The sequence below is a fragment of the Ostrinia nubilalis genome, chromosome 27 (genome assembly GCF_963855985.1).
Source record: "Ostrinia nubilalis chromosome 27, ilOstNubi1.1, whole genome shotgun sequence".
Taxonomy (NCBI): domain Eukaryota; kingdom Metazoa; phylum Arthropoda; class Insecta; order Lepidoptera; family Crambidae; genus Ostrinia; species Ostrinia nubilalis.
In genome coordinates, this window is record NC_087114.1 from 6,383,983 (window position 1) to 6,672,340 (window position 288,358).

General features: G+C 39.6%; 15 protein-coding genes and 2 long non-coding RNA genes across 19 annotated transcripts; 5 read left to right on the plus strand and 12 right to left on the minus strand.

The window, feature by feature from the left end:
- Positions 1-3,613: 3,613 nt before the first annotated feature.
- Positions 3,614-95,450, minus strand: LOC135084803 (diacylglycerol kinase 1). Its single transcript, XM_063979542.1, has 24 exons — positions 95,211-95,450; positions 69,470-69,558; positions 67,088-67,155; positions 22,799-22,872; positions 22,062-22,073; positions 21,364-21,475; positions 19,235-19,346; positions 18,079-18,201; positions 17,136-17,260; positions 16,762-16,838; positions 16,159-16,319; positions 15,518-15,631; positions 14,944-15,035; positions 14,359-14,493; positions 13,247-13,400; positions 11,878-11,964; positions 10,842-10,932; positions 10,107-10,209; positions 9,555-9,641; positions 8,683-8,838; positions 7,975-8,173; positions 7,392-7,487; positions 6,673-6,785; positions 3,614-6,240 (listed from the first exon to the last, which is right to left on the minus strand). The coding sequence occupies exons 2-24, from the start codon at positions 69,552-69,554 to the stop codon at positions 6,148-6,150; spliced, it is 2,469 nt and encodes an 822-aa protein (XP_063835612.1). The 5' UTR covers positions 69,555-69,558; positions 95,211-95,450; the 3' UTR covers positions 3,614-6,147.
- Positions 95,451-97,707: 2,257 nt separating this feature from the next.
- Positions 97,708-106,477, plus strand: LOC135084888 (uncharacterized). 2 transcript variants are annotated; one of them, XM_063979622.1, is made up of 2 exons: positions 97,708-97,870; positions 99,331-106,477. In XM_063979622.1, exon 2 carries the CDS (start codon positions 99,345-99,347, stop codon positions 102,738-102,740), a length of 3,396 nt encoding a protein of 1,131 aa, XP_063835692.1. In that variant the 5' UTR covers positions 97,708-97,870; positions 99,331-99,344; the 3' UTR covers positions 102,741-106,477. The 2 variants fall into 2 exon arrangements, with proteins under 2 accessions (XP_063835692.1, XP_063835691.1); XM_063979621.1 differs by lacking the exon at positions 97,708-97,870 and adding an exon at positions 98,084-98,185.
- Positions 106,478-106,568: 91 nt separating this feature from the next.
- LOC135084889 (dihydrofolate reductase) lies at positions 106,569-108,942 on the minus strand. The gene is made up of 4 exons (XM_063979623.1): positions 108,670-108,942; positions 108,128-108,299; positions 107,735-107,845; positions 106,569-106,777 (listed from the first exon to the last, which is right to left on the minus strand). Exons 1-4 carry the CDS (start codon positions 108,753-108,755, stop codon positions 106,589-106,591), a joined length of 558 nt encoding a protein of 185 aa, XP_063835693.1. The 5' UTR covers positions 108,756-108,942; the 3' UTR covers positions 106,569-106,588.
- A 6,234-nt stretch (positions 108,943-115,176) lies between these two features.
- LOC135084868 (ornithine decarboxylase antizyme) lies at positions 115,177-148,786 on the minus strand. The gene is given in 9 exon segments (XM_063979605.1): positions 115,177-116,900; positions 118,592-118,747; positions 122,853-122,965; positions 124,217-124,312; positions 127,225-127,343; positions 128,626-128,730; positions 129,095-129,105; positions 131,521-131,622; positions 148,538-148,786. Coding segments are annotated over 8 exon segments (804 nt in total). The 5' UTR covers positions 148,642-148,786; the 3' UTR covers positions 115,177-116,900; positions 118,592-118,593.
- LOC135085058 (uncharacterized) lies at positions 133,399-134,015 on the plus strand. Its single transcript, XR_010260007.1, has 3 exons — positions 133,399-133,506; positions 133,593-133,761; positions 133,914-134,015. It is a non-coding gene; the product is annotated as an uncharacterized LOC135085058 (long non-coding RNA).
- Positions 134,031-135,440, minus strand: LOC135085059 (uncharacterized). 2 transcript variants are annotated; one of them, XR_010260009.1, is made up of 3 exons: positions 135,024-135,440; positions 134,703-134,848; positions 134,031-134,617 (listed from the first exon to the last, which is right to left on the minus strand). It is a non-coding gene; the product is annotated as an uncharacterized LOC135085059 (long non-coding RNA). The 2 variants fall into 2 exon arrangements; XR_010260008.1 differs by having other exon boundaries at positions 134,031-134,263; positions 134,496-134,848.
- Positions 148,787-165,419: 16,633 nt separating the features above from the next.
- Positions 165,420-166,652, minus strand: LOC135085048 (uncharacterized). The gene is made up of 2 exons (XM_063979832.1): positions 166,583-166,652; positions 165,420-165,798 (listed from the first exon to the last, which is right to left on the minus strand). Exons 1-2 carry the CDS (start codon positions 166,631-166,633, stop codon positions 165,451-165,453), a joined length of 399 nt encoding a protein of 132 aa, XP_063835902.1. The 5' UTR covers positions 166,634-166,652; the 3' UTR covers positions 165,420-165,450.
- Positions 166,653-199,490: 32,838 nt separating this feature from the next.
- On the minus strand, positions 199,491-200,596 carry LOC135084748 (keratin, type I cytoskeletal 9-like). Its single transcript, XM_063979487.1, has 2 exons — positions 200,549-200,596; positions 199,491-200,247 (listed from the first exon to the last, which is right to left on the minus strand). The coding sequence occupies exons 1-2, from the start codon at positions 200,594-200,596 to the stop codon at positions 199,507-199,509; spliced, it is 789 nt and encodes a 262-aa protein (XP_063835557.1). The 3' UTR covers positions 199,491-199,506.
- Positions 200,597-202,152: 1,556 nt separating this feature from the next.
- LOC135084749 (chorion class CB protein M5H4-like) lies at positions 202,153-203,459 on the plus strand. The gene is made up of 2 exons (XM_063979488.1): positions 202,153-202,222; positions 203,016-203,459. The coding sequence occupies exons 1-2, from the start codon at positions 202,172-202,174 to the stop codon at positions 203,457-203,459; spliced, it is 495 nt and encodes a 164-aa protein (XP_063835558.1). The 5' UTR covers positions 202,153-202,171.
- A 1,805-nt stretch (positions 203,460-205,264) lies between these two features.
- LOC135085088 (chorion class CA protein ERA.1-like) lies at positions 205,265-206,096 on the minus strand. The gene is made up of 2 exons (XM_063979864.1): positions 205,995-206,096; positions 205,265-205,610 (listed from the first exon to the last, which is right to left on the minus strand). Exons 1-2 carry the CDS (start codon positions 206,043-206,045, stop codon positions 205,302-205,304), a joined length of 360 nt encoding a protein of 119 aa, XP_063835934.1. The 5' UTR covers positions 206,046-206,096; the 3' UTR covers positions 205,265-205,301.
- An 11,569-nt stretch (positions 206,097-217,665) lies between these two features.
- On the minus strand, positions 217,666-218,978 carry LOC135084750 (ice nucleation protein InaU-like). The gene is made up of 2 exons (XM_063979489.1): positions 218,919-218,978; positions 217,666-218,553 (listed from the first exon to the last, which is right to left on the minus strand). The coding sequence occupies exons 1-2, from the start codon at positions 218,967-218,969 to the stop codon at positions 217,666-217,668; spliced, it is 939 nt and encodes a 312-aa protein (XP_063835559.1). The 5' UTR covers positions 218,970-218,978.
- A 7,384-nt stretch (positions 218,979-226,362) lies between these two features.
- Positions 226,363-228,053, plus strand: LOC135084752 (chorion class CB protein M5H4-like). The gene is made up of 3 exons (XM_063979490.1): positions 226,363-226,413; positions 227,178-227,424; positions 227,770-228,053. The coding sequence occupies exons 1-3, from the start codon at positions 226,363-226,365 to the stop codon at positions 228,051-228,053; spliced, it is 582 nt and encodes a 193-aa protein (XP_063835560.1).
- A 7,418-nt stretch (positions 228,054-235,471) lies between these two features.
- Positions 235,472-236,230, minus strand: LOC135084753 (chorion class CB protein M5H4-like). Its single transcript, XM_063979491.1, has 2 exons — positions 236,175-236,230; positions 235,472-236,080 (listed from the first exon to the last, which is right to left on the minus strand). The coding sequence occupies exons 1-2, from the start codon at positions 236,220-236,222 to the stop codon at positions 235,472-235,474; spliced, it is 657 nt and encodes a 218-aa protein (XP_063835561.1). The 5' UTR covers positions 236,223-236,230.
- A 3,189-nt stretch (positions 236,231-239,419) lies between these two features.
- Positions 239,420-240,182, minus strand: LOC135084830 (chorion class CB protein M5H4-like). The gene is made up of 2 exons (XM_063979571.1): positions 240,127-240,182; positions 239,420-240,021 (listed from the first exon to the last, which is right to left on the minus strand). The coding sequence occupies exons 1-2, from the start codon at positions 240,172-240,174 to the stop codon at positions 239,431-239,433; spliced, it is 639 nt and encodes a 212-aa protein (XP_063835641.1). The 5' UTR covers positions 240,175-240,182; the 3' UTR covers positions 239,420-239,430.
- A 21,520-nt stretch (positions 240,183-261,702) lies between these two features.
- Positions 261,703-270,497, minus strand: LOC135084754 (uncharacterized PPE family protein PPE54-like). Its single transcript, XM_063979492.1, has 5 exons — positions 270,440-270,497; positions 269,300-269,921; positions 263,963-264,211; positions 262,923-262,987; positions 261,703-262,341 (listed from the first exon to the last, which is right to left on the minus strand). The coding sequence occupies exons 1-5, from the start codon at positions 270,488-270,490 to the stop codon at positions 261,703-261,705; spliced, it is 1,626 nt and encodes a 541-aa protein (XP_063835562.1). The 5' UTR covers positions 270,491-270,497.
- A 3,264-nt stretch (positions 270,498-273,761) lies between these two features.
- On the minus strand, positions 273,762-274,977 carry LOC135084989 (chorion class A protein Ld2/Ld41-like). Its single transcript, XM_063979749.1, has 2 exons — positions 274,912-274,977; positions 273,762-274,351 (listed from the first exon to the last, which is right to left on the minus strand). The coding sequence occupies exons 1-2, from the start codon at positions 274,960-274,962 to the stop codon at positions 273,770-273,772; spliced, it is 633 nt and encodes a 210-aa protein (XP_063835819.1). The 5' UTR covers positions 274,963-274,977; the 3' UTR covers positions 273,762-273,769.
- Positions 274,978-276,258: 1,281 nt separating this feature from the next.
- Positions 276,259-277,297, plus strand: LOC135084958 (PE-PGRS family protein PE_PGRS45-like). The gene is made up of 2 exons (XM_063979714.1): positions 276,259-276,315; positions 276,523-277,297. Exons 1-2 carry the CDS (start codon positions 276,262-276,264, stop codon positions 277,258-277,260), a joined length of 792 nt encoding a protein of 263 aa, XP_063835784.1. The 5' UTR covers positions 276,259-276,261; the 3' UTR covers positions 277,261-277,297.
- The last annotated feature ends 11,061 nt before the right edge of the window (positions 277,298-288,358 follow it).

Sequence of the window (288,358 nt, forward strand, 5' to 3'; positions counted from 1 at the left end):
TTATTTTCCATTCCTTACCTCCTCTTTGTTACCTTTGTTTTGTTGCGGCGCTGGCAGACAGTGGTGACTGAGTTTGTTGCGGCGCTTCTTCTCAGCACTTGCCAAATGTTGGTCTCGAAGCGCTGGTAGGGTAAAAAGATTATGAAACATGTAAAGGCTCCTTAAGAGCAAAATGTTTGACGATTTGTAAGTACCTACTATTGAATATGTCTATACAAATAAAGAAATTTTGAATTTGACTTTCGACTTTGTCATTCGTTTTTCACTGGAAACGAACTTTAATTTCGAACTTCTATGTTCTTCTGATTAATTTCGTTGCGGGTCCAATGACAGTAACTTTCCCCCGGGACAAACTTGACCTTCACTGGTTGGGTTGTTATTGGCGGTCAAACTGTAGATCCTAAGCTACACAGGAGTTGCAGCGGTGGGAACGAGAGGTGGGAATAGTCCCGTATGCATGTTATGTATATAAAGACTCTTGTACTTATGTACATAATATTATGTTGTGTGTTTAAAGGTTTAAAATAAAAGACACCATAAGATTCAAATGCACATATAATCATTACAATAATATTCAATAGTGTAATATAATAATAATTTCTTATTTTCTATTAAAGCTGGCACAGATTTTTAATTGGTTTCACCGCATCAACGTTATTCTTACTTTAAAACAATTATAATAACGTAACACAAACGGTAACAGTTTATAACGTTAAATAAATGCATAACACTATAATCTTTGAATATTAAGTCTATAATATAATAAATAAAATAATGGGTGCGTAGAAATGCGACTGAAAAATTATTTTGTTTATTGCCTACATAAAAGATAGGACAGAAGACAGGTAAGCAAAACTGAAAAAGTAAACGTGCAGTTACACAAGCTCCGTGCTTCTAGCACGGTATAGAGCAGTTGCTTAGTAGCATGTGTGTCGAAACATTGTTAATAACAAGCATGCTCATATCGAGTTATTCGAGCATGCTTGTTTTACCTTAAATGTGTGACAGACTGTACCTATTGAAAAACTAGTGAAAAACCCTTTAATTTTAGTTCGTTTACTGGTCCTGAGTGGTTCCCCATTCGGCCCCTCACTAGTGCTGGAACCCTGTGCCGTGTGGGTCCAGCAGAGTGGAATAGGACCCCCCTTACTCTTTAAGGATGTTGAAAGAGGCGACTAAGGTACTATTAAGGAAAAACAGGCCTCCCCAACCCGTCTGGCCAGCGTAGGAAGTGTAGGTCAAATCTTTTATTTACCTCTGGAAAAATAGAGAGGGTCGTGCTCGTGCAGTGGAAACTAAATGACCTTTGAATGATTGGTATGGGAGTACAAAAAACCCTCACGTCGCAAATCTATCACCACCCAAAAATCACTACAGTAAAAACAATGTTTTCTACTTAATAACTAAATCTAAGGCTTCACTATGAAACAAAATGGCTAATATTTTGAACTATGCATTAAGCTTCATAAAGTGTAATCAGATTATAATCTTTGATTATAAATAAGGCAAGACAAAAATATTGAATGACAAGTACTTAGTTCGAATCGCGACAGAAATAAACGACCGAAACAAGAGATTGAGACCGAGTCGGGAGACCAAGAGCGTAGGTATTCTTAATTTAGGTCTGTCTCCTGCTTCCATTTCTGTCTTTTAAAATATTGTTATAGGTTTGTCTCTGTCTACTAAAATATTTACAAGAATCACGATTCCAAGAGCGTTAACTTAATTTGGTTAAGAACTCATTTGCGCGATTTTCACCCGCGCCCGTGGCGGTTGCGGGCCTGCAGCTTCTGTAGAATGCAGATACCTACTTATGTAAAAACTAATGCACAACTCACGATGCGGTTTTCGCCCGCAGCGGGCGCGGTTGTAATCGGGTCCCGCTCGGCGGGCGACCATTTTGTATCAGTGACTTAGCACGCGGCGCGATTTAAAATTGCGCCGTGAGTTCATAAGAATAACCGCGCAAATAACCGCTCCCGTAAGTTTTGAAATAAAACCGCAATTCCACAACCGCCGCGGGCGCGGGTGAAAAACGCGCAGTGAGTTCTTAGCCTAAGTCTTCTGTCTTTGACTCTGTCGCCTGTCTCTATCACTGTCTCCTGTCTCTATCACCGTATCCTGACTCCGTCTTTGAACTGATGCTTATATGTATATTGTCTACAGTCAAGTCCCATCCCGGTCTCTTGTCTCAGTCGCTTTTGTCTCTGTCGCTACGCTAACCAGCGCCTTTGCGGGTCTTTATTTACACACCACGAATGATTCGGACCGCGGTGTGAGTGGCCAAGAACTGATTCAATAAGACTTTTCATAGTTTTTCGTATTATAGTTACACAAATATAAACATAAATAGCTATCATTATAATGTATCATTATAAAAAAATCTTCAACAATAGGCGTGACCGGCATATTATTATTTTTATAATAATCTAATACAACTATTATTTTCTATAAATGGATTAAAAATCCAATAGAAAAATATTTACAAAATTGGCTGGAGAGGATTGGGACGTCTTCCAGATAAGTTGGCACGATTTTGATATTTATTTCTTTCAATTTAAGTTCTGTTATTCAATAACATAAAATCTTAATTTAAAATCAAAATGGAATATAGATACGGAATCAATTTGTGCCACATATTTTTTTATTTGACGCTTAAATAACATTAAATCTAAATTAACAGTTTTATCTAGACATAAATAATAACATTGCACATAAATAAATACATGAATATGTGTGGCACGTAACACAGTAAACATTATTATTATAATAATAAACATTATGTAACTAATAATAACAATCCAAGTATTATTGGATCAAATTAACTATGCGAGCTTTCGTAATTTGAAAATAAGAGAAGATGAAAATATTATTGAGAAAAGAGTCGGATTCGAAGGGAACCCTCATTGTATATTACATTAAAAATATACAGAAAATAAACGAGTCCAGTAAGACTAGAGATATAATTTTCTGAATTTTATTTTTTATTGATTGAAAATTAAATCATTCGACATTTTTAATAGAATAATTTTTAGGTGTACAGGTGTTTGTATAAATCTTTTTAAGAGGAACTCGCATCTGGCGATCGTGATTTTAATTACTTAAATTGTTATTATTAATAATAAATTTATCATACATTTAAACACTCACGTTTCCTTACAACACTAATTGTTTACTTTTAATAATACTTATTTTATATAGTATAATAGATGATAGATATAACTAAATAACATTTTATACATTAATTTAAATAAACATACACTTAGAAACCGCCAAATGAAATCTAAGCTTTTAAAACGTCTATAATAATGTACATTCAATAATTTACTTTCATTGATAAAAGGTGATACTTACTTAAACATTTTTATTTAAAAGAGTTAAATTAAAGAAAATTGAACTCAACTATAATAATAATATAATATTATTAGCTTCTTTCTGATTCATTTAAATTCAAATTTCAATTAAAATTTAAGTTAATAATAATAACAACAATCTTTTATTATGATAATTATTGTACTTGTACTGTTATGTATTTGATAAATAATAACTAAGTAAATGATTACTTAAAAAAACAATTGACAAAAAATAACAATTCTAGTATTTTAAAATGACTATGAATTTAAAACTTAGATTTTTAAAAAAATTTTGGTGTAAATGTTTAAGATCGTTCGTTAATCGATAACTTTATGTTAACGAAATGTTCTACCATATAGATACCAGGACTAAAAATTCCAATAAAAGTAGTTTAATTTAAATTTTGAAACTACACAAATAATTTCAGAGACTCACTTTCAGCTCAATTCACCAGATCTTTTACATCTTATTAGAAAACATTTTAAATAACAATGTAATCATACTCACCTATTTAATAGTAATTATAAATTAATAATAATAAATATTACGAAACCTTATTAATAAAGCGATGGAGTATAAAATTAGACCTGTAAAATTCCATTAAAATACTTCGTTAAAATCATCGTTAAAATTTAAAATACGTATTTCGGTAAACTAATAAAATCATTGATATAAAACGTACCCCTTGTTTACTCACTTAAAATATTGTTCACTCGTGACAACTGATTGAACAACTGTTCACTCTTGGCGAACAACTATTCACTCGTAGCAGCTGACAATTGAACAACTGTTCACTCATGACAATTGAACAACTATTCACTCGTGGCAGCTGACAATTAAACAACTGTTCACTCGTGACAATTGAACAACTGTTCACTCATGACAATCAAGGTTGCATTTACATTAAATATTATAATAATTAAAATTAACGCGTATTTTGACTGCTTCTGACGCTACATTTACGGCGGTTAAAATTACTATTTTTACTTCGTATATTATGAAAAATTTAGTAAATTCAAACCATCCGAACTGATAAATTACTAAAAAGTCCTATACAGATTTCGATACATCAAACATCTAGGTACATTATCATCTAAATTTTCCAAAATATTTTTAAATATTCTATGATTCTATGCGAGAATTGCAAAATGGACGTCAGGTATTTGGTACAAGCATTTAAAATCTATTTTAACTAAACTTGCATTGACTGCTACGTATAAATGAAAGCTAATAATTTTCGTCAATTTATTAACCAGGCCGTAAAAACATTCTGTGCCTCTAATGCAAATTGTTTCTTTTTACAATCAATTGGTAAAGTTGACACCACAAACCAAGTATCGTCATATTTATGACCTGTCAAAACTCCCTCATAGATAATATTGATATTGAAATACCGAGATATTGCATGCCGTGGTATTATTCTGCCCCAAAATTGTTGGTTACTAGTGTCAACTACAATAATGCAAATAATTTAAATACAAAAAAATGCTGTTCTGTAATCAAATGATCCGAACTTCAGTATTTTTATTACTGAGTACCTACTGATCAGTTAATTGCTGACCAGTGATCAGTTAATTGCTGACCAGTGATCAGTAGGTACAATAACAAAACCTTAATATTTTTTTATTGTGTTTATTACGTTATAAAGATTAAAATAAACGATGTGGCATCGATGTATCTTCAGACCTTTGTTGTATAAAATATTTAATATAGAATCACTAATGTCGCAAAAGCACGATCTAAAATGGCAAATATTTGTACATTTCTAAAATGTTATTAGTGAAATAAATAAATAAAATACTTACAAGTTAAGGAACATTTATGTTATGATACACATTTTAGATATATTATATTTTATATCTAAACGTTTAAAAATATTATGATTTTCAGATATTGGGTAGACGCAACGTTTGACAGTTTTATTATAAAAAGTTATATTCGTTTGAGAGATTCTCAATCTCAAAATCAGGTTCGGTTGCAGATTTTTTCATAGAATATTCATCAATTCCTAGATAATATTATTGTTACATTACAACGACAGGCAGTGTCGAATAGCGTAACAGGGTTTTTATACAAAACTAGTTTTTACTTTTCATTTTTTTTTACTTACTTTTTATATGGATCAATAGTAAGTTAAATAATTTAATGGACTGGTGATCTCCATTTTTAATATGTAGATATTTATTCTCAGCTGATCAGGAGTCCCTTTATACGGCAGTGGGAATATAGTTCCCACCACATTTTGAACTTTATTCCATTGCCTGAAGGTCCAAAACAATGAAAAATTTGGACTTTTTATGCCCGTTAAAGGCTTAAGAAAGTTAACATTTATTTCTTGATTGAATATCTTATGAGAAAGTACAGTTAGAGTACAGTACAGTAAAGTACAGTCAGTTACTGAGCTTAACCCCAAATATGTTTCAAGATCTTTAATAATCCTCTTTTTTTAGACCATCAAAATATATTATTTACAGGGTTTCGCCGTGAGACGAGGCGTTTACGTTACGGTGCGGATAAGTGTGCGTTACAGTACGAAGTTTTTATACAGAGAATACTGACCGCCTCGAGTTGATACAGTTACGACCCGTTTCCGGGTTGATGTGTGCTTCGTCCTTTTAGTTTTGCTACTGTAAAGCAACTCATCTGCATTACTTACTTTTACGATACTTAAGTACCTAAAACAACGACTCACAACAGACGCCCGTTATACATATTAGTATAATTTGTATCCGAGGGTAGATCGATAAAAAATCTCAGAGTATTTTGTAAATTTTCGAGGTGTAAAAGAGACGGTTAGCAGTGTGTGAAGAGCTTGAAAAATCCCCTGCCTTTCTCTGGGGCTGGTCCCATCAGCATTGGTACTTGGTTTTTGTGGGTTATCGTTATCTGTAGAAGAATGGAAAAAATCACTAAACTCCTAGATTATAAGGTCGCCTGTTCACATCCACCACTCTATTCAAGCGTATTTAAAACTTAACGACGAATGACTTTTCTGAAAACTGTTTTTAAAAACGAGAGGACGCGAACAGGCGGTGTGACCCTATTTAACAAAGATACAGCTTTAAATAAAGGATTCTAGAAATCTAATTTCCAAACTCCCGTGTTTGATAGTTAAACAATTTTTGCCCGTTCGAATTTTTGTACAAAATAGTAACGATAAACGACATTTCTATTTAAAAAAAAAAGAAAGAAAAAATACGTGTTCAATATTTTTTTAAATATCTGTCTGACAGACTAAATTTAATATTAAAATTTTATCGCTACCGATCTTAGTTTGAAACCACTTTGGTTCTTAAAAAGCTCAGTATAAATACTAACCTTGCTCGGCGGCTGCATCCACGGCTCCCCGTCGATTTGCATGGGGAATGTCCTCTTGGTAGTGATGGTGATAGAACTACACTGGGCCAGTCGCCGACCCGATGCACGTAGACCTAAATTATAAGTGAAAGAAAAACCTATGTATTAACTGATACTGATTACAAAATCACCCTGTATTTTAGGCAAAAATTTGGGGCTTTTATTAAATTTCTCGAACAACTAACAATAGGCACCTACCTAATACCTACTGATCACGCGTCAGCTGATCAATTGTACCTACTGAACAGTTATTGTAATGTCACGTATGATCATTACTGATCTGATTATACAGATCACGCGTCAACTGATCAATTTATTAATTTTATTGTTAGGTAAACAAACAACATTTTATAACACACATAGAGTTACCATATAACACACATAATTTTACGGAACAGTTGTTGTAATGTCACGTATGATCATTACTGATTATACTGATCACGCGTCAGCTGATCAAATTACCTACTGATCTGATTATACTGTTCACGCGTCAGATAAAATTGTACGGAACAGTTGTTGTAATATCACGTCTGATCATTACTGATCTGATTATACAGATCACGCGTTAGCTGATCAATTGTACCGAACAGTTGTTGTAATATCACTTACGATCATTACTAATCTGATTATACTGATCACGCGTCAGTTGATCAATAATTGTACGGAACAGTCGCACTTACCTGTCCGCACTTGTCCCATGTGTAGACAGTTCTCTAGACCTATGACTTCGATCAGCTTGTCCCCAATATCTGAAAAACATAAATTCGTTAATGACGCTCCTATAAAGAGGCTTACTAGTTATTATTTACTGATAGACTGGATTTATTATTTGTTGAATTGCCTCTATGGTCTAGACTAGGAATCACCATCTTACAAATATCTGTCGCCATAACAATATTATTATTATGTTTCGACAGTTAGAGTTAAGTTAACTAAAGTGAAGGTCGCTTCCATCTTCGACCTGATCATTACAAAAACATTAGAATATCACATTTTCCATCAGGTGAGATGCAGGCTAAGAACTTCTCCATTTGGGACACTGCTGAAAGCCTGACATGAAGGTTGATGATGGTTGTAACCTTTGTCTTGTCACCTGTCATCCACTTTGCACTGGAGGGAAGTCGAACCTTAACTTCGAACTCCTTGTTCTTCTGATTAATTTCGTTGCGGGTCCAATGACAGTTTATTGTGGTTTAATTTTCCCCCGGGACAAATACCTTCACTGGTTGGGTTATTAGCGGTCAAGCTGTAGATCCTGGCTACACAGGAGTTGCAGCGGTGGGAACGAGAGGTGGGAATAGTCCCGTATGTTGTTACCTTGCTGTGCGTTAGGGAAGCGCCCCCGCCGATGGGCCCCGCTGGCCCCCCATAGATTGGACCCCCCGTGCGCGTATGGTATATTCAGAAGTGCCACCCCTTGTAGCGCCGGCCCTTTGTTCAGCTCTAACGACGAGCCGTCACACTGAAAAGGTTAATTTTGTTTGTTTAAACTGACTGTAATAAAATAGGACAAGTCTGAGTTACACCTGAGGCCTGAGTGTGTGTTTATATCAAACATCCTCACTAGCGAGTGCGTTAGAAAAATGTATGAAAATTTTAGTTCTTGAACGTTTCCGCTAGCGCTGTACAATCCGTCATACATTTAATGTCATTATTTTACACACACACATTTAATTTTGATGTAAACTCACACTAGGCCCTCTGTTCCCTCATCTCCTTGAGTAGGCATCGAAAACAAAACACGCGTGGCGTATTCTTCACCCATTATAAAAAAAACTTCTTCTTCTTCTTTCAGCTAAATGACGTCCACTGCTGGACAAAGGCGTCGTCCAAAGCTTTCCATAACGACCGGTCCTGCGCTGCCCGCATCCAGGTTCTTCACGCGACCTTCACCAGATCGTCAGTCCACCTAGTGGGAGGCCTGCCCACGCTACGTCTTCCAGCCTGTGGTCGACCATATTGTTGACTCACCTCAATATCAATGTGCTCGTGCAAGTTCTTGCAGCTAGCAGCAAACTGCTCTGACGTAGCATACTCGAAGTACCACAGCTTGTTCTTCATGCGGGAACTGAACTTGTCCGGGTTCCGTTCCCGCTCGGTGTGGAACTTGACGCATATTGCCGCATCCTGAACAGAATAAAAAATAATCATTATCATTCATTTCAGCCATAAGACTGCTGGACAAAGGCCTCCCCCAAGGATTTCCACAATGACCGGTCCTGCGCCGCCCGCATCCATGCACCTCTCGCGACCAGGGTTCTTATATCATACAAAATGTATTTCAAATAGTCATATACAATGTAGTAAATTTGATTTGAATAGTGGGTCGTCAAATGCCCGGACAAACTGTATAGATTTATTTAAAGTTTTTAGTTTCAATTCGTTTTTATTTGACTGTACTTTTGAAAGGTGCGAGTTGACGACAAAAATAATATGTAAAATCAGAATTTCCCAACTCGCACCCGCATGCGAGTTTGACAGGTGTGAGTTGACAAACAAGTCCCCTTCACCAGATCGTCGGTTCACGCAGTGGGGGGCCTGCCCCCCATATAAGTATACGAGTACTAGCAACTCAGAAATCACTTTACAACGGCGATTGAAGGATGAAGCACACTTATCGACCCGGAAACGAATCGTAACCGTATCAACTTGAGGCGGTAAGTACCTATTATTTGCATGAAACTCCGTACTATAACGCACATCCGCACCGTAACGTAAACGCCACGCTTCGCGGCGAAAGGTGTTGATCCCTTTCCGAGTTGATAAGTGTGCTATGACCAGCGCTTATAACATTGAATTCCTATAAGTTTTATAGATATTAAATAAAAATTAAAAATACTTACCACTCCTATAGAAAAGTAGTTATTAATGATGTTGTACGGAACCGTGGTTGGGTGAGAGACTGACTGTGGTAGCTGTGGTAGATCGCACTGAAAAGAAAATATTTGGATTGAACAAACGAATACTAATAAACGAAAGTCCACGTTTTAAAACGATGAAAAGAAACTAAACACAAGAAACAGAAAGAAAGAAAGAAAAATTGTTTATTTGGTTCAAACATAGTAATTTTACACAATTTGGAGTACCTAACTGATCACTGCAGATTTCAGTTACTGATCAGTGATCAGTTGTCATTTTTGCTGTTCAGTTGTAGGTACGTTATGTAACTGATCACTGATCAGGTGGAAACTTAATATAGTAAAATAGTCCAAAAAAGAAAAGTAAAGTATTCCATATAAATTAGTAAAGTATTAGACTAGTTAAGTATCATAATTTTATTGTCAATTAAAAAGAAATACATGAAAAAAAAAACAAAAATAACAGAATTCAGACTTTACACTATGAATGAATTTTAATATCATTATCATTTTATATTTAGGTGAAAGATCTTTTACCTCCATCGCAGTGTTTTCCACGTCAATCTGCCATCGGTCCATCATGACGGTGCTAGCGCGAGCGATCTTGTCTAATATCTTGTGGATCGACTCTCCTTCATACCTAAATGTAACAACAAAATATGTAAGAGCTTTATCATTATACTTTTATGATGACGTAATACATTTCTAAAATTTTGAATGAAAACCTAAGGGCTCTTTCCAACGGAGTCATCCCGTTTTTTGCAGGTTTTTTTTTATGCAGGATCCCGTTGACGGCTTTTGATAGGCTTGTTCCCACGGGTGTCATGTATAAACGTTTAATATAACACGTATAGGTACCTACTGCTAAACGGAATCCTGCAAAAAACAGTCCGTGCAAAAAACGAGATGGCACACGAACATCCCGTTTGCAGTATCCCGCAAAAACCGATTCGTTCTTTACTTCTAATTTCAAACATATACCATGTGTAAATTATAAATAACTTGAAAAAATCGAACTGCCTAAGGCGGGAATTGAACCCACGACCTTCCGCTTGCCGGGCGACTGCTCTTCCATCTCTCAATTTTTTCAAGTTATTTATAATTTTAAAATTAGTTTGAGATGCGACTCTTAACGCTAAAAATTAAATAACTATATACCATGTGTGTTCACACGACAGTCCAGGTTTGCGGGGTCCCACATTATTGGATCCTGAATTGTCTTGGGAAAGGGTCCTAATACTTTAAACTTTTTTGGTAATTAAGTTAACTTACCCCCCACCCCACCGCAGACATCGCGCTAAATCGTTCCCCGTACCTAAGGGGATCACCCCCACTGCAGGCTGCGTTTCCATTTGAACCTTATCTGTAAGAGAAAAGGGTAGAACTTTCAAAATTCGCGCTAATGTCTTTTCGCGCAGGTAAGTACTACTTATTCTGTGGTAAGTATCCGTATCCGTGCGCGCAAATGACTTTCGCGCTTTTGGATTAAATGTCTTTCGCGCATGTTTACCAGAACCGCACCGTATTAGGTGGAAAAAATAGTATCTATGTATAAGTATGTGTAGCTTAAGAGCGTTTACGCCGTTTGGCGCAAAAACAGTACTTTTTCAACCCGTTACAATCATTAACCAGTTACATTACAAATATGTTATAGGCATAAATAATTAGGCAATTTCGTCGTCTAAATAGTTAGTTGAGAAAATATTTCGATTATTATAGTATTTAAGAATTCTATCAAGATAAGTCCACACAGGTTTTCAAATTTCCACTTTAGCGTCAGTTTACAAGCTGAAATTTTTATAAAAATACTGTGAAAACGATATAACAAACATTTATATCCTATATCATAGGTCCTTAGGCAAATAGTTAGTTGAGAAAATTCTTAGATTTAAGCATTTTACAATAAGAAATCACAAATTCAAAGAACGTGTAATACCCAAAAATCTAAGTGATTTTTACACCATTATTCTTCTTTAATTCAAAATAAAAATAGCTTAATATAATAAAATAACATCTTCTTTAAAATATTTACTTTGAAACGATATATAATTCATTGTTATTGTTTTGCTATAAACATTTGAAAACTATTAAAAAACGCCGCGCGCGAATCATTTCCAATGATGCCCCTTGAAACGCCGCGCTTCGCGTAAACGCTCTTAACTCAGTCAGTGCCTGAGGTATATGAGCGGCAGAGGAGGGTGTTTTTGTGACGTCAAACGTCAGCGAGACTCCAAATCTCCTTCAGATTTATATGCTTCGCTCCACTACCTCAGGCATTGACTGGGTTAAGCTACCCATAGTTACTTACCCATAGTCTCTAGCACCCAACCGACGGTGCCATCACCACCGCAGCAAATGACGCGGTAGCTCTTTACATCTTTGAACATCTGGAGACCTGGAACCAAGGTTTTCGACTTAAAACATCTAATCTAAATCAACGCACGGCTCAAACCACTGGACGGATCGGGCTGAAATTTGGCATGCAAGTAGATGTTATGACGTCATCCGTTAAGAAAGGATTTTACGAAACTCCACTCCTAAAGGGGTAAAACGGGATCCACGTACCTACGCAGTCGCGGGCGGCCGCTAGTTAGATAATAAGCTTGGAATTTTGTTACGTAGTTTGTGTGGTCTGGTGCCCATGCAAGAAGATTCGTTTAGGCTTAGTTTGGGGCAATATGACGCTGTGCAATTGTCTAAGGATATCCAATACGTCCTAAGCCCACTGGATGTTAAACATATCGCCTTCAAAAGATACTACACATAGATGCAGGGACTCGGGAGTCGAATGGCGCAGTTGCAGTGATACCTACTAGGATACCTTTGTTTTGTCACCTGTCAACCGCTTTGCTCTGGAAGGAAGTCGAACCCTAACTTCGAACTCCTACGTTCTTCTGATTAATTTCATTGCGGGTCCAATCACAGTTTAACTTCCCCTCGGGACAAATTGACCTCCACTGATTGGGTTTTTAATGGTGGTCAAGCTGTAGATCCTGGCTACACAGGAGTTGCAGCGGTGGGAACGAGGGGTAGGAATAGTCTAGAATTCTATTGAACTGGAATAGCCTTGTCCCATATATATACATAAAATTGTATCCCTTAGCATTTCGTTCTTTCAGGCATAATATAATACATAGGTACAAAAAAACTACAATCTTCGCGTATCTACACTCGGCATCAAATAAATCGCACCTCCCGCGACAAGCACTTATCAAACGTATGCATCCCCACTTCCCACCAACATTGGTACCATTTGAAAGCCTAGTTCTAAACTTTATTTCATTAAAGGAAAGGTTTTAACCCCAAAAATGTGTCTTTAAAAGGATCCAGAGTCACTTCTTCAAAAAATAGGTAGTTACGCTATAGCCATTTTTATGACTATAAAACTGTTAAAGTGAGGTCTATTTTCAAGTCACATTTATGGTATATGTTAATCATTTATTTAGAAATGAAATGTATTTTTCTTTAAGGATATTAATTGGGCTTTCAAATAACACCAATATTGTTGGGGTACCATGATTGTGTCAGAAGAAAATCTTTAAAGTTCGCGTCGCGGAAGGTGCGGTTTATTTGATGTTGAGTGTATGTGTTGCAAGAGGGAGGGGGAGGCCTATGTTCAGCAGTGGACGTCCTGTGGCTGAAATGATGATGAATGATGATCTATGTTGGTAACTTACCCTGCATAGGACCTCCTTTAGCGATGTCATGGACCTGCCTAGGGTTCAGAATATACTGCAGCTTCCTTAACACTCTGGACCCTTGCCGTCCCCCTGACTTGGGGTTGATAAAAACCAGCAGGGGACAGCTGCCATCTGGCGGCGTGATTTGGAACGAAATGGGCGGGGCGCGGTGTTCTTTTTTCTCTTCTTTCTTCTCTTCTGGAGGCGCTGAGATGGAGATAGGCAGCGATATTGAGGTGGGGATTGATTTCTGGAAAGAGATAGTTGATTCATTTATGGTATTACAGCTTTTTGATTCATAAATGAGCGTGTCGAGAGGTGGGGTGTATTCCGCCTTAGGCAGTTCGATTTTTTCAGTTATTTATAATTTAGTTTGAGCGATTGTAAACGCTAAGAAATTTTAATGACTATTGAATGAGCTGTTTTATCATAACCGACAGTCAAATATTTGTAACAATATTTCTGTTGGATGTTTATGATGGTACTACCAACCACCGCGTTGTTGTTGGGCCGTAACAGCGTAGGTATTACACTTGTAAATGGACTGGTTCATCCAGTGTCTAAGTAGCTCAGATGGAAGAGCTAGCCTAAGTAGCTCGTCCGTTAAGCGAAAGGTCCGTTAAGGTCGTGGGTTGGTTTCCCGCCTTAGGCAGTTACATTTATTCGAGTTATTTATTTATAATGTACCCGAGTTTGCAGAGTGTACCTGTGTATATGGGTGATGTGCTACTGTACCCGCACGTGCTATTTGTACCCGCACGTGCTATTTGTACCTGCGTGTGCGGCGCGTGATGCGGCAGCGAGCGCTGACGGTACAACACTAGTGGGTGGATAGTGGTGGGCGGCAGGATGTGGCGCGCGTGTTATACTCGGCGCAAAGACTCGCGGCAGGCGGCGTAATTATAAAACAGCACATATCACGTTTTTTCTCGAACTCACACTGATTATACGTGACGTCACACAAAGGCAAGCATAGCGTTATTTATATTACGTAATAATTATATTAAAATGATGGCTACTGTGCACCTCTGTTTCAAAAATTACTCATGGCCTTGCCTGCCACGAGTCTTTGTGTCGAGTATAGTGTACCCGCGTTTGTGTACCTGTGTGTGCGGTGCATGGTGCGGCAGTGATCGCTGTCGATCCAACACTAGTGGGCGGATGGCGGTGGGCGGCAGGATGTGGCGCGCGTGCCGCCCTAGCTGGCACGTGCCGCCCGCCGAACCCACGCAGCGGTTGTGCAGCTGTTAGAATAGAATGTTTAATTTACTCTCAAATCAAAACATATTTAATAATTACACAGTTAACAGTACATAGATGTTATTATAATATGGCGCTGTGTGAGATTGTCCAAAGATATTTATTTATAAATAAAAATAAAATATAATGATAAAAAATCAAAATTAGTGATAGACAGAATATGAAAAAACTACTTTAACTGATACCCAAAAAGCAGTGCCCAATTAAAGTTGAAAATTAATGTTCTTTTCAGGTACATACAAAACAAAGTGTTTCAAAATACATTGTGTACTCATTGCATATTGAAACACTTTCTTTATTATACCTAACCATGATTTATAATCTTTTACAGTACTTTAAATCTTTTTAATCCTGTTTTTTAAGCAGTTTCTTTTTCTTTTGACTTACATCTGAATTTTTTTAGACTTAGCACAAGTTATTATAGTGAAACTTACAGTGATGTGACACCACCGACAGTGTAGGCCTGTGATGCCGTTGTACCCTTTTATCTTTTTTCGACACCGCGCGCATTTACCGTGGCAGTTACCTGAAAAAATATAATTTCGTATTATTAAATACTGGAATCAATATAAGTTGAGATGATAATGAGACGAGGTGTGACTACATGAAAACCTCTATAAAAACAACTGGAGGGGATTGGGGATTGCCTCGAAGCCTGAGGCGGAGCTGCGGACGAATGTCCGAGCTAGGACAATAACTCGCAGCTCCGTTCTATGGGGCTCCGGTGGAAACCATCGGGTTTTAGTGGGTAGGCTAAACTAAAGGTGGTTTAGTGAGCAGGCGGGGAGAATCCTACATAGCCCACTAACCGTCCCCATCGACCAGTTGGTACGCGCAAAGCGTTTCCCGATGTTAAAAAAAAAGACGAGACCAGATGAGTGGAGATGAGACGTGATGGGCGAGACGAGACAAGATAAGATAAAATAAGAAGTCTGTCTTAGTTATTTGATACTTGACAAGTAGGTAGTTTAAGGTCAGTCTATAATTTGAAAGATGTTCTACACATACCTTCGACCCAATGGTGCGCCAGCGCAGCAGACGCGCGCTTGGACTTGGAATACGTCGCGATGCACGACGCTGGCGCGCGTTGCACACAGCGCTCGTGCACTGTGAACTTGCAGACTGGAAAACAAACATGTTATAGAAAAATCTGGACTGGAAATGGAGTTTGGGATATTTAATTTTTCCACTTTATTACAGTTTAACCGGAGTGAAACTATCAGGTTTTATCTACGGGACTATTCCCACATTTCGTTCCCACAGCACCGCTGCAACTCATGTGTAGCCACAGCAGTACTAATATACAGCTTGACCGCCAATAAAAACTTAACCAGTGAAGGTCAAGTTTGTCCCGGTGGAAAATTAACTTTCATAGGACATCGTATAATAATCAGAAGAACATCGAAGAGTTCGAAGTTTTTTTTATGCATAACAAGACAGGTATTTGACCGCAATCACACTGTTAAGTGAGATGCAGTCTAGTTAGGGAACATGAACATACACTAGCTTAGCCACATATTAAATACAGTGCATTTTGTCAAGCAAGTTTGTGATCGACAGTTCAATCTTATTGCATCTACTAAACCTTAGCAAAATTAAGAGAGAACCCATAGATTCTAAAGGTACAAATCAAAATGAGCTCTACTCACATATACAACAGAGTCCTTTCTTGCCGAGCCCGACCAGCATGTTAAGACACAGATTGCAGTACGCCGGCCGGCTGAAGTGTTTCAGTCGCCACGCGTGTTCCCCGTCCTCTTTCACGTTCGTGTCCAAGCCCAGTAGTACCAGCAGTGGGATTGTGGTCATTCTGGAAGAATTCAAACAATATACAGGGTGTAACTTTTATACGTGATCAAACAAAAATAGTTGATTCTGGTTTCGTCAAAGCAGACCTACCTACCTATGGTCAAGCAATATTTGGAATGTGTATAACTGAAAAGGACTTGCTAATAAAAAAGCTAAACATCTAGAACAATGGTTCTTAACGTTTAAGTCACGAGAGACCGTTTTACCAAATTTCTGTCTTGTCGGGGACCACTGATTTTTTTTTTCAAAGTCCTATGAAAGGGGAGGTCGATTTCTCGCCTACTGTGCGCCGTTTGCATTGTGTTGACTCGACTCATCACGTCATGTCACTTGTTTATTACGATTATTTACGATGTCTTCGTGGACCACTTGGAATGCCTCCAGGGACCACCAGTGGTCCGCGGACCACCGGTTAAGAACCACTGATCTAGAATTTTACCTACCCTCCTCTTTTCCATTCATCCAGCGAGACGGTGCCATCAGCATCGTAATCTATCTCCACCATCATGTCTTGCAGAATCTGAAAAATTGCATCAACAAAACATTATCATCTACAGGCTCATTTAGTAAGAAGCTACTTTACAGTGTCGTAAGTTATCACCTACCACGGGCGTACCCAGCTTCTGGCCTAGGGGGGGCAAGTCGTAACCAGCTTCTGACCGATTTCAGATTTTTTTTAGGTCAGATTGTTTGACTTACCTCCTTTAAACGACTCTGTGAGATGTCCTGCAATCCATCCCCCCCCCCTTGGGTACGTCTATACTGGCTACACATTCGTTTTGGCAATTAAAAATACCTAATATTAGAGGAAACTTACAGGCCTCAATTCCGACGTCTCCCATCCCAGGTACTCGGCGACGGTCATCATCTGGTTGACGATGCAATCCATTTCATTGGTGTCCAAGACTCCGTTCCCGTCGGTGTCATACAGACGGAACATGACTGGAAGTGAAATACATTTATAGAGTTAGCTTGTACATTGAAAGGAGTTGGATACGGAAGTGCGGAATTTCAGGGTACAACGGGTGCAACTCGTCTTACGAAATAGTTCATTTAACAATCAGTTTTCTGTTTTTGTCTTAGTGTAAAAATGAAATTGTAGTTATTTTGAATGAATTAAATCACTAGATCTCGAACTCAAATTAATGACTAACATTAATTGATTTAAAAAAAATTACAACAAACTGATGATTATACTTAACTCGGTTTTCAGTGATGGAACGGAATCTTTACGGAGGAGGTATCTTGGCAATATTGGATACCTACTAGCTTTCCGCCAGCGGCTTCGCCCGCGTGGACTCCGAAAAACCCAAATATTTTACGGATCCCTATTTTTTCCAAAATAAAATATAGCCTTTGTTACTCGTGGATAATGTTTTAGCTTTCGAATGGTGAAAGAATTTTTAAAAACGATCCAATAGTTTTTGAGCCTATTCATTACAACCAAACAAACAAACAAAGTTTTCCTCTTTATAATATTAGTGTAGAAGAGCCTCAACTGACTACAAACTTTAGATCGGCCGATATACCTAGATAGGTAGGTACTTGTAGTTTGATCAGTCTGTTAATCAGGAACGCATGAAAGTGCGCACAGTATTGATTGGCCGATTCCTCATACAAAATAAAATAAATAGTCGATAAAAAATCTATAGTATGCAGGGTTTTTTAAGATGTTAACTACTTACCCAATTATGCATATTCTTCTTCTTCATTCATTATCTTCAGAAGATGTCTCCAAAGCTGATAGATAAAGTACTTACATTCTAGTTTGTCTTCAGGCCTGCCCGCTTCCAGCAGGGACAGGTAGCAGACGATATCCTTAAGGGACACCCGCGCGGTGTGGACTTCTATAGTGGACGGACGACGCATGAGGTGCTTGAAGTCTGGAAGAAAATGGGAGATTGTTTTATGGGAACTGTTCTATGGCATAATCGAAATTCACATGGAAATAAATTAAATGGAACAGTGACCATGGGGTAACTAAATGACCCGATGATGATAATGATGGCCAGCTTTCTTCTTAGATCGTCGGTCGATCAAGTGGTATCTCTACTGGTTTGATCTTCATTATCATCACCATTATTTCAGCCATAGGACGTCCACAGGCGAACATAATGCCTCCCCCAATGATTTCCACAGAGGCCGGTTGGTGGCGGCCTGCATCCAGCTTAGATCTTAACAGTAAGATATTCAATCGTATATTATATTACCAATGAAAATGTGATGAAATAGAAAACGTTCTCAATGGTACTCCATGTAGTGAGTTAATGTCCAGAAGTGGACTGCAATTCGATTAAATAAAAAATACGACAGGCGTGTGCCTGGGCACAGCTCGTGAGAGAATTATATATTGGTGATGATGATGATTGCCAGTAGTCTTCTTAAGGTCATCAGTCCATCAAATAGGATGGTGTTCTCCACTCTGTAGACCTCAAGAGCAAGAACAATATCTTACCAGTGACGATTTCATGAAAAAAAAGATCGGTCTCCATAGCACTCCTTAAGAGTTAATGTCCAGAAGTAGACTGATATTCGATGAAATAAAAATGCAAACGTGTCTGGTCACAGTGTGGGAAGTGAGTGTAGTCCATACTCTTCATTAATCATCATCATTTCAGCTACAGGACGTCTTCCAGCCAGGTCGATTGGAAAATGAGCGAATTCACGATTTGCTGGTAAATTAGTCGTGCTCCTGCAGTGGAGACTAAATGACCTGAGAGGATTCTTACCAGTGTGTATTTGATGATAAAGGAAGACGTACCATTTGGCGCTCCTTAATCGAATATTGAGCACTGCCATTGGCTGAACTGACAATACATCTCTCTCCTACTGTCTCCTTGGTTCACTGGACTTCCATTTGCTGAAATGACATTGACAATACATTGTACCCTTTGCCATGTCTTCTTGACAACTGACCTTCGATCTTGGTGGACTGGTTGACGCGCAGCGAGTTGCTGCTCTTCCGACTGGAGTTCCTGGACATCTGGCTGTGGCTGGGGCTGGTCTCGTGGCGCCGCTCCAGGCACAGCTCGTGCGAGGATGAGGCGACCCTCATTAGAAGAGCAAGGTCTTTGATCCATACTTACCAGTGTACTTTAATGAAAGATGTTCGTACTATTTGGATTCTGAACTAAGGGGTCTCCCAAGGATTTTCACAACGACCGGTCTTACGTGACCAACTTATAGATGCATCTCGAGACTCACCAGATTGTCGATTCGTGCTATTGGCGGTCTTTGAGAATATCTTCAGTTTTAAAACACGATCACTGCTAGTCTTCTAGACAAAGGCATCCCCCAAGGCCTCCCTCTGTGGACTCAATCTAGGTCCTTACGGATTGTCCCCTTGGTCGGCACTCGAGAACTCTTCTGCCCCAACGGCCATCTGCATCAGTACTACGAGCTATGTGCCCTGTCCATTTGCAACTTATGTTTGGCAATTCTGCGGGCTATGTTACTTTGATCTTCCTACAGATCTCCTTATTTCTAATTCGAAACCTTCAGAATCGGATTGAAATTGGCCGAAATGACTATAGTTGTCCTCTTTGCTCACTGACCTTCGATCTTGGTGGACTGGTTGACGCGCAGCGAGTTGCTGCTCTTCCGACTGGAGTTCCTGGACATCTGGCTGTGGCTGGGGCTGGTCTCGTGGCGCCGCTCCAGGCACAGCTCGTGGGACGAGTACGAAGGGTGGGTGGTCACGGTGAACATCGGGTGGACGCTGCCTGTTGAAGAAATTGACGGCCAAATCTAATATGTTTAAAAGGCAGCAAGTTACTTTCTGATCTATCAAAACAGCTGAAGCCACTGAACGGATTGCATTGAAAGGCGTATAGAAAAGATTTTCCCAAATTCATCCCCTTAGGCCCCTTACTTAGGGGATGAAACTCAAGAACTGGAAAACTGAACCCACCCCAAAATGGTCTAGTGCCCACCCCAGGATGTTGGTTTATAGTAACTCACGAGCATTAATCGCAACCTGTATCCATCTGCTACATTGCATTTGATTTAATTTCTATAATTAAATCAATTTTATTACAAAACAGAATCTATGACTGCAATTGATCTACATAGTTTTGGGCGTTGTTTCATAATACGGACCTAAGAGATGTTAATAAAGGACTATGGAATGAAATTAGGGTGTTATTGTTTACCAGTTCTACTCCTAGATCCCTTGTCACTCCCATCGACGGAGTCCCCAGAGCTTTTGCCCAGCTGCTGTAGCCTCTCTGCCAGGCCGTGGATCTTGGAGGCCAGGCTCAGCTTGCCCTGGAAAGGATGACAAAAAACATTAGCAAGAATCTGCATTCACTTTAGTTGGACTCACCAACCCGGAAATGGATCAACACGAGGCGAGGAGTTTACAGTTCAGAGTTTTATGCAAATAATACTGAGCGTCTCGAGTTGATACGATTACGATCCATTTTAGGGGTAGATAATGTGCTTTGTCCTAATTTCAATCAGCAGTCGGCGGGGCACATAGCCTGTAGAGTAGAGCTGATGGCCGTTGGAGGAGAAAAGTTCTCGAGTGGCAACCACGGGCCGGAAGATGTAGATGTGGGCAGACTAGGTAGACCGACGATCTGGTTAAGGTCGCGGGAAGAACCTGGATGCGGGCAGCATAGGACCGGTCGTGGTTATACAGGAGTTGTAGAAGTGGAAACGAGAGATGAAAATAGTCCCGCGGGGTCATTACGAATCTTAGCAACAACTTGCTAAGTGTACAAATTGCAATTCGACTACGAAAAGTGTGAAAACTAGCGCCACCTGTAATTGAACGCGGCGCTGTGATTGGCGTAGCAGTCGCGTTGCTATTGTACCACTAGCAACTATAGTCTGGTCTGCAAGCACGTAGAATTTTATCCATAGACCCTAAGCTACCCATCCTTATCGCTCGCGCGTAATTAAATTGCTGTCGCGACTGTGCGACGGGCGGCCGCAGTGAGTGTGCGAGCGCGACAGCAATATAATTAAAAATTCTACGTGCCCACAGACCGGGCTTTAGTTGCTAAGATCTGTAATTCACATGCCATGTTATATAGTCTTACCTGATGGTCAGCATGAGCCGTGACAGCGGCGCAGGCGGCGGCCGAGCTCGCCGCCGCCATCTCACGCAGGGCCGGGCGCCGGTCGCGGCGCACGAACGAAAGGAAAAGGTGTCTGGAAGCATTGGGGAGCAGTTACAATGTATTTCACAATGTTGCCAATAGATGGCGTTGTATTATATATGTCAACGTGAAATTGTGAACTCTGTCAGTTTATAATAAAACGCGTTAGATTGTAAACTAACAGTGGGTTAGGTTAGGTTAGATTGTAATTTAACTACGCCAGATTATAATCTGGCGGAATTCACAATTTTACGGTGACATATATATTTGAACCGCGCGGATCGCGGCGCACGAATTACAGGAATAGGTGTTTGGAAGCATTGGAAAGCAGTTGCAATGTGTGACATAATGTCGCCAATAGATGGCTTTGTATTATATTTGAACCGCGCGGATCGCGGCGCACGAATTACAGGAATAGGTGTTTGGAAGCATTGGGGAGCAGTTACAATGTGTGACATAATGTCGCCAATAGATGGCATTGTATATGTTTTGACCGCGCGGATTGCGGCGCACGAATGACAGGAATAGGTGTCTGGAAGCATTGTGGAGCAGATGACAAAGAAGTTAATCAAACAAGTTGTCGATAGATGGCGTTGTATAATATGTTTGAACCGCGCGGATCGCGGCGCACGAATTACAGGAATAGGTGTCTGGAAGCATTGGGAAGCAGTTAGAATATATTCTATTACCAATATTGCCAATAGATGGCGTTGTATTATATTTGAACCGCGCGGATCGCGGCGCACGAATTACAGGAGTAGGTGTCTGGAAGCATTGGGGAGCAGTTAGCAAAGAAGTTCATTACACAACTGCCAATAGATGGCGTTGTATATATTTGAACCCCGCGGATCGCGGCGCACGAACGACATAGATGTCTGGAAGCATTGGAGAGCAGATGACAAAGAAGTTAATTACACAAGTTGTCGATAGATGGCGTTGTATATGTTTGAACCGTGCGGATTGCGACGCACGAACGACAGGAATAGGTGCCTGGAAGCAGTAGGTAGCAGCTATGACAAAGAAGTTAATTAAACCAGTTGTCGATAGATGGCGTTGTACAATATGTTTGAACCGTGCAGATTGATAAGCACTTACACTGTATTACATAATGTTGCCTATAGATAGCGCTGTACACATTTAAAACGCGCAAGCGTTTGATCAATCAAAAATACAGAATATTCTGAATATGATTTAATTTTGAAAGTTGTAAGTAGATATTGTGTTGTTTTCTAAAGTTGGGTTTTCGAAAGAGTTTAGTAAGTTTTTGAAGATGTAAGTAGGAAAGGAAAGTAAAAAGGAAATAAATTACCCCAGAAACCCAACATAGTTTATACCCTGTTTGTAAAACTACATAGTGATCTTGATTGATACTGACCTGGTGAGCTCATCAGGAGTGGACACCTCGAGGAAGGTGTCCAGAAACCACCGGAAGCCTTCATAGTCGATGTCCTGGAACAAGGAGATAGGCTTTAGTTAGTTAGTTAGTTTTGCAGGGCAATCGAATACCGCACTTAGCCTCATGATAGGGCCATTGTGCGCGATTTGTGGTTTATCTTCCTACTCCAACCACCCCAGATCCCCCCAGAAGGCGAGCAGCCCGTCCAGGCTGCTGCAGGCTTCCTGTAGCGACGACGGTGATCGAAGAAATTGAGCCCGTTGTTCTTCCACGCTACTGCACTCCATGAGCACATGCTGCGGTGTTTCCTCTGCCTCCATGCACCCCCTGCATAGTGGGCTGTCTGTGACACCTATATTGTATAGGTGCTTGTTTAGCATACAGTGTCCGGTTATGACACTTAAGACCTTGCGGATGTTGTCCCTGTTTAGTCTGATGAGGCTGCGGGAGAACTTTTTCGATACGTCTGGAACCGCATCTTTTGTTTGCCTGCATCCTTCGCTATTTTTCCATTCTGTGTGGTGTTTTTCTTCTGTTATGGAACGCAGCCAGTTCCTGATCTGTGCTTGTGGTATCGGCAGTATTGGTTCCGGGCCAAATACTGTTGTGTCCGAACCTCTTTTTGCCAGTTCATCCGCTGCGTCGTTGCCTAAAGAGTTACTGTGCCCTTTGATCCATTGCAGGGTAACTCCATTTACAGCTGCAATGTCTTGGAGCGCTTCATGGCATTCCAATATAAGGGCCGTTGTTATTGTGTTGCTTTTTAGCGCTTGCAGTACGGATGCACTATCCGAGATAATTCTTATGTTTAGACCTCGGATGTCTCTGGCTGTTACCGCCTGTGCTGCTTTGGTAATTCCAATGCATTCTGCTTGGAAAATTGTATTGTGTTTATCTAATGTTGTTGATATTCTTATATTAAGATCATTCGAGAAGACACCAGCTCCTGTACCCGTTTGAGTTTTGGAGCCGTCCGTGTATATCCTAACTTCATTGATTCCAGAGTAATCTCGCGTCTCCGCTGTAAGTTGGATATTAATCTTCGGTCGAAAATGTGTTCACAGGGTATCCTGTCGATGGGTGCCTCAGTGAGAGGTATTTCTTTTATGGTTTTCTGCAGGATCGCAGAGTGTCCTGTCTCCTTGTTTTGCTTCCATAGGCCGTTTCCTTTGAGTCTTAGAGCGGCTGCTTGCGCTTCCTCCTGAATGATGAGATCTAAGGGTCTAAGATTCAGAAGGTACTCAAGTGATGCCGATGGTGTGGTTCTCATGCAACCAGTGGCCGCTATGCTTGCTAGACGTTGCAGGCTTTGGAGTTTTGATCTTACTGTGGATAGTTTTGTTCTGGGCCACCAGACAACTGATCCATAAGTGATAGAGGGCCTGATAACTGATGTGTAGAGCCAAAGTGTTATCTTAGGGTTTAGACCCCATCTGCTACCAATGAGTCTTTTACACTGATAAAATGCTATACAGGCCTTCTTTGTCTTGTTTTCAATGTGACTCGCCCAGTTCAATTTGTGGTCAAAGGTGATGCCCAGATACTTCACTTGTGTTGAGAGGGAGAGTTTTGTTTTAAAGAGTTCTGGTAGCTGGAGCTCTAGTAGTTTCCTTTTGTTAGTGAAAAGGATTAGTTCAGTTTTGTTTGGGTTTACTGACAGCTGGTGGTCGTTGCACCAGTTTTCAACAATGTTTAGGGCTGAACGCATTATTTCACATAGCACGTTTTCTGCCCCTCCGTTTAACAGTATGGTGATGTCATCTGCATATCCAATGGCCGTGTACCCTCTGTCATTTAAGATAGGCTTTATTAACAATAGTACTTCAAAATCCTCATTAAACCCTTAACCAGTCTCTGGTATCAACAGAGCCCACATCAATTTGAACTTTATGCTATGAAGATACGGTTGAAAACCAATGACTTTTTTTGACCCTGGTTAAGGGTTAAAGTATGTCTTTATAAAAGCTTTTGATCCCAGTTTAACTTTAAACCTGCTTCTTCGGCACAATAAATGCTGAGAAGAAGCAGCGTACGAAACTCGGTAAAATAAGTCTCTCCAAAACGTTCTTGGGTATAACATTTTATTGTAATAGTTTTTTTTTTATACGGGCCATGGGCCGGACGACGTATCGTGGGCAGGCCCTCCACTAGTTGGACCGACGATCTGATGAAAGTCGCTGGAAGAACCTGGATGCGGGCAGCGCAGGGCAATAAATTAATTGTGGAAAACCTTGGGGGAGGCCTTTGTCCAATAGTGAACGTCATTTGGCTGAAACGAACGAACATTTTATAGTAGTTAGTTAGTTAATAGACTCTGTGGTTCTATTATGGCCTACTTTATGCCACTGAAATCCGATCAGTTATGAGATCATGTACTCGTATTGGCCACATAAAGAAATATAGTCTACACCACAGTGGTGACTGAGTTTGTTGCGGTTGCGGCGCTTCTTCTCAGCACTTGCCAAATGTTGGTCTCGAAGCGCTGGTAGGGCAAAAAGAGTATGAGACATTTTAAAGGCTCCATAAAATCAAAACGAAGTTTTCTTTTTCCTGAAATATTTGACGATTTGTAAGCACTGTTAGTCCATAAAAATAAGACATTTTTTAAAACTTTGACCCTTACAGCCTAGCTATGTATGCATGCTTTCAGTGTGATTCACGAGCGTATTCATAAAAATTACAATGAGGTCTCACAGTGCGCATGGACGCACAGGGTGACACATGAACCAATCACAGAGCTCTATTCAACGCTGTGTGTTCGATTTGCTGCTTCACTTAAACAAGTATCGTTTTTGAATACGGGCGCCAAACCCTCGATAGAAGACCTTTTTACTCGAACCACTCAATTAAATTCACAAGTACCTACTTATTTTGTTTGTCAAATTCAAACAAAATCAACGCCGTAGAAAATTTCAAAGAGTATAAACATCGATGTATCGGAGGACACACCTTCAAAATCAATAAACTTCAGTCTTGATTCTACCTACACTAAAAATAGCACGGGATTAGGCCCGGACTCCACCGAAGCGGAGAGCGGAGATTTTTATTAATTTAATTACTAATAGCAGGACGACGACATCGTAAAGGTAGCAGGGAAGCGCTGGACGCAGGCCGCTACCAATCGATCAAGGTGGAAAGCATTGGGGGAGGCCTATGTTCAGCAGTGGACGTCCTATATGGCTGAAATGATGATGACGATGATGACCAGGATGACGAAGCAGAATGATGTTGTCGTGCTTACCGTGCTAAACAACTGCATGCAGGAAGATTTAGTGAATACTACTGACTAAAATCTGGAGGTGCCTGAATGCGGGCGGTCTAGGACCGATCTTTGTAGAAAACCCTGGGGAAGGGCTTTGTCCAGCAGTGGACGTCTTTCGGCTGAACAAACTGACTCGCATCTCCGACTCCATAAAAGTATGACACATTTCCGCTTTTCATCAAGGCGGAGCGGAGCGGAGAAGTTTATGAATAACCAATCATATTTCATTATTCAGAAAACCAGGAAATATGATTGGCTATTCTAAAAATTTCTCCACTTTGTCCGTTCTCGTATAGCATTGGAAGAGTCAATTTTTTTCTATAGGAGGTGGAAATAATGAAATCTGATTGGTTATTCAAAACACTTCTCCGAAGCGGAGAGGCTTGGTGAAGAGGAAAGGAGATGTTCAAATATATTTCTTTTTCCAAATCTCCGCTCCCCTCAACTTGGAGGTAGATTTGGACATTGGAGGTAGATTAATCTATTATTTATTGTGAAAATGAAAATGAAAATATTTATTGCCAGAAATCAAACAATACACTAACTAGACACTCCACATTAGGCGTTGCCTGTCCTCCGGAAGAAAGAATAACGATTAACAGGTAGAATTAGTACGGCTAAGCTGAAGTGTTCGCTTCGTAAATCTGTTAGTTCAAAATTTCAAACACATATCCTCTCCGCTATAGTGGAGTGCAAGCCTTACTCAATTTGCGAGCAAGTTGTTAACTTGAAACCCTTCAAAGGGATAGGAAATCAAACCCGGTAAACCTTTCAAAGTTCGCCAATATTTGATCTAAAATTGTAAAGAAAAAACATCAGAGAGTTTAATCTCTAGAAATAAGATGTCCCTCGATTGTTGTCATAGATGATAATAGAAATCTAAATATATATATAACTCAAAGGTGACTGACTGACTGACTGACATAGTGACCTATCAACGTACAGCCCAAACCACTGGACGGATCGGGCTGAAATTTGGCAGGCAGGTAGATGTTATGACGTAGGGATGCCTAAGAAAGGATTTTACGAAACTCCACCCCTAAGGGGATAAAACGGGATCCACGCGTACGAAGTCGCGGGCGGCCGCTAGTAATCGATAAAATGTTTTCTATTACTTATAGGCCTTTAGAGATCAAAATAAATTTTAACAGTGAAACTTAAAACCGACCGACTCCAAAAAATAGCACGAAAAAGTACTATGACAAAATATCATGATTGATTGAAGTTCTTTCTTCTTTAAAAAAATACACAGTGGAAAATTTATAAATCTCCTTTTTGACTCGGTTAAAATTTATTACGTAACACTTTGCGGTTGATTGATGTGATTGTAAAGGCCTATTCAAACCTGAGCGATATTCGCTGCCGCTGTGGGTAGAGGTACATACCGCGCGGGTTTCGCTCAGGTATTTAGTATCAAGTATCGCGGCTAGAGCGTTCTGAGCGATATTCGCTGCCGCTGTGGGTAGAGATACATACCACGCGGGTTTCGCTCAGGTATTTAGTATCAAGTATCGCGGCTAGAGCGTTCTGAGCGATATTCGCTGCCGCTGTGGGTAGAGATACATACCACGCGGGTTTCGCTCAGGTATTTAGTATCAAGTATCGCGGCTAGAGCGTTCTGAGCGATATTCGCTGCCGCTGTGGGTAGAGATACATACCACGCGGGTTTCGCTCAGGTATTTAGTATCAAGTATCGCGGCTAGAGCGTTCTGAGCGATATCCGCTGCCGCTGTGGGTAGAGGTACATACCACGCGGGTTTCGCTCAGGTATTTAGTATCAAGTATCGCGGCTAGAGCGTTCTGAGCGATATTCGCAGCCGCTGTGGGTAGAGGTACATACCACGCGGGTTTCGCTCAGGTATTTAGTATCAAGTACCGCGGCTAGAGCGTTTTCTCTGCCGCAGACGGTAGCGAATACCGCGTAGGTGTGGCTTAGGTCTGAACAGTATTATTACCGCATACCCACTGGGTTTTCTCTGCCGCAGACGGTAGCGAATACCGCTTAGGTCTGAATAAGCCTTAAACGTCGTCGTAAAAGCACACTAACTTAGGCTGCGTTGCACCATGTTACTTTAACTTTGACAAACGTCAAAAATCTGTCAAACTCCATACAAAATACACCGGTTATCGTTATAATTACGGTCAAAGTTAGGTGGTGCAACTAGGGCATGCAATTCGGATATCCGGATATCCGTATTATTCGGATATTCGCCAAATTTATTATTCGAATAGCATCTATATAATTATTCGGTTTTTTCGAACAATACGAATACGCCTTTCCTATTAAAAACTTGTAAAAATATCTGACCTCTAACTACTTAAGCAATATTATTAATGTAAAATATAAGAAGAAAACGAGTTTATGTGTGCGTGTACCTGGCCTGCACAATCCCCTGACTTAAATCCTATTGAGCATGCCTGGGATAATATGCTTCAGAGAAGAGCTCTTAGGAATTTCCCTGAAGATATGGTGCATGAAAACCAGCTTTTCTTACATCTTAGCAGGACTTGGGACAGTATCCCACAACAGGATATTGACACCCTTGTTTTGAGTATGCAGAACCGCTGCAGATGTGTCAGGCTCAGGAGAGTCTTACTATAGGTGGATCCAAGGATTATTAATTTTAAGTTTTCAACAATTTTTATTAAAAAAAATAGTTGTTTTGTTTGGGTTTTGTTGTTTCAAAAATAAAGATATGATTTGTCTGAGTTTTTCCTCAAGTTTTTTTTTATTTACTTTGGGAGAAATACAAAGACAGCGCTTTGAAGATGTAAGAGCACAGGCGACGAAGACGTTTAAGGAACAGTAAATAACAAAAATTAATGAATCTTTGCAAGGTGCTGCTGAGGTATCAAGTCAACCAAAAATTTGCCCGATAACGATGACTTGGAAACGTCTGTTAGGGTGGAGATGGCGTTATTAGATCAAGGCGGTCCAAAAAGCATTCACCTACAGCGTTTATGATTTTCTACTTATAATTCCACCTACGAGTGTCGAAGCTGAACATGTTTTTCCAGCTAATAGTTTCTTTTGTGGTGAACAGTCTCGGAGATATAACATCTCCCTGCCTAACGCCTCGCTGCAGAGGAATCGCCTTCGTGCTCTGCTCCTGTACTCGGACCGACATGGTGGCATTTTTGTACAAGCACTTCAGCACCTCGATATACCGATAGTCAATACGGCACCGCTGGAGAGACTGTAGCACTGCCCAAGTCTCGATCGAATCGAAGGCCTTCTCATAGTCCACGAACGCCAAGCATAGTGGCAAGTTATACTCTTTAGTCTTCTGATTTATATTAACTGACTGATTAGCCCGACGGATTAGCAAGCTGAAGTGGCAATGGGCAGGGCACTGACGGCCGATGCGGCACCAAGGTTCTGGAATGGAGACCGCGTACCGGAAAACGCAGCGTGGGACGTCCACCTACAAGGTGGACCGACAACATCATAAAGGTAGCAGGAAGGCGCTGGACGCAGGCCGCTACAAACCGGGTAACATGGAAAGCATTGGGGGAGGCCTATGTTCAGCAGTGAACGTCCTATGGCTGAGATGATGTAATCATTTGAGATGTTCAATGAATGATACGTTAGGATGCTCTCAATTTCTTACGTTCCTATTTTCTAAACACAAGAAAGTATTTTTTTTTCTGTTTTTTTTCAACTAGTTATAAAAGTAAGATGATGGTAATAAGCAAAAATTTATCCTTATTAAAATGATTATATTATAGACAAAACGTGTTTATTTTAATTTACATTATATTGAAAAAGCAGTATTCGAAAAAATCGTTTTATCCGAAGTATTCGAATACCATAAATTTTAGTATTCGAAATATTCGAATACCAATATCGAACGAATAATGCATGCCCTAGGTGCAACTCAGGCTTACTGTGGCATTTGACAAAGTAATATAATATGTAGGTACTCGTACCTAATGATGTGTGTAAGAAAGGTGTGTCAACTCGTCACAGGAAAAAGTACCTGTGTATAAATTCGTCACACATTGGGTCCATGGCAAACTTAAGTTCATGACGAATTTTCATTTGTTGTAAATCTAGCAAAAGAGTGACGAAACGTCTTTTTGACACAATCATTATTAAATAGGTATTAGGTATATTATTTTTTGTCGCAATCGCAAATTCAGTTGTCCACTATTTAATATAATTTAATAGCTCAAGTGGCAATGGGCAGGGCACATAGTACGCAGAACTGACGGCCGATGGGGCAGCAAGGTTCTGGAGTGGAGGCCGCGTTCCGGAAAACGCAGCGTGGGACGTCCACCAACAAGGTGGACCGACGACATCATAAAGGTAGCAGGAGAGGGCTGGACGCAGGCCGCTACCAACCGGGTAACATGGAAAGCATTGGGGGAGGCCTATGTTCAGCAGTGGACGTTCTATGGCTGAGATGATGATGATCATTGATGACGATTTAACTTTCCGTTTAGCTGTATGTCTACCAGTCGTTTCAGTTTAGTACCTACTTGGAATAAACAAACAATGAAAGACACTTGTTGCGTGATTCTCAGTATAAAGAAGGGAAAATTCGATTGCTCAGAATTCTAGAAAATAATTAAATTTCCGTTCAGAAATACGAATACCTACCTAAGTTAGCCTACTTGAATTTAAATTAATATACAATTCGGTATTAAGTTAATTTACTATGATTTGTATTGGATTTGGATTGTTTATAATAGGTTATTAGTATTGAGTATTCACGCAAGTCGTGCGTGCTACTCTAGTGTTTCTAGAATGTCTTTTTTTAATGCATAACAAGGCAGGTATTTGACCACAATCGCTCACTCTCGTCTTGAAAAGGCCCGGCTTATAGTCTTCGGGAAAGACAGCAGCAGGCAGCGAATTCCAGTCCCTAGCTGTTCGCATTGAGTCATCGAAACGCTCAGTGCGAGCTGGTGGAATGGTCTTTCATCCCTTTTTTTACGCTACGAAAGGACCAATGTTTTCGGTGGATGTCTTGCAGTGCTTAATCTGCCAACCGCGGAGACGGCAGGAATAGTGGAGCCTATCCAAGACGAAATGAAATTAATAATTTTGAAAATAAATCAAACGAAGTGCGTGAGCTAGTAAATAATAATTTCGCGCGCTAATAGCTGTTTCAAGGCCGCCCGCCGGGGTGGCGTTGCCTAGCAACGGGCGACGCCATCTTCGCGCTCCTGTCAATAAACGTGGGAAAATCAACAAAGATCGTTATCAATATTCGGGTATTTCACATCTTTGATGGTATTTTAAAGCAAAGAATAATTTCAGGTCTCCTCCATCAACGTTCGAGTCTTATTTTATAAGCTACAATACATCATCATCATCATCTCAGCTATAGGACCACTGCTGAACATAGGCCTCCTGATTTTCCCTGACTCATATAATAATATATTATGTACATATGGCAAAGAGGACCCACGATGATGACACCTAGATTTTAAATTAATTTATTGATTTCAAAACTTTCAAAAATTTCATTTTACAGATTTTGACAGCTGACTCTTTTTTTCTAGGACAATAAGAAATTCGTTTTAAAAATTTGGGTTTTTGATGACAACTTTCTAAAATAAGTAGATAGAAGCAAAATCCCACACTTTATTTGTATTTTCCAGATACTAATTTCGTACTCGTTTTAGATCAAAAACAGTGCCCATAAAGAGAAATCGCGACTATTATTAAACCCTGAATTTAATTCTGTTTCCATTTGCCTGGGAAAGATAAACACTCGTCTATTTATTTGAGGAGGCCCCAACAGTACAACGGGAGTGAATTGGGTAGGTTCCGCTTCTTCTTTCCTATCTATCGAATAGCGACGATAGCCGAATGGTGAAGGTGTCTGATTGACCAACGCATGATCCAAGGAACGAGGGTTTGATCCCCGCCGCCACTCGACTACTGTGGTGAATCCACTCATAACACAAGTATATTCACTTACCACGAGGGGTTCGTGGGATTAGTAATTGGTATTTATTCTACAAAAATGGTTGTGTGTAACGGATTTTACAACGAGCCTTTCGCTACTACTTCAACTATTAGTCATAGTCATAAACAGCTATCATACTAGCTATTCGGATCAAAAACGTAGTCCACCTTAACTGTATTTTTGTCTTTTATTGAATAATCCCATTCCCATTAGGTGAACCGACGATCTGGTGAAGGTTGCGGGAAATCCTTGGGGGAAGCCTTTGTCTAGCAGTAGAGGACTATCGACGTGCGAGCGCAGCGTATTAACCACTCCGACATCGTTAATGCCATCATGATGGTACATCCTTACGAATACTTTCCTGACAGTCTAACTTTCCCCCGGGACAAACTTGACCTTCACAGGTTGGGTTTTTATTGGCGGTCAAGCTGTAGATCCTGGCTACACAGGAGTTGCAGCGATGGGAACGAGAGGTGGGAATAGTCCCGTTTTTTTTATCGAATGAGGATTTTAGAATTTAACCCAATATCCATAGTCTTGTAGTCGGAAGACCAACTTGACTCTCATGTTCCAAGTTGCCAGGATTCAGCCGCATAAGTATTTTTTGCTTGCTGTTGATAACAACCTCATCATCCTGAGAAGAGGAAGATCTTGGGTGGAGCAAGGTTGCCTAAAAGATCCTTGAAGGCCTTAAGCTTGGAAGAGTGCGATCGTCACTGGTAAGAAGCACTGGTTGAGCTATTGTCTTCTAGCGACTTCTCCTTAACAACTTCGAGCGTCACATTATCGATAGAAAGTGCAAACTACTTGCCCCCATTTTTCGTATCCCTTTCACCCGAAAGACTTGCTGGATAAACGTTTTTGCCAAGGATTTCTAAAACGACCGGTCATGGAATGCCCATAACCACTCGCTTTCCGCAACCTTTACCAGCTCGGTGGTACAGTGATACGGACGAACGCAGGTCATAGTCATAAATGTTTATTGCATCATGGTCGGCCGTAGTAAGCACATTCTGTTCAGGTGGGGATTCTTGGATGGCTCAAACTTGGAGTGCAAGAGTGGTCTTGTTCCCCAGTCGACGAAGCTCACCATGTCGTGCCCTGCGTGCCAAACAACTGCACGCAAAATATTTAATGAAGGCTACTGACAACGACACTCTTGTGGCGGAGTTTTGGGCTGACACTGTGTAGGTTTGGTGTCGACTAGGGCATGCATTATTCGTTCGATATTGGTATTCGAATATTTCGAATACTAAAATTTATGGTATTCGAATACTTCGGATAAAACGATTTTTTCGAATACTGCTTTTTCAATATAATGTAAATTAAAATAAACACGTTTTTGTCTATAATATAATCATTTTAATAAGGATAAATTTTTGCTTATTACCATCATCTTACTTTTATAACTAGTTGAAAAAAAAAAGAAAAAAAAATACTTTCTTGTGTTTAGAAAATAGGAACGTAAGAAATTGAGAGCATCCTAACGTATCATTCATTGAACATCTCAAATGATTACATCATCTCAGCCATAGGACGTTCACTGCTGAACATAGGCCTCCCCCAATGCTTTCCATGTTACCCGGTTTGTAGCGGCCTGCGTCCAGCGCCTTCCTGCTACCTTTATGATGTTGTCGGTCCACCTTGTAGGTGGACGTCCCACGCTGCGTTTTCCGGTACGCGGTCTCCATTCCAGAACCTTGGTGCCGCATCGGCCGTCAGTGCCCTGCCCATTGCCACTTCAGCTTGCTAATCCGTCGGGCTAATCAGTCAGTTAATATAAATCAGAAGACTAAAGAGTATAACTTGCCACTATGCTTGGCGTTCGTGGACTATGAGAAGGCCTTCGATTCGATCGAGACTTGGGCAGTGCTACAGTCTCTCCAGCGGTGCCGTATTGACTATCGGTATATCGAGGTGCTGAAGTGCTTGTACAAAAATGCCACCATGTCGGTCCGAGTACAGGAGCAGAGCACGAAGGCGATTCCTCTGCAGCGAGGCGTTAGGCAGGGAGATGTTATATCTCCGAGACTGTTCACCACAAAAGAAACTATTAGCTGGAAAAACATGTTCAGCTTCGACACTCGTAGGTGGAATTATAAGTAGAAAATCATAAACGCTGTAGGTGAATGCTTTTTGGACCGCCTTGATCTAATAACGCCATCTCCACCCTAACAGACGTTTCCAAGTCATCGTTATCGGGCAAATTTTTGGTTGACTTGATACCTCAGCAGCACCTTGCAAAGATTCATTAATTTTTGTTATTTACTGTTCCTTAAACGTCTTCGTCGCCTGTGCTCTTACATCTTCAAAGCGCTGTCTTTGTATTTCTCCCAAAGTAAATAAAAAAAAACTTGAGGAAAAACTCAGACAAATCATATCTTTATTTTTGAAACAACAAAACCCAAACAAAACAACTATTTTTTTTAATAAAAATTGTTGAAAACTTAAAATTAATAATCCTTGGATCCACCTATAGTAAGACTCTCCTGAGCCTGACACATCTGCAGCGGTTCTGCATACTCAAAACAAGGGTGTCAATATCCTGTTGTGGGATACTGTCCCAAGTCCTGCTAAGATGTAAGAAAAGCTGGTTTTCATGCACCATATCTTCAGGGAAATTCCTAAGAGCTCTTCTCTGAAGCATATTATCCCAGGCATGCTCAATAGGATTTAAGTCAGGGGATTGTGCAGGCCAGGTACACGCACACATAAACTCGTTTTCTTCTTATATTTTACATTAATAATATTGCTTAAGTAGTTAGAGGTCAGATATTTTTACAAGTTTTTAATAGGAAAGGCGTATTCGTATTGTTCGAAAAAACCGAATAATTATATAGATGCTATTCGAATAATAAATTTGGCGAATATCCGAATAATACGGATATCCGGATATCCGAATTGCATGCCCTAGTGTCGACACGACTAGAAGAAAAAGAAGAGTGTTACAAAATAGCAAAATAGGACTCCTTCTAAGCATTTTTCCATTGTGTTCCGTTGATATTGCATACAGCCGTATTGCCTACGGCTCTACTAAATTAAACTCTGAATATTGAACAAGCATTTCAAAGCTATAGATTTTTTATGAAGCTCTACGTACAGTCAGCGTCAAATAGTGACGTCCAAAGTGACCAAAACAAAAAGTTGACAACACAACGAAAATTGTGACAAAGACGTGTTGCGAACTTTTTGGCTACTTTGGGTGTCACGAACTATTTGAAGCTGACTGTACCTATTTGACGCTGACTACTTATTTTAAATTGGTCACAATTTCGTCACATTTTTTTTCCAATGAAAGTAAATTCGTCACAAAATGAATACACATAAAATTCATTTATTTTTGCAAATAGGCTTTTAAAAAGCACTTTTACACGTCCTAGTATTAACCCTACCACTGCTTCGGGACAATAAATGGGCCAGTGCTGAGAAGAAGCAGCGCTAGAAACTCAGTCACTATTGTCAGCCTGCTTTTCAAGTACGCATCAAATGCGCGTGAATTTTTCTTGACAAATAATAATAAATATTATGTATTTTATGCTGTACGTACACACTGTACGTATAACAAAAGCCTTTGTATTCTCAGCCAAACCATAGATAAAAGAGGGCTAATCTATGGTCGAACTAAACCTTTGGAAATGATTTATTCGACATAAATTTATCACAAAACGAAGAAATTCGCCAGTGTAATTTAGATTTTACACTTTATCACTCTGGAATAAGATTCAAAATCAATTGCAGACGTTTTGCGAACTTGATGTGCTAGCAATAGTACTAACTCGCCCTTTGAGAAAGTTTCCTTCGTGATAACTCCGGGGGTTCCCCTTATCTACTTATCATACAGTTCAGATGAGGGTAGATGACGTCATAGCTTTGAACGGACGACAGCGCATCAAGCACATTATGCACTTTATATACTTAGTTCCAATTTTAACAAAAAAAACTAATGAGCTGGCGAATCTATCAATCTATCCATTACTAGCTGACCCGGCGAACTTTGATCCGCCTTAATGGCAATAAATAAGCAGACTTTTTTTTTTATATTTCGAACGGGATAAAAAGTATCCTATGTCCTTCTCCTGGCTCTAAACTACCTCCCTGACAATTTTCAGCTAAATCGGTTCAGCCGTTCTTGAGTTATAAGTGGAGTAACTAACACGACTTTCTTTTATATATGTCACAGGAAATGTATGAAATCCGTCATTGTATACAATTCCTAGGAACTGTGTATAAGTCCTAAAATCACCCGGAAATGTGTGATGTAAATTATATTATACACATTTCCTAGGAAAATTACACATTTCCTAAACAGCAATCGGAAATGTAATTAAGATATTTTTTTTTACACAAAATTATTTTTATTACGCCCATTTTTGTTCTCCGAAACTTAAATGGCGCTACCGCGCCGCGGCTGCTGTGTATGTGTAAGGTCGCAAGTCTAACCTAACCTAACCGAGACTTTGTTATCCAGCTACAGGAGTACTAAAACCTTCATGCCAATAATCTATACTTATAATAAATCTGTAGAGAGGTCAATTCTGTACATGAAATATATTTTCAAAATAACTATCAGGGGGTGATTAGTGATCGATACTGATGACAAAAATGCAATCAGTAAAATTTTTGTCTGTCTGTCTGTCTGTCTGTCTGTATGTTCCTTATAGAAACAAAAACCACTTGACGGATTTTAACGAAACTTGGTACAATTATTCTTCATACTTCTGGGCAGGTTATAGGATACTTAGGAATTCCCACGGGAACGGGAATTAGCGGGAAAATCCTTTTGTACGAAAAATCTAAACCGCTTAAGTTAGACGCTTGAAATTTGGCATGTAGGTACCTTAGTAAACTTAAAGCTTAGTTACAACAGGATATTGCAAAATTCCCATGTAAACGGGAGTTAGTGGGAAAAAACATTTGTATGAAAAAATCTAAACCGCGTAAGATAGACTCTTGAAATTTGGCATGCAGGTACCTTAATAAACTTAAAGCTTATTTGCAACAGGATATTGCAAAATTCCCACGGGAACGGGAGTAAGCGGGAAAAAACATTTGTATGAAAAAATCTAAACCGCGTAAGATAGACTCTTGAAATTTGGCATGCAGGTACCTTAGTAAACTTAAAGCTTAGTTACAACAGGATATTGCAAAATTCTCACGGGAACGGGAGTTAGCGGGAAAAAACATTTGTATGAAAAAATCTGAACCGCGTAAGATAGATGAAGGGGGGGTTAAACGACATCCACGCGCACGAAGTCGCGGGCGGCCGCTAGTAGTTTAATAAAAGAGATGTTCCAATTAGGGATTTCCAATACTTCAGCGTAATATGCGTGATGCCGAAAGAAAGGTATGCCAATAAATTCGAGCAAATATTTTATATTTAATCGGCCAAAGTATAATAGTGCGAAAACAACTGTCAGGCTAAACAATAATTTGTGAGTTAAAAGTACCTATCAGCCAATGTGGTTTGGCTAAATGAAATTTTAGGCGTACTGAGGGGCACCCGATCACGAGACCGCGCTTGTGCCGATTAGTTTTATACATTTCCTAATACAATATTGGAATTCTATAAAATTCCTAGGAAAAGTATACATTTCCTAGGATATGTGCGTATTAAAAAATCTCTTTAGCAATATTTTATACATTTCCTAAATAGCTTCGGAATTGTATACATTTCCTAGGAATAGTATACAATTCCTAGAATTCATACATTTCCTGTAACATATACATTGCAATCAATACAATGATAAACTTAAAACAATGCGAATGTAACTCAGCGTTTAAAGGACTTCACACTAGAGATAGTTTGGGACTCAAGGAAACCAAAGGATAGTTTTTATCCCGGATTTTGAAAAGGGATACGTACGTACATGATAAAATATTTCTGTGACAGACCAAAATTCACGCGTGCGAAGCCACGGGCAAAAAAAAGAAAGAAAGAAGAAAATATAAATAAATATATCCTTGGACATTTTACACTACCTACGCTTCTAGTCCCAAACTAAGCAAAGCTTGTACTATGGGTACTAGACAACGGATATAAACATACTTGAATACTCTTTTGTAAATACATACTTATTATAGGTACATAGTAACACCCAGAGACCCAGACCCGTCACAGAAATTAAAATTAATCATTTCAATTTCTGCCCGGCCGAGAATCGAACCCGGGACCCTACAAAACCGGTAAAAACCTAGAATATAAAGCTGGTATCCTGTGAAAGCTAATTAAAAAAGAAACCATGTTAAAAATTTTTGCGTGCAGCCCATATTTTCTTTCGGATTACTTTAAACTTGTCTAATGAATAACGGATGAGCTATTCGCTGGGTGCGAAGTACTAGGTGGGGGTAACATAATCTATCGCAGCGCTCATGGTGGTCAAAAGTAGAAATAATGTAAGCTCTGTCATCAGATGTATCGGTCAATGGCAAAGCGATTCTACATAATACATTTTAATATCATTAATTAATCGCATGAAAAGGGTCCTACTGGGAACTTAAATAAAAGAGTGGACTGTATTTCGATGGGGCTGGTTTAATAGCCGTTTACAATTTGGAAATAACTAGACTGTACAACGTGGTAGTACAAAAATGAGTCACAGTAGTTGTTGTCCACAGATGTTTGCCTTATGATGAGAGCGTGAATTATTGAACTCTGCTCTTGTTTTGTTCTTAATTCTTCTACATCTCGGACTTTTCCAGCCAATACCAATAACTTTCCTTTAAATACGGTTTGTGGTTGGAATTTGATATTGTAACACTCACAAACCCGGTCTTCAAAACAATACTCATTTCGATCTGAAAACGATATTTAATTTATTACTAGCGATACAGGAACATTTAAATATATTTACTGTTATACAATGAAACCGTTAAAGTAGCTTTTTCTTTTTGTTTTACTGTAAAACTACAACTATAAATGATGTAAACAAACCCTGACACAATCAAAATTAAACACACTTTTTGGACTTAACTCATTTGATCTGAATGACCAAAATGATTTCAAAACCTTTTTTCCACCCAAATCGTGGTATCACAATAATTTATTAGTCGAAAATATTTGTAATTTTTTCATTTCGATATTTTTTCACAAATATACGACCTAAATGTCAATGTGACAGAGCCCACAAAGTTGTGGACGCTAGTTGGCGCTGTAATCGTGCACAGAGCCAATTGTTTGAGAAACGAAGTTCTGGAATATTCCATTTAGTTTATTATTCTTCAATTTAATATTTAAAACACACCAACTCAGGTAAGATCGGCTTAGCCGGTGGTATTAATAAACTCGATTAGAAGTTGGGAAGTGGGGATTTGGCAATCATTTAGTAAATAAAAATAGAAAAGCTTAACTAATAGAAAAGGTGATAGATTTAATTTCATAATAATTAATCACTGGATATTTTATTTGCACTTACATGATGACAGTGTAGTGTTGTTGTCGTTGTAAATAAATAAATAAATATTTAACATTTAATTCAAAACAAAATATTAAGCCATAATAAAAATAAGCGCGCGCAAATTTGACGTTTCCGCCCGAATATAATCTGTCATTCGTAAACCTGACACTGGACAGCGGCCCATTGGCCACAGATTACAAAAAAAATAAGCTGTTTCTAGTAACAAACATCCATTCTGCCTTTACAAACATTCTAATAGTTTTATGGGCTTAGTTCCTAAAAACAAAAAGGTTTTTCCCTATTTTACTCCAGTCACTAGTAAATCGATCGTTCTATATTTAACCTTCACTTAGAAGATTTAAAGCCACAACCCAACACTGATATACCAGATTTCTGTCTTAAAATCAACCCTATTTCAACCCCATTAAGATACCAGTGTATATCTTGTTGTGCCAGTCCCTACAAATGAGTATTAGTGTCTTCCAATGTTACCAGGTCATCTGTTTCAATTACCCGCCGTACTTTCCTTAAGTAAACAGCGGGGTCAAGCGAGGAGTTTATTGAGGGTTGCCAGGGGAATTAAATGGGGACAACTGTTTCCAGGGTATTTTTGGAATCGGTAGAGATTGGGCCATCTTAATCTTCGTATTATATAACTGTAAAACATAGTTAGTTTTCTAATATTTGGACTTGGAATAAAATATAATTTGTGTTGATGGTTGCAGTGTCTATAGACTATAAATTCTTTGAGCAATGTGTGCCAGAGATGACATACGAAACTGAGACTTGGTTCCATATACTACTATAGAATCTTTTAATAAGAACATTTAAAACCACCCAAATGGCGATGAAACATGCTATGGTCTAAGTTTCAGAAATGAGATCCCTAAAATAACCGACATAGCTAACTAAAGGCTGAACGAGTTCAGAACTTCCCAACGAGTCACACCTAAACGAGTAACCCTGTTACTTATTGGGAAAAACATCCCATCATGTCACACACGTTTACTCGACAGGATTTTGATTGATTTTATTGTCCCGAAGAGTCACAATGCAGCCAGTAGCAGTTCAAGAAAAGTTTTGTGGGCGGGCTCACTTCCACTCAATGGGCCGACGATCTGGTGAAGGTCAGGGAAGCACCTGGACTGGATACAGGCAGTCTATGTAGCAAATTTCCCAGGGATTCTTTCCCCTTTGATCTTTTGGTTGAAAGGAAGGAATCTGTTGTTAATTATTTATTTTTTCAAGACAAAAACAATTTAGATTGCAAGATGTTTTCATTGGTATTATTGTTCAGTTTCTACTGCTAGAGCACGACCCTCTCAATTCAACAGAGGGAAATGGAGGATTTAGGCTATACTTCTCACACTGGCCATAGGTTTTCGGAGTCATAAATACATAATAATCTAACCGATTACAGACTCGAATATCCTGACCTTGCTCGAATCTTTTTCGTTACATAAATCTCTAAAATTATATTACCAAGGGTTTTCCCATTAAGCATTAATTAAATGATCTGATGTTGTTAACATCCAGTGAATTATTAAGCAGTCCCAAAGAGAAATGCTGTGTACTGACTATCATAGTGTTGTTAAAGACTTGAGTCTTTAAGTCTTAAGATATTTATTCTTCAAGGGGAGAGTGAGTAGGCATTCACTGGGCAGGCGTGTACCACCACAGACAGATTAAGTACTAAAAAGTTATAGTGTACTACCCAAGACTGCGTCTCATTTAACATTAGGTGTCGTCGTCATTGTCGTTTCAGCCGAAAGACGTCCACTGCTGGACAAAGGCCTCCCCCAAGGATTTCCACAAAGACTGGTCCTGCACCGCTCGCATCCAGGCACCTCCCGCGACATTCACCAGATCGGTTAAACATTAGGTGTAATTGCAGTAAAATACCTGCCTGTTGTATTGTAGCTGCATAAAAACTGAGGTCTGTTAAGTTCTTTTTAAAGACACGATTCCGAGTCCAGCTCAAGTCTTTGAGTCTTAAAAAATACTTGAATCATGTCTAGGGAAATTCGTGACTGAGTCTTTTCAAAAGAAAGCATTAGCTGAAATCAAGATAAATAATTTTATGCTGCAGACTCGGACTTTCGATTCGTCACACTTTTGTACATTCCATACATTTTTTTTTATGTGACATGAGGCAAACGAGCAGACGGATCACCTGATGGTAAGTGATTACCGTCACCCATAGACATTGAAAGTAAATTCACAGTCATAATCAAGTGAGTTTATTGTACAATACTCCAAAATAATTTGATACAAAATAATAAAAGTGTGACGAATTTATACATGCTTTTTTCGTGACGAATTGACAATCAACATTAGAAGACTCAAAAGACTCATGACTCTCGAGATAATCTCTAAAGAGTAAAGAGCTCAAGTCTTTTACAACACTTTGTGTACAAAATTAGCTTCACCCTTAATTTCTCTTGCTAAATTATTTAATCCTTCCGTTTGTGTAATCAAGCCTAATTAAAGCAATGAAGGAAAAACAGACGTACAGACATTAAAGTTAGCAACATCATCATCATTTCAGCCATAGGACGTCCACTGCTGAACATAGGCCTCCCCCAATGATTTCCATGTTGATCGGTTGGTAGCTAGCAGCCGCCCGCGACTTCGTACGCGTGGATCCCGTTTTACCCCTTTAGGAGTTGAATTTTGCAAAATCCCGTCTTAGTGAGCACCTACGTTTTAAAAGGAACCCCCATGCAAAATGTGAGACTTCTAGCACTTGTAGTTTCTGAGATTTCGTGATGAGTGAGTGAGTCAGTCAGTCAGTGAACTTTCGCTTTTATAAATATAGACAGATATTTATTATAAGATAAATAGGACGATTTTTCAGTAAACAATTAGGGTTTGTTCGGAAATCCAGCTTTGCGGGAACCAGTAATGCAGCACTGTCCTGTTTGAAATTCGAATTACAAATTCGAACGGTTTTTTGCGGGACACTGCAAACGGGATGTTCGTGTGAACCATACACTACTAAAAGGGATCTTACAAAAAACAGTTCCTGCAAAAAACGGGATGTCTCCGACCTCCGTGGAACAAGCAACAAGAACGTTCTCAACAAGAAGTATAATACATATACCTACATAGCACCCGCGCGCGAAACCGAGATGGGTGCTTAGTCGAAAAAAATTTTAAGAGCATTACATAATGAAGAAAAGTCATAAATTGTACTAGCGGCCGCCCGCGACTTCGTACGCGTGGATCCCGTTTTACCCCCTTAGGGGTGGAGTTTCGTAAAATCCTTTCTTATAGGATGCCTACGTCATAACATCTACCGGCATGCCAAATTTCAGCCCGATCCGTCCAGTGGTTTGGGCTGTGCGTTGATAGATCACTATGTCAGTCAGTCAGTCAGTCAGTCAGTCAGTCAGTATAGATAAGTATACTTATTATAGTATGTCTATAGTCTTAATCAGCTCATTCCATCGTTCTAAATTGAGTCTCCCACGCACCGAATCCGAGACCTCTCACTCAAGACACTGCCATAATACTAATAAGCCTTCAAAAGACCCTCCGGTTGTTTGTTGTTCAAAAAGCAAAGGATCAAGTTCCTTGAGATATTAAGTCCTTTGGACATCAACATTTCCTACTCCGTTCATTTTCTTGAACCAACAATTTTCCTTCAATAAAGTAGAGATGTGTAAGCATAAACAATCGATTAAAATAATCGAAACAAGTAAATCGATTAACCAAGAGATGTCTTGAGACTACTCAAAAGGCGATACCGTGTGCTATGCTTGACAATCATTAAAAAAGACTCATATTCGATAAATCGCTCTATTTCAAATCAAAATCAAAAAAATAAATCGATTCAAAGAAGGCTTCAGAGTAAAAGTGTGGTAAAAGGCGATGCTACGTTCTATGCTTCAAATCAGAAATGATAAGATTCCTACAGTAACCGACATATCCATAAATTTGACAACCAAGTGTCAGTAGGTGGGGTAAATGTCGTAGAACTAATAGCCGAGGCAGAAAAAAAGTTCTCGAGTGGTGACCATGGATTAGAAGACGAATTTATAGGCTGTCAGTCATGCTTCCCACTCGGTAGACTTGATGAAAGTTGTGAGAAGCGTCTGGCGTAGGACTGTTCGTTGTGGAAATTCTTGGGGGAGGCCTTTGTCCAACAGTTTCAGGACATCTTTCGATTGAAAAGGAAAGCCAAATAAATGTGTTCAATGGGTATCGATAAATAAAACATCGATTCATCAATCGATTACTCATGAATACCACATCCCTACTTAAAGGTCCTTATCTAGGTCACTCAAATATCAGTAGGTCGCCCACCCCCGTCGCAAAATGAACCTTAACATGGCCCGCCAAAGTTCAAGTTGCATTAACTACGGTTTTTACACAGTCAGTTCAAATTTTATGTGGCAGATAACTGCTCGGATGGAAGGACATGGCGATTGAGTATGTTTATGTCCTGGATATTAGAAGTTCGGTGGAGTTTTAGGGTTCCTATAAAAATATAACCGCAAAAATGATGCTTAGTTCGTTCGTTTCAGACGAAAGACGTCCACTGCTGGACAAAAGGCCTCCCTCAAGGATTTCCACAAAGACCGGTCCTGCGCCGCTCGCATCCAGGCACCTCCCGCGACCCTCACCAGATCGTCGGTATGTACGAGCTATGTACCCCGCCCACTGCCACTTGATTTTAGCGATTCTGCGGGCTATTTCAGTCACTCTGGTTCTCTTACGGATATCCTCATTTCTGATTCGATCACGCTTAGTACTGTCAAAACATGTCAGATCCCAAGTGTAGTCAAGCTTCTAGCTTGACACTATATCTACATTTTTAAGGGAAAAAATGCGTTGAATCCCATAACTACCCTGCGGGGCCAGTAGCAAGATAGGCGCTGGATGCAGGCCGCTACCAACCGGGCGATGTGGAAGTCATTGGGGGAGGCCTATGTTCAGCAGTGGACGTCCTGTGACTGAAATGATGATGATGATGATGATTAATGAAGTAATGTCATTACCACTGACAGTGTGGTGGTTGAAATAAAGAAATGACGGTTAAAGTATATAAATCTACAATGTCATTACCAGGAAGGAATGACAGTACTATTGATAGTGTCTAGTCCGCTTCATCATCATCATCACCATTTCAGCTACAGGACGTCCACTGCTGAACATAGGCCTCCCCCAATGACTTATGCACTAAAAACTCATTTTTAGTTTCTTAGAAGAGTTCCTTAAATTCCTTAGAAGAAAATATTAAAAGTGACTTAGATGAAGTAATGAGGGCTATCGTTTTTATACTTAACAGTTGGCACCCCTGGCGATTGACAGGACCTTACTCTACAGAGGCGCCATCTTGATGAGTGCAAATGCGATAGTCCTCCTACCACTTTAGCGCTCACCAGTTGGTGCCACTGTCTTCGCTACTAGCAAGTGACAGGACCTTACTCTACAGTGCTGCCGCACAATTTATAAACGCAGTAAGTAACACGTGAACAGTTTCGAGAAAAACGGGATCAAAGTTGAAATTTTATTTTGGGGTGTCTACAATTAGTTACGCAAATATTTGTAAAAAAAAATATATGGGCTTATAGAGCTAAACTCAAAGTTTATTTTGATATGAGGTTTTTGTATTTTAATTAATATTTTGTATTTAAAATTATTAAAAAACTGTTTATGTTATGGATTAACTAAGTTTTCGTTCGATACTTACTACCCATGAATGCAGTATGATTGTTCCTTACTGCGTTTATCAGTAGTTTTCGTTACTTACGGTACATGTGTTAAATGATTGATTTAAATTTTAGTTCTTACAACGTAATATATGCGCCGTATCTTTACAACTTACTGCATTTATGAGTGGGAGTGTGAATCAAAATAATTTATCAAAACTTTAAATGCGCAGTAATAATACAATTATACTGCGCTTATCATAAGCCAATAACGCTTTCATGTTGAACTTTCCCAAATGACCAAGGGGTAAATGAAACAAGTATTATACAAAATAATTGCTGAGATCGCTTGTTAATCAATCAAAAATTAAGATATGGCACCCACTTTTAGATCTTAATATACCAATCTAATAAAATAAAGACTCGGTCGTTCGTTTCGTCCACTGCTGGACAACGGCCTCCCCCAAGGATTTCCACAAAGACCGGTCCTGTGCCGCTCGCATACAGGCACCTGCCGCGACCTTCACCAGATCATGGGTCCACCTAGTGGGAGGCTTGCCCACGCTGCGTCTTCCAGCTTGTGGTCGCCACTCAAGAACTTTCCTGCCCCAGCGGCCATCAGACAACTTATAGTGTCTCCAATCTTCAGAGGAGTGGGTACAGCACGGCATTTGACATGATTTTTGTCTTGTCCATTAAAGACCAATTTGTTGAGAGGCTCTATTGAGGCAATCGAGCATTGAGCTTAGATCCTCCACGGTCTCAGCCATGACTACGATATCGTCCGCGAATCAAAGATGGGTGATGTACTCGCCGATGATATTTATTCCCAATCCGCTCCAGTCCAGAAGCTTGAAAACATCTTCCAGGGTGGTAGTGAACAGTTTTAGAAATATGACATCTCCCTGTCTGACCTCGCTGCAACTGGAGTCCTGATCCCGGAGACGGACTGACATTGTGGCGTTTTCGTACAAGCCCTTCAACTATTATATCTATAGTAAATTTGGCACCGTTGGAGAGACTGTAGCTTGAAGAGAGAAGTCTTTCTCAGAGACCACAAATGCCAGACAAAGTTGCTGATTATTCTCCTCAGTATTCTGCCATAGATAAGTATGTGGTCTATCGTACTAAAGCCTTATCGGAAACCGGTTTGTTCGGGAGGCTAGATGTCGCGTGAAACCATTCGTGATGACTCTCAAAAACAGAATCAGAAGTGAGATGGGTAAAAAATAAATTCTTCAACAAGGTTTTGTTGCCTTTTTTGAAGAAGAGTATCACCACACTTCTGTGCCATGCCGTAGGAGTTTTTCCCTCAAGGATGACAGAATCGAATAGCTTCTAAAGAGCCTTTAGTACCGGCGTTCCGCCTGCTTTCAGAAGCTCAGCCGTGATTCCATCATCGCCCGGTGCCTTGTTGTTTTTCAGCTGTTTGAGAGCCATTTTAATCTCGTACAGACACGTCCAGGATATCTTCGGTAGGATAGTGTCGGGTCAATCTAACTCTTGGGTCTTCGGCTAGATTTGTGACAGGTTTTCAACTTCTTCCAATAACGTAAGAGTCAGTCACTGCGTTCATAACATGTTAACACCTAGGCAGCACTCTGACAATCCTTAGTATGTACGCAGTATAATTGTAATTACTGCATTAATATTAAGTACGAGTCATCTGTTTTTCCTATGGAAACATAATATCAGTGTGTGTTTAAGTGGAATTACTGCACATATACTATGTGCAAGGTGAACTTAACAATTGTAGAAACATAATAAGAATGATGTAATTGGCACATACCTACTGCACTATTACTGTGTAGCAAATTAAGTAAGCGCGAGTATTCACGTAATATTAAGTTATTATGTGCTCTTACTGCTAACATAGTATGTGAAGAAACCTAAAATATGCTCTTTACTGCGTTTATGATAATATGTATCTTCCGTTCTAAGATAGATAGAAAAAAACGGGTCTTTGATTCTTATAGATCGCGATGTCAGGATTCAGAATATTCAAAACAATCATAAATGCAGTAAGTGGTACTTACTGCGTTTATAAATTGTGCGGCAGAGTGGCGCTAACTGGTGAGCGCTAAAACGATAGCCCTCATAGCTTGCTTCTGAAATACATATTATTGTGTTGACACGGACAACTAACGGAACCCTACACTGCGCGTGGCACGACACGCACTTGGCCAATTTTTCTAAAATGTACAGAACAGCTCTCACAAAAATATCTTACGCGTGTCCCTTTTTGTGAATTGGACATCAATAGGCTATTTACAGAATTTCATCTTGCCGCGACAATGGCAGTATTTCTCAGACGAGTGGCTATGACAGCTTTTGATGCCTCTTATTGAGAGATCGGCTCCAGGGATGTTATGGATATCCGTAACCGTAACCTAAACTTTCCGATATCCGAATTAGAAAATATCCGTAACCGTAACCGATTGAAAAGTCCCGTTGTTTCGGATGTAGGCAGTTTAAATTATTTTTTGTATAGCATTATTGTATGTAAAGGCATAACAGCCTGATTTACCTTTATAATGCCATCTAGTAACCAATTTTATTTTTTTTATTACCTACTTTTTATTCGATGTAAAGTGTGCGGCCATGAATGAACCGTGTTTGACAACTATTGCAAATTGCATTCTAAAGCCGAAATATCCGTAACCGTAACCGAAACTTTCGGATATCCGAAATATAAATATATCCTTAACCGTAACCGAAACCTGTATAATAGTATTCCTATATCCGTAACGGTATCCATAACCGAAACTACATATCAATAACATCCCTATTTTGATGCCTCTTATTGAGATATCGGCTCTAAGGATGTTCCTTTTCTGCCGTTAGATATCGTTTATTCCCGCTCGTTATTGTTTAGATTTGTCCCTTCTTTATTTAGGGGACTACCAGGAAAAATCCACTTACAGAACAAAAATTTATTCCTCTTTACAAAAATGCTTCTGATTAATTTCGTTGCGGGTCCAATGACAGTTTAGCTTTCCCCCGGGACAAGCTTGACCTTCACTGGTTCCCCCTTATTAATAAACACCCTATTTGAACTCTGGCTTAAATTGTCATTTAGTATGGACATGTCATTTTTATCCAGTGTTCATTCCAGGTGTAATAAGGAGGGTTGGGTTTTATTGGCGGTCAAGCTGTAGATCCTGGCTACACAGGAGTTGCAGCGGTGGGAACGAGAGTGAGAATAGTGCCGTTTACAATAATACTAATATTACACAGCTTAAACAGGGTACCATGGTTACCATTCTAACAGGGTCTTACTTAAGTATTTTGTAGAGTCTGCACTAACAAATAAAATTCAATTTCAAAGATAACATTGAAGCTTTAGATTGGTTGATATTTGGTTTCATAAAAAGGCCTTCGTTCGTTTCTTTCAGCCAAACGACGTCCACTGCTGGACAAAGACCTCCCCCAAGGATTTCCATAACAATCGGTCCTGCATTGCCCGCATCCACTGCGGTGACTGGTCCGGACCTCGCGCTCCCCAGCGTCGTGGTTGCGATGCTCCTGGGCGAGAGCGCGTGGGACGCCATGGTCTCCTTCTGCGAAGAGGTGATGCTGCAGAAGGAGACCGCGGAACGGGCTAGGGAAGTAGATCCCGAAGCCCACGCGCTCCGGCGCAGACGGCCGGGGGGAAGAAGGAGGAGATTCGCTCGCCTCCTTCCGCCTCCCTAGGTGAGACCAGTGGGTGTTAGGCCGGGGGGCCCATCACCCACATTGCACGGTCCCACCCTGTCTGGGGGGGTCTGGGTGCACCGCAGGTTTTTAGTGGGTATACTTGTCGGGTGACAGCCGCTATTGCTGCCACCCGACAAGGGAGTCCCACATAACCCGTCGCTTCCCCCGAGGCGGCGGGTATACGCAAAGTATTTTACTGCGCAAAAAAAAAAAAAAAAAAAAAAAGGTACTTCCCGCGACCTTCACCAGATCGTCGGTCCACCTAAGTAAGTAAACCTTGTGAAAAAAGACTTATGTTGGAATAAAAAGTATGGCAGATAAAAATACTATAATGAGTGTTTGTTAACTCCACATATTTTTTCGGTCAAGTAAACAGACTATACAAATATGTATTGATAAGCACTTCAAACATTACAGAATATAATCTTTCCTGTTGATCACATATTTACACTATTAATACTTGAATGACGTCTTTTATCTTTAGTTATTTTTAGTAACAGTCACTTCAGCAAGTTATCTAAAAAGCGAAAGGTCTGACTCACTCATTACGAAATCTCAGGAACTACAAGTGCTAGGAGTCTCAAATTTTGGATGGGGGTTCCTTTTAGAACGTAGGTGCTCACTAAGACAGAACAAAATTCAAACCTTAAGGGGATAAAACGGGATCCACGCCTATGAAGTCGCTAGTTTATTGATAAAATAGGGATGTTGCCTGGGTAATAAAGCAAGAGTTTGAATATTATCCGTCAGTACCTATCAAAAAATACTCGACACGTATTTTTCACTTTTTCAAACTAATGAAAATTGAAAGAGATAAAGCACGCCAAAGTTCAAACGAAGAGGCCCGACGTCAACAAGTGCTTAGAAGTGTAGCACTTAGTGACGTCACGCGGAACTTCAATGCATCATTAACTGCGTAATTACTAGAGATGAAACGGATAGTTGTTTGGCCGGATACCGGATACCGGATATCCGGCGAGCTGCTAGGCCGGATAGTCGGATATCCGGCGGCCGGATAGTTGTCCCATTGTCATGTTGCATGTCGTAACGAGTTTAGCGCTGCACAGGTGCTTCGAACGACGCGATCAGTAGGTCTAGTAGACTAGACAAGTCACACTTTTCGAAAATCGAATTTGTTCGAATAGAATGTCAGATTTTGCCACTCGTCTCAATTCAGGCGATTTCGGTTGCCAATGCATCGTGAGTATGTGACTGAATAGCGAAAATTCAATTAGTATACTTGCTGCGTAATCTGAATGAACTGCATTATACAGGGTGACTTTGAAATCGTTGGCATTCTTTTTAAAATAAGACTACTCATTTTTTTTATTTATTTATTTACAACGACAACAACACTACACTGTCATCACAGGACATCCCACTCCCATCATGATTTCCCAAATATGAGTCATATCAAATGAATTAAAATTTCAATATTTGAAATATTGTACAGACGACAGCACATAAATCTTCATATTGTGGCATCTTATTTCAATGTATTAAGTGTTATTTTGCAACAAAATGTATAGGATGATGTGCTGTTGACTGTACAATAGTTTTAAACTCTTTTTAAGAGCACCATGTATCATGAGTAGTCTTATATTAAAAGGATGCCAACGATTTCAAAGTCACCCTGTATGTCATCAGACCATCAGTGAAAAAAAAGATCGCCTATTTTATTTGGCAATATTTCGACATTAAAATATATTTACTATTTATGTATTCGTCATTAGAGTGAATAGCCCAGAAAAGAAATCAGTTTTTTGAAAGGCCTTAATATGGCTTTTTTGTAACTTTTTGGCCTTTAGATAAAAACCGTCATTATTATAAGCCATTTTATTGATATTTGACTCAAAGATTAATGTGTTTCATTTTATTATAGGAAATTTTCGTAGTTTTTTTAATATCCGGTATCCGGCCGGATAGTGAGCTACTATCCGGTATCCGGCCGGATAGTAAATTTAGGCCGGATATCCGGCCTACCGGATAGTTGCCGGATATCCGTTTCATCTCTAGTAATTACTTGTTTGATTGACAAATAAAAAAATACATGTCCAATATTTTTTGATAATAATAACTTGACGGACTAAAATTATTGTTTTAGGAAACTAGCCTATTGTTTTATTACTAGACTAGCTTTTGCCCGCGGCTTCATCTGCGTGAAATTTAGTTTGTCACAGATCGTCATAAATTATAGCCTATATGTTATTCTGGATTATAAACAATAATACTGTAAAGTTTCATGAAAATCCGTTCAGTAGTTTTTGCGTGAAAGAGTAACAAACATACAGACATCCACACAAACTTTTGCATTTATAATATTAGTAGGATAGTAGGAAGTAGGATAATAGGCTCCTGTGCCGCTCTCATATACAGGCACTGACTGATTTAAGCTATAGACTCTATCAACATTATCCAGTTTTATTCCCGGCGGCTGTGGTGTCCCATAGCTCGTTAGCCATAAAATATGGCGTCAATCTGACAGGAACGAGTTATTTTCCCACGGGCGTCGGATATTGGCTAATGCCTCTTGGGGATGATTTTATACAGTTTAAAAATCTTTTGAAATAAGAATTGGGGGTTTCAGTTTGGTTTTTAGGTTTTTGCTGTCATGAGCTGACTGGAAGTTTTCCTTTCCTTTTGTATTCTTCTGATATATTATTGTGCGTATTTTTTCAAGAATTTCGCTTAACCAATCATCATTTCAGCCATAGGACGTCCACTGCTGAACATAGGCCTCCCCCAATGCTTTCCATGTTGATCGATTGGTAGCGGCCTGCGTCCAGCGCTTCCCTGCTACCTTTACGATGTCGTCGGTCCACCTTGTAGGTGGACGTCCCACGCTGCGTTTTCCGGTACGCGGCCTCCATTCCAGAACCTTTCTGCCCCATCGGCCGTCAGTTCTGCGTACTATGTGCCCTGCCCATTGCCACTTCAGTTTGCTAATCCGTTGGGCTATGTCAGCGACTTTGGTTCGTTTACGGATCTCCTCATTTCTGATTCGATCTCGCAAAGAAACACCAAGCATAGCCCTCTCCATAGCACGCTGTGCAACTTTGAGCTTCTGTATAAGGCCTATAGTGAGAGGCCACGTTTCCGAGCCATAAGTTATCACTGGTAACACACATTGGTTATACACTCTAGTCTTCAGGCATTGAGGTAATTTGGACGAAAAGATGTTGCGTAGTTTCCCGAACGCTGCCCAGCCGAGTTGGATTCGACGATTGACCTCCTTCTCGAAATTGGACCTACCTAGCTGAATCGTTTGTCCGAGGTAGACATACTTGTCGACAATCTCGAGAATTGAGCTCCCAACTGAAACTGGGTAGGGCGTAACATGGACATTCGACATAAGCTTCGTTTTGTCCATGTTCATCCTCAGGCCTACCTGTTGGGAAACTCGATTAAGGTCTTCGAGCATTGTGCCAAGATCTTCCAACGATTCTGCCATGACCACAATATCGTCGGCAAACCGAAGGTGAGTGATGTACTCGCCATTAATGTTTATGCCGAATCCTTTCCATTCCAGGAGTTTGAAAGCGTCTTCCAATGCAGCGGTGAACAGTTTCGGAGATATAACATCTCCCTGCCTAACGCCTCGCTGCAGTGGAATCGCCCTCGTGCTCTGCTCCTGTACTCGGACCGACATGGTGGCGTTTTTGTACAAGCACTTCAGCACCTCGATATACCGATAGTCAATACGGCACCGCTGGAGAGATTGTAACACTGCCCAAGTCTCAATCGAATCGAAGGCCTTCTCATAGTCCACAAACGCCAAGCATAGTGGCAAGTTATACTCCTCAGTCTTCTGTATAACCTGCCGCAGCGTATGGATGTGGTCTATGGTACTATAACCTTTTCGGAATCCGGCTTGTTCGGGAGGCTGGAAGTCATCGAACCTACGCGCGAGACGGTTCGTGATGACTCTCGAAAACAGTTTGTAGACATGACTCAGAAGCGAGATGGGTCTGTAATTCTTCAGCAAGGTCTTATCACCTTTCTTGAAGAAGAGCACCACCACGCTTCTGTTCCATGCCTCTGGCGTAGTTCCCTGGAGTAGGACGGAGTTAAAGAGTCTCTGAAGGACTTTCAGTATCGGTGTTCCACCCGCATTCAGAAGCTCCGATGTTATTCCGTCATCACCCGGTGCCTTGTTGTTCTTTAGCTGTTTGAGAGCCATCCTAATCTCGTATAGGCTGATGTCCGGGATATCTTCGGTATAGTGTCGAGTTAGCTTAGCTCTTGCCGTGTGGGGACGGCCGTAAAGAATACAATTCCCCACCGCCAACAGGTGGCGTGTCGTAAGAGGCGACAAAATCCTGTAGCACGAGATGGGCAGCAGCGTCTGCGTGCGAAATTTATAAAAAACTGCGCTCGCCAACCCGCCTGCCAAGCGTGGCGAGTATCGGCAATGATCCCCCCAATGAGGAACATAACAGCGACCAGGCCCCCAGTCTCCGGTAGCCCCGCAGTTCCTGGCTACGGTAGCGGTCAGGGTAGCAGCGGGGCGGGGGGTGCTAAGAATCTCCGGAGGCGGACTGGCTACCCACACCAACGACGACTGGCCCTGGTAACGCATAATATACGCACATTGAGGACTGACGATAGGATCACGGAGTTGGAAGACGAACTGAGTAGGTTGCGATGGAGTATAATGGGACTATCGGAAGTCCGACGAGAGGGCGAGGACACGATCACTCTAAAATCCGGCAACCTACTCTACTACCGGGAGGGCGAACAACTGTCCCAAGGTGGTGTCGGGTTTCTCGTCCACAAGTCCCTCATTAACAACATCATCACCATCGGAAGTGTGTCGAGCAGGGTTGCTTACCTGATACTCAGAGTATCCAAAAGATACTTGCTGAAGGTAATTCAGGTATACGCACCGACCTCTACACACCCAGATGAGGAAGTAGAGGCTATGTATGAGGACATAAGTAGGGCCATACATACTACTAAAACCTACTTCAATGTTGTTATGGGGGACTTCAACGCGAAGCTAGGCATGCGAAGTGATGATGAGCTGAGAGTGGGGCAATTTGGATGTGGGCAACGGAACCCCAGGGGGCAGAGGCTGGCCGAATTTCTGGAGAAGGAAGACCTCTTTGCGATGAACTCCTTCTTCCAGAAGCCGCCTCATAGGAAGTGGACATGGATGAGTCCCGATGGTTCTATGAAAAATGAGATTGACTTCATCATGACCACAAAGCGACGAATATTTAGTGATGTCTCCGTGATCAACAGGGTGAAAACCGGTAGTGATCACCGAATGGTCAGAGGCATACTAAATATTAACGTCAAGCTAGAAAGGTCCCGTCTGATGAAGTCTACGCTCCGACCCTACAATTCCCATATCCACTGCCCCGAGAGCTTTCAGCTCGAGTTGACAAATCGCTTTGCATGCCTGGAAAACTGCGAGTCAGTGGATGAGATCAATAACGGGTTCGTAGAAACTGTCCAGGCGGCTGGGCTTAAATTCTTTAGACCTCGTCGTAAAGACAAGCCGCAAAAGCTCACCGACCACACCCTCAACCTCATGGCAGAACGACGTGCAATGACGCTGCAGTCCTCCGTTGACGCTACGGCATATAGGCAGCTCAATAGACAGATAAGGAAGTCCTTGCGACATGATATTCGCAACTTTAATACTAACAGTATTAAAGAGGCGATAGAGCGGAACCAAGGCTCCAAAGTGTTCGCAAGAGACAACTCTATTGGGCAAAGCCAGCTGACGAAGCTAACGACGGCGGACGGTAGTGTAACGTCAACAAAAGCCGAGGTTCTGCGTGAGATCGAGAGGTTTTATGGACAGCTATATACCTCGGTCACCAAACCCGTTGATAGCTCAACTTCAGATCCAAGAGCTTAACCAATAAGTATTGATAATTTGAAAATTATAAATAACTTGAAAAAATCGAACTGCCTAAGGCGGGAATTGAACCCACGAATTTCCGCTTGCTGGGCGACTGCTCTTCCAATTTTCAAGTTATTTATAATTTCAAATTAGTTTGAGATGCAACTCTTAATGCTAAAAAATTAAAAGTATTGATAAGCGTTTACCCGCAATACCCGCGGCTTCGCCCGTGTGAAATTTTGTCTGTCACAGAAAAAAATATCGCGGGCTTCGATGTTTCAAAAAGCGGGATAAAAACTATCTATCTATGTCCTTCCCAGGACTAAAACTACAGTAGCATAGGCTTGAAAGTGTAACAAACAGCGTAACAAATAACTGGGCCTTACTTTCGCATGTAGTAGGGTAGGGATTAAACAAAAATAGTTATTACTAGTCGTTTCATTAGTAACAGCACAATACAGTGTCTAAGTTGCAATAAAAAAACTGAAATTCATTAGAAAACAAAAAGGAAATATTTTCATGTCTTCAAATAAAAAATCATAACTCGTAATCGAATAGGATGTGATTTTTCAAATCAAACTTTCAAAAAAAAATTATACCTGATCTGGGCCACCCTGTATAAAGCAAAACGGTACATTGTACCTATATGCATATGTCGCAGGCAAATTGTATGATTCCGCATTTTACAAACGGCGTCGTCAATTCACAAACGCTCGCTGTTCTATGAAATGCCGAAGGCAAAATGTAAATTGCCTTGGCACTTTATAATATGGCAAAACATTTGATAGCCAATTCAATCGCTGTTTACAAAATGCAGCGGCAAATTGAAGTATTTAGTTCTTTTTCTCACCACGCGAGGCGCTGCTAATCAAAACAAGAAAAATGGCGTCGGATAGTGGTTTTGTGATACAGAAAACAGTGCAAATTCTACGTATTCAAAGGACTTTTCACAAAAAAAGACATTTATTATACTTAGTGAGTTAAGAAATTTTTACGATTCACAAATAGGAGCAGTGAAAAAGCTATGGAAAAATAAAATAGTTTTTGAGGTTATCCGGCACGTAAAACACGCTAAGGTGACAATGGAATCTGGTGCTCGGAGGTCTGCTGCGGAATATATTGGTATAAAAATATTGTGTTATGTCTTCTAGACTTCTTCTTGGTATAATTAAAATGTAAGACATATCTAAAGAACTGACTATCGAAACTTATTTAATGTCATATTTTTATGTACCTACCTATAGGTACGTCAATAGTTTAAATTAGTCTTGTGTTGTTTTTGTTACGAAAATATTTTAATTACTTTAGGAGTAGCAAGTATTTTAGGTTTGTCTTACTTAAATAGATACCTACCTGATTTCTGAAATTATGTCTGATTTGTCCAACGTGTTTTATGATGGTCACCCTATTGCAATAATCTTAGTCGTAATTTTATCAATTGAACGAGTTGCCAATTTGCCTTCGGCATTTCATAGAACAGCGAGCGTTTGTAAATTGACGACGCCGTTTGTAAAATGCGGAATCATACAATTTGCCTGCGACACATATACAGTGAAAACAATCCAGCGGTTTGTTTGTTTCTCCGTCTCCAAATAGAATGTCTTTAGTTCCCCGACTATTGTAGGGAACTGCGAAAGTTTGTCGTTCCGTTCTAAAAATAAACAAAATCTACCCTCAATCGGTCGTGAAGCCAATAATTGCGGTTTGCTGACGTCACACCATCCCCCAGGTAGGGTGGCCTTTTGCTCGGATTTGTCAGGACAAACCAGGATTTTCTGTAAAATTCTACGAAAATTTCAGTTTGGTGGTAGAAGACACTTAGGCTGAGTTGCACCACCAAACTTTAACCGTAACTATAACGAACCGGTGTATTTTGTATGGAGTTTGACAATTAATTTGATATGGAGTATAAACATAATTTGTATGTAAGTGGATTGATTATGTATAATATGTATTCTGCTAATGATATTTAAATAAAGTATCGTTATGCCTTTATTTCGCCTGAGATACAGGAAAAAAATTTCCTAGTTCAGGCACATGTATAATTTTACCTTTTGTAGCATAAGATTAGCCTAGAGTTTAAACTGTCAAATAAGTTATTCAATAAAGATTTTATTTATTTTTTATTTATTTATAATTTATTGGCTGGTGCTGAGAAGAAGTGATGGAAGAAGCTTAATCTTAGTCAGTCTCTTATTTATTAGTCTAATGCCCGTTTTCACCATCAATCCCTAATTTTTAAGTGACCCCTATAGTAACAAATAACAGGAATTTTGTTTACATAGGGGTCACTTAAAAATTAGGGATTGATGGTGAAAACGGGCATTAGTCAGCCTCTTATTTATTCCGCTTTTATCCCATTAACACTTTTATCCGGAAGACGTAGTGTTGACAGGCCCCCCACTACGATGGACCTAGTACTACGGTGGACCGACGATCTGATAAAGGTCGCAGGAGTGCCTGGATGCGCGCGGCGCAGGACCGGTCGTTTTGGAAATCCGTCTGGGAAGCCTTTGTCCAGCAGTGGGCGTCATTTGCCTGAAACGAACGAACTTTTTATCCCAATCTATGGTCACCCTACTCACACTCAGCCAGGCTTTGACATTCAAATTGTCGCCTAATATATTAGAACGGGGAGCTATAATACTTATAGCTTCGCTTATACCCCGATTTGCATCTTCCAGAGTGTTTATCTACTCGGTCAAACGTTTCATCCGTCCCTTTCACTCGCAGAGAAAATGATAAGGCCAAAGTCATCCTAATCCTAATATTAAAGGGGTCAACATCGCACATTAGGAATTTCTCACATGTCAAACGTATATCCCTTTCTCTCCCAAGACGAGCGAGGGAGACGGTTGCAGTCGATGTCATCTGAAATCGTGGGTTGTTTTCAGGATAGAGTTTCAGATCCTTCCTGATACCCTTAGGGGTTACAGACCAGGCGTTTTACTACAGTTTTGGTGTACCTACGAGCTTACAAGTATGTAAATTTCGAGCTTCAATATGAGACTGAAAAGCTTGTCGAAATATCACACACAAAGTATGGCCTTTTTTTGCCTTGTTTTGACTTGACTTGCAGGCGATCTATAGTCGATTCGATTGCGAGCTTACCCAGAAAATGCCTTTTCAAATTCAAATTCAATAGTGTACATCGGAAGCTTGAGGCTTATATGTGTTCGGGAATACAGAGCTGCCATAGCTGGTAGTCGCCATACTCGCCATATTGATTTTTTACTACTGCCATTTATCTTTATTGAGACTCGCAAGGAAGACAAATCGTTTCACCACTTGTTCTTCGTTTAGAAGAAGTTTAGAAGTTCCTATGGCCATTGGCCACCTCCTTACTCCATCATCAGACCAGCTCAATGGTACCATAACATTGCATTGTCATCGTACTCACATAACTATACGTTTCAGCTCAATCGGTTGGTCTTAAATTCAGTTGCAAGATTTGTCCCACAATAACTAACAAGCGAAGTCAATATAAAGCTTGTAAAAACGCGTCGTGAAAACGTTTATCTAGGGCGCCCTGATCCAAAAGGATTTTCCTGTCAATTATCCCTTTGAGTGGATAGCTTTTTATGGAGAAAGGATGGGTTTACTCGCCGTAAGTGCCATGGTGGAGACAAACACTGCAGAAAACTGACTGCAGAAAGATTCATGGTGTACAGGGTTTGAGAACAATCGTCATCATTTCAGCCACATGACGTCCACTGCTGAATATAGGCTACCTCCAATGATTTCCATAACGACATATTAGTAGCGGCCTGTATCCAGCGCCTTACTGCCACTTTAAGAGGTTGTCGGTCCACCTTGTGGGTGGACGTCCCACGCTGCGCTTCCCGGTACGTGGCCTCTACTCCAGAACCTTACTGCCCCATCGGCCGTCAGTTCTGAGTACTATGTGCCCTGCCCATTGCCACTTCAGCTTGCTAATCCATCGGACTATATCAGCGACTTTAGTTCGTTTACGGATCAAATCATTTGTGATCTTGTAAAGAAACACCGAGCATAGCTCTCCATTGCACACAAATATAGGCGTGTAAAACCCTCTCGTTTTAACCGACTGCAGAAAGATTCGTGGGTTTTTTTCTCATCATTATCATTTCAGCCACAGGACGTCCACTGCTGAACATAAGCCTCCCCAATGATTTCAGATCGCCCGGTTGGTAGCGGCCTGCATCCAGCGCCTTCCTGCTACCTTTATGAGGTCGTCGGTCCACCTTTTGCGTTGTTTACGCGGCTCTACATACAACATACATAGAGATTTATTACACCCATAATGTTACAGAGGTGGTATGGTTTATTTTAAGATACAATTATGGACACTGTAGAGCACAGCATTTAAAAAAAAAAGACGTCAGATCTATAGGGTTCTCTGACTTCATAGCTTGTAGATAGAGATTTCAATGAGGGTTTTCGCGATTGAAAAATCCGCCAGATGGCAATACGTAGACGCGAGGTCCAAATGCTGCACGATTGGTTATTTTTGACATGACATTGACAGATTTATGTCAAAATCCACCAATCACGCAGCATTTGGACCTCGCGTCTACGTATTGCCATCTGGCGGATTTTTCAATCGCGAAAACCCTCATTAGGTAATCACTCATCTGTCAGTCTTGACAGGCAATTAAATAATAATTATGACCATAAGTAAAAGATTTGACATTTATTGTTACAAACGCTGAACAATATCTTCAGCTTGACTGAAAGTTCAAAGCTCTTTCAAAGTTCAGAAACCGAAGCATAATCGCCAAAATAATGACTGTCACTTTTGAAAATTATCAAACATCTACATCCCTAAGGCAGAGATTGTCAAACTTTTACTACCCTCATTTAAAGGCATTTCAAAAAACCTTTATTATATTTATTTTTATACTATCAGCCAGCCCCGGCCTCGCACAGTTGCAATGGAATTTCCCGGCTTTTCTCTTCTATAACATTAATGTTTTATACCTACAAACCTTCCTCTTGAGTCACTCTATCTATTAAAAAAACTGCATCAAAATCCGTTGCGTAGTTCTAAAGATCTAAGCATACATAGGGACAGACAGCGGAAAGCGACTTTGCTTTATACTATGATGTAGTGATTCTACGCTCTTTTATAAGAAAACTAGCGGCCGCCCCGGGTTCAGTTAAAGCCTGGTCCGTGAGCACGTAGAATCCCGTCCAATGACCCCAAGCTGCCCATCCTTGTCGCTCGCACGTAATTATGTTGCTGTCGCGCTCGCACACTCACTGCGGGCGCGCGTCGCACAGTCGCGTCGCGATAAGGATGGGTAGCTTGGGGTCATTGGACGGGATTCTACGTGCTCACGGACCAGGCTTTAGAGATTTTTAACGCGTACTTACCAATACAGGGTGGTATTTATTTTGTAATGCCACCTGAAGGGAAAGTACTCTTAATACTGCAGATAGATTTTATTCAAAGAAAACATTCAATATTTTTTAAAAGAAAGAGAACAGGGGGCGTAGTGTTAGTTTACGACAAACGTATTCGATGTCGACTGCGTAAAAAGTGACATTAAATGTATGACGGATTGTACAGCGCCCCTAGCGGAAGCTTTCGAGAACTAAAATCTTCATATACTTTCTTTAATGCGCTCGCTATGACGACGTTTGATGTAAACTGACAATAGTGTCTGAGTTTCTTGCGCTGCTTCTTCTCAGCACTGGCCCATTTATTGTCCTGAAGCAGTGGTAGGGTTAATACTGGGACGTGTAAAAGTGCTTTTTTAAAGCCTACTTACAGAAATAAATGAGTTTTACTGAGTTTTTACTCACACTAGGCTGCCCTTTGCATTCAAAAACTCGGAACAAGAGAAAATTAGCTTCGTATTTTTCTCAAAGATTTACATAGAATATACTTTGGGAAACGCTGTTTGAAGCCTGCTCTGGTAATCTTTTGTCTGATACAATAGGAAAAATCTGGGCCACCGCTTTAAATTGCAGACTTAACTTTGTTAGGCCTAACAATGCTCAGATTTTGGTAGAAAAATGCGAAATGGGGTACTTGCGCTCTATTATGTATAGTTCCGTATATTTTTATACATGTTGGATTAATTACTGAATGAAGGGGTTATATATAAATAATATTATTATAAAAACAAAATCTTTATTCAATAACTTATTTGACAGATTAAACTCTAGGCTAATCTTATGCTACAAAAGGTAAAATTATACATGTTGAACCTGAACTACTTACCACCAGGTGATCCGTCTGCTCGTTTGCCTCCTGTCACATAAAAAAAAAAAAAAGAAACTAGGAAAATTTTCCTGTATCTCAGGCGAAATCGTATTTAATAGAGAGATTTAGGTTAGTATTTAATAGAGAGACTCTCCATAGATTTAAGGGAAATAAAAGCCGATGACGTCACTGTTTTGCCAACTCAATAGACGTGTTGACACCATCAATCAATTGACGTACTTTTTAAAACTGTCAAAACGAAACTCCCCCATAGATTTTTATGGCACTACAACAAGCAAGTGACGTCACTATTTTGTCAACTCAATTAAACTAATTTTTCAATTATAATGCGACCAAAAATCGTAATTTACAGGTAATTTAAAATTAACAAGCTTACGACCAGAATGAAGTGTCTTTTAAAAAAAGTTGTGATTTCGAATTATTGGGGAATTGTCTATTGACATTTCCATGTTATTTTATTACTGAAAATTTTATTAAGTATTGAGTAACTTTTTATCTTGGTTTGCACCACCCTGTATATTCGCCTCCTTCCAAAGCAATCATAAAAGGAGAACATGACTGAACTAAAAATATCCTCTATGGCATACCATCCCGAAATTAGGACAAAGAAAAAACCAAGGACAACAATGGGAAGGCATACCATGACGTCATATTCCCTATCTCTTTCACACCTACGTCATCCGTCTTCACAATCGATGACCTTTTGCGTGTACGCACGCGATTGTGACCCTTATAAATAGGTGGGGAGAGTCTCTTATGTTGTGTTACCAAACGATGACGTCACGGGTAGGCCTGTGTAGTAAGAATACAGGCGATTGTGGACTGTACGGTGCGGGAATAAAGTCGATGGTGGTGTGAGGATAGTTTATTTTGCAAGTTTTGCTGTTAGCAGTGTACTTAAAGGTTATAATAGTCGCTTGAGGATGCCCGATTGCAAACAGGATTTACTGATGTATTTGGTTTTCCTTGTTTTTGTTGGTTTCAACGCTAGCTGTGCCCGCGACTTCGTACGAGATAGTCATAGTCGCCCGTATTCACAAACATAGTACGCAGAACTGACGGCCGATGGGGCAGCAAGGTTCTGGAATGGAGGCCACGTACCGGAAAACGCAGCGTGGGACGTCCACCCACAAGGTGGACTGACGACATCGTAAAGCAGGGAAGCGCTGGACGCAGTCCGCTACCAATCGATCAACATGGAGGCCTATGTTCAGCAGTGGACGTCCTATGGCTGAGATGATGATGATGATTTACAAACATTACTATGAGGCCTCACAGTGCGCGACGCACAGGGTGACACACAAACCAATCACGGAGCTCTTTTCAACGCTGTGCGTTCGATTTGCTGCTTCACTTAAGCAAGCATCGTTTGTGAATAAGGGAGAATTTCTTCTTAACAAATACCTCTAGCTGTCATGTCTGATGTCACCAAACTGTATCGAATGCTATAGGTGTAGCGAGTAACTGTAACTCAGTCAGCGCCTGAGATGGAAGCGGCACGGGAGGGTGTTTTTGTGACGTCATACGTCTTCGAGACTTTAGATCTCTTTCAGAGCCCCGATTACGGTAATTTTTAACGTCTCCAATCCAGACGCGCTTCATCGATTCTGCGATACGATTGGTCAAAACAGCTGACGTACGCTGTTTTGATCATTACGCTGACCAATCGTATCGCAGAATCGATGAAGCGCGTCTGGATTGGAAACGTTAAAAATTACCGTAATCGGGGCTCAGATTTGTATCACGTCATAAATGTCAATGTCATCCCATACCCCAGGCACTGTTTGAGTTAAGAACTAGACCTATAATATTTTTCAGTTGCCCAATGAAAGTACTACGGAAACAAAAATAAATAGGTCTAAACCTAGTCTAAACTCTAGAACAGGCTTAAAAGTAGGTCAAAAATTCGATTACCCAGCTCATGAATGTTGCCACTGAAATGGGGAAACTTTGCCCCTCATTTTGTATTTGAAACTAAATTATTGTACAACTTTTGGGGAGTGGAATTTTCGAATTAACGCAATATCTGTTTGATAGAAGATATATGGCTTTAAAAGGCACTTTGCAAGCCTCTGTAATCTCAGGGTTAGGGCTTGTTCCACTGTATTCAGTTTGCGGGATCCTGCATTGCATGAAGGCGCTGGATGCAGGCCGCTGCTAATCGGCCAATCACGAAATCATTCGATTCAATCATGACCTATGTTCGTTCAGTAACGGGACCGCTACAACTCCTGTGTAGCCAGGATCTACAGCTTGACCGCTATAAACCCAACCAATGAAGGTCAAGTTGGTCCCGGGGGGAAAGTTAAACTGGCAACGAAATTAATCAGAAGAACATAGGAGTTCGAAGTTAAGGTTCGACTTCCCTCCAGTGCAAAGCGGATGACAGGTAGCAAACAAAGGTTTAGGTAGCCTATGTTTAACTTTCCCCAGGGACAAACTTAACCTTCACTAGTTGGGTTATTATAGGCAGAGAAGCTGTAGATCCTGGCTACACAGGAGTTGCAGCGGTGGGGACGGTGGGAACGAGAGGTGGGAATAGTCCCGTAGCCTATGTTTAGTATTGGACGACCTATGACAATGATGATGAAAAGAACTGAAATTCACGCCCGTATTCACAAACATTACTATGAGGTCTCAAGTGCGCGTGAACGCACAGGGTTAGAAGACCAGACCATTAGACCAGAGTAGTGTACGAATCAATCACAGAGCTCTATTCAGCTCTGTGCGTTCGATTTATTAAGCTTAAGCAATCATCGTTTGTGAATACGGGCGTCAGTCTACCGACCGTCTCGCCCGAAAAATAATCATCCAAACAAACATATTTGCATCACTCCGTTATCCCTTTTAATAAGCTCACAAAATAAAACCGATACCTTATCGGTTATCAGGCACTCGAAGTCCACTCGAGGGTAATCTGATGGGTACATAATGAACCGCGGGGATCTGTGATATGACGCTAGCTATATGACGGTTGTGACACAGTGTAAATAAATGAAAGATTCGCGATGTTAGAGAAACTATTTGGAACTATCAATTCCATTCAACATCATCAATAATAGCTACAGGACGTCCATTGCTGAACATAGGCGTAACCCAATGACTTATATTGCGCAGTTGGTAGCAGCCTGCATCCAGCGCCTTCCTTCTATATTTATAAGGTCGTCGGACCACCTAGTGGTCCCCCACAACGCACAACGCAGCGTGGAACGTCCACACGTCACACGCTGCGTTGCGGTACGTGGCCTCAACTCCAGAACCTAGCTGCCCCATCGGCCGTCAGTTCTGCGTACTATGTGCCCTGCCCATTGCCACTTCAGCTTGCTAATCCGTCGGGCTACGTCAGCGACTTTAGTTCGTTTACGGATCTCCTCATTTCTGATTCGATCAATTCATTAAATTATGATTATTTAATCTCCAATGCAAAAGTACTTCCCTCTATAATTTCGCTTGTTCATTTCAGCCAAAAGACGTCCACTGCTGGACTAAGGCTTTCCCCAAGGATTTCCACAACGATCGTTCCTGGGTTGCCAGTATCCAGACGCCTTCCGCGACCTTCACAAGATCGTCGGTCCACCTATTGGCACTGCCTAGCTAGGCCTAATGCAACGGATTAACAAGCTGAAGTGGCATTATTCAGGAACATCCGATGGGGCAGCAAGTTTTTGGAGTGGAGGCCACGTACAGGAAAACGCAGCATAGGACAGTGGGCCGACGACCTCATAAACACAGGAAGGCACTGGATGCAGGCCGCTACTAACTGGGCGATGTAGAAATCATTGGAAGAGGCTTATGTTCAGCAGTGGACGTCCTGTGGCTGAAATGATTATGATACAACTTAATCATTCGCATAGGTCATGAAGTGGTCTTACTCTTCCATTCGACTGTGGCCTCTATGACGTGCCATGCATCCGCGCGTCATACAAAACACTGTCCTACCACCCAGGGAGTACCACATCAGCATAATGTATAAACAATCGACATAGTAATACAGACTTGGTATAAATTTTTATTCCAAAAGTATCTGTACCTACTTATTTTCAAATTCAAAATTTGTGTGGTATGCCCTTTTCAGTGCACTCATACACGTCTCAAATATAAAGCCCGGTCCGTGAGCACGTAGAATTTTGTCCAATGACCCCTAGCTACCCATCCTTTTCGCTCGCGCGACTGTGCGACTGGCACCCGCAGTGAGTGTGCGAGCGCGATAGCAACATAATTACGCGCGAGCGATAAGGATGGGTAGCTAGGGGTCATTGGACAAAATTCTATGTGCTCATGGACCAGACTATAGCTTGCTCTACCATCACTTCGGCACAACATATGGGCTGGTGCTGAGAAGTGGCGGAAGAAACTTAGTCACGTTTGTTAGCCTCAGACTTATTACAGACTAGCGGCCGCCCGCGACTTCGTACGCGTGGATCCCGTGTTACCCCCTTAGAGGGGTGCAGTTTAGTAAAATTCTTTCTTAGCGGATGCCTACGTCATAACATCTACCTGCATGCCAAATTTCAGCCCGATCCGTCCAGCAGTTTGGGCTGTGCGTTGATAGGTCACTATGTCAGTCAGTCAGTCACCTTTGAGTTAATATTTAGATAAAAAGAATTTGAATAATATGATGCTCCTCTTGCCAGATAAATAACCATTCGCTGTACCTGTGTTTCCTTTTTCATAAGAATTTTCATCTTAATTTGAATTTATGAACAGGTAGTTCTTTATGAGATTGTACATTACATTATAAATTTTAATATTAAACCTACATACAATGCCCTAGTAAGTAGCTTATACTTAACATAAGATGCTGAAAGCGTCTCAGAACTTCCTCTAGCAAAGGGATTCCTTAGAGAGTAATAATACCCGTAAAACATGATTTATATGAATAATAATGTCTAAGGGCGTAGCACACTTATCTACCCGGAAAGGGATCGTGGCCGTCTCAACTCGAGGCGGTCAGTATTCTTTGTATGAAACTCCATACTGCAACGCAGACAACCGCACCGTGACGTAAACGCCTCGCCTCGCCGTTGACAGCGCGCGAAAAGCGATGACAGCTCGCGAAAGGCGATACGGTGTTTTCCCTTTCCGAGCTGATAAGTCTGCTATGACCTTTAGTTTGAAAACCGTCCGGCATTTCAGATTCAGACACTCATAATGAGAAAATAAATTTCTAAAAAGGTACGGGTGTTTGCAAAAAAATAATGCGGGAAGCTGCTAGTGGGTACACCTCTTTTAAACCATACTTGTAATTAAACTGGATCTTATTTTTTACTGGTCCTGTGTAATGACAAAAACGGTAGCCGAACGGTGAAGGGGTCGGACTGGCCGACTCGTGATCCGGGGAACGCGGGTTCGGTCCCTGTCGCCGATATAACAATATGTATTTAGCTTAGTACGAGGGGCAAATGGGACAGAAATCTTTTAAAAAAAAAACGCTAACGGTTAGAGTTCTAGGTTTCGTCCTAAGGGACATTCTAAGACGCGGGAATAATCCCCCCTCTCGTTCCCACCGCTGTGACTCTTATACCCAGTGGGGTTATTCCCAACAACGTGATCCGAAGTTCTGGATGTTTCCCTCCCTCTCACGCAATACGAAATACCAGCACGAAAGACAGAGACAGATTAATCCTAAACTACGTAAGGAGTAAGCCCACAGGGCCAAGCTTACAGCTTGACCGCACATAAAACCCGGCCAGTGAAGGCCAAGTTTGTCCCGGGGGAAAGTTAAACTGTCTTTGGACCCGCAACCAAATTAATCAGAGGAAGCAGTTAGATATACAATGGATGACGCGATTCTTCCGTAGATTTTGTGCAATACTAGTAGATGACGTCACTATTTCGCCGACTCGATCGGCTAACTTTTTAATTCAAATTTAAACTAACTAAGAATGTATTACAGTTCATTGGAAACTAATTGAGTTTTAACTTGAAACCCAGAAAAATGTGAATTCTTTTATAAAATAAAAGTTGAGCTTTTTTTGTTAAAAGTTGTTTACCGACTGTTCTTAAGCGGGCTGCGCCTTTTTGCTCAACTGACATCCGCAGAATACCAGTCGTGATCCACTCTCTGCGGTCATGGCTTATACTGAGAAGATGCCATTTTGGTGCTTGTACCCTGTTGTTTAGATGTTATTTTATTTTGTACTTGCATCGATTAAATACTTTTTCTTTCTTTCTTCAGGTGGTGGGATCAGTTACAACTGTCACAAATGTTACTTTTCTCATGTCAAAGGGAGTGTTTTGAGAAGAAGAAAATTCAGAAGTTATTCCACTTACCCCATCAGGACTCTGTTTCTTGACTTCGCAGAACTCGTTGAGGACATCCTGAAGTTTTCTGTTTGAATCTGAAAATAATTAAAGAATATTAGAAGAGATATCTGGTGGTGGAAGGAACACTTAGCTAGTACGGGACTATTCCCACCTCTCGTTCCCACCGCTGCAACTCCTGTAGCCAGGATCTAAAGCTTGACCGCCAAAAACCCAACCAGTTAAGGTCAAGTTTGTCCCGGGGGAAAGTTAAACTGTCATTGGACCAACTAGCTACTTAGCTAGTAGAAAGAATGGCTGTTTAGGAAAAAACTTTCTCAAGTAGCAACTACGGACCGGAAGACGTATTGTTTAAAAGGTGATTCCCGCGACCCTCACCTAATAGTCGGTCCACCGAATAGATGGCCTACCTACATATAGGACTCTAGGCGCTTGATGCCACTTCACCAAATCGTCGATCCACCCATTAGAGGGCCTACCCACTACGTGTTCGGGATCATGGTCGTCACTCAATAACTTTTCTATCCCAACGGCTGTAACTTCTACGAGCTATAGTCATGCCTCACCCACTGCTACTTTACAATTCTTCGGGCTATGGGATTGGGTATCTATCAACATCGTCATCATTTCAGCCATAGGAAGTCTACTGCTGAACATAGGCCTCCCCCAATGATTTGCATAATGGCCGGTTGGTAGCATCCTGCATCCTATACTTATCTATCAAACTGGTATAGTTGTTTCAATCCACGAAGTGAGCTTAACATGTGTGGAGGCTCGCTACTGTTCGTTTTCAAAAGTCTTGATAGATATTGCACTATCGTTATGTGCATGTACACGTTCACACACAAGTTAAAGCTCACTCGCCTTCGTGAGTTGCAAGAACTATAATAATTATAGGCAATCAACTGCAACAGTGCTTTCTTGGAAAGCTCATTGCTAATTCGGCTTTCAGATCCCTTGCTATATCGACTGCCGATGGCTACAGCTCGATCAATAAGTACAGGTTTAAGCTAAACTGTGGCGTCGTATCTGGTTGTAGTAAGGGCGAATTTGCAACTAAATGCAATCTTTAATGTGTGTGGACTGTATGAGACTAGAACTGGGTTCTATAGGCTGACATCGGGTCACGATGGTGTCAGGGCATTTTTTGTAGGAACTCTTTACAGGATCCTGTTTAGTGGTATAGTAACTAAGACGTGTTTTAATTAGGGCTTATTCCCACAGAGACATCCCGTTTTTTGCAGGAACTGTTTTGATTTGATATTAACATCAACACATCCCGTTTGTAGAGTCCCGCAATAAACCGATCGGTTTGAATTTGGAATTCGAATTTCAAACTGTGTTCACATAACCATGGTCCATGACAGTTCAGTTTTTTTTTATTGACGTAGCTTTAAGAAAGGAAAGGTCCTTTCAGTAAGTACTAAATACGAAAGACAGCATCTTCATCATCCCAAACTATACGTTCATACGAGTATGTGCCAAAAATTGGTCTAAATATCATAAAGATTGTTTTTAATTATTTATTTAATCAGCAACATAATAAGCTTACAGAAAACCCAAAGCGATTTTACATTTTCATGTTGCAACAAAAAAATAGGAAGAGTCTTCAACCTCTATTCTATGCCTTCGTACATGGGTATTGTAATTTGCTAATAGATACCGAGGCCAGTGTCCATACACATAATTGGTTACCGGGATCGATACCAAATCGCAATTTAGTGATTATTCAATTATGACTCCCAATGGCGCTGGGCCACTTTGCTAAATTTTATTTAATCAGTTAAGTATATGAGGATTTTTGTTTGTAAATGAATCATAGAACATGGACGTTAAGTTTCAAATTATAAATGGTCTCTAGCACGAAAAGCTTTCGACTTCGAATCGTTTGCGTATTCGAATCGCTATCAAAAGATTTATATAAAACTTGGCTGGGTTGCACCATCTTACTTTAACTACGAGTATAACAAACGTCAAAAATCTGTCAAACTCCATATTAAAAATACCGGTTATCGTTTTACTTTCGTTTAGGTGACGTTTCGTAAAGGTGGTGCATAACTCAGCCTAAGATGTTTAGAGAGTTCGTTCATTCGTTCGTTGCAGCCGAATGACGTCCACTGCTGGACAAAGGTCTCCCCCAAGGATTTCCACAAAGACCGATCCTGCGCCGCTCGCATCCAGGCACCTCCCGCGACATTCACCAGATCGTCGGTCCACCTAGTGGGAGGCCTGCCCACACTATTCTATATAGAGTAAGAGCTAGTGAACGCCAGACCTACGTCATTTTATAAATGCTGAAAGTTTGTCAGCGTATGCTCCAAATATAGGTCTGGCGTTCACTAGCTCTTAGTCTTACAGAGTATATTAAATAATTCATTAAGGGTTACCTACACGATGCTAGCTCCTGGAGTTGCTGGAACTCTGCCGGGGAGAGTTTATCCCACTGGAAGCCACTGCCAGTCGTCGTATTAGGCATCACACTGCAACAAAAAAAATACATCATCATCATCATCATATCAGCCAAAGGACGTCCACTGCGGAACATAGGTCTCCCCCAATGCTTTCCATGTGGCCCGGTGGGTTATGTCAGGCTCTCCCTGGGCAGGGCGAAGGCCTACTTACTAAAACCTGACAATGTCCTCCCAAAGTCTTTTCTAGCTCCGCTAAGCTGTTACCACCAGAGCTGTGTGATCTTTCTTTACAAACACAACAAATGACTAATCAACAGCTCCACCCTTGTTGAAGCGTCGCTCCAGGAACTTGACCACCCGTCTCAGTGGCATATCTATCGGTTTTCCACAGGCTACACTGAGAATGTGCGAAAGAATTACACGAGCTAATTCCACCAGCCCCCTTCCATCACCGGGGAATCAGACGCAGGTTAGCGTACCATCCCTATATTGTTGGCATTCCACCAGCTCGCACTAAGCGTTTCGATGACTCTTTCTTTTATAATGCGAACAGATATGGACTGAAATTCGCTGCCTGCTGCTGTCTTTCCCGAAGACTATAATCCGGGCCTTTTCAAGGCGAGAGTGAATAGGCACTTACAGGGCAGATAATGTCCTACCATCCTAGACTGCATCCCACTTAACACCAGGCGCAATGAGGGCTATCGTTTTTATACTTAACAGTTGGCACCCCTGGCGATTGACAGGACCTTACTCTACAGTGGCGCCATCTTGATGAGTGCGATAGTCCTCCTACCACTTTAGCACTCACCAGATGGTGCCACTGTCTTCGCTACTAGCAAGTGACGGGACCTTACTCTACAGTGGCGCAAACTGGTGAGCGCTAAAACGATAGCCCTCATTGAAGTCTAATACCTGCCTTGTTATGCATAAAAAAACATCCCTCGCTACGCAATACGCATCACACATCTCTGGTGGAAACGCAGCCTTATACCGTATCTTTTCTTTTCATTTTAATCTAAGGGTAAAAGTAATTAAATGACGCGCGTTTCCATTAGCTCCAGTGGCGCCATCTAACGTTTCTAACAAGCAAGCAGTTTAGGTGTCGTAAATATGACGCCGGAGCCTTGTCGATACTTATGAAAATTAATGGCGTTACTTTCTGTCTGTCACACCGAACTGCCGAACACCGCATGAAAATGAAACCTCATTGTTAATCAAACTTCTCACTTTGTTTATTTTTTTAAGTAACTTTGTGAAATACTGTACCTCTAACATGAACAACTTTCGTCTTCGAATCGTTTGCGTATTCCATAAAATTCGATACTCAACCTTCGAATTTTTTTTATGCAGATATTTGACCACAATCGCACCTAATGTTGAGTACTTAGTAAGTTAAATAAGTTTCGTGCAACCATTTCTCATACCTACTAAGTTAACTTTACGACACGTTCACTAAGGGCGCTGTGTTAGTTTTCCTACTAAATCTTTTGATGGCGATTCGAATACGCAAACGATTCGAAGTCGAAACTTTTTCGTGCTAGAGGCCACTCTCTTCTCGCTATGTTTAATGTGTGATAGGACCCCCTTTTAACGGTGGATTCTATTCTATGCTAACGATCGACGATGGGCAATAGAAACAAAACTGCTTTTAACCCGTGGTCCACCACGGCTATCCATATGGAAGATCATACTTTACTACATAATTTTATACAACTAACTTTCCGACCGCGGCTTCGCCCGCGTGGAATTTTTCGGTTTCGGAACCTCTGACACTCAGCAATAATGTGGCTTTCTATTGGTGAAAGAATTTTTAAAATCTGTTCAGTAGATCCCGAGATTACCCCTTACAATTTAACAAATAAACAAACAAAAACTTTACCTCTTTATAATATTAGTATACATTTACATAGCTATTTTCATGCAGTGTTGTACGTTACACTATGAATTCCAAGACATGATGTGATGTGACTTCTGTCTTTGACATTATTTTCGTCTTCATCAGGATAGGAAGACGGGACTATTTCCACCTCTAGTTCCCACCGCTGCAACTCCTGTGTAGCCAGGATCTACAGCTTGACCGCCAATACCAACCAGTGAAGGTCAAGTTTGTCCCGGGGGAAAAAACCCCAACCAGTGAAGGTTAAGTTTGTCCCGAGGGAAAGTTAAACTGTCATTTGACCCGCAACAAAATCAATCAGAAGACGACTCTCTCTTTAAAATTAATATTGTCTTATCTTTGACTAAAATACTTTCGCTTCGGTGTGAAGGCAGCCAAAATAATGTAGTTACACCACGCTCCGGAGTCGTTCCCTAAACGAATAACCATCGGATCTCACTGGCCTTTTAATTAGTTTAACGTTAACCTCCAGCGATTGGCTTAAGATCCGTTTCAGCTTTGAGTATAGTAGTTTCATCAACGAAGACGCGCCCCACGAATGTTTGGTCGAGGGTAGCGCGGGGTGCGGGGAGTTTGATCCGAGCAATCCGAGCGTCATTATTGTAGTGTGCGTGTGCACTCATGGATGATTTAGCGTGTACCGATAACACTCAAACATTAGCGGAAGAATGGTGGGGCGCGTCTTCGTGGATGAAACGATCCATACAGATGCAGCTTCGAGTAGACTGCTGATATGGAGGCGGCATGTAGAGTACTAGGTACACAAAATCGAACGTGACCATAAAGAATAACATAAGGGTTATGTATGTAGGTAATTTGTTTTTTGAAGTGTCATTCACACGAACATCCCGTTTGCAGTGTCTCGCAAAAAACCGATCCTTTCTTTGGAATTTGAATGTCAAAAACACAATATGAGATGTATGAAATATGTGCTTTATGACATTCAAACGATGAACGGTCCACTTTTGCGGGATTTATTTTTTCTGTACATAAATAAAAAATAAAACTTAAAGTCAGTAAAACTCCATCCAAGAGAGCGGTTATAGTTACAGTTAATATAGTTAAGGTGGTACAACTCGTCGCTTGCCTCTCTAACTGACGTAACTGACATTTTGCAAAATTTTCAGGCGATTACACAGATCGATTCGTCCTGCGAAATTGATTAAAATGGTGTAGCTAACTCAGTTAAAAAAAAAATGACAGATACGTCAGTTAGAGAGGCAAGCGACGAACTTAGGCTCACTACCAGAACTAGTTACCAGAACTATAGCTATAGTCTACCAAGAGATGGAATGATAGTACGCTTTCGATAGCAAGATGATAGTCGATTTCGATTTCGATTCTAGTACATAGAATCTCCTCCTTTTTGAAAGTCGACGATCAACATAATTAATTAATAACGCTGTAACGATTAGAAAATTATTTCATCAAACTTGATCAAAATAAGTCTTCGCGTAACACTTGATCTTTCCCTCTTCATTAGTAATTTCAATTAATTGTTCGTTAAAATTATCTCTAATTGAAGTGCGTTGGAAGATCCTCGTAATCAGGGACGTTATGTAGTGAGAACCGTAACCGAAACTGTCGGATATCCGAAATAAAAATAGCCGAAACCGATTCAAAAGTTTCGGATAAAGTCTACACAATATCATAAACAAGTCTGCCAAAAGTAGGTATACTAATTTTGGCTTACGGTCCAGTATGTAATTAACACTTTTTCTTTACGATGAAGCCCAGACTGTAAACTGTTTGTATACCTATTACAAATAAATAAATAAATAAAAGTACCTAAAAACTACTAGATTTAACCTATGGTCTAAAGTTACTGGAATAATATTTTAATAACAGTTATTTGACTGATTGTAAAAAGAAATGCTAATATTAGACAAGAAATAAAAGTGAATTTTGCTTTTAGTGTATTTTACTTTTTAAAATTCTATATCCGTAACCGAAATTATCAGAAATCGGATGACCAAAATAATTTCTTATATCCGTATCCGTACCTGAAATGTCATATCCATAGCATCCCTGCTTTTAACGATCTACAAAAAGTAATTAAAAATACGTTAATTGACTTGCCAGGTCGTTAGGAGGGTTGGTTGAGTATTTATTGTCAATTTTAGGATTAAAAATATGTTTCGTGGAATGCTGAAAAGGGTTGGCTTGGCGGCTATATTTTCAAAAACATATTTAATAAATAAAGTGGGCCAGAGAAGATCAATAATAATGACGGGACTATGGGACTATTCCCACCTCTCGTTCCCACCGCTGCAACTCCTGTGTAGCCAGGATCTACAGCTTGACCGCCGACAACCCAACCAGTGAAGGTCAAGTTTGTCCCGGGGGAGAGTTAACTGTCATTGGACCGGCAACGAAATTAATCAGAAGAACATCTAGGAGTTCAAAGCTTAGGTTCGACTCCTCCAGTGCAAAGCGGATGACAGGAGACAAAAGAAACGTTTAAGTAGGTAACCTTTAAGAAAAGATATGCACCACGGACAGTAAGTAAGTATAGTAGCTTTTGCCCGTGGTTTCACCCGCGTGAAATTTAGTTTGTCACAGATCGTCATAAATTATAGCCTATATGTTATTCTGGGTTATAAACAATAATACTTTAAAGTTTTATCAAAATCCGTTCAGTAGTTTTTGCGTGAAAGAGTAACAAACATCCAAACATCCTAACTTTTGCATTTATAATATTATAAGTAGGATAATATTAGTAGGATAACATCACCCTACAGCTAATAGTGGTGGAGTAATAAAGAAAACCGCCTCTACAACCGATGTGAACAACGCCTCAACGTGATCACGACCGCTCTGCCAAGAGCGTAACGAATAAGAAGAAGAAGAAGTACAGAAAAATGTTACAAGAACGGAAAATATTGTTCAAACTAAGTATTTTCGCGCGTACGAACAGCTAGTATACATATTATAACGTAGTTCCCTACCCCAATTTACGTTACTATTCGAGTAAAATAACAATGTTCGGTAAGCCAGCTTCAAATACTTTGCATAACATTGTATGATTTTGAATAAATTTCCGCTTGTTTACATGATAATGTAAAGCTGGTGTGATCAGCGGGCGAAATAACTGAATTCAAATTATGTTTAGGAAGATTGTTGCTTTAATCGATACTTTGAATCTTTACTCTGTCGATACACAAATCTAAATACAATAACTCAAAGGTTACTGACTGACTGACTGACATAGTGATCTATCAACGCGCAGCCCAAACCACTGGACGGATCGGGCTGAAATTTGGCAATTTTGGCATGCAGGTAGATGTTATGGCGTAGGCTAGAAAGTAGGCTAAGAAAGGATTTTACGAAACTCCACCCCTAAGGGGGTAAAACGGGATCCACGCGTACGAAGTCGCGGGCGGCCGCTAGTCGACAAATAAATTCAAACGCATAGAGAAGCTTGAGAGTAAAATTGAGGAGATTGAGTGATAATTGTAATTTAAATGATTGTAAATATTTGTTACAGCATCATCCATCATCATCATTTTCAGCCATAGGACGTCCACTGCTGAACATAGGCCTCCTTACCCAATGATTTTCACAATGCACAATGGCCGTACATACGTATAGTACGCAGAACTGACTGCCGATGGGGCATCAAGGTTCAGGAGTGGACGCCTCGTGCCGGAAAGCGCAGCGTAGGACGTCCACCCACAAGGTGGAACGACGACCATCATAAAGGTAGCGGGAAGGCGCTGGACGCAGGCCGCTACCAACCGGGCAACATGGTCAACATGGAAAGAATTGGGGGAGGCCTATGTTCAGCAGTGGACGTCCTATGGCTGAGATGATAATGATGATGACTAAACGGGAACCGCAAAAACTAGTTCCTGCAAAAAAAACGGCAAAAAACCCTAAAATCCTCTGTCTAACCGAAACAAAAGCTGGAATTGCAGAAAATCCATTTCTTACGAGCCTAAGTCTTTCCTAGCTATATCTTCTAATAGGGTGAGAAGAGATATGAAATTCCAGAGCGTATGGTTTAAGTTATAAAAGGAAATTGGATACAACCAGCTTTATGGTTCGCCGTAAAATGATAAGAATTAAATTGATAGTAGAATAGGCTACTTAAAATAGTTTTAGGGTGGATTCGACCAAACATGAGTAAATATGAATCTCAAAATAAATCGTCAGTTATTCGACAACATATTTTCCAAACTGAAACTGTCAATGTGCCAGTTATACCAGGAGTTAATCGCGGATAAAAGTTTGGTCGAATCGGGCCTTTGAAATCACTTCGAACGTACGGAAAAGTCATCCCAGTTTCTGAGTAATGTTTTTTATCCTTTCATCCAAAAACTGAACAGCTTTTGATAAAACTTAATAATGTTTTACATCAAAATAACGTAGCTAGTAATCTGTGCTATAACTTATAATGATCTGTGACAAACTGAACTTAACACGGGCAAAGCCGCGGACAAAAGCTCCTTTTGGTAAGTACCAGGTACCAAGCTAAGTACAAATCATTTGACGGTCACCGATCCAAGTTTCACCATATCACCATTGACAAGATTTTATTGCTATAAGCGTCGACAGCCGAACGGTGAAGGTGTTTGACAGGCCGACTCGTGATCCGAAGAACGCGGGTTTGATCCACGCCGCTCGACTATTGTGGTGAGCCCACTCGTAACACAAGCATATTTAGCTTTTTTCGGGACTATTCCCACCCTCGTTCCCACCGCTGCAAGTCCTGTGTAGCCAGGCTCTACAGCTTGACCGCCAACAACCCAGCCAGTGAAGGTCAAGTTTGTCCCGGGGGAAAGTTAAACTGTCATTGGATCCGCAACGAAATTAATCAGAAGAACATAGGAGGAGTTCGAAGTTAAGTTTTGACGCGTTTTAGCTTACCACGAGAGGGGTAAAAATGGAAACAAGTTTTTTCAATGGAAATATCTTTTAACTTGCACCACACATTCCCTAAAAGGTCGCAGCCGGTGTCGCATTAAGCTTGAAGAGGCATTTTATGGGGTCTCGAACTAAAACTATATTTTTCTACCGATTTCCTTATTTTTCCGAGTTCGGGAGTGAATTTGTGATCAACATATAGACAGATCTACATTTTTGTTCCAATATCGTCCTTAGGCCAGTAGAATTAGAATTGAAATCGGATTTAATTTGAGGTTTTATTGTTTTTTGGCTTCATTTGATGCCCAATATGACTGACCTTATTGCAGTGTAACAGTTATTTATCAAATCGAAAATATTTATTCAATCTTGAGCAGTATTTTGGCACTGATTAATTTCGTTGCAAGTCTAATGACAGTTTAACTTTCCCCTGGGACAAACTTGACCTTCACTGGTTGGGTTGTTGGCGGTCAAGCTGTAGATCCTGGCTACACAGGAGTTGCAGCGGTGGGAACGAGAGGTGGGAATAGTCCCGTACTAACTAGCAGGTACTATTTACTACTAGCCAGAAGTTGAATCACGAACTATACTATAGATAGAGAACTAGTTTACATTTTGATTTACATCTTTTATGACTCTACTGTTTATTTGCGATAATTTAGTTGAGTTTACACAAGATTTATGTTCAATTTCGAAGATTGCGAGTTTATATGTTTTGATATCTTTCTTTTAGTGTTGATTTGACAGGTTTATTTGATAGTTTGAATTATTTTATGGGATTAAGTACTAGCTCTTGCTCGCGGAGAAAAATATTAATCCAGAATAGTATATGAAACAAGTTTGAGGTAGAAGATTGACAGTTTATTTCGCTGCTTCTTCTCAGCACTGTCCCAATTATCATCATCATCATAACCATTTAACTAACTTTAGGATACCTAGGTAGGTATTTAACAAAAAAATATAAACACTTTTGGCAGACTTAATAATGTTTATATCATTCAATCAAGTTTGCTTTTGAATAAAAAATGCCTTTATTCATCAGATAAAAATTTTGGACTTTTCAAATCAGTCCAGTAGTTTCAGAGCCTTGTTTTAAAACATTGAATTGCTTTTAAATACTTCAGAATCAGAACACATAATAAAAAGATGTTAGGTACATAGAAGTAGTAAGAGAAACTCAACCTCGTAATTTTTTTTGTTTAACTTAATTTAATACCTGACAGTTAAACCGCAAGAATCCAGTTCAATGTAGTCCTGTACTGGGCTAAATATAGCACGCTATTTTGGTATGTTCTGGAAGTAGGACGTTGAACCGTCGATACTGGAGATAATGCATTACTCATGCGATGTCAGACGCCTTTGGATTATGTCTGACAACAAGGTTCGTTCGTTGCAGCCAAATGACGTCCACTGCTGGACAAAGGCCTCCCCCACGATTTTCCATAATGAACGGTCCTGCGCTGCCCGCATCCAGGCTCCAGGCGACCTTTACCAGATCATCGGTCCACCTAGTAGGAGGCCTGCCCACGCTACGTCTTCCAGCCCGTGGTCGTCACTCGAGAACTTTCCTGCCCCATCGGCCACCGTCTCAACATGATAAAAAATAGTGACTAAGTTTCTTGCGCTGCTTCTTCTCAGCACTGGCCCATTTATTGTCCCGAAGCAGGGTAGGGTTAATACTGGGACGTGTAAAAGTGCTTTTTGAAAGCCTATTTGCAAAAATAAATGAGTCTTATGAGTTTTAAATACCTACTTATTTTTTCCACTAGAGTGGGCATCACGTCTTTGGTTACTTTAGGTGTCACGAAATACACACACGGGCATATTCAAACTTCTCCGCTCTGCTCCACCTTGGTGGAAAGCGGGCCTCGACGTTATCTAATTTGACGTAAAGGGACTCTCACAAATGTGAATACACCTTTAGACAGCAAGACACGTCGAGGGCAATAAAAACGTGTGGGTATACGTAAGAAAAATTACAAAGACGTAATTTTAGCGCGCCCCAATTCGTCTCGGGGGAAATGAAAATCTTACTTGTGCTTTTCTTTGGGCCAAGTAACGTACTGTAGCGGCAAGGGCAACATTAGGTCGCGCAACGGCATGGCGGCATGACTCGGCACTGAAAACCAGCGTCGTGGCCTTCCTCACCGGGGACCACGGCATATGCTGAGTGGGGTCCCATTGCGATGGGCATCGCTGTTACGATAGGGTGGCACTGCTCAGTTCACTTTTTATTTCCTTGTAATGTGTTTTTATGTGCTATTTCTGTCTTTATTCCATCCTACCTTTTTTGTTCTTAAGTGATTTTCATCGTAATAAATGTTTCTCTTTCTTTAGGAAAATATTTACAATATTAGACAAGGACAAAACATATACCTATTTCACAGATAACATCTACAAACATTTTAGGGTGAGACAATAAAACGATTACCTACAAACATTATCATAAACGGTCAGAGCGAGACAGAAGGAGAAAAGTATATCTATTTCACACTACACAAATATAAATAAGATGGAGGGTACACAAATTATTGATACTGAATTTAGAATGAGATAGCCTGAACTTACAAATACATCTGTTTCATACAACATGGAAATAACATTTAAAAGACGGTACACGAATATTAATTAATAAGCAAGATAGATAAGGACAGCAAGAAGTTAGTATAGGTTTGTTTCACACAACATAAATATTACACATAAACAAGGGTACTTCAAGAAATAAATAAAAACAGATTACCGACATCTTAAAATAAAAAGTCTAGTCGTAGTCTAGGGCAAAGCAGCTCTCATCGTCCAGTGCGGCGGTGCTGCCGGTATGATGCGGACGTATGTCATGTGGTGTCGCCACATAGCTCCCCCTCAAGCGAAGCGTACAACTGGTTTCACTATTCTTCCGGATCGTGTTCTCGTCGCGGTTGTAGTGGTCGCGGGCGTCTTCTTAGTGATGTCGGTAGTGATGTTGTGATCGTTAATGTCTTCGTTGAGTGTGTAAGCAGGCTTTAGTCGATCGATCGAGACGTTGACTTCGCGGTCGGGTAGTTTTATGCGAAATACTTTGTCATCTCGACGTAGCACAGGATACGGGCCTTCATACGGCGCTTGCAGTGATCTTCGGCCGGAGTCGATGCGCAGAAATACACTTTCGCAGGATTGGAGATCTTTGTGTACGAAAGTTTTAGTGTTGTGTCTTACTGGTTCAGCGGCTTTGAATTCGTTGATAGTGTGACGTAATCGTTCCACGTAGGTGTAGTCCATATTTTGTAGTGACGTCATCGGGGTGTTATTGAAGAAATCTCCCGGTAATCTTATGTTAGTTCCGTAGGTCAGTTGTGCGGCGCTTACTCCGGTGTCTTGTCTTGTTGCAGCTCGTAGTCCCAGCAGAACGGTAGGTAAAGCGTCAAGCCATTTAGTGTTACGGCTGTTTAGGCTCGCAGTAAGGGCGGTCTTGAGAGTTCGGTGCCACCGTTCTACAATTCCATTGGACTGCGGATGATATGCGGTAGTTCTTGTCTTCTCTATGCCAAGTAGTTTAGTGAGTGATGTGAAAAGTTGGCTCTCGAACTGGCGTCCTTGGTCACTCGTCAGTGTAGAGGGACACCCAAATCGTGAGATCCATCCTTCGTAGACGTGTCTGGCTACTGTCTCGGCGGTTATCTCGTGCAGAGGTACGGCTTCCGGCCAACGAGTTGTGCGGTCTATCATTGTGAGTAGATATCTGTGGCCATGCTGTGAAGGCGGTAGTGGCCCGACGATATCGACGTGTAGGTGTTGAAATCTCTCAGTTGGTGGAAATGAGGTATAGTTGCTGCTGGTATGTCGATTTATCTTGGCCTTTTGACATGGTATGCACGCTTTGGTCCAGTTGCTGATGTCGGCGTTCATCGATGGCCAAAAGTATCTTTCAGTGAGCATTTTTCGGGTTGTGCGAATGCCAGGATGACTTAAGTTGTGTATTGCGTTGTATGCTATACGTCGAAAGTCTTGAGGTAGATACGGCCTTACGTTTGCGGTAGATGTCTCACAGTAGATACTTGCACTATTAGACATCGCAATTTTCTTGAAGTGTAGATTGTCTTGCTTCATAAGTGTTGTTAAATTGCTGTCTTTTTCTTGTGCCAATGCAAGTTGATCGTAGTCAATAGTACTCGGGCATGTTATGTCTTCTATGCGAGAGAGCGAGTCGGCAACAATGTTCTCTTTCCCACTTATGTGACGAATATCACTTGTGAACTCACTGATAAATAGTAGCTGGCGGGTACGACGTGGAGTTTCAGTGTCAGATGTTTTCTTCAGCAGGGCGTAAGTGATTGGCTTGTGGTCGGTGAATATAGTGAGCTGCCTGCCTTCAAACATTTTGCGAAAATGTTTTACTGCCATGTAAATTGACAGTAGTTCTCGGTCGTACGTCGAGTATCGTTGTTGCGTATCGGAGAATTTCTTTGAAAAGTAGCCCAGTGGTTGCCACTTGTCATGCTGGTATTGTTGTAGCACAGCTCCGGCGCAGGTGTTAGATGCGTCACACATAAGTGCTATCGGTGCGTCGTATGCGGGATGCGCGAGTAAAGCTGCGGTTTGAAGGCTAACTTTACACGCTTCGAATGCTTGTGTAGCTTCATCAGTCCATACAATCTTTGTTTTATCGTTTTTCTTGCTATTATGTAGGTACGCGTTCAGTGGAGCTTGTATAGATGCGGCTTGTGGTATGGCGTCTCTGTAGAAGTTGACAGTGCCGAGGAATCTTCTCAGTTCTTCGATAGTATTAGGGCGAGGGAATGCACTGATTGCACTCACTTTCTCATCAGGTGGTTTAATGCCGTGCTGTGACACCATGTAGCCCAGAAACTTGACTTCTTCCTGGCCCAGTGTACATTTTGATGGATTGATAGTGATTCCGTATTCGTTCAGCTTACTCAACACGGTGCGCAGGTGGAGAATGTGGGCTTCTTCAGTTTCAGAACTGATCAAGACGTCATCAATGAATGGGAAAACGTAATCGAGCCCTTGTAGCACTTCATTTATAAACCGTTGAAAGGTTTGTCCCGCGTTCTTCAAACCTGGGCACATTCTCGGGAACTCAAACAGGCCGAAGGGAGTAATTATTGCTGTCTTCTCGATGTGAGCGTTGAATACTGGCAGTTGCTGGTAGGCTCTGTTGAGGTCTATGGTGGAGAATATCTTCTTTCCGTTGAGTTGATAGGTGAAGTCTTTAAGACGTGGCACAGGGTAGCGGTCAGGTTTAGTGGCAGCGTTAAGTCTTCTATAATCGCCGCATACCCTGATGTCACCGTTCTTCTTGGGCACTACGTGCAGTGCACTTGCCCACGGGCTTTTGCTCGGTCGGCATAGGCCCTGTTCCACCATGATCTCAAATTCTTTCTTCACAGCTGCGTAGCGATGAGGCGGAATGGGTCTTGCTTTGCAGTATAATGGTGGTCCGGTTGTTTCTATATAATGCTCGACGCAGTGTTTCGGTGTTTCTTTCATTGTTGATATTCGAGTTATTTCAGGAAATTCAGCTAATATATCGTGATATTTCTGACTGCTGTCGATGCTTCGAATTGTTGGTGTAGGGTAGTTTGAAATCTTTGTCTTCACTGATAAGTTTGTGACTTCATCTCTGAGGCTTCTACCCGCAATATCTACGAGTATCTTGTGATATTCTAAGAAATCAGCTCCAATTATCGGTTTGCTGACGGCGGCTATGATGAATTTCCATCTGAATGGACGACGTAGGCCAAGGTCCAACTCGAGCGTCTTCTCACCGTAGGTAGGTATTATAGTGTTGTTAGCTGCATACAAATTGAACGTTGTAGGCTTCATTTGCTGGCTACTTCTCTTGGGAATGACGGAGATGTTCGCGCCGGTGTCGATCAAAAACATCAGTTTTGTTTTCTTGTCGGTAACGAAAAGACGGTGTGATTGAACTCTAGCGCTGGTGCCCGTCTCTGCCAACGCTAATGCTAGTTTTCCGGCACATTTTTCTTCATGAATGTACAATTGTCTGCACATTTTCTTGCGTTGTGGCCAAACTTGCGATGATAGTAGCAGTACGGCGAGTTGCTGGGCGTCTGGCTTCGGTTGCGGCTATTCGATCGAGATGCTTGCCGATTCTGTCTCCAGTTTCGATAGGGCGAACGTCCTCGTTGGTTATTGTGCGTCACTAGTTGCGTAATAGCTTCTGTAAGCTTGTCGATCTTGTCTTCTAACGCGTTGTATCTTGAAGATGATGAGTGTGGACGGTCGATGGCGAAAACTTCTTGTTGTTGCGCATCATGTAGATGTTGACGATGATTATGTGGCAGCCGTCCCTCAGGGTTTGTGTTCATTTTGATGTATGATGTGTTCGGTAGGGGTCACCACTGTTGAGAGGGGCTATGTGTGGTCAATTAAAGGCTGACTCCAAATTACAATGAACATTTATTTTGAAAACGGACGGTCTTATATAGGAAAATATTTACAATATTAGACAAGGACAAAACATATACCTATTTCACAGATAACATCTACAAACATTTTAGGGTGAGACAATAAAACGATTACCTACAAACATTATCATAAACGGTCAGAGCGAGACAGAAGGAGAAAAGTATATCTATTTCACACTACACAAATATAAATAAGATGGAGGGTACACAAATTATTGATACTGAATTTAGAATGAGATAGCCTGAACTTACAAATACATCTGTTTCATACAACATGGAAATAACATTTAAAAGACGGTACACGAATATTAATTAATAAGCAAGATAGATAAGGACAGCAAGAAGTTAGTATAGGTTTGTTTCACACAACATAAATATTACACATAAACAAGGGTACTTCAAGAAATAAATAAAAACAGATTACCGACATCTTAAAATAAAAAGTCTAGTCGTAGTCTAGGGCAAAGCAGCTCTCATCGTCCAGTGCGGCGGTGCTGCCGGTATGATGCGGACGTATGTCATGTGGTGTCGCCACACTTTCTTTCAACGAGAGTTGAGGTCATCAACACAGGCAAAGATTTATAAAATATCGGTATAAGAAACTAACTTCAAGATGTGACGTCATACTCATAACTAAGCGGCTGTTTTTATTTAGAGTAGGTATTAGGGGGGGGAGGGGGTACCTACCTACATTCATTATACCTTACTTCTGTTAGATACTGTACAACCCGATTGAGCTAGCTGCGCACGTCGCTGGAATGCGACTCTCCCTCGCACTCACCCGCCCCGTCCGTACCAGAACGACGTGACGTCACGGCAGCCGGTGCGCAGTTAACTCGAGCAGGTTGTAGTATAGTTATTACATTTAAAATGTTTGTAACCCGCTCCTGCTCTTGGCTTAGACCTGATTATTTTTCGCTTTCGTTATTTATTATAGAGATCAAAGCGTTGCAGCGCATTATAGGCATTAATCTCAATCAGTATATCATTGCGTGACTATTTTGCTTGAATCTATAGATATTATAATGTAAACCTTCGGGATGCTTCTACATCCAAAGGCATCCAAAGTTCGAAATATTATTGTTGTTATAAGATATGACATCTCCCTGTCTCACCCCTCGCTGCAACTGGATAAGTTTCGAGTTCTGATCCTGGAGGCGGACCGACATTGTGGCGTTATGAAGCTTGACTGCCAACTGAGGTCCATAGCTGGACAAAGGCCTCCCCCGAGAATTTCGGGGCCCTTCCCGTGACCTTCACCAGATCGTCAGCCCACCTAGTGGGGAGTCTGCCCACAGTCCCACACTCGAATTAAGAAGTTAAATGAAGGGACTATCAGGGCGAATATCAGGTCTCCCCAACCCGTCTGGCCAACCAGTGAGGAGTTTAAATCAAATCCTGTATTTGCCTCTGGTATAACTACTGCAGTGGTGACTAAATGACTTGATATAATTATGATGATGTCATGGATATTTTTAGACCAGCAAAAATCAAAAAATCAAAATCAAAAATATTTATTCAGTTTAGACCACAAGTGGCACTTATAATAATAATAATAATAATAATAAATTTTCATTTATTCAGATTACAAAGATCCAATTATGTTAGTAACAATGTTCTTACATCTAATGTTAGTAGTGATATCGACTTATGAACGTCAATAGAAAATAATAAAAAAAGAAAAAGGTAGCCCTTATGGGGCACTTTACATGTCTCCTTATCTTTTGGGCCCTACCAGCGCTTCGAGACAAACATATGGCAAGTGCTGAGAAGAAACGCCGGAACAAACTCAGTCACCACTTATTGCCAGGAATTATCTAACGGTAAGAATAGTCAAATTTAAGTACATCAAATATGTGCAGACTGAACTGACCACGCATCCTTGTCATCAATATAGTCTCGCTAAATTACAACTAAAATAATAAAATAGGGATAAATTCAGTTTCAATTTATCTCTTGTTATGAGTTAGAATTAATAAGTAGGTACCTAAGTACGAAAGTGAGTAAATATCATTATCCTCATAAATAATTAGGTCCGGTCCTTCCTATAGAATAAATGTATTTACAAATTGAATTATTTCCTAGGCAATTTAAGTCTAACGTTTGTTTTTATTGTGGTGGCCATTCGTTCTCAAACTTGCTCGATTCTCAATATTTTTGTTGCAATTTGAAAGTTTTTCAATAAATAATAAATAAATAAATATTTTATTTCCAAAAAGATATACATATTCTTGACTAAAATAACAATGTACTTAAACTATGCACTAGTTATTAACCTATTATTTTAAATATTTGCCAGTGAGACCCAAACTAATAAAAATAATAAAATAAACTAAAAAAAATACTTTCAATTTTGAAAGTTGAGAAACTTTCAATTTCAGAAGGCACTGGGTTCGATTATCATTTTATGATAAACTAGCTGTGCCCGCGACTTCGTAGCTACGCGTGAATAATTTGAATATTATTTCCCGTTTTTGCAACATTTTTCTTTACTGCTCTGCCCCTATCGGCTGTAGGGTGATGTTATATGCCTAAAGCCTGCCTCGTTAAATGGGCTATCATATCAGGACCAGTAGTTCCTGAGATATACGTTCAAGCACACAATAAATAAACAAATCTCCAGCTTTTTAATATTGTTAGTAAACCTAATTAGTAAATTATTAGCGTATTATTATTTTGTGATATTAGTATCTGCTCTCAGTATTGTAGAGGACATTTCAATAACGCTTGATAAAGATTGACGAAAAACAAATTGAGGTACAGTTGACTCAGACAAAGCAAAATCGCCTCTACCAAAGTTATATAAAATGCCCATGTGCTTAACTTGAAATGAAATTAAAATAGTTTATTCAGTACATAGACCCTTTCCAGGGCACTTATACTCGTCCCAAATATAGCTTGCCCTACCACCACTTCGGCGGGACAAAATATGGGCTGGTGCTGAGAAGAAGTGGCGGAAGAAACTCAGTCACCTTTGTCAAAATCCTGTAAAAAGTCGAACCTTAACTCCTATGTTTTGATAATTTCGTTGCGGGTCCAATGACAGTTTAACTTCCCCCCGGGACCAACTTGACCTTCACTGGTTCGGTTGTTGGCAGTCAAGCTGTAGATCCTGGCTACACAGGAGTTACAGCGGTGGGAACGAGAGGTGGGAATAGTCCCGTGTTTTTGAAAAGATTGATACCTAACCTTTAAAGAAGAACGATAGGTATACATATTTTTTAATTGCACCCGAAGGACGTATAGTATAGTAGACCAGCCTTCCCAGAACTTCACTCAATGAACAGATGATGAAGCTCGCAGGACACGCTTGGATGCGGGTAGCACAAGACCTGGCATTGTGGACATCTTTAGGGCAAGCATATCCAGCAGTGGACGTTTTTCAGTAAAAGGTTATAGCAGACTTATCAACTCGGAAAGGGATCAACACCGTATCGCCTTTCGCGAGCTGTCATCGCCTTCCGCGCGCTGTCAACCGCGAGGCGAGGCGTTTACGTTACGGTGCAGAAGGTGCGCTGCAGTATGGAGTTTCATACAAAGAATACTGACCGCCTCGAGTTGATACAGTCACGATCCCTTTCTGTGTTGATAAATGTGCGACGTGCTTTACGATCCCTTTCCGGGTTGATAAGTGTGCTACGTCTTAAAGCATTGTACAATATTGTGTTAAGGTACACAAAACGGTTCTTAGCGTAAGAGGTAAACTTTGGGTACCAAATACTATGGTTTACTGCCAACGTGATCATTACACTACGCTTAAATCACTCAGCGTCTGTTTTCCGACGTAAACTGTGGTTTGGAACAGGGCTGTTCATCTGAACTGATTTGTAAGTCACTGCATGAGAGTTGATAAGTACACAGACAGACCAGCCAAGTTAGGACTTGAAAATCTTATAAAACTCATTTATTTTTACAAATAGGCCTTTAAAAAGCACTTTTACACATCACAGTATTAACCCTACCACTGCTAGTGCCAGTGCTGAGAAGAAGCAGCGCAAGAAACTCAGTGACTATTGTCAGCCTCCTTTTCATGGGCTTCTTACTTAGTTTTTAAAATATACATACTTTTTGCGAGCTGTAATTAAATATTTTTATGCGTGTGTTTGCCTGCGATCGATGACCTCATAAAGGCGCTGAATGCAGGCCGTCTGACACATATATGTAGAAATCATTGGGCCTATTTTCAGCACTGGACGTCCTGACGAAATGATGATGATGATGTTTGCAATTTGCATGTGGTATAGCCCGAGTGGATTTCGGTTAGTCCTATACAGACCATCGAAATCGTGGCAGCCCTAACAGAACGTTAAACAGCTAAAACAACCCTTTGAAGTCCATTGTCTAATATTAGATTTACAGCAGTGATACCTACAGCTAGATTGTAAAAGTTGCTTACGCCTTGCTCTATTGGAGTTTTTATCATCAAAACATTTATGCCCGTATTAACAAACATTACTATGAGGTCTCGCAGTGCGCGTGGACGAGTGGTGACACACGAACCAATCACAGAGCTCTATTCAACGCTGTGCATTCGATTTGCTGCTTCACTTAAGCAAGCATCGTTTGTGAATCATCGTTAGTCTCCACTGCATGAGCACGACCCTTTCTATTTACCAGAGGCAAATGGAGATTGTCCTTGGACCTTGGACCAAGTCAACAATGGGATGACCCGGGACTGAGCCGCCTGGACACGCATGATACAGAAGGCCGACCCCAAATAAAATTGGAATGGGCCAGGCAAAGAAGTAGAAATGGGGAATTTGGCCTAAACCTGCCAATGGACCTGCGTGTCTATGGGCAACGTCATTTACCACTGCTCGTTTGCCTTCTGCCAAATAAAAAAACTTCCCACCCTGGTCAAACTGGTTGGGAAGGCTTCACTGGTTGGGTTTTTATTGGCGGTGAAACTGGCACAGGAAGTCCTGGCTACACAGGAGTTACAGCGGTGGGAACGAGAGGTGGGAATAGTCCCGTAATGCCTACCTCAAAAAACTGCACGATACTATGAGACTGAGACCTGTAGAGTTGCTATACTCAGTGGGCAGGGCACATAGCTTGTAAAGCTGAAGAGCCTTTGGAGCAGAAACGTTCTTGAGTGGCGACCACGGGGCGGAAGACACAGTGTGGGCAGGTCTCCCACTAGGTGGACCGACGATCTGAAGTACCTGGATGCGGGCAGCGCAGGACCGGTCATTGTGGAAATCCTTGGGGAGACTTTTTTCCAGCTGTGGACATCATTTGGCTGAAACGAACGAACTGTGAGACAGGATAGCGAATAGAAACGATAAGATAGGCCCCCTTAATTGATATTTATTGTCCGTGGTGTATAATCTTTTCTTAAAGGTTTTAAACCTTTGTTTGTCACCTGTCATCCGCTTTGCAATGGAGGGAAGTCGAACCTTAATTTCGAACTCCTTCTATGTTCTTCTGATTAATTTCGTTGCGGGTCCAATGACAGTTTTACTTTCCCTCGGGACAAACTTGACCTTCATTGGTTGGGTTTTTATGGCGGTCAAGCTGTAGATCCTGGCTACACAGGAGTTGCAGTGGTGGGAACGAGAGGTGGGAATAGTCCCGTTAAAACGCCATCGTCAATGCCCTCCGCATATAAAAATTATGACATCGGGCGTTATACGTCACAGAATCACGGATGATGAATGCGCGAGTTCTGAGCTGGCTAAACGCCAGACAGCCAATCACCATCCATGGTGGCCATAAGGTTGGATTTTATAGGGACTATCATCCGATCAGAATACCAGCGATATGTTCCGGGATCTACTGTATACAAAACATTTATATTCTGACATTTGAAGTAAATTGTATTGTATGACCAGTTGTTGTGGAAACTAAAGATTTTTTTCACGGACGCCATTTTTGAAACTATATTCTTTAATATGCCTGGGGTTGTCCTACATTGGAGGATGAAGTACATGATGCGTGCCCTGCGTGCCTAAACAACTGCACGCAGGAAGATTTAGTGAACGCTGCAGTTACTGACAACGCCACTCTTGTAGCAGAGTTTTGGGCTGACACTGTGCAGGTTTGTTGTCGACACGACAAGAAGAAGACTGTCCTTTATTATAATGCATTATGGACTCCCTAGTCCATACGTCATAGCTGTTTTCACGCGGCGTGATAGTAAATAAACGGGATAGTGCCACTATTATCTATTTAGAAAATAGGACGTCACGGATTCCAAGCCATATGCAGATGACCGATGCGATTGACAGGTTATTGATTTTTTGACAGGATTCAGTTGAACGGAAAGTTTTTTATTATTTAGGGTGGATTCGACCAAACAAGAGTAAAAATTAATCTTAGAATAAATCGTTAGTTATTCGACATTTTGACATATTTCCCATACTGAAACTGTCAATGTGCCATTTATACCAAGAGTTATTCTCGGATAAAAGTTTGGTCAAATCGGGCCTTAATGGATTTAGCGTACAAATCTCTTGTTATTTTGCGTTCTAAAGTGCAATGAAGTCATCACCATCATTTCAGCCATAGGACGTCCACTGCTGAACAGTGAACATAGGCCTCCCCCAATGACTTCCACATCGCATGGTTGGTAGCGACCTGCATTGGACCCGATGGCGACTAGAAACTTGCTCAGGGGCATACTTGTTTTTACGGAATCTGAAAAACCTTACTGCAACGGACACTTATCCACACCGTATCGTAAACGCCTCGCCTCGCGGTTGACAGCGCGCGAAAAGCGATGACAGCTCGCAAAAGGCGATACGTTGTTGATCCCTTTTCGCGTTGATGAGTCTACTATGAGCTTTATGCCAGTTTTCACCATCAATCCCTAATTTTTAAGTGACCTCTATGAAAACTAAATTCCTGTTATTCGTTACCATAGGGGTCACTTAAGGGACTGATGGTGAAAACGGGCATTGCTCGCCTTTTACGATATCAAAGGAAGAATGGGAGTGGTCTTATTCTTATTCCACTTCGGAACCACACGGCCACGACTGATTTATTTGAACTGTAGGTACACACAAAAATGATACCGCCTGGATCGTGTATGACAACACCCATTGGGAAGCAAATAAACACTGTTTCGTGTTCATTCCGAATCATTCGACCCATTTGAGTGTATGGAAAGCAGGTCAACCTATCACTTGACTTTTGGCCGATGAATTTTGAATTTTAAATGTTTGGGATAAGGTTTTAGAAACACGTTTTGTAGCCAGGAAGATGACAGGCTTTTTTTATCAAATCAAATAAAGAAAGAAAGATACATTTATTGCAATGGACATCACAATAGACATCACAATTTAGTAAAATATTTGAGAAAGCTATGTATAAAAGACTTTCACTGTTTTTACAAAAGCACCACGTCATAAAAGATAATCAAAATGGTTTTCAAAAAGGTAAATCAACAACCTTAGCTGCATTTAATTTGATCAAAACTATTACGGAAACAATTGATAAAGGAGATCATGTAGCGGTGGTACTGTTTGATATGACCAAAGCCTTTGATTATGTCTGCCATGAGAGACTTCTGCGGAAATGCGAGTCTTATGGCCTGAGAGGTCGTGCTCTGCAATGGCTAAGTAGTTACCTAGATGACCGACGACAGTATGTCGAAATATCCAAAGTCGATCAAAAATCTAAAAAACTAAAATACTTTAGATCATGTCCAAAGATAAATTCATACGGTGTACCTCAAGGAAGCATTTTAGGGCCACTTCTGTTTCTAATCTACATTAATGACCTGCCTAATGTAACTGAATTTCAAACAATATTATTTGCTGATGACATTTCGATTGTTATCACTTGCAATGACATTATTAATTATGAATTTGACATTAACAATACGGTAGACAAAGTTGCAAAATGGCTCAGTTGTAATAACCTCTTTATTAATGTATCCAAGACTAAATTTATGCAATTCCATAACACGAAAAAAGTGCCTCCAAATATAAATCTATTCTGTGGAGGAGAAAGAGTTGAGAGGTCCTCATGCGCTTTGTTTTTGGGACTAACCTTAGATTCTAATTGCTCATGGAAATTGCAGGTAGAACAGTTGTGTACTAAAATAAATCGTTTTGTCTATGTTTTATATAGAATCAGAAAAACTAATGATCTAAAACTTTCCCTTCTTGCCTATCATGGATACGTTGCGTCGGTGCTACGTTATGGTATAGTAGTCTGGGGAAATTCAAGTGAAATCGAATCCTTGTTCATTATCCAAAAAAAATGCATTCGTGCAATGTGCAATTTAGACTCGTTGGACTCGTGTAAGCCCTGGTTCAGAAAGCTGAACCTATTAACTCTGCCATGCCTATACATTTATGAATTGGGATTATTTGTAAAAAAATATTCCTATTTTTTCACGACATATAGTCATAATAACCTATATAGTAGAAGACATCCTAACAGGCTTAAATTTCCGGCTATAAAGTCTACCCTTTACAGTAAAAACTGTTTTATAATGGCCATTAAAGTTTTTAATAAAATTCCAGACTCTATCACTGACTTGCATGTAAACCAATTTAAAAAATGTCTTTATGAATGGTTAGTTGATAAATGTTTTTATACTGTCAAAGAATTTCTGAGTGATTGATTTGTGTACCTATAATGAATTCAATATTTTAATTAATTTATTATTGTTATTAATATGTAGATTCTAATTTTGTAAAATTTGCATGCCTACCCTGGACAAAACATGTTGGACTTGACATTTTCTATCGACCATTTTGTTACCATGTTTCTGAGCAAATAAATGATTTATTATTATTATTTATTATTTATTATAATAGACAAAAAAGGTAAATAAAAAAAACAGAGGTAACACATAAAACATACATTCATACAGTGGAAGAGAAAGTAAACTGAGCAGTGCCTTGTCGCATAGCGATGCCCATCGCAATGGGATCCCACTCTGCCGTGGCCAAATCAATCAGTATGGCCCTTTCCAGGGCGCTTATACACGTTTCCCAAATATAGCTTGCTCTACCACTTCGGGACATTTATGGGCTGATGCTGAGAAGAAACTCCGTCACCTTTGTCAGCATCTTTTTTTTTAATTAGATACAGCAAATAATTACATTAAACAAGATGTGTAAGAAGCATTGGCTATCTGGGCCCTGAGGTAGAATTGTGTAAAGCAATCGTTATCATTTGACAGTTCATAACGTACGATTATTCTGTCAAACGCTTTGTTTAACTGACTTTATCGTACGTTATGAACTGTCAAATGATTACGATTGCTTTACACAATTCCACCTCTGATTGCGCTACTTTGTAATGTCTCCAATTCATTCGCGCTTTAACTCCAGTCGCACTCCGTTTTCATTCCAGCTGAAGTGCAATTCGGTATCGAAGTTCACGCGCAAACGAAGACGAAACAGCGGATTTATGCACTTTTTATTAAAAGTCACACACCGAACACCTTTCTTTTTTAAACAAAAATTACTAAATACAACAAATGTTCGTGAAGCGTTTGAATTGCGTTTGAGATAAAGTTGCTTTTTGTCAGCTGTTACGCAAAGGCGCAGCTGCTGTCAAAACGACACCGCAATACGAATTTCTCAACAGCTGAATTTCGTTCGTCGTCCAGTCTCGTTACAGCTGAAAATTTTAATCTCTCTCGTTTTGGTAAAACAGGGAATCGATCCCAGGGCATCTGTATCTGAAGCAGGTTTATAAGTGTAACTGCGTACTTAATTATTCTGCGGCGAAGTGGACGAATTGTATTTTATTTCGGGTTACCGGTCCCCATCTGTTTATTTATTCAGATCTTGTCCCAGACAGGGTTGGCAGGGTGACCAAAAAAGTACCTAAACACAAATTTAAAACAGTTATAGGAAACTCGAAAACTACCAAAAATCGCGGAACATAATAATATGGGTAGCCCAAGGTAGTGTTGAGTGATGCTCTACCTCTGGGCTTCGGCTTTGGGACACCCTGTATATTTACGACTGAAAAATACCGCTCAGAAGAGGTCAAAATAATTGAATTTCCTTGTTTTTTAATTCCAAACTCGACTTACTTGTTCGCCACTCAGGACGGGTTTAATTTTACCTTAATCTACCCCAAAATTTCCACCAATCTTCTTATTGTTTTTTATTACAACGGGTCGTGAACCCTTACAATACAACCCTTTTGTTATTACTGTGAAATCATTATAAAAGACAGGGAATTATTTGTATGTTGGTTACGACACTAACGACTCGAACGAAACTCAAAAACTACTGGAGAGTTTTCACATTATCCCTGAACAATTTAAGATAAAAATTACGCGGGCGAAGCCACGGGCTAAAGATTGTTTATGTAATAATTGCGTTATTCGATTGAGTTGGTAAAATAGTCATGTCACCAAAGTTGCCATACAAAATATGAGAATCGCATTTTGTCAGCACCAAAAAAAACTGAATCCACCAAGGGACATGATTGGCCTTCACTGGTTGGGTTTATTGGCTATAAGCTGTAGATCCTGGCTACACAGGAGTTGCAGACGAGGTAACGAGAAGTGGGAATAGTCCCGATATTGCTGGCAATGCCAATACAGTATACATTTAGAGCTAAACTTTAAACTAACTTAGCTTAGCCTTGACAACATGCGTTTGTAAACGGTGGAGATAATAATAATGTTCTGTTTGCCAAGATCAAGTTGTGACGCATAGTCTGATAAGAACCGTGACCTATGCACGCTTTACAAAATAAATAATTAGCACAAATACAACAGCTGCTTAGCTACGGGCTTTTATCTCTAAGTGGGTAAAACAACGTTCGTTTCAGCCAACTGACGTCCTGGCTAGCTACCACCATCTTACCTAAGTCTGTCGCCATTACAACAATGTTAACAGCATTGTTATGTTCCGGCAGTTAGAGGTAAGATAGCCAGTTCCTCCGTGGTTGAGGATTCCGGGTGATGCTCGCTTCCATCTACGGCCTGATCATCACTTACCATCAGGTGAGATACAGGCCAAGAGCTTCCTCGTTGTGGATAAAAAAAACTTCTGGACAAAGATCTCCTCCAAGGATTTTCACAACGACCTGTCCTGTAAAACATCATCATCATCATTTAATTTCAATTGCAGGACGATTTAAAAGGCCAGAGACAATTAAAAATAGTCCATTAGTCAATTTCAGTCAGTGCAGTGACATCTTCTTATTAAAGCCCACTAAAGTCGCCGCTGTCTGCGAGCTTAAAAATCTTTTAACTACGCAACGAATTTTTCACTAGTGGCAGAAGGTGCTGAACCTGTTTTTATTTAATATCTTGTTACCACTTTCTAAAAGATAAATGTTTTTGATTTGATATGATAATAATACGGTTTTCAGCAATAGGTCTGATTCAAGAGGACGGGTCGCCAGTTTAACATAAAGAAGGAAAGAAAGATATTTTATTAAAATCGACGACTGACTTTTGCCGGTGGCTTGGCCTGGGTGAATTTCGGTTTGATTGACACAAGAAGCCTGCATAAAAAAAATACTTAACCATACGTTTTCCTTGCCACTTCAGCTTGCTAATCCAAACTTGATAATAGGGATATGTCAGCGACTTTAGTTCGTTTACGCATCTCCTCAAGAAACACCGAGCATAGCCCTCTCCATAGCACGCTGTGCAACTGTGATCTTCTTTAAAAGGCCTATAGTATACAGAGTTGCCGTAATGAAAACTTAAGTCGAGTGTTAGTGATGTTTAACTAATGTCAGAAACATCCAGATCACCTAGTCTCCACTGCAGGAGCACGAGCACGACCCTCTCTAATTTGCTAGAGGCAAGTGGAGGATTTGGCCTGCACTCCCCGCGCTGGCCAGACGGGTAGGGAAAGGCTGATTTTCGCATGCATATTATTGTTCCAATTCACCTTTACAACATCCAAACTGGGAACAATTACACAAAGTATTGAAGTTTAGACGATTAATATTTTAATTGGAAAATAGACTGACAAGGTGACTGAGTTTCTTCCGCCACTTCTTCTCAGCACCAGTCTAACGTCTCACAAAAGTGGTAGGGCAAGCTATATTTGGGACGTGTATAAGTGCCTTGGAAAGGGCCAAGTACCTACTGAATAAATATTTTGATTTTGATTTTATTTTATTTATCCTCTTAAACTTTTGCGTTTTTAATAAGTAGGCCTACGTCATGACAGATCACCATCCTCCTTTCTTTTAAAAAAGAAAAGAGCTTTTTTTAGATTTCAGCCTGTATTATGGTATGAGTGACTAACGCATTTATTATTATAACTATTTGCCTGATTGTTAACATTATAGTACGAGTAATTACTTCTTAAAACAAACAAATAAAATTGGCCAAGAAAAATAAAACGGCAATTATTTTTAAAAGTGGAACAATGCTAAAACAAAGCGTACCAACTGTAAGAACAAATACGCTACTAATTCTATGGCTTACAAAAATAAATAACGCTCGCAGGTTTGTACCAACCGTTGTTGTTTGGGAAATGTTATCTACGTACATACATTTTCTTCCAAGATATAAGTACCTGCCAATACCGTAAATTTCAGATATGAAGAGAAAAAGGAACCTGACCAAAAAGTACACTTACCTTTTTTAAAATCCCAAATTCAAAAACATCACGCACGTCACTACAACACTAGAATTCAAACAAACACTTCGATTTGATAACAACAAATTAGTTTTCATCAACATCGCGGTATTCTCACGCATATTTCTCGGCTAAACGACATTTTGTGCGTCGAACATCCTCATATAGTGTTTTCCTTGTCAAAACACATGTATTCCGGAGATTTTTCGGGCGAATACACGCGACACGACCGCTCGTTCCCGCCCACAGGCTCAACTGACTGAAGGAAGACTGAACCCAGTGTTGCTTTCAGTAAATCTATAAGAGAAAATACACAATCATGCCGTCCTTTATTTTGCGAGCATGCGATACGCCCGTCTCTCTCAATGGCTGACGTGTAGAGCGCTCTCATTTTGCGTGGAACGGAACGTGGTTTTCCCGTGACAGATAATAGATTTCGCGCGCTATTTTGACTTGCTAAACAGTGGTAAGGATGCGGGACTATTCGCACCTCTCGTTACCACCGCTGCAACTCCTGTGTAGCCAGGATCTACAGCTTGACTACCAATAAAAACCTAACCAGTGAAGGTCAAGTTTGTCCCGTGGGAAAGTTAACTGTCATTGGACCCGCAACGGTGATAAGGCCTTTTTCCCGTGATTCGAATTTCGGCACGCGTGCGTGTGAATCACACTCCTGTTTGAATGTTGTAGTACTAGCGACCTGCCCCGACTTCGCACGGGTGCTAAGTATACATGAAAGACTTCCTCTTAAATAACATTATAAAGTGACGCAGGTCTCTACTTAGTCGTTAATACTACAGAGTGGAATTTTGTAATGCTACCTGAAGGGGAAGTAGGTACCTACTCTTAATAGGTACTTACCTATACTTACTGTAGATGGAAAATTTCACTCAAAGAGAACATTCCTTTATTTTTTAAAAGAAAGAGAACTGCATTCAAAGATTTCCGAAAATTCGCTTGCCACAAACGGGCCCCCAACAAAATTATAATAAAGGACTAGGGACGCAGGCCGCTAGCAACCGGGCAACATGGAAGGCATTGGGGGAGGCCTATGTTCAGCAGTGGACGTCCTCTGGCTAAGATTGGCTAGGGTTGCCATTCGTCCGGGTTCTCCGGATTTGTCCTAGTTTATAGTTTATAGGTCGTCCGGGGTGGGCTTTCATTTGGAGTCCGGGTTCAAACATTTAACTTTTAGGCCGATGACGGGCGACGCGACAGTTTTAAAAAACTGGTTGATGTGTCTTGGTTCTGGGCTCCAAAATCCGGGGTTTTCATGAGTCTTATCCTGGTTTTCAAATTTTAGAGATGGTAAGGCAACTCTATACAGGTCCCGTCTAATGCACTTTCACGCCTAAACCAGATTTTGATGAAATTTGGCATACATATATTTTGAATCCCGGGAAAGGACATAGGATAGTTTTTATCCCGGTTTTTGAATCAGGGACGCGCGCGATAAAGTTTTTCTGTGACAGACAAAATTCCACGCAGACGAAGCCGCAAGTCAAAGTCAAAGTCAAAATTTCTTTATTTGTTTTGTCATTTTGCTCTTAAGGAGCCTCTACATGTCTCATAATCTTTTTACCCTACCAGCGCTTCGAGACCAACATTTGGCAAGTGCTGAGAAGAAGCGCCGCAACAAACTCAGTCACCACTGTCTGCCGGTTAATAAAATAAATAGAAATAGTAGTAGTAGGTACATTCGATTCAGGAGCAGTTCACTGAATTTACCATGCATTCTTGTATGGTGTATCTTATAAGAATGGGTATACAAGATTGCGTGGTATATTAAACAAGGTAGTGACGTGCTAATATCTAGACTTACATATTACCTACAAGCGGAAAGCTAGTAGCATATAAATAAAGATATTATTATAATTAAGATGACTATCTCTTTCTGACTTGATAAGCGCGCGCATCGCTACATCAGTAGTAAATTTTTCACGTTCACATGTGCTGACAGACAAAATACATTCATAGTCCCAGAGACAGTCATTTGATTATGCATTGCCTAAAAAGATTGCTTTTTGAATGAATTAAATATTTTCTTGGGACATTTTTTGAAATTGCGTCATCTGTGATATGATAACGGATGTATTAATATACTAAATTTTGGTTATTTTTTTGAAAGAAAAAGAAAAAATATTTAATTTTATTCGATGCATGTACAATTTTTTTTTTGTAAATAGTATTCCCATGTATAACTTGAATACATGGCAATAGGATCATAGAAACAATACAATTATTCGTCAAATAGTAAATTCCAATAATAAATTAGTTGGCGCCACTGAGAGACCTAAGTTATTTTAACTCACATTTGCACTCACAAGGATAGCGTCACTGTATGGTGCAAGCATACTATTATGTAGCCTTCATGGATCAAAATTCTAAATGTCTATCTCCTAGACTATGCGCTTACGTCACTTCAACCGGTCTGCGGCCATTTTGCGAATCGATAAGCGGATAAATATGGAACTACACTTTTTGCAAGCAAAATTGTGCGATTGCAGCGCTGTTCCCGCCAGTTTTGACGTTTGTCGGTCAGTCATTCGGTCTTTACTCGGTCAGTGACTCAGTGTGTCAGTCCACAAAACAAAGTTTGTAGTGGTTCAGTGTTAGATCTACGAGCTTCAGAAGTTTGATTTTCGGGTTCTGATAATAAGGTACATTATAATTTCTATTAAATTAATCTAATCAGCAAATGTGGGAGTAATAAAAGTGATAGAAAGTGTGCAGATGATGCAACTTTTGCTCTGCAAGATAAAGTGGTATTGGGCGTAGTTTTGCAAGCGCTTTTGCATTTCATGGCGGGAAAGTGAACTGTCATGTTAATTTGTTTGTTAAGATAAGGATAAGATAAGATTATTTATTTGCACAGAAACATGGTACAGTAACATACAGGTGTCAGTGGAAACAATAAATCAGTTTCAACATGTTTCATGTTTTGACATGCAAAAATTTGAAGAAGTCAATTTTAAGTAATTATCTAATTATTTTTAACAAATCATTTATTTTAGAATTATAAATAATTAATTCATTCATTAAGTTACATATTAATTTTAAAAAGTCAGCAGTAAAAATGTCAGTGCCGTAGTGTTCGTGAATGTGCAATCAGTGTAGGCAAATTAAATAAAAATAAAACAGGGAAATTACACCTCAAGTGCTCTCAAGAAGTGCGTGACGTCTTGTCAACAATATCACAGATAATACAACCTATATGTAACCTTTGTATTGTGAATTTTTTTTCGTCGAGCGGCTATTTTGGTTCTATGAAATCTTAGTAGCTATCACTGCGACCGGTACCGATCTATTGTGATCGCCGCTATTTTCCATACAGTTCGCCTCCGAGTCCTGCATCCATTAGGTAGTGCAGTATCTTTTGGGGGCGATATGTTTTACATCTTGTGGGCTTAGGATGTGTTTGCCCAAGTGTAAGCTCCGCTTGCGCATCAAAGGTCCGCAGTCCGTGAGAATGTGTAGTGGCGTTTCATCTGCCTCTTGGCACATCCTGCACGTTCTTGTTTCGGAGTCCCATAGTGAACAAGTTAAGCTTGTTTAAGCTGCAGTGATCCAGTGTAAACTCGAACTAAGATGCGCATTTTGATCCTACCCACTCCTGTAATCTGCTTAGAGCATTTTCAGTCGTAGTGAAATCTTTACTCTTCATCATCATTTCAGCCATAGGACGTCCACTGCTGAATATAGACCTCCCCCAATTGTTTCCATAAAGGTCGGTTGGTAGCGGCCTGCTTACCTTTATGAGGTCGTCGGTCCACCTTGTGGACACGTAGATTAAGATTAATTTATTATTAACTAGCTTTCCGCCCGCGGCTTCACCCGCGTAAAATTTAGTGTCACAGATCGGCATAAATTATAGTTGTTAATCTAGGTAATAAACAGTAATACTGTAAAGTTTCAACAAAATCCGTTTAGTAGTTTTTGCGTGAAAGAGTAACAATCATCCAGATATTGATTAACAACCTTGACACGTAATGATTATTATGAATTTTGTATTCGTGTTATTTTAACTCGTGTATCTTTAGTAAATATCATATTTCCTACATTGATATTTTGACGTCAATTACAAAAAAAATCTAAACTGTCTAATTTTCTACCATTTCAGGATTGGCAGCGAAGATGTCTGGCCGTAGCACAGCTGGTCCTTCAACCAGCAGTGGTGTGAAGAGACGGTCCAATAACGAAGACGAACAAGTTTCAAAGGTTTCCAAAACATCTGCTCATAGAAGTAACTCTGTTGAGTATGTAGTAACCATGGATCTAGCAGCAACTGCCTTTGAAGGTCAAACTTCCACTTACAGAATCACAGTGGAATCGGCTGACGGAGAAGTCATACTGAACGACCCTCAAGTCATCCTCAATCAAGCTCTAACAAAAGCTAAAGAAGAAATCATCGCAAAGATCGACGAATTAAGCCTTGTAAAAATTATAGTCAATTTGCACGGCTGCTTCATTGACAACCAATATAACGCATTTGATATTAATGGAAGCGTTGATGTATTCGATGAAGAAACGGTCGATGACCAAATTGATGAACTCAAGATGTTGATCACCTCAAAATTTAATGTTTTTGACCGAGATAATGAGGGCGACAAACAATTATTGTATATTGACCTTCATATAAATAAGCACGTCGTCCCGGATTTTAAACTGGATATCCCTTGGCATCTAAAACGCTACATAGTGAATGTTATGAGTGATGACTATCCGGAACAGAGTTTTAAATGGGCAGTATTAGCAGCGCTACACAGGGAAATACACAATCCACAAGATTACCTCCTCGAAGAATTTTCGGAGGACATTATTTTGACAAATATTCAACACCCAGTCAAACTACACGACATACCGAAGATAGAAGAAATGAATGACATGAGCTTTAATGTGTATATCTTGAACTATAATTTTAATCCCAATAAGAGAGAAGAAATCGAAGGACCTGTGTATCACACAGCTCGTCGACGCAATAAACATTTCAACTTACTACTTCTTCATGGTGGAGCTAGCGATTGCTATTGTTTGATAAGTGACCTAAAGGGCTTAGTGGTAGATACAAATAATTTCCCAATTAGTTATGGCGACAAATTATGTGATGGTTGCCTAAATATTTTCAAAAAAGAATCTCTAATGCAACATCAACAAGACGAATGTTTGAGAAAGAAAACAGTTTTAGCATCACACGATGCAAAACATATGAAATATATTCGTAAAAAAAGTGACTTCGAGAAAATGCCTTTCGTAGTCTACGCTGATTTTGAAGCGTATTTGGAACCTGTGTCGAATTCAACAAATATGAAGAAGAAGCAAAACAAAGAAACATACACAATAAATGTAAACAAGCACGTCCCTTACAGCTTTGCCTATTATATCAAATGTGCTTTTGATGATCAATTGTCAACTTTGAAATCTTATGATGGAAAAGATTGTGCTGAACAATTTTTTAAAATGTTACGCGAGGACTTAGCTGACATACGCCGAAAAACTGATAAATTCTCATCAGTGATACCAGTATTTTTCCACAACTTTTCAAATTACGACGGCCATTTCATCTGTCGTGTATTGGATGCTGAAAACGGTGAAATGTCATGTCTCGGTTCAAAACACAATTATGTAGCGATGCACAAAAAACTTACTATAGGTCAATACAAAGTTGAATTACGTTTTCTGGATTCGAGGAAATTTTTGCAAGGGTCAATTGCGAAACTATTGAAAAAAATTAATCGTGAATTATTTTTCGAAAGCTGTGCTAATTGGGAAGATAGCGAAAAATTTGAACTGATGACCCAAAAAGGTGTATTTCCATATGAATATATCAAGTCAATCGAGCAATTGGAAGAGACGTCCCTACCGCCAATAGAACAATTCTATAACAGCGTTAACGATGCACACATAGAAGAGAGTGATTACCAACGCGCCCTCGAAGTCTGGGATATATTTGAATGTGAAACGATTGGTGATTATTCAAGATTATACTCACAATCTGACGCTTTGATTCTAGCTGATTTGTTTGAAAATTTGAGAAACACATGCATAGAAGCCTATAATTTAGACCCAGCGAATTATTATGCTATTTCTGGTTTAAGTTGGGATGCGATGTTGATGAAGACCGGCGTAGAGTTGGAGCTTTTGACTGATGTTGAAATGGTGACGTTCATGGGCAAGCTTCGGAGAGGCGGTATCGCTCACTGCACTAGAAGACACGCGGTCGCAAACAACAAATACCTACCTGATTACGACGAATGGGAAAGGGATAACTTTATAATGTATTACGACGCCAACAATTTGTACGGCTGGGCAATGTCCCAGCCTTTGCCGTATGGAGGCTTCAAATGGGTCAAAGATTGCACTGTGAAATGGGTCAAAACTAAAGTATTGACTTTACCAGTTGACTCTAATGTGGGTTATTTCCTAGAAGTAGATCTTAAATACCCCAAAGAGTTGCACGACAGTCACGCTGACTACCCATTCTGCCCAGAAAAAAAGAAAGTGCCTGACTGCGACGACGATAGACTGGTCGCGGATTTGACTTCAAAGACGCGTTATACTTTGCATCACTCGTACCTAATTCAGTGCCTCAAGAACGGACTTAAGTTAGAAAAAGTCCATCGCGTGCTGAAATTTAAGCAACGTCCCTGGCTAAAGCCCTACATTGATTTCAATGCTGAAAAGAGAAAGGCTGCAACTTGCGAATTGGAAGAAGATTTCTACAAGCTCATGAATAATAGCATAGCCGGAAAATCTATGCAGAATGATGAGAATTACTTCAATTTGAAAATAATTGATAACTGGTTCCATCAATGGAAGAATCTAAGTGGACACAGCTTAGTGGGAGGCGCTAACTATCACAGCCATGCGGTGATTAATGATAATCTCATGATGATACAATTGAACAAAACAAAAAGAGAGTTCAAAAACCCTATTTACATTGGCTTCAGCGTCTACGACTTATCCAAGGCGTACATGTACGATTTTCATTACAATTTCATGAAGCCAAAGTACGGAAACAAATTGAAACTTCTGTATACCGACACAGACTCTTTTATATACCAAATATATACCAAGGATTATTATTCTGAAATAAGGCCATATTTGGCTGAGCGTTTCGATACTTCGAACTACCCAGAAGACAATGCTTTATATTCGCAAGAAAATAAAATGAAATTGGGATTTTTCAAAGATGAATTGAAAGGGGATGTGGTGAAGGAATTCGTTGCTCTGCGACCTAAAGTTTACATGATACAATCGAAGAACGATTTCAAGAGGAAAGCAGCTGGTGTACCAGAAGCGTTTAGTAAGAAATTTACGATGGAAGATTACAAAAAGTGCCTGCGTGAGCAAAAAAAGGATTTTAGAGAGATGTTCCGAATACAGCCGGTTGGGAACGACATTTACACTCAGAAGGTCAGAAAAGTGGCTTTGAGTCCGGCGTATTTTAACAGGCAATTATTAAAGGATGGGATAAATTCATTGCCATTCGGCCATTACAGTTTGATGGAGAATCCTAACCTAACTTTCTAAATATTTATAACTCAAATGTGACTGACTGACTGACTTAGTGATCTATCAACGCACAGCCCAAACCACTGGACGAATCGGACTGAAATTTGGCATGCAGGTAGATGTTATGACGTAGGCATCCGCTAAGAAAGGATTTTACGAAACTCCACTCCTAAGGGGGTAAAACGGGATCCACGCGTACGGAGTGTCGGGCTGCCGCTAGTCTACCATAAGACCAATAAGACGTGTAGGCACAGGACTATTCCCAGCTCTCGTTCCCACCGCTGGAACTCCTGTGTAGCCTGTAGTATCCGCTAGGGGCGCTGTAACATCGCCCTCATACATTTAATGTCATTTTCTTACGCAGTCGCTAGTGAAGACATTTGATGTAAATTGTAAACTCACCCAAGCCCCATGGTATTGATTGAACACTGTAATAAAATCGCAATGTGTGCAATATCGTTTCGTTGTCTGCCAAATTGTATGCTCTTTGAGCGGAACATAGTAATACTATAGCGCCACCGTCAATACCGGGACGCTGGTTCCGATTCATGCCATGTTGGAAACTATACACCACTAAATTTTTATCACCGAAAAATTTTTAACAGGTTATGTAGAAATGTGTGAAAATTTTAAAGTAAAAAAAATATTGTTTTTTCATAGTTAATTTTTTTATTAAATTTTCTTTAGTCCGTATTTTACGCGCACAGCTGGGCACTCCGCTGCTCGCTAGAGTAGTCGTATGCGCTCGCACATTGCCCCGATCTGTCTTGTCTCGCTCACGCCTCGACCACGCTTCCAGTGTTATTATTACTTACTTAGCTAACTTCAAGTAATTTTGAGTTCTAATAAATGTTACATTATCTTACGTAAATAGTGCTAGCGACGCGTGTGTCTGTCGCAGTAAGATAGATAAAGCCGTAATATTTAAAGACACAAGTTTGCGCGTTCACCGCCAAAAAGTTGCCGTTTGTCGTATCCCGCTGTTTCGAGAGCACTCCCCTAACTGCCTCAGCCAATATCGGAATCCTTGGTGTCGACATATCGAGCGAAGTCCAGTTCCGTGGTCATTTAGAGGGTAAGGCTAAATTAGCCTCGAAGAAGCTTGGTGTGCTCAATAGATCGAGACGGTATTTCACTCCAGCCCATCGTCTGCAACTTTACAAGGCGCAGGTTCGGCCTCATATGGAATACTGTTCTCATCTTTGGGCAGGTGCGCCCCAGTACCAGCTTCTCCCTCTGGACCGCATTGAACGGAGAGCAGCTCGAATCGTTGACTGCCAGGACATTTCGGATCGGCTTGACCCCTTGGCGCTGCGTAGAGATGTATCCTCACTGTGCATATTCTATCGCATGTATCACGGGGAGTGCTCCGAAGAATTATCCGGACTTATTCCTGCCGCCACTTTTCGCCACCGATCTACCCGACAGCACTTCCACCCCCATCACTTAGATGGTTGGCAGTAATGGCAGTCCACAACAGTACGTTTCTCTAGAAACTTTCTGCCCCGTACAACCAAACTGTGGAATGGACTGTCGTCTGCGGTGTTTCCGGACGGATACGACCTGCAAGCTTTCAAGAGGAGAGCGTATCTTTACCTTAAAGGCCGGCAACGCACCTGTAACGCCCCTGGGTCTGCGGGTGTCTATGGGCGACGGTAATCACTTACCATCAGGTGATCCGTTTGCTCGTTTGCCTCCTATCACATAAAAAAAAAAAAAAAAATATGGTTATATCCCTAGGGATATAATTATATACCGTAACATAGTTATAGGAAAGCGATTCATTACTATCTCACTAGGAATATAGTTATAAAACGGACCAAGTTTAGTGATATAGTTATATCACTAGATTAAGTTTAGTGAAATAGCTTTCGGAGTGTGCGGCGCCTATACCAAATGAAAACTTGTCACTGAGAGAAATATGCCAAAAATTTACGTGTTTTGGTGGCCTGTAAAAAATCGAATATACAGTGTTCTACTAAAAGATGTGCCTGTAAGAAGCATTCACTGCTATGTAATTCTAGATGTCATGATTCCTCTTCTTGTCTGAACAAAAATTAAAAAATACTTTTAAAGAAATCAAGATCTCAACTTAGTTGATATAACCTTAATCAAGATATCTCAAAACTGTTGATTAGCTTTAAAAGATTTTTAATGTTTGATTAGTTTCAAATATTGTTAATGTTTAAATTCCAAAAAATATGATCATTTTAATTATTAATTGAAATTACTTTAATACGTGTTAATGTCACAAAGTATTGTAACTAACTGCAGGATACATAATTTGATTTTTTAATAAAAATAAAACCAATTTAATATTGTTTTATTTAATTGTACAGTGTGTTTGGGATAGGGCTAGCGATAATTTAAGGCGATGTTATTATGTCAGTTTTATCGACAAAAATGCCCCCATATGTGGGCCTACCCCCCTCCTCCTGGAATGGGGGGCTTAATTTATTAAAATTATTTTTTATGTGACTACACAAAAATGTCATTTATTTCTTATTTGCCCGTCTTACAGATAAACAAAAAACATCATTTGAAAGCCAATAATATGTGTCATTAAATGAAAATACAAAACCGGCCAAGTGCGTGTCGTGCCACGCGCAGTGTAGGGTTCCGTAGTTGTCCTTCGTTACCACAATATACTTCAGAAGCAAGAAATTACTTCATCTAAAGTCACTTTTAATATTTCCTTCTAAGAAAATTTTTATTAAGTATGAAATTTTATAACACACGACTATTACTCTTAAACTAACTGATTTATCTTACCGCTATAGTGTTCCTTGAAAGATCATAAAAAGCACTATAGTATATTTTTTTTCAGATTTTTCAAGCCAACAGTTTAGTTTTTAGAGGGGGGGGGGGGGGGGGACACACCCTACTCGAACAAAAATTGGAACAAAGTTTAACTTTAACATTTTGCAAACGGATCCCTAAATCGAAATATGTTCTTAGAAACCCCTAAGCCATTTTAAAATAACTATCCAACGATCCACACGATGGGGTAGAAGATGAAATAAAATTCATCCCCACTTTACATCTAGGAGAGCTAAACTAAAAAATTTTTTTTTAAATATTTTATTCTACCTTTTGGTCGGCGTGATTAATATACACCACATAATACCTCCACAAAATTACAGCTCTCTAGTGCCAATAGTTCCCAAGCAAAACCTCGGACGGACAGACAGACAGACATAACGAAACTATAAGGGTTCCTTGCCAGGACTACGGAACTCTAAAAATAAGAAATAATAACCATAAAACTTTAAAAAAAATTGGGGGCATTTTTGTCGATAAAATTGACATCACAACATCGCCTTAAATTATCGCTAACCCTATCCCAAACACACTGTATATGGTAGATTTCTATTTCACTAAGCTTAATCAAGTAATATATTTATAACACTGAACTTAATCTAGTAATATAACTATATCACTAAACTTGGGCCGTTTTATAACTATATTCCTAGTGAGATAGTAATAAATCGCTTTCCTATAACTATAACTATGTTACGGTATATAATTATATCCCTAGGGATATAACTATATTACGGCTTTATCTATCTTACTGCGACATGTCCATAAATTACCAATTTTGGGATGAAATTTTGAGTAACTTTAACTTTTTTTTTGCATAAATAGGATCAGTATCAATAACTCATTACCCAGAATTTTTTTTCGGTGATAAAAATGTAGTGGTGTATAGTTGAACGATGGTAGCGCCCCCCTGTCAATGAGTTTGGTGGGACAGTTCAGTGTAGGTCATCTTTACCTACTGTAACATGTCACCGTACAGTGAAATCATAGGTGTACGGCGTACACCTATGATTCACAATAAAGATTTTTGTATTTGTAATATTTAATCATAATTTTTTGTACACCCTGAAGTAATAAGTGATATCGCCCTCGACTTGTTTTTCATTGGATACGTCTTCCTCATCCATCAACTGGTAGTTTTCTTTGTCTATGTTCGGGAAGAATGTGTCACATTTGTATGTTTTTTGTATTTCTGTCAGATATATCTTTCCACAGCATGGGTGGTCCATCGCAGCCTGAAAGTTAAAGTTTATACCTATTAATTAATTAATTTAATTGCTATTGCAATGCCCTTGAAGAGCCCATAATTATGTTTACCTTAGCTATTTTATAAGACCTTACTGTAACATACATTGTGATGCAATAAATAAATGAATATGAATAAATGAAATAAAATAATTTGTTTCCTTCAACACGTTTGAATCCGATTTGAAAATGTTTGTGTTGGATAGCCCATTTATCGAGGAAGGCTTTAGGCTATATAACATCACCCTATAGCCAGTATAGAAAAATGTTGTGAAAACGGGAAATATTATTCAAACTTTTTTTTTCGTATTTGACGCCACCAGAGGCTATGTTTTCAAACTTTTTTTATTTTATTTATGACTTGATAAGGTTTGCACATTTAGCCAGCCAGTGTCAAGCCAAGTAAATGTCAATTCATGAAACCTGTTTATTTCGCTACCTTTTTTAGCATGGTATTATGTCCACTGCTGGACAAAGGCCTCCCCCAAGGATTTCCACAAAGACCGATCCTGCCACTCGCATCCAGGCACCTCCCGCGACCTTCACCAGATCGTCGGTCTACCTAGTGGGAGGCCTGCCCACGCTACGTCTTCTGGCTCGTGGTCGCTCAAGAACTTTCCTGCCTCAGCGGCCATCAGCTCTACAAGCTATGTGCTCCGCCCACTGCCACTAGATTTTAGCAATTCTGCGGGCTATGTCAGTCACTCTGGTTCTCCTCCTCATTTCTGATTCGATCACGCAGGGAAACCCCGAGCATAGCACGCTCCATCGCCCTTTGGGTGACCTTGAGCCTTCTTATGAAGCCCATAGTAAGCGACCACGTCTCAGCTCCGTATACCATCACTCGCAACACACACTGGTCAAAGACTTTTGTGTTTGCAATTTAAATTGTAATGTTTAATACTAGTACCTGATAATACCTAAGTTAGTATTTGTACATTATTTACCTTGTATATAGAAGAGCCTCCAATGACCCATGTCGATTCGATATCGTCTCTATTTTCAATGTATTTTACTGTCTCATCCAACCCGGGCATCACAACTACACCTTCGGGAACCTGAAAAAGAATAGTATATCGTTATAACATTGGTTCCCAAAGTGGGGGGCGCTAAGACCTTTAAAGGGGGTCGCGGGCCATCTGTGTACAGTATTGGCCAGTTGGTAGCGGCCTGCATAAAGCGCCTTCCTGCTACGTTTATGAGGTTGACTTTGTGCCCAGGACATACCGTCTCTAGAACTTTGTTTAGAATTAAATGTTTTTTTTTTATTTTAAGACTTTTTTTACTTAAGATATTGTTATTTGCATCTCTATAATAAAGAAATACAAAATAATACACACCTCTGCCTTTATTTTGTCTACGTGGTGAGTGAGAACAATATTGACACGACCACTCAACGGACGATACTTCAAGGGGATGCAGTCCCACGTAGTACGGCCCATAATTACTGCATTTGTCTTCTGTGGATCGTTAACTTTAGACGTCATTGTTGTAAAATATGCCATTTCTTTTCTGTAATAAGAAAATAAAGGTTATAGTTTGTTGGATATGTGGGTAGTTTAAAATGTCTTTGTGTATACTGTACAAAAGTTGCCAAGTTTTTGTTTATTTATTTAAAAAAATAAATAGGTAGAGGAAAAAATACTTTTTTATGCAATATTACAGCTTCTGTAGGCACGATCTATGTGTAAAAATACTCGCTTTCAAGTATTAAAATGTTGGCATAGACAAAACTTTTGGTAAATGATAAATTGGAAATAGGGTGACAATTAATCTAAGGGGTGACATAATAAAATTAGAGGGAAAAAGTTACGGTAACACCGGTATAACCTCAAAATGCACATTTTACAGATTGATTTGAAGGTTTTTAAATAAAACTTACTTCAATCTCCATGGTAGAGTGCCATTTACGCCTATTCCCATGTTATCGCACGCTGCAGCAATGAGATTCAACTTGATTTTAGACATGTTGAATACACGTCCGATTATATTTGTCAAATAAATCTATTCACTCAATTAAGTTAGACGAAACTGAACTTAGGTATTTAGATAATATTATCAGTTAGACACTGGTTGGTATAGACATGTAAAAAAGACGATAATCACACAAAAAACAAAACAATAAATCATCAAATCAAAACAACGTCAATCAATTATCAACTGACTAGTGCTGCTACCATTACATATTTTAACGATGCCATGTATCGATAATTTTACCTGACTAGGAAGTATCGTTTGAGGTTATATCTTTATAATGTTTCGATTCGGATTATAAAATGACCAATATCATTATAGCCTCAATCAATACAAACTTACATCAGCGAAAAGTCCTCTATAGTTTTTTTTTAATATTTTCAATAAAAATATCACAATAATCAGGCATACAGGCGGAACGGCAGATTATGAGGTTTTACTATCAGGCAATGATTCGGTTTAAATTATATGGTTTGAAAATTACTTATTCGCAATTTAGCGACAGCGATTCTTCAACGCTTTTTTTTAATTGGAGGTTCTAATCTAATTATAATCATTGGGTTTGAAATTAAAAATAACAGTATTATTTTTGCAATGCTTAGTGGCATTATAGCAGTAGGGAGAAAAGGTTAAGGAAAAAATGCATGAGTAATATCAAAAATCTTCGCTTCTATTTACTCGTACCAATCAGCACGTAATAACAAGTCATGAGTGAAAATTTAGGCATCGATATTATTCTGATACAGGAGCCCAAATCGATATCCGCACATCCCTAACCTCATCTGTGGAGCCAGATTTTATTTCATAAAGTTAATATTCCTTCGGAATAGAGCAACAAAGAATGAGCGAGCGAGATGTCACTATCTGCAACCCTGTGTGATAAAAAGAGATGTGTGATGCTATCATCGTCACGTCAATAGAACCATTTTTGCAAAAGATTTGACAGGCAGTGACACATAGAGGCACAAAGCAGAATTTCAAATCACAGTTTTTTCTAAAAATTTCGTAAAATCCTGTATAGTTTTGGAATTTTTTTATTGTAATACAATGGTGACCTGTTCCGTCCTTGATTGTGATGTAAACCAGAGAAATAATCCCGCAAAATATTCATTTCACAGGTAAATTTATTGAAATCGACACCTCCAAACTTTAGCTTTATTTTTGTGAATGCGCTTAGAATTTTAAGCACTAAGTGTGATAATGAGGATCATTTCGATTTTTAGCTGTGAATGCAGATTTATAGGTCTAAGAAATCCTTAATGTACAGTCAAAAAATTTTTGTTCTACGACAAAAATTGACGAAGTTATGGCCAAATTACTAAAAAAGTTCACTGACCGCCCGGTGCGGGACCGATGACGTCACTATATCCGATCCGAACGCTGCCGGCGTACTTCGTGGATAGAAAATATTTTTTTCTAGCCAAACTATCAGTTTTAGAGAAAAACTTGTTATGACATTTATTCATCAGAATAAAGTAAGCTATCGATAGGTATTTTTTTAAAATAGAAATTGTGAAAAATATCGCAAAAAATATACAGTGTGAGTCACGTTAAAGTGTACATATGAAAATAGATGAAACTAGACCTATTTTTATCGACAAAAAAGAGGTCAAAAAAGGATGATGGGCACAAATGTATGGAAAGTGGTACCCGCTCCAATAGCCATAACCAATATATATTTTAAAAGGCCTTTAGATGTAGGAAAATGTCTGCTATGGGGCCAGTTCTAATTCACGTTTTGAAAGCAGTAATTCCACTAAGTATTATAATGAAAGTATAACACAATCATCCATGTATACGAGTATGTATTATGACTACAATCTATTAATATAACTAAAAGAAGCATTGAAAAGGAAAGGATTATACCTACGATGAACTACCCAAGCTATTAGCCCTTTATTCGCTTTCATCATCATCATCATGATCATTTTAGCCATAGGACGTCCAGTTGAACATAGGCCTCCCCCAATGATTTCCACAATGGCCGGTTGGTGGCGGCCTGCATCTAGCGCCTTCCCGCTACCTTTATGAGGTCGTCGGTCCATCTTGTGGGTGGACTTATTGGGTCTTGTGGGTTTATTCGCTTTAGCAACCCATAATAAAACCCTTAACAAGTAATAAAACTTTAACCCCTTTATTAATAAAAGTTACACTCTAGTTGAACTCTGGCTTAAATTGTCATTTGGTATGGAAATGTCATTTTAATCCAAGGTTCTTCCTAGGTGTAACTTTTTATTAATAAGGGGGTAGTACTACTTTAAATAAAAATATTTATTTCACAATTATTATCCCCATCAATAATTATAGAGTTAAGGAAGCATGCTGGATCAGTAAACCCTTCCTGCCTGGCATAACCTAAGTACCATACGATGGACACGTATGATACTTCTTCTTCTTCTTCCTCGGTCCCTCACTGATGAGGATCGCGACCACAGATAGTGTTCCTCCACAGACTGCGGTCATAAGCTGTATGGACCGCACGATACAAACTCCCGCCCACCGTTTGCCTCACCGCGTCCGACCATCTCATCGGTGCCCTGCCCCGAGCGCGTCTGCCTTCCATATTGTATGGTACTTAGGTTACACAAAAAGTATCTTTATCTTCGAACGCAACCAGATCTGAGGCTGATGGCCATAGTAAATGTTGTTCGTCTTGGTAAGACCTTTCAAATGACACTACAAACATAACTATTGGAGCCGGGTACCATTCTGCTAAAAGTATGTATATCTTCGTACACAACCAGATCTGAGGCTGGTGGTCATAGTAAAAGTTGTTCATCTTGGTAAGACCTTTCAAATGATACTAGACACATATCTATTGGAGCCGGGTACCATTTTGCCCATTGTCCTTTTTGAGATTTTTTTTAAATTTTTTATAGATTTTTTTTTCTTCCAATTACTTATTGTAAAGAAAACGTAATAACTTGTAAACTAAGCGGTATATCCTCATAAAATAAAAACAGTAATAATGCTAAATAACAGGCGATACTAAAAAAATACATAAAATACACAAAAAAGGCCAACAAATAATAAAAAATGATACTTTTTGAAAAAAAAACTGCTTTAAAATTCGTATTTTTTTGGTAATTTGATAAATTTCTCCAAAAAATGCCCCTATAACCGGTAGTTTTTATTACTTTGTATTATTCTCTATCGTATTACCTTCGTAAAACCAAAAATCGCATGTCTCTATCCCTATCACAACGTTTGCAATGATCGTTTGAACTAAGCCTCTCCGGGCGCGCCATGCAACGCTTCGTTAACAACGAAACTGAAAATGGCTCTAGATTTGTAATTTTGATAAAGACAAGTTAGATTTCAAATAAAAACAAAAGATTTCGAAGTAAAATAAGCATTTTAGTTAAAATAAAAATTGTCTCTACCTGTAGCGGAGAATAATGTTGTGGCAGGCCTTTGTTCAAACGATCATAGCAAATGTTGTGATAGGGATAGAGACATGCGATTTTTGGTTTTACGAAGGTAATACGATAGAGAATAATACAAAGTAATAAAAACTACCGGTTATAGGGGCATTTTTTGGAGAAATTTATCAAATAACCAAAAAAACATGAATTTAAAAGCCGATTTTTTTCAAAAAGTATAATTTTTTATTATTTGTTGGCCTTTTTTGTGTATTTTATGTATTTTTTTAGTATCGCCTGTTATTTAGCATTATTACTGTTTTTATTTTATGAGGATATACCGCTTAGTTTAAAAGTTATTACGTTTTCTTTACAATAAGTAATTGGAAGAAAAAAAAATCTATAAAAAATTAAAAAAAAATCTCAAAAAAATTTTGACCTCTTTTTTGTCGATAAAAATAGGTCTAGTTTCATCTATTTTCATATGTACACTTTAACGTGACTCACACTGTATACGCTCATACGATTCAATGCAACGCGGAGACGCGATTAGGGTCTCCGCGGTGGTATATTTGGCGATTTATTCAAATAAAGTATGACTTGACCCCTCCCCCTCCCCCCAGGCCAGAAGTTAGGTAAGGCTTGCCCCTCCCCCCAGGCCATAAGCATAAGCTGGGTATGACTCCCCCTCGGCCAGAAGCTGGGTATGACTAACCCCCCCCCCCCCCCTCTAGGCCAGAAACTGGGTTTTATCACTCATATTATTTATTATTATGTTCAATACAAACAATCATAAAGTTACACTCGCCCCAACCGCGTCTCCGTATTCCATCGAATCCTATAAAAATATGTTTTTTGGACATAGCGATACTTATTTTTCACAATTTTTATTTTTATAAATTACTGGTCGATAGGTTACTTTATTTTGATGAATAAATGTTATTAAAAGTTTTTTTCTAAAACTGATAGTTTAGCTGGAAAAAATATTTTCAATCCCAATAGTACGCCGGCTGCGCTCGATTCGGATATAATGACGTCACGCGGCCCTGCGTACGTTGACTTTTAGCGGCAAAAACGGCCTATGTTTATTACTTAATATCTTCGTAAGTAATGGTCCGATTTGGATAATTCAAAAAGATATATCTTTCTTATGTCTTAAAGATTAACGTAGATACTAATTTTATTGAATTTTCTAAAACAGTACTGATCCTCATTATGTTCTTTAAACATTAATTTAAGTTGTAAGCAAAGATTTCATGCACATAATCCAGAATTTATGAATATTTTGTGTAAAGAAATAATTTTCGTTTTACACTAGGGCTGTACCACAATCGATAAATATATTTTGTGCACTGTCTATCACAGTCACCTGGGAATGTAATAATATGAGTTTCTGACTATTATAATAGGTACTAATTAGTAAAGTATCTTTCAGATTTCCGACTAACGAAGATGTAAGAAAAACATGGCTCAAATTAATTAATCGTCCAAATTGGATTCCAACTAAATATGCCACTTTATGTAGCAAACATTTTGATAGTAAATGTTTTCGAAAAATTGGAGCCAGAATCACGTTGAAAAAATGTGCAATCTCTACAGAGTTTGTTCCGGTAAGTTTAATTAAAATAATACTATTTCTGGCAATAAATATTTTCATTTTCATTTTCTTCTGATGATGTTTCGTTGGTTAGTAATGTCAATTTATTACCTTGATCTGGTTGTTTTCATTGTTTTGATAAAAAATGTTTAACTATAAGTTATAATTAAACTATGATTTCTATGAAATTTTTACATTATCGTCAGAATTATCATTTTTAATTATTGACTTACTCTTACTAATTAGAAATCAGAAAGTTTGTATGGATGTCTTGATGTTTGTTGCTCTTTCAATTAAATCAGTTAAATCATTTTAATCTTCTGAGTTTTATTTTTATTTTCCACTCTCCCATATACGGATTGTATATGGACATTCTATCCTATTTTAGTTCCATTAATATTACTACTGTTAGGTGTTAATTAATATAAATCGATATCGATATTCATGTGAAAAGTAACGACATACATCACTAGAATGCACACATATTTATATTTACACACACAAATGACATCTCATTTTTGGTTTCGTTTGACAGCTCGTGATTGTTGCTCTATTCCGAAGGAATATTAACTTTATGTTTTATTTTTATATTTTTTGAATTTTGAAGTCTTTTGGCGGGAGAGTGAAACGTCTTCTTCTTTTTTGATGATGTTGGCAATACACGTCGAGGTTGACTTGATTTGTGCCATTTTCAAGTATACAGGGTGGAAACGATAAGTGATCTCACTCGATTATTTCTAAACTATACAAGATATTCAAAAATTGGTTATTGTTATACTTAATGAAGGATGATAGATGATACCCCTTCCCACCCTTTGAGTGTCAGTAAAGTTATGTATGGACAACTTGAGAGAACCAGAAGAATCACGATGCACTGTTTTGCTTCACTTGCCCACACTCATGCACGTTCACGAACACTTAATGGTTAATAATCTACTATTATTACACATTAATAGTCGCCCCGACACGAATTTGAGGAAATAAAACAAAACCGCTAACATGACGCTTCAGATTCCCGCCGAGAAGTCAGAGTGAAACGTCATGTTTAAGTTTACTAGTGTAGAAAAAAAAACATACGGGTCGAATTGAGAACCTCCTCCTTTTTTGAAGTCGGTTGAAAATGAAACAAGACCAAAGCTAAAGACGCTGCGTCTGTGACGCTTAGTTCGAAAGGCTACCTTATACAGTGCAACATTGGTTTTTGAGTTCTCTCAAGCAAGACCATAATTTGAAGTTTCAGTAAAGCGCCACATCTTAAAACAAGGGAAGGGGAGGGATAATATCATGTCATCATTTGTTTTTAGGGTCACTATAACTGAAAACAACTCTCCTTTTGGCGCAGTTGGGTAAAAACTAAAGACTTGGCTGTATTTTTACTAGTATTAGGTTATCTGTGATTTTGAGTGGCAGATCTTGAATTCTTAAAGTAATTAGGTAAATTAAATAAAACACACACTGATTAAGATTAACTTTAATCGTTTGTCAATAATACATTAATATTACATTAAACTACATACAGCGGCCCCGGTAATAATGCAAATCGAAGATCGTTCAAGTAATACTTCCGAAAAAAATACTGTATGCTTGGGGTTCGCTGTGAAAATTAAATACTATTATTAGTCCTTATCGCGAAAGAAGTTCTATAGATTATGCACATTTGGCTGAATGGCGTATGCCTTTGCCTTTCCATAATAAGGAAACGATTAAAAAAAATCTGCACATTTTGACATTTACGTTTCAGCGGGGCTATTCCGAAACGTTATCCGATGTTTCGAATGTTGCCATCCCTTTCATACAAAGCGAGATGCCAGTAAGAGGGACGGTGACAGCAGACCCGAAACTATCAAAACGTCGTTTCGGAGTAGCCCCCCTGTAGTTCCAGAAAAATCCGCGGACTTCTTTCGAGGTAAGGATGTAAAATATGAACTAGGCTATCCGTTTATTGGAAAGGAAAATGTAGCAAGATGGAATCAGCAGACGGATTAACACTAGTAACATAACAATATTTGAAACTAAACAATATAATTTACAACAAAAATACGGAATTCAATTTTGAGATTTATTTGCAACTTTTTCGCATCCGCAAGTAGAAAACTTAATCTGTTAAAAAAGGCAGATGTTTTTTGGATAAAAACCTTTTTTTGTTGTAAAAAACATTGCTTTGTTTTATCTTAAGACTAAAAAAAGATTTGAAACATAAAACCTCTTACATGCTATTTTATATAGTAAGATTATAGTAACACTGTATCTACTAAGTCAGTGAAAAGGAAATGTGATTGGTAATAATTAAAAAAATATTTCGAAACGTCATTTGCAATTTATTTTGAACTCTACAACAAAAGTTATAAAGTCAAAAATTGCATGCAAAGTAGTGAAGCATGTGAGAAATTAACGTGATGAAGTTGGATTTCGAAATATTTTTACAAACAATTTTTTTTTTTCATTTTTATTTACATTTTTTTGATTTTTTTTTATCTTTTCATTTAGTTTTTTGGCTCTAACCCGGAGTGGGTGAATATAAGATACACGACGACATACATACGGTTTATATTTTAATAATAATAGTAAAGAAATATTTTTTGTTATTAAAATTTCTACGATTACAGTTTCGTTAACTAAAAAGGTGTTACTAAGAAACCATAGCGCGTTTTGAAAGCTGAAATAGTAGAAATAAAATACTTAAAGACTTGTGACTTTCAACAAAGTTTATAAAAATATGTGGGTAGTTTTTTAAGATGTTTCATTAAAAATACATTTATTACCATACCTTAAAAAGGTTCAAAATCAAATTGTAGCGCTGGGAAATTATTCCCATTACAAAAAAAAAACTGTTATTTTTTTAACGCAAAAAAATATATTTTTTTTTACTTTTGAGAAAGCCACAAGACACTAATAATAATACACATTAAAAACTAAGCAACTATATTCTAATAATAATTCATGCTTGTTGAAGCCCTACTTCAAATCCCTGACAAAAAAGTGCTTACTAAGTTTACCTATGTGTGAATAGTTGTCCGTCCCAAAAATTACGTTTCAAAAAAAGATTTTTTTTAAACTGCAAAAGTGGTAGAAGTAATACTGAATTAAAAAAGTCATTTTATATCTTATGCCGGTAATAATTGAGACGACATTTAAACGCGAAGTACCCAAAGCATCTTGTCTGTTAAGCCGTGGTAGATTCTGAAAAGAAAAATAAAAACGATTTAATACATAATAACCACTATGTAGTTTAATAAATTTATTTTTAATATAGGGTGTTAGGTAAATGGGTATATGAGCCGACACTAGTCCATGTTAACATGGGCATATAAATGGTATGGTGAAGTCAGAAAATTGATATCTTCATTTTAATTATTTTATTTTTCATACAAATCGGATTTTATAAAATTTATTTTGTACGTAAATTAAAAAAAATTAAAATGATGATATCAAATTTCTGACTTCACCATACCATTTATGTGCCCATTTTAACATAGGCTAGTGTCGGCTCATTATACCCATTTACCTAACATCCTATATAATGTATATATTAGAAATCCGAAAGTAACTCTGTCTGTCTGTCTCGCTTTCACGCTTAAACCAGTGACTGATTTTGATGAAATTTGGCATAGAGATAGTTTGAGTCCCGGGAAAGGACATAGGATAGTTTTTATCCCGGTTTTTGAAGCAGGGATGCGCGCGATAAAGTTTTTCTGTGAAAGACAAAATTCCACGCGGCCGAAGCCGCAGGCGGAAAGCTAGTTTATCATGTGAGAACATTTTTATCGTTAACGCATATCGTTTGCAAGTGAAGCTCATATCACTCGTCAGTGGCTGGGCATTACTCGTCATGAGCGAGGTTAGAATTACTGGCGCCAACTGGCGTGTTACTGGCGCTAACTAGCGAGTTATAGGCGCCAAATAGCGATTTATTGAAGCTAAAGCCCGGTCTGTGAGCACGTAGAATTTTGTCCCATGACCCCAAGTTACCCATCCTTATCGCTCGCGCGTAATTATGTTGCTAGGGGCACACTCACTGCGGGCGCCCAGCAATATAATTACGCGCTAGTATAAGGATGGGTAGCTTGGTTGGACAAAATTCTACGTGCTCATAGACCAGACTATAACTGATATTAACTGGCGCCAATTTACCGAGTTTAAGGCGCCAGTTGGAGAATTAATGGTAATTTGCTGGCGCCAACTGGCAACGTCAAAAAATCTTTCTATTTATTACCTCTATTTAACACGTTGGACGCCACGCGGCTCACCGGTGAGCCTCGAACAATACAATTTCCATTGTGTCTAGCGTCTCGGCGTTCAATGACTTAAATAAACAAACTATTACCTCTACTGCATGTTGTAGTGCAAGTAGAGTAGACTTCAATTAAGTCAGGGCTGTCTCACTAGATTGTGTGGCACACAAATAGCGTGAGTTTATGGCGCCAATTGGTAAGTTACAGGCGCCAACTGGCGAATTATTGTCGCCAAATACCATATTCAAAGAAATAAATAAAAACAAAACGCTTTATTACCTCTACAGCATGTTGTAGTGCATAAATATAATAATATAGTCAGGGTTATCTCGCCAGTTCAGCTCTCAGCGAGCAAAAGGCGCCAACTGATATTTAACTGGCGACAACTGGTGACTTTTACAAATAAAATAAATGAATAAACAAACCGCTTTATTACCTCTACTGCATGTTGTAATGCAAGAATATATAGTCAGGGTTATCTCGCCAGTTCAGCTCTCAGCGAGCAAAAGACGCAAACTGAAGAATAACTAGTAATTTACTGGCGCTAACTAATAATTTTCTGGCGCCAACTGATATTTTACTGGCGCCAACTGGCGACCTTTACAAATAAATAAATAAATAAACAAACCGCTTTATTACCTCTACTGCATGTTGTAGTGCAAGAATATGTAGTCAGGGTTGTCGATATCGGCGGCGGCTGGCGCGCGTGGCGGCAGAAGTTGGAAACCCATGAACATAAACGTGCGAAGCAGCGTCGCGCGGTCTGGCCGCGTCTTTAGCACGCAGATGATGCAGCTGTAAGCGAAATTGGAGCTTATTAGAATGGGATAAAACTCATTTTAGATAGTCTAGATACATTGATTTGCTTAAACAGAACAGTTGGGTCAGTTGGAAACCCATGAACATAAACGTGCGAAGCAGCGTCGCGCGGTCTGGCCGCGTCTTTAGCACGCAGATGATGCAGCTGTAAGCGAAATTGGAGCTTATTAGAATGGGATAAGGTTCATTTTTGAATAACAATTTTTAGCGTTTTCTAAAAATGACAATAATTATTTTGTGAGTGAAGATGTGAAAAAGATGAATTTAGATATTAGTGCTTTGGGATAACACGCATTTTAGACAATATGCAGAAGCCGGAGGGACTCGTAACATTAAAAATTGTAGTCTCTCCAGCCAAAAACACTAAACATTGCCCCCTCTCCACCTTGTAACAAATCCTCTCTCACTCTCTCCACTTAGTAAACTCCCTCTCTCTTTCTCTCTCACCTGTCGCAGCCGAGCCTCTCCTCCGCGAAGTCCAGGAGAAGCATGAAGCAAGAGCTCCATGCCATGTAACTTTGAACATTGTCCTCTCTCCAACTAGTAACAAACCCTCTCTCTCACTCTCTCCACTTAGTAAACTCCCTCTCTCTTTCTCTCCCACCTGTCGCAGCCGAGCCTCTCCTCCGTGAAGTCTAGGAGAAGCATGAAGCAAGAACTCCATGCCATGTAACTTTGAACATTGCCCCCTCTCCACCTTGTAACAAATCCTCTCTCACTCTCTCCACTTAGTAAACTCCCTCTCTCTTTCTCTCTCACCTGTCGCAGCCGAGCCTCTCCTCCGCGAAGTCCAGGAGAAGAATTAAGCAACTCCTTGCAATGTAACACTAAACATTGTCTTCTCTCCACCTTGTAACAAACCATCTCTCTCACTCTCTCCACTTAGTAAGCTCCCTCTCTCTCTCTCACCAGTCGCAGCCGAGTAGGGGTTGCAAGTCCCGGTACTAAGGAGTGTTACTGAATTCCCGGTACCAGGTCTAAGCCAGTACCGGGAAAACCGGGAAATTCGGGAATTTCGGTACCCACGTGAATGGTTATTATTTATTAAAACAAATTACCTAATTTGTACGTAATTTTAATAAAAATGTAAATAGGTTAACAAAAATATTAAACTTTTTCTATTCAGTTCAATTGGTTTGTTACCTTAATAATAAATCAGTCCAAACAGTTACACAACACGACAAAACTAGTTATAAATGCCTATTAAAAATCATAACCGCCATATTCATAAAAAGCAACAATCATTTAATCAATCTATTTTAGTTAAAATATGTTTTCTCACTTTCTATCAATGTCAAATACTGGCAGCGACAAGAGTTAGAGTATGCGCACACCGATTTTTAGTTGGCCGATAGTTGTGCCCGATTTTAATTTGTATGAAGAATCGGCCAAATCGAATCGGCGTAGTGTGCGCACTCCCATACATGCCCATACTGATCAACTGCCCGACTAAACTATCGGCTGACGAAAAATCAACGGTGTGCGCCTACTCTTAGGGACAAAACATAAATTAACTAAATTAGGTTTATAAAAAAACACGCTGTTGAAAGAAATAATAAGTAGTATCTAAGTACAATCAGATAAAACAATCAGTCTTAAAAGGATAGTAATGAATTAGGAACATTATTAATATTTTTTCATTTGTTGATAGTGTGTACGTAAAAAGATGATGGCATCTAGTCAAAAAATTTTTATTAAAAATAAATTATTGAAGTCCCGAAAGTACCGAAAGTCCCGGGAATTGCATCGTCAGTACCGGAACTAGATAAAGGATTAGATTATCGGGAATTCCCGGGAAAAATGAGTACCGGGATTTCCCGGGAGCAAACCCTACAGCCGAGCCTCTCCTTTGCGATGGACTTGCGATGGAGAAGCATGAAGCAAGAACTCCATGCCATGTAACTCTGAACATTGTCCTCTCTCCAACTAGTAACAAACCCTCTCTCTCACTCTCTCCACTTAGTAAACTTCCTCTCTTTCTCTCTCACCTGTCGCAGCCGAGCCTCTCCTCCGCGAAGTCCAGCAGAAGCATGAAGCAAGAACTCCATGCCATGTAACTTTGAACATTGCCCCCTCTCCTAGGTGGAACAAACACTCTCTCTCACTCTCTCCACTTAGTAAACGCCCTCTCTCTTTCTCTCTCACCTGTCGCAGCCTCTCCTCTCCTCCGTGAAGTCTAGGAGAAGCATGAAGCAAGAACTCCATGCCATGTAACTCTGAACATTGTCCCCTCTCCACCTTGTAACAAATCCTCTCTCACTCTCTCCACCTTGTAACAAATCCTCTCTCACTCTCTCCGCCTAGTAATAAACCCTCTCTTTCTCTCTCACCTGTCGCAGCCGAGCCTCTCCTCCGCGAAGTCCAGCAGAAGCATGAAGGACTCCTTGCTGCCTGCAGCCACCACGCCGGGAACGCGTAGGTACATGGTAGTACCTTTCACCACCTGGTAATACTAAACATTGTCCTCTCTCCACCTGGTAACACTAAACATTGTCCTCTCTTCACCTGGTATAACTGAACATTGTCCTCTCTTCACCTGGTAACACTGAACATTGTCCCCTCTCCACCTAGTAAACCCTCTCTCTTTCTCTCTCACCTGTCGCAGCCGAGCCTCTCCTCCGCGAAGTCTAGGAGAAGCATGAAGCAAGAACTCCATGCCATGTAACTCTGAACATTGTCCTCTCTCCAACTAGTAACAAACCCTCTCTCTCACTCTCTCCACTTAGTACACTCCCTCTCTCTTTCTCTCTCACCTGTCGCAGCCGAGCCTCTCCTCCGCGAAGTCCAGGAGAAGCATGAAGGACTCTCCACCTCGTAACACTAAACATTGTCCTCTCTCCACCTTGTAACAAACCATCTCTCTCTCTTGTAGTTAGACTAACCTGTTGAAGCCAAGCCTCTCTTCGAAGTCCAGGAGAAGCATGAAGGACTCCATGCCATGTAACTTTGAACATTGCCCCCTCTCCTAGGTGGAACAAACCCTCTCTCTCACTCTCTCCACTTAGTAAACTCCCTCTCTCTTTCTCTCTCACCTGTCGCAGCCGAGCCTCTCCTCTGCGAAGTCTAGGAGAAGCATGAAGCAAGAACTCCATGCCATGTAACTCTGAACATTGTCCTCTCTCCACCTAGTAACAAACCCTCTCTCTCACTCTCTCCACTTAGTACACTCCCTCTCTCTTTCTCTCTCACCTGTCGCAGCCAAGCCTCTCCTATGCGAAGTCCAGGAGAAGCATGAAGGACTCCTTATTAGTACCTCTCTTCACCTGGTAACACTAAACATTGTCCCCTCTCCACCTAGTAACAAACCCTCTCTCTCTCACACTCTCTCCTGTAGTTAGACTTACCTGTCGCAGCCTCTCCTCTCCTCTGCGAAGTCCAGCAGAAGCATGAAGCAAGAACTCCATGCCATGTAACTTTGAACATTGCCCTCTCTCCACTTTGTAACAAACCATCTCTCTCTCCTGTAGTTAGACTAACCTGTTGCAGCCAAGCCTCTCTTCGAAGTCTAGGAGAAGCATGAAGGACTCCTTGCCATGTAACTCTGAACATTGTCCCCTCTCCACCTTGTAACAAATCCTCTCTCACTCTCTCCACTTAGTAAACTCCCTCTCTCTTTCTCTCTCACCTGTCGCAGCCGAGCCTCTCCTCCGCGAAGTCCAGCAGAAGCATGAAGGACTCCTTGCTGCCTGCAGCCACCACGCCGGGAACGCGTAGGTACATGGTAGTACCTTTCACCACCTGGTAATACTAAACATTGTCCTCTCTCCACCTTGTAACACTAAACATTGTCCTCTCTTCACCTGGTATAACTGAACATTGTCCTCTCTTCACCTGGTAACACTGAACATTGTCCTCTCTCCACATGGTAACACCGAACATTGTCCTCTCTCCACCTTGTAACACTAAACAATTGTCCTCTTCCCACCTGGCAACACTAAACATTGTCCTCTCTCCACCTGGTAACACTAAACATTGTCCTCTCTTCACCTGGTATAACTGAACATTGTCCTCTCTTCACCTGGTAACACTGAACATTGTCCCCTCTCCACCTAGTAATAAGCCCTCTCTCTCTCTCTCTCACCTGTCGCAGCCGAGCCTCTCCTCCGCGAAGTCCAGCAGAAGCATGAAGGACTCCTTGCTGCCTGCAGCCACCACGCCGGGAACGCGTAGGTACATAGTAGTACCTTTCACCACCTGGAAACATTCACCATTTATTTTATCTGACGCTAAAAGATTTTGTTAGGAGTGGGTTCACCATAATACTCCAGTGGCTACCAACTATCAGTCAACTAAAAGTCGGTTTAGTAATTTTAATGCAAAAATTACCAACAAATAATCCATTTAATCTCTCTAGTTAAGCTAAAATCATGCTACTAGAAATGGGTTCACCATAATAATCCAGCAGTCTACCGATGCTAGAATCCAAATTGCATTAAATCAAATCAAATCAAAAATATTTATTCAGTTTAGACCACAAGTGGCACTTATGATGATGATGTAGGCATAACCAGGAGGTATAAACTCAAATCACAATAACAATTGTTGAAATATGCATTTATTATCTAAAACACTACGCACTAGTTATAAATAAGTTAGGGGGCATTGACACAGATATCTACAGCCGGGTCATTCTCCAATAGATAATAATGTATTGGATGAAATGACCCATTTTATAATAAACACGAGTATTGGCTTGAGCAATCAATTGATATACTTTTTTATTGTACGAAGTTGCTAGAATATAGATCGTTTCATCCACGAAGACGCGCCCCACCACTTTTTTGTCTCGGTCGCGCGGGGTGCGGGGAGTTTGATCCGAGCAATCCGAGCGGCATTATTGTAGTGTGCGTGTGCACTCATGGATGATTTAGCGTGTACCGATAACACTCAAACATTAGCGGAAGAATGGTGGGGCGCGTCTTCGTGGATGAAACGATCTATGCATCCCGTTTTGCGGGATCCTTCTTTACAGGAATTTTGTAAAACTAGATTGCTGTGAGAACGAGTCTTAAAAGCGCTTTTTAAAAGCCTATTTGAAAAAAATAAATGGATTTAGGACTTTTCGGCTGAGTTGCACCACCTAACTTTAACGATAACCGGTGCTTTTTGGGGTTCCGTAGTTCTAACAAGGAACCCTAAATTATATGGAGTTTGACAGATTTTTGACGCTTTTTAAAGTTAAAGTAATATGGTACAACCCAGCTTAAATTAGGAAATACTAAAGTCAACTGATGGTATTATTGATGACTAGCTGACCCGGCGAACTTCGTACTATGTTCGTCAGGGTGTAGGATTCTAATGGTGAAATATTTTTTTAAATCGGTCCCGTAGTAAGATTGGTGTGGTGACATCCCCTAAAGCGCTTTTTACCCGACTGCACCAGAAGGAGGGTTATGTTTTTAAAAGCCTATTCACAGAAAATAAATGACTTAAAATGTTACTTACAGCTTCCCAACGCAGGACCGTGTTCTCAGTCAAGTAGATCTTGAACTCGATTTTGACTGGCTGCTTGTCCTTGCGTTCCAGGATCTTACGGATAACCTGGAAATAAAGTTTTACATTCAGACAAAATAATGTATTTTACTTCGGAGAGGATAGTTTCTCGCTATTTAGTATTTACTAATAGTAATGTACAACCCGGTCGAGTTAACTGGCATTATCTTTTCTTTATTCCGCTTCCGTAAACGAACTAAGTCGCTGACATAGTCCGACAGATTAGCAAGCTGAAGTGGCAATAGGCAGGGCACATAGTACGCAGAACTGACGGTCGATGGGGCAGCAAGGTTCTGGAGTTTAAATCGCGTACCGGAAAACGCATCGTGGGACCTCCACCCACAAGGTGGACCGACGACACAATAAAGGTAGCAGGAAGGCGTTGGATGCAGGTCGCTACCAATCGGTTAATATGGAAATCATCTGACGACAGGTCCTGCGCCGCGCCGCCCACATCCAGGCACCTCCAGCGATTTTCACCAGATCGTCGGTCCACCTAGTGGGGGGCCTGCCCACACTACATCTTCCAGCCCGTAGTCGCCATTTGAAAACTTTTTCGTCGCAGCGAAATCAGCACTGCGAGCTACCAAAAAAGAGGCTGACAACAGTGACTGAGTTTCTTGCGCTGCTTCTTCTCAGCACTGGGCCATTTATTGTCCTGAAGTAGTAGGGTTATGACTAGGACGCTTACTTGCAAAAATAAAATGATTGTTATGAATTTCTTATGTGCCCCGCCTACTGCCACTTCATTTTAGCAATTCTGTGGAAGTCCTGTGGTGTGATGATGATGGTGAAACGATGATGATGATGACATACCGCTTCGCGAAGAAGAAAACACACGAATGAGAAGACCGACGAAGACTGAGAAGAAGAAAGGACTAAGAAGATAACAGTAGAAGAATCAAACAAACCCTGATGGTGAGACCTGTCAGCTGGCCCATAGACCCGCCCGCTCGGCAAGCAAGAGTGGCTGAAGTAATGATGATGACATACCTAGAGTGGAAGAAGACACAAGCTTACCGCTTCGCGATGTTCATTGTCCAGCGGCGGGCGGACGGCCGGCGCGGGCTCGGCGAGGCTCTCCGAACTGCCGTTCAGGGAGCTGGCGCTGGCCCATAGCAGGGCGCTCTACAAGGGAGGGGGGACGAGGGGAGAGAAAGGAGAGGAGAGAGAAGGGAAAATACGGAGAAGAAAGAGGAGGGAGAGGGGAGCGAGGAGAGGGGAGGGAGGAAGGAGAGAGAGGGGGGAGAGAGAGGGGGAAGAGGGGAGGGGAGGGGAGGGAAGTGAGGGGAAGAGAGAAGAGGAAAGAGGAAGGAGAGAGGGGAGGGGAGGATAGAGAAGGGATGAGAAAGGAGAGGAGAGGGAGAAAGGAGAGTGAGGAGAGGGAGGAGGGGGGAGAGAAGAGGGCAAGGGTAAGAGAGAGGAGGAGGGGAGAAAAGTATAGAGGGGGATGAGGGAGGAGGGAAGAGAAGATAGACGAGAGAGGGGAGGAAAGAGAAGGGAGAGGATAGAGTAGGGGAGAGAGGAGAGGAGAGAAAGCGTGAGGAGTAGCAAACAAACCTGATGGTGAGACCTGTCAGCTGGCCCATAGACCCGCTTAGCTAGCTAGAGTGGCCTCAAGTATGATTTTCTTACCGCTTCGCGATGTTCACTGTCCAGCGGCGGGCGGACGGCCGGCGCGGGCTCGGCGAGGCTCTCCGAACTGCCGTTCAGGGAGCTGGCGCTGGCCCATAGCAGGGCGCTCAACAAGGGAGGGGGGACGAGGAGAGGAAAAGGGAGAAGAGAAGGGAGAGGGATGAAAGGGGAATTGTGAGGGAGAGGAGAGAGAGGAAAGGGTAAAAGAGAGGGAGAGGAGTGAGAGGAGGAAAGGGGAAGAGATAAGAGAGAGGGGAGGAGGGACAAAAAAGAGGAGTGAGGGAGGAGAGGGGGAAGAGAGGAGAGGAGGGAGAGGGAGAAGAGAGACGAGGAAAAGAACAATGGGGAGCTAGCACTGGCCCATAGCAGGGCGCTCAACCAGCGAGGAGGAAGAGGAGAGAGAGAGGGGGGAGAGGGAGGAGAGAGAGAGGGGAGCGGGAGGAGAGGAGAGAGGAACGGAGGAAAGAGGAGAGAGGGAAGAGAGAGGGGAACGGAGAGGGAGGAGAGGGGGAATGGGGAAGAGATAGGAGAGAGGGGAGGAGGGAGAAGATAATGGAGGGGAGGAGAGGAGATGTGAAGAGAGAGGAGAGAAGAAAGAAAAGAAATAAGGAGAAAAACACACAAGAGGAAGGGAGGAGAAGATAGAGGAGGGAGGGGGATAGGATAGACGAGACTTGAGAAGAAAGCAGACGAATGAGAAAAAAACAAACTTGGTGGTGAGATCAGTCAGCTGGCCCATAGACCCGCCCGCTCAGCAAGCTGCTGGTCAGACCTGTCAGCTGTCCTATAGGAAAAAAGCTAGAGTGGCCTCAAGTATGATATTCTTACCGCTTCACGATGTTCATTGTCCAGCGGCGGGCGGACGGCCGGCGCGGGCTCGGCGAGGCTCTCCGAACTGCCGTTCAGGGAGCTGGCGCTGGCCCATAGCAGGGCGCTCAACAAGGGAGGGAGAGGAGAGAGAGGTGAGGAGAGGGAGGGGAGGAGAGGATAAGAGAGGAGAGCGGCAGGAGAGAAGGGGGGAAAAGGGAAGAGAATGGAGAGGAAAAGAGAGGGGAGGAGGGAGAAGAGGGAGGAGAAGAGAGCTAAGGAAGAGAAGAGTGAGGAGAGAGCTGGGTAGGGGAAGAGAGAAGAGGAAATAGGGAGGAGAGAGGGGAGGAGAGAGAAGGGGTGAGAGAGGAGAGGAGAGGGAGAAAGGAGAGAGGGGCAGAGAAGATGGTAAGAGGAGAGAGCGAAGAGAGAGAACTTAAGTGGAAGAAGACTGTCATATAGTGAGACCTGTCAGCTATAGTCCTGTCTGGCCTGTCAGGAAAAAGACACAAGCTTACCGCTTCGCGATGTTCATTGTCCAGCGGTGGGCGGACGGCCGGCGCGGGCTCGGCGAGGCTCTCCGAACTGCCGTTCAGGGAGCTGGCGCTGGCCCATAGCAGGGCGCTCAACAAGTCACCTGCGAAACATAGATGGCTTCGTGAAAACCCGAAGAAATGCAGGTTGCAGACCAAAAATTAAGTGGGTTTGACGCAGTCCCGTTAGCATTTCGTCAAGAAAAAACGATCCCATTCGCAAAATGGTCACACTTTTTCAACCTACAACATTGTTACCCAACCTGCTAGGCATTAACTTCATCTGAGTGTGACCATTTTGTGAATAGGACTAAATGCGAATGGGCGGAATGCGAATGTAAATGAATGCGAATGGGATCGTTTTTTCGTGACGAAATGCGAATAGGACGGTCTGCGAGGGGCTAACGGGACTATTCATTTGTGAAAAAAGTTACTAATATTTTTCAAAAATCCTACTTCCTACTAAAATATTATAAATGCGAAAGTGTGAATGTCTTTCGCGCAAAAACTACTGAACGGATTTTGATGAAACTTTACAGTATTATTGTGTATAACCCCGAATTGTTTTAAAACTAAGGCAAACTTAACTCTAAACAAAATAAAAACCCCGAATAACATATAGGCTATAATTTATGACGATCGGTGACAAACTAAATTTCACGCGGGTGAAGCCGCGGGCTAAAGCTAGTTACTAAATTTGAAAAATTATGACGCTGGGAAGGGGTCACTTTGTTCAACAATAACGTCGGAACTAATAGAAGTAGATTCTGTCGCTTGTTTTTGAAGGAAGAGATGAATACTGAATACTAAAAAATATTAAAAACTTAAATCCTTGTTATTTGGCGAGGTGAGTCAAGCCCCACATTTGAAGTATTTTAGTCGATAAAATTGTCATCACGCCCTTGAAGTTTGATCAATACTTCCCAAGACACTGTATAGGTAGGTAGATTATAGAAGACTAACGGCCGCCCGCGACTTTCGTACGGGTGGATCCCGTTTTACCCCCTTGCCCCCTTCATCTATCTTACGCGGTTTAGATTTTTTCATACAAATGTTTTTTCCCGCTAACTCCCGTTCCCGTGGGAATTTTGCAATATTCTGTTGTAACTAAGTAAGTTTACTAAGGTACCTGCATGCCAAATTTCAAGCGTCTAACTTAAGCGGTTTAGATTTTTCATACAAAAGGATTTTCCCGCTAATTCCCGGTCCCGTGGGAATTTCGGGAATTCCTTTCTTAGTGCACCTCTACGGTACCTAAGCTACGTCCCTTCCAAATTTCAAGTGCCTACGTTTAGCCGTTTAGGCTGTGCGTTGATATGTCAGTCAGTTAGTCAGTCAATTTCTCCTTTTATACATATTTTATATTTAGATTTATTAATTACTCACGGTTGTTGTCGTCGTGGGTAGGGGTGGATGGGGTAGCGGGGCTCGAAGCCCCGCTAGTCACCCCTCCGGGCGGTGCGGAGCCGTGAGCAGGGACATCAGGACCACCTGCAGGGGATACGGGATAAAAACCTATAAATATAGCTCAAAGATCCTACAGCTACAAGGTCCCACTTCCACCCACAAGGTGGACAGATGACTTAAAGGTTACGGGACTATTCCCATCTGTTCTCACAGCCCCGCTAGTCACCCCTCCGGGCGGTGCGGAGCATTGAGCAGGGACATCAGGACCACCTACGGGGGATGCCGGATGAAAACCTAGTTAAATATAACTTAAAGATCCTACAGCTACAAGGTCCCACTTCCACCCACAAGGTGGACAGATGTCCTTAAAGGTTACGGGACTATTCCCATCTGTTCTCACAGCCCCGCTAGTCACCCCTCCGGGCGGTGCGGAGCCGTGAGCAGGGACATCAGGACCACCTGCGGGGGATACCGGGTGAAAACCTAGTCTAATCTAATCTTGATGAACCAGAGACACCAGAGTATTTACACAGTAGATAAATCAAACAGTACGGAAGCTTCATACAAACGCTCGAAATCTGACTCACGCACACAGACGCACGCTTTACACGAGCTCTAAGCCACAAAATATAACAGAAGGTAAACTCATGTATGTACCTCGCTTTGCATACCTCTCTCGCTCGCACGCTCGGCCGTCGCGCTAGGGTTGTCTTGTCATGTGTTGCGTTTATTTCGATAAGATAGAAAAATGTTACTCTTAATACTATGCAAGAAAGACAATAACAAATATCCACGTATACTTATTTATATTTAGTACGTTATTATAGTAATAGTTTGCAAACAAATACACGAGAAGGAAGTAGTATTTAGTTGAGTGGTTGACACTATTATCCAACTAATATTATAAATGCGAAAGTTTGGATGTCTGGATGTTTGTTGCTCTTTTACGCGATCACTACTGAACTGATTTTGATTTAACTTTACAGTATTATTGTTTATAACCCTGAATAATATATAGGCTATAATTTATGACGATCAGTGACAAACTAAATTTCACGCGGGTGAAGCCGCGGGCAAAAGCTAGTTATCTAATAATTCCCAAAACCTCTCTAAACAATTCGATATTCCTAATAATTGAGTTGGCTTTTGAAATTCAAATAAATAACTTACTTACCTCCCCGAATCAACTGGTAATTTAAAAAATGAAAATTCGGCATTTAATGATGAGTTTAAGCAACCAAATACCGAACAATTAAAATACGACTTTTTCTGTTCACTCATTTTCGTCAATTGCGCAAAACAAAATAATATCACAGGCGGTTGACCGGCGCGTGACTCAAGCGAACCACAAGGAACGTGTGGCGAACGTCTGTCTGTCGCGCCACGTCGCGCTCGCATTCGTCCAAGACAGTCTTGCTCGAGCGGTGTCTATGTGTGCGTGGCTCGAGCGCGTTTAGTATGGAGTTTGTCTTCTGTTATATTTTGTGTCTAAGCGAACCTCGCAGTCCATCCGTCGCGAGTGTCGCGCGCGTTGTGTTTTTAATAATAATTTTATTGCATGCACGATCCGCTGTATTTTTAAAAAACATGCCACGAGTGTATTGCGTAGTATACGGCTGCTTGAACTCAACCAGAACTTTCATTTTTTAAACTTCGTAATAATTCTGAATTGTAAAAATGATTAAAATAATATTACTTTTTAAATAAACTGCTTACATCTGATTTTGTAATAGTTCTTTTCAAATTACGTAATTACGCTTTTTAACAATTTATGTGTTCTATTTGATAAAGTTATTTGCTCCGCGCGCTTTTGTACTAAGTGATGAACTGTATTTAAAATGAGGCAATCTATGTGAAAGTAAGTATCCGGTATTTTATTTATGAGAATAGAATATCTTCTACCGGCCTCTAATAGTACTTAATCAATTTATTCGATTATGTATTCGATCATTATAGAACCTAATTAACGTTTTATTTTTTTGTTAACTACTTAGTCAATTAATTTATTCCATTAGGTATTTGATAATTAAAAAACCTAAATAAACGTTTTAATAAATAAGTAAGTCAGAACCTTATTAATTTTATAAAGATTAAGAGTGCCAACCCTAACACTCAGTTGAAGTGTAGGTATTTAACTCGCCGAAAGGGCTAAGTTTCCGTACTGCTTTAGCTCATATATCTACTGTGGTATTTACCATGAGTTTACGTTAGGTGTGCTCGCTAGTGAGTGCGTCAAAAAAAAAGGCTAGTTGTCATAGTCATTATTTTTTATCAGTAGTTTTGTCAGTCGCTAGCGAGCACACCTAACGTAAACTCATGGTAAGCACAGTGGTTCACACAGCGAAAATCGCGCAGTTGATGACAGTCTCGTACCATCAAACCGTAACCACACGGTAACCACTCAGAAACCGCGCGTGTCTGAAAAAGACCTTAAACTTGCCATTTAAATAAATCACTACTTTTAAGTTGGAGTAGTGGAACTCAAACTCAAATTGGTCTACTCTAGAGATCCAATTTGATCTCCATTCTCCACTGCAAGAACATGGCCATCTGTAGTTACCAAGGGCGAATGGATGGAGGCCAGTTGGCTTATACTCCCCACGCTGGCCAAACTGGTTAGTCTCGGATATACGATACTAGAGTTCCCCGTTTAAACATGGTTGATGCTTCCTTCTCAAGCACACCAAACGGCAAGATACTAGAGGCTACTGCTGATGGTGCTATTCCGTGCTTCTAACTGACATAGCGTTAAGTTGTTAGTGGGTAGGCTTTGGCAGGAAGAGCCCTACACAATCCTCTAGTCTGCTGTCTCTGGACGGTAGGTAAGCAACTTTATGGCATGGTTTTATAAGGTTCATACTCGTGTGTACTCACCACAGAGGCCCGGCGCCCAGGCACAGCGAAAAACACTCGGCGTCGGAAGCCGACAAAGCCGAGCGCTTGCTGCCTGCAGCGCTCAGCGATGCGCCATCGCCGCTGCAACAAAAGGACAGTAAATTAATACAAAACATTTTTAAAACAAGCCCCATAACGTAAGAGCCCTCATCAAGACAAAACTAACGAGTCCAGACATGATAATGGTTGCTGTAAGTCATTGAGGAATTGGAAGTGGTCCACTTAGAGCACCCGCCCAAATAGCACCAGCACGAATAGCACCTGACATAATCCACGAAGAGCCCCTATCGATATCGCTATTCGTTCGTTCATTTCAGCCAAATGACGTCCACTTCTGGACAAAGGCCTTTGGCCTCCAAGGATTTGAACAAAGACCGGTACTACGCCGCCCACATCCAGGCAGATCCCGCGATCTTCAACAGATCGTCGGTCTACCTAGTAGGAGACCTGCCCACACTACGTCTTGCGGCAGTGGAAGTAGACGTCATTCGGCTGAAACGAACTAATATTTAATACGCAGCGTGTGACGTCCATCCACAAGGACCGACGACTTCATAAAAGTAGCAAGAAGGCGCTGGATGAAAGCCACTACCAACCGGGATATATGGAAATCATTGGGGGAGAAGCCTATGTTCAGCAGTGGACATCATGTGGGCCCTGTGGCTGAAACGATGACGATAAATTGGGTACTTCATATCAATAAAGTAAATCAATTGACTATGGTGTCCACTACGCTATTTTACGTAAGACCCTGTGCACAATGTGCACGAATCCACATTTTTATACACTTGTAATAATACGAAAACATAGATGTACAATTATAATACATAGCCGACAATGTGAATGCCATGCCGTTCTAATATTAATAAAACCACGGACTTACGGACGACCTTGGAAGCATTTCTCGATCGTACGATAGCGTCATTGCATAAAACTATACCTACTGTGTTCACCTTGCAGCCTTGTAAGCATACAGTTTTATATTTTTGTTTTTCTTTACTTAGGTTTTTAGTCACGTTTTTGTTTTGTTTTTACTTTTTACTCACAACGGAGATGCTCTTGGCCTGCATTTTTTATATTTGGCAAAATTCACATTTTGAGAATTTTGAGTCAAGTGCTCATTCAATTATCAAACGATTCTTGCTTAAGTGAAGCAGCAAATAGAACGCACAGCGTAGAATAGAGCTCTGTACCTCTAGTACGAAAAACTTTCGAGTTCAAGACGAGGACGAATTTTTGTACGTTTCGAGTTCGAACTCGAAACGTTCATTCTTGTTTTATTAAGGATCGTACTCGTTAGCTTAACTTTCTAATTTCTTTCGTCGGCACGCAAGGCCAAGAAGCTTCTTTCGACGAGTCATAGAGTATTTTACAAGTTTTTTTTTATTTAACATGGAATGGTGTGTTCCGTCCGAAACATGCTGCGTTATTTTAAGATGTTGTTATTAAATTTAAAAAAATAAGTTACAAAGATGAATAATGCTCATAACGCCTCATTAATTGTTTATACGTTTTTGTGTTATTGTTTGTTTAATATGTAAGTATTTAAAACCATTATTATTTATTACCAATCAATATTTTTAATGTTGGGTAAACAAATTTCGGAACATCTTTCGTCTTGTTAATGTAGCTGGCAAGCAAAGCGGCGTTATGAATAAATTTAAGTTGCTATAGAAACAATGTTCTGTTGATTGTCACTTGTGTCATAGAAAATAAAAAGAGCTATCCATTGTGTATTCCTACTGTTGTAATAAATTAATTTCGTGGACAAATCTATCTTCTATTTTTCTACTGTAAAATCACACTCAGCCACACGCTCACACACGTCTGACAGTGACAGGACAAGGGGTTTTTCTTGTTTTGACGTATTTTCTAACCTCTTAGAATGTTATTAGAAGTCGTAATAAAGCTATGTTTTAAAGTAAATAAAGACCATATTAACGATGTTAACATGATGAGACATCGGTAAGTAAATTAAATTAGCAAGTGAAAAGATTTTTTAGTTAAATCATGTAGTTAAATATGTATATTGTAATTCTATCTTGTTTTAGATTTTATGGAATGGAGGAGAAGATTTAACAGCTAGAAATTAACAAAAATCCTGCAAGAGCATCGAGATCTCGCTTTTGGCGAGTGGAAGTCCAAAGGCAAAGTGCAGCGGTTTGCAGTTCTTAGCCTCACTTTTTTGGACCTAACAAGACAGGAAAAGAATAGTCAAAGGTATGTTGATTGCAATAATTGAATCTTTATTATTTAAGTAGGTACTTACCTATGCATTCTCTAGACAAACTGAAATGTTATGCCCTTTCATATTGATTGTTAGGATGGCAAGTTAAATTAGTATTTAGTTAACATTACTTTTTCTTTTACAGAGGAAACCCGAGTAGCCAGATGATAATATATGAAACCATGAGCAGCCAGCCATTGAAACTCTCAGCAATTTGAATAACAATTTTGATTGATTACCAATCATGTATCATTCCTATTAATAGAAAATTAAAACTGTTAGGTACCTATGTTTTAATTGAAATTCAAAATATTGTTTAATGTTTTATAAGTATTTATTAAATAAATTGTCACACATATATTTTGTTTTAATCCCATTAATGTCTATTTGCCCGCAAGTGTTGATGGTATTTCTTAAGTGTGCCTAGGAACCTTAGTCCTATTACTTATTCTGTGCCGGAGCTGGATCTTTGTAAGGTTTGGGTAGGGTAGGTACCTGTAATGATTAATAAATGTTGATGAGTAGAATACTATAACATTAATTTTATAGTTATTAGTTTAGGTAAATAAGTTTATTAAGATCTAAAACTTTCTGGCTAAAACACTTACGAGCAAAGGTATGGAATCACCCTGTTGTGTTTTGTTCTGTATGATCTTAAGAACTGAATGCATATGACATTTGTATAAAATAGTTCATGGATAAATCTTATGTAGGCATGAGTACCTACCTACTTCTCCGAGTATGTTGGGGGTATTGAGAGCATTGGTTAAGTAATTCCAAATGCTTCTTCATACCATCAGTGCCTTGGTATGAACTGGATGCATCTTAATGCATAGCACATAATATAACCTGTAATAATTATTATCTATCAAATGACAAAGAAATCATGTGGTATGTAGAGTAGACAGAATGTATGAATAAATTATGTACTTGCCTTGTGTTCCAAGGACACTCTTTTTGTTGCCATAAGACTATCTTTCCGGCAATTTGTCACATAAGTAGGTATCTTACAGGGCAGATATGTACCATCCTAGACTGCATCCCTCTTAACATCATGTGCGATTGTGGTCAAATACCTGCCTTGTTATGCATAAAAAAAAAAATCTACTAAAATGCAGGTTTATTGACTTTGAGGCGGTATCGCTGCAACAACCACAACATCAGGATTTAAGTTTTTCCTTATTATGTTGCCCTATTAGATATGAAATAAACAAACATTAGGAAAAATGTCCACAAAATATATTTTTTTACTCACTGTTGGGATGCTTCCTAATCTCTTAACTTAAAGCATCTAAACAATCTAAATGATGCCAAACAAGGAAATAAATTCGCCGACCACATAATCTCCACATTTAAGCCTCAAAAACACGTAAAATTTATATCAACGTAATCTTCTCACAACAAAATTGACAGTGACACAACATTCGATGATTTCAACGACAACGAAACGACCGTTGATTGTCAAAATTAGGTTCGTACTACGTTATTTCATACAAAATCCATCTTTCGTCACGCCTAGTATTTGAACTCGATACGAAAGAAAATCGAAAGTTAGGTGTTTTTTTCTTTTTATGACCTATAGGGGGCGCTGTTTAATTTTTCATACAAAATTTTTCGATGGCACTTTGAATACGCAAACGAAACGAACTCGAAAGTTTTTCGTACTAGAGGTACTGTAATTGGCTCGTGTATCAACCTGTGCGTCCACGCGCACTGTGAGACCTCATAGTAATGTTTGTGAATACGGGCGAAAATCGTGTTGTGAACTTTTTGTCTACTTTGGGTGTCACGAATTATTTGATGCTGACTGTATTTGAAATAGGTGCCATTTTGTAACTCAAGACTCAGATAATGATGTCGACTGTACCTCGCATTCTTGTCATAAGATAATGCTGTCAATAATGATCAGGCAAATAAGAAGCTAATTGAGTAGGAATAGGGTGTATAATTCTTTGAGTCCAGCCGCCGACACAATTTGATAGACAAGTCAACGCACTATCACCTCTATAGGACTATAGGTTCTCAGAAAGATCTAAGAAGGAAGCTACATAACTGCGATATAATTTGCCAGGAATTTCCATCTTGGAATTAAGTAGGAATTTAAAATTAAAGCTTGCTATTGACCCAACTGGAAACCAAACCTGAAAACTTGCGCTACACTCCTAATCCGGCGACACGAGTCGTCGACTTTTGACATGTTGTCAAATATCATAGAAGTAAAGGCTATTAAAATATACACACGACGGCACAAGCTAAACATTATCGATTCGATAACGAAAGTCACGTTGTCTACCCGACAGCCATTTCGTTTGCTTAAAAGTACATAAACTCATAACTAGATGGCGCGTGCGTATTGATTTCGTGACGTAGCGAAGTCTTATGTCATAATGTCAATTCAAGAAGTCGCTATCGTTATCGCTAGTCGCTACGACAAAACAAAACGTACGTTATAATAATAACATTCAAACGTGGGTGATTATGTTTATACATATTGCTATGCTATTATGCATTGAGTTGTCAAAACATTAAACGAGTTTAAAATTGTTGCAGACTTTTTCTATAATAATATTATATGAGGAAAGATTTAATTGTTTGTTTGTAAATAATTGAAAGCCTTGCTAATATGTACCGTGTTTCTTATTTATCTACATATTTGTACTGAATAAGATAAAGTTGTTATAATGTGCGACATTTTTTTTACTGTTTTGTACCACAAAATGATATTAAGGCACCCTAATACTAATAGAGATTATTATATTGCTCTAGCGGAACCTTAGTGGAAACAACCGACTCGCACTTGCCCGGTTTTATCCCAACTAATATTATAAATGCGAAAGTAACTCTGTCTGTCTGTCTGTCTGTCTGTCTGTCTGTTACGCTTTCCCGCTTAAACCTCGCAACCGATTTTGATGAAATTTGGCATAGAGATAGTTTGAGTCCCGGGAAAGAACATAGGATAGTTTTTATCCCGGTTTTCGAAACAGGGACGCGCGCGATAAAGTTTTTCTGTGACAGACAAAATTCCACGAAAGGAAAGCTAGTTAAAAATAAAATCCCTATTTTTTTTTAAAATACTTACCAGTTCAGTTTCACAACCATTTCCCTTGGAGAGTATTTTGTCAAAAAATAAAAACAAAAAATAAACAAAACACTAACGGCTATCAAAAATAAATAACAACTTTTTATATCACAATAAACTGGAATGTATCACTTTTAAAAAGTAGAAGCTATTGCTAAGTTTTTTTTGAGCTTTCAGACCACTTTTTCTTGAAGAATATGCTGTACATATACAGCATAGTATGTTTTTTGAGACTTTTTTGGTTTGTTTACGGTTTTTTGAGGCGTCCAATTCGAGAGGGAAGCTAGAGGCTACTGGCGGAATTCGGATAAACAAGTCTGGACCGAATTAAAATGAAACTTGCTTGCCAAATCCAAAAATAAATGGTTGGAGTAATGATAATGTTTGGTGCGGGGTACAATGTTGGATAGTTGGAATGATATCGTAGGGTGGGACTACCTGTAGCCTACGGCTTTACGTATGTACCTTTTTTACGTGGAAAAAATGCATATGATGAGGATCATTTCGATTTTTAGCTGTGAATGCAGATTTATAGGTCTAAGAAATCCTTAATATACAGTCCAAAAATTTTTGTTCTACGACAAAAATTGACGAAGTTATGGCCAAATTACTAAAAAAGTTCACTGACCGCCCGGCGCGGGACCGATGACGTCATTATATCCGATCCGAACGCTGCCGGCGTACTGCGTGGTAGACGTGCGCGCCGCGCCGGCGCCGCCGCGCCGCGCCGACTTCGGAACACGCCGCCGCCGCCGAGACTTTCTCTCGGCGCGCCGAAGATGGCCGAAGCGCGATAAATTAATCGAATTCAGCCGAGCTGGACCGAGCGTTCACGAACGTGTGGCTGGCGGGGAAGAGCGAGGTGCGGGGAGGGTAAAGACGCGATCTTTTTTCTCACCGTGTTGTCATTCGGTCGCCAGTCGCCCGCGCCATTTTATCCTTGAATTGCTTTAACGGAGGTTATAGTGCACATTTACGATGGCTTCAACTTTAGCTACATTTAGTAAAACAAAAGTGAAAAACTTCTCGATATCAGCAGAGTAAATACAAATGAGTAGGTCATCTTCATAGAAACGCACCGAGCGCGGTTTGTATGTGAGCGCGCCAATACGTATGCGGTGCGCACCAACACACTGACAAAATTTTGCATGGATTAGCGGGGTGTTGCGCCGAATTTTGTCAGTGTTTTCTATGCTAGCAATTCCAGCCACCAGCCTGCACACCTAGCGAACGAGTGTTTTCCATTGCAGGACTTACTGTTACTGCAAAAAGATCACGACTGAACCCAGGACGCGTGAATAAAATTATTTTTATTCATAATAATTTTTTACGAGTCATGTAAAGAACACACACAGTAGTTAGTACGTGCCTAATAAAAATTTTCATTCGGTCATACGCAATTATTTTTCTTTAATTTAGTAACTCACTACTGCTAGTTTTTTTTTTATTAAAAAAAATACCCACGCCGGCGCGGCGCCACCACGCCGACCCCGACAGGTCGGCGCGCCGCCGCCGGATAACAGTAGCGCGGCGCGCACGTCTACTGCGTGGATAGAAAATATTTTTTTCTAGCCAAACTATCAGTTTTAGAGAAAAACTTGTTATGACATTTATTCATCAGAATAAAGTAAGCTATCGATAGGTAATTTTTTAAAATAGAAATTGTGAAAAATATCGCAAAAAATCCATACGCTCATACGATTCAATGGAACGCGGAGACGCGATTAGGGTCTCCGCGGTGGTATATTTGGCGATTTATTCAAATAAAGTGTTCATAAGTGTTGTTAGAGTCATATCTTCGTCCAAGTAAAATATAAAAATGTATAAATATTAATTTTACCTTCTAACAATAAGTATAGCTGAGGCAGATATACTCAGTCTGCCTAGGCTACAAGACACTGCTATGAAGATCATTTCGATGTACACGCAATACCTACCTGTTATTTAATTTTTCTGAGTTAAACCTACGTACCTACCTATCTATTCGCCGTTCCCATGGGCGGGCCAGCTGCTCCCTCCTGGAAATTTATTTAATCTTAGCCTAGAAGCTATACCCCCGTCCCTCCTCTCCCCAGGTCATAAGCTGGGCATGACTTCCCCCTCGGCCAGAAGTCGGGTATGATTTACCCCCCCCCCCCCAGGCCAGAAGCTGGGTAAGGCTTGCCCCTCCCCCCAGGCCATAAGCATAAGCTGGGTATGACTTACCCCCCCCCCCCTAGGCCAGAACCAGAAACTGGTTATGACTTGACCCCCCCCCCCCTCCCCCCAGGCCAGAAACTGGGTAAGGCTTGCCCCTCCCCCAGGCCATAAGCATAAGCTGGGTATGACTTACCCCCCCCCCCCTAGGCCAGAACCAGAAACTGGTTATGACTTGCCCCCCCCCCCCCCTCCCCCCAGGCCAGAAGCTGGGTAAGGCTAGCCCCTCCCCCCAGTCCATAAGCATAAGCTAGGTATGACTCCCCCTCGGCCAGAAGCTGGGTATGACTAACCCCCCCCCCCAGGCCAGAAACTGGGTATGACTTGCCTCGCCCCCCCTCTTACCAAGGCCATAAGCTGGGTAAGGCTTGCCCCTCCCCCCAGGCTATAAGCTGGGTATGACATCCCCCCCCCCCCCTCCCCCCTCTAGGCCAGAAACTGGGTATTAGTACTCATATTATGTATTATTATGTTCAATACAAACAATCATAAAGTTACACTCACCCCAACCGCGTCTCCGCATTCCATCGAATCCTATAAAAATGTGGTTTTTGGACATAGCGATACCTATTTTTCACAATTTTTATTTTTAAAAATTACTGGTCGATAGGTTACTTTATTTTGATGAATAAATGTTATTAAAAGTTTTTTTCTAAAACTGATAGTTTAGCTGGAAAAAAATATTTTCCATCCCAATAGTACGCCGGCTGCGCTCGATTCGGATATAGTGACGTCACGCGGCCCTGCGTACGTTGTCTTTTAGCGGCAAAAACGGCCTATGTTTATTACTTAATATCTTCGTAAGTAATGGTCCGATTTGGATAATTCAAAAAGATATATCTTTCTTAATGTCTTAAAGATTAACGTAGATACTAGTTTTATTGAATTTTCTACAACAGTACTGATCCTCATTGCATACCCGCCGCTATGGTCAGGCGACGGATTATGTGGGCCTCTTCCTGCCAGAAGGGGAAGGCCTACCCACTAATGCTGGATTTCTATATTCAATCCTAATCTAAATTATACGGATTTGGATTGTCAACTGTCAAATTTTAATATGTTTTTGGCCAAAATAACTGCGGTTTTTGATGTTTTTACATTTTTATATTGTTTATAAGACTATTTAAACAATATTAAAGTGTAAATGCATCGAACATTTTGGAAATATAATCTAAAACTGAATTCAATTTGACAGTTGTAATCCGGATTTGGACAAGGATTGAATATGGGAATCGGGCGTAAAACAACCACGGATGGCGGAGGTCGGCCGTTTGGTGTAGTGGTTCGGAAACGGACTACTATGCCGAGAGGTCCCGGGTTCGATTCCCGGCCGGGCAGAAATTGAAATTATGAATTTTAATTTCTGTGACGGGTCTGGGTGTTACTATGTATAATATGTATGTATTTACAAAAAAAAAAGTATTTAAGTATGTTTATATCCGTTATCTAGTACCCATAGTACAAGCTTTGCTTAGTTTGGGACTAGAAGCGTAGTGTGAAATGTCCAAGGATATTTATTCCAAGGATATTTATGTCCTTTCTGAGCATAGGGGAAGTGCCGGTATAGCGAACCTTAAACCTCCTCATTAATAAAAGTTACACCATAGCTGAACCCTGTTTTAAAATGACGTTTAGTATGGAAATGTCACTTTAAAACATTGTTCAACTAGGGTTTAACTTTTTATTAATAAGGGGGATACAGTAGACAGTTCCGTACGTTGTTCTTGTATGAGGAACCCCCCTTAAATATTTATTTTATTCTGCTTGCAGTATTTGTTGTCATAGCGGCAACAGAAATGTATCATCTGTGAAAATTTCAACTGTCTAGCTACCACGGTTCATGAGATACAGCCTGGTGACAGACAGACAGCAATTTTGGTAATAGGGACCCGTTTTTACCCTTTGAGCCCTAAAAGTGCTGTTTTATGGATATTTTAACCCTTTCAGCACAGAATAATACGAAAGTGCGTTCGACTTTGAAAAAATCTAGTGAATTGGTAAATCAATTTTACCGCGCCAAGACGCTTCCGATCGATCGTACGGTTCGATATATTTGCTATTTTTCATACAAAAACTTTCAATGGCGTTCAGTCGGTGCTGTGTCGAGTGACAAAGATGGACGTGTACCTGACTACGGGAGGCGTTAAAAGTATTAATTTATTTAAATTACTTCTTTTGTGGATTTCAATGAATTTTGTGCGTATTAATTTAAATTATATCCTTAAAAAATATAATTCGCTTTAATTTTATAAAAAGTTAGATGAAGCCGAGTACCAGGTACTCCTAAAGTTCTACAGCACGAGCGTGCATGTCGGGACGATGTTTGAATTTTTGGTAATGTAAGTAATGGAAACCTTTCGAATCTTTAAAAGGCCTGAACATCAGATTTACTCTAGAATAAACTCAAGAATGTCTCCGAGACACATAACCACCAAATAGTACAAATCCGCTGTAGAAAATACAGCCACCAGTGAAAATATCGAGAGGATACCAGGATTCTAGTACCAATAGATGAACCAAAATGATCCCTTTTATGAAAATATCGAACCCCATGTGTTATTAAATAATAGCCTCGACATCTGGGATTAAAAAAAATAAGTTATTACTAAAAACGAAAGCTCATGTTCAATTTTAAGATGCTACTACCCCCAAAATTCAGGTTTTGACAGAGTTCTAGGTTAGGGCCATGAGCTATTTTTGAATTTTTTTGCAGAAATTAGTATCTAATTACGATATCATGTCTTTATGAAGAATAATAAAGCTCCTTATATCTAAAATGTCTTTTTTTAATTAGTTTAAATTGTAATTGTAATGAAATAGCTATTCATAGGTTCATGACGGATTGATACGATCGTGCGGGGGGGTTTAGGGGGGTTAAAGTCACCCCCTAATTTTTTTCGCTATTTTTCTCTATTTACTAAGATCCTAAAGACCCCAGAAACTGACTCGATTTTTTAGAAATCGTCAAATTTTTCTCTCGTGCTGAAAGGGTTAGGACTAGATGGCGCTGTATCTTCAAAAGTATTTATTATACACCCGTATTCACAAACGATGCTTGCTTAAGTAAGGCAGTAAATCTAACATAACGTTGATGTTGAATAGAGCCCTGTGATTGGTTCGTGTGTCAGTGTGTCACCCAGTGCGTCGACCCGCACTGTGAGATCTCATAGTAATGTCTGTAAATACAGGCGTTATTGACTTATGTTTTAGGTATCAAGTTTTAGGACTAGTCATTTTTAAGATAAGGATTTCGTGTCATTCAATGTCACTTTACAGTGTATTTTATGGTTATTATAATCTTCTACACAACGTTACTATTGTAAAATTTAGTTTACACTGGCGTTACTTATCTGTGAATGTTTATTTTTCTGATAATATTGTCATGTGTGATTTGATAACTGATTAAAAGATATTGAAGCACCTTTTTATCGTGTATTTTTGTTTGCTCACTCAAGTTATCTTTTTTTCTGGAGTTGTAGTATTTATGTTTATTAAAATTAAGAAGGTTAAAATAATAAATAGGTATCACGGTTTGCCTCAAAACCTAGTAGTAGAAATAACCATCATAGGTAGAAGTGAGAATTATAAATAATTATATTTTAAAGACAAAAAAAATATGAGTGCTAAGAAGAAAAAATACAAAGAATAGAATAGAAAACTTTTTATTTGCAAGAAAGGTATACAAGCAAAGCAACATAAATATTGAGCTATAACTTGACGTTAATATAAAACAATTTCTATGTTATGGCGTAGAAGATAACGTCCAGTCGATATTACAATACATGAAACTGACATACGCTTTCGCTAAGTCACGTGGTAGCGACGCTCACACCATCTACGAACACACAAGTGTACTAAATAGTTGTTGAAACAGGAAAAAACTTTTCCTCAAAATTAAGGTTATGATTATATTCATATTATTATTTAAGCGAGCTATTGGAAGGCGCTGGATGCATGGCGCTACCAACCGTGCGATGTGGAAGTCATTGGGGGTGGCCTATGTTCAGCAGTGGATATCCTGTGGCAGAAATGATGATGAACAGCTACTGCACATGATTGGTGCTATGACTGGCACACAAACGTTTTCTAGGAACGAAATACTTGCCAAATATCATGTAAACATTGCTTTCTAATTTATGACATTGAAAAAAGAAAATGGCTGTGTTGCCCTATATAATCGGTCTTTTTCCGTATTTATGAGTTAGAAATTAATAGTTTTTGATATAAAAACAAACGAACCCGCATGCCTTTTTACCAGGCTGCGCCAGAAGGTATGTTTTTCCACGTTGTGGATAAAAAAAACAGCCAAACTTTAGTCCCACAAAATAGTAAATGCCTTGGTGAAAATGATAATCATAACGATTTTTTTTATTTGGGTAAAATCACTTTCACCCAATCCACGGAAGACCAGCGTCGTGGTGTCCCTTTCGACACCTCGGCATGATGCTGAGTGGATACCGTAGTTTTGTTTTATCTTCTTGATGTTATTTTATGACACTGAATAAAATTTTAATTTTAATTTTTTCAAAGATACCTCAGGGCAATTGTTACCAAAATTATACATTATTGCAATAACAAGTAGTAACACCGCCTGCGTCAGAGTCTTGAAACGCTGCCATAATGAAATATTTTGTTATTATCCCCGATTGCACCAAAATAGGCACGCTATATCCGAAACGAAGCGCTGCCAAAACGAAAGTAATGAATTATACGTGACTGTATACTGTATGTATAGCCACAAAATAGGTAGTAACAGGTCCCGATTGCGCTAATTTGTAACGTCTCTAATTCATTCGCGTGTCAACTGTAGTGCACACTCCAGTTACGCTTCAATTTCATTCCAGCTGAATGACGTGCAATTTGGTTACTTTACCGAAAGTAAAGATCACGCGCAATGCACAAACAACGGATTTATGCACATTCCATGAAATGTCCGAACACCTTATTTATTGAAACTAAAATTACTATAACACAGCAAATGTTCGTAAAGCGTTTGAGTTTCATTTGAAAAAAGTAGCTTTCTGTCAGCTTTTACGTAAGGCGCAGTTGCACTCCGTTTACGTTACAACTTCGTTTGAACTAGCTGTCAAAACGACACCGCGACGGATTGGTCAAAACAGCTGAAGTTCGTTCGAATTCCAGTTGAAAATTTTCAGCGCAATCGGGGCCCTGGTTTATACTGGTTTGCGATTATTGCCGATATCGTGTCCGTGAGCGTTGTCTATTTGTGCGTTGCCGGAGCGCACTTTGTATGTAGATTTCCTTCTGCTCCTCTCTATTTTGTGGTATGGCTATCTTCAAAACTTTTGCGTAGTTGGATACTTTTTTTAAAACCGTTAGCAACGGTTCTGTTTTTGGTTCTTGATGCCTCTTTTTTTTAACGTTTTCATATCCCACAGCCCCCTAAACAAGTGGTGAAAAGTGACAGTTATAATCTCGAAATCGCTTCAAAGAGCGAAGTAACTACATAAAACAAAATAACGGAAATACGCTAGTTATGAAATACTTTTTAAAAACAGATAAAAAAGCTTGTACCTACCTACTTATGATTTTGGCTAAACGCAATCCGCGAGAGCCCTAATAATATAAGAAGAAAAAATATATCAAAGAACTGTTATTTTACACGTCCACTATTGCAAAAAAAAATCAAACAAAAACGACGCAATCACGTGCTGAAATTGGCGCGAAAGTTGTTTACATTTTATTTTTAAAATCTCCAGTCGTTGGGTGTGGCAGTTTCGTTTTCAGCCAGTGTTATTTCTTCTTAAAGTGACTAGTTTTTTTTTGTTTTGGTGTATTATATTATTTTAACTTTATTATTTACCGAGCATTAGTGACTTTTTAACCGACTTAAAAAAAGGAGGATGTTCTCAATTCGAGTGTTTTTTATGTAGGTAGGTATTTTACAGCAGAACTCCGTGAATTATGAACCGATTTCAAAAATGTATTTTTTTGGTTTCAGTTCGTGGGCATAATTAATTTAATGTACTCGGGTGCGTACTCCACAATATTATAAAATTAACCAGTATGAAAACTCAAGAAAAATAATTTTAAAGGAATACCTAATAATACATAATAATACTTAATCCAGCTTCCAGAATCTTTCCTATGTTTAATCACAAAGTACTCAAGTTTATTGCCTTTTGTCTTAGAGCATTTACTGCGAAATGGTATCGTTGGTTTTTACCGAGACGAATGTTATCAGGGATGATAAGAATGTAGGTGGTACGGTCGACAGCACAATGGGCTATGCATTTTGATGCAAAATGGCACTTATTATGACTATCTAAAGAAAGTTTTAGAGTGTCAAGTTATTCAAGTGATACCTACATTGTATTTTATTATACGTAAGTCTTTGGATAGTTATTGTATTCGAGAAATGGATGAAAATAAACATAACTATCTTAATAGGTGTAATAAAACATGCTTCTCTCATCTACATAATTATTACAATTGATTAGCGTACATTATTATTACAATTGTATTCAGGAATGTTCTTAGCATTTCTCAAAGTTGGTTAAAAACAAACAAAACTATATTAACCAAACAAAAAAAGAATTAATGTTAATGCTTTTCTCTAATTAAACTGCTAATTTAAGATATTCAATGTATTTTAGCGTTGCATCTCAGACTTAAATTTTAAATAACTTGAAAAATTTAATTATTTTATTATTTCTGCAGTAAAAATATGAAAATTTTATGTAGAATATGACATTGTTCTTCGCTGTTGAAATGACATTCATATTTCCCCATTGAATGCCACGCAAATGATAGTACAAGGCCGGTCAAAGTACTCGATCGAACAAATCAGCACCAATTTAGCTCGTTCTCATTATTAAAGATGTATTTTTGATACGTATTCAGAATAGTTACATTAATTTCAGTACTTTGTGAAAAATGTAATGTGGGTTGCACTCCAGTCACTCAAACTCCATACAAAAAGACCGGTTAAAGTTATGGTTATGGTTGAAGTTAAGGTGATGCAACTCAGCCTAAATGTTTTGACTTTCACTTTAAAAAAATTGTGGAGAAAAAAGTTAAATAGACCAATCCAAATTATATTTTAGTCCAGCACATGAAAAAATGCATCACGAATAAAAAAACTTTATATCATGATTAATATCATGATGATTGGGTAACCCGTAACATAGAAAGCATTGGGGGAGGCCTATGTTCAGCAGTGGACGTCCTATGGCTAAGATGATGATGATGATGTAATGATAAGGTAAAGTTTAGAATAACGAATAAGGAAATTTTATATCATGTTTTGTCTTATTGAAGATGTATTGAATTAATAATTTTCCTGTACGTCACATCGTAAGAACGTAATTCCTATGACTGTGATGGAAAGGGGCCGTTCAAGTATTACGTAAGCACCAAGGGGGGGTGGGGGGTCTCTGTTTTGCTTATTTCGGATGACATGGGGGGTAGGGGGGTCTAGATGATGATTACGTCATCGTTACTTATTTCATCATTGCAAACGTTGTGATAGGGATAGAGACATACGATTTTTGGTTTTACGAAGGTAATACGATAGAGAATAATACAAAGTAATAAAAACCACCGGTTATAGGGGCATTTTTTGGAGAAATTTATTAAATAACCAAAAAAACACGAATCTAAAAGCAGTTTTTTTTATCAAAAAGTATCATTTTTTATTATTTGTTGGCCTTTTTTGTGTATTTTATGTATTTTTTTAGTATCGCCTGTTATTTAGCATTATTACTGTTTTTACTTTATCAGAATATACAGCTTAGTTTAAAAGTAATTACGTTTTCTTTACAATAAGTAATTGGAAGATAAAAAAATCTATAAAAAATTTAAAAAAATATCAAAAATTTTTTGACCTCTTTTTTGTCGATAAAAATTAGGTCTAGTTTCATCTATTTTTATATGTACACTTTAACGTGACGCACACTGTATAAAAACATTTAGTTATAACTAAAAATGTTTACGTAAGCATAGGGGGAGGGGGTAAGTGCTTTGCTTACTATTGATGACAACGGGGGCGGGGGGGTAAAAAATGGTAAGAAATCTGCTTACGTAATACTTGAACGGCCCCAAACTTTATCGTGACTATTAACCGTGATTAAGTAATATTTTGAACTCTTGACTTGATAGCTTGTTATCTAATAATGAAATTCATTATAAGACATAATTATAATAAATCTTGATAATTAATAACTTATGAGTGACAAAAGAGTGTAACGAACTAATTTATCACAACAATATTAAAAATATTCAGTTATCAAAAGTAAAAATATTCAGTTATCAAAAGTAATAATTAACTTTTAAAAAAAATAAAACCGACTTCAAATGCGTGAACAGAAAAAAAAACTAAAAATTGAAAATATTGCGTATAAAAAAGTTCATCCCCAATTTTCCACCCTTGGGGGTGAAATATTTTCTTCAAATTCGCATGAAACCACCCTTTTGATAATACCTATTCAACAAAAAAATAATCGTTCAAATTGATTTATAATCGGCGGAGATATTGCGTATAAAAAAGTTCATCCCCAATTTTCCACTCTTGGGGGTTGTTTTTTCTATTATTAAATTTAAATGGGACCACCCTTGAGGTATTACCTATACGTAGAAAAAAGATTTGTTCAAATCGGTTCATAATTGGCGGAGTTATCGCGTAACAAACATAGAAAAAAAAAAAAACATACGGGTCGAATTGAGAACCTCCTCCTTTTTTTTGAAGTCGGTTGAAAATATTCAGTTATCAAAAGTTTTTAAAGATATTATCAAAATAATAATGAACCGACTTTTGTATCATATTGTTATGTTGAAAGTTTATCAACAGATCAGTCAATTAATAAACAAATTAAGATGTTTCAATAGATAATTTTTTTTAAAGAATTCCACAGTTCAAAATTTTTCTTTGCCATAAAGTTATTATAGTAATTTCTTAATTTAATTATTATCAAAAATAACATTCAAATGGTTCTCATATTATTAAGTTCAATACAAAAGCTTCAAGGAAGGAAAATCTTAATAATCATGTTGCAATAAATTGTATAATTTTTTAGTGACAGTACACTGAAAAATATTTCATGGTACCCTAGCTGTAAACACTGTATTCCTTACTGCAATTTAAACCATATGATTCACATAATAAGTTCCCTTTCAGCTTGAAAGAAAGAGACCTGTAAGTAGGCAACTAAATTCTCAATGCCAATAAAAACATGGCGTTCTAAATTATTTTTAGGTTAAAAAATAACTTTAAAGTTTATTCCAAAACAAAATTAACAACGTTAGTCAGTCATTTAGGAGTCTAATTGGAAAAACAAATAAACGGTGAGAACTATTAATGTCATGTTGTAAAGTAGGCAAGTGACAATCGAAAATCGATGGTAATGGTGACGTAAAAAAAATAATTGGAAACAAAGACACCTGTTAGTTGCCACCTGAACGAATTACAATCGAGAATTAATGTTTTTATCAACACGTTACACGTACAATAGCCAAAATATGTTTAGGATACTCACAAGTACTTTTTCTTAGCAGCATTCGGTTCAATTTCAATAGCAGATCCGTCGTAGTAGCTACTAATACTACTACTAAAATTTAACTGTTGTATTAACTTCGTCATCTTGATAAAACGTAGTTAAGCCTTGTAAAAACTTTGAGGGAAATACACGGTCACGACCGTAGGGTTTTGTAGCGAAATGCGCAGCAAGAAATCCACAAAGTGCAAAATGTACTTGTACAATGATTAGTCAACCAACTGGTAGTGCTGCCAAGGACAAAAATAATCGATACTGTTTAAATCGATATGAAAGGTTTTGTAGTTGTTACGTGAAGCTGAATTCGATTATAACAACAAGAAAGAATAACAACGGACTTATTAAAATCTTTGAAAATCCTTGTTAGTATTAGTTAGTATTATATCTGTGGTAGTATCTGTTACTAATGAAGTATTTCCTCTAAAACATTAACAATTATTATCATAATAACGTATTTACAGTTTTGTTTATTTTTGACAATCATTTTCACCCTGTAAAGCATTTTATCGCAAGCAGTTTAACGAAAATGTAACAATCAATCATTTTAAAAGATAAAAATAATAGTTTTGATTTAATTTTGAACTTGAATTAATCTTATTATTTTTGTCTGACAAGCGTGATGAGTTAATAAAATCACGATAGATAGGTATCCTTCCGTTTGGCCAAAATACTTTTCGCCAAATTTTACTTCGCAAACAACTTATCGCCAAAGTTTCATTTCCCAAATGAACTTTTAGCAAATGCACTTTTCGCAACTAATTCATTTGGTCAAATTATCATTTGGCAAAATTTTACTTGGCAAATATTTGTATAGCAAATGTTTTATTTTGCCAAATATTATATCCCAAATAATTTGTTTGGTCAAATTGACACTTCACATACCCACCGTTACCCACAAATCAAAGCATAAGGCACATGATCGTGGTTTTCACAAGAATTTTATGTAAAACAAAGAGATTGCAGAAAACAGTATGGTTGCAGAAAGTAGGTATTGCAGAAAATAGTAGGTTAGGTTAGGTTGGAACAGTGACCCTTAACGCGCGAAGGCGAGCGAAGCGTGCCGCGGTAGCGGCCGCCGAGCGCTAGAATCACCTCTATTGTTATTGAATAATTTGGAAATTTCGATAAAAAGAATGAAATTATGAAAATTAACTTAGAACAAATTTTATATGAACTACCTACTAAACAAAATAATAACCACAAGCTAATTTTTATTCCATTATATGCACCAATCAAATTGTTTTGTAAATAGTTTATCGTGAAATATTCTTGCCAAATGAAACATTTGGCAAAACATACTTTGCCAAACAATAATTTGCTAAACAATAATATGCCAAAAACGACATTTGCGAATTAAAAGTTTGCAATAAGTTGTTTTGCCAAATAAGAATTTGCCAAATGAAAATTTGCGAAACGTTGTTTGCGATGTGATAATTTGGGAAACGTTTTTTGGCCAAACATTAGTAATCCAGATAGATAACTTTAAAATAATATTCTGGTTGTAACTAACCAAATCATACTACAATATTGCACGTACAGTAATACTATTAATTACACAACGAATTGTTATTACGTAGCTTATACATTTTTTATCGCTTAAAACCAACACAAATCGATGTTTTTTTTTATTTAATCGCATCACTATTACACAAAAGAAAACGACTACAGCAAGTAGGTCAGCTGATCGCATACAAAATACACGTGGTGAACGTACTCTTGAAGTTAGCCGCATAGCAATCGACTATGACGCAGCATGACGTTTGTAAACGTTTTGTTCTATACAAAGTTGTAACTACATAGAGCTACTAACTTTATTGTAATACAAAATTGTACTACGCTTTAAAATAATTTAAATGGTTCTTAATTAACACTTGTGCTATAAGAAATTTATGAAAACTTCAGAAAAAATATGTTTGTATTATTTACAGCGCCATCTAGTAGTGAGTGGATTAACTAAGATATACCTTGCTTTTTTATACTGTTTAGTTCAACTTCTTGACAAGAGAGTGCACTAAAAAGGCATGACGATAGTAAACTTTTTGAACTTTTTTTTTGAACCTTCTATTTCCCCTTTTAACCTCTTCGCTACATAATCATTGCATTTAAATAAAATTTTTTTTTGTTCCCGAAAACTGCCTACAGGTTGGTAGGCTTGAATGTACTTCTGTATTTATTTTAGTTTAGCATTGTTTATCAACATAATTGTCTACAGTAAATACCTAGATGCTAATTAAGTAATTAATGAGGACCCTGCAGTATTCGTAATCGTATGTATTCGAATTTGTGCCTCATTTAGTAGCAATAAAGAACAATTTAGGTCGCTCTAAACTTTTCTCAATCAAAATGCTTTAAAATACTGTTTAAAACATTATAAATACTGTCTTTACTACCCGAAACCAAGTCGTAAAGCCTTGTAAGTGCTATTACTGTTTCACTACTTACTTGAACCTAAACATATATACCAAAACAGCGTGAAGTTAGTCGCAAGTGAGTATTGATCCAGCTTTTGTTGTTGCGTAAATAATATCGATTGACTTACCGATTGCGAAATATTAAAGAAGGCATCACACTCGACTCAATTCTTTTAAACCTCGCTTCTATCATGTAATTTGATGCCGGTAGGGCATATAACGTCATCACTCCACTTTGGTTCGCACTTCAACAAAAAACACTTAGATGGTTTTTAGTTTTTTCACTTCTTTGCACATCAATTGGGGAGCCACTAGTTAGTTTTACAGAATTTTCTAGCTTGGGATACGACATTCAGGATTGGAGGTAGAATCTTGACTATACGCAGCGGTTCGTTCGGTACGAGTGGAGGTAAGTCACCATACCGCCTCACCCCTCCGTTTAGGGTGGCCGAGGGGGTCACACGGGGTGGTTTTTGGAGGGTTGTTTTTTTAATATTGAAACTGTAGAACGACGTTAAATTTAATTTTTGGTACAAAGTCTCTAAGGCTGAGTTGCACCACCAAACTTTGACCGTAATTTTAACGATAACTGGTGATTTTTACATGGAGTTTAACAGTTTTTTGACGTTTGTCAACGTTAAGATGGTGCAACTCAGCCTAAGTGTGTTAAAAACTTACTCAACTACGTTTTTTTTGCAAAAACAAACATAATTATTAACCGACAATGTTCAAGAAATGTTTGTATGCGAAGCTGTCTCATCTGTGATGCGAAGGGATCAGATCGAACCCACACGACCTTTGGCATTGTAGGCTGGCACGAGAAACAATAGCGGGCCCAGTGGGATTATCCAGTCCCTGATTGACACATAGAACCTCTTGTGTATGTACAAAATCTTTCAGTTATGAAAAATGTTATACCTGTTGCCAAAAACACCATAATAACATGGCCACAACAAAAAATAACAGCAGATCTCATGTAGAGCCAAGCTTCTAACTCTACATGACCCAAACTTTATAAACTCTGCTATATTAGTCAAAATATGTGGCTTAGCTCTATTTTGGTACTATGACGTCTTTTTCAGGGCACTTTTAGGTCCCATTTTCAGTTCTTAACGTACAAAAATTATGCATTAAGTTCGCCTTATGTTAAATTTTATTCATTAAATATAATAAAATAAATAACAATAATTCTAAATATGGATATAATACAAAACCTACCTAAATTACTTTGAAAATGAAAAGTTTCATCCCTTTAAGAGCTTTAAATTTTCACCCCGTGTGGCACAGCATTAAAATGCGATCGCGCGTGCGCGGCAGCCATCTTGGTGATATCACATTGTTTACCCCGCATCGTCATTCGATTGTTTTCCGTCGCTACGACGAAAGAAGGGCATGGAATCCTTATAATATGTATTTTTAGACTCCATTGTTTTTGCTATTCATCATCAACAGGACGTCCACTGCTGAACATAGGCCTCCTCAATGATTTCCAATGAGCTTTAAAATAGCTAAGTAATTTAATAACTTTAACTATACTAATACCTTTCTTACCAATTCCTTTAAGCTCTTATAAAAATACGTAGCATAATAATATTCTGTCGGAAAGCACTTCCCAAATTTAATAGGTAACTACAGCTATTTTCAGAAAATCCGGAAATCTCAAGAATGAAGGAAAGGAAGTTTCCCGAAAATTCTGGAAAGCTAAGAGTGCTTTTATTATTTATAGGAATATTAGATTTTACCCGCGGCTTCTCCCGCGTGAAATTTAGTTTGTCACAGATCGTCATGAATTATGCCTATGTGATAATCTGGGTTATAAAGAATAATACTGTAAAGTTTCATCAAAATCCGTTCAGTACTTTTTGCATGAAAGAGTAACAAACATCCATCCAGACATCTAGACATCCAAACTTTCGCATTTATAATATTTAGCTAGGAAGTAAGTGTATTCTCAAAGTGTAAGGTGTACTTAAGGTAAAGAATGAAAAAAAAAACAAAATTGATAATTTCATAAAAAACATAAATTATTTATTAATAAATAAGGTTCTTAATTCTAACATTTCTTTTTTCTTTTTTATCAAAATACCTACCTATACGACACTCACTTAAGAGCCATTTTACATTTTCGTGCGAATTTCTAAGATTTTGGAAGCATGAATTACTATCTTAAGCAACACCCAGAGATTATTTAATAACTGCAAAAGATAGGTCAATCCTTGTTGTTGATCATTAATGAAACGGATTTACTAAAACTCTTTTGCTTAATTCACAGTGCCCCATCTCCCACAACCATTTTACGAAAAAATTGCCGCAGACTCATTTTCAAAGTCCTGTATCTATTATTTATGCTCATATAATAAGCTTAAAAATATATAGTAATCATCGGACATATATTCTTGTAGTCCATTAATGAAATAGATTCTTGAATTTCATTACCATTATTGAGTAAAATCTAAAAATAATTTGGCAAATTTGAAGATTAACGTCACATTTTGATCGTGGTTTTTGGTTTAAAAACACAGCATAAACTGCAATAAAAGTATCCCAAAATAAAGAATATTCATTGTAGAATTAATTTCTACAGTTATTGTTTAAATATTAGTAACCACTTTGTCAAAATATTGGTGTGAATATCAGTATAAATTACAATGCGCAAGCCGACATCGATTAGTATGGCGCGAGCGCCCGTCAAGGCAGGACCTGTGTCATTTTTCCCGCCGTGACGTTTACGTGCGTTCGTGTCGTAAAGCGGTGATTTGTACGGCGACCAAATACATTTGATACTATGCCGAGAGGCTGTTTCGAGTCGGCCGGCCGAGCAGAAATTGAAATGATGAATTTTAATTTCTTTGACGGATCTGGGTGTAACTATGTATAATATGTAGGTACCATGTATTTAATTTAATAAATAAATTATAAAAAAAGTATATCCATTATGATAGCACCCTTAACACAAGCATATTGGTTGCCTACTTTTGGACTAGATGGCGCTGTGAAATTGTCCAAAGATTTGTTTATTTATTTATCCGCTTTGAGTTTTGTTTCGTGAAGAAGAAAAAGAAGCGTTTTGTTTTGTTGTTAAATCTATACTAATAAAAGAGGAAAGATTTAATTGCTTGTTTGTTTGTTTGGAGGCAATAGGCTCCGAAAAAAATTTCTTTCACGATTTAGAATCCTAATTTTTTTCTATGTAGGCTGTAAAATATTTTCAAAAACTTTAGTCCAAAATCTTTGATAAATTTCGACGTTTAATAAATAAATTAGATAACATGTTAATACTTTTTTTTTCAGTACGATTTTAATACTTGTTTTTCAGAAATTCTACGATTTAACTAAACTTCTAAAGTGTTTATATTTTATACATAATTTATTAACTTCTAAAATATACATATATCCTATTGATAGATGACGTGCTTCGTATTTTATTAAAATTATTACCTGACTAGGTTAAAAAGGTGTGGAATGTTATTTTGGAGATAACTTGGTTCCATAGAAATATAGAGAGATGCTAAGTAATGCGCTGAGTTCGAAACTCAGTGTCGTATTAGAAATTCACACACACAAAGAAATCAAATTATGTGCTCATTATCCATTGCGGTATCAGTATTCAACGTTCGAATAATCTTTAGTACTATGCAAGCAATATAAACTGTTTACATAATGACGTCGCTACTGTCATCATTGCTTTCACAAGCAATATGTTCCAATTTGTCCCTTGTCACATTTCCCTTTAGTTTCTGTGATCTGTGCTTGTTTCTAAGTTGATATCAATGAAATATTCCTTAGTACTTTTGATTTAAAATATTTTTTTTTATTTTGACACGTGTTTGAAAAATCAAGGTCAGATTACAATAAAATAACAAGTGAAAACGTAACATTGAATTGCAACTCGCAATTTCGCAATATTGATGAGGAGATTCCATTGGAAAGTCTGTATTCATTCCTAGGATTCCCCTAACACCATCAAATTCAAGAGAATTCAAGAGAGTGCAGTTTCCCATCTCATGCTTAGGGACCACGGTTTAAAATAGTGTAGTTGCATAGAGCCTGCAACGGGCAACCGCGTGCGCAGCTGCTCATACTAATTTTCGATACAAAAGCAAGTGTTGGCGCCCTCACGAGTTTTAGCGGAGTTCCATATGGTAGCGGGAGTAGACTTAATGGAAATCTATGCTTCTCCGACGACCAGTTGTATGTGGAATACTCCAGAGTATGCGCACACAATAGCCTGGTGATTTTAGCACCTGAAGGAAAAACAAAAAAACATTGTTTACAAAGAAATCTGCGGCAGGTGTAGTGTTTTAATTTTGTTTTAGAAAGATCTCATAATTTTGTAAGTATTCAAATATTTAAACATAATGATGTGTAGATTTTATATCAAAAAATATAATCATTTAACAAAATTAATTTTCTTAGAATATTTTAATTCTATAATGTAGAACCATTTTCCACTTCATCGCAGAAGAAGTCGCGGGCAAAAAGCTAGTATGAAATATGTAGTATTGCCCGCGGCTTCACCGGCTTGAAATTTAGTTTGTCACAGATCGTCATAAATTATAGCCTATACATTGTTATTCTGGTCGACGCCAGGGATGGATGAGCGTCGCTGTCGCTGGCGACAGGGTCTTCTGGTTCAGGGTTCATGGCGTAGGTCTCAGGCAAAATGAAATCCACTCGTAGAAATTAATAAACTCAGTGTATTAACGAAAATAATTACACACAGCACTAGAGTCGTATCGGAACTGAGTGAACCAAAGGTCTTGCGATAGGAACGTCCGACCCGAGTGATAGTTGAACACAGACTGCCTAGTACTGCTGTACTGTACTGTAAAGTTTCATCAAAATCTGTTCAGTGGTTTTTGCGTGAAAGTGTAACAAACATCCAGACATCCACACAAACTTTCGTATTTATAATATTAGTAAGACTAGTAAAAAGTAAGATAGTAAGATGAATTATTTTAGTTATTTGTTTACTTATAATAATATTTATTTATTTATTTCTTAGCTCTGTCTGATAATGGATCTGGAGGAGATGCAATGGCCACCTCCGTAACAAAACAATAGAACCATATGGAGTTTGGGCTTGTGTGATTCGCCTTGACGAATATTTCGTATCCAGGGTCCGATGATGGAGCTGTAAGGGGGCAGATTTTTTTTTTCACTATGTGACTGTCTTTATTTTGTACTTAATATATTTTACATATTATACCTATTCGTGTTTCATTATTCGTATCCAGGGTCCGATGATGGAGCTGTAAGGGGGCAGATTTATTTTTCACTATGTGACTGTCTTTATTTTGTACTTAATATATATTTTACATATTATACCTATTCGTGTTTCATTATGAATCGAAATATAAAAGACTTAATAAACTCTATTAAAAATTTAAATTAATTAATCAAGTTTGAATACCTCATTCTACCTTAAAATTAATAACTTAAATCAAGTCTTAATACGGTCACGGCTCAAGATTTTTTTGTCCATTTCAGCGTTCTTTTTACTCTTTTGACGTTGCGTTGACAGCTTTTACCTAAATTCGCGCGGAACTTTTTTGTGAAATGGCTCTTAAGACCATAAAGTTAATATTCCTTCGGAAAGGTAGGAAGTATATCACCTAATATTTAACTTTATGCTTGAGACAATGTGACTTGTAGGTATCTTTCTCAGTTATTTGTTACGTTCTCAGGGGAAAATTTAGATATGTGATACGGAACTAATACAGTAAGAGTGATTTTCTTCAGCAAATCACCGTAAAATTTGAGCAACGAAATATTTTTGGGCTTGAACACTATGGCTACAGATTCATCTTCATCTTTAACATCCAAGATAGGTTTCTCGCATTGCAAACTGGACATTGGGTTTTCGGTGACAGAGTTCAATTTTGCATTGCCCTTTTGATTTTGACAGCAGGGTGCCGTGGAAGTTAAATCTTCAAGAACATCAGATGCTTTTAGGCATGGTAAACTGAAACCTGTATTCTTCGGGCTAAGGTTGGTATTTGCGTGTCCTTGGTTTTGTTCAGGGCTTGGTATGACTCCAGGGTTAATCTGGTGTGGAGGTACAGCATATTGAGCTGGTGTGATGACATTTTGTTTGGCTGCAAAATCATCATTGACGAACTGCTGTGGATGATTATTAACACCGTTATTATGAACTGGAAAACCATTTGAAATGTCCTGGTTGATTCCAATATCGTTTCTGATGACGTGGTTATTGTGGTTGTCTACAAACATACTTGGGTTGGGAAAATCTTTGGGATTTTGGTTGACGAAGCCATTTTGCTGGGCCAAAATTTCATGTTGATTTGGAGAGTATTGAACGTTTAAAAAGTCTAGATTCAATTTTTCCAGAACAAACTCTGGATTCAATTCAATATTGCGTCCTTGTGTAGGGCTCCTTTGCAGTGGAGGGGATATGCTCAATTCATAATGTTTTCCAATTAATTGAGCTGGATGAGGCATACCCGGATGGGTATTTTCGAAGTTTATTTGGTTAACTCCATTATTAGCTGTATTTCCTTGAGCTAATTCTGTTTTGTGAGCTGCTTGATTATTGTCAGCAATGTTATGGATAGGATTATCAATATTTGTCAATTTATTGTACGGGTTTGTATCATCTGGGCGATTATTTGTGTATGGATCTACATAATTGAGCAGTATATCATTTGGATGGATTGGTTGTATTACTATGTTCTCTGGTGCCTTATTTTCATGTAGAATATGCGTCATTTGTCCATCTTGCAGTGGATTGTGGCTGGCTGGATTAAAATTGTGTTCTTTTTCATTACCTGCAAGTGAATTTTGTAGGCTAAATTGATTCATAGCGTTTTGTGGGTGAAATACTTTCAGATGCGGGTCTTTTGGAAGATTTTCTTTTAGTTTATCTTCTGTCGCTTGCAGTGGATTCAATACAGCCTTATTTTGCATCGGATTGAAAATATTGATGTTCAATTCAACATCGTCCAAGTTTTCCGACAGCTGCTGATTCAATTCTTTCGGTACGTAGTTGTCTTTTCTTATCAGTTCATTCGCTAGCGGTTGTGGTATTGTATTCCTTGTGCTGCTGGGCATTGGCTTGAATATTGGGATCATAGTAGGGGCTATAAGTTCTGGAGTATTTGGCGTCTCTTTCGTAGTATTTATAGCGTGTTTCATTAAGAAATACGCTAATTTTCCTCCGATCGTTTCATTTACAGCGTACTTTTTGGTGGTCTTAGCTACGGTTGCATTGTTATTATGTTTTTGAGGTTTGAATGCGATGAAAGGGTTATTATAAACTGGTTTGGACTTTACACTGTTATTAATAACATTTTGATTATTAGTATTATTGGTATTAAGAGTAGCATTGTCGATTGTGGAGTTTTTGACATCGTCAGCTGCTGGGATATCTATTTCTTTTGCAGAAACAACTTTGAGCATGTTCATCAGTGTTTTCGATTTGTTTTGGTTTGGTTTGTCTTTCGTGTGTAGTTTTGAGGCTATATCCTCCCATTTTGGTACAGTTGGGTTGAATTGCTTGGCCAGAGCAGCTTTTTTGTTCAGTAAATCTTCTTTGCGCACTGGGACCTTGGGCGATACTTCCTGCAATGAAAAAGGTAGGGGTAATTTTCTTACCGAATAGAGTCGCTTCTCAAATTTTAAATAAACAACTTGAAAAAAACTAACTGCCCAAGGCGGGACTCGAACCCACGACCTTCCGCTTTCCGGGCGACTGCTCTAATCCGTATTCACAAACATTACTACGAGGTCTCACAGTGCGTGTGGACGCACAGGGTGACACATGAACCAATCACAGAGCTCTATTCAACGTTGCGCGTTTGATTTGCTGCTTCACTTAATACGTAAACTTGAATACGGGCGTCAGCCTTTTATGAAATAAAAAAGAAGACCACTTACACACAACAAAACACAGAATATAAAAAACAAAACTGCTTTTGGCATGTTTCGACGTATATCGGAGACACGACGAATCTTTTTTACCATCGATATGCCAATAACTTTATCGATTGCTATCGCTTGTTTATGTATGAAATATTTATCAGTTATGTAACGATTTCGAATAAGGTTATATTACGCTTTGATGACATAACATGTATGCAATTGTTGTTATCATTTAGATTACCTACTAAAAATAGGGTAGCAATTACCTACTTCTGTATAATTCTATTTCTAATAACTTCAGAAGTCAGGGAACTAAATAAAGTATAAGGGCAGGAAGACGTAACCGCCTTGTGGTTTATTGGTTAGACCACCTGCTTCAGACGCAGTGGTCCCGGGTTCGATTCCTAGTGGGGGCAGATTTTTCTGTTCGGTTTGGTTGGTAGGGCTTGTTCTAAGTCCGCCTGGCTAGCTACCACTATCTTACCTAAGTCTGTCGCCATAGCAACAATGTTAACAGCATTGTTGTGTTCCGGCAGTTAGAGGTAAGATAGCCAGTTCCTCCGTGGTTGAGGATTCCGGGTGAAGCTCGCTTCCACCTTCGGCCTGATCGTCACTTACCATCAGGTGAGATACAGGCCAAGAGCTTCCTCGTTGTGGATAAATAAAAGTGTGGGCAGGCCTCCCACTAGGTGGATCAACAATCAGTGGACGCCATTTTGGCTGAAACGAACGAACTAATAAATAAAACTTACACGCGTGTCGAACACTTATTTGTGATGATTAGTATGAAAATAACACTTTATATTACTGTTCAACACGTGCGTAACTTTTTATTAGTAAGGGGGTAAAGGTGGTTCCAGTAGAGTTTTCTACTGTTCTGGATGTCATAATATTTTAAGCCGTTGGACGTCCACTGCTGAACATAGGCCTCCCCCAATGACTTCCATACTGACCGGTTGGTAGCGTTCCAGTTCCTAACAACCTGGATGTAAAATAACGTAAAATACGACACTATGGCCAGCGTGTGGGGTGTAGGTCAAATCCTCCAAGTGCTGGTAAAAATGATGATGATAGTTTTTTTTATGTGACAGGAGGCAAACGAGCAGACGGATCACCTGATGGTAAGTGATTACCGTCGCCCATAGACACTCGCAGTCTCAGGGGCGCTACAGGTGCGTTGCCGGCCTTTAAGGTGAAGATACGCTCTCCTCTTGAAAGCTTGCAGGTCGTATCCGTCCGGAAACACCGCAGACGACAGTAAATTCCACAGTTTGGTTGTACGGGGCAGGAAGTTATGATGTTGTTGTGAAATTTGTAATGGGGTTCGTGAGAACTTGAACTTTAAGCATATAAAATTAAGAAAAAAACCATGAACAAATTAAACAGTATGCATATCACAGATACTAGGCCTATCAGTTCATATCTTACGCATAAATATCAATTTGTGTATAACGAAATAATACAAAACATTACATAGCTATGCGTAGAGTTCGTTTACGCACGTTTTCATTATCATCAGGTATTTTCAGGCCATAATACTATCTGTATTAAGGTTTACTATTATTGAGGAAATACGAGGTTGTGTCACAAATGTGTATAAATAGATACAACAGTGTTAGAACCATCATTCAATTCTAGTTTCTTGGAAAGAAAACAAAAAAAATACAAAAAAATGAAATCCTTCGCACTTATTGTTGTCCTCGCCCAAGTGGCTATCTTCCAGGTAATTATTTTATTTTTATTCATAAGTATTTGTTTATTAATTTATACTAAATGTTATAAATAGTTCCCAGCGTGAGAGGTGCAGGGGTCGATTCAGGGGATAAGGGTACAACTACCCCCTCTTTATAGTAAAATATTTGGATTATTATTAATTTTGGATTTGCACTTGGAATTAAATTTTGGAACAATGACGCCGATTAGAATCTTGGATGTGAGCTTTATAAATGATAAAGCAAATGAAGCATCATCACGGGATTGCTATCCATGTACTTGTGCTCCGATAATAATGATTATTCTCATGTTAGTGTTTCTATTGTCACTAATCTACGATTTCTTTCCAGACTTACGCCCAAGTTCTGCGCCCGGCGCCAATTCTTCCATCCCCTGTGGTCCCCGGACCCTGCGGCTGCGGATCGTACCTTCCTTCCCCAGTCATAACCTCTCCTCAAATCGTAGCTGCTCCTCAACTTCTAGCTGCCCCACAAGTCCTGGCCCCTCAAGTCCTGAGCTCCCCACAACTGCTGGTGCAGCCTAACTCTGTCGCTAACAACCTTGCTGACACTCTTTCCTTGTTGACCGTCAGCAGCCTCTTAGCCGAGTCCCTTCCTCTAGGGTACCCCAATGTGGTCAGCGTACCCGTGGCGTCCCCTACAGTCTTGGGCGGTTGTGGTTGCGGGTACAACTACCCCCTGTATCTGTAAATTCTGTAAATGAATAATTTCTTCGGTTAATTACAAAATTATGTCTTTAACAGGTGTTGCATGTACTCGTATGTATTTTTCAATTTATTTGGTTTATTGATACTTATTATTTTTTTGGAATTCAATATTATAGCCTGACCAGGAACATAAAAACCCTGGCATAGAGGCGCGTCAATTGCGTTTGATAGTGCAACACTGAGTACAGTCGTACCTGTGTTAAATTAATAGGCTAAGTTTATGTATCAGGATTCAGGATTACGGGCTGATTTGATATTTTCATAAATTAACGAAAAAATATTATTATAGGTAACCTGGTTTAAATAAATTAAATGAAACCATCAATCGAGCTAGTAGGATTTATTTTATTATTCATCAATAATCAAATTCAGAACTTGAATATTCAACTGCAATGTCTGCTCATGAACGCTTCAAACTCGGTACTTCTTTCCCAATTCCATAAAATTCAACACTTAGAAAGTGACAAAAAACTTTAAAATAGGTAGTTGAAACAAACCACAGCTAATTTTCATAGTGGACTGTACTATACGATAAACATGTCAGTCAATTTGACAACCTTTGTCGGAAACATTATTCAATGAAAATATTGTCCGAACCCTTAGTATTTCTCTTCGACAAATACTTTAACACATTGTGAACCACTTTTCTTTCACGACTATAAAAAGATTTTAGCAATTTAATTCACAAAATCAATTGCGCACATTTAAAATAAAGTTTGTTTACACTTTGACAGCAATAGACTGACATGCAAGGTGACATGTCAATGAAGTTTTCAGTTACTGTTGCCATTAAAAGAAATTAGTACCATTAGTTTTCCGCAACATGGCGAGGGTTTTTATGTTCCTGGTCAGGCTATAACTTATATTTCAATCAAAATTTTTCTTATGCTAAATCATAAAAGTTATAAACATCGGATTTTTCAAAAAGATTATTTATTATATTTATAACAAATGCATTTTATTTAAACCGTGTACCTATTTTACCATTATTTGTATGTATTACGAATTTGGATTTTGGTTGTTATTAATTAATCTTTTAAGTTTTTTGTTGTTTTTATTATTTATATATGAATTTTATAAATATCATCATAATATTTTATACATCTGGTACACTATTAGAAAATTTAATGACAATATTTACTTATCAAACAAAATTACTCTTTAAAATTGTATAAACTAATATTTGCAATAAATATTTATCTTATTTACTGTACCTACGCCATAGTTTTGTAAACTGAAATAAAGAAACAATCAGTGATAATACTTGTAATTTTATTTTAATAAGATAAGACACGTTCTGACATATTGATGAAATTAATATTGTGTTAGTCCATAGAAGACTTCTTTTGACTATCTATCTATCATCTTCATCATGGTCAGGTCAAAAACTGCACGCAGGAAGATTTAGTGAATGCTACTGTAGACAACGCCCGTGGTTATTGGGGGAGTGACTAAGGCCAAATCCTCCATTTCCCTCCGGTAAATTAGAAAAAGTCGTGCTCCTGCAGTGGAGAATGACCTGATATTCTTCTTCTTGTCGTGTGACAACAAACCTAACAGTGTCAGCCCCAAAACTCCGCTACAAGAGTGCCAGGCTGGCCAGTCGGAAGCGATCTTACCTGAATTTAGTAGGTAAATTAATATGTAGACCATACCATTTGTAGCAAATAAAAGTATGACGGGGTGAAATATGGGATTTAAAATACAACGACAACTATACACCTATTACATTAAATTAATTAGTTGGTAATCGGAATCAAAATGTTTACGCATACATCGCATAAAAATTAAATAAATACCTACCTAGTACCTACTATACAGGGTGTTAGGTAAATGGGTATATGAGCCGACACTAGCCCATGTTAACATAATGCATATAAATAGTATGGTGAAGTCAGAAAATTGATATCATGATTTTAATTATTTTAATTTTCATACAAGTCTGATTTTATACATTGTATTTTGTATGAACATTTAAAAAAAATATGATGATATCAAAATTCTGACTTCACCATACCATTTATATGCATAAATGTTAACATGGGCTAGTGTCGGCTCATATACCCATTTACCTAACACCCTGTAGAAGTCGGGTAAAGACGTGGACGTGTCGGTTTTTTAACGTTTTATTTAGGTATTCAAATTCAAATTTAAATTATTTATTCAGTACCTAAGCCGTTTGTAGGTTTTAGGCAGTTATCACACTGCGCCGCGCTCCGCCGCGGAGCGCGGGGCGACAGATTTAATCATTGTATGCGAGTACCTCAATTTGTATACAGGATATTAGGTAAATGGGTATATGAGCCGACACTAGCCCATGTTAACATGGGCATATAAATGGTATGGTGAAGTCAGAAATTTGATAAAATAATTTAATATTTTTTAATTTTCATACAAAATAAATTTTATAAATACCGATTTGTATGAAAAATAAATTATTAAAATGAAGATATCAATTTTCTGACTACACTATACCATTTATATGCCCATGTTAGCATGGGCTAGTGTCGGCTCATATACCCATTTACCTAACACCCTGTAGAAAACACGCGCGGCACTTCACACTGACAACGCGTCCGCGCGCGTGATTTTTTATATGAAAATGTATGAAAATGAAAATGAAGTGGCGCAGTGTGATAACCGCCTTACCTATACTTATTATTTCTCTTGGTTGTCAGTTTTGTGTGGCGTGGAATAAACAAACTTTCTATCTATCTATTTTACGTCCTAAGTTCCTACATCTCACCTGAAGTCACATGGGCAATACTTAACTATCTTAATATTGGACTAACTATTATCAAAATCAAAAAATCAAAAAATCAAAAAATCAAAAAATCAAAAAATCAAAAAATCAAAAAATCAAAAAATCAAAAAATCAAAAAATCAAAATCAAAATCAAAATCAAAATTATCTTTATTTGTTTAGACTAATTAAATTAGTTCTTGCAAATCGTCAAATGCTCTTAAGGAGCCTATACATGTCTCATTTTTTTTTGCCCTACCAGCGCTTCGAGACACATTTGGCAAGTGCTGAGAAGAAGCGCCGCAACAAACTCAGTCACCACTGTCTGCCGGTTTAAAAATATAAAAAAATATAAAAAAGTAGGAAGTTACATACATTCAGAAGCAACAAGCAAGTTACCTACTTACCACGCGCTCCCGTTGATAGAAGGTGGCCTTTAAGACGCCCATCTAGCACGAGACCGCGTGGCAGTTTTGAATATATTTCTTTAGTGCCGTGCTAATTTCTAGGTTAATTGTTGCGTTTTGATACATATATTTTATGTCAGGTATATCTTTCCTTGACCAGTCCCCGAAGGCAGCGCCTGTTCACAGACATGACGTGTGAACCAGCCATCGCTTCACTCGACCATATTATAGGGAATGTAACGAACTAACGACCCGCCTCACACGCCACTACCCCAGAGACATTTTAGTGAGCATGACAAGTCTAAGATATCCTTCTGGCTAAGTGCCAGATATAAAACTATTTAGGAGACAAGGCAAGAAAACTCTAGAGAGAAAAGCAAGGCACCATAACAAAACCGTGTGGTAGTTTTAAATAAATTGTATATACTTATATTTAGTGCCGTGCCACTGTCTAAGTTGATTGTTAATTGTTATGTAAAAAAAATTAAGGTAGGTATATCTTGTCTTGACCAGTCCCCGAAGGCAGCGCCTGTTCACAGACATGACGTGTGAACCAGCCATCGCTTCACTCGACCATATTGTAGGGAATGTAGCGACCCGCCTCACACGCCACTACCCCAAAGACATTTTAGTGAGCATGACAAGTCCAAGATACCCACGGTACGTGCTCACTAGTGAGGATTTTTGATTTAAACTCGCACTAAGCCCTCAGTCCAGCGGCGGTGGGTTCGAACTTCGAACCCACGTTTCTCGGATCTTTATTTGACCAGTACATCAACACCATTGGGCTACTTTGAGACTTTCCCCCGGGACACACTTGACCTTCACTGGTTGGGTTTTAGGCAGTCAAGCTGTAGATCCTGGCTACACAGGAGTTGCAGAGGTGGGAACGAGAGGTGGGAATAGTCCTGTGTTTAGTTTTAATGGGTTTTTTGTAGTAGGACATGCAAGGATGTATTAAAAGGTAAAAAGAAATCCAAGCATAAATTCAACAAAACATTTATTAACTAAAACCTAATTAAAACAAGCGCACTCGTTAGCGAACACATTAGCGGTGTCCACATAGGCAGTACCATGTGAGGGCACAGAGCCATCTACTGCGATATTGCCGAAAACTGGGAATGTGCCGGTGATCTTGATCATACCACCCACTGGCATTTCCCCGTCTACTGACATCTCTCCTAGCTGAAGACTTGGCAGAATCTCAGTGACCAACGGCACGTTTTGGGCACTGGCAGGCCAGTTGGGCGAGAAGCCAGGAGCTACCAGCTGCGATGCGGTACCAGATAGGACTGTGCTGGGAACCACGCTGGTGGTTACTGGTACGTTTGAGCTTTTCGATGTGGGGAAGCTTAAAGCTTGCTGGAAGAAAATGATAAATCATTAGTAACAAAAAAACCTTCAAGCGTGCAGATCACCATCGCTGGTGCGATCAAAAGCCAATGACAGGTCGCGCGACCTATGACAGTTCACGCGACCTGTCATTGGCCTTTGATCGCGCCGTGATCGCGCCGGCGATGGCGATCTGCACGCGTTGGTGTGGTTGAAGCTTAACTTCGAACGCCTATGTTCTTCTGATTAATTTCGTTGCCGGTCCAATGATAGAACTTTCCCTCAGGACAAACTTGACCTTCACTGGTTGGGTTATTGGCGGTCAAGCTGTAGATCCTGGCTACACAGGAGTTGCAGCGGTGGGAACGAGAGATGGGAATAGTCCCGTTAACAAACACTTCAGAGGAACCTCAATAGGAATAAATTAAGACCTAGTAAACTTTATCAAACTCTACCGTTGCCCGTCGGGCTAGGATGCGCGCCGTGATAATAACCATATAGATGATATTAGACGATAAAATGTATGCGATTATCACTTGGTATCGATAAAATGTCAATGAAACCCAACCAGTGAAGGCAGAGTTTGTCCCATGGGAAAGTTAAACTGTTTTGGGACCGCAACGAAATAATCAGAAAATAATAAAAGGAATTCGAAGTTAAAGGATCGACTTATAATAGAAAATGCTTCTTGCCTTAATTTCGTTGTTTTTTATTCTTTAATATTTTAAAATACTTTTTAATTTATCATAAAATATTACTAAAATATAAAGCTGACTAATTTCTCTTTTCTTTGTTTATATCGCTTTTTTCTTACCTGTAACAAAACAGCTTGAAGGCAGATCAACGCAAGTACTTTATACGCCATCTTGGATTAGATATGACTGACACTGACGTTGATACCGGCTCTTTTTATAAGCATAACCATTTTCTTCTTATCGTAATATTATCGAAGTTTTTGTAATAACTAACATAATATTGGTAACGATTCGGCGAAGTTCTGGTAACACTGATTATTTATTTGTGAACAAATGCATTTTGCAATTTGAATTCGAAATTGCATTCGGTTCAGGTGCTCTTTGCGTGAATGACAAAATACAAGCAAAAGTATAGTCGTGGTATAATAATCACCCTGTTGTTTTTTAAAATATTATATTAGCAACTAGCGGCTGTCCGCGACTTCGTACGCGTTGATCCCGTTTTACCCCCCTTAGGGGTTAAATTTTGCAAAATCCCGTCTTAGTCATTGGTCTTAGTGAGCACCTACGTTCTAACTAAAAGGAACCCCCATGCAAAATTTGAGACTCCTAGGACTTGTAATTTCTGAGATTTCGTGATGAGTGAGTCAGTCAGTGAACATTCGCTTTTATACTCGTAGATATAGATTTCTTTATGCACAAATTACTATAGTCCTAGCCCCTCGTACTAAGCTAATTTATGATTGTGTTCCGAGTGGGCTCACCACAATAGTCGAGCGGCGGGATTCGAACCCGCGTTCCTCGAATGACGAGCCGGCCAGTCCTACCCCTTCACCGTTCGGCTATCGTGGTTTGATTCCGATCGATCTTAAGAACTGAATTACATTCTTTTATTTCAAATCAAATCAAATAGTTTATTCAGTACATAGGCCCTTTCCAGGGGCGCTTATGTAGCTTGCCAAATATAGCTTGCTCTACCACGTTTTCGGGACAATATTGAGCTGGTGCAAATTCAAATGCAAATAGTTTATTCAGTACATAGGTCCTTTCCAGGGCGCTTATACACGTCCCAAATATAGCTTGCCCTACCACCACCTCGGGACAACATATGGGCTGGTACTGAGAAGAAGTGGCGGAAGAAACTCAGTAACCTTTGTCAGCCTCTTTTTCAAACAAATACAGCAATTTACAACTTCCATGATACGTAATAAGTGCGAGCTAGGCTGGTAAAGTCCACGTATTTAAGATGCTACTATGTTTATTTATCTTCTAGTCATTTAGTTCTTACGATTTCTCGGAACAAATAGGACGATTCTATACTTTTGGTCGCGAATGTAGTTGAAATCGTACCTAGATAGAGAGTAGGCGCACACCGTTGATTTTTCGTCGGCCGATAGTTTAGTCGGGCTGTTGATCAGTATGGGCAATGGGCATGTATGGGAGTGCACACACTACGCCGATTCGATTTGGCCGATTCTTCATACAATTTCAAATCGGGCACAACTATCGGCCAACTAAAAATCAACGGTGTGCGCCTACTCAGATAAGTAAGTAGGTATAGTAAAAAGAAAGAAATAAAGATAGAATAGAAAAATTATTTATTTGATGCAAGTACATCCTTACAAAATAAAATAACAAGTAAAACTAAACAACAGGATTATTTAAACATACCCGGACTTAAAATGCTAGTTCGTAATTGTATTATAATTAATTTAATTGTCTTTGTATTCTCTCTGTATGTAGATTTTGTAAACGCTTTTGAAAAAATGAATGTCTTTAACGGTGAGTTTCTCGAATTTTCTCAGTTTCCATACAAAATCTTTGATGATCCATTGGGCGTTGAAAGCGATGTATGACAGCAATCCTACGATTGTGAACATAAACGGGAAGACCATGGAGTCTTCGAAAAATGACAGCAACTCATACATCCATACTCCTAGGTCCACGTACTTGGTGTAGAGCGTCCTGAAAACATTCATTAATTTACTTCATCATCATCATCATCATTTCAGCCATAAGACGTCCACTGCTGAACATAGGCCTCATCCAAGGATTTCCACAATGGCCGGTTGGTAGCGGCCTGCATCCAGCGCCTTCCAGCTACCTTTATGAGGTCGTCGGTCTACCTGACCAACTTAACTAAAGAAAATTGGATTTTGATTGGTCTAACGCTCAATGAGGGCTATCGTTTTTATACTTAACAGTTGGCACCCCTGGCGATTGACAGGACCTTACTCTCAGGGCCGGATTAACCATCTCGGGGCCCCTAGGCACAGCTTGTTTCGGGCCCCCCTGTTTTTTGTCGCGGAAGAAATGCTTTGCGCACCGTCACCACTGCCGGGGGACAGGGTGGTGTTTGGGACTCAAAAGGACGGGGTATACCCACTAAAACCTCCGCGGCGTTCCGTCATCGCCCAAGTGGGGGTGTCACGAATATCCGGCCGTAGCCTTAGACTTCTGCGACACCACCGGCGACAGCTCACCTACACGGCGGACCCTACACGCCCACCTTGTGGGGACGGGAATGGCCCGAAACGCCAAGCCGTTCCCGTCAGACGGAGGTAACAAGGGTGCCCCCGCACCCCCGGCCTGCTGGCCGCCACCTGGGGGGAGAGTAGAACGGTCGTACAACCGCCTCCACCCCCTTCTCCGCCTACGGAGCGATGAGGCGAGAGGATCGTACTTCCGCTGCCTCTTTCTGAAGGATGACCTCTTCGCAAAAGGAGGCGACCGCCATCCAGCATCCTTCACTTCCCAGCATGGCGTTGACCAGGCTCGGAAGCGAAAGATCCCGGCCCACGACCGCAGTGAGAACACGGCGCTACTCCTCCCAGCTTGTGCAGACCGCGAGGGTGTGCTGCACCGCCTGCACCGTGTCATCCGCCGCGCCGCATTTGTGGCACAGCGGGGATTCCTCTCGCCCGATCCTATGCAGGTACGAACCGAAGCAGCCATGCCCGGTCAGCACCTACGCCAGACGGAACGTGAGGAACCCGTGCGGTCGTTCCAACCATTGGTCCAGAACAGGACCAATGGCGTCCAGATTTCGGCGGCCAAACTGCGCGCGAGTCATGTCTTCCTTCCACGGTCGATCATGATCTCGCGCTCTTCCTGCCTGACGGCGCCGCGCCGTTCCGGGGCCGGGCGCTTTCCACGTGCCTTCTGGTCTGCCATCCAGTGATAGATGACAGACAAGACTCCAGCTTCTAGCTCCCAATGAGGAGTACCAGCGAGGACGCACGCCGCAGCGTGCCCTACCGTTCGGTAGGTCCTTGCGACTTTCTGCGCTATGGGCCTATGGCCCGCTGGGGCCTGCGCAGAAGGGCGGCATTCTCCCTCTTGTTGAGTGCGTCCGCCCAGATTGAGGCGCCATACAGCGCCATGCTCCTCAGAACGCCGGCATAAAGCCGACGACACCTCGTTTGTGGCCCTCCCAAATTCGGGAGGAGCCAACTCAGTGCGCCGGCTGCCTTGAGGAGGCGTGGCGCTAGCCCGTTGAAGTGCGGGCTAAAATGCCACCTCCCGTCAAGCGTGAGGCCCAGATATTTCATCTTTGACGTCAATCCTAACGTCCTCAACCACAATGTGGGCGTCGGGAGGGCCCAGAAAGAAGAGGGCCTCAGTCTTCTCCAGCGCGACTTTCAGGCCGAGGCGTCGTATTCTGCGAGCGACTAATGTGCCGCCCGCTGACGCCAGCCGTGCCGCGGCCCCAAATGTCTTCCCCCGGGCAGTGACCAGAGTGTCATCCGCATAGCATATGAAACTCATGCCCGCGAGAAGGACGCCCCGGAGGAGCCAGTTGAAGCCTAGGTTCCACAAGAGTGGACCGAGCACCGAACCCTGGGGAACCCCGCTGGCTACGCCGCGCCGTTAGAGCTGGCTGTCTCTGTTAACATGCAGGACTTCGCGATTCCGTAAGTAATCGGCCAGCAGCGCTCGAAGTTACGACAGGCACTCTGTGATGTTGAAGTGCCTAGAGTATGGTGGAATTAGGGATGGAATTGAAAGCTTTGGCTATATCTAATGATACAGCCAACACACCCTCTGTCACCCCTCTCCCTAGCCTCCGCAGTGAGGCTTTTTAGCCTCTGAAGGGTGTGGACGGTCGACCTGTCATGTAAACCAAAGCAGTAATGCCAACGTTACGAAAATGAATTAGGTTCCACAATATCGAAATAATTATGACGATTGAATGTTTTGTTACATAAAAATAATCTTTAACATTTTTTTTTTCATTTTTTAATCGGGAGTGCTGGGCCCCTGGTCATAGTGGGCCCCTAGGCACTGGCCTAAAGTGCCTTATGGATAATACGGCACTGCTTACTCTACAGTGGCGCCATCTTGATGAGTGCAAATGCGATAGTCCTCTTACCACTTTAGCGCTCACCAGTTGGCACCACTGTCTTCGCTACTAGCAAGTGACAGGACCTTACTCTACAGTGGCGCTAACTGGTGAGCGCTAAAACGATAGCCCTCATTGAGTCAGTGCCAGTATGGGAGCGGCTCGGGAGGTGTATTTGTAACGGCTAAACGTCAGCGAGACTTCAGATCTTCAGATTTGTATGCTCTGTCACGTCAATGTCAATGTCACCTCTCCCGTGCTGCTTCCACACCTCAGGCATTGACTCAGTTAAGCGATATACCTGTAGCAATATTATCAGAATAGGAGCATACCCTCTCTACTTTCTTTCGTTCGTTTCAGCCAAATGACGCCCACTGCTGGACAAAGGCCTCCCCCAAGGATTTCCACAGCGACCGGTCTTACGCTGCACGTATCCAGGTGCTTCCCATGACTTTCACCAGATCGTAAGTCCACCTAGTCACAATTCATAGCAGCTTAAGTGGCAGTTGTTGAGGCACATTAGCTCGTAGAACTGATGGCCGAAGTTCTCGAGTCCGGGGGGACTGGAACACTTAGTATAGAGCACTTTAGAGCAAGCCTCCCGCTAGGTATATAGACACCAGAGTTGTATGGAATTTTCCCTTGCAAGAAAGCTGAGCCTTTAATGTTTTTGATTATTAGTATTATTATCAGCTTCATCATCAGGTCAATTAGTCTCCATTGCAGGGGAACGCCCCTCTTTAATTTACTAGAGGCAAATGGAGCACTTGGCCTACACTCCCCACACTGGCATGAGGGAAAGATATTTTTAATGCTTGTCTAATAAATTAATGAATACTTACAGGAACACAAACCAAGCGTTGATCGAAACAGAGTAAGTTTTCTTAATGTCACTCCTGTTTTTCGGCTGGTCTTCGGCTAAATGTATCAGTTCCCAGAAGACATAAAGAATCGGTAGTCCATGGAATACAAAGTTACCGAATGGGGTCATAAAGTATATCGACCACAGTTGGGAACACTAACTCCCTGTCGAAGAAATATACTGGCCAGAAGATGCTCATGGCCTGAAAAAAAAAGAAAAATTAAAAAGTGAACTGTCATCAGCAGAGCTACCCCGAAACGCTGTTTACGTAGTTTCGGATATATCTGTCACTGTCGCTCAAGCTCATCTCGCTTTGTAAGAGAAGGATGGCAACATTCGAAAATTTGGACAACGTTTTTCAGAGTAACCCCGTAGTCCGTTGATAACAAAAGAATCTCTTTTCAGACAAGCCTAGGCGCGAACATCGATTTTTCGTCGGCCGATAGTTTAGTCGGGCAGTTGATCACTATGGGCATGTATGGAAGTGCGCACATTACACCGATTCGATTTGGCCGATTCTTTATACAATTTAAAATCGGGCACAACTATCGGCCAACTAAAACTCGGTGGTCTGCGCCTAGTCTAAATTGTAGCTGCTTGTAGGCCGAAGTTTAAGGCTGAAGACCGACTTCGACGTGCGACTCTACCATCATACGACATTTCGTTTGTTCCAAAATGTCTTTCTTTCTTTCAAAATCTTTCTCAGTCTCTATCATTTGACCAAGGTGATATACTTATTATAATGATGATGATGATGAATTCTTACCACCATCTGAGGGAACACGACTTCGTGGAACCATTTGAACCGGAATTTCTTTAAGTCATGAGGCACATCCTTGTCTCTCCCCTTTATTTGAGCCAGGTCACATATTAGAGACACTACACCATAAATACTCAAGAAAACCTGCAACAGAATAGTTATTGTTTTTTTTACAATTGAAAAGCTGCCTGCTGCTGTATTTCCTGAACACTATAATCCGGGCGTTTTCAAGGCGAGAGTCAATAGGCACTTACAGGGCAGATATATGTACCGTCCTAGACTGCATCTCACTTAACACCAGGTGCGATTGCGGTCAAATACCTGCCTTGTCTAGCATAAAAAAAAGAAAAGCAAATGAATACATACATCTACTCGTATCATTATATTCATGATAATATTACATTTCGAACAGATCATGATATCGGTATTACATAAGTAGGTATACATACATGTATACTTTACATATTTTATGTTTAAATACATCCGAAAATTGTATATTGAGTGCGTCAAAGCGCCAATAATAAATTAGATGACAATCGGATTTTAAAATCGTAAATTTTTATGACGTCTATTGTTATATTTTTTTACACAAACAAGCGTAAAACAAAAGAAAAATAACTAAATCATTAGAATTCATGAACATACTAATTCCGGGGCAACTAATAATAAGAAAAAACAATAATAAAGCGAGTGTCATAATAATAACTAATAGCCTACAAGAAAGAAAAATAGTAAAAACCTTAGATCATTTACAAATTCGAACGGATCGGTTTTTTGCGGGACTGCAAACGGGATGTGCGTGTTAAGGTCATAAGCAGGCTTATCAACTCGGAAAGGGATCAACACAGGGCCGGATTAACCATCTGGGGGCCCCTAGGCACAGTTTGGGCCCCCCCTTTTTCTTACCACAACAACGCAATTTGGAAATTTTTACTGTCTACATTACGAAATTGAAAGAAGGTAGGTACCATCATTATCGCAACTAGGTATACGCCTTCCTTCAAGTGAAAAGAATATTAACCCAATATGTGTTGTATACTGTTAATGTCTTAAATGTGTATTGCTGTTGGTGTACCTTTATCAATAAATAAATAAATAAATAACCCTTCTAATTTTTTTGGATACAAAATCGTTTAAAACTTCTTGAAAATTGACCTTTTCTAATACATCTTTATATTATTATCTTTAACATGTTTTTTTTTCATTTATTAATCGGGAGTGCTGGGTCCCTGGTCATAGTGGGCCCCTAGGCACTGGGCTAAAGTGCCTCATGGATAATACGGCACTGGATCAACACCGTATCGCCTTTCGCGAGCTGTCATCGCCTTTTGCGCGCTGTCAACCGCGAGACGAGGCGTTTACGTTACGGTGCGGATAAGTGCGTTACAGTACGGATGTTTCGTGCAAAGAATACTGACCGCCTCGAGTTCATACGGTTACGATCCGTTTCCGGGTTGCTGGTTGCTGGTTGCTTCGTTCTTTATTTTTATACTCACAGCATTCCACACAGTATTGTACCGCGCACTTAAGTCCTTAAACACCTGTAGTTCCGGATGGGTCGGCAGGTGCTTTTTCATCTCTATGTGTGTGTACAACGTGGATAGAGCCAACCATGTCAAAGTGACTGACGTGCCTATAACCCGATGGTAGATGTATTTGTCCATTCTGAAATTACGAAAAAAAATTAAAAATTTGAAGCCACGATAGCCGGACGCCTCACTATGGGACTTATAAATAAGCTCAAAGTTGCACAGCGTGCTATGAAGAGCTCGGTGTTTATTTATTAGATCGAATCAGAAATTAGGGGATTTGTAAACGAACTAAAGTCGCTGACATAGCCCGACGGATTAGCAAGCTGAAGTGGCAATGGGCAGAGCACATAGTACGCAGAACTGATGGCCGATGAGGCAGCCAGGGCCGCGCCGACCTCCGGCAGCGCCTGTGTGCGGAACCTATGAAGCGCCTCTTTTCTAATAAATCGTCATAAAAAAACGAATTTAAAGAAGAACGGTCATCTGTGACCCAGGCCCGACAGAAACGAGACATACCTCAGTTTTTTTGTCATGTCTCAATTAGTTAAATTGTATATTTTTTATATTCGAAATCTATGTATAACACCAAAATATTACCCTTTGTTTTTGTTCAGGCGTTATACAAAAACTAATACAAAATGCCTATTTATCACCAAAATTGGTAAATGTATGTACCTAAATGTCTATTACAGCTGCTATGCAATGTATCTAGGTGAACTGGAGATACAGCCGGATTAGAAAAAAACAGATATATCATAATAATACTATTACGTACCTACCTATGCTATATTAAAAAAAAACAGAAGAACATTTGCAAGAATATTTTAAACATACTTAAATTATAATTAAGGGTGTCCCAAAATTAACGAAACTTTTGAATTAACTTGAAAACATAGTTTTTAGCCTTTTGATTGTATTATTTTTATTGAATCATAAAGTACATAGAAAAGGGTTATTTATGGAATAACACATCGGGCAAATGGCACGCACGCAGCAACGCACTCGTTTGTCGAAATTTCCCATGACTATTCTGCATAAATGTGGCTGAATTTCGTTGACGCAACGTAGAATCTCCTCCTTTTAATGCACGTGTGGTTGTGGGCTTCTTAAGACCTGTGATTTTAAATAACCCCATACCGTACCGTACCACACGTACCGTATCTCTTACGCAAATAAATGATTTCTATTGTATTCTATTCTATTCTATTCATAAAAAGAAATCTAATGGTGTTAAATCACACCATCTTGTCCACGACGCCGATTAGAAATTCCTGGGTTGTCACCGATAACTCACGCACTGCTTCGATATTGACATTTTAACGACTTGTTTTTGGAAGAACAGTGTGTTTGGTGTCTCCAACAGATCCTATCTCCCGGAATTTCTCAATTAATCTCTTCACAATTCATGAAGTTAAAACACTAGGTCGAAATGACCATATTTTGTATGAAATTTTCGAATTGCGGACGAAGATGGGTTGTTCTATCGTGCAACGCTACATTTTTAGTAACCCTAAACTATCAGCTGTCGATTTGTTTTATTTTTAGCGTTGTCAAAACTTTATTGCATAAATGGTGGCAAAAAAAGTTTCGTTAATTTTGGGACATCCTTTATATCCACTTTTCTCGCTTTTTTGTTTGCGAAATCCTTAATAGTTTCATGTATGTCTATATGGTCTAATATGGTACGTTCTTCTTCTAGTTTTCTTTTCCGTATTAGATTCTGGTAACCAGATAATTTCTATTTTTTATCATGATTACTATCACTCATCGTGAAAACACGTTAAAACAATCAGTAACACAAACTATTTATTATAATAATTCAATGCGCACCTTACACTCACTTTCTATCAAATGTTCAATTGTTTCGTTTTGGCACAGTAGATTAGCTCATAAATATACAGGGTGTTTGGCGGAAGGTTAGACAAACTTCGTGGGTGTTTAAGTAAGGTCATTTTAAAAATACAAGTTCGCCCATTTGACCCTAAGTGAGCTACTTTTATTTAATTGATATGTTTTTATTATTTTTTTTCCCAAATTGGACCTGAAAACTGCTTCAATTTTTTTTCTCGCGTATTTTCAACCGCTTTTTTTATTCGATATTAATATTGAATATGTCTTTAGTCAAATAAAACGAATTTCAAATCCAAATAATGATTGAATAGCTAGTTACGAGCCACCAAAGTTTAACAAAAGTACAAACCACGATAAAAAAATCAACTTAGAATTCGATTTAAAAAAAAAAATGTGATAATGGATTGCCAATAATCCTAAAAACATTTCTAGCTTCTTTTCTTTCCAATAATATATCACATGTAGTAGTTACATATTGAAATTCGTCAAAAATTCAAAGTTTATGAAAGAAAATTGAATAATAATACAAAAATTATCCATACGGCGGCGCCCCTATTGTCTTGGCGCCTGTGTGCGCCGCACACATCGCACACAGGGGCGGCGCGGCCCTGGAGGCAGCAAGGTTCTGGAGTGGAGGCCACGTACCGGAAAGCACAACGTAGGACGTCTATAAGGTGGACCGACCTCATAGAGGTAGCAGGAAGGCACTGAATGTAGGCCGCTACTAACCGGCCTTTGTGAAAATCATTGGGTGAGGCCTATATTCAGCAGTGGACGTCCTATGGCTGAAATGATGATGATGATGATGTAGATGGTGAAGGGGTCGGACTGGCCGACTCGATATCTGACGATATCCGAGGAAAGTCTGTCACATAAAAAAAAGAAAAAGAAAAAAAAAGCGGGTTCGCACCCCATTGCCGCTCGACTATTGTGGTGAGCTCACTCGTGATACAAGCATATTTTAAGCTTAGTAGGTACGAGGGGCTAACGGGACTATTAGTAATTTGTGAAAAACAAATAAAAGAAAAAGTAGAAAATTAAAAAAATAGAAAACTGCACTCGCATAAGTGCCTACGTTACCTGGGCTATAATGTTGACTCGATTCACACCTAACCTTGTTCATTAAAATTGTATGAATAGTTAGGCACTACGACTGTCTGTACTGTGTATTATTATTATGTATACTAGCTGTTGCCCGCGGCTTGACCCGCGTGAAATTCAGTTTTTCACACTAGTTTTTTGTTTCAAAAGTACAACCTTATCAAAAGGCATGCGTCTACTGTACTGGTTTAAAGCAATTCGGTGACGAAGTTTTCTCGTTTAGGAAACTAGATGTCAAGGGCATATCTACTTGTAAATTGCTACTTGATGATGCTCAAACTTTTGTTTTGAGGGGCCCAAGTCACGTGCCCCAAATGTACCAAGAAAACTATAAAATATGTATAAACTAGCGGCCGCCCGCGACTTCGTACGCGTGGATCCCGTTTTACCCCCTTTATCCTACGCGGTTTAGATTTTTTCATACAAATGTTTTTTCCCGCTAACTCCCGTTCCCGTGGGAATTTTGCAATATCCTGTTGTTAACTACTTCGATAGCTTATCCGAATATGAGTTCCCCAGTGTCGTCCAGGCACAACACAATCAACAAAACACAGAAACAATCGAACAGGTACCTTGTCTGCCGCCGCGCTGCTGGTAGGTACTCTGTAGGACGCCGCCGACCGGTAGTTAGGGCTTCGCCCGGTGTCTTCGGTGGTTCACTTGAGTCACTAACTTCAAGCAAATTACTGTGGAGGCCTCACACACAAAACATTTCCGAAAAGTCACCAAATTTCACATTTCCGTTGGAGCACACAATAAGCGTGGCACTCGCGATGCCGGCCCAAACGCGAGAGAGCGCCTTGCATAGTTTTCGTTCGTTTGCCGTCGTGGAACGCGGCGCTGCTGTAGTCGCGCGCGCTCGCCGTGTAAGTTTTGGCGGGACGGAGTTGGCGGCAGATTTAAATAGGTCCCGCGCAATCGTACCGTGCTCATTGAAAGTATGTGTGCCTGAACACCTGTTGTAACTAAGCTTTAAGTTTACTAAGGTACCTGCATGCCAAATTTCAAGCGTCTAACTTAGAAAATCATCATCATCATTTCAGCCAAAGGACGTCCACTGCTGAACATAGGCCTCCCCCAATGATTACCATGTTGCCCGGTTGGTAGCGTCCCAGCGCCTTCCTGCTACCTTTATGATGTCGTCACACCTTGTGGATGGACACTGGACGTCCCACGCTGCGTTTTTGGGTACGCAGCCTCCACTCCAGAACCTTGCTGCCCCATCTCTCTCAAAGTTCACGATAATTTGATATCTGCAGATAAAAATGTAGCGGAAGCTTTTGACAAATTTTTTGGTAATATAGCTTCAGCAACAACTGCCAACTTAAAGTCATCTCCCTCCGAGGCCGAAGAAATATTGAAAACCCACGTGACACCCTGTGACTCGCACTTCTCTTTTAAACATATTACTCCATTAGATATCACTAAAACTTTTAATCTTTTAAACGTAAAGAGTACAACTGATATCTGGGGCATCTCTGTCAAGATAGTCAAACACATTATTGATATAATTTCCCCACAGTTAGCGATAATATTCAATAATTGCATAGAGAAGGGAATCTTCCCCGACCTCATGAAACATAGTAGACTAATGCCATTATTTAAGTCTGGTAGCAAAACCGACCCTGGCAATTATAGACCCATTTCTATCTTGCCCGCTCTGAGCAAGATTTTTGAAAAAATCATACAGGAGCAACTTATGATTCACTTTGGCTCTAATAAACTATTTCATAGTGAACAATATGGTTTCACCAAGGGTCGTTCCACCACCGATGCTGGGGTTGCACTACTTAAACATATCTTCGAGGCTTGGGAGAATTCTCAAAATGCACTAGGGGTCTTCTGTGATCTCTCAAAAGCTTTTGACTGCGTAGAACATCAAACGCTAATTCGCAAACTGCACTATTATGGGGTAAATGACTCGGCTTTGGATTTAATACAATCCTATTTAAACTTTAGAGTTCAAAAAGTTGACATAAATGGTGTTTTGTCTTCTGGGTCACCTGTGAAAATGGGAGTTCCGCAGGGGTCCATTCTGGGTCCATTCTTGTTTCTTATATACATTAATGATCTACCATATTTTGTTAAGGACTCTTGCGAAATCGTGTTATTTGCTGATGACACATCTTTGATTTTTAATATCGACAGAAGTAAAAATAACTTTGACGATGTAAATAATGCACTAACAAGAGTTTTAAGTTGGTTCACTACAAATAATTTACAACTCAATGCAAAGAAAACAAAATGTATAAAATTCTCTTTGCCTAACGTAAAAACAGTTAGTACTCAAATAGAACTTAATAATAATGCAATCGATCTGGTAGACTCTACTGTATTTCTGGGAATCACCCTGGATTCAAAACTCCAGTGGGGCCCCCATATAGAAACTCTGGCGGGAAAGCTCAGCTCAGCGGCTTTTGCAATAAAAAGGATACGGTCATTAACCGATGTTTCAACAGCTCGCTTAGTCTACTTTAGCTACTTTCATAGCCTAATGTCATATGGAATCATGCTATGGGGCAAAGCTGCAGATTTTGAAACAATATTTATTTTGCAAAAACGTGCGATAAGATACTTGTATAAAATGAAAGCAAGAGCATCCCTTAGAGAATTGTTTAAAGAAATTGGCATTCTCACGGCCGCTTCACAATACATCTTAAACTGTGTTCTATTTATTCAAAAAAATATTACTGAATTCAAAAAGAAAAGTGATATTCACCAAATTAACACTAGAAATAAAAATAAATTGGCTATACCCGCTTTTAGACTTAATAAAGTGTTTGCCTCTTTTATGGGACAAGGTATCCATTTTTATAACAAAGTCCCTGATAAATATAAAGAGCTACCGTATAATAAATTTAAAGATATAGTTAAAGATCACATGCTTAAAAAAGCCTATTATACAACTCGAGATTTTCTTAATGATAAGTCATCCTGGGACTAGGATTATGGTCCTCTCATGCTCGCACTAAAAAGAATTAAAATGAAAAGTAATGTATAAACTCATAATAATTTCTCCTCAAATGTTATAGTGACATGCTTCTCAATCTGGACTGTTACTTAGCTTTATTATTAGTTTTTTATTTTAAAGAGATAACTTGGAATTGTCATTCTCACTAAAATGTCTCTGGGGTGGTGGCGTAGTGAGTAGGGCTTGAATACCGGAATTCCGGAATTTCGTAACTCCGGAATTTCGGATAGATTTTTTCCGATATTTCAATTCCGGAACTGAAGCCAATATCGTATTCCGATATTGAAATTTTTCATAAATTATTTTAAGTTTTCAAAACGTTTAAGTATCAAAATAGGTCCTTATAACATATAAGGAAGTCCTTGAGATATGTATTCGCAACTTTAGTACTAATAATAATATTAAAGAGGCAATAGAGCGGAACCAAAGCTCCAACATGTTCACTAGAGATAACTCTAAGGCCTCAGCCTCGAATTTAGCGGGCAGCGGCGCGGGAGCGGGGCGGGCAACGCAGACCCGCACAGTGATTCGAGTAGAACAAGCTAGCTGGACAATATTATGTTTTTACTTTAATGGGTTTAGTACACGCATTACTTACTTTTTTGTGCAATTTAAGATTCATTAGGCTTGTTATTATAATTACTATAATAATTATAATAGGTTGGTATAATAGGTAGGAGGTTTGAAAAAAAAATTTTTTTTGGTAATAAAATATTTAATCAAGAGAAACAGACTAAAAAGGAAAGAAGAAACTAACTTTACAGTATAATAATAATTGGTCTTATGATGTATTAGGTGTTAAAGTATTAAATTCCCGTTTTTTATGGAGAATTTAATGAAAATCAATTTTTCGATATAAACATTTTTGCGATTTATATGGAACAAAGAAACTCAGTTTTTTTTAATTTAGTGGGTAGACTGGGACAACATTAATGACTTGCCAAGTTGCTGTGGCCAGCAGACATTTGCGCTGCAGCTTCAGCAGCCAATATCAGTTCTCAAGTACTTCTTGAGGAAATGAGGTCTAAAAGTCTTCTTCTTTTCGTCTTTTTGCTGGACTCGTCGAACTCCTTGAGTGGTCGTCCAGGTGTAGAATCTTTCGACGTGGAAGACTGAACTTTATGAACAGAAACATGTAACACTATGGCTCCGGGAATCCACTCAGTTTTGTTTTTCATGAAGCGTTCCCTGTTTTGCCGTATTTCGTCCATTGAAATTAAATTGAAATGCGACTGATGCTATTCTTCAACTCTCTCAGCGAATTTTCGTGATCCCAATACATCACATTTTGAGAACATAAATTAAAAATCATGCTATTCTGGTCACTTTTTCAATGTTTTAATCATTAATAAAAAAACTTGATTTTTTATTAATCTGAAAAAATTAAATTGTGCAAAAGTGTGCAAACTGAAACTGGTATATTTGAATACTAGAGGGTTACAGCTACAATATATATTAATTCCAGACTGGGGTCAAGTGGGGGCATACAACTTCTAGTCTTCCAAACATAAAATTTTGAGAAAAATATAAAGGTCAACATTTCGCCATACTTTTTAAAACTATGTGCATTATTATGCACCTTATTGTACAGAAAATAAAAAGTACTTACCCTTATCTTCAAAATCCATCACACAAATATTTGGTCACCATAGTAAAAAATAATGTCAGGTGTTGTCGATAGTCGAGCAAAATTAGGAATTAAAAATTACACTATCCTCATATCCTCACTTACCATGTTAATTACTCACGACTAGGTAATTAACAAAGTAAAAAATTGTGGAATCTTTAATGTCTGGGATGTTGTTTATCGTTTTTTATAAACGATAATCAGAAATTCAACAATGACTTTTGTCCAGCTAGCTTGTTCTACACGAATCACAGTGACCCGTTCTCGAAACAAGCGGGTAGCTCGCGCGGCGCTTTAGCGGCGAAGTGTTGTGTTCGGGGTTGTGTTGTCGAGATATTTGTTTTTATTCGCAAACGAAATGTCTGAACAACGGTGACAATTTTATTTCGATTCAAATTTATTCCTAACGCTCGATTTATTGTGCGCAAAAGAAGGAGTGCGCTGCCCGCTCGTTGCCCGCTCCCGCGCCGCTGTTTTCGAGAACCGGTCTATTTGATTTTACGCATAAATAAGATCCTGCCGCTCCCGCGCCGCTACCGCCGCCGCCCCGCTGCCCGCTAAATTCGAGGCTGAGGCCTAATGGGCGAAGCCAGCTGAAGACAGCGGATGATAGTGTAAATTCAACAAAAGCTGAGGGTTCTGGGTGGGATCGAAAAAAATTTATGGACAGCTATATTATACCTCGGTCACCAAACCTGTTAATAGCTCAGCCACAGGATAGTTCCAAGAGCTAAGCTAACTCGACACTATACCGAAGATATCCCGACCCGGACATCAGCCCTTACGAGATTAGGATGGCTCTCAAACAGCTAAAGAACAACAAGGCACCGGGTGATGATGACGGAATAAACTCGGAGCTTCTGAACGCGGCTGGTGATAAGCCGATACTGAAAGTCCTTCAGAGACTGTAACTCCGTCTTACTCCAGGGAATAATGCCAGAGGCACGGAACAAAGGCTTGGTGGTGTTTTTATTTAAGAAAGGGGTAAAAGCATTATTAAGGAATTACAGACCCATCTGGGTTCTGATCCATCACTAATAGTCTCGCGCGTATGTTCGATGACTTATAGTCTCTCGAGGAAGCCAGTTATCGAAAAGTTTACACTACCATATACCGCATCTATACGCTACGGCAAGTTATACAGAAGACTGAAGAGTCTAACTTGCCTATATGCTTGACGTTCTTAGACTATGAGAAGGTCTTTGAGCCTGGCTGAGCACGAGGGCGATTCCTCGTGCTCGGCACAAGCAGGGAGATGTAATAATACGTTCGGGAAACTACATAGCATCTTTTCGACCAAAACACCTCAGTGCCTAAAGACGAAAGTCTACAATCAGTGTGTGTTACCAGTAGTGATGACATACGGTTCGGAAACGTGGCCTCTTACTAGGCCTTATAATAAGCTCAAAGTTGCACACCATAGTATGGAGAATGATATGCTCGGTGTTTCTTTTGGAGATCGAACCATAAATGAGGAGATTCGTAAACGAACTAAAGTCGCCTGACATATAGCGATCGGATTAGCAAGCTAAAGTGGCAATGGGCAGGGCACATAGTACGTAGAACAGACGGCCGATGGGGCAAGGTTCTGGAGTGGAGGCTATATACGTGTACGTGTTTGTCGGGAGGCGCTTTCTTTTTTTAACCAACTCCGGAACTAGAACCGGAATTCCGGAGTTGAGTGTCCAATATCGGAAATCAGTTCCGGAATTGAAAACCATCCGATATTGCAAGCCCTAGTAGTGAGGCGGGTCGTTACATTCCCTCTAATATGGTCGAGTGAAGCGATGGCTGGTTCACTCGTCATGTCTGTGAACAGGCGCTGCTTTCGGGGACTGGTCAATCCAAGTTATTCAAATTTATGTATGCGAGTCATTTCTACTAGTATCTTAATATGTAAGTCTAGATATTAGCACGTCACTACCTTGTTTAATATACCACGCAATCTTGTATACCCATTCAAGAATGCATGGTAAATTCAGTGAACTGCTCCTGAATCGAATGTACCTACTACTACTATTTCTATTTATTTATATTAACCGGCAGACAGTGGTGACTGAGTTTGTTGCGGCGCTTCTTCTCAGCACTTGCCAAATGTTGGTCTCGAAGCGCTGGTAGGGTAAAAAGATTATGAGACATGTAGAGGCTCCTTAAGAGCAAAATGACGATTTGTAAGAACTATTTATTAGTCCAAACAAATAAAGAAATTTTGACTTTGACTTTGACTTTGACTTTGACATCGGCCGTCAGTTCTGCGTACTATGTTCCCTGCCCATTGTCACTTCAGCTTGCTAATCCGCGGGCTATATCAGCGACTTTAGTTCGTTTACGGATCTCCTCATTTCTGATTCGATCTCGTAAAGTAACACCGAGCATAGCCCTCTCCATAGCACGCTGTGCAACTTTGAGCTTCTGTATAAGACCTATAGTGAGAGCTGAGAGTGAGAGAAATGAAACTTAAGTATTTTTTATACAAAAAAAAACTATGCATAGCTTCATGCAATTTTCATGCATTAGTCACAAATCATGCTGTTTGTATTTTTTTTACCAATAACTTAAAACCTACTTCTTTAGATAGGTACTTTTGGACTTCGGGTCTAATACACTTTTGGCATCAGTGAGTTAATTTTATTTTGCTGTTAAAAACATACTTAAAATTTTAAACGTTTTAGGTAATTACAAACTATTATAACAACCAAATGTGATGAACGTAATATAATAGGTATGAAGGTAAAAACAAAACCCACAATACAATTTGAACATAAATTTGTTTGGTATGGGTGTTTTCTTTTAAAATATGTGTTCACAAAAAATGTATACAAATACTTTTCTTTTTGTGATACAAGTATGTTTGTGTTTACTCGTATATCCGTTATATGTCCAATGTATGTAATAGTAATAGGTACGTAAACTGCTTAGTTTGTGACTGGGAACAAAACTACACGGACACAATACATTCTTTCATTCATCATCATCATTTCAGCCACAGGACGTCCACTGCTGAACATAGGCCTCCACCAATGATTTTTACATCAACCGGTTGGTAGCGGCCTGCGTCCAGCGTCTTCCTGCTACCTTTATCAGGTCGTCGGTCCACCTTGTGGGTAAATAATCTGACAAGTAATTTTAATACCCAATGTCAATCGATCCATTTGAGACAAATAATTAGTTCTTTTTTTCTTCAAAAACTTAACTTGCTAATAATTAAACTTCCATACAATTTAAATAAATAATTTATTCCTTAAAATTTATTCAGTCTTTTCAATTAAACAGAGCTGCCAATGCCAGTCAAGTCTTCGCTCACGATGCCAATGCTGTCATCGCTAGCGCCACACGCGCATCCAGCTACTCCTTGGCCGGCTGTATCTAAAGATCCTTCGAAGCTAACCACGCCAAGGTACGGCAGTTGGCCAGTCACCGCCAGTGGGCCTTCCAGCACTATATTCTCAGCGTAAACAGACAGGCCAACTGGAGAAGTTGGAGAGGTGCTCGTTACTGTAAAGACAGCAAGCAGGCTTTTTCGCATCGCCAGTAGCTGAGGCCGCCAGTGAGTAGGCAATGGCAGCGTTGCTTTTGTATTTGGTTGCTGTGTTTGCCAGTAAAGTAGGATTGGCGTTGCTAGCTGAGGTTGCTACATTTGGCGATGCGAAGTTGATGTATTGCTGGCCAGTGATGTTCTGTAATGGAAAGAAAAATGTTATTTGCAATCGAATTATGTAATTTAAATTATTTTTGTTTTCAAAACAGCTGTAATTGGATTAGTATTTAGCTGTCAAAGAAAACATATTATTTAAAATGTGTAATACCTGTATTAAGCAAATTATTATGCAGATTATACAGATTTTGCGAGACATTTTAAATTTTATACTGATTTCATGGAAAGTTGAAATAATTAAATAATAGATATCACAAAAATCAAAGGTTTTTATAGGTATGATACTGATAAGATGACGTGTCATCAAACTATGAAACTAATTATGTTGAAATAATGATAATGATTTTGTAAGACCAGACATTAATTTAATAATACATAGTTATTAGTTTTAATGGATTATCCAAAAACAACATTCATAGTATTAAAAGAGACTGATAAAAATTGACATTACTCGTACTTATTTTCGCATTTTTTTCATTAAGTTATTTTCGGAAAGCACAGCGTAGGACGCGTCCACAAGGTGGACCGACAACCTCATAAAGGTAGCGGAAAGGCGCTGGATGCAGGCCGCCACCAACCGGCCATTGTGGAAATCATTGGGGAGGCCTATTTTCAGCAGTGGACGTCCTTTGGCTGAAATGATGATGATAAAAGTCAATTGAGATGGTAAAATAGTGACGTCATTGAAAGTAAATTCGTAATTCGTGAACAAGTAGTCACTTACTCACGTGTCACAAGAAATAAGTATAATGTGTCATGTTACTGATGAATTTACACATGCATTTCGTTCAGACGTGTCGACTCAACAACGTACGTTACGAGTCACGTGTTTTTGCTTATTGCCACAAAATAGCTTTACATTTACCATTTTGTATGACATTTCCAAGTTATATCTAACTAGCTTTCCGCCCGCGGCTTTGCCCGCGTTCAATTTTGTTGTCAAAGAAAAACTTTAGCGCGCGCGTCCCTGTTTCAAAAACCGGGAAAAAAACTATCCTAGGTATGTCCTTTCCCGGGACTCAAACTATCTCTATGCCACATTTTTTTTTAATCGGTTCAGTGGTTTAGGCGTGAAAGCGATACAGAGAGACAGACAGAGTTACTTTTGCATTTATAATATTACTAGCTTTCCGCCCGCGTGGAAATTTGTCTGTGACAGAAAAACTTTATCGCGGGCTGTTTCAAAAACCGGGATAAAAACTATCCTATGTCCTTTCCCGGGACTCAAACTATCTCTATGCCAAATTTCATTAAAATCGGTTCAGTGGTATGCGTGAAAGCGACACAGACAGACAGAGTTACTTTCGCATTTATAATATTAGTATAGATTTCATCACGTAACTAACCCATTTATATTACAAAATGTGTGTCATTGTTTCAAAATGGCCTCTTTTTATACCTTTGACCTGATTGTTTAGTTTTAGTTGATTAGTGGAACAATTAAAATGAAGACTTTTATTTTTGTAGCACTCTCTTTAGTGTGCCTGTCACAGGTACAATATTTTAAACTTTCGTAGTCACTAACATAATTATTATTATTGACGGATTGCTATCATGTACCTTAATTTCGAGTTTCCGATATTTCGGAACTGTTGCAAGTTGTTGGAAACTCGAAATTAAGGTACAGTCGCAGAATGAAAAGGTTCGTCACCTTAGTGTCGGTTTTCGCTTGCATTAGGTACTGTAAGAGTCAAACCTGCCAACATAACAGTGCAAAAAACAGTGCTGCTAACATTTAAATAAATATGACGTTTGCAAACGAATAAGGTTTTGCTTGTTTATTTTTCTATTCCATCAGTGCAATGCAATGATGACATCACCAATTGACAATAGTTTTTTTTATTTAATAGAAATAATAATGGCAGGTTGAACCAACAAGAAGGTTTTAGTATATCAATCATAATAATCTTCTTGACAAGATAAATAGTCAAACAACGTTGATTTGAATAATTTTGAACTTCACTGACGAACAGTTAAAGATTATTTTCTCTAACTCGAGATTATTCTGTAACATAGTTTCAAAAGGTAATATGTGCTCGCGATTCGTTGAAGGAATCAATTTGAAAACTGAAGAACCTTTTCATTCCGTGACTGTACATGGTAGCAATCCCTTTGGTTGTAAATAGTAAGGGAATCAGGCAGCGGACATATTTTTTTCATCATAGTCATCATTTCAGGCTTAGGACATCCTGAACATAGGCCTGCCCCAATGATTTCTATATTAGCCGGTTGGTAGCGGCCTGTATCCAACGCCTTCCTGCTACCTTTATGAGGTCGTCGGTCCACCTCATTAGTGGACGTCCCGGTACTTTTTAATAAACACTGTAATTATAATAATATTATTTTACATAGAGAACACCCAAAACCAATCAGATTTTATGATCATGTGCTATTTATATTTTGGGGATCCCTCATCCACTTTATTATACATACTTTATCATACACTAGCCGCCGCCCGTAACTTCGTACGCGTGGACCCCTTTTTACCCCCTTAGGGGTGGAGTTTCGTATAATCCTTTCTTAGCGGATGCCTACGTCATAACATCTACCTGCATGCCAAAGTTCAGCCTTATCTGTCCAGTGGTTTGTTCTGTGCGTTGATAGATCACTCAGTCAGTCAGTCACCTTTGAGTTATACTATAAATTTAGAACATCCTAACCATATTTTACTATTCCAGACAGTCTTCGCCACCTGCCCTTGCGTGAAGAACATGCTGAACCAAGACCTCAGCCGTTTCTCCACCAGGCCTGCCCAATCCTTCGCTACCAGTTCAGCCACCAGTTACGCCAGCAGTGGTGCTGGTGTCCCAAGCTTCACCCCTGTCCAGAACCCTGGGTACAACTATGGGCTACTCAATGGGGGACTGGGATTGTCCTTGAATGCGGCAGGACGACTTGGTCTGAATCTTTGAGGTTCAAAAAGAAAGGATTTGGAATAAAATGACTTTTATTATAATGTGTGGACCTTTGATTTATTTTTTAAAACACTACAATACGCTAACACTATTATCCCATCATGACGTCATGCTACATGTTGCACCAATCATTCCAAGATATTATTTCTTTATAAATGAATCGAAATCTTGCCCTGAGCACCGGGTTCATTTTCTATTTGCTGCTTACTTTTGGACATTACATTTTAGGTAGCTTTGAAATCAATAAATCGTTGAGTTCCTCTACTTCATCATTATCATCATCATCATTTCAGCCATAGGACGTCCACTGCTGAACATTTAGGCCTCCCCCAATGCTTTCCATGTTGATCGATTGGTTTAAATGTAAAAACGGCGTAATGAGCTAGGCAGGTAAAATAAATGTTATTTAATACCTAATTACAAAGGGAAGAGAAAACAGAAAGCACAAATTCAATTCAAGCTCTTTAATACATAATACCACGTCAGTAGTAGATGTTACGTCGGCCGAAACCTTCGCTAGTGATGCCAACCATTCCGCTACCGCATCCACAAGTGGCAACACCAGACCCAGCAGTGGGCAGGGCGCCTTCGAAGGCCACAGCGCTCAGGAACGGCAGCTGACCGGTCACCAGCAGGTTTCCTTGGATGGCGTTCTCAGAAGCGACGGCAAGACCGCTGGGACCGATGGGGGAGATAGCAGTGACCAGCAGGGGGCCACCAGAGGCGACGGTCAAACTAGGAGTAGACGAGGATGTGCCAATGCGCTTCCCTGATAAACCGAGACTGCTGGAGACGCCATGTCTGTTTGACACACCAATGCCGCTGCCTACGCCAAGACTGGCACCTCCTAAACCAACACTGGCACCTCCTAAACCAATACTGGCACCTCCAAAACCAATACTGGCACCTCCTCGACTAGCACTGGCAGCGCCAAATCCAGCCGCACTATAGCCAGAGCCGCCACTTATGTACTGACCAACGACAGCCTGCAAAGAAATCCATAGTTTCATTTATGTTGGTCTATTAAGATAAATTATCTTGTAATAGTCAAATTACTCTATTTATAAAAGCGAAAAGTCACTCATCCCGAAATCTCGGAAACTACAAGTGCTCAAATTAAGTTTGGTTAATTAAACTACAAGGGCGAAGATAAAATATCAAATAAAATGATTAAAGCAGCGTGTAAAACAGCCGGAACGGATATTCTTAATGTTTTCACTCGTTGTATCTCGGAGGGCGTGTTTCCGAGTATATGGCGTCGCGGATTTATTAAAATTATACCAAAGGGAGGTGACAAACCGCCCGTAGATCCTAAATCGTACCGACCTATTACATTACTTCCCTCATTAGGTAAACTGTTAGAGCGTTTAGTAGTGCCGCGTTTGCTACCGGGTGGTCCAATTTTTCACGAGCAGCAGTTTGGCTTCACCGCCGGGAAGTCTACTGCAGATGCAGTAATATCTGTTAGACAAAAAGTGACGTCCTCGGTGGCAAAGTACGTTGTAGGAATATTCCTCGATATTTCAGGTGCCTTCGACAATGCTTGGTGGCCGATCCTGCTCTTAAAACTGAAAGTTCGTGGATGCTATAGTAATATATATTCACTACTGCACTCGTACTTTTGTAACGGTACAACTAAATTAAAACTCGGCCATCATGCTGAATCAAAGGTGCTCACGCGCGGCTGTCCCCAAGGATCGGTCCTAGGGCCCTACCTTTGGAATTTGGGTTTCGATGATTTTCTAGCATTACCATTACCCGAAGGCTGTTCGTTAACCGGGTACGCTGATGACGGTCTCCTTTTAATAGAGGCTGACACTAGATCAAAGCTTGAAAATCTAGCGGATACATGCTTGAATTTAATATCTCAATGGGGAGACAGGAATCGTTTGCAGTTTGCCCCTCACAAAACTTATCAGCTTCTATTAAAAGGTAATCTTAAAGTTTTGTCTCGCATTAAATTCAATGAAATAACTGTTAAAAAACGGGAATCTGTTTGCTATCTCGGACTAATTTTAGAGAAAAACTTTAGTTTTGTCGAGCACATTAAACAGATCGGTCAAAAAACTAAAAAGAACTTTTATGCCTTAAGTCACATTTCAACCTCGACGTGGGGTCTAACGTTTAAAATCCTCCGAGTAATATATTCGGCCACTTATTTAAGCTCCATTTGCTATGGTGCACCAGTTTGGGCTGACAGAGCTACTATAGGAGCCGCTCGACGGAAACTACTCCAAAGTCAACGCCTTGCATTGATTTTTCTTTGCAAAGCTTACAGAACTGTGAGCACGGAGGCTCTGCCAGTCCTGGCTGGTGTACTGCCGGTCGACTTAGAGGTACAAAAGCGTGCGGCTATGTACTTCGCATCAAGGGAAAATATAACCTCCGATTTCTTAAATAGCCGCGATCGTTCTAAAATAAGTCGATTATTTGATTCCCGAGAAGTCGTTGAAGAAGATTTACTTAATGAATGGCAAAAAAGATGGGATACGTCAGTCAAAGGACGTCACTTATATAAATTCTTCCCGAATGTACGCGAACGTCTAACTAGGCGATGGTTAGAAATCGACCATTGCTCGTCGCAGTTCCTCACGGGACATGGCAACTTTAAACATAAACTTCACGAATTCAAACTAGTTCCGTCTCCTTTTTGCGAGTGTTCCACTGATGATGTCAGTCATGAGCAGTCTGCCCATCATATCTTGTGGGAGTGTGATCTTTGGAAACATGAACGTGATATAATGCTTAATTCAATACAACATACATCTGTTTCCGCAATTTATTACACCGATCTTGTCGCGACAAGGAAAAATTTCCGTGCTTTTAAGCGATTTTGTGAAAAATATTATTGGCAGGTAGTTGCTAATTGCTCATAAGATAGGCCCCCTTAATTTAATTTATTGTCCGTGGTGCATAATCTTTTTCTTAAAGGTTTTAAACCTTTGTTTGTCACCTGTCATCCGCTTTGCAATGGAGGGAAGTCGAACCTTAATTTCGAACTCCTCCTATGTTCTTCTGATTAATTTCGTTGCGGGTCCAATGACAGTTTAACTTTCCCCCGGGACAAACTTGACCTTCATTGGTTGGGTTTTTGTGGCGGTCAAGCTGTAGATCCTGGCTACACAGGAGTTGCAGTGGTGGGAACGAGAGGTGGGAATAGTCCCGTAAGTGCTCAAATTCAAATAGGAGTCACAAATTTTGCATGGGGGTTCCTTTTAGGACGTAGGTGCTCATTAAGACGGAATTTTACGAAACTCCACTCCTAAGGGGGTAAAACGCTAGTATGTGTAGATATAATTAATAATTAGGTTTGTAAATGATTAAATAAAAAATACCTGAATAATAGCAACCGCCACGATAAAATATTTGGATGCCATTTTGGTGTAGTTTCTTCAAGTACGCAACTTTAGAATGGTGTAATATTTTTTGGGGATGTAGTATTTGTATACCAACAAATAACTTTATCAATTTTGTTTGAGCACGTTTTTAAGACAAACTTTAATCTCCAAATGAAAGACGTTGGGTGCAGGCCGCTACCAAATGTAGAAATAATTCAAATCATTAGTGGAGGCTTATGTTCAGCAGTGGACATCCAGCTAAAATGATGATAATGACATCAATTTGGTGCGTGCCTATTGAATAAGGCGCATATTTAGCAGCGTATGGCTTTTGGCTTTGGCTGATGAAGATGATTAATGACTCAAGTTTGGCTTTAAAAGCATCTGCTTGAATCTTCATTGGTCCTAATTTTGATAAAAACAATCACAAGTTTGAATTATGTTTTGTATCGTTTGATTTTGGTATTCGATTACAACTTTTGATTATTCAACGAGCAGCCCAGATAATTGGGCGTTAACCTTTAAGGGTTGGTCACGTGGCAGACGTAAATGACTTGTGGCCGCGTGACCAATCCTTTTCTCTTAGGCAAAGGTCGAAGGTTCATTATTTTTTTTCTAATTTATCCGCCCAAGACCGATCGTTGTGTAGTAGTAGAGTTTCGGAGCCTATTCAATACAAAACAAACACATCTTTCCTTTTTATAATAAGTATTAGTGTAGAAGGTTAAGACTCTCTTGAATCGGTGGTCCTGGATTTGGTACGGAAACGTGAATTAAAATATTATTTACCTACTTAGTAAAGTTTTACTGCACACTCATTCTGTTACAGTCAAACCAGTTGTATTTTCTTTAGTTTAGATTATTACATTGAAGGGTTTGCCGGGTTGCAGGGTTTGGCATAATTATTATGATATGCTTATTATGCTTATGCTTATGCTTTTGCCCGCGGCTTCACCCGCGTGAAATTTAGTTTGTCACAGATCGTCATAAATTATAGCCTATTATGTTATTCTGGGTCACAAACAATAATACTGTAAAGTTTCATCAAAATCCGTATAGTAGTTTTTGCGTGAAAGAATAACAAACATCCAGACATCCAGACATCCATACAAACTTTCGCATTTATAAATTAGTAGGATTGCTGTCTGATAACGCACTTAAATCTGAGGATTTTATTTCGATTAGTCGATTAGATGTACCTTGACCCCTCTACTGACCGTAGTTTCTTAAAAAACCGGCCAAGTGCGTGTCGGACTCACGCACAAAGGGTTGATTTATGAATTTTTTTTTTTTTAATAAGTTATTTGTATGAAAGACTAGCGGCCGCCCGCGACTTCGTACGCGTAGACCCCGTTTTACCCTTAGGGGTGAAGTTTCGAGTTTTTTAGGGTTTACCCGGAAATTATTCAAACTTTTCTCGCTGTAAAAACCATCCTTGGACTTCAACAAACATTTTAAAAAAAGAATTGGTAAAATTGGTCTAGGCGTTGTTGAGTTATGCGCTTACCAACACATTTTGCGATTCATTTTTATATTATAGATTACGCGGCAATAAGCGGTTTACGATTTACGAGGTATTAAAAAAAAAACTACTTACTAGATCTCGTTCAAAACAATTTTCGTTGGTAGTTTTTATAGTAATGTACATCATATGTTTTTTTTAGATTTTTCATTTTCTAATTTTAGAAGTTAGAGGGGGGGGGGGGGGACCAACTTTTTTCCACTTTGGAAGCGTCTGTCACGCAAAATATTCGGTTTAGAAAAAAAGTATTTTAGAAACCTCGATATCATTTTTGAAGACCTATCCATAGATACCCCACACGTCTACTTACCAAGTTTCAACAGTATAGCTCTTATAGTTTCGGAATAAAAATGGCTGTGACATACGGACGGACAGACGGACGGACGGACAGACAGACAGACATGACGAATCTATAAGGGTTCCGTTTTTTGCCATTTGGCTACGGAACCCTAAAAACGAGAGGTCTACTAGGTTTTTGGAAAATAAGCATACATGAAATGACAGGTAAAACTCTCCATGTCAAATTATAAATGCAGTAAAACGTCCCCAAAGGATTGGCACATCCTCAGATAGTCCGAAACCAAATTTTCATTATCACAAGGTAATTTTTGAAACTAATTGCAACGTTTTGACACTGATAACAGCACTGTAGACTACTTACCCAAGTTTTGAACGGTACATTACTTCAATACACGAACGCAGAAACTTTAGCGATAAGTTATTCAAGCAAAATCACGTTGTTCCAATTTTGGTTGCAAAATATGAAATTCATATAAATAGGTCGGTGTGTCTTTCGGAGAATCACTCCAGTTCAGCAATTGGTACAGCAATGGCTTCCTTCTCTTTCTTGGTCCTCTGCATCCAGGCTTTCCTCATCCAGGTAATAATATGGTATTTATCTTAAGTAGCCATCAGTATAGTAATTACTCTCGCAGGGCACCATACTCAGGCCTACAGTATTTTTAGAAACAAATATGTTACTGACTTTAAGAAGATCTAATAGTTGGTAGTAGCTAATCATCACAAATGTAATAGAAATGCGCTAGACGCAGGCCGCTACCAACCGGTCAACATGGAAATCATTGATGGAGGCCTATGTTCAGCAGTGGACGTCCTATGGCTGAAATGATGATGATGGTAGATCGTTTTTAGACTCTTAGTGATGATTTTTGGAGGGAGGCTTAAGTCCAACGGTCATCGTAGTTGTATTCTTCATTACTGAAAGTCATGTTCTTTATGAAAGTACTTGATTTATGACACAACTAGCTTTCATTCCGCGGCTTCGCCCGCGTGGAATTTTGTCTGTCACAGAAAAACATTATCGCGTGCGTCCCTGTTTCAAAAACCGGAATAAAAACTATCCCATGTCCTTTCCCGGGGCTCAAACTATCTATTTAACTTTGCCAAATTTCATCAAAATCGTTTCAGTGGTTTAGGAAAGCAAGACAGACAGACAGACAGAGTTACTTTCGCATTTATAATAATATACTCAACATCAAATAAACCGCACCTTCCGCGACACGAACTTTAACGATTTTCTTCTGACACAATCATGGTGCCCCAACAATATTGGTGTTATTTGAAAGCCCAATAAATATCCTTAAAGAAAAACACATTTAATTTCTTAATAAATAATTAACATAATACCATAAATGTGACTTGAAAAAATATCTCACTTTGGGCCCACCTATGGGATCAATTAGACCAATTTTTATAGTTATAAAACCAAATAATGATCTCACGTGTCCTCTTTAACAGATGGATAGCGATTCATCCCAACTTAACAGTTTTATAGCCATAAAAGTTGGCTCAAGCGTAACTAACCTATTTTTTTGAAGAAGTGACTCTGGATCCTTCTAAAGACACATTTTTGGGGTAAAAACCTTTCCTTAATGAAATGAAGGTTAGAACTAGGCTTTTAAATGGTGCCAATATTGGTGCGAAGTGGGGATGCATACGTTTGAAAATGCTTGTCGCGGGAGGTGCGATTTATTTGATGTCGAGTGTAGTATAGATTTGTCTTCGTTCCTCGATGTAAAGTCGACAGTACACAGTTTTGTTGCAAAATCGCACAAATTACAAATACTTTAAGTTTCACAATGTTAGTAACTCAATATGTGCTGTCGTCCGTATATTCAACAGTGGAATATTATTGATAAACTATTTCCATTATTTCCAGAATGCTTTCGCCCAATTAACGAGCATTTATGGCCGCCCAGAGATCGAAGTGAACGCTCTCAGCTCAGGAACTGCTGGCCTCATCGGTTATGGCCTTGGCTCCTCTGGCTACGGGCTTGGCGGCGCCAGCGCAATTGGCTATGGCAGTGCCAGCGCGAGTGGCAGCGCCAGCGCTGTTGGCTACGGAAGCGCTAGTTCTGGTGGCGCCAATGCGATTGGATTGGGAAGCGTTAACATTGGCGGCGGAAACCTAATTGGGCTTGGCAACGCTAATGCAATCAGTCTTGGCAGTGCTAATGCAATCGGTCTTGGCAGCATCAACGCCGGTGGCTGGTCCGCAGGCAACGTTGGCAGCGGCTTCACTGGCGGATACGCGCCCTCAGACGTTGCCGCCGTTGCCGCTCTGCCAGTCTCTGGCCCGTACGGCGGTACTGGCTACGGAGAGATGGCTGTGGGTGGTGATCTTGGAGCGTATGGTACTGCCATCGTGACCGGCCAGCTGCCAGTGCTTGGCGCGGTGTCGTTTAATGGCAACATCCCCGCCAGTGGCGTCGTGTCCATTGCTGGCAACTGCCCCTGTGGTGGCGTGCAGCTGTAAAAATCTTAGTTGTAAATAAATATAATTTGAATTTGAATTTCTGTGTATTATGTTGAAAATACTTTTCCTTTTTTTCCAATTCCATATTTGTTTAATTTGAACATCTACTATGTAATTTTTTGCTAATATAGGTTAATTAATAAGCTGGCTGGCTAGCAACAAGGTATTCCTAAACAGAGATGCCCTTTATTTGACCATTTTCTTTCCGGTTGCAAAGAAAATTTTGTCAGCTTGTAGAAAGTGTAACGCCCGTAGGTATTCACAAACGATGCTTGCTTGTGAAGCAGCAAATCGAACGCACAGCATTAAATAGAGCTCTGTGATTGGTTCGTGTGTGACCCTGTGCGTCCACGCGCACTATGAGACCTCATATGAGACATCAAATCATGATGATAGAAGAACAAACAACGAACCAGCTACTGCTAGTCTTGATAAAGAGTGTCGTGATATCACGATCCAAACAGCAAAAATGGAATAAAGGGGCTTCCTTAACATTTCATGTGTCCTTTAGGTACTACCCAGTCAGCAGTCGTCAGGTCTTTTTTTCGCCCCATCCTAACCTGTTCCTGGACCCTGCTTCTACTGCCCTGCAGTTATAGCACTGACTAGATCTAATGTCCAGGACTTTAGGATTGTCAGTAGCACAGCCATACCCACTTTTAATCATGGCACTTATAGCTTATAGTTTGAAAACATCCATACAGAATATCTTTGCGCATCATTATGTTGACTTACATAGACCGACGACATCGTAAAGGTAGCAGGGAAGCGCTGGACGCAGGCTGCTACCAATCGATCAACATGGAAAGCATTAGGGGCGCCCAAATTCAGCAGTGGACGTCCTATGGCTGAAATGATGATGATGAGGATGACATAGAGCCATTCGCTTTGCACGGGAGGAGTCGACCCTTAACTTCGAACTCCTCCTACGTCCTTCTGATTAATTTCGTTGCGGGTCCAATGACAGTTTAACTTTCCCCGGGAGAAACTTGACCTTCACTAGTTGGGTTGTTGGCGGTCAAGCTGTAGATCCTGGCTACACAGGAGTTGCAGAGGTGGGAATAGTCCCATTACTTACCTACCTAATACCTCCTTGCTGATAAAAATTACACGCTCGTCGACAGTGTTTTAAAATTACTTTCACATTACATTGGAAATGCCATTTTAAAACAGTGTTCAGCAAGCATGTACCTAACTTTTTATTAGTAAGGGGTTATAATATTTACATAAAACATAACCTTACACTAACTACATAGTAAGTAGGTACTAGATAGTTTCTATTCTATTAATTTTTATCAAAATACATACATAATACTCGTAATACGCGTTTCAAGTAGGTACACTACGTGCGATGACATGCGGGTCGTTACTTTACAACACTTCAGGTTCAATGAAACTTAAATACAGTGTGAGTCACGTTAAAGTGTACATATGAAAATAGATGAAACTAGACCTATTTTTATCGACAAAAAAGAGGTAAAATTTTTTTTGAGATTTTTTTAAAAAATTTTATAGAATTTTTTTTCTTCCAATTACTTATTGTAAAGAAAACGTTATAACTTTTAAACTAAGCGGTATATCCTGATAAAATAAAAACAGTAATAATGCTTAATAACAGGCGATACTAAAAAAATACATAAAATACACAAAAAACGCCAACAAATATATAAAAAATGATACTTTTTGAAAAAAAAAACGCTTTTAAATTCTTGTTTTTTTGGTTATTTGATAAATTTCTCCAAAAAATGCCCCTATAACCGGTGGTTTTTATTACTTTGTATTATTTTCTATCGTATTATCTTCGTAAAACCAAAAATCGCATGTCTCTATCCCTATCACAACGTTTGCAATGATCGTTTGAACTTAGCCTCTCCGGGCGCGCCATTCAACGCTTCGTTAACAACGAAACTGAAAATGGCTCTAGATTTGTAATTTTGATAAAGACAAGTTAGATTTCAAATAAAAACAAAAGATTTCGAAGTAAAATAAGCATTTTAGTTAAAATTAAAATTGTCTCTACCTGTAGCGGAGAATAATGTTGTGGCAGGCCTTTGTTCAAACGATCATTGCAAACGTTGTGATAGAGATAGAGACATGTGATTTTTGGTTTTACGAAGGTAATACGATAGAGAATAATACAAAGTAATAAAAACCACCGGTTATAGGGGCATTTTTTGGAGAAATTTATCAAATAACCAAAAAAACACGAATTTAAAAGCGGATTTTTTTCAAAAAGTATCATTTTTTATTATTTATTGGCCTTTTTTGCGTATTTTATGTATTTTTTAGTATCGCCTGTTATTAAGCATTATTACTGTTTTTATTTTATCAGGATATACCGCTTAGTTTAAAAGTTATAACGTTTTCTTTACAATAAGTAATTGGAAGAAAAAAAATTCTATAAAAAATTAAAAAAACAACTCAAAAATTTTTTGACCTCTTTTTTGTCGATGAAAATAGGTCTAGTTTCATTTATTTTCATATGTACACTTTAACGTGACTCACACTGTATTTTAGGTACCTACTATAAACAAATTTCTTTTCTGCTCAACCTACCTACTATAAACAAATTTCTTTTCTGCTCAACCCAAAGGTAAACTGGTCGAGAATGCTTTAGTGCATTAAGTTCGCCTTATGTACAAATTTATTTAGGCATAAAAGTTTAAATAAATAAATAAATAAATATAAAAGACGTGCGAGTTGAACAAAAAATACCTACCTAGGGAAAATCTAATTCGCGAGTTTGACACACGTGGGAGTTGACGAATAGGTATGTCAAATCCGGACTTATTACAGGAAAAAATGCACTAAATAAATAAATAAATAAAATAAATAATAATTTATTTGCCTTAAATAGGTGGTTACAGAGTAGTTCTTGTTTGAAATAATGTTACTTAAGACCTATTTAGTCAAAACCAATGACATCCTACTAATGTAATATTATAAATGCGAAAGTTTGGATGTCTGGATGTTTGTTACTCTTTCACGCAAAAACTACCGAACGGATTTTGATGAAACTTTACTGTATTATTGTTAATAGCCCAGAATAACATATAGGCTATAACTTATGACGATCTGTGACAAACGAAATTTCACGCGGGTGAAGCCGCGGGCTAAAGCTAGTGCAAATATAAAGAATAGTTACAGACAGAGCAAATAATTAAATTTAATGTCAATTATAGATTATAATACTAACTACGTATTGGACTTTAGTCTACATGGGCAGAGTTGAGTTTTTCTTAATTAAAATACGTATTTTGAATTCTTGACGTATAAATACTAACAACTATTTTTCTAGTTACCAAGGTAATGACGAATATTTTTAAAAATCAATTTTTCGAGAATGTTCTTGTTTTATTTACGTTACTACAAAAGATGCATGATGTACTGTATACGTGGGATTTAGACACTGACTCAGGCAGAGTAAATAAGAACACCCACTCTTCACGTGGATGTCGTAAGAGGCGGCTAAGGGAGAAATAAAAATAATAATATGAGAATATCGGGCCTCCCCAACCCGTCTGGCTAGCGTGGGGGGTGTAGGTCAAATCTTCCATTTACCTCTAGTAACTTACAGATGCTCCTCTTGAGCCCGACGACGACGATGATGATGAGGAGCGACATGCCTTTGTTTATTTTCAAAGTTTTGAATTCGAATATCAAACCACAGATTTTTTCGTTTTTCTATGGTGTAGGTATACATTATAATTATAATATCTAATAGGATATCAAAAGAAAATACCGTATTATTTACAACTTATGCATTTATTAACAATCAACATTATTACTTTCTAGTAACGGAGGCCCAAGTTCTGGGGCAGGCCTTCACTGGTGATGGCCACATCGCCACTGCCGCAGCCGCAAGTAGCCACGCCAGAGCCAGAAGTGGGCAGGGCGCCTTCGAAGGCCACAGCGCTCAGGAACGGCAGCTGACCGTTTACAGTGAGAATTCCTTCGATGACGTTCTCAGAAGCAACTGCCAGACCGCTAGGAGCGATGGGAGAGATGCTGGTCACTGTTAAGGGGGCAGTAGCCACGGTGTAGCCAGAACCGAGAGAGCTACCGGTGACAACGCCAGAGCCGAGGGAGCCACCGCTGACCAAAGAGCCACCGGAGACGATGCCAGAGCCAAGAGAACCACCGCTGACCAAGCCAGAGCCCAGAGAGCCACCGCTGATCAAGCCAGAGCTGAGGGAGCCGCCGCTGACTAAAGAGCCACCGGAGACGATGCCAGAGCCAAGAGAGCCACCGCTGACTAAGCCAGAAGAACCGCCGCTGACAAGGCCAGAGCTGAGAGAGCCGCCGCTGACTAAAGAGCCACCGGAGACGATGCCAGAGCCAAGAGAGCCACCGCTGACCAAGCCAGTGCCAAGAGAGTTGCCGCTGACGATTCCAGATCCAAGTGAGCTTCCACTGACGATTCCAGATCCCAGTGAGCTGACTGCACCACTGCTGGCGTAGGCACTTCCAGAACCGTAGCTGACGGTTCCACCGCCAAGAGAGCTGGCGCTTAGGATTTGACCGCACGCGGACTGTAAATAAAGAAAAAGTTAATTTATTACTATGTTTGACAATGTTAAAATAATAAATTATGCTTTATTGGTGGAATAATCTTTGGGTGCACCAGCCCAAGACTGCTAGGAGTCGAAGAGGTCGCCAAAGTGGACTCCAGGTGACACTTTGGTGTCCTTTGATCACCTAAGTGATTTTATCCATGGGTGATCAAAAGACACCAGTGTCACTGATGACTTGATCACCTGGGTGATCAAAGTGGAGACCGATGAATCATCACATAGATGAAAACAAATGAAAGTAATAACTAATTTTGTTTACCTGAAGGAGAAGTGCTGAAGCACAAACAATGACGTATTTGAAGGCCATTTTGTTTTGGATACAAATATAATTTTTTATTTGTAAAGTTTGTATTGTTCTTGTCAACACAAGAATGATTATAATTAAATCAAACCCAGTCAAGGTTTTTATATTAAAACATTACGTTAGAATGATTGACACACAATGTCAAGTTCATGTATTACATAAAATACAGTCAATAGCTTACATAAGCGTTGGAATTGCTGACAATAGTGATAATGATCACGTGTAGCAATTTTTACATAATACGATGCATTCTGCTTATAGATAATTGATATTACGTACTCGTATTGATTAAGGTGGTAGATGTTAACTGATAACTAAGACAGGTGATGCCGATGGGGCCGCAAGGTTTTGGAGTGGAGGTCACGTTTCGGAAAAAGCAGCGTGGGACGTCCCACAAGGTGGACTGACGACCTCATTAAGGTAGCGGGAAGGAGCTGGATGCAGCCGGGCGATGTGGAAATCATTGGGCGAGGCCTATGTTCAGCAGTGGACGTCCTGTTTCTGAAATGATGATGATGATGAAGACTGGTGATCATCTTGTCAGATGATAGCACATCAACCTAATACTGTGTCATCTGAAGTAAATGGGAGCTAGGTATTTTCAAATCAAATATTATGGGGCACATAGGAAGTTTGAATGTCGAATAATATAGTGACAGTCCATAGATTAATCTGTGTGATACTCCATGATTTCGGGTAAAAATTCTCGTGCTGTTTTCACACAATTTGTCTCTTATAAGGACTATACCCACCTCTCGTTCTTACTTTTGCAACTTCTGTGTAGCCAAGATCTCAGCTTGACCCAACCAGTGAAAGCCAATTTTTGTCCCAAGAGAAAGTTAAACTGTCATTGGACCCTCAACCAAATTAATCAGAGGAACATGGAAAGAGTTCAATGTTAAGGACCGACATCCCTCTAGTGCTTGCTAACTAGCTATGACAGTTAAAAAACAAAGGTATAAACAACCTTCAGAAAACAATATACACAACGGACAGTAAGCATAACACTACAGACACAAAATAGATTTCTATTTTGTGCTACAGAGGACCTAAATTTAACTTCTTTTTTTATGCTAACTAGACAAGGCTGGCATTTGACCGCAATCGCACCTGGTGTTAAGTGAGATGCAGTCTCGGATGGTACATATCTGCCCTGTAACTGAGTTTCTTGTGCTACTTCTTCTCAGCACTGGCCTATTTATTGTCCCGAAGCAGTGGTAGGGTTTGGATAACACTAGAACCTGTAAAAGAGCTTTTTAAAAGCCCATTTTCAGAAAATAACTTTGATCACGTGAGGTTTCAGATAGCCAATAAAAACACAAAATATTTAAAAGTTTTCTTTGTAGTGTAGATATTAGTAAGTACCTACTACCTACAATTAATAAATTAGTTACTTAGGTCACGTAATAATTATAATTGAATACTAAGAAATTATGTCAGCAGTACTGATGAAACTTATGATAATATTCGTTGTATTATTTTGTGAAATGTTTCAAATCATTTGTATAAAAACCATAGGTGTTTCTGCAAAAATCATATTACGATTGAAGCTTGCTTTGTAAAAACAAAAACTTCAAAATGGCAGCTAAAATTGTGCTGGTTCTTTGCGCTCAAGCTCTTCTTATTCAGGTAAATATTTTGACTAGAAAAAGAAAAGTTTTTTAAAAATATTGATCCCCTACAAAATCCTAAATACGATTGACTTTTGAAAACATACAAAGTAAACTCTTGGCCTGCGTCTCACCTGATGGAAAATAGTAACCAGGTCTATGGTGGAAACGAGCTTCACCTGGAGTCCTCAACCACAGAGGAACTGGCTATCTTACCTCTAACTGCCGAAACCGAATAACACCGTTAACATTGTTGTTATGGCCACATGCTTAGATTAAGATGGTGGACATTCTTAGACTCTTAGAATAAGCTCTACAATCAACCCATGATTTTCAACCGACTTCAAAAAAGGAGGAGGTTCTCAATTCGACCCGTATGTTTTTTTTTTTTTTTTCTATGTTTGTTACGCGATAACTCCGCCAATTATGAACCGATTTGAACAAATCTTTTTTCGGCGTATAGGTAATACCTCAACGGTGGTCCCATTTAAATTTAATAATAGAAAAAACAACCCCCAAGGGTGGAAAATTGGGGATGAACTTTTTTATACGCAATATCTCCGCCGATTATAAATCAATTTGAACGATTATTTTTTTGTTGAATAGGTATTATCAAAAGGGGGGTTTCATGCGAATTTGAAGAAAATATTTCACCCCAAGGGTGGAAAATTGGGGATGAACTTTTTTATACGCAATATTTTTAATTTTTAGTTTTTTTTTGTGTTCACGCATTTGAAGTCGGTTTTATTTTTTTTAAAAGTTATAATGTGATATTTTATATGCAAAACTTAGAAAGATTTGTTTCTTTTCAGGCTGCGTTCTCCCAAATAGTAACTGGAAACTCGGCGTTTGGCAGCGGCGTTTCTAACGCATACGGGTTCGGCAGCGGCTTCGGCGCCATTTTGAACGCTGGTGCATCTGGAAGCTCTCTTGGCAGCGGCATTTCTGGCATTGGCAGCTCCGTCTCTGGACCGCAAAGTCTTACTGTAGCCTCAGGAGGGCCACTGTTCGTGACCAGTATCTCGCCTATTGGACCCAGTGGCTTGGCGGTTGCTTCAGAGCACGCGATCGAAGGAATCTTGACTGTGAGTGGCCAGTTGCCTTACTTAAGCGCTGTGGCGTTCGAAGGTGCCCTGCCAACTTCTGGCTCTGGCGTAGCCACTTGCGGTTGCGGCAATGGCGAGGTTGGCATCGTGAGCGAAGGCCTGCCTGCCATTCAGCCTGCCAACGCTGGCAGAATTGGCCGTAGATTTTAAGGTTAATAGTAATTTGTTGATTTGTGAATAAAATTGTTGAAGTTTATTTTTATGTTTTTGATTGCGTACACCTTAGGTATCCTGCAACCTCCAAGTGCAACCTTGATGCAAGGAAATAAAGAAGGAAAGAAAGACAAAAGGTTTATTACTAAATATTACTTAAAATATTTTGTCACTTTGAATTCTCTTGTCGTGGAGAAGACAAGACAGTAGTTATTTTACAATTTCTCAATAGAGAATCTTAGATAGATCTTAACATAGATACTAATGTTTGGCCAAAAAACGTTTCCCAAATTATCACATCGCAAACAACGTTTCGCAAATTTTCATTTGGCAAATTCTCATTAGGCAAAACAACTTATTGCAAACTTTTAATTCGCAAATGTCGTTTTTGGCATATTATTGTTTAGCAAATTATTGTTTGGCAAAGTATGTTTTGCCAAATGTTACATTTGGCAAAAATATTTCACGGTCAACTATTTACAAAATAATTTGATTGGTGCATAGAATGGAATACAAAGTAGTTAGTATAAATTTTTTTCTAAATTAATTTTCTTATTTCATTCTTTTTATCTAAATTTCCAAATGATTCATTAACAATAGAGGTGATTCTAGGGTCAAGGGTTAGGTCTAGGATTAAGGGTCACTGTTCTAACCTAACCTAACCTACGCTATTTTCTGCAATACCTACTTTTTTGCAACCATACTATTTTCTGCAATCTCTTTGTTTTACATAAAATTATTGTGAAAACCATGATCATGTGCCATATGCTTTGATTTGTGGGTAACGGTGGGTAAGTATGTGAAGTGTCAATTTGACCAACAAATTATTTGGGATATAATATTTGGCAAAATAAACATTTGCTATATAAACATTTTTGCCACGTAAAATTTTTCCAAATGATAATTTGACCAAATGAATTAGTTGCGAAAAGTACAGTTGCTAAAAGTTCATCTGGGAAATGAAACTTTGGCGATAAGTTGTTTGCGAAGTGAAATTTGGCGAAAAGTAATTCCAAACGGAAGGATACCGTGTGTTGTTTTTCGCTATTAATCTACTCGTACTGTGAAATCGCTTGCTACATAATTTTGATAAAGGCCCAGAACAGACGGTGAAACGCTACTGAACGAAACTGCAACTGCTAGTTACTTTTGAGTTGCATCTAAGTTTCTGCCATAGCGTCCGTTGAGAGACCACATAAATGACGCAACCAGTTTGAAAGTTTCAAACTGGTTGCGTTTCACCGTCTGTTCTGGGCCTAAGGTGTAGAGTTAGGCCTGTAGAGTTAGAAGCTCTACAGGCAACACATGGGATCTAATAACTTTTCACTACATGTTTTTGTTGGGATTTTGTTTTTTATGTTATATTCTAAATCAACATAACCTGTGTTAACTAGCAGTGGAAATAATTTAAGGCAAATGTGTTAATTATTTTCTTTGTTTATTTATGTTTTAAAGAATGTTGCTGTTTATTTCCTTAATAAATAAAATAAATATGATTAAAAACAATGGTGTATGTTCAAAGATTTTGATGAAATAAATCGAATAATACTCTCATATCATAATACATATATTTAACCGCCTCTGTGGTCTAGTGGTAAGACCACCTGCTTCAGTTTTTTCTGTTCGGTTTGCTTGGTGGTAGGGCTTGTTCTAAGTCCGCCTGGCTATCTACCACCATCTTACCTAAGTCTGTCGCCATAACAACAATGTTAACAGCATTGTTATGTTCCGGCAGTTAGAGGTAAGATAGCCAAGATAGCAGTTAGAGGTAAGGTGTTTAAATGAAATGATTATGTAGATACCCAAAAATCAACAATTTATTTACTATTCAACAAAATCTTATAGAGCATTAGCACATCCACAGTTTCCAGCGATGGACACGACGCCACTGGCTGGGATGCTGCCACTGAAGGACACCGTGCCAATGACTGGCACTTGGCCTGTGACAATAGTTTGGCCGGTCGCTTGCACCTCGCCCGCTACGGTAATCTCGCCAGTGCCAGTGCCGCCGTACGGGCCAGCGACTGGCAGGGCGGCAACGGCGGCGACGTCTGAGGGCGCGTAGCCGCCAGTGAAGCCGCTGTTAACGCTGCCTGCGGACCAGCCACCGGCGTTGTTAATGCCAGTGATGACTTGGGTGTAAGCCATCTGCAAAAGAAAGGTTATTGTCAACATCGTCAGGTCATTTAGTCTCCACTGCAGGAAAACAACCCTCTTTTATTTACTAAAGAAGCAAATAGAGGATTTAGTTTCTCACGCTCGAGCGCTCGCCAGACGGGCTGGGGAGACATGCATTTATAAATAGCTGTTTTTTTGACAAACTATTAATACAAATTACTTAGTAAGTTTCGTTTCGTTTGTTTAGTAAATTTCGTACTGGCAAATTCCATACCGCCTGTGTTCATCAAAAATAATGTAGGATTGTAATGGTGAAGGAATTTTTCGAATAGGCCCCGAAGTTTCGAAGCCTGTTCAATACAAACCAACAGTTTATTTATCTCTATTAATAATATTGTAGTTAAAGTATTTTACCTGGAGAAGACAAGCTTGAATACAGATGAAAAGGACCTTGAAAGGAGACATTTTGTTGATTTTTTTAGAAAAACTAAAACACACACTTGAAGAATTGATGTTAGAATGGTGAAAAAAATACTTAACAGTAATTTATATCAACGCTTTCTCGACGTTATGAAATATTTACCTAATGATTAATTAATAAGTAGTATACTAGGGTGTTATGAAATTAAAAATTGTGTCAGTTGTATGATGTATGTAATATTGATAAGGATAAATGAGTCAGTTTATTAGATTGGCAAGAGATAATTTACAAGAAGGATTAAATCTTTGTGCGATGTTACGTACAATCTGGTTGAGTTAACTGCGCACCTGGCTGCCGTGACGTCACATCGGCGTTCTAGTAGGTACGGATGGAGCGAATGCGGGGCGGTGCGCGGGTAAGTGCGAGGGAGAGTGCATTCCCGCGATTCAAAATCAAATCAAAATTTTCTTTATTTGTTTAGACTAATTAAATTAGTTCTTGCAAATCGTCAAATGCTCTTAAGGAGCCTATACATGTCTCATTCTTTTTTGCCCTAGGTGCGCAGTTGGCTCGATGGAGTATATTCAAGTATATTAAATTTTCAAGATTTTTTAAATAACTGAGTTGTCCGAATCCTCATATTAAGGTCAGTTAGTCTCCACTGCAGGATTATGATCCTCTCTAATTTACCAGAGGCAAATGGATGATTGCGGCGTGGGACGTCCACCCACAAGGTGGACCGACGACATCATAAAGGTAGCATGAAGGCGCTGGACGCAGGCTGCTACCAACCGGGCAACATGGAAAGCATTGAAGGAAGCCTATATTCAGCAGTGGACGTCCTATGGCTGAGATGATGATGATGATGATGAAATTGAGGATGTCCCACAGGTGTCATGGAAAAACAAAAAATAACTTTATTTGCTTATCAATACGGTACATACTCGTACCTAAATGTAATACATAGTCTAACATACATAGAGGCTTGTACGTAATGATATTGTTGTGTGAAACTACCTGATTAATTATGAAACCATTTTACAATATGACTTTTTTCAAGAAAATTACATAAACATTTCTCATGAAAGTAATAATATACTGATGTCAAATTTATTTGTAAAGACAAGGTATCTACCTACCTTGATTTAATATGCACCTTATATTTGTGTTATTAGAATCATCTTTGCTCAAATCAACACTGAAGTTCTGCCTACATTTCTAGTAATTTGGAAACTCGGCCAAACAAAATTTGTCAATTACTTCAGATAGTTACACTCTTTCGTTATGTAACGAGTCGATAGCAAACAATGTTTTGTATAAATATTGTGTTCAAAATGATTCATTTAATTAAATAAACAAAAATGGCAGCTAAAGCTCTTCTTGTTATTTGCGCTCAGGCTCTTCTCATCCAGGTAAGAAAATGATTATTACTTATAGATCGTTTGATCCACGAAGACGCGACCCACCAATTTTTGGTCGAGGGAAGCGTGGGGTGCGGGTAGTTTGATCCGAGCAATCCGAGCGTCATTATTGTAGTGTGCGTGTGCACTCATGGATAATTAAAATTTAACGTGTACCGATAACACTCAAACATTAACGGAAGAATGGTGGGGCGCGTCTTCGTGGATGAAACGATCTATACCTAATGGGTTCTTCAGCATTATGATCATCCATCATCATCAGATCATTAAATCTCTAAGCAGGAGCAAGACTCTCTAATTTACCAGAGACAAATTGAGGATTTGGTCGACACTCCACGCTTTATTAATGTAATTAAAGAAATTAATGTTGATTCAAGCCTTAAAATATTGATGGATGCATCATCAGGTCAATTAGTTGCAGTGGAGACTGCAAGAATACAGCCCTTTGTAATTTACCAGAGGCCAGTGGAGGATTCAGCTTACACTTCTCCAAAGGCAGGAGGCAAAATTATTAATATTTTTCATGTTTTCAGGTATCGATTGCCCAATCGATTTCAAGACTTTCTGGAAACTCCCTCGTCGACAACATTGTGATCGGCAGTGCCGCACCAAGCTATGGCACCATCAACTTAGGCGGCAGTGGCTTAGCTAGCGGATTTGGCAGTAGTAGCTTATACAGCGGCAGTTTGCTTGGCAGCAGTGGCTTATCCAGCGGCATAGTTGGCCTCGCCAATTCTGGTTCAAACTTGATCAACGTTGGAGGATCTGGTCTTACCGTAGCTTCTGGTGGACCTTTGATCGTGACTGCTATTTCGCCAATCGGCCCGAGTGGTTTGGCTGTTGCCACTGAGAATGCTATCGAAGGAATCTTGACTGTGAACGGCCAGTTGCCTTACTTGAGCGCTGTGGCGTTCGAAGGTGGCCTGCCAACGACTGGCTCTGGCGTGGCCACTTGCGGTTGTGGCAGTGGCACCGTTGGCATCACCAGCGAAGGCTTCGCTAGAGGCCGAGGTATATTGTATTAAGTTTTGTTGATTATTGTATCATGTAAATAAATGTTTGATTTTCTCTTTATGTTTTTGTTTCTGTTTGTCATCCGGTAGATAGGGAATATCGTAATGTGCTTTGTGTGAAGGTGTGAAGCAAATTCAAGGTGAATTCGTATCAATATTTCAACATAATGTAGTTTGTTTTTTGTTCGCTAACTTGTAAGGGTTTGTCCACACAGGACGGATCTATGTCAAAACAACACTGTATCATCACTGGGCATCAGGCAGGTATACACCAGAAACCTTCTCATAAACATTTGTTCAAGTAGGTACTAGAATTCGACAACTGAAAAAATACCTCCAGAGGTCTGCAAAACTTAATACTTCCAAACATTTCTGTTCTAATTCAATACAATTTCTGATCAATACCTAACGAAATAACCCTGGCCCCCGACCCACCCTGAGCAGGCATACCTTACCGCTTGGGTGGGTCCGGCTGGGAAAAATATTGTGAACAACATACTAGCATAAAGTGTTAAATCATAAGTTCGTTAGGAACAGTAATAAATAAGAATAGTGTGGCTAAGCTGGAGTAAAAAAAAATTGAAATAACTTTTATTAATAAATTTATGGGAAATCAGTATTTCTTTGTTTAACATTAAAATGTGCATTGCCTTGAAAGTGCAGCTATCGCATTGTGTGACTTGAACCTAATCGTTTCTTAGAAACCTATAAAAGGACCAAACGTGCACAAATATGTCACTATTTATTGTGCAACATGGAGAAGAGATTTTACTTCGTTTTCGCGCTGGTCTTGTTTAAGGTAAATTGCATTTCATATCATATTTTTATAAAATTTGGCTTCTTTTTCTATTGTAAGAACTAAGCACGATTATAACACTGGTGTCACGTCAGATTTAATTCTAATGCCAGCGTAGGGGGTGTAGACCAAATCCTCCATTTCCTCTAGTAAATTAAGAAAGAGGCATGCAGTGGATTAAATGATGATTAAAGTTTGAAATCTTACTTACAACCCGGTTAACTGCGCACCTCGCTAGAATGCGACTCTCCCTCGCATTCACCCGCACAGCGCACACCCTACCGCGTTCGCCCCGTCAGTACCAGGGCGTCGATGTGACGTCATGGCTGCCATGTACGCAGTTAACCTGACCGGGTTGTATTTTTGCATTTCATGGGTAAGACTGGCATTGTGTGTTGTCCCCCAGTTTATTGAAATGGTGGATTGTAAAGTCTTGCACCAGAATAAGTCGGTTGTGTCTCAGGAGGATTTGATGTGTGCTGCTGACAACGCCACTCTTGTGGCGGAGTTTTGGGCTGACACTGTGTAGGTTTGTTGTCGACACGAAAAGAAGAAGAACTCGGTTGTGTAACTACCTAGACCGCGGGAGTAAAAAGTACTTAGGTAGTTAAGTATTTCCGAAGAATGAAGTGTACTAAGTCCAAAAAACTAGTATCTATCCTCGTTACTGTATCCAAATATTTTTTCAGGCGGTGCTTGCCCAAAGGCTCGGAATAAATCCTGCATTATCTGCTAGAATTGGCACATTGAATTCTGGGATTGGCACATTGAATTCTGGGATTGGTACATTAAATTCTGGGATTGGCGCATTTAATTCTGGGATTGGCGCATTGAATTCTAGGATTGGCGGATTAAATTCTAGGACTGGCGGATTAAATTCTGGGATTGTCGCATTGAATTCTGGCGTTGTAGGATTTGGCAGTGCCAGCTCTGGGTCTGTTCTGAAGGCTGGCTCTCCATTGACGATCTTCAGCGTGTCTCCAATCACTCCATCTGGATTGAGAGCGGTGTCTGATATAGCTTATGGGGCTTCTTGCGGTTGTGGCGATAAGCAAGTTAAAATTTTGAATAACCCTAACCTTCCAGACAGCCGTATTTTCTATTAGTAAACGTAGTGTTTAGTGAGAGTTAAGCAGATGTAAAAGTAAAAAAAAAAACAAAATAAAGAATGAATATAAATCTATGCTGGTTTTATTATACTCAAAATAAAAACAAATTCATATTAGTATGAAAGCCCTTTTTCAGGGCTCATAAAATACGTCTCGAATATTTAATTGCCCTTCACTTCATCAGTGGGCTGAGTGTGAGTTTATAGCAAACTAGTGAGCGCGTTAGAAAAATGTATGAAAATTTTAGTTCTTGAACTTTTCCGCTAGAGGCGCTGTACAGTCCGTCATACATTTACACAATGTCTTTTTTTACGTGAGCGCGTTTGATGTAAACTCACACTGGCTGGTGTTGAAAAGTATTTATTTTAACCATTAGCGTAGTTAGCCCCAGTTTCTATTAGATCGGAGCCGGTTCGAAATTCTAGTGGTAATTTTTATGGAAACCGGGCCGAGTGTTTCCATCTGTCCGGTAGATGTTGATGTATGATGATGTACCTATGTATGAACACCTACTTCCGACATCTGAAGTTCGACACAAAAAGTCAATTTCGATTTTTAACTTTATTGCTATTTACATTCTTCGACCCTATATTCATCATGTTTAATTTTTTTTAGACTCGTAATTTGACCATATCCAAGAAGTTTTTATCGTTAAGTCAATATTGACAAATATTGCTCAGCAAAACAGCACATACTCGTAAGTTAAGCTTTAGTCACGTGGTAACATGTGCAGTGAGTTTATATTGCAACAATATTAACAATGGTACCAAAATTTGGTGATGACAAAATATTGTGATTGCCTTTAACATTATGAATCATTCCCTTTGTTGTGACCCAAATGTTTAACTTTTGCAATAAAGGACATTGTCAGAAACCGCCTAAAAAACCGCCCAAAAACATTAACCCATCATAATTATTTTCTATTTTTTTTAATACATTAAGCACCCTTTCATTCTAATGGACACTTAAGCATTGAAAAATTAAATAAATAAGTCTTTTAACGTTTATTCTATAATACTATTACAACTTCCGGACGTTTTGGTGCGTGGCATGGTCTAAAACCTATCAAGTTCCATAATTTTTGCCGATAAAATCTGTACGAGGCATTACCGTACTTTATTGCTGGGAGTCCATGTATAGTGATGTTCCTGCGGCCATCATAGACAATAAAATATCGATTTTGAAAATAAAATAAATCGATTAAACTGCTTTGAAGACTAGATTTGCGTTAAAAGCTAAAAAGTTATTGACAGTTTGACACTATTACAAGAAGATATCTAAAGTGTCCAACTGGTCGAAGGTCGTAAATAAAATAAAAATAATTAGGACCATAAACTGATATTCATGGTATCATAACTGTAAAAGTGTCAGAATCCGATGTTGAATCCAATGCCAGTTGAAGTGTGAGAAACATATATATTTTTTTTTTATGTGACAGGAGGCAAATGAGCAGACGGATCACCTGATATCAACCTAGTATAGTTGCCAGTCTCTCATAATCTATGCCAATGAGGGTTTTCGCGATTGAAAAATCCGCCAGATGGCAATACGTAGACGTGAGGTCCAAATGCTGCATGATTGGTTATTTTTGACATGACATTGACAGATATCCACCAATCATGCAGCATTTGGACCTCGCGTCTACGTATTGCCATCTCGCGGATTTTTCAATCGCGAAAACCCTCATTCATAGCACATGTATAATAATAGACCAAATGAACTTTTATAGATTGTGAAAGAGAAGATAAAGATTTTATTATTTTATTAAAATCTTGCCACGAGGTAGTTTTTCAGTAGAAACCAGGATTGGATAATCGCTACAGGCAAGTATCAGAACATTTTATAAATATTTTTAATCGATTATATCCATGTGAATCGTTTTAATAAATTGTCATTTTACTTTTTCAATTAAAACTTTTTCAATCCCTAGTCTTGTCAAACTGTCATAATGTCAACAAATTATAAATGTCACGTCAGTTGACTCAATTTCAGTCTTCTGTGCGTTTAATGTATTTTTATTTCAATGAAATAGTGCTAAAGGGTTAGTACTAAAACTGAAAGCCTTTTTTCAGAAAGAAAACCAATGTGGTGCCCTTATTATTCATGCTGTTTGAAAGTTACAAGTCAGTGATACAGAGTTGCCGACATTATAACTCCGTAGTGATACCATACCAAAGAAGAAGTTTTCCTAAACACTTGTGTTGTTTTTATATGTGATCGAATAAAAAGGATTAATTCTACTGCTCAAATGGAATAACTTATCCCAAGAGACCGAATATAAAAAAACCTCTCCATAGAAATTATCACCATCACGAGGATGTGAATTTTTTTGAGAATTTGATATTGGTCCTGTAAGAAAAGTAGTTGTATTTCAGTAGTAGAATCAACCCTTCTTGTTTCATCAGCAAGAGTAACTATAAAAACGCCCTGTAGGTAGGTATTATTAAGCTGAAGAGTTTGTTTAGTGTCAAAGACTGTCACACAGTGTAACTTAAATTGGCATATTATGATAATGAACATAAAAACTTAAATAAATATTTATGTTAATATTTTTTCTATTTATTTATTTTCCCAAAGCTTCACAGTGACAGCTGAAACAGCAATACTGTTAACAAAACAGTAAAACTAAACTTGGAACAAACTGTTACAAATATGAGGGGTTTAATATTTTACAAATTAAAATAAAACCGCATGTTGCTTTACTTTCTCGTATAGGTAATAAATGTAATTAATGGCTAGATTATTAATGTTACTTTGTTACCCTCAATAGTGAGGAAATCTTATAAAATGGTAACCCTGATTTTTATTGTCATTCAAGTGCTCTTTCTTCGCATAGGCTTCTGTGATTTGGCCAAGGGCCACACACATTGCGATAACATTATGCGACATTGATTTGACAGCAGCGGAGTGAAGTCTTGCGACTATGCAAAATGATACCCTGTAATCGTAGCGCATACAGACATAGACGGGGCGGGGCACATAGCTCGTAGAGCTGATGGCCGCTGGGGCAGGAAAGTTCTTGAGTGGCGACCACGAGCCGAAAGACGTAGCGTGGGCAGGCCTCCCACTAGGTGGACCGACGATCTGGTGAAGGTCGCGGGAGGTGCCTGTATGCGAGCGGTGCAGGATCGGTCTTCGTGGAAATCCTTGGGGGAGGCCTTTGTCCAGCAGTGGACGTCTTTTCGGCTGAAACGAACGAACGAACGATACGTATTACCACTATTTACCAGACATTTAGCATACTATTTATTGCATACTCGCCGGATTACACGTATGAGCACGCGCGTAACAGCTTCGGCCTTGCATTATTATAAGATCTTGTTCCGCCCTTTTACGAACTTCCTCCGTGAGGATATCCCCGCCGAATTCTATGATGAACCTATCAAAAGTCATATTCTGCAATGTCAACCCACCACAAGGTGGACCGACGACCTGATAAAGGTAGCGGGAAGGCGCTGGATGCAGGCCGCTACCAACCGTGCGATGTGGAAGTCATTGGGGGAGGCCTATGTTCAGTAGTGGACGTCCTGTGGCTGAAATGATGATGATGATGAAGAAATGAATGAAAATGACAAATCTTCGAACGTGTATAATACCGTGCCAAAGTAATCATATAATTTTGGCACCTTAATAACTATTGCCGTTTTTGTTGTAAAGATCATGCAGCGCTACTTGCGGATATTATTGGAAAGAAAACTATGTGGGCTCTAGATCTGAAGCCGCTTTAACGAACACGAAGTGCTCATACAATGCGGCGTATTTTCTTCCAGTCTTTAGTCAGGACTTTAGTCGAATTAAAACCCCGGTTGAACGTGATATAGCCGCACTAGAATACGATGCTTTTTTGCATAATCGCAAGACTTCGTTCCGGTGTCGACCGAATGTTATCATGATGTATGTGGCCCAGGGGTTACCGTAGCCGCTAAGGTTTGAAACTTCTTGCTTAAAATATTGTAGTCTTTGGCATAGACTACGATGGTAGTCATGGAGATAGGAGTTTGTTATCTCGTGTCAGATGTAAATGGTGAAAAGAAAACTCATGATTCGTGGTATTTTTATGTAATATGTAGGTATTTTATAAAAGTGGAACCCCGAGTGATCTCCAAAACCCATTCTATTATTATATACGATTCGGCTTCAATATCTATAATACAATAGGAGTTTATTTCATGTGTCAGATGACAAGGGTGGAAACAACCTACGATTCATGTTGTTTATTTACGTGCAATATGTGGGCATATTGTAAAAGTGGAATGCCGAGTTGTATTTCTAAAACTTGTTCTATTATTTTATACTATTTGGCTGCGACTCGGCGTGACGACAATACAAAACATTTTTCGCAAATCGGTGTTCATACATTCACACAATACATTAGACGCCATGTTGTCATAAACGACATATTATAAAATCGCTGTGATTTAATATTCTTAATCATTAATTTTATGGCAAGTGTCCATCAGGAATCATTGTTCTTACACACAGAATCGTATTATTTCGCTTTCGGGTAGTAATATGTCAAAATTGTTGGTTCTTTAGGCGAACAATGTATGGAGAACGAACATTGTCCTTTAAACACATTGAGTTATAATGTACTACGTACTAGAGAAGACATGTCAACGAGATTGTTTCTGGCACGCAAACAGGTCCGTGGACCGATCTTCAATTAGTATGTGCCCAGCGGTTGCTGTGACAACACGCTTGGGTGCAGTTTTGTTTTTTGAAAATATACCATCCTATACACGAAAATACTGTTCAAATAACTCCAGAAACATATTAAGTAAAAATCAAGGAATGACTTTTTACCATTATGTTGTACATTTATGCACTTTAAAACACTAATTTAATTTTAATTTGTCAATTACAAGGCGTCACCGCGGCGGCAGCCATTTTACGAAAATTTCAAAGATTAAAAATCGCAGACTTGACACTGACTCATAAATTACTATACGAAAGGAAGGTTAAATAAAGCAATAAAAAGATTTTTTAACGATTATTAGCAATTTGTATTGCACAAATTACTAATAGTCCCGTCCAGCCCCTCGTGTTAAGCTAAATAAGCTTGGGTTACGAGTGGGCTCACACAATAGTCGTGCGGCATCATGGATCAAACTTGTTCGAATCTCACTACTGTTGTTCGTATGCGACTGGTTAGTTAGTAAATCACCCTAATTATTGACACCTAGCTCACGAGATAGGCTAAAATTATTTATGGTTAAACAAACTTACCTTAAGTGAAGTTTGACCGTAATTATACGAGTCGCTGCATCCGTGTCTGGTCACCAGTGTCCGACCCGTTAGGGCGCAGTAATATGATCAATTTTATCGACAAATCTACTGATAAAACATTTTATCCCTACTATTTAAAAATTACAGCTATTTTAATTTTTTTTATTTCTGAGTCCGGATGGATTCTTTTATTTAGCAAAATCTACCGATGTACACGACCTATAAATATAAAAGTGAATTCGTTCGACAGCTGAAAAAGTAAGCAATACGTTGCCATCAAAAAGTTTACCAAAAGCTCCCATTTAAATTTCTTAGGAACACTTGAACGTTAAAAAAAAATTATGCTTCTTTTTAGATTTCAATACTCAATACGTTTATTGCTTCCATAATAGTAATATAGGATTTTTCAATGTTACAAAAAAAATTAGAAAGTGAACTTACCTTTTTTCTATTTTTAGATGCACTAAGTCATTACCTAAAAACTGATATAATACCTTGGCTTTAAATCAACTAATCTAGGTGCTAGCTACACAGGAGATGCAGCGGTGGAAAGGAGAGGTGGGAATAGTCCCGTAACTTCTACCTCACTTTGTATAGAATTGAGGTACAGCTATTATACGAGTACTCAACCGCTGAGGAGCTCAATAATTAACAATAGTGACAATAAAATAACTGAACGTCAGAAAGGTTCCGGAGTGGAGGCGTGGGTCATCCCTAGCTTTGTCCCTACCGTGACGAGTGGGATTTTTCTAAAATCTCAAGATGGACTGACTAAAGATAGCAGGAAGACGCTGTGTGCAGGCCACTATCAACTGGGCGACGTGAAAATCATTGGAGGAGGCCTTTGTTCAGAAGTGGACGTCCAGTAGCTAAAATGATGATGACGATGATTCCTTACAGTATCCAATTCAATAGGCAGAAACTAAACGTAAACGAAGTGTCGCCTCTGTAATGGTATCATTATCTATAACTCATAATATTTCGTGCGCTGTTGGATGACAGTTTTAAACTAGAGACGGGTCATTTTTTTATCGCATTAGAAAATACCAGTTAACGATTCTCAAGGCGATTATCGATTACATTACATTTTAATCGGGAAGAAAAATTATTAAAGGCTTAAGCATCAGTATGAAGCCCATACGCACTTGTAGCACAAGTAACACGATTAGCCACAATCCCCTCAGTTGTGAATTCGGAATCGCCAGTTGTAATTTTAAATTCGCATCACAGAGTGAAGTAACTTACACCAAAAAACTGCAGAGCGAAGTGATTTCGTTTCAACTGCCACGTTTTGTCACTTGTCTAGGAGGGCTAATATTAGTCTAAGGGAGGGGCGCTTAGATTACATTACAGGAAACGCACAATATAATAAAAGAAAATAATGTAAGTAGCTGAACATTTTTGCTATTGAGCACCATGAAAATTATAAATAACACAATTTAGTCGATTTGTTTATTTTCACAATCGATTCAAAATGTCTATGATGAGGCGACCGCAGGAACGTCACTATTCGCGCAATCCTAGCAATGAAGTACGACATTTTCTGGTGCAGATTTTACACAGAGATTTTATCGCCATAAATTATGAAACTTGATAGTCATGGATTTGACTGACAGCTGTCCGTCAAATTCCCGCCCCGCACCCCGCACTGCACATATTTTGTTCGCGATGTCTGTTCTATACGTAGTAATATTACTTCAATGTTTAAACATAATATTTGATGAATTTTGTGTGTACCTACATAGCTTGTAGAGCTAATGGCCGCTGGGGCACGAAAGTTCTTGAGTGGCCACCACGAATCGTAAGACGTGGCGTGGGCAGGCCTCCCACTAGGTGAACCGACGATCTGGTGAAGGTCGCGAGAGGTGCCTGAATGCGAGTGGCACAGGACCGGTCTTTGTGGAAATCCTTGGGGAGGCCTTTGTCCAGCAGTGGACGTCATTCGGCTGAAACGAATGAACGAACGAACATTGGAAATGCTCGATATTTTATTACACAATAGCATACCTAGTTCTTGGGTGCGAAAACAGTATGGGTGTTTTTAAACAAAGACAAAATGAATAGGTAAAATAAATTTATATTTATTGTTCAGAGATCATTCACAGTTTAGGTCCAGCGCATGCACAATTGCCAGCGATGGACACGACGCCACTGGCGGGGATGTAGCCGTTGAACGACACTGCGCCAAGCACTGGCAGCTGGCCAGTCACGATGGCAGTGCCACCAGCCTGCAGTGAGCCGCCGACCGCCAAATCTCCGTAGCCAGTGCCGCCGTAAGGTCCAGCGACAGGCAGAGTCGCTACAGCAGCCACGTCGGCGATTCCTGAACCGTATAGACTGGAGCCGGTGTAACCAACGTTGACTGGGGCACCAGTTATGACCTGACCAGCACCGTAACCGCTGGCCTGAGCAGCGCCTACTCCATAAATCTGAGCGTCGCTAAGTCCGTAGATCTGAGCGTCACCAATGACTTGAGCACTGCCGTAGCCCAAAGCCTGAGCGCCTCCTACAGCTTGAGCACTGCCGTAGGCTTGGGCACTGCCATAGCCAAGAGCTTCAGCGCTGCCATAGCCAAGAGCTTGGGCACTGCCGTAGGCTTGGGCACTGCCATAGCCAAGTGCCTCGGCGCTTCCGTAGCCAAGAGCTTGAGCACTGCCGTAGCCAAGAGCCTCTGCGCTTCCGTAGCCAAGAGCTTGAGCACTGCCGTAGGCTTGGGCACTGCCGTAGCCAAGTGCCTCGGCGCTTCCGTAGCCAAGAGCTTGAGCACTGCCGTAGGCTTGAGCACTGCCGTAGCCAAGAGCCTCTGCGCTTCCATAGCCAAGTGCTTGGGCGCTTCCATAGCCAAGTGCCTGGGCGTTTCCGTAGCCAAGAGCCTGGGCGTTTCCGTAGCCAAGAGCCTGGGCAAGAGCTGTGGCATCGATGTCAATGTCAATGTCAACATTGCTGTAGCCATAGCCGTTGGCGACCGCGTATTGGGAGAAGGCGTTCTGGAATAAAAATGCATTTTGTAGAGATCATAATATAAATATCTTTGGACAATAAAATTGATAATATGCATAAGATTCGGAAGAATTAAAGTTAAATAACATGGCATAGTGTGTAGTTCTAATAAGAGCGATTCTGCAACGATCAAAACGGTACCGCGATACGGATTTGTGCAAACTGCTGAATATTGTTTGTGTTCCAGTCGCGACGCACTTGAAAATTACTATCGCAATCGGGACCCAGTTTTGCTCCTGGTTCACTGGCTCTAATTTGTTGCTAATGACCTCTATAAACCCTTTCAAGGAATTGATCGAGTTTCCCTGTCACCCTTTATTTGATGTATAAGTAACGGTTTTTAAGTATTTACCTGGATCAGGCAAGCCTGAATGCAGATCAGGAGGAAGGCGTAAGAAGACATGGTTATTCGTTGCTGATGATTTCAGAATGCTTTCCTGTTGGCTACAGTTCGTTTTTATACAACATTGAAGTACTGAGATATTGGTTTCGAAATTTCACCTGCGTTTGACCTGTTTATCTATCAATGAACACGTGAAGTCGCACGTTTTGCGTTTCAAGGATAATGTGAACGCTCGATATACTTACTTCAAGAAAATTCATAGCTGAAGCTAGATTTTAGGGCTTTTTAAGTACGCCCCCCACCCCACAAGGTGGACTGATGATCTCATAAAGGTAGCAGGAAGGTGCTGGATGCAGGCTGCTACCAACCGGGCGATGTGGAAATCATTGGGGGAGGCCTATGTTTAGCAGTGGACGTCCTGTGGCTGAATGATGATGATGATGCACCCACAGAGAGTGCCAATAGAACCCATGACTATGTCTAATTATCCCTCTGCCCGGTCTATTAGCTATTTTATAAAGCGGAATGAAATTGCTACACTAAATATAATATATGACATGGTGATCTATCAACGCACAGTCCAAACCACTGGACGGATCGGGCTGTTTCGCATGCAGGTAATAGATGTTATGACGTAGGCATTTGCTAAGAAAGAATTTTACGAAACTCCACCCCTAAGGGGTAAATCGGGATCCACGCGTACAAAGTCGCAAGCGGCCGCTAGTTTTTAAATAAAACTAAAAATAATTGGGCTTATTTGACTTTTGATTCAAGTAAAAGTATTTTGTAAACTTATCACATTGAGAATACAGTATTTTGGAACTTTAGGTATTTAGTTAGATAACAATCTGACTACGTCATCAGGCGGTGAATAACATACTTTCAATTCAAGTGCAAGCAAAAACACAACTGTAGTGTTTGAGTAGAACCTACAATCCTTAGTACGTATGACATTGTCTCGTGCCTACTGTGTGGCGGGGCGCGCGGTCATTGCAGCGCGAGCCACGGGCGAGAGCGGACGTGCCGCCTGCGCACACAGTGAGTTGCCGAGCCAGTGAGATCGTGTTACAGGAGCACTACAAGTGGCGACGAGGACAAAGGTCAGGCTATTATTTTTTATTTCATTCAAATTAAAACAAAATAAAAGGGGTCAATGTGCTAGAAAAAAAAAAACACTAAAATCATTGTATAATTACTTAAGGGCAATTTAAAACCGTTTAAGCATACATATGCATTTGTTTATTGCACTCGTGAATCGTTTTTATTAAAATTAGGTTTAAATTGCTATTGTTGTTTCGAGTTGTGGAATTTAAGTAGCTACGTACAACCTATATTGGCATAAAATGTGTCGTTATCATTTGTTATAACAAACCGGTTTGTTACAAATAGCTTTAGACTACGATAAAATAAATAACCGCCGGTTCTGTGCAACTTGTAAACAACATAGTGCGGGTGCAGATGTTCATAAGTATTACGGAATGCTAGTGCGGACGCAATAAGAGTTATTATTGTGTTTCAATGAGTCGATATACAAAATAGTTTATCATACGTGTTTATTGCAATTATACCTTAATTTTATACCAATAAAATCATTAAGTACTCGCAAAAATGTTATTAGTACCTACTATACCCACTTAAAATGGAATTGCAGACAGTTTTTATACATATAAATCTACAAGTGTAAAATGTCACATTGCCTACTTTTATAATTTTGTGCATAGTCATGTGCTATTAAGCTAGTGAACTCCATACAAAAATGGTACTACCTATGATACCCCCATTCAATTGGAAATCAACAATAAGCTATATTATCCATCAAATTGGAAATAAATGGTAAAACATACCTCCATTTAATTGGAAATAAGTGGTACAATGTTACCTCCATTAAATTGGAAATCGATGGTATAAAATACCCCCATTTAATTGGAAATTTGTCGTTAATTACGTCCCCATTAAATTGGAAATAAATGGTAATTCATACCTCCATTAAATTGGGAATCTGGTACATAAGTACCTCCATTTAATTGGAAAAAATATGGTACAGGGTCGAGAAATGTGCAAACAAGATCGCGAAAGGTTTTATTATTTTCAGGTCGCCCCAATCAGCTCATCGCCATGGCAAATCTACCGACCTTGGAAAAGTTGGATTTGGAGGGTGATAGTGCATCATTAGGCCAACGATGGGAAAAGTGGAAACGTTCTTTAAATATCTACTTAGAGGCTACAGAGATAACAACACCGATAAAGAAAAGAGCGACACTTTTACTTCTTGGTGGATCGGGCCTTCAAGAAATTTTCTATAGTCTTCCGGGTGCCAATGCTACACCCTCTGATGATAATGATGTTTTTGACATAGCTATTCAGAGACTTAACGATTATTTCACTCCAAAACAAAGCAAAGTTTATGAAAGACATTTGTTTCGTTTAATAAGACAAGATGAAGGGGAAAAATTTGAAAAGTTCCTAGTGAGGCTGCGGAATCAAGCCGAAAAGTGCCAATTTGATAAACCAGACGACCACCTAATCGATCAAATAACAGAGAAGTGCCTCTCTGTTGATTTGCGCAAGAAAATTTTAACAATAGGAGACAGTGTAACATTAGACAAGATTATTACAGAAGCTAATACTCTAGAAGTTGTAACACGCCAATTGGAAGAATATGGTCAGCAAAATAAAACAACAGAGGTACATGCAGTGGACTCTTCGAAAAATAAAGCTAGATTTAGCGGGAATAGATCCAGGTCAAATTCAAATAAAGGATGTGGCAGATGTGGGAATTCTAGACACATGTCAGATGATAAAAACTGTCCGGCGTTAGGCAAAGTATGTCACACATGTGGGAAAATAGGCCATTTTAAGCAGTATTGCAAGACACAGGTTTTGAGAAAAAGGAAATTGGAAGAAACTGACAGGAACAGATGGGAAAGACCTAGTAAAAAGCCCCGAAACCAAAAGGAAGTTGACAATATAACTGATGAAGAAGTCGATTATGTTTTTAATATCAATAATGATGCAAATATAGAATGTAATGTCGGAGGTATAAGAACTAAAATGTTGATTGATTCCGGATCTAAATATAACCTAGTAACTGAAAAAACATGGATCGCTTTAAAAGAGCAAGGAGTTGCTTGTTTCAATCAGGAAAAAAACCCGAATAAAACATTACTGGCATATGGCAGTACAATTCCGTTAAAAATCATCGGATCATTTGAAACCACGATCAAAGTAAATATGCAGGAAGAACGCGCAAGGATATATGTTATTGCGGAGGGCTCAAGAAATTTACTGGGCAAAGACACTGCATGTAAATTGGGTGTCCTAAAAATAGGTGTTGACATCAACCAAATTAGAAACGAGCCATTCCCGAAGTTTAAGGATGTCTTGGTAGAAATTCCTATCGATGATACTCAAAAACCTGTTTCACAACCATATCGTCGAATCCCAATTCCGATTGAAGAAAAGATAGAAAGGAAAATAAAGGAATTACTGGACAGTGACATAATAGAAGAAGTACGGGAACCCTCTAAATGGATATCGCCAATGGTACCTATTCTGAAAGACAACGGTGAATTGCGCTTGTGCGTTGATATGAGGCGTGCCAATATGGCAATTATGAGGGAAAATCATCCGTTACCCGCAATGGAACATCTCTTGCCAAAGATAAGGAAGGCACAATATTTTACGAAGCTGGACATAAAAAACGCGTTCCATCAGGTGGAATTGCATCCTGACTCCAGACATATTACTACCTTCATTAGTTCAAAGGGACTTTACCGATACAAACGCTTGATGTTCGGTATAACATGTGCTCCCGAATTGTTCCAAAAAATATTGGAAAACATGCTCCTTGAATGTGACGGAGCTATAAATTTTATAGATGATATATTAGTGTTCGGTTGCACTGAAAAGGAACATGATTTGCGCCTAGAAAAGGTGTTAAGGGTCCTTAAGGAAAATAATGTTCTGTTGAACGAGGCGAAATGCTTGTACAAAGTTCAAAAGGTAAACTTCTTGGGACATGAACTAACTCCTGAAGGTGTTAGGCCCTTACACAAGTATATAGAAAGTGTGACCAAATTCAGAGTTCCGAAGACTATAGAGGAGTTGCAAAGCTTTTTGGGCCTAGTTAACTATATTAACAAGTGGCTTCCTAACATGGCAACGATGACGGAGCCATTGAAACAATTATTGAGGAAGAAATTTGGCAAAAATGCTAATATTGAAGAGTTATGGACCCAAGAACAGAATCAGGCTTTTGAGAACTTAAAAAAAGCTCTTACCAAAATTCAAAACCTTGGATATTACGACCTAAACGACAAAACCCAGGTTATTGCTGATGCCAGCCCTGTCGGATTAGGCGCAATTTTGGTTCAAATTGATGCAAAAGGACCCCGAATTATTGCTTTTGGGAACCGCACATTAACCGAATGCGAGCGTAGATACAGCCAAACTGAAAAAGAGGCTTTGGCTTTGGTTTGGGCTATAGAGCATTTCAATATATTTTTATTCGGCAAGGAGTTCGACTTAATTACTGATCATAAACCCTTGGAGGTTTTATTTGGAGTGAAGTCGAAACCTTGTGCTAGGATAGAGAGGTGGGTACTGCGGCTACAGGCGTATCGGTACAACATCATATACAAGCCTGGAAAGACGAACATCGCTGACCCATTATCAAGACTGTGCATAATCTCAGATTGCAAAAAGACTAATGACGACGAACATGTCAACCAGATTGTAGAAAATGCTAAACCATGCGCGATTTCTATGGCCGAAATTAAAATGCATTCAGAACAAGATCCGGAAATACGCAAAGTGAAGCAAGGTATCTACGACAAGAACTGGGAAGATAATGTCAAAGGATATAAGATCTTTGAAAATGAACTGTGTTTTTTCGGTGACATACTCCTAAGAGGAAATAGAATAGTTATACCATCCACACTTCGGAAAAGAGTCCTAGACGCTGCACACGAAGGGCACCCTGGGATTGTCGGCATGAAAGGACGTTTAAGGAGTAAAGTTTGGTGGCCAAGGATAGACAAGGATTCTGAATGCCTGGTGAAGAGTTGTAAGGGCTGTACTTTAGTAGGGTTACCTAATCCGCCAGCTCCTATGAAACGTCGCGAACTCCCGGATGCACCTTGGGTGGATGTAGCAATGGATTTACTAGGGCCATTGCCTAGCAATGATTATTTATTAGTCGTAGTGGACTATTATAGCCGCTACAAGGAAGTAAAGATAACGAAGACCATTACTAGTGCTGTAATAATCAAGCTATTGAAAGAAATATTTGGCCGCCTGGGCTATCCATCATCCATAACAGCAGATAACGGACGGCAGTTTGTGAGTGTGGAATTTAAACATTTTTGCAACGAATGTAATATAAAACTTTTTAGTACAGTGCCCTATTGGCCCCAACAAAATGGCGAAGTAGAGAGACAAAATCGAGACATATTAAAACGATTGAAGATTGGCAGGATTGAGAAAAAAGATTTACAAGATAGCTTGAATGATTACCTCATGATGTATAATTCAACACCTCACTCTGTAACAGGGAAAACACCAACAGAACTGTTTTACAAAAGACAGAACAGAGACAAAATACCTATGCTTCAGGATATACATACAGGAGATGACACAGAAGTTAGAGACAAAGATAAAGAACAAAAAGAAAAAGGAAAAGAATACGGAGACAAGAGAAGAAATGCACATAATGTGGATTTGAGCGAAGGAGATAGAGTTTATGTAAAAGAAATGAACAAAAGTCACAAGCTTGCACCAAATTATAACCCAGCACCACACATAGTTGAGACAGCAAGCAATGGAGATATTACCGTCAGAAATGAAGAAACTGGACAGACCCTGAGGAGAAACATATTACATTTAAAGAGAGTAGAAGGAGAGTGGAAATCAATACAAGATAATCAAGAACGTAATCTGACAAACAACAGTGAAAATCTAAATCAATTCGATGAGTTACAGTAAATTGGTAACTTACATACTATTAAGTGTAATCAAGGTTGATTGTATCAAATGATTAATAAAGTTTTTGATAAGGAAGAGATGTAGTGTTTGAGTAGAACCTACAATCCTTAGTACGTATGACATTGTCTCGTGCCTACTGTGTGGCGGGGCGCGCGGTCATTGCAGCGCGAGCCACGGGCGAGAGCGGACGTGCCGCCTGCGCACACAGTGAGTTGCCGAGCCAGTGAGATCGTGTTACAGGAGCACTACAACAACTTTTGCGAAAACAAACACTACATAAACTTGTAAAACTACATCTGCAAGATCCAAAATAAAAGTAATTGATGACAGAAATACGTAAAAATTGTCTAGCCGAATTTGCAAGCGGATAGTGCACTGGTTATTATTATGTGCATGGACTTCACCTGTTTAGCTCTAAATGCATCTTGGTTCGGAACCTAAAATAAATTGACAAAGGTAAATATGCAAAATATGAGAATTGGTAAATGCAGATGTTTTAAATAATAATTTCATTGCAGATTGCATCAATTTCCCATGATATTTATTTTATGCTATAACTTCTTAGATATTGTTATAAAAAGAGTGAGAATTTTGTAAGTTTTAATTTACAGAATGATGTCTGGAACCACTTAGTTACTGTATTCTATTTCTAGCTAGATTGCTAGATAAAAATAAGGTAGTAAGAACCAGAAAGTTAGACAGCTTTATTACTGAAAAAGATCTCACCCAGCTATCCTGTGGGCCAATATTCATTCCTCCTTATCCAAAGCCTTATTTACTAACTAGCGGCCGCCCGCGACTTCGTACGCGTGGATCCCGTTTTACCCCCTTAATCTATCTTACGCGGTTTAGATTTTTTCATACAAATGTTTTTTCCCGCTAACTCCCGTTCCCGTGGGAATTTTTCAATATCCTGTTGTAACTAAGCTTTAAGTTTACTAAGGTACCTGCATGCCAAATTTCAAGCGTCTAACTTAAGCGGTTTAGATTTTTCATAAAAAAGGATTTTTCCGCTAATTCCCGTTTTCGTGGGAATTCCTAAGTATATTATAACCTGCCCAGGAGTATGAAGAATAATTGTACCAAGTTTCTTTAAAATCCGTCGAGTAGTTTTTGTTTCTATAAGGAACATACAGACAGACAGACAGACAGACAGAAAGACAGACAGACAGACAGACAAAAATTTTACTGATTGCATTTTTGGCATCAGTATCGATCACTAATCACCTCCTGATAGTAATTTTGAAAATTCATATAGGTATTTCATGTACAGAATTGACCTCTCTACAGATTTATTATAAGTATAGAAGATTGCGTAAAAAATCCAAACGTTTAAAAAAAGATAATAGTTTTCTTCATTTCCTAACTGGAGATATCGGCCGTTCCACGTTGAGATGTTGCGAAATACACAATACTTTATACTATAAAATGTAGGTCAACGTGTCACGGAACATCATTCATTTTTATCAATATGTCTTCCAAAGTTGCTTTCGTTCTCTGCGCTTCAGCGCTTTTGGTGCAGGTAATGGAATTATTATGGTGTCAACTTACAATATTTTTCTAGTTTATACAAGAGTCTATGAAGCCATGTTTAAAGTTCCTTAGGGAACCCTCCACTAGTTATAGTGGAGGAGGCTCATAGTCCAGCGGTGGACTGTAAAGGGCTGTTGATGATGATGATGAGGGATTCTTGTAACTATAACTCCCTTATTCACAAATGATGCTTGCTTGTCAAGCAGCAAATCGAACGCACAGCGTTGAATAGAGTTCTGTGACTGGTTCGTGTGTCACCCTGTCCACGCGCACTGTGAGACCTCATTCATAGTAATGTTTGTAAATACGGGCGTAACCTTCACGAATTCAAACTTGATTCATCTCCTTTTTGTGACTGTTCCTCACACACACATCCAACATATCTACATCTTTCTTCTATGTATTATACCAATCTTGCCTCGAAAAGTCAAAAGTTCCATGTTTTTAAGCGATGTAGCGAAAATTATCAAGCAAGTAGCATTTGTTCGTTGCGGGTCCAATGACAGTTTATCTTTTTCCTAGGACAAACTTGACCGTCACTGGTTGGGTTTTTATTGGCGGTCAAGCTGTAGATCCTGGCTACACAGGAGTTGCAGCGGTGGGAACGAGAGGTGGGAATAGTCCCGTAGCAAGTAGCGTTATAATATGGCATGAGAAATCGTTACAGTTCCACAGTCAGATTTTCAGTATCTCTTAGAGGCAAAATTCTCCAGAAACATGCCCTTGATTAAAATTTTTATGGTTTCTTTTCAGGCTGCCTTTGGGCAGTACATCCCCGAAATCATCATCAGCGGTGGCGGCTCTGCCAGTGCCTCTGCTAGTGCCAGTGCCAGTGCTACCAGTCTGGGCGGAGGCTTGGCCTATGGCTCTGGCTTAGCGAGCGGTGTTGGCTTGGCCAGCGGACTTGGCTTGGCCAGCGGACTTGGCTTGGCGAGCGGTTATGGCTCGGCTGGACTTGGATTGGGAGCCGGTACTGTGGGATATTCTGGCGCTGCAGCCGGTAAGTTTCTTTTAACTTAAATAAATTGTACATTAAAACAGGCGTTCTGCTGTCTGCGCTTATATCTTTGAAACTACGCAACGGAGTTTTATGAAGTTTTCAGTAATATACATAGAGTGATAGAAGGGAGAAGGAGGGAGGAGGACAAAAGGAAGCTTTATACGAGAATGTTAAAAGACATTTTACCCGTGAGAAGAACGGGTGCGTTGTTAAAATAAAACCCCGCTAGGAACTCATGCAATGGACTGCACATTTAGAAAATCTTTAGTTTACATGTAGGTGTACTCCTATTGGTAGGACCTAGCAGGTCGATCATCAATTTATTGTTATTCTTCATTTTTTTAGGTGCTGGAGCTAGCGGCATTGTTGTTGGAGGTGGAAGAAGCGTGGCCGTCACCCCTCTTCTCGTCACTGCCATCTCCCCCATCGGTCCCAGCGGTCTTGCCGTCGCTTCTGAGAACGCCATCGAAGGAAACCTGCTGGTGACCGGTCAGCTGCCGTTCCTGAGCGCTGTGGCCTTCGAAGGCGCCCTGCCCACTGCTGGGTCTGGTGTGGCCACTTGTGGATGCGGCAGTGGACAGGTCGGCATTGTCAGCGAAGGTTTCGGCCGTCCTAACATCTACTACTGAAGGGACTTGGAGTAAAAGAAATAAAGAGCAACTGCATATTATGAAACAGTTTTATTTAGTAACTAGCGGCCGCCCGCGACTTCGTACGCGTGGATCCCATTTTACCCGCTTAGGGGTGGAGTTTCGTAATATCCGCTAAGAAAGCGGATGCCTACGTCGTCATAACATCTACCTGCATGCCAAATTTTAGCATCGCCCAGTCGTTTGGGCTGTGTGCATGTGTGTGTTTGGACCTTTTGTGATGTTCAGACATTGGTTTGGAACTAACGTAGCTTAGGTACCTCAAACTGACCATTATTTTTACCCCTCTAAGAAAGTTAAATAATTAATGTTTATGCCTATGTTAGAAGCGGGTTTACCGCAATTAGACTCAGGGATTGAACCAGGAATCTTTGAATCGGCAATATCTTTAGGCTCTTATGTCTTCCTTACCTAACATAGCTTTTATTTTATTTTTATTTTATTAGGAAAACATACGGCTTATAATATAACACGAGGCTTTTATTCACCTGCTTGAATTTTAGTCTAATACACAACTGTCACTCAGGAATAATGCTTTAGGGCGACAATAGGATAATAAATAAAAGTTTCAAGGCAGCGTATGCTCCCAATATAGGTTAGAATGTTGGTGCATCATGATGTTTGGAGCATCGTGGCTTTGGCAGCTACCCTCAAAGATTGTCTGGCAAGGAGTTGGAACTGAAAAAGCTGTCTGGCTGTATCAAATGTACAAATACTATAAATCAGCTTTTATGGTAGGTACATCGTAAGTAGAATTACAGTCCAATGAATATAGAGCAAAGGTCACCGTAAAAGTTACGTTATGCCATTTAAAAGCATATTATGGTATGGTAGCAATTAAGCAGCACCTGGATTAGGTACTCATATAACTTCGCCCCATATGGCAGTCACGGAAATTGACCCGAAGGGTCAAGATCAAAATATTCGGGTCCAACGTTAAATCCGTTCTGCTCTATGGGTGTGAAACGTGGAAGGTCACCAAGGTTATCTCGCACCAGCTGCAGGTCTTCATCAACCGCTGCCTTCGCCGAATTCTCGGCATATACTGGCCCGAGAAAATCTCCAACGTCGAGCTATTGGAACGCTGCCACGAAATTCCGATCGACCAGCAGATCAAGCGCCGCAGGTGGAACTGGATTGGCCACACTCTCCGAAGGGACCCCGATCACATCCCTAAGCAGGCTCTGGATTGGAATCCCCAAGGAAAACGCAAACGTGGTCGACCCAGGCAAACTTGGCGGCGCACTGTAGCGGACGAGGCGAAGAAGATCGGCAAAACCTGGAGCGAGATCAAACGAGAAGCTCAAGACCGAACGAGATGGAGGACTGTTGTGGACGCCCTCTGCCCCATCTAGGGGACATAGGACCATAAGTCAAGTAAGTCAAGACATCGTAAGTAGAATTACAGTCCAATGAATATAGAGCAAAGGTCACCGTAAAAGTTACGTTATGCCATTTAAAAGCATATTATGGTATGGTAGCAATTAAGCAGCACCTGGATTAGGTACTCATATAAACAAACTCACAAACCTATTTTCTTTATTAGTATAGACGAAAGATGAACGCGTCTAAAATAAAGACTATACGAATAATCGTATACAGAGACCTTGACATAGAAACCTAACAGCTGAGTGTTGAACTGCTGACCAATGCTCTTTATACTCGGTCAGCAGTCTGCATCGACATTGATGCTAAATCATCAAGAATTTGAAACTATTGACAGTGAAAATAATTCACACCTATTTGTAGACGCAAGAGTAACTTTGTCTGTCTGTTACGTGTTTACGAATAAGCTGAAGGATCAATGGATGCCTTTTAGAATACTGGTAGATAGGATAACAGGTAATTAATTTATAATTATTCTTACAACGTAATAATTATAAATTATGCTGTAAGAATTAAGCATCTATGAGGATGTCGTGATAGAATAATGAATGAATATTGTTTTTTAACCTTGTTTTTCAGTCTAGTTTTTTTTATTTACTCATTCATCACTATATCTCAGAAACTACAAATGCTAGAAATCTCAAATTTTGCATGGGGGTTCTTTTTAGAAGACGGGATTTTGCAAAATTCAACCCTTGGGGCTCAAACAGGGTCCACGCGTACGAAGACGCAGGCGGCCGCGAGTTGTTTAAAAATCCACATGCATATTTTATGGTAAATCAGTCCTAAAAACTTTCTGACAGAAAGAAATTCACGCAAGCAAAGCCGCGAGCAAAAGCTAGTTTGAATATAAAATGATTCTTTGCGATAATGGCTTAGCGACTTTATAGATAGTGTGAATCCTACTAGGTGGACCGACTATAGGGTGAATCCTACTAGGTGGACCGATGATCTGGTGAACGTAGAAAGTACCTTGATGTGGGCAGCGCAGGACCGGTCGTTGTAACTGTTACTGTGGAAATCTTTGGGGGAGGCCTTTATCCAGAAGTGGACGTCATTTGGCTGCAACGAATCCAGGTGGTCAGAAGTAAATTGAAATTCAAAGTCTCCTCTCCAGACTGCTACCAACTGGGCAACATGAAAGGCATTAGGGGGAGGCCTATGTTCAGCAGTGGACGTCCTGTGGCTGAAATGATTAGTGGCACTGGCACTTTGCACTCTAAATTGAAGCTGCGAAAGAAATGCCTCGGAGACGACATGGCCGAGGACTGTGCCTGAGGATCTTGGTTAGGATCCACTATTGGACTCAAAAGCGTGTTTACATGTGTAATTTTCGCTCTTTTAAGTTACAAGTTAGTTATAACAGTTCTCTTTAGGTAAAATGAAGGGAAATATTCAATATAATACACCAGGATATTGATTCAAATTGTCTTTTATTTATCATCAGGTAAGCTCTTCAGTCAATTGATGCATTCAATTCCCTCCTTACAGCCTTACGCCACCGCAGGGGCAGTTGCCAGCGATGGACACAACGCCACTGGCGGGGATGTTGCCATTGAACGACACCGCGCCAAGCACTGGCAGCTGGCCGGTCACGATGGCGGTACCACCGGCGTTGAAATCGCCTCCGACGGCCAATTCTCCGTAGCCAGTACCGCCGTACGGGCCAGAGACTGGCAGAGCGGCAACGGCGGCAACGTCTGAGGGGGCGTATCCGCCAGTGAAGCCGCTGCCAACGTTGCCTGCGGACCAGCCACCAGCGTTGATGCTGCCAAGTCCGATTGCGTTGGCGTTGCCAAGACTGACTAAGTTGCCGCCACCAATGTTAGCACTGCCAAGTCCGATAGCGCCTCCGCCAAGTCCGATGTTAGCGCTGCCAAGTCCGATGGCGCTGGCGCCGCCAAGTCCGACATTGGCGCTGCCATAACCGATTGCGCTGGCGCCGCCAAGTCCGATGTTGGCGCTGCCAAGTCCGTATCCAGAGGCGCCGACTCCGTAACCGCTGAGACCTCCAGAGATTCCGTAGCTGAGAGCGTCGACTTCCACGTCCATGGGGTTGTAGTAGCCTAGCACTTGGGAGAAGGCATTCTGAAAAAAAAAAGATTTTTAATGGTGAATGGGTGGCACTGCTTAGTTTACTCTTGTTTTTATTTTTTTCGTCTTCCATTATTATGTGCCACTGTCATGTCATGTCTATGTAATTGCCTGTATTAGTGTGATGTCCATTGTAATAAATGTATCTTTCTTTCTTTCTTTCTTTTAATGTTTCTGATTGGATTTCCAGGTCTAAAAAAGTGCTTCAAAGAAGTTGCGATTTGTAATAATTGACCAAATACAAGCTACCCAATTTTATAGAAAGTTTTATAGAAAAAGTTTAAAAAGAAAATTAAATAAGAAAAAGTACTTACTTGGATCAGGCAAGCCTGGATGCAGAGGAGCAAGAAAGTGAAGGAAGACATGATTGTTTCAAATACTGAATTTTGAATATCATTTGGATTATTGGACCTAGTATTTATACAACTTTAGTTCTTTGTTATGAAATGGCACGCTTTATCGTGTGTTCCTTATCTGCCACGCGACAGTGGCGCCACAATAATTTTCCAGGAAGTGACACTATTTCAGGTCTTTTAATTATTATTAATTTTGATAAAACAGTTTGAGGGTGTATTCCTAAAGAAAACATGAACCAATTTTTAATTGCATTGGAGCAACATTGTAGGTTGATAACAAAGTTGGTGGTTCGTATATAAACCACTGTCGATGCAACAGAAATCATTCTTGGTTTGTCAATCAATACAATAATTAACATGGCAGCTAAAATCGCATTCGTCTGTGCTTTGGCACTTTTTGGCCAGGTAATTAAAATTTAAACAAAAATCACTAGATATTTTTAAAGTGTTGCATATTTTCTTGTCAAATAAAAAACTACTGTAAACAAAATACTAAAAACTAGAGCTAGAAGTCATTCGTTTTCCTTTAAACAATTTTGGCAATGAAAATATATTTTCAGCCGTTAATTAATATTATAAACAATAAAACTGTCATCAGTAGAGACAGCAAAACAGCGAAAAGCACTTGCAAAGTCCAGTAAACAATTAAAAGTTTTCTGGTTATACTTAAAATTCATGAAGTTTTAATAAAATTAATTATTATTCTAATTTATTACAGGTTGCCTTCGCCCAGTACTACCCATCTGGTTCTTACGTCACTGGCAACTCGATTGTCGACAACGACATCTTCATCAACGGCGCCGGCAGTGCTTATGCCTCTGCCTCTGGCAGTGCTTATGCCTCTGGCTCTGGCAGTGCTTATGGCGCTGGCAATGCCTATGCCTCTGGCTCTGGCCTCGCTGTAGGCGGCGGCAGTGCTTACGGCTCTGGCCTCGCTGTGGGTGGACTTGGCCTTTCAAGCGGACTTGGTCTCTCAAGCGGACTTGGCCTCTCAAGCGGACTGAGCCTTTCCAACAACCTTGGCACCATTGGCGTGACTGCCCCTGCTACCATTCAGGTTGGCGGTAATTCTGGATACAGCGTCGTGTCTGGCGGTCCTTTGGCTGTCACTGCTATCTCCCCCATCGGTCCCAGCGGTCTTGCCGTCGCTTCTGAGAACGCCATCGAAGGAAACCTGCTGGTGACCGGTCAGCTGCCGTTCCTGAGCGCTGTGGCCTTCGAAGGCGCCCTGCCCACTGCTGGGTCTGGTGTGGCCACTTGTGGATGCGGCAGTGGACAGGTCGGCATCGTCAGCGAAGGTTTCGGCCGCGTCTACTACTGAAGTGGGATGCTATGATAAAGACAATAAAGAATATACAACTGAATACTTTGATTCCTTCTTTAACCATTTTACGAGTAATATCTATAGGTAATTTATTTTTGCATTTTCATTTTTGTAAATATTGAAAATGCCAAAAATAAACAATTTAGAAAGATCTTTTAAAACTTTAACGACAAGAAGTAGGTATTTACAAAAATCGCGTTATGGGAGCATTACTTTCTTTTTGTATTTTTTTAGTAATTATTGCTAGAGCTGCGACAGAAATTAGTAAAATCATCTGTGAACAACTGGCATGGATGCGCTTGCGGTGTAGCCACAGGTGTAGCTTCATCTATCACGTTAAATGAGATACAGTAGCGAAATCTTAGTAATAGGGTCCCGTTTTTTTTTAAATAAAATAAGTAAAAATAAAAATGACTTATTTTTAGACAAAAACAGTCCATTTATTTTTTTGTAACAATTTGATCTTAAAAACTATGTTTTAAGGTTAGATGCATTTTAACATCATATAATTAGATCACATTAACGGTTAAGTTTTAAGTAAAAGCGATTTATTAACTCATTTTTAGTTGACCTATAATAGATACTCCCTCAATAAATGTAGTGCTTAGATCCCTTCAGTTTTATTTTATTACTAGCTTTCCGCCCGCGGCTTCGCCCGCGTGGAATTTTGTCTGTCACAGAAAAACTTTATCGCGCGCGTCCCTGTTTCAAAAACCGGGATAAAAACTATCCTATGTTCTTTCCCGGGACTCAAACTATCTCTATGCCAAATTTCATCAAAATCGGTTGCGAGGCTTAAGCGGGAAAGCGTAACAGACAGACAGACAGACAGAGTTACTTTCGCATTTATAATATTAGTTGGGATTTGCTGTGACCCGCCCTGGATTCGCACAGGTGTTAAAACCTTCCTCTTGAATCTGAAAACCTGCATTTAAATTCATTGAAGTAATATTACTAGTACATTATAACTCAATGTTTAAATTACGTTGAGTAGTTTCAAAGATCTGAACATAATATAGATAAGTGTGACTTTGCTTTATATTTTATTTAAAGACTTTATTATTGCACACACATAAAAATGATCAGTACAAAAAGGCGAGCTTAATGCCATGTGGCATTCTCTCCCAGCTGACCTTGGGCACAACAGTATGTAAAACATTTATTCGTCTATCGTTTAACTGTAAAGTATTAAAACTCAACCCACGATAAAAAAAGAAGAACTTTAGTAGGTTTTTTTCTGCAGTAAATGCTAGCTACAATAAACGATAGGTAAACTGTATGACACGAAAACATGTTAAAAATTACCGTAAAGAATGTTAATCAAGCACAAAACTGATATCTGTGTATTTCTGATGATTGCAGATAGGTAAGTAAAGTTTATTACTTATCATGCAAATAAGTTAACGTGTGTGTGTTTTCATGATAGGTATTTTTAATATTTTCATAATTTTCATATCAAAAATATAAAATTGTCTTAAGCAAAAAGTCTAGCTTAAAAAAATATTCTTAGGTTTCAAAACTAATTTAAAATTGTCTTGTCTAAACTTGAGTAGAAGCAGTACAAGAAATTGCGCTTATTCAGACTTTTTCATAAAAGTTGTGTACTACAGTCGAAGGACGTTGCGTTTTAGTGACGAAAGCTGTGATAAAAAACTGGAAATAGGTAAATAAACGTGTGACAGCTTTAAAGTAGGCGCACACCGTTGATTTTTCGTCGGCCGATAGTTTAGTCGGGCTGTTGATCAGTATGGGCATGTATGGGAGTGCGCACACTACGCCGATTCAATTTGGCCGATTCTTCATACAATTTGAAATCGGGCACAACTATCGGCCAACTAAAAATCAACGGTGTGCGCCTACTCTTAATATTGTATAGAAAACAGGCCATCGAGTCCTGGTAAAGACAAGTTTTTTTAATTAAATTGTTGGTTTTCAGTTTTTACCAAAATAGACTTAAAGATTTCTCCTTTCATATTTTGTTGCTGTTTCTTTAAATAAATTCATCAGTAACATATAACTGCATTAATTGCAAGGGTAAAGGTTAACTTTTGTATCCCCAATAAAAGGTTAAGCTACTGTCTTTAAATTCGTAATTAAATTAACCAGAGGCGTAGGAAGAGTTTAAATTAAAATACAATTAGAAGGAAAATAACGGGAAGACTTAGTGCAATTAGTGATAATAAAAACTGTATGTATAGTCCATAATTTCTTTATTAATAATTCAAATCACCACCACTTCAGTAGTAGATGGAGGGGCGGCCGAAGCCTTCGCTGACGATGCCGACCTGTCCGCTACCGCATCCACAAGTGGCCACACCAGACCCAGCAGTGGGCAGGGCGCCTTCGAAGGCCACAGCGCTCAGGAACGGCAGCTGGCCGGTCACCAGCAGGTTTCCTTCGATGGCGTTCTCAGAAGCGACGGCAAGACCGCTGGGACCGATGGGGGAGATGGCAGTGACAGCCAAAGGACCGCCAGACACGATGTTGTAGCTTGAGAGTCCGCCAAGAGTGGCGCTGCTGATGGCAGGAGCGGCGACGCCAATGGTGCCAAGGTTGTTGGAAAGGCTCAGTCCGCTTGAGAGGCCAAGTCCGCTTGAAAGACCAAGTCCGCTTGAAAGGCCAAGTCCACCCACAGCGAGACCGGAGCCGTAAGCACTGCCACCGCCAACAGCGAGGCCAGAGCCAGAGGCATAAGCGCTGCCAGAGCCATAAGCGCTGCCAGAGCCAGAGGCGTAAGCACTGCCAGAGGCATAAGCACTGCCGGCACCATTGATGAAGATGTCGTTGTCAACAATGGAGTTGCCAGAGACGTAAGATCCAGACGGGAAGTACTGGGCGTAGGCAGCCTGAAAAAAAGATTCAAATTAAGTTTTCATAATAATTATGTATTATTGTAAGCAGAGTTCTTTCTGGTTTGAAATGTTTGAGTATTTTATTTACCTGGCCGAAGAGTGCCAAAGCACAGACGAAGGTGATTTTAGCTGCCATCTTTGTTATTCCTTGGTTGACAAAACAAGAATGATTTTCTTATTACCCATCGCAGTTTATATACTGCTTTTCCTGTCTATCACTTGAAAAACGTGTGCCCCATATTAAGTAATATGAAAAATGTTTCAAAATTTCTAATGTCATTATTTTTCATAAGGTAATTAAGAAAGACAAACAATTCAACAGTTAGAGTTATCGAAGTAGTACTAACATGCTCGCATGTTGATAGTGTATTCTTACGAAAGTATGATAGTGTGTCATTTCAAAATGAAACTTCAAGTCGTATAAATAGTGTGCCCTAAAAACTATTTAGCATTCAAAATTTGATATTTGAAGTAAACATGTCTTCCTTCTCTTTCTTACTCCTCTGCATTCAGGCTTGCCTGATCCAGGTAATTCTAGTTTTTAATTAGCCTATTATCTAAAAAAAAATTTTTCTAGTTTCAGTTATAAAGTAGTTAGTTAAAACTCTGAATATCGCATATACTATAATTAAATTAAAATATAATTTAATCAGAAATTAAATTGTTTTTTAGATTTTTTGCAAGAAAATTAAGTCTAAATAATATTTAAGATAACAATACATACTCTCCCTCTATCTCTTACTTTAAAGTTCATTGATTAGAGCCCTTCAAATTTAATTTTTCAATTAAAAAAGTTTTTAGGACCATGTTCTAGGCACAAGGTCATTTTTTCATTACTAAAGAAAATATGATTGTTTTGTTCCAGAATGCCTTCTCGCAAGTGCTAGGCTACTACAACCCCATGGACGTTGAAGTCGACGCTCTCAGCTACGGAATCTCCGGAGGCCTCAGCGGCTACGGAGTCGGCGCCTCTGGATACGGACTTGGCAGCGCTAATGTTGGACTTGGCGGCGCCAGCGCTATCGGTTATGGCAGCGCCAATGTCGGACTTGGCGGCGCCAGCGCCATCGGACTTGGCAGCGCTAACATTGGTGGCGGAAACATAATCGGTCTGGGTGGCGCCAACGCAATCGGACTTGGCAGCGCCAACGCCATCGGACTTGGCAGCATCAACGCCGGTGGCTGGTCCGCAGGCAACGTTGGCAGCGGCTTCACTGGCGGATACGCGCCTTCAGACGTCGCCGCCGTTGCCGCTCTGCCAGTCTCTAGCCCGTACGGTGGTACTGGCTACGGAGAGTTGGCCGTCGGAGGCGACTTCAACGCCGGTGGTACCGCCATCGTGACTGGCCAGCTGCCAGTGCTTGGCGCGGTGTCGTTCAATGGCAACATCCCCGCCAGTGGCGTCGTGTCCATCGCTGGAAACTGCCCCTGCGGTGGCGTGCAGCTGTAAAAACAAAATTGACAATGAATTAAAGATTGAGTGAATTGAACTTTGTGTTTCTGTACTTTTATTGTAGGTAATACCTTTCTTTTAAAATGGGCTAGGAAATAAGCGTTAGATGCCCAGGCCCAGTTTATGGTGCCTTGTTTTTAAAACCTCAATTCATACGTATACAATGGTTCAAATGGTTGCAGTTACAATTTCGTATTAAACTACCAATGTTGATAGTGTATGACAGTGTTATGATGTCAGGTAGTTTTTTTCCAAGAAGTGTTGAATAATTTTTCGACGTCAATTACCTATTTATTTTCTAAGACGCATTGATTAAAGCTGTCAAATATCCCACAATCCACCTTGATTAATGAATTCATTATTTGTTGCTTTAAGATTGTGATTTGTTACAGTTAGTACGTTGCGTCATTTAAATAACTGTTTTAAAACAAAAGCAAAAGGATAAAAAGGTTAATACTTTAGGTTTTGGTTAAGTTATTAAATTATTATTTTTTAACCACACGGAGAAGCTTTCGGCTTTCATCTCACCTATTGACATGACCGAAGCCCGAAGGTGAAAACAAGCTTTCTAGGTGGAAGGGAGGAAAAAAGCTTTACATGGAATCCATAATGTTACCTAAAGAAACAGGTTATCTTTGTTAACAAACGAGGAAGTGCTGCAAGCAACTTTGTCTCTCACTTAAGGACATAGAAATATTTTTGAGTAGGTACTAGGCAGATTTAATTTCTTTAAAAAATTAAATCTAATTTTTTCAAAGTTTGCGAAAATCAAACTTCTTTTCATTGAAATAAAGGTCCAAATGCTGCGTGATTGGTGGATTTTGACATATCTGTCAATGTCTTGTCAAAAATAACCAATCATGCAGCATTTGGACCTCGCGTCTACGTATTGCCATCTGGCGGATTTTTCAATCGCGAAAACCCTCATTAAAACCTTTATCTTTCAGCAGTGATTCAGAAATCATTGGCTGAAATGATGGTGTCAATTGAAACACGTGGGTGTTTCATTACGTTTCAAAACACTCGTCTATTGAAACTGCTTCATCGTAGTTATTTTGTCATAGAAAATATTAGTTCATTATATAAAGACAATAACGTCTGGGATTAATCGATGTATTCAATGTGATTCAGCATATTAAACTATCGGAATCCGATTGTCTTCAGTTTGACAAGAGCAGATAAAATAAATCAAGAGTCATCAATCAGGGAGGGAATATAAGTCTTACTAGCTCTCTCATAAGGACAGGTTTTAGCAGACTTATCAAATCGGAAAGGGATCAACACCGTATCGCTGTCAACCGCGAGGTGTATTGTTTATGAATTGAAAGGCTTCCCATATGGAACGCATTGAGAAATGTCTTATTTCGCATAGCGTTGCTGCTTCACATAATAATAATGAGTATCGTTTGTGAATACGGGCGTAAAACTATCATAAATATTTAACATTTAGTCAATAGTCAGCGTTATAATGTGCTGCGAGGCCCCCGAAGATTGTAGTGTATAGTGTGAACGTAGGCTGCTCTTCCACCAAGTATGTGCTCAGCTGAGATTCCAAGGATATGTTTGACTAGTTCCAGTAGCATCTCATTGTTATCTAGCTTCGCTAAGTGTAACTCTACACATACAAAACATGATGACAAGCCATGTTGCTTTCAAGGGATGTGTTGCAAGAAATATACGAGAGACGCAAGTAGGAACTGGGAACTATCTAAAAAGTGCAAACTCGAGGAAATGTTACTTTGAAATCGCTGCAAGCAGTCAGAATTGACAGAAAATAAGATTCCAGGATTAAAAAACATGCTAAAACAATTTTTTGTTGAATGAAAAGATGAAGAATGCATAGTCCACAATATTCTTTATTTTGTATTAGGTACTTCATATCACCACCACTTCAGTAGTAGATGGAGGGGCGTCCGAAACCTTCGCTGACGATGCCGACCTGTCCACTGCCGCATCCACAAGTGGCCACGCCAGACCCAGCAGTGGGCAGGGCGCCTTCGAAGGCCACAGCGCTCAGGAACGGCAGCTGACCGGTCACCAGCAGGTTTCCTTCGATGGCGTTCTCAGAAGCGACGGCAAGACCGCTGGGACCGATGGGGGAGATGGCAGTGACAGCCAAAGGACCGCCAGACACGATGTTGTAGCTTGAGAGTCCGCCAAGAGTGGCGCTGCTGATGGCAGGAGCGGCGACGCCAATGGTGCCAAGGTTGTTAGAAAGGCTCAGTCCGCTTGTGAGGCCAAGTCCGCTTGAAAGGCCAAGTCCACCCACAGCGAGTCCGGAGCCGTAAGCACTGCCACCGCCAACAGCGAGGCCAGAGCCAGAGGCATAAGCGCTGCCAGAGCCATAAGCGCTGCCAGAGCCAGAGGCGTAAGCACTGCCAGAGGCATAAGCACTGCCGGCACCGTTAATGAAGATGTCGTTGTCAACAATGGAGTTGCCAGAGACGTAAGATCCAGACGGGAAGTACTGGGCGTAGGCAGCCTGAAAAAAAAGATTAAAATTAAGTTTTCATAATAATTATGTTATTGTAATCAGAGTTCTTTCTGGTTTGAAATGTTTGTGTATTAGTAAGAGCATTTTATTTACCTGGCCGAAGAGTGCAATAGCACAGACGAAGGTAATTTTAGCTGCCATCTTTGTTATTCCTTGGTAGACAAAACAAGAATGATTTTCGAATTGCCTGTCTCAGTTTATATACTGATTTTCCTGTCTATCACTTGAAAAACGTATGTCCATAGTTAAGTGATATGAAAAAAGTTTCAAAATTTCTAATGTCATTAATTTTCATAAGGTAATTAAGAAAGACAAACAATTCTACAGTTAGAGTTATCGAAGTAGTACTAACATGCTCGCATGTTGATAGTGTATTCTTACGAAAGTATGATAGTGTGTCATTTCAAAATGAAACTTCAAGTCGTATAAATAGTGTGCCCTAAAAACAATTTAGCATTCAAAATTTGATATTTGAAGTAAACATGTCTTCCTTCTCTTTCTTACTCCTCTGCATCCAGGCTTGCCTGATCCAGGTAATTCTAGTTTTTAATTAGCCTATTAACTAAAACAAAAATATTTCTAGTTTCAGTTATAAAGTAGTTAGTTAAAACTCTGAATATCGCATCAACTGTAATTAAATTAAAATATAATTTAATCAGAAATTAGGTAAATTGTTTTTTAGATTTTTTGCCAAGAAAATAATATTTAAGGTAACAATACACACTCTCCGTCTATCTCTCACTTTAAGTTCGTTGATTAGAGCCCTTCAAGTCTCAAGCCAACCAATTAAATTTTTCAATTAAAAAAGTTTTTAGGACCATGTTTTAGGCACAAGGTCACTTTTTAATTGCTAAAGAAATGATTGTTTTGTTCCAGAATGCCTTCTCGCAAGTGCTAGGCTACTACAACCCCATGGACGTTGAAGTCGACGCTCTCAGCTACGGAATCTCCGGAGGCCTCAGCGGCTACGGAGTCGGCGCCTCTGGATACGGACTTGGCAGCGCTAATGTTGGACTTGGCAGCGCCAGCGCAATCGGTTATGGCAGCGCCAATGTCGGACTTGGCGGCGCTAGCGCCATCGGACTTGGCAGCGCTAACATTGGTGGCGGAAACATAATCGGTCTTGGTGGCGCCAACGCAATCGGACTTGGCAGTGCCAACGCAATCGGACTTGGCAGCATCAACGCTGGTGGCTGGTCCGCAGGCAACGTTGGCAGTGGCTTCACTGGCGGATACGCGCCTTCAGACGTCGCCGCCGTTGCCGCTCTGCCAGTCTCTGGCCCGTACGGTGGTACTGGCTACGGAGAGTTGGCCGTCGGAGGCGACTTCAACGCGGGTGGTACCGCCATCGTGACCGGCCAGCTGCCAGTGCTTGGCGCGGTGTCGTTCAATGGCAACATCCCCGCCAGTGGCGTCGTGTCCATCGCTGGCAACTGCCCCTGCGGTGGCGTGCAGCTGTAAAAACAAAATTGACAATGAATTAAAGATTGAGTGAATTGAACTTTGTGTTTCTGTACTTTTATTGTAGGTGTTTATCGTAGTAATACCCCTCTTTTAAAATGGGCTAGCAAATAAGCATTAGATGCCCAGTTTATAGTGGCTTCTTGTTAAAACCTCAATTCCTACGTCTACAATGGTTGCAGTTACAATGAGGATCATTTCGATTTTTAGCTGTGAACGCAGATTTATAGGGCTAAGAAATCCTTAATATACAGTCCAAAAATTTTTGTTCTACGACAAAAATTGACGAAGTTATGGCCAAATTACTAAAAAAGTTCACTGACCGCCCGGCGCGGGAACGATGACGTTACTATATCCGATCCGAACGCTGCCGGCGTACTGCGTGGATAGAAAATATTTTTTTCTAGCCAAACTATCAGTTTTAGAGAAAAACTTGTAATGACATTTATTCATCAGAATAAAGTAAGCTATCGATAGGTAATTTTAAAAAATAGAAATTGTGAAAAATATCGCAAAAAATCCATACGCTCATACGATTCAATGGAACGCGGAGACGCGATTGGGGTCTCCGCGGTGGTATATTTGGCGATTTATTCAAATAAAGTGTTCATAAGTGTTGTTAGTCATATCTTCTTCCAAGTAAAATATAAAAATGTATAAGTATTAATTTATTTACTTCTAACAATAAGGTATAGTTGACTTACCCCCCCCCCAGGCCAGAACCAGAAACTGGTTATGACTCGATCCCCCCTCCCCTCAGGCCAAAAGCTGGGTTAGGCTAGCCCCTCCCCCCAGTCTATAAGCATAAGCTAGGTATGACTCCCCCTCGGCCAGAAGCTGGGTATGACTTGACCCCCCCCCCCAGGCCAGAAACTGGTTATTAGCACTCATATTATGTATTATTATGTTCAATACAAACAATCATAAAGTTACACTCACCCCAACCGCGTCTCCGCATTCCATCGAATCCTATGAAAATGTGGTCTTTGGACATAGCGATACTTATTTTTCACAATTTTTATTTTTAAAAATTACTGGTCGATGAGTTACTTTATTTTGATGAATAAATGTTATTAAAAGTTTTTTTCTAAAACTGATAGTTTAGCTGGAAAAAAATATTTTCCATCCCAATAGTACGCCGGCTGCGCTCGATTCGGATATAGTGACGTCACGCGGCCCTGCGTACGTTGACTTTTAGCGGCAAAAACGGCCTATGTTTATTACTTAATATTAACTTAATTCGTAAGTAATGGTCCGATTTGGATAATTCAAAAAGATATATCTTTCTTATGTCTTAAAGATTAACGTAGATACTAGTTTTATTGCATTTTCTACAACAGTACTGATCCTCATTTCGTATTGAACTACCAATGTTGATAACAGTGTTATGATGTCAGTAGTTTTTTTCCGAGAAGTGTTGAATAATTTTTCGACGTCAATTAGGTAGAGTCATTCGGGTCAAGAGCACGCACTTTTTTTTTGATGGCCTCCCAGACCTATAAAGAATTGTATAATTGGCATGTTATGATATTAAATCTGTAGAATATTTAATACATTTTCACTATTTAAGAAAAATTTCCATCAAGATTAATTAGTTTTAGCCCTACATAGGCTTAACTGAAAACTTTTCCAATGCGTACTCTTGACCCGATGTGTGGGTAAAATTACGCAAGTCTTAGGGTAAAGTTACGCACGCGGGGTAAACGTACGCATTCAGATTTCTAAGAGAATACAATTAAGATTGGCAATAATCAATATTTATTTAATCTTGTAAATAACATTTTAAGAACTTTAACATTAAAAAAAATAAGAACTCTTTGTATTATACAGGGTGGAATTTTGTAATGCCACCTGGAGGGAAAGTACTCTTAATATTGTAGATAGAAAATTTTACTCAAATAAAACTTTCCTTAATTTTTGAAAACAAAGAGAACTCCATTCAAAGATTTTTGAAAATTTTACGAAAATTCACTATCATACCATACAATTTTTTGTAAATAATTAAAATAATTTAAGATTTCATGGTTTTCCTTTCATTTAATTTAAGCAAGTTTGTTAGAGAGATTTCACCCATAAACTTAACCCTAACGATCGATGCAATAAAAATACAGGGTGTAATTTTTAACAAATTTTAGTTGGTTCGATTCCTCTACATTACTAAGAGTAGGTACTTTCCCTCCAGGTGGCATTACAAAATTCCACCCTGTATCTATTATAATGTGAATCTTGTCTTAAATTATTTATATTGGCAATAGTCACACTTTGAGATCAAAATAATTGGCCTTCATTATTTGGCCATCTGTGATGAGATGAGGGTCCGCTGAGGGGCCTTCCTTATGTAATTTCTCGGCATTTTGGTGTAGGTATTCTGAAAGATTGAACAATTTTTGATATTTTTATTTCATTTGGGGTATAAGTACGCAACGGGGGTAAACGTACGCGTGCGTACTATTAATCTCGTACTCTTACCCCAATCGGCAAATATACCAAATTAATAATCAGTCACAACACACACGTTAAATACTTTTTACGAATATGATAAACTTAGATCAAAACTACATTAAATGAACAATAGAAATATAGTATACTTACTGGCACAGAGCTATCCATTTAACTACAGCACACTTTTCCGTGGCATAAAAATTAAACGAAATAAGCGTGCTACAAGTATTCGGCGACGTGTCGCGACCAGTACTTAGATTGCGTCGGCGCGGCGCGTGGCTCCTAAACGGCGACAGTAGCGCCACTCTATTTTACAAACACAGACCTCGGCTCCCCCACCCCTGTCGGAGATCGGACCACCGCGTACTTTTACCCACCGCGTGCTGTTACCCCGAATGACTCTACCTATTTAATTTCCAAGACGCATTGATTAAAGCTGTCAAATATTCCACAATCCACCTTGATTAATGGATTTTTTATTTGTTGTTTTAACATTGTGATTTGTTGATATTTACGTTGCGTCATTTAAATTACTGTTTTAAAACAAAAGCAAAAGGATAAAAAGGTTAATACTTTAGGTTTTGGTTAAGTTATTATTCTTTTTCAACCACACGGGGAAGCTTTCGGATTTCATCTCACTTATCGGAACGGCCGAAGCCCGAAGGTGAAAACAAGCTTTCTAGGTGGAAGGGCGGCAGAAAGCTTTACATGGAATCCATAATGTTACCTAAAGAACAGGTTATCTTAGTTCCAACTGTAATTTATCCAACGAGGAAATGGTGCAAGCAACTTTGTCTCTCACTTGAGGACATGGAAATATTTTTGTGGAGGTAGGCAGTTTTAATTTCTTTAAATGAAGTTTGCGAGAAGCAAACTCCCACATTGGAATAAAAAGGTTCTGCGAAATTATTATAAGGACGTCCATATTGTTATTACGTTTATGTATCGACTAGCGGCCGCCCGCGACTTCGTACGCGTGGATCCCGTTTTGTCCCCTTAGGGGTGGAGGTTCGTAAAATCCTTTCTTAGCGGATGCCTACGTCATAACATCTACCTGCATGCCAAATTTCAGCCCGATCCGTCCAGTGGTTTGGGCTGTGCGTTGATAGATCATGCTTTCACTAGTGAGCGCGTCAAAAACTGACATTAAATGTATGACGGATTGTACAGCGTCTAGCAGGAATCGTTCAAAAACTAAAATTTTTATGCATTTTTTAAAACTAAAACTGTTGTAAATTCACTCAGCCCACTGAAGTCACAGAGTTGACTGCAGCATCACAAGTTACAGGTGAGATTATTAAATAATAAAAGACAGAAACTTCAATTTACATAATCTTTAATTCGTAGTCAAGTTTGTACTTAGAGCTGCACGCCACCGCAGGGGCAGTTGCCAGCGATGGACACGACGCCACTGGCGGGGATGTTGCCATTGAACGACACCGCGCCAAGCACTGGCAGCTGGCCAGTCACGATGGCGGTACCACCGGCGTTGAAGTCGCCTCCGACGGCCAACTCTCCGTAGCCAGTACCACCGTACGGGCCAGAGACTGGCAGAGCGGCAACAGCGGCGACGTCTGAGGGCGCGTATCCGCCAGTGAAGCCGCTGCCAACGTTGCCTGCGGACCAGCCACCGGCGTTGACGCTGCCAAGACCGATTGCGTTGGCGCTGCCAAGTCCGATTGCGTTGGCGCCACCAAGACCGATTATGTTTCCGCCACCAATGTTAGCGCCGCCAAGTCCGACGTTGGCGCTGCCATAACCGATTGCGCTGGCGCCGCCAAGTCCAACATTAGCGCTGCCAAGTCCGTATCCAGAGGCACCCACTCCGTAGCCGCTGAGGCCTCCGGAAATTCCGTAGCTGAGAGCGTCGACTTCAACGTCCATGGGGTTGTAGTAGCCTAGCACTTGCGAAAAGGCATTCTGGAACAAAACTATTATTTGATTAGTAATTAAAGTTTAGGCATAAAAAAACTTGTCAAGCAATGTGTAATCGTTTTCGTAGCTTGTAAAAATAAAATGGATTTCTTCCATTCGCTTTGAAGTCCTAATAAATAAAAATATTTTTTTTCAATCTCAACAAAAATTGGTTGGAAACAACAGGAATGTAAAAGTTTTTGCATCTTAAAAAGGCTTTATCTGTTGGTGCCTTAGATAATGAGTAAACGCGGTGGATAGATCCAAAAAAATGTGAGTACATAATTTTTGCCAATAAGGATTTAAAATAGAGATTTAGCTCTCAATATTAAAATTACTTTTGATGATTATAGGATAAACTAATATTTAAAATTTTCTGTACCTGGATCAGGCAAGCCTGGATGCAGAGGAGTAGAAAAGAGAAGGAAGACATGTTTAATTTGAATTCGAAATTTTGAATGTCACTAGGTTTGTAGGGCACGGTATTTATACATATTTTTGAAACAACACACTATCATACTTTCGTAATTTTTACTTCACGCATCATTATCAAATCACGTAGCAGCGTCGTAGCTACTTGATTTAGTTTCTGGTTAAGTATCTTTAACATTTGTAAAAATAATGTGGTACAACTTATGCAAATATGATAAGAAAATGTTGGTAAATTATGTTTATATCAAAAATAATTAGTATATAAACTGCTGTGAATGTTACAGAAACCATTATCGTCTTGTCAACCAAGGAAAAACAAAGATGGCAGCTAAAATTACTTTTGTCTGTGCTTTGGCACTCTTCGGGCAGGTAAATTAACTTCATTTCAATAAGTTTACACTTCTTGTTTCGAGTTCCTTGATGAGTTCACGGTATCATCAAAATAAATATAGTTTCAAACTAAATTTTGTACCTAAAGTACTACAGATCCAATATAACACACCCACTTTTTTTGTAAATCATATTGGTTGGTACTTATTTATACTTAGTTAACACACTGCACTGATCAATTCATCTCAACTTCGTTGTAGCCACATTTTCAATAACTGCATGGAAACTCACGAAATGTTTTATTTCAGGCTGTCGTAGCCCAGTACTACCCGTCGGGCTCTTACGTCACTGGCAACTCCATTGTTGACAACGACATCTTCATCAACGGCGCCGGCAGTGCTTATGCCTCTGGCAGTGCTTACGCCTCTGGCTCTGGCAGTGCTTATGGCTCTGGAAGCGCTTATGCCTCTGGCTCTGGCAGTGCTTATGGCTCTGGCAGTGCTTACGCCTCTGGCTCTGGCCTTGCTGTTGGCGGCGGCAGTGCTTATGGCTCTGGGCTCGCTGTGGGTGGACTTGGCCTTTCAAGCGGTCTTGGCCTGTCCAACAACCTTGGCACCATCGGCGTGACTGCCCCTGCTACCATTCAGATTGGCAGCGGAAATTCTGGCTACAGCGTCGTGTCTGGCGGTCCTTTGGCTGTCACTGCCATCTCCCCCATCGGTCCCAGCGGTCTTGCCGTCGCTTCTGAGAACGCCATCGAAGGAAACCTGCTGGTGACCGGTCAGCTGCCGTTCCTGAGCGCTGTGGCCTTCGAAGGCGCCCTGCCCACTGCTGGGTCTGGCGTGGCCACCTGCGGCTGCGGCAATGGACAGGTCGGCATCGTGAGCGAAGGTTTCGGCCGCCCCTCCATCTACTACTGAAGTGGTGGTGACTTCAACTCAAGCAAATAAAGATTGAATATGGATATCATACATAACATTTTTTTTTAATTTACCATCATTTTTGGCATTCCCTGTGCTGATTTTAAACTCAACCTCATGCTATCTTCTGATTCATTTCATTGAAGTTCAATGACAGTAAATTTCTGGTCTATGGAAAAAATAACAGTTTTCCTTCTCACGGAATGCGAAGGCTTCTTTATTTTTTTAATGTTCTTTGATGATACCCTATAAAAAAAAAACGACGCTGAAAAGGTATAAAACAAGATTTTCAGAATACTGAACTGAACAAAGTTGCCAATGTAGTTGCATAGTAATTTTCATGTTTGGAAAACCGCAGTCACACGTTGTCAAAGTGCTACGGTAGGTAGGTATATGTAACGTGTGACTACGCCTTTCCAAACATGAAAATTACTATGCAACTACATTGGCAACTTTGTTCAGTTCAGTATTCTGAAAATCTTGTTTTATACCTTTTCAGCGTCGTTTTTTGTCGTAGTTGGGTTTTAGTTTTTTTACTTTTTATTATTTGTACTATTTTGGTGTTAAAGTGTATTTGTGGCGCATAATATTAACAAAGGTTAAGTTGATGAAGTTATAAGTAGTAAAGAAGCTATGAACGAAAAGATGTGAATTATATGCAATCAGCCCATGAATACAGGTAAAATCACAAGCAAATGCTAGTAATATACAGGGTGTTTCTTGTAAGGTGTCAAGCCGAAGGCAGGTGATAGGTGAGGACTAGACCTATCGATTTCACCCCCATGTATGTTCTACGATTTTTCATAGTTTAGAAGTTATCGTTAATTTTGTGATTTTTTCAAATTGTATGACCCAGTAGGCTTTAAATTTTTTTATTTTTTTTTTGGGTCGCCTTTTCTCAGATTTCTTTTTTTTGACAGATTCCCTATTAATTGCAGATTTTTGAAAAAAATAATCAACTTCCTATGTTTGATGCAAGATACAAAATTTTTGCTAGAAACATAAAAAATATGCTTTTAGCGGAACATTCTAAAATTTTCAACTTAAAGGTTTGAAAAAAAAAAGAACTTCCATAGGTCCAAAATAATTTTAAAAACTGCGCAGTTTTCTGAACTTTCATAATAACACAAAAAAACATGTACTTAATAGGCCATTATTTTCTGTAATCGCTCCACTCAAGTGGCAAGTTGGAGATTCCGTTACATGTTTTTGACTTTCTTAGGACTAAGTAATGTTTGCAATCCCTTAAGTTTACGTTATGTAGAACACATTTAGAGACAATATCTGAAAAGAACATTTTTTATCCACAACGAGGAAGCTCTTGCCCTTCATCTGGTATACAATAGGGAATATGAAAATATTGATGAACTGCGGACAAAGCTGACTGAAACTGAAGCACAAAACCAAATTAAAATGAAGAAGAAGGTTTTACAAAGAATTTTTTTGCGTCGTTGTCCAATGTGCATTCAGGTCAACGGCGGACATTTTGAACATTTACTTTAAATTAAATCATTACACCCTTCTCTCACACACACGCACGCACGCACGCACGCACGCACGCACGCACGCACGCACGCACGCACGCACGCACGCACGCACGCACGCACGCACGCACGCACGCACGCACGCACGCACGCACGCACGCACGCACGCCGCACGCATGCACGCACGCACGCACGCACGCACGCACGCACGCACGCACGCACGCACGCACGCACGCACGCACGCACGCACGCACGCACGCACGCACGCACGCACGCACGCACGCACGCACGCACGCACGCACGCACACACTAATAATATGTAGGTATATCGAATTTAATCGTAAAGTAACAACCACCACTGCTGCACTGTGGTCTAGTGGTAAGGCCACCTATTTAGGACAGCCAATTCCTCTGTGGTTTAGGATTCCGAGTGAAGCTCGCTGATCATCCATCAGTTTCCATCAGGTCAGATGAATGGCAAGAGATTCCTCGTTGTGGATAAAAAAATGTTCTGTTCAGTTATTGCCTTTAAATGTGTTCTACGTAACGTAAACTTAGAGAATTGCAAACATTAGTTAGTCCTAAGAAAGTCAAAAACATGTAACGGAATCTCCGACTTACCACTTTAGTGGAGCGATTACAGAAAATAATGGCCTATTAAGTACATGTTTTTTTGTGTTATTATGAAAGTTCAGAAAACTGCGCAGTTTTTAAAATTATTTTGGACCTACGGAATTTCTTTTTTTTTTTAACTTTTAAGTTGAAAATTTTAGGATGTTCCGCTAAAAGCATATTTTTTTATGTTTCTAGCAAAAATTTTGTATCTTGCATCAAAGATAGGAAGTTGATTATTTTTTTCAAAAATCTGCAATTAATAGGGAATCTGTCAAAAAAAAGAAATCTGATAAAAGTCGACCCAAAAAAAAGATAAAAAAATTTAAAGCCTACTGGGTCATACAATTTGAAAAAATCACAAAATTAACGATAACTTCTAAACTATGAAAAATCGTAGAACATACATGGGGGTGAAATCGATAGGTCTAGTCCTCACCTATCACCTGCCTTCGGCTTGACACCTTACAAGAAACACCCTGTATACAGTGTGTCCGGGCTTGTAGTGATCAAACTTTAAGGGCGAAATCTAGGGACAATTTTATCGATAAAAGTACTTCAAATTTGGGGCTTGACCAATTTATCGCAAAATTACAAGGATTTAAGTTTTTCATTTTTAGTTTTCACCTCTTCCTTCAAAAACAAGCGAAAGCGTGGGTAGCTTAACATTAATGAGCAAATATTTTATATCATGCGATAGCCAATAAAAATATGTATTAGTAGAAGTAGAAAACAGACACAAGTTTCATACATTTTATGGAAGTAAGAATGGATTTAATTAGAAAAATACATGACTTTTTTCACTTCTTTTTCAGTTATTTTCCAATACAAGAAAAACCAGGTCGTTAAAGTATGTTTTTTTTGCATTGTATTTTTAGTATTTGAGCTATTCTACAAAACGAGTGTAAATTTATTAGTCTACGTCTATTAGTTTCGACGTAATTGTTAAACAAAGATACCCCTTCCCAGCCGCTTCCATAGTGCGTCGGAATAGGTTGTGTGATTCTTTCAGGCAGTGCATTTTCGCATGTTAGCAGCGCTATGGAGCCGGCTGGGAAGGGGTATCTTTGTTCAACAATTGCGTCGAAACTAATAGACGTAGACTAATAAATTTACATTCGTTTTGTAGAATAGCTCAAACACTAAGAATACAATGCAAATAAAACATACTTTAACGACCTGGTTTTTCTTGTGTTGGAAAATAACTGAAAAAGAAGTGAAAAAAGTCATGTATTTTTCTAATTAAATCCATTCTTACTCCCCTAAAATGTATGAAACTTGTGTCTGTTTTCTACTTCTACTAATACATAATTTTATTGGCTTTCGCATGATATAAAATATTTGCTTTTTAATGTTAAGCTAGCCACGCTTTCACTTGTTTTTGAAGGAAGAGGTGAAAACTAAAAATTAAAAACTTAAATCCTTGTAATTTTGCGATAAATGGGTCATGCCCCAAATTTGAAGTATTTTCGTCGATAAAATTGTCTTTAGATTACGCCCTTAAAGTTTGATCACTACATGCCCGGACACACTGTATATATGTATATATTCGAAATGTACAAGTAAAGCGCTTTCAAATGATACCAAACACGGCATATTTATCTTAACTTTATTTTTTTACTCTGTATGTTTTGTCCGCTAGAGGGCGCCACATTCGATTTTGTGAAACCCCATGTAGCCTATAACCAGCGGACAATTAAGACGCTTCTAATGATATGTTATTTGTCGAATTCTGATAAGTAGTTTAGAAGTTACGAGGGAACACATGAACATACATACATACATACATACATACATAGCCTGTCAAAATCATAACCCTCCTTTTGCTTTGCCGTAGTCGGGTAAAAAGGAACACAGTTCATGATAAAGACACGTATTATGTGAGAATGATTCACAGGGTCTGGGTCACTACGTCATAATCGTCTAATGTAAACAATACCCAGTTATTTTTGTTGACGAACCATAATGTAAAAAACAAACGAAGCACAAAACAAACGGCACAATATTTCTGTATGTAATAAAAGTTAGTTTTTTTTTTAGTTGCACATAAAGGAAACAAAAGACGAACTTAATGCCATACCTATGGCGTTTACTCCCAGTCAACCTTTGCACTGAACAAAAACATAATTATAAATAATATTATTTTTGAACGTGTCACCAAAATTGATTCATTTTGGACGTTGCCGAAAAGAGATAATAGCCCAATGGCACAGATTAAATCCTGGTCCGTGAGCAAGTAGAATTTTGTCCAACGACCCCAAGCTACCCATCCTTATCGCTCGCGCGTAATTATATTGCCGTCGCGACTGTGCGACGCGCGCCCGCAGTGAGTGTGCGAGCGCGACAGGAACATAATTACGCGCGAGCGATAAGGATGGGTAGCTTGGGGTCATTGGACAAAATTCTACGTGCTCACGGACCAGGCTTTACTAATCATGTATGCCAATGGTGTCAGCTTCGGACTGGCCGAAATAGAACGCAGGCTCGAACCCAACGCTGGTCTATTGTGGTGAACCCACTTGTCCTACTAATATTATAAATGCGAAAGTTTGGATGTCTGGATGTTTGTTACTCTTTTACGCAAAAACTACTGAACGGATTTTGATGAAACTTTACAGTATTATTGTGTATAACCCCAAATAACATATATTATAAGCTATAATTTATGACGATCGGTGACAAACTCAATTCAAGCGGGTGAAGCCGCGGGCAAAAGCTAGTAATACATAAAGAAAATTATGTTCTAAGCTCTTGTGAGTCAACTCACTGGCCGGCCGTGGTCTCAAAGCTAATGCTGAGTAAAGTTCTTTCCCATGTTATACTTTACTCTGGCACTAATTTGTAATTTTCCTAATTTGTCTTTTACTGTCATTGTTGCTTAATTTCATTGCGGGTCCAATGACAGTTTTCCTCGGGACGAACTTAACCTTCACTGGTTGGGTTATTGGCGGTCAGGTCAAGCTGTAGATCCTGACTACACAGGAGTTGCATTGGTGGGAACGAGAGGTGGGAATAGTTCCGTTTTTTTTTGTCAATGTTGCTTATTGTTGTTCTTTGTTATGTTTGGCGATTTTAATAATTAATATTTCAACCTATTAATAAGCACAGAAAACGCGGTGGTAACTAATTATGCGTCAAGAAATTGTAGTTGTATAAGTTTGAGTGTCAAGTGAAAAGCAAGTCCACCAAGAACAATGGGTAAGTAAAACATAGTTTATATTTGGGATAACAGATGGCGCTGTGCTCCTTTAGCTCGCGCTAACATTTGTTTTTTTCCTGGCTTTATATACCCCCTGGAAATGTATGCCCACCCAGGTTCAGCAAGGTTCAGCAAGGTTCAGCTAGGTTCAGCTAGGTTCAGCTAGGTTCAGCTAGGTTCAGCTAGGTTCAGCTAGGTTCAGCTAGGTTCAGCTAGGTTCAGCTAGGTTCACATAGCTTAGCTTTGAATCTCAATAAACGATGCTATTGCCTGTAAAATAGCTTTCATTTTCCCATGCACACCTCGCTATCGTAAGGTTGTACATGGTCCTTACGAGTCGGATGTACTATAATAGTACTGTCTCCGGTTTCAGCGTTCCTGGTTGGAGCGCATCACCGTAGTGGACGACGACGACGGTGGGTCGTCCGTCCATCTGGTGTCTACGGCGACTGCACGTGGCGCAGTCGGTTCATCGGGTCCAGCCCACATCGGAGCGGCGTCTACGAGGAGACGCTGCATCATCAGCGGCGGCGCAGTCCGAGCGGCGGCGCGCTGCAGCAGCAGCACGTGTTACGGCGTGCGGCTTCGGGAAGGTGTGGTGCCGGCGGGAGTCGGTAGTGAGGTGAAAAGTGCGGGAAAACTGTGAGTACGGTCAAATATCTAACGGGAAATAGTGTTGTGTTTGAAGATTTGGAATCAAGTGTCACGGGACTTAGTAAATTCAATTAACTTTGGGGACTTAGAAAAATTTGAAGAAAATCGGGACTTAGAAAAAATTGTAGAATTTAGTTTAGGACTTAGAATAATTTTAAGAAAAACGACGGGACGGGGAATCCATGCCGGATTTCACTCAGGATTTAATTAAGTTCAAACACTTAGAATAATTTTGGGAAAAATTTTAAGACTTAGGAAAATTTTGTAAATTCTATTGGAACATTTTGGACTTTAACTTTTTGCGCAATAATGGAGGAATTAATAAGATTACAATCAGATGTCAGAAGTCAAATTTCAAGGGGACTAGTTAATTTCAAGAAATCGCCAAAGGAGAGGGTAAGTGAAGCTTACTGTCAGACTCGGTTGGAAAATCTCGAACAAAAATGGGAAAGTTTCATCAATAATCACGCGGCAATAGTAAGGCAAGCCGACTCTGACAATGAACTTTACAAACTCTATGCTGATGAGGATATCTTTGAAAACACTGAGGACACTTACATAGAGTTTAAGAGTGTGTTGAGGTTTGCATTAAGTAGGTTGAGTCCACCAGTGTCATCAGAATCGGGGAAACCAGTAATTGTAACGGCTAGTAATGGTAATAGTAATACAGTGAAGCTGCCAAAAATCTGTATTCCTCAATTCTCAGGAAAATATTCCGAATGGCAAACTTTCAAAGATATGTTCACGTCTTTGATTCATTGTAATGATAGTTTGGGTAATGTGGAAAAGCTTCATTATTTGAAAGGATATGTAACAGGGGAAGCTGAGCAACTCATTCGACAGATTCCAGTGTCGGCTGATAATTATGTGCGCGCCTGGACTCTGCTAAATGAGCGGTTCAACAATAAAAAGTATATGTCAAATTGTATAATCAAGCGGTTGCTGAGCCAAAGAAACCTCAGTAACGAAGTATCTTCAGGTTTGAAGGATTTGATTGACACAACAACCGATTGTCTGGATGGGTTAAGGAATTTAAATATTGATGTCAGTAACTGGGATATATTGGTAATACACATTTTGTCGTTGAAATTAGATCTGGAAACTAAAAAACAATGGGAGTTGCATGTCAGTAGTAATGTTGGTAGTGATTGTTTGCCAACATATGAACATTTTAAATGTTTTCTTACGCAAAGATACAGGGCTTTAGAATTCATAGAACCGAATAAATATCACAGAAATGTACAGGTTGAGAACAATCAGGGTAAATTAAACACTTTTCATGTTTCAAAACAAAGTTGTATTTATTGCGGACAGGAACATAAACTAAATTATTGCTCACAATTCATGAAAGAAAGTGTTGATGATCGTCGTGATTTTGTGCGGCAAAAACGGTTATGCTTCAATTGTTTGGGGTTGGGTCACTTGGCTAGGGATTGTAAAAACAACACACGTTGTAAAATCTGTAGGAGACTCCATAATACTTTGTTGCATCTGGCGGGTTCTTCATCTTCTTCATCTGAAACAAAAAACAAAATTACGGAAAGGTCGGGAAGGTCAGGTGAGGATAGGGAACAAGTAAGGGTCGTCAGCAGCAGTAGTAGGTTGCACACTTACTGAACAGGCAGTAGGCGGGGAGGGAAACATCACTTCTTGTTTTTCGGCGGAAACGGGTAAACAGATATTGTTAGCTACAGCTGTGGTGAAGGTTGAGGCTAAAAACGGGACACGGCAATCGTTACGCGCTTTGTTAGATCAGGGATCGCAGGCGTCATTTGTGACCGAATCAACGGTACAATTATTGGGATTAAAAAAATCAAGGGCAAATAACGTTATATCAGGTTTGGGTGGGAACAAAAAGGTTATCACAAATTCAATGGTTACTATCAATTTGCAATCACGGCTCGATCCTAAAATAAAACTCTCGGTTAAGGCTTACGTGTTGAGTAAAATCACAGCTTTTCTTCCAGTTAAAAAAGTTGTCGATTTGAATGGTTTAGACTTAACTGGGATTATCTTGGCTGATCCTGAATACCATACACCCAACAAAATCGACATGTTGTTAGGCGCGGATGTGTACGGGCAGGTTCTGCAAGACGCGTTTAGGAAGAGTATACCGGGTGGAATAATTGCACAAGCTACCAGTTTAGGATGGATAATTTCGGGTACGGTAACTGATTTAAGGAAGCAGTCGAATAGCATGGTAGTGATGCATTCACTGGTTGATCATAATAAGACTTTGAAGAGAGTTTGGAAATTGAAGAACGAGCAAAAGAAAAGGACTGAAAGGTGGGTGAATGAGGAAGAAATGAAATGTGAAGAGTTGTATAGGAACAAGGTAAAAAGACAGGAAGATAGGGACAGCACACGAGTACGGGTTGTGTGCGACAGTTCGTGTAAAGGAAAGGATGGGATAACGATAAATGATTTGATGATGAAAGATCCAGTATTTCAAGATGATCGTATGACAGGTTGTGACAAAGTAGAAGAAGCGGTAGAAATTTACAAGGGAATGAATGAACTACTAATGAAAGGAGGATTTGTATCAAGAAAATGTAGAAGTAGAACAAATATGAAGTTTTAAATAAAATAGTGAAGGGACAGGGACGGACTTACCGTCACGGGATCAGAAACAAAATGATTTAGATAATCGGTGAATCTCTAGGAGCTAAGGGAATCTGTAAAAAAAAAAGGGAAAATATTATAAGAGGCAATACTGTTCGACTTTTTTAGGTTAACGGGTTTAGATTGGTACGAACAAGTTCTTGCTGATATAAATAAAGAATGGGTTACTTACAGTAGTGGGCTGGGTACTCGTGCAGTTCTTTTGGAGACACTAAAATTGATTTCACTGCACAGGTTTTTATCGCGACTTTCCGTAGTTAAGTTTAGCGGAACGGGCTTGGTTTACAACTTTGGTTTTTATATTTTGTAAGTACATTATCTTCATTTAAGTTCTCGTAGGGTAGACACCCAAAAGATGTTGCAAAGGTTGTGGAGCATTTTGGTTAGTGCGTAGGTTAATCGGTAGGTAAAATCACGGAAAACGTCTAGGGCTAATGAAATCACGAGGGTTGTCACTTACAAAGCAAAGATTGGTTCCCAAGTTGTGAATTTTGACAAATTAAAACTAATTGTATGTATGTAGATATAATATGGTTTTAAAGGAAAGTCGTATTGTAATTGTTTATGGTAACATTTATGTTTTTCACATGTATGGGAATGATTTATCTTTTTATGGATTTAATTTGATTTTTCGGTAAGGATACGGATGTAATACTAGGTTAAAATGTTCATGGGTTGTATAGTTATTCTAATTTAAGGTGTTACATCTAAGCAAAACATTGTATTGTATTTTTTCACGGTGGGCGGCATTAGTTAAGTTAGGGAAACATTTAGGTAAAGTCAGGCGGGTAATTTGTAAATAAAATTTGAACAAAGTCTTAACATTTATGGAAAAACAATGTTGTAAATTGTTTTTGGTGGGCGGTATGTATAAGTTTGAGTGTCAAGTGAAAAGCAAGTCCACCAAGAACAATGGGTAAGTAAAACATAGTTTATATTTGGGATAACAGATGGCGCTGTGCTCCTTTAGCTCGCGCTAACATTTGTTTTTTTCCTGGCTTTATATACCCCCTGGAAATGTATGCCCACCCAGGTTCAGCAAGGTTCAGCAAGGTTCAGCTAGGTTCAGCTAGGTTCAGCTAGGTTCAGCTAGGTTCAGCTAGGTTCACACTTCACATAGCTTAGCTTTGAATCAATAAACGATGCTATTGCCTGTAAAATAGCTTTCATTTTCCCATGCACACCTCGCTATCGTAGGGTTGTATAGTAGTTACGAATTACGTTTTGAAACAAAAATAAAGGGTGAGTGGTGATATGCAAGTGTTATTTGAAGAGAAAATTAATTACAGACATAATAATTATGCCCATTGGCACATAACATAAAATGTCTAAGAGCCAAAGCTCACGCACGACGCGTTGAGTGGGTTGCAAATGCTGAATTTCAGTATATTATACTAAAGTCAGCTTAACAGAAGATTGAAATAATAAATGTAAAAGATACACCATAAACATAAAGGATAATGTGCTTTACAATAAAAAACAGAGGCTTCAATTCATATAACTTTTATTTCGTGGTAAGTTTCACGTATGAATGTTTTTGTTTTGTTGTTTTTACAACTGTACGCCACCGCAGGGGCAGTTGCCAGCGATGGACACGACGCCACTGGCGGGGATGTTGCCATTGAAGGACACCGCGCCAAGCACTGGCAGCTGGCCGGTCACGATGGCGGTACCAGCAGCACCGAAGTCACCAGCGGCACCCAGGGTACCGTATCCAGTACCACCGTACGGGCCAGAGACTGGCAGAGCGGCAACAGCGGCGACGTCTGAGGGCGCGTATCCGCCAGTGAAGCCGCTGCCAACGTTGCCTGCGGACCAGCCACCAGCGTTGATGCTGCCAAGTCCGATTGCGTTGGTGCTGCCAAGTCCAATGGCGTTAGCGCTGCCAAGTCCGATTGCGTTGGCACTGCCAAGTCCGATTGCGTTGGCGCCACCCAGACCGATTATGTTTCCGCCACCAATGTTAGCGCTGCCAAGTCCGATAGCGCTGGCGCCGCCAAGTCCGACATTGGCGCTGCCATAGCCGATTGCGCTGGCGCCGCCAAGCCCGACGTTGGCGCTGCCAAGTCCGTATCCAGAGGCGCCAACTCCGTAGCCGCTGAGGCCTCCGGAGATTCCGTAGCTGAGAGCGTCGACTTCAACGTCCATGGGGTTGTAGTAGCCTAGCACTTGCGAAAAGGCATTCTGGAACAAAACAATTACTTGATTAGTAATTAAAGTTTAGGAATAAAAAATCTTGTCAATCAATGTGTAATCGTTTTCGTAGCTTGTAAAAATAAAATGGATTTCTTCCATTCGCTTTGAAGTCCTAATAAATAAAAATATTTTTTTCACAATCTCAACATTTGTTGGAAACAACAGGAATGTAAAAGTTTTTGCATCTTAAAAAGGCTTTATCTGTTGGTGCCTTAGTTAATGAGTAAACGCGGTGGATAGATCCAAAAAAATGTGAGTACATAATTTTTGCCAATAAGGATTCAAAATAGAGATGTAGCTCTCAATATTGAAATTACTTTTGATGATTATAGGATAAACTAATATTTAAAATTTTCTGTACCTGGATCAGGCAAGCCTGGATGCAGAGGAGTAGGAAAGAGAAGGAAGACATGTTTAATTCGAATTCGAAATTTTGAATGTCACTAGGTTTGTAGGGCACGGTATTTATACATATTTCATATATGATATGACACACTATTATACTTTCGTAATTTCTACTGTTTAAGTATTATTATCAAATCACGTAGCAGTGTCGTAGCTACTTGATTTAGTTTCTGGTAACATTTGTAAAAATAATGTGGTACAACTTATGCAAATATGATAAGAAAAAGTTGGTAAATTATGTTTATATCAAAAATAGTTAGTATATAAACTGCTGTGGATGTTACAGAAACCATTATCGTCTTGTCAACCAAGGAAAAACAAAGATGGCAGCTAAAATTACTTTTGTCTGTGCTTTGGCACTCTTTGGGCAGGTAAATTAACTAAACTTCATTTAAATAAGCTAACACTTGTTTAGAGTTCCCAGAGTATTATTTCACGGTATCTTCAAAATATTAGTCACAAACTAAGTAAAACTTGTACCATAAGTACTACAGATCAAATCAATATACACATCGACTCTTTTTGTAAATAATATTAGTTGGTACTTCTGTAAAAACACACTGATTCAAAAATTCATCTTACCTCTGACCTAGTACAATTTTCAATCACTTCAAGGAAACTCACGATATGTTTTATTTCAGGCTGTCGTAGCCCAGTACTACCCGTCTGGCTCTTACGTCTCTGGCAACTCCATTGTTGACACTGACATCTTCATCAACGGCGCCGGCAGTGCTTATGCCTCTGGCAACGCTTATGCCTCTGGCTCTGGCAGTGCTTATGGCTCTGGCAGTGCTTACGCCTCTGGCTCTGGCCTCGCTGTTGGCGGCGGCAGTGCTTACGGATCTGGGCTCGCTGTGGGTGGACTTGGCCTTTCAAGCGGTCTTGGACTCTCAAGCGGACTTGGCCTCTCAAGCGGACTTGGCCTCTCAAGTGGACTTGGCCTGTCCAACAACCTTGGCACCATCGGCGTGACTGCCCCTGCTACGATTCAGATTGGCAGCGGAAATTCTGGCTACAGCGTCGTGTCTGGCGGTCCTTTGGCTGTCACTGCCATCTCCCCCATCGGTCCCAGCGGTCTTGCCGTCGCTTCTGAGAACGCCATCGAAGGAAACCTGCTGGTGACCGGCCAGCTGCCGTTCCTGAGCGCTGTGGCCTTCGAAGGCGCCCTGCCCACTGCTGGGTCTGGCGTGGCCACTTGTGGATGCGGCAGTGGACAGGTCGGCATCGTCAGCGAAGGTTTCGGCCGTCCCTCCATCTACTACTGAAGTGGTGGTGACTTCAACTGAAGCAAATAAAGATTGAATGTGCATATCATACATAACATTTTCTTTTTACTTACCAACATTTTTAGCTTTACCTGTCCTGATTTTAAACTCAACCTCATCCTATTTTCTGATTCATTTCATTGCAAGTTCAAGGACAGTTCTGGTCTATGGAAAAAATATCAGGTTTCTTTATCATGGAATGTGATAGCTTCCTTATTTTTGCTCTTTGTTGAACCCTATAAAAAGAAAAACAGTTCAAGACAATGACACGTGTTTATTTATGTGAGAATGATTCACTGGTTCTACAAAAGTTGAATGACTTGTATAAATTGGATTTTACAATTATTATAAGGCCATAACAACAATGTTAACAGCATTGTTGTGTTCCAGTAGTTGAAGGCACGAAGGTAACATAGCCAGTTCCTTTGTAGTTGAAGATTCCGGGTGAAGCTCGCTTCCACCTTCGGTCTGATCATAACTTTCCATCAGGTGAAATGCAGGCCAACAGCTTACTCGTTGCAGATGAAAAAAATTGGCCAAGTGCGTGTCGTGCCACGCGCAGTGTAGGGTTCCGTAGTTATCCGTCGTTAGCACAATATATTTCAGAAGCAAGCTCACTTCATCTAAAGTCACTTTTCATATTTTCTTCTAAGGAATTTTCACAGGAAAAAAAAATTCATCCCCACTTTACAATAGGGGAGCTACGCTAAAAAAATATTTTTTTTAAATTTTATTTTACCGTTTTGTCGGCGTGATTAATATACATACCTACGGAACCCTAAAAAGAGATGTGAAGATTACGTGATTTACTAGATAAATACTTCAGACCAGCTGACTGGGATAGATTATAAACTGTAAGAGATAGAGTCAGCTCGTAATACCTAAAATCAGGAAAATAATAAATTTACTTTACTATAAATTATGCAGAGTTTTTTTATGGCTTGTCCTGGTGATTATGTGGGACTCCAACCCATTATGAACCTTGGGTATTCCTTCTGCCGCTTAGTGGTCGGCGCCACAATGACACAATACCACTAAAATTAAATAAATTATAACCAAAAGGAATGAAACAACGTAATTACTTGAATACTAAAACGCTAATGAGTACATAATTGTGTAATGTGAACAATACCCAGTTATTATTGTCGACAAAGCTTATTGAACCAACGTAAAGGTATTTGCAATTTTATTTGTCAGCATGCACTAAACAAACTGCTAACGGTACAATATTTCACATAATATTATGGTACATGAAAGAATTAAAAGGCGAACTTAATGCCATACCTATGGAGTTTTCTCCGAGTCAACTTGTGAACAAAAACCATTTTTAACGTGTCATTAAATTTTATGAATAAGAGATTTCAATTGTATTTTGTTAGCTTACAAGCAAAACACGACGGTAATCTAAATGAACCTAAAGAAATACAAAATATTATGTATTTTCAAACAAAAAATAATTTTATAATATTATGCAAATTATTATTTAAAATACAACATAATTACAGTAATGTTCATTGTAGATATAACATAAATATACCTTAGTGAGTAGTAGCGAATTGCTGAATTTCATGCATTGAAGTCAGCTTGAGTTTGGTAGAAAAGTGAAATAAAAGTAAAGGTAATCATCATAAAGTAAGTAGATGTAAATGTGCTAATAATAAACAGTGGCTTCAATTCATATAATGTTTATTTCATGGAAAGTTTCAAGTATCAATGTTTTTGTGTTGTTGTTTTTACAACTGCACGCCACCGCAGGGGCAGTTGCCAGCGATGGACACGACGCCACTGGCGGGGATGTTGCCATTGAAGGACACCGCGCCAAGCACTGGCAGCTGGCCGGTCACGATGGCGGTACCAGCAGCACCGAAGTCGCCAGCGGCACCCAGTGTACCGTATCCAGTACCACCGTACGGGCCAGAGACTGGCAGAGCGGCAACAGCGGCGACGTCTGAGGGCGCGTATCCGCCAGTGAAGCCGCTGCCAACGTTGCCTGCGGACCAGCCACCAGCGTTGATGCTGCCAAGGCCGATTGCGTTGGCGCTGCCAAGTCCGATTGCGTTGGCGCTGCCAAGTCCGATTGCGTTGGCACTGCCAAGTCCGATTGCGTTGGCGCCACCCAGACCGATTATGTTTCCGCCACCAATGTTAGCGCTGCCAAGTCCGATGGCGCTGGCGCCGCCTAGTCCGACATTGGCGCTGCCATAGCCGATTGCGCTGGCGCCGCCAAGTCCGACGTTGGCGCTGCCAAGTCCGTATCCAGAGGCGCCGACTCCGTAGCCGCTGAGGCCTCCGGAGATTCCGTAGCTGAGAGCGTCGACTTCAATGTCCATGGGGTTGAGGTAGCCAAGAGGCAGCACTTGCGAGAAGGCATTCTGAAATAAATCAAAAATATTTGTTTAGTAATAAAAATGTAATCCTATGCCTTAATCCATCCATCCATGGTGCATCAATTGGAAAAAGTCATTCTGGAAAATAATGGTTAGTTAATTAATGATACGCGGTTCAGACGGGATAAAAAAGTGTGCGATGGTCAGTAAAAATCGGAGATGCTTACAAGTTTCTTTCGGTACTACTAAGATTTTTATTATGTAATTATTGCCCGCGGCTTCACCCGCGTCAAATTTCGTTTGCCTATAATATTATGTTATTCTGGGTTATAAACAATAATACTGTAAAGTTTCATCAAAATCTGTTCAGTACTTTTTGCGTGAACGAGTAACAAACATCCAGACATCCCGACATCCAGACATCCAAACTTTCGCATTTATAATATTAGTAGAATTGGCTTGGATAACTGATGCGAACTATGGTGAAGCGAGCTTGTCCAGAAAATTCCTGATGCCTCTCATGCCTTGAAGTCCTTATGATTTTATTTTGGGAACACAAGGCTGAGATGGCTTTTCTTAACAATTGTTAAAAAAAAAATTTACTCAAAATTATTTTGTCTTCTTACCTGGATCAGGCAAGCCTGGATGCAGAGAAGTAAGAATGCGAAGGAGTTCATGATTGTTTCAAATGCTGGATTTTGAATGATTCAAAGTTTCCTTAACACAGTATTTATAGAGGTACCACTGCCAATTTTGAAATTTGAAATTATCGCGTAAATTCTTACGAATACGATAGCTTCATTGTATCAATTGCATTGCTTGTCTTCTTTAATTGCATTATCAAAAGGTAGACATACATTTTTCACAACTTGAAACAGCATTGCTTATTTCAAGGTCAACGTCATCAAAGTAGGTCGCAACTTTTTAGCTTTACGTAAAAAATTCTAGGAAAAATACAATGTCATTAAAATGGTGCAACTTAATTGTTATGATAACAAAATAATTGTGAGTTCTAACGTAGTTGTAGTGATAGTGTTAAAGCACAAAAAAGTATATAAACTGCTCCGGTCATTTCAGAAGACATTCTTGTTTGGTCAATCAAGGAATAGCAAAAATGGCAGCTAAAATTACCTTCGTCTGTGCTTTAGCACTTTTCGGCCAGGTAAATTAAATTGATAGTTTCTTTCTTTAAAATTACTGTAATTTAAATGTTATAAATATAATAGTAAATAATCTTTTCCGTGTTATAAAAAATATGTTTATCTTTATTTCAGGCTGCCTTCGCCCAGTACTACCCGTCTGGTTCTTACGTCACTGGCAACTCCATTGTTGACAACGACATCTTCATCAACGGCGCCGGCAGTGCTTATGCCTCTGGCAGTGCTTACGCCTCTGGCTCTGGCAGCGCTTATGGCTCGGGCAGTGCTTATGCCTCTGGCTCTGGCCTCGCCATTGGCGGCGGCAGTGCTTACGGCTCTGGGCTCGCTGTGGGTGGACTTGGCCTTTCAAGCGGTCTTGGACTCTCAAGCGGACTTGGCCTCTCAAGCGGACTGAGCCTTTCCAACAACCTTGGCACCATTGGCGTCGCCGCTCCTGCCATCAGCAGCGCCACTCTTGGCGGACTCTCAAGCTACAACATCGTGTCTGGCGGTCCTTTGGCTGTCACTGCCATCTCCCCCATCGGTCCCAGCGGTCTTGCCGTCGCTTCTGAGAACGCCATCGAAGGAAACTTGCTGGTGACCGGCCAGCTGCCGTTCCTGAGCGCTGTGGCCTTCGAAGGTGCCCTGCCCACTGCTGGGTCTGGCGTGGCCACCTGCGGCTGCGGCAGTGGACAGGTCGGCATCGTCAGCGAAGGTTTCGGACGCCCCTCCATCTACTACTGAAGTAGTGGTGACTTCAAATAAAGAATAAATGACTGTGGATATCATACATATTATTTTCTTTTCATTTATCAACATTTTTAGCTAAACCTGTACCGATTTTAAACTCAACCTCATCCTATTTTCTGATTCATTTCATTGCAAGTTCAAGGACAGTTCTGGTCTATGGAATAAATAACAGGTTTCTTTATCATGGAATGTGATAGCTTCCTTATTTTTGCTCTTTGTTGATACCCTATAAAAAGAAAAACAGTTCAAGACAATGACACGTGTTTATTTATGTGAGAATGATTCACTGGTTTTACAAAAGTTGAATGACTTGTATAAATTGGATTTTACAATTATTATAAGGCCATAACAACAATGTTAACAGCATTGTTGTGTTCCATTAGTTGAAGGTAACGTAGCCAGTTCCTCTGTAGTTGAAGATTCCGGGTGAAGCTAGCTTCCACCTTCGGTCTGATCATAACTTTCCATCAGGTGAAATGCAAGCCAACAGCTTACTCGTTGCAGATGAAAAAAGAGATGTGAAGATTACGTGATTTACTAGATAAATACTTCAGACCAGCTGACTGGGATAGATTATAAACTGTAAGAGATAGAGTCAGCTCGTAATACCTAAAAGCAGGAAAATAATAAATTAACTTTACTAAAAATTAGGTATGCAGAGTTTTTTTATGGCTTGTCCTGGAGATTACCTATGTGGGGCTCCAACCCATTATAAACCTTGGGTACTCCTTCTGCCGCTTAGTGGTCGGCGCCACAAAATCAGAATCAGAATCAGAATTTTATTTGCGTAAAAACATGGTATATAAAGATGTTACATGGTATACAGGGTGGCCAAAACAGTGAGGTCTAAAAGAAAAATTTAGATTCCTTACATCAAGGTGTACCTAAATCACCCCCATGTATGTAATACGATTGTGCTTAGTTTAGGAGATAGAGTTAATTTTGTGATATTTTAAAATTTTATGACCTAGTAGGCTTTAAACATTTTTATCTTTTTTTTGGGTTGACTTTTTTCGGATTTCTTTTTTTCGACAGATTTGTTATTAATTGCAGATGTTTGAAAAAAATAATCACCTTCCTATCTTTGATTCAAGATACAAAAGTTTTGCTAGAAACATTAAAATTATGCTTTTATCAGAATACTATCAAATTTTCAACTTAAAAGTTTAAGTAAAAAAAAGAACTTCCATAGGTCCAAAATCATTTTAAAAACTGCGCCGTTTCCTGAACATTCATAATAATACAAAAAAACATGTACTTAATGGGCCACTATTTCCTGTAATCGGTCCACTAAAATGGAAAGTCGGAGATTCCGTTACATGTTTTTGACTTTCTTAGAGTGAATTAATATTGGGAATCCTCTAAGTTAACATTACGTAGAACAGATTTAGAGCAGTAACTGGACAGAACATGTTTTTATTCTCAACGAGGAAGCTCTTGCCCTTCATCACACCTGGCGGAAACTGATGATTAGGCTGAAGGTGGAAGGGAACTTCAACTACAGAGGAACTATAGCTTCCTACCTCCAAATGCCGGAATACAGTAATGCTATTAACATTATTGTTATAGTGACAGACTTAGGAAAATAGAGTTGCTAGCCGGCAGACTTAGATCAAACCCTACCGCCAACCAAACCGAGCAGAAAATTTCACCTCCACTGGGAATCAAACCCGGGACCTCTGAAACTTACCTCTTACCACTTGAAGACAGAGGCAGTTGTTACATTTTACTGTTACCCTTGAAATACCTACTACAGTGAGAAGAAGAAGGAGGGATATTTGGTTTATGTTCATTAAAACTTACTTAAAATAACAATGTCTTGCAGAATTTGGAGGTAGGAAGCCATAGTTCCTCTGTAGTTGAAGTTCCCTTCCACCTTCAGCCTAATCATCAGTTTCCACCAGGTGTGATGAAGGGCAAGACCTTCCTTGTTGAGAATAAAAACATGTTCTATCCAGTTACTGCTCTAAATCTGTTCTACGTAATGTAAACTTAGAGGATTCCCAATATTAATTCACTCTAAGAAAGTCAAAAACATGTAACAGAATCTCCGACTTACCACTTTAGTGGACCGATTACAGAAAATAGTGGCCCATTAAGTACATGTTTTTTTGTATTATTATGAATGTTCAGGAAACGGCGCAGTTTTTAAAATGGTTTTGGACCTATGGAAGTTCTTTTTTTTACTTAAACTTTTAAGTTGAAAATTTGATAGTGTTCTGATAAAAGCATAATTTTAATGTTTCTAGCAAAACTTTCGTATCTTGAATCAAAGATAGGAAGGTGATTATTTTTTTCAAACATCTGCAATTAATAACAAATCTGTCGAAAAAAAGAAATCTGAGAAAAGTCACCCCAAAAAAAAGATAAAAATGTTTAAAGCCTACTAGGTCACAAAATTTAAAAATATCACAAAATTAACTCTATCTCCTAAACTAAGCACAATCGTATTACATACATGGGGGTGATTTAGGTACACCTTGATCTAAGGAATCTAAATTTTTCTTTTAGACCTCACTGTTTTGGCCACCCTGTATACAGGGTGTTTCTTGTAAGGTGTCAAGCCGAAGGCAGGTGATAGGTGAGGACTAGACCTATCGATTTCACCCCCATGTATGTTTTACGATTTTTCATAGTTTAGAAGTTATCGTTAATTTTGTGATTTTTTCAAATTGTATGACCTAGTAGGCTTTAAATTTTTTTTATCTTTTTTTGGGTCGACTTTTCTCAGAATTCTTTTTTTTGACAGATTCCCTATTAATTGCAGATTTTTGAAAAAAATAATCAACTTCCTATCTTTGATGCAAGATACAAAATTTTTGCTAGAAACATAAAAAATATGCTTTTAGCGGAACATTCTAAAATTTTCAACTTAAAAGTTTAAAAAAAAGAGAACTTCCATAGGTCCAAAATAATTTTAAAAACTGCGCAGTTTTCTGAACTTTCATAATAACACAAAAAAACATGTACTTAATAGGCCATTATTTTCTGTAATCGCTCCACTAAAGTGGTAAGTCGGAGATTCCGTTACATGTTTTTGACTTTCTTAGGACTAAGTAATGTTTGCAATCCCTTAAGTTTACGTTATGTAGAACACATTTAGAGACAATAACTGAACAGAAATTTTTTTTATCCACAACGAGGAAGCTCTTGCCCTTCATCTGGTATACAATAGGGAATATGAAAATATTGATGAACTGCGGACAAAGCTGACTGAAGCACAAAACCAATTTAAAATGAAGAAGAAGGTTTTACGAAGAATTTCTTTGCGTCGTGTTAGAATGTGCATTCAGGTCAACGGCGGACATTATGAACATTTACTTTAAATTAAATCATTACACCCATTTTTGCTCTCTCTCTCTCTCTCTCTCTCTCTCTCTCTCACACACACACACACACACACACACACACACACACACACACACACACACACACACATACACACAGACACACACACACACACTAATATGTAGGTATATCGAATTTAATCGTAAAGTAACAACCACCACTGTGGTCTAGTGGTAAGGCCACCATATTTAGGACAGCCAATTCATCTGTGGTTTAGGATTCCGAGTGAAGCTCGCTGATCATCCATCAGTTTTCATCAGGTCAGATGAAGGGCAAGAGATTCCTCGTTGTGGATAAAAAAATGTTCTGTTCAGTTATTGTCTTTAAATGTGTTCTACGTAACGTAAACTTAGAGAATTGCAATCATTAGTTAGTCCTAAGAAAGTCAAAAACATGTAACGGAATCTCCGACTTACCACTTTAGTGGAGCGATTACAGAAAATAATGGCCTATTAAGTACATGTTTTTTTGTGTTATTATGAAAGTTCAGAAAACTGCGCAGTTTTTAAAATTATTTTGGACCTATGGAATTTCTTTTTTTTTTTTAACTTTTAAGTTGAAAATTTTAGAATGTTCCGCTAATAGCATATTTTTTATGTTTCTAGCAAAAATTTTGTATCTTGCATCAAAGATAGGAAGTTGATAATTTTTTTCAAAAATCTGCAATTAATAGGGAATCTGTCAAAAAAAAAGAAATCTGAGAAAGGTCGACCCAAAAAAAAGATAAAAAAATTTAAAGCCTACTGGGTCATACAATTTCAAAAAATCACAAAATTAACGATAACTTCTAAACTATGAAAAATCGTAGAACATACATGGGGGTGAAATCAATAGGTCTAGTCCTCACCTATCACCTGCCTTCGGCTTGACACCTTACAAGAAACACCCTGTATAGAATTCAGTAGTGCACATGTTTCGCCATTACAAATAGCATGCAAAATTACATTTAAGTCAGTTAATTAATTATTTATATTATAATAAGTATGGCAATTTAATTTTACATACATAAGTATTAGGTTTTGATGTCAATTACACATAGACACAATACCACTAAAAAGTAAAATAAATTATAACCAAAAGGAATGAAACAACGTAATTACTTGAATACTAAAACTCTAATGAGTACATAATTGTGTAATGTAAACAATACCCAGTTATTATTGTCGACAAAGATTATTGAACCAACGTAAAGGTATTTGCAATTTTATTTGTCAGCATGCACTAAACAAACTGCTAACGGTACAATATTTCACATATTATGGTACATGAAATAATTAAAAGGTTAACTTATTGCCATACCTATGGCGTTTTCTCTCAGTCAACTTGTGAACAAAAACCATTTTTTAACGTGTCATTAAATTTTATGAATAAGAGATTTCAATTGTATTTTGTTAGCTTACAAGCAAAACACGACGGTAATCGTGTGTAATAAATGTACCTAAAGAAATACAAAATATTATGTATTTTCAAACAAAAAATGTTATAATATTATGCAAATTATTCTTTGAAATACAACATAATACAGTGATGTTCATTGTAGATATAACATAAATACACCTTAGTGAGTAGTAGCGAATTGCTGAATTTCATGCATTGAAGTCAGCTTGAGTTTGGTAGAAAAATGAAATAAAAGTAAAGGTAATCATCATAAAGTAGATGCAAATGTGCGAAAAATAAACAGAGGCTTCAATTCATACAATGTTTATTTCATGGGAAGTTTCAAGTATCAATGTTTTTATGTTGTTGTTTTTACAACTGCACGCCACCGCAGGGGCAGTTTCCAGCGATGGACACGACGCCACTGGCGGGGATGTTGCCATTGAAGGACACTGCGCCAAGCACTGGCAGCTGGCCGGTCACGATGGCGGTACCAGCAGCACCGAAGTCGCCAGCGGCACCCAGGGTACCGTAGCCAGTACCACCGTACGGGCCAGAGACTGGCAGAGCGGCAACGGCGGCGACGTCTGAGGGGGCGTATCCGCCAGTGAAGCCACTACCAACGTTGCCTGCGGACCAGCCACCAGCGTTGATGCTGCCAAGGCCGATTGCATTGGCGCTGCCAAGTCCGATTGCGTTGGCGCTGCCAAGTCCGATTGCGTTGGCACTGCCAAGTCCGATTGCGTTGGCGCCACCCAGACCGATTATGTTTCCGCCACCAATGTTAGCGCTGCCAAGTCCGATGGCGCTGGCGCCGCCTAGTCCGACATTGGCGCTGCCATAGCCGATTGCGCTGGCGCCGCCAAGTCCGACGTTGGCGCTGCCAAGTCCGTATCCAGAGGCGCCGACTCCGTAGCCGCTGAGGCCTCCGGAGATTCCGTAGCTGAGAGCGTCGACTTCAATGTCCATGGGGTTGAGGTAGCCTAGAGGCAGCACTTGCGAGAAGGCATTCTGAAATAAATCAAAAATATTTGTTTAGTAATAAAAATGTAATCCTATGCCTTAATCCATCCATGTTAATTAATGATACATGGTTCAGACGTTATAAAAAAGTGAGCGATGGTCAGTAAAAATCGGAGATGCTTACAAGTTTCTTTCGGTACTACTAAGATTTTTATTATGTAATTATTGCCCGCGGCTTCACCCGCGTCAAATTTCGTTTGCCTATAATATTATGTTATTCTGGGTTATAAACAATAATACTGTAAAGTTTCATCAAAATCTGTTCAGTACTTTTTGCGTGAACGAGTAACAAACATCCAGACATCCAAACTTTTGCATTTATAATATTAGTAGAATTGGCTTGGATAACTGATGCGAACTATGGTGAAGCGAGTTTGTCCAGAAAATTCCTGATGCCTCTCATGCCTTGAAGTCCTTATGATTTTATTTTGGGAACACAAGGCTGAGACGGCTTTTCTTAACAATTGTTTAAAAAAAATTTACTCAAAATTATTTTGTCTTCTTACCTGGATCAGGCAAGCCTGGATGCAGAGAAGTAAGAATGCGAAGGAGTTCATGATTGTTTCAAATGCTGGATTTTGAATGATTCAAAGTTTCCTTAACACAGTATTTATAGAGGTACCACTGCCAATTTTGAAATTTGAAATTATCGCGTAAATTCTTACGAATACGATAGCTTCATTGTATCAATTGCATTACCTACTTGTATTCTTTAATTGCATTATCAAAAGGTAGACATACATTTTTCACAACTTGAAACAGCATTGCTTATTTCAAGGTCAACGTTATCAAAGTAGGTCGCAACTTTTTAGCTTAACATAAAAAATTCTAGGAAAAATACAATGTCATTAAAATGGTGCAACTTAATTGTTATGATAACAAAATAATGTGAGTTCTAACGTAGTTGTAGTGATAGTGTTAAAGCACAAAAAAGTATATAAACTGCTCCGGTCATTTCAGAAGACATTCTTGTTTGGTCAATCAAGGAATAGCAAAGATGGCAGCTAAAATTACCTTCGTCTGTGCTTTAGCACTCTTCGGCCAGGTAAATTAAATTGATAGTTTCTTTCTTTAAAATTACTGTAATTTAAATGTTATAAATATAAATAGTAAATAATCTTTTCCGTGTTATAAAAAATATGTTTATCTTTATTTCAGGCTGCCTTCGCCCAGTACTATCCGTCTGGTTCTTACGTCACTGGCAACTCCATTGTTGACAACGACATCTTCATCAACGGCGCCGGCAGTGCTTATGCCTCTGGCAGTGCTTACGCCTCTGGCTCTGGCAGCGCTTATGGCTCGGGTAGTGCTTATGCCTCTGGCTCTGGCCTCGCCATTGGCGGCGGCAGTGCTTACGGCTCTGGGCTCGCTGTGGGTGGACTTGGCCTTTCAAGCGGTCTTGGACTCTCAAACGGACTTGGCCTCTCAAACGGACTGAGCCTTTCCAACAACCTTGGCACCATTGGCGTCGCCGCTCCTGCCATCAGCAGCGCCACTCTTGGCGGACTCTCAAGCTACAACATCGTGTCTGGCGGTCCTTTGGCTGTCACTGCCATCTCCCCCATCGGTCCCAGCGGTCTTGCCGTCGCTTCTGAGAACGCCATCGAAGGAAACCTGCTGGTGACCGGTCAGCTGCCGTTCCTGAGCGCTGTGGCCTTCGAAGGCGCCCTGCCCACTGCTGGGTCTGGTGTGGCCACCTGCGGCTGCGGCAGTGGACAGGTCGGCATCGTCAGCGAAGGTTTCGGCCGCCCCTCCATCTACTACTGAAGTGGTGGTGATATGATATGAAGTAAAACAAATAAAGAATATTGTCGACTATGCATATACACGACATTTTCATTATTTCCTGGAATCTTGGGCTCTCTTTCCTTCTGATAACTAGTTGCAAGTTATGATACCAATTTTTTTCTCGAATTTCCAAAATTAGATAGCCCCTAGTTTCTCCTAGGCATTCCTCGCAATGCCCATACAATTATTTTTGCTTGTCATCATGTTTTGTGCAAAATCCTCGCTCCGCTCAGTCATTTCGACAAAAACTGTGCTGAGGAAGCTAGTTAACGATGTGATGCTATTGGTACTAGACAAACACATCCCTGAAAACAGCTGAACTTATACTTGGTAAAAAGCAGCCTATAATCACACTATACACTACAATCTTTAGAGGCCTGATATCACCATTATAATTCTCTTGTTCGCTGACTTTTCACAAAATACTAAAATGATACTTGTAGGCAACCCAGCAATATCTCTTAGCTTAGCACAGCCTTTCTAATAGGGTATTATGTAACATCTTTGTTTGTTTACTAACTTTTAACGTAAAGTCGCTAAAGATTGAACACACCATATTTAGCGAATTCCAAAAGCAATCATGATCATCATCACCATAATTTATGAATCTTAGGAAATCTACATGGGCATCCTACATTAGTGAATATCCAATTTTAGGTCAATAACTTGCTGCTCGGTTTCATGTGGCCCCGGAAGATACCATTGATTTTAGTGGGAAGGCCCCTTTCTGGTGGGAAGAGTTCCATATAACTTCAAACCTTTATCAGCCAGTGCGTAGCTGGGTATGCGCAAAGCATTTTCCGACGGAAAAAAGCATTCAGGATGTTTTTTGTGTAAGACAAGGCGGTGACATGCAGTCTAGGATGGTACATAATCCGCCCTGTAAGTGCCTATTCACTCTCGCCTTGAAAAGGCCCGGATTATAGTGTTCAGAAAGAAGATTGATTGGTTGGAAGCGGTCTGCATACAGTGGCGCTTCCAGAAACTTCCAGTAACCTTTATAATTATGTATAGGTCATTTATCCACTTCGAGGGTGGATGTCCTACGCTGCGCTTTCCAGTACATGGCCTCTATTACAGAAGCTTACTCATTGCCCCATTTGCATTTTGCATTGTCACTAGTTCTCTGTGCTAAGTACCTACGGTGTTCCTTTCTGCCATCAAAGCAATTTCATTGATAGAATAGCCTTGTATTTTATTTGTGCTATTAATACAATAGTCTTATTATGAATTTTTATCTATTTGTATTTTCACATTCGACACAATATCTAGGAAGCCTAAGTTATGTCATCACGCTGCGACTAATAGGAAATGTTGTAAAAACTAAAAAAATCTTTCAAATGATTTTCACTCGTGTAAGTCGTGTCCGCAGCTAGTTATACAAGAAAATTATAAGTCCAGTTGACTCTACACTTTAAAATAATAATATGTTTTATTAGGTGCTGTGGCAAGTCCGTAGCATTTATTGTATATTGAATCATAATAATAATATTGTTAAGAATACGTCATTGTAATGACATACTTGTTTGGTTTTCTACTAATTCGATTCCGTCATGTCACTGTGTTCGATGCCAGGCTGTTAGACTAATCGTTACTATTTCATTGAAAAAGAAGTGTAAATATTGCTGAGCTCCGTTAATACATCTAAAAACTAGTATTAATAAATCTCAAAAGCGAATAATATTGATTTTCATATTTTGCGTCGCATAAAAATGACAAGAGCATCATAGTAAAAATAACTTTGGTAAGCTTTGACCTAGCCAATAGGACACAAATTAATAACAGTTCTAAATGGTTTGATTTGATTAGCAATGCTATTAATGAAGTGTCCTTAATTACGGACCCAGGATTATTATACATAATAATTATTTAAGTTAAAGATTGACTATTGGAAAAAAATAGTTTTTTTCATTTTGAAAACTTCCTTAACGATCGACGCACTGTCCAATTTCGTTTATCAAATCAGGTAATTAAGACTACAAAAATAATACAAAACTATAACTTTATTTAACAAACAAAACATAATATTTTCATTGGTAAGCTATGGCTTACAACAGCACACCACCGCAGGGGCAGTTGCCAGCGATGGACACGACGCCACTGGCGGGGATGTTGCCATTGAACGACACCGCGCCAAGCACTGGCAGCTGGCCGGTCACTATGGCATTACCAGCCGCGCCAAAGTCGCCTCCGACGGCCATCTCTCCGTAGCCAGTACCGCCGTACGGGCCAGAGACTGGCAGAGCGGCAACGGCGGCAACGTCTGAGGGCGCGTATCCGCCAGTGAAGCCACTGCCAACGCTGCCCGCAGACCAGCCGCCGGCGTTCACATTGCCAAGTCCGATAGCGTTAACACTGCCAAGTCCGATTCTGCTGGCGCCACCAACGTTAGCACTGCCAAGTCCGATAGTGTTAGCGCTGCCAAGACCGATTCTGCTGGCGCCGCCAATGTTAGCACTGCCAAGTCCGATCGCGCTGGCGCCGCCAAGTCCTACGTTGGCGCTGCCAAGTCCGTATCCAGAGGCGCCGACTCCATAGCCGCTGAGGCCTCCAGAGATTCCGTAGCTGAGAGCGTCGACTTCAACGTCCATGGGGTTGTAACCTCGCGAGATTATTTGGGAGAAGGCATTCTGAAATGATACGAAATTGTTTTAATGGAGAAGTTTCCAATTTTTTTTCTATTAATAAAGCTTGAGAATATAAGTAAAACCAATATTAATTGTGAAAGAATCATGAAAATATCTCTACAAATAAAGAAGTTACAGGCCCTCAAAGTTTCGCATAACAAATATTTCACTCCACTTGATCGGTGACGTCACGGCACTCATTCGGGGTACTCCATAAAGTCTTTCTTTTTAATTCTTTCGTGTCAAGGGTACTATTGAAACTGGCTATAATAATAATTGTAGATTTTAAAAGCATTCCTCTTGCCAAAGAGCTTTGGATCACTCAATGATGACGAGAAGGCTCAAGATCACTTAAGTGCTGTTTTTTACTAATTTTGTATTATGCCTGGAGGCTTTCTCTTATTAGGATCTCTAAAAAGGTCCTCTCAAAAGGACAAACAAGGCGAAACAAGGGAAGTGTTTCGATTTAAGTGAGGAGTGTCTTTGAATTTACGTACAAATGTTGAGGTACAAATTGTTGTCGATGTCGAACTCTTAAACCTTGGTATTATTTAAGTTCTTACCTGGATCAGGCAGGCCTGGATGCAGAGGAATAAAAAGGCGAAAGAAGACATGATGTTTGAATTGAATTCAACTGTAAAGTGATAATGATATCAAAAAAGGTGCACTGTTTTATACATTTCTTTGTATCATTTTGTAACAAACTTTATCAAAATTGCGGTATGATAATATTGTTAGTTTGTAGAAAATTAGAACACTTTTATCATATATGTAACAACGTAATTCTTAGAACGGAGTTACGCAAAGTTAGTACTGGAATTGTTATGTTATTTTTAAATGAAATATGTGTAACATGGATCAAACACACTGATGACTTAGACTCGGTTTACATCAAAGCGGAGAGAAAATGTTTACTGGACTATTCCCACCTCTCGTTCCCACCGCTGCAACTCCTGTGTAGCCAGGATCTACAGCTTGACCGCCATAAAAACCCAACCAATGAAGGTTAAGTTTGTCCCGGGAGAAAGTTAAGCTGTCGCTAATTTAAGCTGCCGCAACGAAATTAATCAGAAGAATATAAAATATGAGGAGTTCGAAGTTAAGGTTCGACTTCCTTCCGTTGCAAAGCGGATGACAGGACAATAAATATCAATTAAGGGGGGCTGTCTTATGAGCTATTATTAGCTACCTGCCAATAAAATTTTCACATGTGAGATGTGTTTGAAAAACTAGATTTCTGGAACTGAAGGAGAGGTGAAATCTGATTGGTTATTCCAACAAATCTCCTTTCTCTCCGGTCTAGTGGAAATCGGACTTAAACGTACCTTCTGAATAACAAACATTTTCTTGAGGCGAGATTCAAATCTACAATATCCATCCATGTCAAATTGGCAAAAATATAAAAAGCAAAATTGACTGACTCACTCACTCACTCATCAGGAAATCTCAGAAACTACAAGTGCTAGAAGTTTCAAATTTTGCATGGGGGTTCCTTTTAGAACGTAGGGGCTCACGAAGACGGGATTTTGCAAAATTCAACCCCTAAGGGGGTAAAACGGGATCCACGCGTACGAAGTCGCGGGCGGCCGCCAGTTTGTAATATTTCTCAGTTGTGAGGATGAGCACATTAGACTATACATTTTTATTGCATAACCACTCTTATTACAACTGATTAAGATGCCAAAGTGTTAAACTAGATGTGCCTCTTTCAAGGATTTCCACACCGAGCGGTCCTTTTCTAAGAAAATACAATCAGATGTTTGCAATAATTGTAATCAGCTATATTAACTTATGTAATTATTGTAACTATTTTAAGTAGTTTTGTATGATAACGTATAATTAATTATGTAATTAAATGTATAAAAGTCGGTCGAAGCATTTTATTTGCATTGTTTATTTTGGATCGAATAACAATGACAATGGCAAGTTTTGTTTTTGCAGTCTGCGTCGCTTTGAGCTTTGCTCAGGTAAATTTTTATTCTATACTAGCTGCCCCGGCGAAGTTCGTACCGCCTATGTTCATCAGAAATAATGTAGGATTCTAATGTTGAAAGAATTTTTCAAATCAGTTCAGTAGTTTTGGAAATCAAATAATGTTATGGATTGCAATAGGTACCACGCTTAATTTTTTAATGAGTGGTGGCAGTACAAATTAATTGTGTTTATTCTTCCAGGGTTTCGCACAAGTTTCTCTGGGCAAATCCTCCAGCCTCGCCTCAAGCAGCAAAATCTCTGGCAACAGTGTCTCCAACAATATCAACATTGGCAGCTATGGTGGAGCGGACGCCAAGAGTTTGGCGGCGAAGATAGGAAACAGCTTGGCCGCGAATAACGCCAAAAACAACGCTGGAGGCAGTATTGTTGGTTTAGCCAGTAGTGGTGCCAGTGCCAGTGCGAGCGGTTTTGGTGGCAGCTTGGCCAGTGGCCTTATTAACAGCTTTGGAAATACAGGAGCTAGTAACGTGGCGATTGGCGGTGGAGCAGGTTTGGCCGCTGGCACTGTTGGCGCTGGCAGCAACTTTGTTGGAGCCAACATTGGCAATGCGGGATCCAGTAACTTAGCGATTGGAGGCGGAGCAGGTTTAGCCGCTGGCACTGTTGGCACTGGCAGCAACTTTGTTGGAGCCAACATTGGCAATGTGGGATCCACTAACTTGGCAATTGGCGGTGGAGCAGGTTTGGCTGCTGGCACCGTTGGCAGCAACAACTTTATTGGCGGATCGAACACTCTTGGCAACCTGCCAGTCTCTGGCATCTCCAATTTCAAACTAGGGGAGATAGAATTAGTGAATGATGCCAATAAAGGTTACACTGGCGAACTGCCAATCATTGGCTACGTCACTTTTGAAGGCTATATCCCAGCAGAAGGCACTGTCTCCGTAGCCAGCGATATATGTGGGTGTACTAATTAATTATTTTAATTAATTGTTTGTTTTGAATTATTTTGGTGTGAACATGTGTGTTTGTAAGTGTTTCTGTGATTTATCGAATATTTGATTAAATTAAAACGCTTGTTATTTATATTTTTTGTTTTACTTTTAATGTTTTAATATTAGAAAACTTATTATAAAATACCATGGAAAATCCATCACCTTAGCTATTTGATTGGAGAAAATGAGCTACAGTTTTTAAAAACACCTTTTTTACATTCATTGTAGAATCTCTTGGCCTGCATCTTCAGCGTCTGCATTGGAAGGCGATGATCAGGCTGAAGGTGGAAGCAAACTTCACCCAGAATCCTATTTTTTTTGGGATGAACTGTCCCGCTGAAGCGCTGAAGGGCGCCACGCAGTGATTCTGCCAATGTCAAGCAGTTCCCAGAATCCCAAAAACAAAGGAATACAAAGGAATTTGCTTTTGACATTAGTTTTGAAAAAAAAAGTAACCAATCTTAACCACACCAACGCGTTGATGTGGTTGAAGCTTACACAGTTTAATTGTAATTTTTACAGCAATAACCATGAAAAAAAAGAAAATCAGGATCAAAAGACTGATAAAAAAGAAAATCAGGTTCACGTTAAACACAGATCTCGTAGGAAAGACACTACTGTCAAGTGACAGAAGCTTAAAATAGTGACAGAAGCTTGCTCGATAAGTTAGATTATTGCCAACAGTGGGCTGAGTTTACATGAAACGTCCTCACTATCACGGGATTATTCCCACCTCTCGTTCCCACCACTGCAACTCCTGTGTAGCCAGGATCTACAGCTTGATCGCCACAAAAACCCAACCAATGAAGGTCAAGTTTGTCCCGGGGGAAAGTTAAACTGTCATTGGACCCGCAACGAAATTAATCAGAAGAACATAGGAGGAGTTCGAAATTAAGGTTCGACTTCCCTCCATTACAAAGCGGATGACAGGTGACAAAGTCCTCACTAGTGAGTGAGCGCGTTAAAAAATAATAATATAGAAATTTTTAGTTCTTGAAAGATTTCGCTAGCACTGCAGTACACGCGTCCCTTTTTTTACACGAATACACGCGCGGCCTACTCTGGTAAGCCAATTTAAAATCACTGTAAATCAGTTTATAAGCAATTTTTGAATAGAATTACTATGTAAATGATAAAAGTGTTTATTATAGTTATTTTATAATCAAACTTTCTTTAGATAACTATTTGGGATCAAACATTATAAACAGATTTAAAAGTTGTAAATTTTTTGGACCAAAATTGCACTCTAAGACCAATGTTAACAAAAAAAAAATTGACTGAAAAAATATGATTAGTTTTTTATCTGTCATAGTATTCATGACTTTCTACTGCCTGGTACACGGTGTAAATCCATTTGCTACAAGTCTTTCATAGTTTTTTTGTCGAGTGATTTCGGGCTTTTGAGTAGACCCGCAGTTTCGACGGCCAATTTTAGAAAAGTGCGCAGACTCTAGTGACCCAAGCTTTACTGGCTTACTGACAAATTTAGTAAACGAGGCTTTCCTGGAATGCCAGCTCTCTGGCGCAAGTTTTCAAAAAGTTATAGCGTAAAATGTTACCCTGGTCTACTATAGTAGTCCGCGCGTGTACTCTAGTGCTAGGGGCGCTGTACAATCCGTCATACATTTAATGTCATTTTTTACGCGCTCTCTAAAGAGGACGTTTGATGTAAACTCACACTAAGCCCTGTGGCCAGGGTAAATACGATTCCGTGGAGGGTAGTGAAAGGGAAAGCATGGTTTATTTATCTGTTTTAATAGTTTTAATTTATTATTTTTCCATTTAGCATTGGCACAAAAAATAAGCCCCAGAGGTTTTATTGCGATTAATAAAAGAAGAAAAAGAAGGAAAATACGATAGCTCTCATTCAAGTCCCGCCCAAAAAGGCGATGGATTTTATGAAGTGAAAAATAAAGAATATTGGACACGACATCAAGTCTCAAATCAAAAACTTTGAAATGTAATATCTAAGCATAATAAAAATAAATGTTGTATTGTGTGAAAATGCGTTCTCTGGCATATTAGTTCAGTACGCGAGTCTCGCACTACTGGAAAAATAAACTTGCGTAGTGTCAGGCACGAATTTATTATTATTATCACATGCTGACATGACCCGTTTTATCTTGCTATGTTCGTTCGTTTCAGCCAAATGACGTGCACTGCTGGACAAAGGCCCCCCCAAGGTTTTCCACAATGAACGGTCCTGCGCTGCCCGCATCCAGGCTCTTCCAGCCCGTGGTCGCCACTCGAGAACTAGTTATTCTGATTCTGCCCCAACGTGCTGCCTAGCTATGTATTCGAATTCAAATTCTACATTAGTTTTACCTACCATCACTTCGGGAAAAAATACCTTTGTTTACAGAGAGAAATTAAAGGACAGACTCGGTATTCCTTCCTAGTCAAATAAGTAGGTGGGAGTAAGTCCGATAGAGTTCGTTCGTTCGTTCACTCTAGTCATCTAAATACTAATGCATTATTTAGCATCCTTACTTCATAATACTTTTCTTTGAAAACGTTACGTCCAGTCGACTGATTCAGTTTTACGCTGCGTGGTATCAAACTATGTAATTGGGAATTTGCCACCACTCTTTTTTAAAACAACTTTCTAGTCTTTAAAACTTAATCAATTTTAAATTACCTGTAAATTAAGATTTCTGGTTACATTGCAATTGATAAAAGTAGTTTAATTGGGTTGACAAAATAGAGAAAATTTATGGGAGAGTCTCGTTTTGATAGTTATAAAAAGTACGTCAATGAGGGTTTTCGCAAATGAAAAATCCGCCAGATGGCAATACGTAGACTCAAGGTCCAAATGCTGCATGATTGGTTATTTTTGACATGACATTGACAGATATGTCAAAATCCACCAATCACGCAGCAGTCAGACCCCACATCCACGTCCCGCCATCTAGCGGATCTTTCATTCGCGAAAACCCTCATTGATTGGTGGTTTCAAATTCGTTGATAAAGTTTCTAGTGTAGGTATACTGTTTGACATCAACACTCAATTGACATACTTTTTACAACATTAAAAACCTATGACGTCAGTTGTACACCAACACAGATTGCCCGGTTTTAAAGCGGAGCCTAGATCCCAAGAGACTTCCGTTTCAGAGATTCAGATGAAAATAAAAGTCAAAACAAATATGTTTGAGCCATTTGGGGTCGAGACGCTAGGTCCGTGGGGACCAAGTGCTCATCGCCTGTACAGGGAATTAGCCAAGCGCCTGATTGACTGTACAGGTGATAGAAGAGCTGGCGCATTTCTTGGCCAACGAATCAGTTTGGCCATTCAGCGCGGAAATGCAGCCAGCATTCTGGGCACCATGTCGCGTTGTTTGGACAGCGATTTGGGACATATTTTTTATTTGTAAATATTTGTAAATATTTAGTTTATGTAGGTTAATTATTTGTATTATTCTTAATTTTCTCTCACATGATTAAATCTAAAATTATTAAAAAAAAAACAAATATTTTTTTTAGACATTTAATTTAATAAATTACTATCACAAGTTTAAATTAAATTATGATCCTTGGCCACCACAACCACAGTTGACCACTCCGACACCACTTGAAGGCAGGACACCATTTACACTGACAGTCGTGTAGAAGGGTAGTTGACCATTCACGTCTACGGCGCCACCAACTTGCAAAGCATCACCCAATATTTGGATGCCACAAGTATGTCCGCTTGGCAAAATATTGGCCAAACCAGTGTTACCAATCGCAAACGTGCCAGTGTTGATGTTGAAGCCATTTGCCAAGTTTACTGGCACATTGGCGTTAACCCAGTTGCCATTATTTACGTTAGACCCCAAGTTGGTGTTGATTAAATTGGCGCCAACTAAATTACTTCCAATATTGGCACCAACCAAATTGTTTCCGACATTAGCACTTATTATGTTGCTGCCAAATATGGAGCCAACATTCGTAGAAACCAAATTGTTAGGCACAGTAATAATATTGCTGCTTCCAATATTATTAGCAACAACGCCAGTAACTGGCAGGTTCTTCATTAGTTGAATATTTGAACCCACTGGCACGTTGCTCAGCTGTAGCGAATTCAGTGAATTGGCGTTGCCAATCCCGGTGCTGATGGTGCCAATGCCTGAATTAATATTGCCAATGGTGTTGAGATTGCTGGCATAGTTGTTAATGCCGCTATTTTGCAGTATAATGCTGTTACTTGGTACAGTTATCGTTCGTTGAACATTTTGATTGACGTTTTGCAGTACAGGTGCTGAAAATTGTCCATTTTGAAGTCCTAGAGACAGTATTTGGGCAGACGATATCTGAAAAGAAAGAAATAAGGAGTTTATAAAGAAAATAGGTTTCATTGAGTCGTAGTTTTAAGAAAAGAGATGTGACAATTGAATGATATAAGAATAAGTGTTTTTACAAAATTTTAATGGTGATCCAAAAATTATTCCGTTACTCAAAATGTTAATTTCGTTAATAATAGTGCGAATCAGTGTGATCCAGCTATACAGTATTGGTCTATATTTTACACTAGGTCAAAATATCGCGTACTCCTCAAGCACAAAAAATATGACAAAAATAAAAATAATAATTTACCTGACAAGCAAACGCACTTGCAAGAGAAATAATAAACAACATGATGAGAAATGAACTTAGAAAATAATCATAGAATTATTAAATAACTACCTTTTATACAAATTGATAAGCAATCATTGTTATGTAAGAACGTTACGTGACATTTAGTTTGAGATAGTAACTAATTTCCGTGTAAATTCTGTTACCTAATGTTGATTTCTTTCAAAATACCTAATATACCTATTTCAGAAGCTTTTTTCGCCTGAAATTAATTGCTTCAGCTGGGAATCGAATCATGAACCTTTTGCTAGGAGGGTAACTATTCTAACCAAAGTTAGAGACCTCTTGAAGATTGTGATAAATTTTAAAAATATCAAATGATAGGATGAAAAAGCAAATATTTTTTTTTAGGATTTTGCTTTTAAATTAAAAATAACTTTTACATCTAGGTCAAATACTTACATTTAGGCTGCGTTTCCACCAGAGATGTAGAAGAAATAATGAACTAATTGAATCGCTTCATTTATTTCGCCTCGGTAAATGGAGTGATTCGTTCTTTACAAACATATCCATCGCTACGCATCCTCGCACACCTCTGGTGGAAACGCAGCCTATTAGATGAAGATTAAGGCATCTGGATCCAACCATTCAGGATCCAGATACCCTAATCTTCATCTTTCAACACCGTATATTTTATGATCAGACCTAGATACTAGATTATCTAGACTATTACTTATATCATCTAGATCATAAAATAAAAATCTCTATAATGTATACTCGAATCGAGAGTTTGACAAGCTTGCATTCAATTTCACTATCGTCATTTCGTTATTTGATCTACATTCTGCATCGACTCTAAGAATTTAAAGGTTGAACGATGGGTTGAAGTTTCTTCCTATTCGATGGTATTGGATTCGAATTATCTACTGCATTGCATTATCACATACCTCTGGTGGAAACGCAGCCTAGTAGATGAAGATTAGGGCATCTGGATCCAACCATTCAGGATCCAGATACCCTAATCTTCATCTACTCAGCCTAATACCAGGCCTGTTCATCTCCGCGAGTTTACATCGAAAACAAAACACGCACGATGGTCCACCTACAGGATACTATTCGACAAGGCCTCACATACGAGCGAACATTGAGTCACGCACGCGTATTCTTGTGTATGATGGAAGAAAATAAAGAAAATGGTGTACTAAATACTGTGCAGTATTTAACTGCCTAATTAATAATAAAAACACAGAATGTACTTTTTTAAGTTGCCTCAAGACACTGAGAGGTAAATAAGTAGTTAATATTATTCATGATAATTCATGCTAAGTCATGTTTTCCCCCCGCTATTTTCCGCAGTTTGGCACCTCACGTCACATCATTTTACCGAAGTCGGCCCTATAGCTTCGGCGCAGTGCCGATCACTGACGTTTGTCACCAAAATGGTGCCTGACTCTTGAGACAGGCTAAATTACACCATATTGTTAATGACATTGAGCACACAATTTTTTAAATACCATCGCGAAGTAAAACTTCTGTACGTAGTACTTATTATTATTCTGTGCTAATACACAGATTGCTTAACTTTTGCGGGTTCCAAGACAGTTAGCTATCCCCCGGGACTATTCAACCTTCACTGTGTGTTTCATTGGAGGCCAAGCTGTAGATCCTGGATATATAGGGTGGAATTTTGTAATGCCACCTGGAGGGAAAGTAGTCCTAATATTGTAAGTAGATAGAAAATTTTTCTCAAAGAAAACATTCCTTTATTTTTGAAAATAAATAGAACTGCATTCAAAAATTTCCAAGAATTTGCTTGCCACACCCGGGATTCGAACTAACTGAAATCTGTTAAAAATTACACCCTGTATTTTTATTGCATCGATCGTTAGGGTCAAGTATAAGGATGAAATCTCTCTAACAAACTTGATAAATCAAATGAAAGGAAATCCATAAAATCTTAAATTATTTTAATTAATGTACAGAAAATTTTATGGTATGGTAGTGAATTTTCGAAAAATTTTCGAAAATCTATGAATGCAGTTGTCTTTCTTTTCAAAAATAAGGGAATGTTTTCTTTCAGTAAAATTTTCTATCTGCAGTACTAAGAGTACTTTTCCTCCAGGTGGCATTACAAAATTCCACCCTGTAGAGTTGCAGTGTTGGGAAAGTGTGGTGGGACAAAGGTAATAGCAGATCAACTCGGAAAGGGATCAACATCGTGTCGCTTTTCGCGAGCTGTCATCGCCATTCGCGCGCTGTCAACAGCGAGGCGAGGCGTTTACGTTGCAGATAAGTGTGCGTTGCAGTATGGAGTTTCATACAAAGAATACTGACCACCTCGAGTTGATACGGACGATCCCTTTCCAGGTTGATAGGTGTCTAAGTGCTTAAGTTCCGTAAATTCTTACGCCCGTATTCACAAACGATGTTTGCTTATGTGAAGCAGCAAATCGAATTCACAGCGTTGAATAGAGCTCTGTGATTGGTTCGCTGCGTCCACACTCACTGTGAGACCTCATAGTAATGTTTGTGAATACGGGCGTTAGAATGCTTAAATGGTTCCCTTACCTTTTGTATTTATTTCTAGTTATTACTTTATAAGATACTGTGAAGCTCTATCCTGCAGGCCTTTAAAGTGGTTCCAGACTTCTTCTCTGCTGTAATCTGTGGTTTGAACTTGCGGCTTGTTCCTCGATATGGCAGCGTTCAGCAAGCCTTGCAAGCTTGAGGATGCCGCTCCGATCCTCGGGGGAGTTATTTTGGTCTCTTTCTGGAAAATATAGAAGATTTGTTTAGCAGAGGAAGAAAATATTATACTTTGTTGTACCTCAATAAGCTAGTAGAAGTCAAAAACTTTATACTTGAGGTTTTATTAAGGGCCCTTTCCCATGGCAATCTAGTTTTGAGGGATGCAATGAAGTAGCATTACTGGATTCCGCAAAACTGGATTTTATACACTGTGTTCACACGACAGTATACAGGGTGGAATTTTGTAATGCCACCTGGAGGGAAAGTACTCTTAATATTGTAGATAGAAAAAAAAATCTCAAAGAAAACATTTCTTTACTTTTGAAAAGAAATAGAAATGCATTCAAAGATTTCCAAAAATTTGCTTGCCACACCCGGGAATCGAACCAACTAAAATCTGTTAAAAATGACACCCTGTGTTTTTATTACATCGATCGTTAGGGTTAAGTATAAGGATGAAATCTCTCTAACAAACATGATACCTAAATCAAATGAAATGAAAACCATGAAATCTTAAATTATTTTAATTATTATATTTTCGAAAATCTTTTAATGCAGTTCTCTTTCTTTTCAAAAATAAAGGAATGTTTACTTTCAGTTAAATGTTCTATCTACAGTATTAAGAGTATTTTCCCTCCAGGTGGCATTACAAAATTCCACCCTGTAGGTATATCGTTTTTTACAGGTACGGGAGTTTCTACGCGGGAAGCAGATAGTGGATGAAATCCTATTTTTACTGGTCCAGTATAATGACAAGACTGAATCGTCGTGGGAAAAAGCCCTAGGGAAACAATATGAAATGAATTCATTCGGAAAATGTGCCAATGAGTTTGAAATTACCGCACTTGCAACCATGAACAATTTTGAAATTTTTAAAGCTAAAATAATTATTACCTTTTCACCCACCGTCAAAATTGCTGGCAGTTGTTTCAGCATCGGCAATTCTGGGTTCTTTACATTCCTGTTCACTTCTGGCAACCTTGGCACCGTTACTGGCCTCACTTCTGGCAACCTTGCCACCGTTACTGGCCTCAATTCTGGCAACCTTGGCACCGTCAATGTTGTCACTTCTGGCAATTCCAGTTTTGGGTACGTCGGGTATGCCAGACTTGGCAACGGCCAGTATTGTATTCTTGGGTTGACTGGTTGACTGACAGTTGCCAGACTTTGCAACGTGTGAACCCTTCTTTTTATTAGTTCTTCTTGAGTTATTACTGTCAAACGCTGGTTAGAAATCAATGGATATGAGAATGAGGCTACCTGAAAATAAAATAATGATTAAATTTAAAACAAAAATAAAAATACTAGCTTTTGTCCGTGGCTTCGCCCGTGTGAAACTTTATCTGTCACATAAAAACTTTACCGCGTGTTTCCTTGTTTCCAAAAACGGGTATAAACTAGTCTTTGTCCTTTCCCGGGACTCAAACTATCTGTATACAAAGTTTCATCAAAATCGGTTGAGTAGTTTAGGCGTGAAAGCGTAATAGACAAGAGTTACTTTCGCATTTTAAAAATAGATTAATACATTTCTTACCTTATAGCCACATACGAGTAAAAGTAAAATAATAACAGTTGAGTAACCCATGTTCAAATTAGATTAAATTGAGATGTAGTATGTTGACCATTTTATATAAATTGTGCTATCATAGAACTACGTGTATGACGCATATAATAATAATTTTGATAGACCAAAAACAAAGAGTATTCTCATGTTCTCATTGACGTCACTGCTGCCAGGTGCGCAGTTAAGGCCGGGTAGCAGAGAAAATGGCGAAAATGAGGTTTTCATTTTTCATTTTTGAGGTACTAAACAGTAAAATTAAAGGCTAAGATTTTTATTGGGCATAGTTGAGGATATTTTCTAGGGCTATTAACGGATGGAAACACGATTTGATGAAGTTGACTCGATAGAATAAATTCCCAAAGTTACCTCTATTCGTTTTCTATTTATGGTTTTATTTTTAAAATAAGCGATTTGAGATTCTAAATCTTTTACTAAACTAAAGTTCAGAAATAACTTGAGGGCTTTTAACGGATGAAATTTTTATATTGCGTCTTATTTAGTTACTATGTTAAAAAATGTGGAAAAATCGTCCATGACGGCTTGGACAATCTCAATCAGTCGCGCGGTGGCGCTTACGGAGGACGGACGCGTGTCAGTTTTTTGGTCGTGAGCGTGACAGTTCGCGATTTGTCAATATTTTTGACAATGATGACTTTGATGAGTCACAGTATAATAATATCAGTGTTACTGGAGAAAGCTTAAAACTAATTCAATTTTGTCTACCTATTGAAATTTAAATCGTTCGCATCATTTTAAACGAAGACTCTACTCATGATACATAGTACATTCCTCAAAAATATAAGACAAAACCAATGAGTTAAAATTACATTTTAATAGTACCTACATACAATCGTCTTACACTCTTTAGAAGAGCACACTGACACAAATAAATAATAAAAAATACTGTCTAAGGTCTGTAGCTAAAGGTCTAAGCTGTAAGATAGAAGAATCTTCTAGCCAAAAAGATGGCAGATGCAGCAGATGTCAACGGATTTAAAACTGGAGTTCATATGACTCCTTGTAGACTTGAGTCTCTAGAGCGTCCCTTCCTCCACCATGCGTAAGAATTTTCACAAAAATACTGTCTAAGGTCTGTAGCTAAAGGTCTAAGCTGCAAGATAGAAGAATCTTCTAGCCAAAAAGATTGCAGATGCAGCAGATGTCAACGGATTTAAAACTGGAGTTCATGTGACTCCTTGTAGACTTGAGTGTCTAGAGCGTCCCTTCCTCCACCATGCGTAAGAATTTTCACAAAAATACCGTCTAAGGTCTGTAGCTAAAGGTCTAAGCTGCAAGATAGAAGAATCTTCTAGCCAAAAAGATGGCAGATGCAGCAGATGTCAACGGATTTAAAACTTGGAGTTCATGTGACTCCTTCTAGACTTGAGTCTCTAGAGCGTCCCTTCCTCCACCATGCGTAAAAGTTTTCCAAAAATACTGTCTGAGGTCTGTAATAAAAGTCTAAACTGCAAGATAGAATCTTTTAGTTAAAAACATGGCAGATGCAGCATATATCAACGGATTTAAGACTGGACTGGCACCACCTTGCAATGTCATCCTCTCATTGTTATCTGTAATGTAAATTATTTTTAAAATGTATTTAAAAAATAAAATGTTCGTTTTATTATTTCAATAATCTGACCTCTCAACTCAACTACACTACACAAACACCTTTGTTCGCAACTGTACTGACGAAACCTCGATATTATACCGTTCATTTAAGATGGCAAGCTTTTTGCTGCGGTAATGCTCTCCAGGTAACCGTGTGTGATGCTTATTGCTCATAGTGATTTTCGATACAGAGCCCCGTACATACGTTATACATAAATTATAGAAAGAAAACACCCAGACCAATACAAACAAATATGTATGCAATTTTAGTATGATATTTTTATTTATTAATAAACAAAAAGACTGAACAAAATTGATGCGTGTACTGATTAATGTAATTAACCACATGCAAAGCTTTGTGAATTGCAACAACTATAATTTATTATCCAAGCTCTAAATAATCGCTACTACGAGTAACTGATCATAAAATGTTTTTCCAATCGCTCAAGCTCCCGAGGATCTACCGATAGGTCGGGTGACGTAATCTTGAAATTCTTTTAGCCGGCGCGGAACTTCCGGAGGGTCGGGTGACGCCACGCCTCTTTGAACCGTGTTTACTTTGGCAGTTATATTCTATGTTTATTCGATTCTAAATATTCCCAA

Bases quoted from the DNA above. Each gene is read 5' to 3' on its own strand.
- LOC135084989 (XM_063979749.1), bottom strand. From the start codon at position 274,962: ATGTCTTCTTTCGCCTTTTTATTCCTCTGCATCCAGGCCTGCCTGATC. The intron at 274,352-274,911 runs GTAAGAACTTAA...GTATCATTTCAG, and splicing joins TCCAGGCCTGCCTGATCCAG to AATGCCTTCTCCCAAATAAT.
- LOC135085048 (XM_063979832.1), bottom strand. From the start codon at position 166,633: ATGGCGTATAAAGTACTTGCGTTGATCTGCCTTCAAGCTGTTTTGTTA. The intron at 165,799-166,582 runs GTAAGAAAAAAG...ATTTTCTTCCAG, and splicing joins TTCAAGCTGTTTTGTTACAG to CAAGCTTTAAGCTTCCCCAC.
- LOC135084752 (XM_063979490.1), top strand. From the start codon at position 226,363: ATGTCTTCCAAAGTTGCTTTCGTTCTCTGCGCTTCAGCGCTTTTGGTG. The intron at 226,414-227,177 runs GTAATGGAATTA...GTTTCTTTTCAG, and splicing joins CTTCAGCGCTTTTGGTGCAG to GCTGCCTTTGGGCAGTACAT. The intron at 227,425-227,769 runs GTAAGTTTCTTT...TCATTTTTTTAG, and splicing joins ATATTCTGGCGCTGCAGCCG to GTGCTGGAGCTAGCGGCATT.
- LOC135084830 (XM_063979571.1), bottom strand. From the start codon at position 240,174: ATGGCAGCTAAAATTACCTTCGTCTGTGCTATTGCACTCTTCGGCCAG. The intron at 240,022-240,126 runs GTAAATAAAATG...CTTTTTTTTCAG, and splicing joins CTATTGCACTCTTCGGCCAG to GCTGCCTACGCCCAGTACTT.
- LOC135084750 (XM_063979489.1), bottom strand. From the start codon at position 218,969: ATGTCTTCTTACGCCTTCCTCCTGATCTGCATTCAGGCTTGCCTGATC. The intron at 218,554-218,918 runs GTAAATACTTAA...TTTTTATTCCAG, and splicing joins TTCAGGCTTGCCTGATCCAG to AACGCCTTCTCCCAATACGC.
- LOC135084958 (XM_063979714.1), top strand. From the start codon at position 276,262: ATGACAATGGCAAGTTTTGTTTTTGCAGTCTGCGTCGCTTTGAGCTTT. The intron at 276,316-276,522 runs GTAAATTTTTAT...TTATTCTTCCAG, and splicing joins TCGCTTTGAGCTTTGCTCAG to GGTTTCGCACAAGTTTCTCT.
- LOC135084753 (XM_063979491.1), bottom strand. From the start codon at position 236,222: ATGGCAGCTAAAATCACCTTCGTCTGTGCTTTGGCACTCTTCGGCCAG. The intron at 236,081-236,174 runs GTAAATAAAATA...TCTTTTTTTCAG, and splicing joins CTTTGGCACTCTTCGGCCAG to GCTGCCTACGCCCAGTACTT.
- LOC135084754 (XM_063979492.1), bottom strand. From the start codon at position 270,490: ATGAACTCCTTCGCATTCTTACTTCTCTGCATCCAGGCTTGCCTGATC. The intron at 264,212-269,299 runs GTGGCGTGCAGT...TGATATCCACAG, and splicing joins CGCTGGAAACTGCCCCTGCG to TCATTTATTCTTTATTTGAA. The intron at 262,988-263,962 runs GTGACAGCCAAA...TTCAAAATCCAG, and splicing joins GACCGATGGGGGAGATGGCA to CATTTGAAACAATCATGAAC.
- LOC135084749 (XM_063979488.1), top strand. From the start codon at position 202,172: ATGGCAGCTAAAATTGTGCTGGTTCTTTGCGCTCAAGCTCTTCTTATT. The intron at 202,223-203,015 runs GTAAATATTTTG...GTTTCTTTTCAG, and splicing joins CTCAAGCTCTTCTTATTCAG to GCTGCGTTCTCCCAAATAGT.
- LOC135084888 (XM_063979621.1), top strand. From the start codon at position 98,140: ATGTTTCATGTTTTGACATGCAAAAATTTGAAGAAGTCAATTTTAA. The intron at 98,186-99,330 runs GTAATTATCTAA...CTACCATTTCAG, and splicing joins TTTGAAGAAGTCAATTTTAA to GATTGGCAGCGAAGATGTCT.
- LOC135084803 (XM_063979542.1), bottom strand. From the start codon at position 69,554: ATGCCTAATACGACGACTGGCAGTGGCTTCCAGTGGGATAAACTCTCC. The intron at 10,933-11,877 runs GTAAGTAACTAT...TTTCTCTTACAG, and splicing joins TTGGGTGCTAGAGACTATGG to ATAAGGTTCAAATGGAAACG. The intron at 8,174-8,682 runs GTGAGTCAACAA...TAACCTTTTCAG, and splicing joins ACGAGCACATTGATATTGAG to TGTGACGGCTCGTCGTTAGA.
- LOC135084748 (XM_063979487.1), bottom strand. From the start codon at position 200,596: ATGGCCTTCAAATACGTCATTGTTTGTGCTTCAGCACTTCTCCTTCAG. The intron at 200,248-200,548 runs GTAAACAAAATT...CTTTATTTACAG, and splicing joins CTTCAGCACTTCTCCTTCAG to TCCGCGTGCGGTCAAATCCT.
- LOC135084889 (XM_063979623.1), bottom strand. From the start codon at position 108,755: ATGTCTAAAATCAAGTTGAATCTCATTGCTGCAGCGTGCGATAACATG. The intron at 108,300-108,669 runs GTAAGTTTTATT...TTCTTATTACAG, and splicing joins ACTCTACCATGGAGATTGAA to AAAAGAAATGGCATATTTTA. The intron at 107,846-108,127 runs GTGTGTATTATT...ATTCTTTTTCAG, and splicing joins TAGACAAAATAAAGGCAGAG to GTTCCCGAAGGTGTAGTTGT.
- LOC135085088 (XM_063979864.1), bottom strand. From the start codon at position 206,045: ATGTCTCCTTTCAAGGTCCTTTTCATCTGTATTCAAGCTTGTCTTCTC. The intron at 205,611-205,994 runs GTAAAATACTTT...TTTCTTTTGCAG, and splicing joins TTCAAGCTTGTCTTCTCCAG to ATGGCTTACACCCAAGTCAT.